The sequence below is a fragment of the Syngnathus acus genome, chromosome 17 (genome assembly GCF_901709675.1).
Source record: "Syngnathus acus chromosome 17, fSynAcu1.2, whole genome shotgun sequence".
In the NCBI taxonomy this organism is placed as follows: Eukaryota; Metazoa; Chordata; class Actinopteri; order Syngnathiformes; family Syngnathidae; genus Syngnathus; species Syngnathus acus.
This window is the reverse complement of record NC_051102.1, coordinates 7,471,291-7,699,303: the sequence shown is the minus strand read 5'-3', so window position 1 is coordinate 7,699,303 and position 228,013 is coordinate 7,471,291. Positions and strand designations below refer to the sequence as shown.

Here is a 228,013-nt window from a genome sequence, read left to right as displayed (position 1 = left end):
AAATGCTACATTTTAATTTACGTGAGCATTTTAATTATATACACTGTTTACTTGGTCTGACAATCTAAAACTCCTCACAGCGTGAGTTGTCTGTGGTCCCTCACTTTGAAATCTATCCATCCATTCAATTGTAATTGCAAATGGACACACACTGCTTATTTTAATTAGACATCGAAAACACGTGCAAGAAAGTCGAAGGGGGTTGTACTAATCTACCAGACGATGACAATCGGACGATTCCATGGAATAACAATTGGCTGCAAGTAAAATTGGCCTCAATCAGTGGTTCTTAAACTGGGGTTTTGAGTCATCAATTAGGGGTCCACATAAAAGAAAATCTTTTTGGTCATGTTTGACATATGCCCAAAATGATAATGCTCTGACTTAAAATCTAATAAAAAAAAATATTCAGAAAAATATAAAAAATACTTTTTTGCCAATCCAAACGAACCAAGTTGAAGTACGACGGCAGTTTCAAGGCCATTGACTGCAAATAAACAACAACAATTGAACGGAAATCGGCACTCAGTCAAATTACATCGGGGAAGGGGACTCAGCTGGGCCAAACATAAGTGCCGGGAGAAGGAGGTGACTGGCTGTCCCATGAGGGGATGACTGATGGGACCGGGAGAAAGTAATCAGGTAACATGGCGCACAAAACAGACACAGGTGGTAAATGGCAAGTCCTTATTGGTAACATCCTCAGCTCTCCATCTTTGACCCCCCTCCAGTGTTTTTGTAGTAACTCGTAACCGGTGTTTATGTTTTACTAAATTTAGCTCTGTTTTCACAAGTTGGTATTCAGACATTGGTTCGACCTCTGGATTGGTGTTCTCGAGGATCTAGTGATCCAAACACATCAATATTTACAGTTCCTCGGAACAGGGTGGTCATAATAACCTCAGATAATGAGCTACGTTCCACTTCCCCCGAGATATTATTTGCACACAACCTCTTGTGTTCAATTTCCATTCCATTCTTAAGGGCCATTGAAGCCTTTCGGCGAGGACATGAAAAGTAATGACTCAGTGGTGTATTAACTAGACCCCCATCTATTTCTGTCTTGGATATTTCTGATCAATTTAGCTCGCTGTTACTTCAGGCGGACAGGTCTTGACATACCGTCGTGCGCCGCAGTTTTCCCCGGCTTCTGCTATGTTGTATTTTTTCCGCCTAGGAAGTCATGAAAATAATTTCTTCTACTGGCTTCCTAATTCATTATATAGGTTGCAGTACAATGGAGGAGGTATCATTCTATAGGAAGCACACCAATGAGAATCAGCTTGAAGCGCGTCACTGACAAATATTTGGCTTGTATTGATTGATTGTTTGTTTGTTTGTTTGTTTGTTTGTTTGTTTGTTTGTTTGTTTGTTTGTTTGTTTGTTTGTTTGTTTGTGTGGTCAGGATGTTCCGGCGGCTGAAAACAACCGATTTGTGGAATTTTTCATTGCCACCAATTTTGAGATTTTAGGTTTAGGTATTTTAGGTAGGCAAAATATATTGTTCAAGTAAGAACGATGATGTAGTGTCTAACCCTGGAGAAGAAATTTGGTGGTTTCCTTTTGACTTTATTTCATTAGCAAAACAAGCATAGCATACGTTAACAACATTCCATTACAAATGAGTTCAACTGAAATTGTTTGGCCATGGCAAACAATACCATTTTTACAGTGCAAAAACTAGCTTAGTATTGCTAGCGTAGCTATTTTGTTGCATGCCGTAACAAAGCAAGTCTGCCGTGTGGCATTTTGTCATAGAATTAAGGGTGGAGATATTAAGGTTCAAGTATTGTTAGCCATTTTAACACTACAAACTTCCACCTTCAGAGTAATTACTTTTGCCACCTCTGCTTATCATACGCAGCATAGTGCAGGAATTGCACAGCGTGCGTGCGATTTAAATGCAAGCGTGTCGACCATGTGTGAAAAGACAACACCTGTGATAATGGACTTATGGGGAAAAATGGATTTTCATGGACTGGGGTTGTCATGTATCAGCCCAAGCAGCTTTGCATCACAGCGCGTCGGCTTAACAGGAGCTACTTAGCGCCTACAGTGAAAAGCTCGCCAGCGTCTAAACATGCTCAGGTCCAACTTTATTGAGGCGCTGCTCAGGCGGCACGTATGATAAGCACAAATAGCATGGTACCCAGTTTTGTTCGGCAGAGCAGGGCATCAAAGTTCAATTCACTTTGAGGATACTCCCATGGGAAATGCATAAGGGCCGATTCTTTACAATGTAAACTAGCAGAATCTAAACTAGTTCCATCCTATTTTTTGGTTATTTTTGCTCGTTTGTTTATCCCTGCCGTTTAAATATAATAAAAATGACTTGCGATCAATTTCGGAGCAGTGCTGACTGCCAACTGCTCTGCTTCCTCACAATGGAAATAAGGTCGGCAAAAGCATGAATAGAATTCTCTTTTCAATCCAAACTGAGCCTTTTTCTCTTTAAATAGACGTTTTCATCGCCGCTCTTGAATTGACTTCGATTAGATTGTCCACTTACTCCTTTTTAAGTCAAACAGTGACGAGGCAGCTTCAAAATCACTCCATATTTCATCCTGTTTTGAGATGTTTTATTTTCGCCTGGGAGGATGATACTTTCCAAAACAGAGGCTAAAGATATAATAATCTATGGTGACTGTGGGTTGGTCTAGACCTGACACCTCAGACTGAGCTATGATTTATTTGGGTGAAAATCCAAACAAACTATCTGGCATAACACACACACACACACACACACACACACACACACTCCAGAGCATTGTACAACACTGGCGCTACTTTAATGCATTTATTTTGGCTGTCACCAACCATTGTTATTTTTTACATTAAGATTGTAACTTATGATTCTGAGTCTGTAGTCTCATAACAGCAAACATAGCAAAAAGCTCAAAGGGATTCTCTGGGAAGACGTTGGATTTATAGGCCCCTTTCAAACAAACACCCATGTTGTGTACCATTTATCATGTAGAAAAACGTAAGCTAGCTTGATGCTAACGCACGATGCAAAACCACATCGTCGTGCTAGCATTTATACACGTTTTGTATTCGTGAGTCGTTTTTGTCATTGTGGCGACCATCCATTGTTGTGATTTTTCCACGTTTGCTAAGTCAATGAATAATTTCTTACTTGCAATCTCAGTTTGCCATTTACAAATGAAGTACCAACGTAACCTTGACGATCCAAGTTCATTGTCAGAGTAAAGCACGTTTTGCAATTCTGACTGACTATCTTTGAATCTTCTATTTCATTTTGTTCTACTACACTTTCTTAGTATTTTCCAGCAGTTTCTATGGTCTGTGGCATTTTGCTCTCTCTCAGATAAGGAGACTTACGATTGTCAGTCGAGATACTGTCTAGTCATTGTTCGCTTTATGCTGTTGCTAAGACTCCACCTCTGTATATCCTCAGACATTGGTTTAATTTTCTTGAATGTATTTTAACAGGCTCTTAGTTTTGTTCATACTTGCATAAAAAAAAATTGTATTGTGTAGCATGTGCTTATTATATACAACTTGTTTTATATTCATTAGTTGCATTTTGGTTTCTAAAGTGCTTATTGTAACTCCGTATTCCTATGTTTTTGTGACAATTTGGCTTTTTCCCCTATCTGTGTTCGAAACGTATCCCATCAATAATTTAGTTTGCTACTTTATCTGAGAGTATTTTCGGTGCCCTACTAAAAGCGAGGTTCTCACTTTGTGAATCGTGGATGACGGATAGGGTCATACGAAAGGGGTGCCTCAGACTGACCCCATGTCTTTATCCGGGAGAAAGGTCAACCAGAGCTAAGGTCGCGCATGCGTGTCTCTGTGTGTGCGCTCTGCAAGTGCTGCTCTTCCATCCTCCGTGCTGAGGCCACAAGACTTTAGATTAACTCAACTCCAACGAGCCCCACATAACGACGCATTACAATTACAATTTCCTTCATCGATAATCACGCATTCACTCACACTCAATTTAACCTTCTCCATTGTCCATGATTCACAGCAGTGGGCTTTGATTTCGTTAAAGTTACATGAGGAAATAGAATTCCAGGAATATGTAAAGCGTTTAGAATTTCTTAGCCTGTCAAATAACCTTGATGTACTCAAATGACCCGAGATCCATTTATTAACTTGTTTGGAATTTTTACGACGCAGCCCCAGAGCAAGACGTTTTCAAGAAAATGTCAGACTTATGTATGCATGGAGTCAAAGCCTTGAGGGACATGCTTGTTTCAATTTATTAGGTGTTCCTTATATACTGTCTACACGCCGACGCGGTCAATTGCCCGCAGCTCCCGCAATAAATCCATTCATTCGATACCTTGATCTGATGGCATCATTCGTGTTGGATCCCGTCATTTAAGCAAAGATTTCATAATGGCGATGCATCACAATTGCCCAGTATAAGCGGGAACTGAAATTTGAAATCCTGTTCAGGAAGTTAATAAGTCTGATTTTTGAGAATTACATGTGATGACTATTGTGTTACCAAGAGTCAACTATGCATCTAGACCAGGGATGTCAAACTCGTTTTTTTCGCGGGCCGCATTGTAGTCATAGCTTCTTTCGGAGGGCCATTATTAACAAATAAATGTATGAGCACCTCATATTATATACAGTAAAAGCTACAAAACAAACTGACAAATAACTTGTTTTCAAATCAGACGAGTAAAAACTGGTCAAATATTTAAAAAAAAAAAGATATTAAAAGTGAAGACAATTTGCAATTCTAGTAATGACACACGAATTTGATGCACAATTTGTCTTCGCAGGCCACATAAAATGATGTATCTGGCCCCCGGGCCTTGAGTTTGACACCTGTGATCTCGACTAAGAAAAAGAAAGAAGCAAAAGGGGCGGGTAACCTAGGCTAGCTGTTAGCTTATCTTGTAAGAACATTAAGATTCCAAACTTAACTATGGCCCATAAATGTTGGCCAGGTTTTGTTTTTTGCACTTGAGAATATTTTGTGTGTCTATCTTATTCAGTAACTTTTTACTCTGTCACCTCTTGTGTTATTCATGCAGCCACAGGAACTTCAATAAGTCGCAATACATCACCAGATGGAGTAGGAAGACGGCAATCGATGATTCCATCTGCTCTATCGCAAACAAAGCAGGTAGGCGTTTGATGGACAGCGGGTGGTTTTGTCACAGCTTTATATTGTCTGATCACTCTGATGTTGTTTTGTCCAAATCATTCCCAGACGATAAGGCACCGGGAAAAAAATATCAACAAATAATGGAATTTATGCTGTTGAATATGATAAAAGCTGTGCTATAAATATGGTAAGTGCCTTTTAGGTACAGAATTTAAATTGTCATGGCTCCCTTGAAACATTTACGCACAAAGGCAGTGCAAGGTTTTCCTTGGTTCTCATTCTAAATTATTCTTCTAAATGTGTTTTCCAGGAAATGTTTTTGAGGCTGGCAGACCATCTCAGCTCTCCTGAAATTTTCTATACCAGCCAATATCTACCAAATTTTCCACACTCACATGTTGTTTGGCCTCAATCTTTGAAAGTGTTTCAAATAGAATAATGCAAAAAAAAAAAATCCATTGGTTTGTCAAGTAATGAAAATAACATCTTCTCAAAATCACTTTCAGGAAATTCCCTGACACAAGTGTGAGTGTCTGAAAGACAAATGGGTCATCTACAATTGTGCATATATTCTGGATGCTCTCCAAGCAGCTCACATCAACAAGAAAATGTTGCTCATCTAAAGGCAGGTAAAAGCCTTGATCGATACATCCCGTTAATGCAATTATTCTCAGATCGGCTGTTGTGCTGCCTTTGCTTTTTACCCTTTTTATTTTCCGGCCGTTTGGTGATTGGCCCCAAGGAATGGTCACGCATATTAATCCTGACATATCTGCCAAGTAATGAGAGCGAGTCGCCCCCCTGAACATGTCCTAATGATCAGCTTTATCTTTTATCACAAAAGCGTGACATAGGACATGCCGTGTTGCCGGCAGAAGTGCTGCCTTGGAGAATTTTCCAACATTATCCTTGCATGGTAATAAAAGTGCGAACATTGATTTGCCCTGCATGGATCCGCTGACGACGTGTCTTATCAACTGTTTACTCACGCATATAAGAGGATTATATGCATTGGTCCGCTGCATGTTTTGCCCTTGAAATGCCAAGACAAGCGTTTGTGAGCGGATAAGCCCGCCGCATCGGCGTTTCAATTTGCTCCCGCTTACTTGTATACGTGCAAAATTCCTAATTGCGCCAAACGAATGACCACCGGGGATTTACTAATCAGCTTTTATGCCTCGCAGAGGCAAAACACGTCAAAACATGTTTTCTCTTCAATTCAATTAGTTTGAGGTTATCCTTGCATATTGTGCTGGAATTTTCCTGGAGGTTGCGTTTTACAAACGGTACCACAACACCAATGCACCACTGCTTTGCCAAGCTTAGTTAAAATTACAGAAAACTAATCGCAAATTAATTTTTTATATATAAATATTTCTTTATATATATATATTTTATATTTTTATGTCACGTGTGGGGAGGCACTCATAAATAGTCTGCTCCAGGGAGTAATTCAGTGTAGAACCGCCACTGGTTACACTCCAAGCAGCCAGTCTACTTACATTTTAACTACTTTTCTTTTTTTGCTGTCGTTGACTAACCGTGTGTCGCGATTGGTCGTTAACTGCTTCATTATTTCACTCAAGGATGTCCATTCATACCACACATGGTTTGGAGCCCACCTAAACTCCTCCCAGATGGGGGTGTTATTTCTCAACCATTTAATTGCCTTTAAAATCTGCTGGCAAAAGCACTCTGGGATTTATTGTGTCAAGTAATTACCAATTCATTACCGCTGTGATGGCCTGAGAGAAGGCATCTTTTAATTAGATGTTTGCCAAGATATGTTTTATTATCGCCTCCAAATGAGATCACCAGGGGGCGCTCACCCCTGATCGCACTTCATCAACATGTGTGCTTCCGATCTGCGCTAATCGTAACTCATGCCGTAACAGAGGTTGTGACAAATTGTCAGTCAGCCAAACGCCGTTTGTTTGGCAGTGATGACTGAAGCCGCCATTGCTCTGCAGCACATCACTTAAATTGTATTGTTGTCTTTGCTTTATCTTCTCATTTCTTCAAGCATTTGACTATTCCGTACTTAAGTTGCTCCTTTCTCTCTCTCTTGGCCAGACATGACTGAGATTGATTGCGGCGGAGCTCACCCGCTTGGGCGCAGCTGACAACACAGGAGCGAGCGCAGCCCACTTCAGGAGACACTTCACTGATTAGTTCCACTTTGTAACTGTGTGTGTTCCAGTTGAGATCCAACAAGGATTCCACATGGGACCAAGTAAGTGGATGGATTTCTCTGACATATTTGGACTTTTGACACACACAACTGCCTTGAGTAGTGGAAAACAATTAAAAACCTTGCTTTAAGATAAAAAAACAAAAAGTTGAGCCACCTCAACGACAAGCGCTAAACCTTTCCCCGAATCCTTTTGAAGGTCACCTGAGCTAAAGAAGTTATAAAACCAAAGAAAGAACAGACCAGAGCCACAACAAAAGAGGTTGAATGTACAATTCGGCTTTCTGCTCCAACGTGAGACTTATCATCATCTAGCACCATAATGGCACCATAAACATAGCGCCATCTTCTTAGCCAGATCAATACTCTCACATTGGAACAGAGTTTTTGGATAACCTTGGCCTCATTCATCCCAATTATTGGACTTAAATATTCACAATGACACTGGATGGTGGTCTCGACAGCATTTGAGAGCTTCGTCCAGTCCGTCTTGTGTGTGTGTGTGTGTGTGTGTGTGATTATTGTTGGTCTTTCGTGTCACATAATATGGGCTTCAGTCCCACTCAGCCCAATTAGGGCTAAAGATATATACAACACAATTTTCATGGCGCAACATCGACAGGTCTGTTATTCACCCTCATGCCATGAATTTTACATATGCACAAGCAATGCTATGTGATTGGAGAAGAACCGCATGCTTCTTTTTGCTGCATTCTTGTTTTTTGTGTGTGTGTGTGTGTGTGTGTGTGTGTGTGTGTGTGTGTGTGTGTGTGTGTGTGTGTGTGTGTGTGTGTGTGTGTGTGTGTGTGTGTGTGTGTGTGTGTGTGTGTGTGTGTGTGTGTGTGTGTGTGTGTGTGTGTGTGTGTGTGTGTGTGTGTGAAGTGTGTGAAGTGCCTCTTTAAAATCTGTGCACTCTGACAGAAGCTGGCTATTACCAAATCAAACAAGTGGCTTGTGTTTTTTTTTTCTTTCTCATAATTAATAATATTTCTTAACATCTTATAACATTCTATGTGGTTGTCAAAGGATGAGTATTCATCTTGATAAAATTAACCATGAAGTTAAAGGTCGAGTGCGATGTTTGCCAACTTTTATTAAGTCAAGGTGCATAAAAAGACTACACACTCAAATGCCAGGTTTTTGTAATAAAAAAAAATGTATTTTCATTATTAATGTGACCTATAACTCTCCAATTAAATTGGAGCGGGAGGAGCTTTTAAAGAACTGATGTAAAAATGAAGAACTAAGATACATCCTCTTGTTGGGGCGATGTCTATCGTCAACACGGTCCCTTTAATGGCGCTCCTTTTAACCAACATGCCACATAACTTTAAATCCTCTGGAGTTCCTCCTCTTAAATTTTAGTGACCACTGCCCAACTGGCTGCATCGGGAATATTTGGCAAGAAATATGCGAACCTCATTTTATAGCTAGAAGGACATTTAAGAACACCCTGGCTCATAACCTGCCCCATGAGTGATATCCATTCAGTAACTGCTGTCCAGGATCCTAATATATAGCTTGAAGCTATTTTGCTCCAATGTTGAATAATTGCCTGGAACAAGATTTGAACCTCTCGGCAGAATTGGCACTATTTTGTGCCTTCTTTCAATGTGTAAAGCTGAAGCACCTTGATATGTTACAGCTTCATCTTTTCATCTTTTTACACACTCTATACAAAATGTCTAGCACACATACAGGTGATAGAACACAAATACATTTGCTAAAAATTGTTTCTTCCTGTCCAATTAGCCCAAGACTGTCATGATTATTATTATTTTTTTTTTAAACAACATTGGGCAACTGAGTTTTCCTTTTGACTCCTCTGCAACTTGTGCATATGAATGTGTGTCTCTGTAATAATTTGATTCTGCTAAGCCTGAAGAAAATTAATCTCTTTTCCCTTTTTTGTCACATTTTGTCCTTGGGGGTGAAGCGCCGAATTGTATGAGCCAGAAATGCATTCTGCCGTCAGGCATATTGCTTTTGAAAACATGCACCATGGAAACCTTTCAAGTCATGTATATGCTAGAAGGTTAGATGAGCATCGAAATAATAATAATAACATAAGATTTGAGATGAGTATTTTAACTCCACAAGTGTAAAGCACTAGCTGACATTCCCTTTGCTGACTCATGACGGCTGCAAATGCGGGGGAGGAAAAATAAAATAAATATATATAACTATAACAAGCTGAACCGCTCATTAGACAGCCCGCAAGTCAATGTGTGTAAACAGCCGTGACGGTATATAAAGCTTCATCGCAGCCATTGTTGAGTTATGTTTTTGTTTTGTTGTTATGCCTGAGCTCTGCTTCTTGTTACGCACTGCGCTGACATGACTCATTATCTGAAACAATACAGCGTGTGTGCGTGTCTGTATTGGATGGATAGATTAGTAGATAGAGGCTGTCACAAAAAACGACTTGAATCGATTTTGAGGATCCAAATCGAAACGGTTCCGCTTTTGAATGTATCGAGATGTCTCGAAATGGGTTTTTGGGGAGAGGTATAGCTTTGAGGGAAATGTTTAAATTAGTGGCAAGTTCATTCATGAATGTACGGTAGGTAAAATGATAACAAGACACTCATGGCATCTTATCGAATTGCAATCCTACTGAATTGAATCGAAACATCCATCCATCCACCCATCCATTTTCTGTCCCGCTTGTCCCCACGGGGGTCGCTGTTTTCCACTTTGAAATCAAAGCGGATTCACAATGCAGTGCAGTCATAATATTTAATTATATTGGGCAGATGTTTACTATTCGGTAAATATGAATAATGGATGCTCGTCCTGTTTGATTCTTTTCTGAGTGCTTTCTTGGGATATCATGCAAATATTCACACGAGACGTATCATTTGCATAATTTTTTTTTTACGGGACAAGAAGTGCCGTTGTTGGGAAAAAAAAAACTTTCAAGCAGGTATTCCTCAGGCTTGATGTAATCTTATTGTTCCCCGGACCTTTCAAGTCTCAGTGGAATTTAATTGAACGTCAGGATGGAAGGGGGGGGGGGGGGGGGGGATTATCAAAAGCAAGGAGAAAATGACTCCTGCTTGTTAGAAGGCCCCCCAGCAATGCTGATGTGTAGAATGTGTGGATTATTTAAATGGTGAGCCATTACTGCCCTCTGCTGGACATCATTGTGCCATTCAACAAAACACCCAGTCACATTTCATTGACTGTTAAGTGTGACTGGTTGAATTCATCCTTTTAGATTTGAAGAAACGTTTATTTTTACTCATTTCTTAATTTTGTCTACATTAAGTGAATGTAAAACCAAATTAGTGTCTAGTGCCAACTTGCTGTTCTTTTTTAAAAGTGTGATTTTTCTTTTTTTTGCTCAAGCACGTATTTCATATTTTATGCTCCAAACATAGCCAAAGAGGGACCTGCAAATTTCCTGAGCAAAAGATGAATGTAAAACTCTCCAAAAACTGAAAGTTGGGGTCACTAATGCAAAAAGGTACCTGGTACTGGCAGGACGACTCCAGTAGTAGTTTATAAACCTTTCCATCAAGTTAAGATAAACACGGAGCTCCGTGATGGCAACTCCTCCATTTTGCACATGAATTGTGGAACTTGGATGAAATCATCTTTTGATTTCCCACGTGAGAGGAGATGGAAAGCCTTTAGGGAAATCTTCGTGCATGTTTTGAAGCCCGCTTCATTCAAGGAACATAATACAAAGGAAGCCTGAGCGCCATAGTAAGTCAACAATGCCGTTGCTATTTCTGGAAACTGCCTTGTGGATGTTGGTGGCCAAGACGACCGAGCGCTCACTTGTAGCGTAACGCTACCGTATCCCACCCAGGTCGTACAGCAGAAACCCCCGCCTTGCTGCTATAAGCGGACCCCAAATGGCTCTGCCATCTGGCGGAAGGCCGAGCGATCCCTCCCAGCGCAGATATTCCCAATTGAGCAATCAGATTAGCCATGTGAGAATTTGGGCAGTGAGCTGACTCCCCCGATTTTGCATCCAAATACAAGCTGATAAAGATGCCAGCTAAAAAGCGTAGGTAAAAAGGTCCTTGTGTCAACACCGTTTGACCCGGAGACGCAGGCCGGTTTTTGTCAGGATGGTCTGACCACAAGCAGATAAACAAATGTCATAGTTGACCCCAAGGAGAAGGCCTCCTGTTGTATTTGGAAGGCGCTACTCCCCGTCTGGCCACATCTGGGTGAGCATCCCCGCCAACGTGCGGAACAAAGGAGTTCTAGCTTGCATGGTTCTGACTTTGGGTTCCAAATGTCATTCTGATTGATGTTTCAATGAGAAAAAACTGGCACCAAAATCAGTAACATGAACACTTTTGTTCTCCTCACTCCAGGCGAGCTCAAGCGGCCGCAGCTCTTTTCGAAACTAAGGGCAACGAGCCAGTGACTCATCTGCAGTTTCAAAAAAAAGGCGCGCTCGAGCTGACCTTTCCAAATATCAGCCGATATTCTAATTAGACGTTGATATTCACATTTTGACTCGCTCTCATTAAACGAGGCGCCGGAGTCTGCCGTTGCTCTAACCCTATTAAATGGGTAGGCGGGAACAATGTGGGATGCAGTTTTTCAACTTTGTTTGGCTGGATTTTCATATAGGGAAAATAAATCATGCTACAAAATGGCACCCGAGAGAGCGCAGACCTCTAACAAAAGCCACAGCATATTTCGAGGGGGTGAGGTGCCCCCGTGTCCCTCCATCTAGCTCTGCCTGTGGCCACAGTGGAAAAGTCGCATTTTGTCTTTAAAATATACATTTTGTGGTCCCTCGTAATTCACATCCAGCGAGTGGTAATTTATGGGTTTGAGAGGGCATTCCTCGAGAGCGCCAAAAACAGTCGCGCCTCCCATTTGCCCACACAATGCAGGGAAGCAGTGATCCGATTCGTTCCTTCCCGTAATAAAGCCAACAGCTATGAGGGAACAGGAGACGGGAGAGCCCCGTCGCACCTCGGGGGACCGGCGCTCTGTGAGAAGATCCTGCCGACACCTGCCCCGTTAGGACCCTCGCCACTTCCCGCGTTGGGACCACCGGCTGATTATCAGCCGACGCTGCTTTGTGTTTCAAGATTTAATGCTAACTGTCTTGCCTGGAGGAAATAACCCTGATTGTCTGTCTGCATGTGTTTGGGAGGTGGCTGTCATTATTTGACGCCACTAGCGTGTTTACACGTTACGTAACGACAATAATGAACAAAGCACATGCATTGACATTACGATTTAATGGCTACCTGGCTCGCTTCTCGGTATCGCGGTTTCCTATTGGTGTCAATAAGGTCGCAATTGCCTTCCAGTTAAAATATCAGCCCGTTGATTCAAAATGAGATTGGAATCGGACAGAATGTGAAATGTCAACTCATAGTTATCAAGCACGCAATCGGTCCTACTCCAACTTGAAAGCAAGTCGCTCGTCTGTATCAAGAATCCGATGAATTTTTTAGATAGGAATGTAACGAAATGTCAACTCTCTATGAGTTCAGTTCATTGTTGGTATGAAGGAATCATCATCAAGAACTGCATTAGTTTTGAATGAGATCCAAATTGTAGCACTCATTTCAAGTTTTGGCATTTTAAAGCTTTTCAGCTGAAATGTAAAGGAGTGACTACGTGACCCCACGTCACGTAGTGGAACACCTCAGTTCCCGAGCGACACATTATGGCGGCGTTAAAAGGCTAAAGGTGACGGCGCAGCCGGTCAAGGGCCGTGCTTGGAAAGGGCCAATACAAACAAGAGCTTCATCCTCACCGTCATTCTTTGTGTCTATTTGTTTTGGAAACGTTTCCTGGCTCATAGATTGGTTAAAAGCCATTTTGGGTAATGTATTTTCCATTTTTTTTTTTTTTTTTTGAGGTAATGGATGAAAATCGATGGAATGAGACTCTGATGTCATCCGGTATCGTGCGAATGGTCTCATGTCACCTCATGAACATCTTCCCGCCACAAACTCATCACTGACTGAATCTCCCAAATCATCTAAATGAACACATAAGAATTCACTTCGGCAGAAATAATTTTGAATGAGTTTACTGTAGTAACAATAATAATACAATTTAGCGCTTTTCTAGACTGAACGTGAGAGACAACCAAACATTTTTGCATCGCTTGAGGTTCGTTTGGAAACAATTCAAAGCGCCGGTGTTTTGTTGTGGTTTGTCTCAGTGTAGGAAGTGTCCGGAATTCTCTGAAGAAGCGTTAACAAATTCCCATCGCCTTATCAGGGAAGAAGCTTGTTTAGTTTGGCAATATCCTCGTATTCTGCAATGTGACAAGGAAGGGCATATTTGTTGACCTCTTCGCACTATTCTCAAAGGCTAACCTTTTACAAGTAAACCGGTTAAATTGAACAAGCTAGGCTAAACAACAAATGAGGTAGATATGATCATGATTCTTGCGATTCGTCATGTAGAGTCCGAGATATCAGTCCGGATATCACGAACTCGCCCCACCCTCCCATTTTATGTGACACGCAAGCACACCACGAGAGTTTTTATGATGTTTTCACACATCATAAAATCTCAGTGCCCTTTGTAGTATCGCCACGTCCCCGCAGGGAGATAATAAAAGAAGCCAATTGTTTTAAGCTAACCAGACTCGATTAGGGTTTTATGGCCAGTCTGCCGTCCGTCCCACTAAGGAATTGGCATAATATTAACCTCTTTGGAATGGAAAGCATTTGATGAATGAATAAAAAGTATACTGGCTGATAAGAATGTCCCGTGTTCTCCCATTTGGGAAATGGGACATTTATCATGATTGCACTTGTTTACAAGCTTCTTATAAAACTTAATTCTCATGATATTATAAAACTTTATGCTCATATACTGTACGATAGCCTACATTTGAATTTTAGAAAAATTAGAATTTTGTAATTGAGATGCCTCAAGGGTCCGTGTCAAGTCACTGTGCGTTTCATTAATATGAGTAGCTTTACGCATCAGCAGTGTTCATTTTAACCACTATTTATCCCAATTTAAAGTGGATGCGCCATTTACAAAAGTGCTGAAAGGACACATTTATCAGGCAGTCATTTCAAAACATGATTTTTATCTTAACTGCATCTGAAATCTTTGATAACACAGCACCGTTGAAGTCCTTAAGATAAGAGGCAGAGGTTTTCCAAAGGTCGCCTTTTTGATGCCGTTAGGGTTGTAATTTTGAATTTTACTCCCGCTCACACACTAGTTGGATGGAAAACATGAATCTTCCGATGCTAACTCAAGTTTTGAATTTAACAATTTAATTTTTGACACATAAAAAAATGTTTGCTTATCAGGTAGGTCCATTACTCGGCTTTTCCCCCAATTCAATCACATTTCACTTGGCGTCGCTAATCTTTTCAAAACGTTTAGTGTGGGGGCACATCTTGCGGAGTGTAATTCATTGTCCTGAGGGGTTTGTGTTTATGAAAGAGAGCTGTTAGCGGGAGGCAGCGATGGGGGGCAAGAGGGTGGGGTCGTCACTGGGCGCACTGCTAACAAGTGGAGGATGTAATTCAGCATGTTTTGTCAGATGCTATTTGGATATTTATGTAGAGGCGCACTTAAGGTCAAAAAGAGAAATCAAATTTGACAGGAAAACACTTTCAGCGAAAAGAAAAAATGTAATAAGAAAAAAAAATGATGATGTTAGGAGGAAAACAAGGCAATAAAAACTGGTGTGTAACTGTACCATTCATTTCTCATTTTATGATTTAAAGCGGTGTTCTGCAAAATATTAAGGTCATATTAAGAAAAAAAAACGGATAATATCAGGCAAGATAATATTACCGTTGAAATTTTTTGGCTTTGTGGATAAAAGTAACGGCCACCCAGGGTGAAGCAGTGTATATCGGTAGTGGGGTGCGGTGGCGCAAGTGACGACGAGAAGCACCCCGATGCCCTTCGGCAGGATGCGTTGTGTTGATGAGGAAACAACAATAAAGGATACGACCGTCAGCGGGCGCCACGTGACGACAGAGCGAGGAAGCCGTAAACTGTCAGGGTTACAATGAAGCGTCACAACACTGCGTCCCTGGTGGAGAGAACCAGATGACACAATGCATCTCGTGAACCCATTTAAACTCTGTTGCTAGCCAAAACAGCAGCCTAAAGATACCGCTGAAGGGCAGCATATCACTACCTTTTTCTAAGTGAAGCCCCTCAATATAGTGTTTTTGGCACCAAAGCACTACTTTTGTCGAAACGTCAACATGGTTCCTTAGCACCCAGATGCCACAGGGTGGCGCCAAATCCAAACTAACCTGGCATTGAGTTGAAGGTTGACAGGTTATTTTCCCTCATCTTTTTTGTGCTACCCTCCATCTTGTTTTTGTTACTTTTTTTTTTTTTTTTTGCCAAAAGAGACGGAAGACACTGTCCGGTATTTGTTGCTGATGAGGACACATTGGAGCAATTAGTACAATGAGTCCCCGCCGCCTGTCACAGGCAGTTTTGCGGGTCGCTGCATTTCAGAGTGGTCGGCGCTCCTCCGCCTTTAACCCCTCGCTCTGTTCGCTCACCCGTCATCGTATGGCTGGAAGAATCTGCAAAACAACACACGGTGTCCCTCACTCTGTTGTTTTTTTTTTTCTTTTTCTGATCTGACCACTGCGGGTTAACTCGGACGTACGTTTAGTAGCTTGTAAAATTCTGGCTGGCGTAGTAATAGATTTTATTTGTAATGCAGTGTACATTTCAAAGAAATCTCAAAGTGCTCCAGAAACTTTAAAAACAAAGAAAAAAAGGGGTTTTGTCCTGACAAGCTTGGGGGTGGGGGTCACGATTTCAATCAACTCTGATGTTGCATGACTCATAAAGTCACATGCAACATGTCGTCCTTGAAGTGTGACCACACACCTTCGCACTCGCCAATCAGTTCCACCAAATGGGTGTCCAGCAACTGCCCAACATCCCGCGTCAGAATCGGGGAGCTCCAGCTGTAGGCGACTGCTCCTTTCTCAAGTGTTGACGTTTCACCTCGTTTCTCTCTGGCTGCACCGAGCAACACCACCTGTAATAAGTATTTAGCGCTCGTCCTTGCGGTTAATGAGTGACTACTTTTGTTCTGCCGCTTGTGCCGATTGATTATTTATTTTGGCACAACTGTCACTGAAATGTTTTTCAGCACGAGACTTATTTAACAAGTTCTGTTTTGGACTTTTTGAGACATTGACAGGGTTTCAAGCTCGCTATCACGAGGCAGGATTCTCTGCGAGTTTTGGAATTTACTGGGAGGTGCTGGGTGAGAAGGAGGAGGAGGAGGTCTTTTCAATTCCTCATTAATTCACTGTGGCCCTTTCAGTTTTTTAAAGCCCGCCCATTGACCATTATCAGTCCTCGGGCCTTAAATACGCCGCTTGCTTTTTGCCTGCGCATATGCAGGCACGCACGTACACTTTGCAGCCACACATCACCATGAGGGAGTTCAAGAGCAAAGCCTTCTGGAGGGCCGTCCTGGCCGAGCTGGTGGGCATGACCCTGTTCATTTTTCTCAGCATCGTGGCAGCCATAGGCAAGCCAGGCGACCCGGGTCAAGAGGTCAAGGTGTCGCTGGCCTTTGGGCTGGCCATTGCCACGCTGGCGCAGAGCCTGGGTCACATCAGCGGCGCCCACCTCAACCCGGCCGTCACGCTGGGCATGCTCGCCAGTTGCCAGATCAGCCTCTTCCGGGCTTTCATGTACATCGTGGCCCAGTTGTTGGGCTCCACCCTCGCCTGCGGCATTCTGTACGGAGTACGCCCCGCAGCCAACGACAAGCTGGGCCTCAATGAGGTAAGCGTTGAAAGCCTGTTTATAATTGACTGAAATATATGTAGTATATATACTATATATTTATTTAAAAAAAACTACTGGAATTAATAAATCGTTCATTTGTTTTGTAAATTTTCTCAAGTGGTTGCACAAAATAAAATCATCTGGATCCAGGTGCATTTTTTAAGATGACTCTTTAGCTCATGAACAAAAATTGTTCAAGTCTAAATCCATGTAAAATTTGCTAGTTATTTTATTATAAATAAAAATTATATTGCAAATGTTGAGTATTAAGTGTTAATATTACCAGAAGAAAGTACAAATAAATTGTAACCTTAAAAGGAAAAAAAAATTATGAGAAAAAGATGTATAATTTTAAATAGAAGAATCCCAAATTTAAAGCTTTTAATAGAAAAAAAGGAAAAGAAGTGGTAATGTTAGAGAATAGAATCTTGTAACCTCAAGAGGATACGTCAGCATTTTAAAATGTAAAAAAATTGAAATTTACAAGGGAAAAATACTTTTTAGTTTGAGGGGAAAAAAATGCAACTGTTATGCATTTTATGCTTTTTTTTTTACTTTAAAAGTTACAGCTTTACTTGAAGAAAATGGTTTTATTTGAAGTAAATAATATTTAAATGGTAAAGTTGCCATTTTCATAAGACTAATTAAAACAATTACATTTTACAAGGTTTTGTTTTTGGCTACGAGAAAGATGTGCAACCTGTAGCCCTTGGGCCGAATATGGCCCACAAGAGTATTTGATTGGGCCAAGCATGCAGTTGTCCAAACCAGTCAAATCAGTCCTAAATAACAAATTGAGTATGGCCTTGGTTCCTCAGTTTTGCTGTTATTCATTAAACCACCTCTGAGTTAAAGTCCCTGCAGCTTGTGCAGCCTCCAGTATCACCATCTGGCACGGCGAGATAACCGCCCATTGCATACGTTAGTAGCAGCTCGTGAAACCAACTAACTGGATCTTGTCTTTTTTTTTTTTTTTTTTTTCTCAGCTGGCTGGCGTCACCCCCACCCAGGGCGTGGGCATCGAGCTCCTGGCAACCTTCCAGCTGGTGCTGTGTGTCATTGCCGTGACTGATAAACGCAGGCGTGACGTCACCGGCTCGGCACCCTTGGCCATAGGCCTCTCCGTGTGCCTGGGACATTTGGCGGCGGTGAGTTTGCATCTTGCCGAGGGGAAATAAAAAAGTTGGACGCTGATTTTTTTCTTTTTGTGTGTTTGGGTGCTTCCAGATCAGCTACACGGGCTGCAGCATCAACCCCGCACGCACCTTTGGTCCAGCTGTGGTCCTGAATAACTTCACCAACCATTGGGTACGTGAGATATTCTTTAATTGGGACTATTTTGTGATGCTTTCGAGCCACTGATTTGAGTCGTGATGGAATAAGATCACATGCAAGTCAGGCTCTAATTATTTCTGCATCGCACGTTCCACACATGCACGTGATTTCACAAATGAAGCTTTATTATGATTTGGTTGCATGTGTGACTGCATGTCGTCCCTTGATGTGAGGTGGTATATTGTCTGACATCTTTAACCCAGTTGAAACTGAAATATGAAAGATGTATTTTGATTGCTCTCATTACTTTACGCGCGGAACGGAATTGACCCCAGCGAATCCCACCGCAGGTGTTCTGGGTCGGGCCTATGTGCGGCGGCGTGGCGGCAGCCCTCGTTTACGACTTCCTGCTCTCGCCCAAGATGGACGACTTCCCCGATCGGGTAAGGGTGCTGATGAGCGGCCCCGTGGACGACTACGACGTCAACGGCCCCAACGACGCCTCAGCAGTGGAAATGTCCTCCAAGTAGTGGGCGGAGCATGTGGCTTGCCCTTGTAAAATGGAAAAAAAGAAAGCTGTTTTAGCGTAATCTCATTTTGGGAGCTGCAAGTGTCTTTGTAGCGCGCTCACACACACACGCTTGTACTTTCAGCAATGGTATCAGCGTGTGTTGAAATGTTCTCCCATTATCAGTATTCTGTATGTCGTGCTGTTATTTTTGTATTCATGTATGTGCATTTCTCACTTTTCCCTCTATGATATTGAAGTCACTTTTTTAAAAAAAAAATAAAACACTTGTTTCACTTAAACTTTTTTTGTCGTTTCTTTTGTAGGTTACGGTTTGTTATTGTGGTTTGCGATGGAGGTGAAAGGGGGCCCCCGGCCGGGGGCTTTCTGGAATATTTCCAGTTGGCAAAACGAATTCATCAATGGCCAGATTAACCCTTTTAGCGGGGCCCGCTCGGGGGAAACATTTTCTCTCGGGGCCTCCCTAGCACTCGGTGCCAGCGCACTCTTCACTCGCTGTTTTAGGATCCTCGTCTATATTTGATGCCCAAATAATGAACCGATCATATTAGACCGATGCAGGTTGTCTCAATACTTGTCCTTGAGTGTCATATCTCTCATTGATAAAATGTCCCTGCTGCAGGACTTGAGTGATAGTCAACAGTCGGTTGAACGTGTTCATAAATGGCTTATCTTCCTCAAAAAGCTTCCTTGAACCAGCTCAGGAAGGCTCCCTTATGATGTCAGAGGATGTGTTCTGGAGCACGGAGGCGTTCCATTCAAACATTCGAAATGAACACAGGGCTCCAAAGTAGCTTTGAAAAAATAAGGAATTAAAAAATAAGCCAATGTGCAGATGGGCGCTTAACAACAAAGGCCATTGGGGCGCTCGCTCCGGAACAGCCATTGGAAGGAGTTGGAGCGAGCGACTGCTTCCCCGCCCGCAGTGTGCTGTATCTTATACCAAGGGGGTCTGGTTCCACTGGCCAGCCTTCAAAACTGCCTACCCCCGGGAAGGCTTGCTAATGGCTACTCAGTCTCTGAGGATGGTTTGATACCATGGGGATTTTTAGTTCATTTCAAAATAGTGACAAATTCACAAACAAAAACTTTGAGTTGGTTACCGCTTTTGTACTTTGCTCAAATGCAACGGGCAACCTTCCGACGCAGGCGGGGGGGGGGGGGGTCCTTTTGACAATTCTCAGAAGCCACTGGCATCCCTCCAGCCCTCCACGGCCAAAGTCCACTGGGTCTTTGGCTTTTATCAATTTTGACATTAATTTTTGTATCTGCTGCTGCTCGAGTTTGCCAATTAAAGCATGTTTCTGTCAATTTTTCAGATTTGTACTAAAAAAGTTCAACATAAGATAACAGTTTTTTTAAATTAATTTGGAATTTTCTTTACATTAGGTAAATAATGAAAACACAGCATAGCAATTGCTATTTTAAGACAAAAGGCATGGTGCGTTTTATTTTGCCCTTGGTGCCAAAAAATACTAAATGCCCTTTTGACCCCCCCCAACTACATTGCCCTCTGCCCAAACAAGACAAATGGAGGTTGGTTTCCTTGTCATGAATTCAAAAGGCTTCCTTTCCGTCACAGTAGCATGGAACCAATGTGACCACTTCAAGGCCAGACAGAAAATCTGTGAGAAAAACTCCTAACCAAGCCTTTGTGGCTTCCTGTTACCTCTGTGGGTGGCTGGAAGTGTTTGTTTGGGGTTTAGGGTAAGGGTTAGGTTTGGTTTAAGGTCAGAGGTCAGAAGTTAGGGTAGGGTTAGTGGTTAGGGTTTGGGGTTAGAGTTAGGGTAGTTTGTTGAAACTGTTATGATCCTGGCCAGCCAAGGCCTTGCTTTTGCTTTAGTCAGATGGAAAACCTCCAGTGTCTTATAGCTGCTACTCTGTGCACTCCAAAGGAGTTTTTGTCTCTCTTTAAAAAGCAACAATATGAACAAAGACATCCTGTAAATCTGCAGGTGCATTGTGGTCACTTCCAAACAGTATTTTACAATTGCAGCTGCCCAGTAAAAGTAGACGCAAGCAGCGGAAAAGCAAAAGACCGAGGAAGGCTTTCATCCATTCATGCTGTATACTTTAAGTTACTACTGTTGCCATGACGACATGACTTTACTCCTGATGGTTGCCCTGCTTAATGGGCAGAATATTAACACATCTCTGAAAGTGACAACAGCCAAGAACACTGAAGCAAATGTAACATTTTAACCTTCCAAAAGTCTTGTAGTCAGTAAGTAAGTCATGTTAAGTGTGCAATGAGAGCTAATCATTAAATAACTTTCCAATGACTTTGGGAGCATTTCTCAACTCTTGTCATTTCACCGCAATATGTGGAAGACTTAACTCATACACTTCAAACAAACTGTCGCCAGTTCTTCTGGATCAATATCGCTGTTTGTTTTGTTTCCAGATTTGTTTTGCACTTATGCCCCTTATGGCCGTGATATGACTCAAAACGTCTTCACATGATGTTATATGCCGTGTGACCGCCTAATTCCTTCAGTATGCTCAGTGAGGTTGGAGCAATGCGTTGGCAAACTTGTTTTGCAGTTTAGCCTCCACCGAAGGCACAATGCTCTTTTTGTTGGCCCGCACTTGTTTTGTCCCAGAGTGTCATTCCGCAAATGATTTGGGCCCTGGGACTGTGGAGCCTGATAATTGCCAGGCCTGGAGAAACATGGGACCGTGTTGGGAGATGCTCTCATTATATGAATCTAGAATAACAAAGCAGTGAGAAAACAAAGAGAGAGAAAGAGCGAAAGACAGACAGAGAAGAGAGAGAGCAAGAGAGATAATTATTTATAAATTAATTAATTAATTATTAATGAATTCATTATAATTAATTAGACAAAACATTATTATAAATATAGATGATTTTTCATGTTAGGGCCCCCTGGTGGAGATGTGGTGCATGTCCCATTTAAAAAAATTAAAAAAAAAAAAAAAAAAGCTGGTCAAATTTGAGAAAGGCGGCCTGATCTCACTCGCCAGAGAACATTTTCTGAAAAGGAGGAATATTTTCCCCTCTAATAGTCCAATCTTTCTCGTGTGTAATTCTGTCTGATGCTTTTTTTTTCCTTTTGCAATATTCCGATTTTATGCTCATTGGATTGTCATATTTTTCAAATGCTCTACTCAAAATGTTTATTCAGATTTTCTCTAGCAGGTTCACTACTTGTAAAATTTACATTTTCTTTCTTTTAATACCTTTTTTGCTGAATTCCAATTTCCTCAAAAAATCTAGTTTATTCACCTCCACAAAAACTTTATTGCATCAGGATTTTATTTTCACGAATTGTCTTGTCATTTCTTTCCAATTAATATTAAAAAAATTGTCATTTTTTTCCAAGTAATATTACAATATTTCATTTGAGACGTAGTCCCCCCCGCGCCCCCACATGTGTTCAAAGTCCCAATGAATTCCTAACTGTGACCACCAGTGCTGACAATAATATTTTCTTAAAATAAAATCAACAATAATTGCATAACTAATGTAAAGAGAAAAGCAAGCCGACTGATTGAACAATGAGGATTCGATCTGGATAAAATCAAATGTTTGTAAGCGAACGTGTTTTGTTTTGCTGCCACCGTGTGGTAAAAAAATGTCACCATGTTATTTTGCCAAATGTGTTTTACTGTGCATCTCCAACAAGGTTAAGAACAACAGCTTTAAGGTCAAAGAAAGAAAAACAGGCTGTAGAAATGAGTCTCCACTAGATGGCGATAAAGGACAAGGAACTGTGTGAGCAAGCACTCACTTTTTACTTATTTAATTTGGGGCAAAAAAAAACTCTAATCCATCTGAAAAGTGCAGCAGACGGAAATGGGAATCATAAGCAATGAAACAAATAAAAAGTGTGTGTGTGTGTGTGTCTTAATGACTAAGTGCAGCTTTTAAATCTGCTTTATGTAAATGTAAGGTGGCAGCAGCAGCCGCTTCGGCATAACAAAAGGGCACCTGAGTGCTTTTGCTAAAAGGCTGCAATGATGAATATTAATCTATAATATATGAATATCACGCGGCGCACCTGATGTTCATTTTGTTTTTTTCCCCCTCCAACAATTTCCACTGAAAGACATAAAATGTCATTTTCAAAAACACAAAGTAAATTGGGACAATAATAATGTTGGAGCCAATTTGGTTTCCTTGGCTTAAATTCTTATTTTTTGTTTAAGATTTGCTGGCCTTGGGCCATGGACTTTTATTTGACAAAGCCCTTGGTCACCTGGTCAGTCACCTGATCAGGTAAAGATGGCTGCTCCCGTTTGGTATTCAGTCTCAGCCAGTCTCAGTTAGACAAAGAAAGAAGATAGTAGTGATATAGATTTTTATCGCTTCAAACTGCTTCAAGCCTGCTCCAAGCTTGTATTTTTCTGGAACTTGAAAAGTTAGAACTTAGAAAACAAACTTTAGTTTACTTCTTGGAACCCTTTATGTTGAAACCTTAGTTGGATTACAAACAATTTGGATTTGCACCTCCCTTGCCTGCCTGCCATTGCCTCTCTCCCTCTGCCTGCATGCCTGCTTGCCTCCTTGCCTCCATTTTGAACATTCTACCTCCATCTTCAGAAAAAGGTATGAGCAACAGCTGTACACAGTGTTTTAAGATGAGCGTGTGACAAGAACTATACTCAATAATGTTTGTCAGTCATACAAAGAGAGGACAAAGAAGTTTTTATCAGCAGGTGAGCAAGACTTTACAACAAAACTCAACAAAGGCTCATGAAATTTGCAACATGTTTATGGCTTTAATTAAAGGACACACAATAGCCTCTCTTTGTCTCTCTCGCACACACACACACACACACACACACACACACACACACGCACACACAAATAAGTGAGTGCCAATGGGTGTGTTAAAAGTAAAAGCAAAATTCAAACAATAGCTGAAATAACACCAAACTGTTCAAATGTTATAAACAGAAAACACAAGCAATATAAAACCATTTTCTGTACCAAACAACTACCAAAAAACAAAACAATAAAAACAACCTTATCCTTCATAAAGAATTTGCCCAAATAAACGACCCAACTTTGTATTTCCAGTTTCCAGCTGTTGTCTAAATCCGGTTGCCTGGCAACCACATCAACTCCCTGATGTACCGCCACCGCCTCATCTTTGTGAAAGCTGGTTTTAGCTCCAAAATGTAGCTGACAACTTCCCTGGAAGCACTTTTCACTTGAAAGGACGTCATTAAGGGCTCATCTTAGGAGGAGACTTATGATAAAGGACCCCCCCACACACACCACCACCACCCATAGGCAGCGGTTCCCTAAATCCTCTTTTCAGCCGCTTGAGTTAAAGTGTCGCTGTCAGCAGCACTTGCATGCACACACACACACACACACACACACTCACACACACACACACCTGGCTTTAAATACATCCATTTGCAAATGTATTATTCATGTGGCCCCACAAGCACTTAATGTATCTGATATTTAATGCATTGCGCCCCAGCAGCATGCTGAGACATGTTGTGTAATAATAGCTCGCCTACGTGTCATCAAACGTCTCACACGCTGCAAATATTCCCAGAAAAACATGAGCATCCCAAAAAGATCAGGCAAGACTCATTTTCAAGTGTGGATTAATAAAATGGAAGCAAACACTTTCAAATAGAACAGCTTGCATACAGCGGGTTTTTCCGCCTCACAGTTAGGAGGGTGTGGATTCGATTCCACCTCTGGCCCTCCCCGTGTGGAGTTTGCATGTTTTCCCCGTGCCTGAGTGGGTTTTCTCCGGGCACTTTGGTTTCCTCCCACATCCCAGGAACATGATTGGCTGGCAACTGGTATTGCTCGGTGATAGCTGGGATTGGCTCCAGCACGCCCGTGACCCCCGTGGGTACAAGCGGCACAGAAAATGGATAGATCGACCTTATTCCTACGCCGTTTCAGTCGAGAGGCTTAAAATAAGTACGTTTGCAAAGGTCATCATCCCCAACCTGACTTTTATTTGCTATTGTGGTGAATTGTCTTTGGTGCTCAGCTGGTCCTCAGGAACACGCGGTGGCAGGTGGCTGGCTCGGGGAAGGAAAACTTCAGTGACACACGGCTGATTGGGAAAAATACTTTATTCAACCGAAAAATGTCAAGTGCGCGCCCCGAGTCTTCTGGTCGTCCCCCTTTTATACCGGTTGATACATAGCTCACTACTCTGTCCGGTAAACCTTATATGGTCTTCCTAGGATGTTTTTATGAGTACATGCACCTGCATCCTGTGTCTTCTGGTGCCAGTAAGTCTACATTCCTGGAGCCAAGGCCGACATCTTGTACCAGACTCTGCTATCTCGTAGCCTTGACCAGTGTCTGGCCTAATACAAAAACAAGGCCTCAACAATAAGAGTAAGAGAATAAGAGCAGAATGAGAGTACACTGATGAAAATATAATACAAGGCAAGTTGTTGCTGCACGTATTTGCCAGCACGCTAAGTGATGAGCGACGGTGTCAAGGCAGCATCGAGCGACTCGCGTTGTTGCACCCTGCGGGAGGTATCTCATCTCATCGCGGGACTCCTCTAATGACAAAGCCTACCGCCCACCGTTTGTGATCTGAGCGTCTGCGGAGACGATTGCCGTAATTACGGCAATCTGTCCCGCGCGCGACGGGCTGGCCCTGCAGGAGGTCATAGAAAAGCACGTCTGCGTCCTTCATGACCGAATTTGAGTGTTTAGATGGGCATTTTTTCCTGTTTTTTTTTTTTAGGGGGGGCGTCTATGGGTTTTTTTGTGTGTGATTTTTATGACTACGTGTTTTTAATATGGATTTTTTATGTGCTTTTCTGTGGATTTCATTTTTTTTTCTGTCTTATTTATGTGATTTTATTTTTTTTCATCTGGATTTTTGTGTGATTTGCTTTTATGTCTAACATTTGCAAATCCTTTCCGACTGTAGCGTTCTAAAAAAAATAAAATAAAAAAAAAGAGCTGGCGTTATCCTTCCAAGCAGTCACCACTCATCCTTCATTCCACGACAATCAATTAATATTTACCAAAATGTATCCTGCAAAAATAGCAGATGCTTTCTTTAACCTATCCCCTCTCGCTTTGCTTTCAAATATCACGGATCTGACGAGAAGGTATGCCCCCCCGCCACCCCCTCGAAGGAACAGGAGCGTGGGATTAAAAGCGACACGCAAGATGAGAGTGCCGCTCAGCAGGCCCGCAGGAGCATCTCGCTCTTTTCACGGCACTGCTGCTTCCTTTGCATCCAAACATGTTTACGTTGCAGAAAGAGAAAAAAAAAAAAACAGTAGCACCGCTACTAAAACCGTTAAAATTGATATTAGCACCAAGTGGCAATAAACAAAAACTTGGATTGTGGTTATTTATAAAACATTTCTTAATATCATTAAACAGTGTGTCAACAAAAACAAGATGAAGACATTTTTCAAATATTTTGGGACATGAATATAGTAGCTGACTCAAACTCAGTGACATCATCAAACAACATTATCAGCACAAGGTGATGAAACAAAAGCAACGTATTGGGTGTCCTAGCATCTCGGTTAGGGATGGGCGGCCTATAATTGATGGTTCGCCCGGCCGGGGCCAACGAGTAGGTCAAGGTGGTGTCCCAATACTTTAGTCCACCCCCCCATTTCCTTTGCTCGACCGACACTGTGCCAGGCAGGCGCTTTTGTCTTTTTTTCTACCTCTCCTGAGAAGCTGCGGGAAGGCAGACAAATCAAAACAGCAGAAAAGGGAAAAAGTTGTCAGTTGTTGGCGGAATGTGGAGATGCACTTTCAAGTCGTACAGAGTTTCCTCATTAAAAAGGCATCTGTCTGACAAACAGCTGCCGCGCCGTCCATCATCTCGCCTTGGCTCCGCTGGAACGCGTCTTCATTACGTCCGCCAGCGCCCGAAACGTCGCTCTCGTCGCCGTCAAAAGCCATTTTTTGCAAAACAAGCGGCAGACGCCGCCGCAACAGATGCTGCCGCGGCCTCCTTCGGAGACGCTTCAAAGCTTGGCGAGCACTCCAACGACTTTTAGATAGATAGATGGATTAGGTAGATGGACAGATGGATAGATAGATGGGGGGTCTTGTGGAGGGTGTTGATGGTTATGATCAGATCAGGATTTGATTTTTTTTTTTGTGGCTATTCATTTGATTTTCATTATAGCTCGATTCAAAAAAGTTTGAGAAAAGCAATAGCAAACGCCCCAAACTTGTTCTTTGACTGTCCGGAATCCACTGAGCAACATCGCTGCTGTTCACGGCAGTCATGGACAAAATACATTTTTGTTTATCTCCATGCGGTGCCTTTTCCACGTATGACGAGCCGATGTTTACTCTTAATCAAAACGCGTTTGCAAAAAAAAAAAATAGCGCACAAGCCCGGAACAGGAAACATGTTCTTTGAGTTGACATTTGTTGAGCGGTCACGCAAGAATCCATCAAATCCATTTCTTCCAGCTGTGGAGTCTTCTTCTTTGTGGCGAGTGCTTGCTTTTGCACGTTAGCCGCCGCCAGCCGGCATTAGCTGCCGTCAGCTGGCGTTAACCACCGCCACCCAATGTTAGCCGCGTCCTTCACGACCCGCTGGAATCATCCGCGTTATGTTGAAAGACCGTTTCCCAACGTTTGCACAAAGACACAAAGCCACCATTGACACTGTTGAATATTTACACACGTGTCCAACTATTTACACGTACCACCCGGCGTGTTTGATGAGGGCGTCGGCATGCGCCCCCTCGTCGCGTTTCTAAATGAAGTACTCCTTTGGGTTGTGGCCCGAGGCATTCCGGGAGTCCGTCTGGTGATCAAAGTCCGAGTCCTGGCTTTCCTCTCGCTGGCCGTTTTTCACTTCCCGGTTCCGATACGTCTCCTTCCGCCGGTACAGGAATTTGGCCGCCGCAGCCAGGCCAGCCACCGTCACAAAGACAATAGCGGCGATCACGCCTGCCAGGAAGAGTCACGCATTAAGAACAAGCGTCAACGCGAAGCCCGTCGGCGACGGATGCAAATATCCGGTACCTCCGATGAGCGCCGAGTCGCCCCGCGTGGAATTGACTAAAGGCTGGCCGGAACCAGAAGAGTCTACGACCGAGGAAGCGAAGAAGAAGAGGAAGAAAAAAGAGGAAAAGTTAAGGAAAAGCAAACTGCAATAGAACGCAGATGTATGACGGGGCACAAAGCCGCCAGGCGGAAAATAAACCGACCAATTGGACAGACGGCAAGCAAGACAGCACAAGACAGATGCCGGGTAATTTGATGATGTCATCATGATGCCTGCTCTTCGTTCTCACCCGACAGGTGTGGCGTGTTTTGCGCGGCGTAGGGATCAGACGCGGGCGGCGAGGCGCAGTTGGAGCGGCGCAAAGGCCCGTTGACGTCCACGCTGCCGCTGTGCGGCCTGAGCAACGCCTCCTTCAGGGGGCTGAGGGAATTAAAGCGAACCGCCGCCAGACAGCCGCTAAAGCCCAGCGAGGACAAGCGGACCAGCTCCGGATCCACTTCGTCCGTCTCTGCCAAAATAGAGAGCAAAATATTTGGATGACATTTTGCCCTCTTTTACTGAATTCTCTCAGCCTTTGCTTATTCTCACTTTCTCGTGACTATTTTGCAAGTGGCGTTTGGCAAACTGTGTGAGTGACACGTGTGGCCTAAAAGCTCCCGCGAGCCCAAACCCTCCATCATGGCCCGGCGAGTTGGCGCCTCCATTTGCGGTGCTGATGGATGACGGCGTTGGCGGCAAGCGACAGAAAGTCCACTTTGTCATCGCTTCTCCTCCATGACAATTTGACAGCAGCAGTTAAAACACAAGTGGAAAGCACGCTGAGGAGAAAATGTTAGCGAACTTTAGACCTTAACAGGCCACTTGTTTGACTGACAGGTCGAGATTTATCGGACTGCCACTCGGAGACGTGACAAGAAGTGCGCACCTGCACGCCTGTTGAGACTTCTCACGTTCAAATAATTAAATGCGTCAATTTGTAAATGTAGTCCCATCCGTCTTGTGTACGTATCTCCTCACCTTGTACTTTGCCGAGCAACAGTGACCTGATGCCATTGAATTCGCTGTCGGACGTCAAGTTGAATTCTTCTCTGGCGCTTTGGTCAATCTGAAAGAGAGAAACGCAATATGGCTTGACGTTCATAGCGACAAAAGTGATTTTATTGTTCACGACGTACTTGAAACGCGAGCGAGGTCGCTCATACCTCGCTCTCAGCGGTCGACCGTGGGAGCTGGAGAGTATGCCTCCGCAGAGTTCGAAATTTACATGAAAAAGCATACAATCAAGTTCTCCACTGGAGGTGATTTTAATGAGTGGCAAAGGGGAGCCAAAGGCCGTCTGAAACATTTAAGGCCGTGCAACAGGATTGAAACTTTTGACTGACGTTTGACTTGTGTCAAATATCACTTGACTGCTTTTATAAATTGGAGGTTTTAGCTAGTGCAAGTTCTGTTAGTGTGTGGTGGTGGGTTGTCTAAGTTTGCTTGAGTTGGACTCTAACTTATTTTCTACTTATGGGAGTTCCTGTTTTATGGCAGCCATTTTTCGCCAGCGTGCCAAAACAAAAACTCAAATTTTGTGCAGTTTAAGGATAGTCATCTGTCCCGTATACAAAGCTCAAATTTGATAACGCCCTTGAAGGACCCTGGAAAAATCAACCTCAAATAGCCACTCCGAACCTAAGTGGCAGAGGCTCTGTCAGTCAGACAGACGGACGGTGAACTTTTAACTCCGCGTGAGACCCTGGGCAGCCCACAGCAGACTCCCCCTGCTCAGAAGTCCGACACCGTTTGTTGAGCTAAAGCCTTAAATCCTGACAGAAATCTTTTAAGTTTCTTCTTCAAACGGGCGAGCCAGCCGGCCAGCCGCTGAGTCGGCTGGTCGACCCCTGGAGCTTTTTTCATGTCAAGCAAGCGATTGAAGTGTTTCCTAGAAAAAAAGACGTACATACTGTACGGGGGAAATAACGGACTCGCTCGCTTTCGCAATCTTTTACTTCCAAAACTTTACTCACAGATGCATGTCTTGAGACAAGCAGTATGTTCACTTTGAAGTTTGTCGAAGCATTTGGAGCAACTGTGTTAGCAACCAAGCTAATGCACTGTTAGATAAGAAAATACGTGTAATTAAATTATTTACCAATAATACAATTAAAATTGAGATTTAGTTATTGCATCATTAAAATAACTGCTTTATGAATTTCTAATTGACTTTTTTTTTCCCCCAATCTCATCTCCAAAACAATTGCCTATTTGTATTTTTTTTTTTTTATGTTAGCAATGACGCTACTGCTAACGCAACAGGAGAGGTGCCCAGGCTGGTCCATCAATAGCAAAGATCCAGGGTTGTCATAGCAACGACAACAACACTTTTATCCTTACTACAAGCTAGCGTAGCATCCGACCGATGAAAAGAGTGGCAGCTGTTTTGAAATTGATGCCCCGGGAGCCGTGATTGGCAAGACGTTCATGTGGCGGGAGAAGGTCACCTTGAGTTTCATCTTCTGACAATTAGAAGATTCCCCCCCTTACGATAGATAATTCCGCCAAGTTTTACGTCAATCTGAGAAACTGCTGTTAGAGGCTTATAAAGCAAGCAAAGGGCAACTGAGTGAGTTTGGGGGAGTCACATGATCTGTGTTTGTTCCATTTGTTTTTGTGTTACCTGCAGAGAAACGGCATCCAGCACTCGGCTGACCAAGACGGTATGCAGATCTCCATCGGCTAAACTCTTGGCTTGGCTCCTTAATACTTGGCCTTCCTTGCCGCCATGGAGCTTGTAGCGCACTTCCAGCTTATCTGCATGCAGACACACACAAAAATAATTGACACACAATCTGGAGCTTCTTTATCTTGCCCAGGCATCCCTAATTAATATTACAAAGTTGCATCTTTCATCCGAATGATGAATCTCAATGAGGAGCTTTGCGTATTAAGGAGGATTAGTGCTCATTGCCTATCAATAACAGTCATTAATTTTGCTAATACTACACCGGTGTTAAGAGGAGACGTTCGGAGGTCTTTGAGGCAGCGTGGGGATAAAAAAAAAAAATTGTCCTTCACACGGACTATTTAGAGCTGCTTTCAAACACGCTAATTAATCCCGTAAAGAACAGCGCCGGGCCAGGAGGTTATTTTTATAAGGGCAAATGGATGAAACAATACACCGCCTGGAGAACCCCGCCAAGATTTTAATAGCCTACTTAGCATGCCACGTTAGCATTTAGAGCTATTTTACTAGCGTTTGATTCGGCTCCGCTTTAAAAAAGACAAACGGGAATCGCACCCAGTTGAGTGAAGACCTCCGCCAATTTAGCATTGCTGGTTTGTTTTGCATGTCAACTTTGTGCTTATCTGTTTAAATGCAAGCCTTGTAAATGTGCCCAAAATAGCGACACCAATTTGGAGTTTATCTGCGAACATGGTGTTGGGGGCTCATGTTTATGAAGCATCCAAGATAGAAGCGAATGCAAAATGGTGCCTTCAAACCAAAATGTCCAATTTCGGGCATGGGTCCTTGAGACCTTTTCATGCACCTTGCTATGCTGGACATGTCCTCCCAATTTTGGGTTGATCGTCGGAACTGGTGTCGCGTTGATTTTTCCAATTTCCCAATGGATGCGACTGCATGCGAATTGGCTGCTTGAAGCACAACGGCAATCTGGCGCTTCAACATGCGTCCTTCAGACTTTTCGTGCATGTCGTTGCCAAAGACACATGCGCGTGTTTTATGTTCACTGTTGGAACTGGTGGAGTGCTAATTTGTTCCAACTTGGATGTGACTGAGCAAGTTCTGGGAGGTCACATTGGCGTCCTTGAAAATCCATTTTCACCACAGTAAAAAACCCAAATCACTCCTCACCATATTTGTTGATGAGCAGCGCCAGGTACTCTCGCTGGTGCGACGACACGTAGAGCAGCAGCGCGGGACTCTGGCTGGTTCGGAAGCTCAGCGACACGTTCTCTGCTCTCAGGCTCAGGTCGGACAAGATGGAGGACGGCGCAGACAGCTTTGCGCTGACGTTGCCGCCGTCCCGCTCGAGGGCCTCCATCTGGAAGGCGTAGCGGACGGATGTCGTCGGCTTGAAGACGGCCGAGACTCCTGGAGAGAAGACGCGGGTTTAGTGTCGCCCATCTGTCTGCTTCCAAAATGGTAGCTTTCTGTTTGCTTAACAGCATGGCTCCTTCAAAACTTTTTTGTTTGTCCAAATTATGATAGCGATTCCCCCCAAATTTCATTTCGCTCAAACTGGCAGTTGAGAAATTTGATAGCAATCAAAAAACATCTATGCCGAAAGTCTACCTTGGAGATGGTCTACATAAGCTTAAAATGGTCATTTCTGACCATAATGGCTGACTTCCTGTTCATGTTCTTGAGCCTTACTTTGTGGGTCTCCTCGTGATCGACAGTCCCACCGAATTTCAGCCTGCTAAGCAAAACTGGTTTTGGGTCTCCTCGAGTGGATGCTTACCGACGTGACAGAAGACTCCGTCGTAGGCCGACTGGCGGCAGTCGCAGCGGAAGCCATTGTTCTGCTCCATGCAGCGGCCGTGGTTGCGGCACAGCCCTCCGTAGCTGTCGCAGTGACCCGGGCAGCCGGGCCGGACGCCCGGCGTGATGCGTGCCCTCTCTTCCAGGTCCAGGGTGACACCGTTGAGCTGCAGTGAGCGGATGCAACCGCGGAAACCCTTCTGGCGAGACGCCGTCCCACCTGGACGGCCACATCAGCATTAGTGTGAGATTGCTTTATGATTTGATGATGTTGTTTTTGTTTCCTTTAGGGCAAATGACTTTGATTGCACACCGCTTCCTCCTCAACCGTGACACAAAATTATTTGGACCTCTGCAACTTTGAAGGTATTTATCTTGTTTTCAGCCGTGCAATCTCTGGAGGATTTATATCTAGGTTCTCTTTTGACATTTTTTGCACAACAGTTACAGCAGTCTTTTTTCAACTGGTTTTAGGATGTTTACAATCTTATTTCAACCACTTACTTTGAACTTTAGGAGGACTGATTTTAATTTCTTTCTAACTTGTGTAGCATGAGGGGAATTTACGGTAGGAAATTCATCACTCCTGTGGCACGGAACCTTTCCTACTCTGGCAGAATCTCTGGGATCAAGGTTGGCCGTGAATAATGATGTTCATATCCTCTCCGGAAACCAAATCCAGAGTGCTCAGGTAAAGGCGTTGAGCACATTAGTGGCTAAAAAAATCAATATTTACCGCCGCAATCTGCTCACTTGTTTGCTGGCTTGTTGACAGACATGAAGTGACGTGCGTGCTGAGATTTGCACAACAATAAGTCCTAAACGGGGGATTTCGCTTTGTCAAGATGAACAAACAGCGTCGGCAAAGCGTTGATAAACAGACCCCTGGCTGTATTGATGAAGCTTTGTCGGAGCTTGTTAATGGCTAATTACATGACGGACTGATTAATGACTCTGCCCGTGGCTCTGCTGGTTCAATTAAGGATTATTTTAAGAGCCTCGCAAGAATAAATCACATTGGGAAGTTTATTAGTGTGCCGTGCTGACCGGAGCATTTTACTTATTTGTTCTGTGGTTAGGGAGATAGTGACGCTAAGCTGAAAAACCTTCCACTTTTAGCACGGTACACACTTTGGCGGGCTCACCGATGAAGAGCTGGCTGTTGAGCTGCAAGTGAACGTGTCCGTCGGCGGGCGCCCGGCAGGTGGCAGCCGGCATGGCGTCCAATCGCAGCGAGGCCTCTTTCACGTTGCGTTCCACGCGAACCCGATGCCAGCGTTCGTCGTTGAGCGGCGTGCTCGAATCCACGGCGACTTCCAGAGGACCGTTGCCCACGTCGAAGGAGAACAGAACCTGGCTGGGAGCTGGTGAGGCACATGGTGAGACCCTTACATTTATTTCGGAACCAATGCCATGGAGTAGAATCTACTATGAGCATCTCTATCCATTGTTTGAGTTTTCTATTACTACGGAGTCCCTCAGGGTTGACTCCTAGGGCTACTTCAATTTTGTTCCTGACACGTGACTTCCTTTCTGCAAGCATTGAGGCGGGTATCAGTGCACCAGCCCGAGCCTCCGGCGCTTGAAAAAAAGAAGAAGAAGCTTCGTATTGTGTGACCACTTTCATTTGCGCTGTTGATATAATTGCCTCGGGCCCGTTATGGATCGCCGCGTGCCCGAGTGCCGCCGGAGCGTGTCGGCCTCCTGAAAGATTTAGCAGAGTGCTGGCCAAGCAGAACGCCAGCGGCGGGCGGGCAGGCGGGCGGGAGGAGAAGATGAAACAGTATTGCGACTCGCTCCGTTTCTCAGGAGCCCAGGAGCGGCAGTATGCCATGCTGGAACTTGGTGATTTCCCCCGGGCGCCTCTACATTAGCTGCTGTGTTTGTCCCCTCCGGTCCCTCATGGACCGCGGCGGCACCACAAATGAAAGTGCGCAGACTCGTCAAAGTTTTGCGTCGTAAACAACCGTCTCATTCTCATGCAAACGAAATGACACCCAGAAGGCCCTTTCGCGAGGCTCGTCAAAGCCCTCTCTTCTCGTCTTCTCGTCTCGTATGGCGGATGAGAGCATATTTGGTGATACACTGTAAACATGAATGAGGAATCCAGCACTTAATTGCCACAAAAGTATTTGTCAATATAGTGGTGCCTTGAGATCCGAGTTTGATTCGGTCCGTGACCGAACTCAAAACACTCAAACGATCCTATGGAATGAATCAATCATCATTGCATTGACCCCCCAGAAATGTTTTGATTCCGATTTTTGATTTTATAGGGCACCAACTCACAGTTCAGCTCAATGCGTATGAAGTCCTTGATACCCAGGTTCTCCAGGAAGACGCCAGAGGGAGCGCTCGTCTTGAACACGAAGGAGATGTCGGCACTCAGCTCGCCGTGGAAGGTCGGGAAGTGGAGGTAAGATGTCTCCGTAGCGAAGAAGGCGGCATTCCAGAAATTCTCTGAGGGGAGGAACAGTGTTGAATTGATGCATCCTCTCTCTGCATGACTTATTCATTTGCATAAGCGATTGGACTTACTGTCGCCATGGCAACGTAGCGGCCCCACCCGGTAGGCGGCCTCCGAGCCAGGCCGCCGCGCGTCACCCAGCACCAGGGACCGCACAGGGAGGCTCTTCTTGTCAGTCACCAAGCCCGAGTCCTCAGCCCTGCCGGAGGGAAAATCATTTTGACAGTTTTATGCCAACAATTTTCTTATTCATACGTATTCTGCGTTAATTCAAGCCAAGCTAGCTCCAAAACTAGCCCGTTGTATCAAATATTGAAAGATTTAGCCACTGGAAATAGACGTTTGAGCGGAGGCGTGGCGGTGAAAGGTCTTGAATAAAACAGCAGCTTGCAAAGAGCAAACGCACATGTAGCGACATGCTAGCTGTCGTCATCAAACATGTACGTATGTCGGCTTAGGTGGAGACTTGCGGTGAGTGTCGAAAAAGCCTTTTGTTACCATTCGGCGGCGTCAGAGTCGCAGTTGCAGGAACGTTTGGGGTCGGTGCAGTCCCCCCGCAGGCCGCACGCGCACTGCCGGCTGCCGGGCTCTGCTCCGGCCCAGTAATTCTGACGTCCGCCCGGAGCGGCACCGCCAAGCCACCAACTCAAGGCTGAGCCCTCTGGAAGTTGAACAGGGAAAGAATTTTTTGAACTCTTTGTTTTCTTTTCAAGATCCTCCCTTGTGGGCTCTTCTTGTTTTCAGCCAATTGATTCTTCTTTACAGACTCAGCTTTTTCCACTCTTGCAGTTGGCTGCTCTTTTAGACTCTTCTTTCCTGACTCATCTTGTCTGGGTCCTTTCTTTCCTTAGTCTTCTTGTTAGATGGCAACCACTAAATAAGACAGGATGACCTCACCGGGAGTATTGAGGAGGCGGGACCTCCTGCAGCGGTAGGTCATCTCCTGTTGGCAGTGATCCGACTGCCCGATGACGGCTATCAGCTGCTCCTCGCTGGCGGTGTAGTGCAGTCGCACGAGGTGCTGATGTTCGCCGCCAGACGGCCTCACGGGAGTCAGCTCGCTATTGTTGTGTCTGATCTCCAGCCAGGTGTTCTCCTCTGCTGGATAAAATAGAGGATCGGGAAAAAGGAGCACTGGCGTGTTGGCGACGCAAACAATGCCAACGCGCATCACCTGTCATGTTGCAGTAAACCAGGTGCGGGCCGATAGGGCCGCTGCCGTCCACGTCGATGTAGAAATAGCCCGACGTGTTGCCGTTGTGCTTGTACGCCTCGCACGATTGTTCGTACACCGCTAGGAGGGAAGCCAGTCGAGACATTTAAAGAAGCGTGGTAATTGCATTTTTGCCTGAAGCTTTTAGGTAATATTTGGGGTTACATGGCGGGGAGATTTGTCAAATGTAGTGGATCCTCTAAAATCACGCCCAAGGTTGAAAAGTGTCTAGAAAGATACACTATGAAACAGAAATATTTTTTTTTCCCAGCTACATGTTTTTGTTATTTTTGCAAACATAGAAGACGTACAATCTTTCATGTCGCTAAAAAAAAAAACGTATTTTCAGAAATGTTTTCTAGTTTTGGGTGAGTTTTTGGATCTTTTTTTTTTTCTTTTTTCAACCTTGAGGAGTTGGTGGTGGGCAATCTTTTTTTGGGTCGCTGAGCAAAGCAACTTAGAAGAAATACGCCATCTGATCCCGATGAAATGTTGCAGTGGGCTGACTCGGGCTGAGCTTGCAGGGCCACTTGTTTATTTATTTATTTTTTTATTTAAGAGACTGTCCCCGTAGTGACTCACAGCTGTGACAGGTGGCACCGCTGTAGCCACTGTCGCTGCAGTTGCAATGGAAATGCGTCCAGGATTGAGTGCAGCGCCCGCCGTGCTCGCAGCGACTTGGAGAACACCTCAAAATACACAGACAAAGACATACGATAGATAAGCTTCTTTTTTTGTGGAGGGTTGCAAAACGTTTTGCCAGCTTTGGCCTTCCTGTGTGAAGTTTCCTCCCACATTTCAAAAACATGCACGCTAAGCTGACTACTCCATTCTTTTCCAAAACTGTATTTGCGAAAAGCTTGCCTTGCTTCTCACCCTTAAAATGAAGTCTGACCACTCAATTTGAGTTTCAATTGAACTTTTTGTTCATTCGCCCTAGATGGAAACTCTGGGTGGGGGGTGATGGTTTGTAGCAGGGGCGCTGGAGTTGCAAGACCGGAGGTTTGGCGCAATAATAAGCTGCCGTGGAGCATGACTAGCGCGCTGACCCCTGGTTGCAAAATGACGTTTTCCACCTGACTTGCGTTCAATTCAATCAGCGCGATCAGCGAGCATACGGCTGCGAACAGCACGACGGACGCAAAAGGAAGGCGCCGTGACCTCGGCAAGGACGCCAGCTCGCTTCGTTAAGTGTTGGCTCCTTTATTCCCGACACGTTTCCAGACGCGTGTTTTTTTTTTCTTTTTTTACACCCGACTGCTTTGATAATTGCGAACGTGATGTTAATTGAGCAGCCAGAGCCAAGTAAACGATTAGTTCGGCATCACTCACTCCGCGTGACGTTAACGCCAGGTACGCTGAATTGGGCGTTACCTGTCGATGATGCCGCACATGTCAATCAAGAGGTCGCTATAGTTTCCCAGCATCCTTTGCTGCACCAGAATGAGATCCACTTGTTGCTGCTCCAAGGTCAGCTGGCGAAGGCAACCCTGGAAAGAGGCAAAGGGGTTCCGGCAGTCCTCCCGCCCGTCGTCGTCCGCCGGACAACCTTCAACGAGACCACATCGAGAGTACCACCCCGCATGAGGGGCGCCGACGTTCGCCTACCGCCGAAGAAGAGGTCCCTCTCGACGGCCACGGTGAAGGAAGGACTGGCCTGAGCCACGTCCACGTTGTCCACGCAGATACTCAGGTGCCCTCGTCTGGACTTCAGATCCACCGAATGCCACAGACCGTCATCCAGACCGGAGCCTGACCGGTCCCAGTTAAGTGCTCAATGCATCACTCTCCATTTTGTCCGCTTTACATCATGCTCTGTACTGACCTGCCTTGAGCTCCAGCAGTACCCTGTCAGCCTTCCGTACCAGCAGCCTGAGCCGGGCGTCGCTCAGGTACACCCAGACAACACCGCCCCGCTGAGGGAGCCGGAAGGTCAGCAGCAGCCCGTTTCGGTTCCACGTCCTGAAATGGAGTCCAACGGAAACTCTCTCTGCAGGCACTGGGGTTGCGACCCCAGGCAACTGGAGGAAGCCTCGGGGCCCGGGAAAGGTGGCGGCCACGGCTGGCGTCTGGTGGGAGCATGTGAAGGTGACATTGCCCTGGGAGACGTCAAATAAAATGGTAAAAGTATGAATATTAATCAACTTCGTGTCCGTGTAACTTGGGGTCACCGTCGTCCTCATCAGCGAGTCTCCTTAAACGCGACATTAGCATAACCGTGAGCAGCCAATAGCATTAGTAAAGCAAAACGGGGGAAACAAAGTCAAACGAAAGACAAATTGTTTCTGGTGGCAACGCTCAGCGGATTTCAATTAACTGGCATGTGACGCTTTATTATTTTTTTTGAGTCATCATCCACTATTTATATTATTGCTATTTATTTGGTCGCTGTTTTTTTATTGTCCCCGGCATTCTGCGGGCAGTCACAGACTCAATTCGAGTTCATGAGGCTCATGGAAAGTCACCTCATGGGGGGGCAAAAAAAACTTGCAAAGTCACCACACACACACACACACACACACGTAAAACAGATTGCCTTTGTGCTTTAGAAACTCAGAGTCTCCATTGCAGCATTAAGCAAGCATGCAAAGAGCTCCACTTTCTTCCTCCACTTTTCATCATTTTTTTTGTGTGAATTCGTCGAGTCGAAATGCTCCCCAGTGCGTCTGAATTTTAAAACGTCAGGGAGGTCCTCGTGGCCAATATGCTGAGCGACGACGTTGCCCTCACGCCTCATTTCTCATAAAAAGCCGACGGGGGACAAACAATCTATACATCGACGCAGTCAGACGGCAGGGCGCCATTTATTGAATGACACTGGGATGGCGACCAGAAAACGCAAACATTTAACATCGTGCTGAATGTTTGGACTTGTTTTAGAATTATGGATGGTGCTTTCAAGTAACCCACAGAGAGGAGCTACGTTTGCGCGTGCCTGCTTGACAGCATTTCAATTCGTCTCGATTAATTGACGATTTGTGGAAGTGGGGCAGTAATTTGCAACTTATTTTCTTTTTTTTGTAAACCTTGAAGAGGGAATCCAGTTCTTAAGATCAATGGCAAATTAGCATGTGCCCTACCAAAATCTCCATCTACACAAGGATTGATTACGAGACATGCGAATTTTTTAAGGACCTCCATCATTTATTAAAATGTTACTGGCTAAATGTGAAGCCAATTAGAACAAATGTGAAGCTCATCACTGTCCGTCCGTTTGACGTTTGACCTTATTAGGAACGCCGTCGTGAACTGACCGACACGGTAGCTCGGCGGTCGCCTTGTCTGGCCATCGCAATCAGGTTATGTCGGTTGTACGCCAAGTTCTCCAGGCACCCTTGGAATCTCTCGTCAGGAATGTCGAGAAATCCCCCCACGCTCAGCTGGAAGATGGAGTATGTGTAACACAACAGAGTGACAAAGAGACAGATGCTGGCAAGGAGTTTTTGGGGGACCTGTTGGACGCGCCAGTGGAGGAACTGTGGCGGTAAGTCCACAATCTCTGTGTGCTGGTCCACAGTGAGGTTGCAGCAGGGCGGCGTGACATTCCATGGCCACCAGATGCCACTGTTGGTCATCCAAGAGGCTGCCTAACAAGGCCAGCTGACCAAGACCGGGACTTGAGCTCCATGCTAGGAGAAAAACAAATCACGTCAAGGTGGTTTTACAGTAGGACCCCACCGGAATTTGTTTATGATTTGAATTAAGTGGGGCAGTTCCTTGCCAGATCTCACAGGGGGTTCTCTGGAAACTCCAATTTAACATTAGGGGCAGTGCCCCACCAGAGACAAAAGGAAAAAATTTGCACCACTTTTGTGGTGTGATCTGTCATGTCGATTATTTGTAATCTGTGTGGTTAGAGTGCTAAAAAAGACAAAATGGAAGCACAGCTTTCTGACAAGACATCAAAAAAGTTACAAGAAAAGTTTTGTGTATTCTGAACGCAATGTTGTCTCCCAGCAGGAGATTTAAACTCGGGTTGTCGTATCTCATTTTCATCATCATCACAAAAAGATTAAAAATTGAGATGCGAAGCCAAATATTCCGCCGTTCGTGCCAAACGTGAGACGCTATAAATCTTGGATGAGCGTCGGCGGCTCCAAATTAGCGGGCCAGGTTCCCCGCGGTCCAGCTCTGTGGGGAGACCCAAGTGAGGAAAAGCTCCAGAAAAAAAAACAACGCAGTCGTTAAAAATGTCTCCGCTGGTGTTGAGGGGGCCTGAGGGGGAGGAGGATGATGGACAAAAACATCTTCATCTCAAAATGAGGAGGCGGGAGTTTGTCTCTTTGTCAACAACTTATTTACACTCTGGGAAAGAAATAGCTTGTTTTGTCAATGAAGCCAGATAACGAGACTCGCTGTTGAATGACACCAACTGCATAAAGTGAGGAGAAAACACGTGGTCAGTAGCACCTTTGGGGGACCGCCACACAATATTGACAAAATTTGTCATTATTATTATTATTTGTATTGTTACCTTTCTGTTGCTGCCCCGTGACGACCACGCCGACTTTTCCGGCCCTGAGCTCCATGGCGAGTCCGAGTCCCGAGGCAGCTCGGGCGTGCAGCAGCGTCCCACCGTTCTTCAGACTCTTGAAGTTGAGCGACAGTCGCTGCTCCTCGCCCTCCTTCTCCGGGCTCCACCGGTACGCCACCGCCCCGCCCTCGCCATCCAGCGACATCACGTCAGAAGCTGAACGAGGTCATCATTAGCAGAAAGAATCGTTCACAGACCTGTCTTGAAAAACTAATTTGAAACCTGAATCATGCCACAAAACTTCAAAACCCCACTTTGAAATTCTCGCAGGAAATACTAAGCTTTTTTTGAAAGCTTAACTGCAGTTCAAAAAGCCCAGTTGGATACCCTCGCCTTTTTTTAATCCCTCTAGTTTGTAACCTTGTTTAAAAGTCTCAATGCGGCTTGCAACCTATTTTCAACCACGTTTGAATCATGACGCCTAGCTCCAAGCCCTAATTTGTTTGCTTTCCGGCTCGCTCGCCTTCAATAAAATATGACGACGTGCCGTTTTAAGAGATCGAGGCGAGAATCAAAGGTTGATTGCGCGTCTGTTGAAAACAAAACAAGATTGAAACAGGAAGAGGTTTTTAATCTTCCCACATGAGAGGCCGACGGGCGTACGGCGGACGACTCACTATACGGGCAGCCGTAGACCTCCAGCCGCAGTCCGATGCGTCCGCTGGGGTTCCAGCCCACGGGAAGCAGGCGCAGGAAGCGAGCGATGGCCGACTGCCGCAGCTTGTGCTGAACCACGCTGTCTGCGTTGATGTTTCCCGAAAAAGACTGCACAAGCCAAAACAAAAGGTACGCTAACAACGAGGATATCCAGCCATGAAGGCAAGAACGTACCCCGATGCTGCCCTCCAGCCGGTGCTGCTTCCAGTAGTGACCCGAGTCGCTGAACATGAGCAGATAGGACGTCAGCCAGTCCGAGCTGCCGTAGCGTCCCTGCGTGGACACTGCCGTGACGGTGGTCCGCTCGCCCAGGTCCACCTCCAACCACTGATACGAGTCGGAGGCCAGCGGGGACCAACCTCCCGCCCCTGACGACAAAATCACACATCAGTGCCCCCAGCCCAAAAAAGCGACTTTGCACTGGGTGCGAAAGGCGCTCCCCGTTCATTAAGGCCGAGAAAAGGTTTCAACTTTGAAAGGACTAAAAGGTCAAACGCTAATCGGCTGGCGGACGGCTGGCGGATGCTTTGACCTTTATCGGAAAACATTTGGCGTGGGACACTTGAATGCCACCTGCACATTCCACGTACGTAAAGGCAGTTCGTCAAATAGGAAGCCTCGTTTGAGCAAATTCAGTGACACCAGAAACATCGGCATAGTTTTTAATTGAATGTTTACAATTCATGTCGTTTTTAATTCACTGCAATTCTAATCAGATTGAATATAATTGTCATTATCTTGAGTCAGAAGGTATTTCTTATCTTAATTGAAGCAGTTTTGTGTTTCAATATAGAATAAAGGCGAGTACTTTTTTGGATGTTGGCCAACATGCTTGTTTGGAAGCTTTCCCTGCTTTCTGCCCAAATCCAAAGCGGACACGATGGCGTGCAACAGCTGCCGTCAGACTGTTTAGCCGGCTGCCCTTTGCCGAGCATGAATTGCGAGTCTATCACGTCGTCGCCGGCCGACACCCGACGCCTCTCAATTTGTCTGCTCGGCCTTGCGGAGCGAAGCGCCTATACCCTCCAACAAGGACGCCGGGCGGCACGGATGGACGACCGCCGAGACGACTTCGCTCTCGGCGTGCGGCTCGGATAGACGAGAGCCTAACGAGACACTTAATAATGCAAAGACATTCCAGATGCCGCCGCAAAAGATAACCGGGAGAGTGAAAAGAAAAGACGATTGGTCGCCGAGTCTCGAGGCTACGAAAAAGAAAAAAAAGGTTCTCCAGCAGGGGGTGCTGGTGATCCCGGGATGCTTCATGCGCCTACCTGTAGAATAAGATCTCCGGTTCAAATTTACAGTGAGTAACTAAGGAGCAGTCGTCCATTTTGTTCGTTTTACATTCGGGTTTCCCCCCTCCGCTTTTACATTTCGTTTTACAATGGAGGATTACATATCCAAACGATTTTCAACGATGGATTTTCGGTCGAAGCAGGAGGTCATCAGTAAAGGAAGAGCAACTCCGGAGTTAAAAGGTACGTTTTAGGTAAGTTATTGATTCCATGTGCTTTATTGAGTGTTTTTATGTGTGAAGACTGCTGATATGAGATGTTAATTAAAATAGTTCAAATGAAATAATGAATAAGCCACACTAAAGCAGCGTTCCCCAACCTTTTTTGTGACACGGTTAGGTGCCGGACAATTTTTACCGGGGGGTGACGTCACCGCACGTCACTGAACATTTGGCACTCGAGACAGATTGCTATGCTAGCGGTGCGCTAACGTTAAAGTGGGCAGCAATTACGGCAAGATCGTTCAAACGAAAACGGGGGAAAGAAACAAAATTGAGACATATCATTCAAGAATTCAATCATAGACAACATTCAAGTTTGTTCAGAGTTATTTCAGGTATTATAATGATGCCAAACATGGTTAATAGGGGAATGTAACTAGCGTCAATGTATTTTATTCTTCTTACATTTCACTGCTAGCACTCGTTTTTCCGCACGTTTAAGCGCGTTAAAGGGTGACACTGCAACGCGACGTGACAAACGACAGCGACTACCAACCCGCCTGCACTTTCCACTGTGCACTATTTGGCCCGTAACGCTCTAATGGAGCAAGCGGCATCTGGAGCACATTAACGGCCGGCTGAGGGGAAACTTTCACAGGTAAAGAGACAGAGATATTTTTACAAGAGAGCTTTTATCGGCTGCAGGAGGCCACAAACATCAGATCGATGCTTCTGCCAACGTGGCTCTGCCAGCACATTTGCTCCATCCTTGATTTTGTCCCCCCCCCCCCCCCCCTTTTTGTTCTTGTTTAGCTTGCCTCACTTTGACGAAAATCAATGCCCCCCTCCGGATCCAGCAGTTCCCCTTAATTTCCTTTATCACTGCTGCAACAACTCCTCCACTTTGTGTTCCAAGACAAACTGGCAAGTTTGCCTTGCGCAGCCTTACGTTGATGCCAATTGTCACAAAGTCTTTACTTTGAACTGAAATTCAGATGATAGTGCTTCAAGGACGCTTATTAAGCAAGTCACAATTTAAAACTGAGCCTAGTTTTCTTAGAAACATGTCTGTGGCGTTCTTCCCTGAAAAACACAGTATCGAGAATGAATGGTTTCATTTTGAAAATGTTATTTATGAGTGTGCCCCACTGTGATGTCACTGGGTGAAGGCAAAGTATGTGTCCTTTAAATTCCACAATAGTGTTCCATACTGGAGGTGGAATGATAAATGAAAGCCAATGCTTGAGGGCTGGAGTGGAGATCAATTGATAATTGTATTTCCATACGCGAGCAGAAAGACAATGTGGTCACGGTGACCTTGTCGAGGCCATAATTGCCACTCACCATCTCGTCTGTTGAGCTTGGCGAAGACGGGAGCGTGACTGGCTGACAGCTGGGAGGAGCTCCGGAAGGCCGACGGTGGCAGGGTGGACACCAGGGCGCTGTCGCACGCCTCTGCGGACGCAAAAAGCAAGCATTTATGTCCCGATGTTCTTGCTGAAATTCCCCTCTGAGGTTGAGGTGTGTGTCCAGATTGGAGGTCCATTAAAGAAAAATACTCGCTCAAGTGTTCAGACAGCTAACACAGACGTGGCCCCGACTACTTCCTGGAATGTCAAGCGACTGCACTTTGCTGCCTGTCACAGCACTTGCACTTTTTTTTTCTTTTTCAAGAGGCGATGGAGAAAGTCTTCTCTCTTCGTGTTTAACATTCCGGACATGTGCACGACAACACTGGCGGGAAATTGAGTTGTCACTTTTTCAAAGACTGTCCTGGGAAAGATTTAAGGTAATTATGGTTTTGACTCCAAGGGTTCAAAGTTCATATTGGGATTTCAAGGCTTGCGTCTGGATAGAGTTCGGGATTCGGAATAGGGTTTGAAGACAGGATTAGGGTTTTTCAAATTAGGTTTACAGAGTTAAATTTCAGTTTCTAGACTTGACTGACTTGACTTATTCAAACTTATTTCAAAGGTTTGCGATTGGCTAAAAAGAGCCCGCACGATGCGACTCCTTCATCTCACCATTAGACATTTCAAATCCATAAACACATTTCTTCCACTTTCTTTTCCACTAGTCATAATAATCCATACATTTTTGGTGAAGGTCAGCCTTTTACATAAATTGCGTGCAATCGAAATGTCGGATGTAAAAATTGATCTTGGCTCTGCACCGAGTGTTGCATTTGGACGCTTTATTTTTTTGTGTAAATGCCAAACAGGAGAAAGAACTCGTCGACTGTAACGTATTTGTCTCCCATAGCAACGAAAAGCATTCATCTAATCGGTCGTATCACTTGCTCAGTATCTAGCCAGCTCTTCACATTGATTTGTACGGACTGCGTGACGATCATAGTGTGACCTTTCTATCGATATCCATCCATATCGTAAGTCGTTGCAACAAAACAAAAGCGATGTATCACACTTGGTCTCCAATTTTTACTTTCTATATTTCCACCATCGGCTCAGCACTTCAAAGTTGGCAAATGTCACAAAGAGTTGCTCCAAAGTTGAGTGGCAAAATAATAATAATAATAAAAAAAATCTGCATTTAATAAGCATGTCTGTCCCGAGATTCAAAATTATTTTGGCCAGCGTTTGAGGCTTCTTAAAGCGCCCCCCACCACCCCCGCGAGTGAGAACTCGCAGCTCATTGTCCACTTTTTCTTTTTTGAATAACAAAGAGCCCAGAGGGTCCAGGATGCAGGCGGGCCCCCTGAATATAGATGAGCTCCATCCATCAGCTCCAACAAACACACACACAAGGTCTTGCACTTTGCCGCTCTTACGCTGAATAAAAAAAAAAAAAGAGAAAGAAATTCTCACAGTGCTTTGCTGCTTTTTTGGGCTTCATTCCAATCACGTTGGAATGTTGTTTTGGTGATGGCACTCGGGCAGAAAACATCAATGCACAACTTCTACCTCAGATACTGCTCGCAAACCACACTTTTATCTTTGCGTAAAGGAAAGGGGAAAAAAAACAGAACGCCACCTGAAGAATGTCATTAACTCAGTCAATATTTTCTTTTAGGGAAAATGGTGGAATTTATCTCTGAAAAGTAAATCTAGAATGAATAAGTTCTAACATATTCTAATGTCACGAGAAATTGTATAAATTATTTTCTTGAAAATAATGACCCCAAAAATTGAATCTGCAACCATCAATTCAATCACAAAGTCTCATGAGAATATCGTTGCAATCTCATGCACATTCGCTCAAATCTCTTCTATAAATGTTTGAATCTGATTAGAATTTTGTGCACCTTTGCCACTGGCTGTCAATTAATGTATTCCGGTGCCCACTGAGCGCTAGTTGGAAGGCTTCATGCCGCGTGAAACAACTCCGATTGCCTTTAGCGCCGAGAGCTAATGTAGCTCTTAGCGTCGGCTACTTCCTCACATCATCTACATTCCTCGAGTGTGGATGGAACAACCTGATTAAAACTGCTGCATTATTCAGCAGGAGCCACCGAGCGTGTGTGTGTGTGTGTGTGTGCGTGCGTGCGTGTATGTGTGTGTGGCCAAGGCGTTAATTAATTAATTGAAATGCAAACAAACAGCCCAAAGGTGAAGACACGGCGCTGGAGTGCTCGTCTCATCGTTTCATTAGCGCCAGAATTAGCTAGCAAAGCGGCAGGAAAAAAAGAAATGCAATTACTGCAACAAGCTACTCACTCCAGATGCTCGCGAGCTTGCTTATTTGAACGAGCTCCTTAGTTATTTCAACGGATCACTATCGCAAGTGAACGTACTTCAACAAGCTACTTAAATGACCGATCTACTGCACTTAACGGGCTTCCAACTTGTTACTTATCTTAACTTCACTTCAAGTAGCTCATTTAAAAAGTTCCCTCCTCAGAGGAGCATCTTCAGCTAGTTTGTCGTCGTTCGTGTCTTACACAGAGCAACGTCATCAAACAAATTGATTTGGCTTGAATAATGTTGAGAACTTATTAAAATGGTAACGATCCACTGTCAGATTTTGAGCTGTTTATGTTTTTGGCGTCCTACGTAATTTATGTGAGGAGGACATCTTGTACGAGGATCGATTGTCTCACACCAGCTCCAAAGGAACATCGTTAAAAAAGGACTGAATGATGTGTTATTTCTCAATTAGTCATGCATTTATTTATTATCCATGTGTGGAAAAAAAAAAATGCAAACGACGTTCATATTCTGCCGTGTTGGCTGTCATCATCGTCGTCACGCTAATGCGCTAACTGCAAATGCGCACAGAGAGGGATGGCATTCACAAAAACAAGAAAGAAAGTTATTGTGCAGAGAGCTGTGCTAGCATCAATTATGAAATAAGTTGAAAATAAGCAACTTTTCAAGAAAATGAGTCTACCTTGAGGTGGATGTTCTTTGGTTGGTTCTTACCAGGCAGATTTCACAATCTTTGACAGTCTATTAAATCGGAAATTAATATTGCCCCCCCCCCCCCCCCCCCCAATCAAAAATAGAACTTGCTCAAATCACGTGGATTGTTTGTTGTTGGGTGAAGTTCACGGCCCCTCACGTGGGTGCCGACGGCAAAAGAAAACAACTGGAGATGTCTTTTTCCCAACGAAAACATGATGAATAGCCGGCGGCAAAGTCTTGGAGGTCATTCCTCTTATCAGGATCATGTCCTGGTCCGCTGGAAACGTCTCCAACGCCGTCCCAACCTGACTGATAATAAAATCTCGGCCTTCCCCGACTTAATAAATCCGCCTTAGTCCCCTCGACCTTGACTTGCGCCGTTCTCGCACTTATTTCCATAAGTGACTCTGAAGAGGAAATATGAGCACAAAGCAAGCATGCTCCGGTGCCACTCTGTTGTTTTGTTCAGTTGGAGGACGCTTGATGATGAGCTGCGAGGGTTAATGGAGGGAAGCTAATGTTCCCCTCAAGCTTCCTCGCTTTAAACAAGCAACTCCTTGAAGAAGTGCTTGACTTTCCGCCTTGAGCGTGCCTGTAATTACTCTCGAGAACGGGTAGGAGGTGTTTCTGTGGCTTCCAGGACGTCGTCATTCTTCCGCTGTATCTAAAGAGGTGCTAACGTAGGCCAGGTTTCAAGAAATTTCAGCGCTAACTCAGATCATTAATATGAATTGAAAATGTAACCCCTGACTCCAGTTTCGCTACATAACATTGGATAGACGTGACTGTCTCGTGAAGAACCACAAAAAAGGCTCAACGCCTGAAAAGGCCCGCCATGTTTGTTTGACGCAACATCGGTTAAGGCTCGGCGAACATAGTGGCCCAACACTTGACGGCTTCCCGCCGTCACAATCATTTCTGGGGTGTCACTTTCCACTACATTGCTTTATTGTTATTAGCGTTCAGATTCCCACTCCCGAGAAACGGCGTCTTCTTGATTTGTTTTGGCAGTCAGCCACCATTTGAAAGCTTATCCTACGCTTGGTATCAGCACAGCGTTAGCGTTCCATCCTCAGTTTGACGACTTAGCGACGATGACCACTTTGACGTGGACGCCAACAACCAAACAGCTTTTAACCTCGACAGCCGGCGGCTGTCATCCACCCTCGTTCCTCACCTCAGGCGGCGAAGGACCGCCGCTGCCCGAGTTGTGTGCCATTACAATCCCAAATGGAAATGAGAGGGGAACTCCGTAGGAAGGCGCGAGCGAGTGAGCGAGTGACCGTCGGCATGCAAATGAGCGCAGCGTGCGGCGCCATTATCTGTCATTAGGCTGGAATCAAAGTCGTTTGCTCTTGTCGCGGAGATCTGTCAGCGGGATGGGGTGGAGATGAAATGGAGAGAGAGAAAAGGAGATCATACGTGAAGATGATGACACGCTGCAGACTGAGTGTGTGCATGCTTGTGTGCGTGTGCTTGTGTGTGTGTGTGTGTGCGTGTGCGTGCGCATGACCTCACTGATCAAAAGCTTTTGGTTCCAACCTCGTCACACGTAAAAAATGTAGCCTTAACGACCACTGAGCCGTGAGAATTGATCACGTCACGCTTTCTCGCTCACATCCTCGCCGTTTTTTGTCCTGAGCAAGATCATTTTTTTCAAATAAAAGTTTCCCAGGAGAAAAAGTTTCCAATATCGGACTACCCTATGCTGGAATCATTTCCCTGGGGGGAAAAAAATGAATCTCTTCACTTTTCACAACCTTGTTTGCAACCTGATATTTTCATCCAATGATCCGATTATTTTATATATGTATTAGCATTGCACAAAACAATACTCAAACGTCAATACTCTGATGGCAGCCTTCCCTTTGCCGTAATCCAATCCATCGGACAAAATATCAATATTTAAATAGCTGTACTGCAATAGCAGCTTTCCCCATAATGGAATCAATTCCCAGGAGAAAGCATTGCCGCTGCGATAGCGGCTGTTCCGATATCAGAGGAGGAACCAACCGCCCAGATATTGGACTAAAGAATTAGAAACTGACAGTTCTGCTACGTCAGTAGTCAAAATCACTTCGCATTGTCACGACTGTATGTGGGTTATGTTGATGGCAGCGTCTTAGCGTTCTCAGGCTCTTTTTGACTTATTTATCATCATGAGGCCTGAGGTCACAATTTTGTGCCTTAGCTGTGTGGGTTTTTATTTTAATTGCACCGTGATAGCATTACAGTACCAGCGAAAGGCAGAAACATTGAGCTCTGACATCTACTCTATATCTCTAATCCTTGTGTTCATGCAGTGATCACAAAACCCGCCTTTTATTGGAAAACAGCAACAAAACCAGCTTCGCTTAGAATGGAAATGATTTGCCGGGAGAAAAACAACAACACTTTACTCCGATTCCAGGCTTTCCAATGCCAAAATCCATCCTGAGGAGAAAATATTGATACTGGAATAATCATCCTCCAATAGTACTCTCACTCACCAGCAACCTGAGTGCGCGGAGAAAACCCACGCGGGCACGGGGAGAACATGCAAACTCCACATATCAATATAAATAAATATCAATCCTGAAATATTAAGATGCCGATACCAACGGTTTGCTGCAGAATTATAGCAAGATATTGAAGTAATCCAGGAGTAAGGGTTGCAAAAAAGGAAGTATTCATTATTCCTCGTGTATTGTTCCAAATGTGTCACTTTGCTTCATTTGTCAGCCTTGAGGCAAATCAGAACTTTTTGCTGCATTTTGTCAAGTCAAGCTGTGAAGAAAGTTTTTGCTGTCTTTGCCGCCCCCTTGCGGCCAAGAAAGAAACACATGCCCTCAAAAAACAGCTTTTGTGTTTTGTTCCTCTAGAGCGCGGGCAACGCGCGCACGCACACACACACAGAAACGATGAACAAGAAGATGAAACAAATGAAGAGGGCGAGAAGAAGAGGAGGAGGCTGACGACACATTTTCACACTGAGCCGGTGGAAGAGGAGACATCAAATGGATCCTCAGGGGAGAGAAGAAGAAGAAGAAGAAAGCGTAGACGAGAACAAATAACGTCCTAGATGCCTTGAACTTTTTTGCATCTTGAAGAGCTACCTTCTGAGGATCTCTTGAGGATGACTCACCGCACGCACGAGAGGTGAAGATGACGACCAACGTAGATAAAATGCACCCTCATCATTTGCGTACCTAACACAATTTCGAGATGCAAAGCTCAAACCTGCATCTATTTTTGAAGATACGAGGTTCTCTTCTGCATATCAAACATCAAAGATGATCAAGTCCAACATTTTGATGGCAACTTTCCCCGACTCGTATTTAATGCACTTTGCCGCTTCCAAATCGTGCAAGTGCACGCACGCGCAAGTTTGCACCGCGGAGCGGACCGAGCGAGCGTCGCCTCGCAGCTGCCGCACGCCGGCTAAGAGAGCTCGGCGGCCGGCCGCGCTTGCTGCGTCTCCCCCGTCCCCCAACGGAGGGCAAGAAAGAAAAAGTGCAGAGAGGACAGCAGCAAGCGAGCGAGCCTGCTCACCTTGCGCAGGAGTCCCGGCACACCAGCGCAAGCCGAGCGCGAAGAAACAAATCCAAACGGGGGCGTCCATCGTGATGACGGGATGAGGAGGATGGTGTCGAGCCGTCTCCTCCTTGCTTCTCTTCTGCTACTGCAAGTGCAAGTGTGCAACGGAGAAGGAGATGTGAGGGACGGCCAGCCAGAGAGAGGGGGGGGGGGGGAGAGCAGAGTGAGATAGAGGAGAGTAAGGAGAGAGACCATGCAAGAGCAAAGAGAGAAGCTAAATGAGTGAAAGAGGATTTGGGAAGCCCAAAGACGTTGAATGAATGAAGGAAGGGAAGAGAGGTAGAGAAAGAGAATTAGCGACAGTTGAATGTAGCAAGGAAGGATGGAAGGAAGCAGTTGGCCATTGGGAATTTTATGTGTTTCCCGAACGACCGGTCCATTTCTGAGGAGACTTGTCGATCGTGCGACAAAGCACAAAAGAATCACAAAGTCTGCCATTGGAGGTCAAATCATGCCCAGTTGCAAGATTCCTTCTAGAGAATAATTTCATCAATTGAAAAAAAAATAATAAGCAGAACGATATTTTGAGTCATGTCCCAAAATGTCAAGACATTCTGCTAGTTTGGTTGGAGTGGGCTGGTTTTGAGCATTTCTTGGCTTTTTTTTTTGAAAGATCTTCCTCCTGGAAAACATTTGGCGGCAAGCTCGCTTCTCTGGACGTTTTTATGCAATTTACTTGAGCATCTGCTTGCTCAAATAACGTCCCCCTTGTGTTTCTGCGTTATTTCTTGAGAAGAACAAACAGATGAAAGTCAATCCAAAGACTTTAGTTTGTTTGTGTGGTGAAGGGAAAAAAAAAAATCAAATGATTTTCTCCCCCAGCTAAAGAATGTTTGCGCATGCATTGGCTATCTGATTGCAAAAAAAAAACGGAATCAGTCAGGTTGCAAATGTGTCCGAGGGGCTCGATGAAGATGCTCGGCTTTATCTGAGCGGGCCAAGCGTCGGCGCCGCGATAAGCCTGCCGTGTTTTCTCCGCGCCGCGTTTTATCTGGGATCAGACGCGCCTAAGACCGTTTTTGTCAGTCCAGAAATCCCGCCGTCTGCAGATTCCTCCTTTTATGTGAAGTGCCGTCGATACTTTCTGCTTGCCACGGTGATTCTGAGGACAAGTTAATAAAGTCAATAAAACAAGGGACTTGCTTTGTTTTGCTGAGCTCCAAATCTTTCCCAAGTTAGCATCGCTTAATTGTAAGAGAAATCTCCATCTATAGCTCTGTTTTCATTTTGGACACCTGACTTATATGACACACGGCAGGTGTCGGTTTGTCCGCCACCTGTCACGTGTGCCTCAGCTCCCGTCACGTTCCTCCTGGCGGGGTTTCTTCCCGTCACAGCTGACAAGCGCCTCGTCCCCACCGCCATCAGCGAGGAAGAGGAGGAGGGGAAGGAGGACAGAAGGAGGTGTTGTCGTCTTTCAGACGGCAGCAACAAAGCCCGATGGACTGACCTCAATCTGGCGCCGTAGCTGCGACGTTCCGCCTGCATTACAAACATGACGGGGGAGGAGGAAAGCATCGCCGCCATTCTTCTTTGTCACTTCCGATTTTGTTTCTTGTTTGTTCACTTGCGGTATTACGCCAAAAGTGCATTTTGGTGGTACGTTTTGATTCCCGTGCCTCAAACAATGCCAGGTTGACTTGCCGCCTCATTTTGTGCGGACGCCATTAACACGACATGAAAAAACAAAAAGAAGGAAGAAAGCTGCCTTTTAGTCGGCCGTGTGAAAGAGGCACACGAGACGAGTGCAGGTGAAGGCTAAAGTGGCAAATGCGGCGCCCCCTGCGGGAGCTCTCCTTTTGCTTCCACCGTTATCGGCTCACATTTGCTCGGGCGACCCCCCCCGAGACGTCGCCCTTTTATTCCGCTGTGAAAGACACGAGAAAGTGTCGGGACAAAAGCTCCAACGTGATACTTTTGCAACTTGTGTTCTCTGAGTGGGTTCTGAAAAAGGCGCACAAAGAGAAAATGAGCAAATCTTTTGTGCAGATGATGAGGATGCTTGGTGTCACAGCGCCAACGGCCTCTTGACAATCTTGATACTTAATTGCTTCTCGTCCTGTGAAACACCCAAAAGAGAATTCAAGATAAACTTCGATTTTGGGGGGGGTCAATCATCTTGTCGAGTCTCAGAGCCACCGCCAGCCTCCTGTAAAGGCGCATTCTTCATGAGTGGAGCTTTCGAAAAAAACTCATCTTTTGCCAAGGACACCCTCGCAATTCTTGACTTTCACTTAGGTGGCCGATGACGGCCATGAAGGTTGAGTCGCCTCTTGTGGTGGGCCGTTCTTCCGTTGCCATGGCAACAAAGAGAGACCTCTGCTTTCTTCTTTTGATTTTCCCACACAAAAACATACGCAAACCCAAATGGAAATCCACACAAAAGCCCCCACACGCACCAGAAATTCCAACCTGTGTTTTGTGTGACCGATCGCCAAAACAACTTTTTACCGACCACCACATGCAAGCTGGCCGCTTTAGAGTGCCTCGTCGTTGCGGTGTGGGAAAAGCCGGAGAGACCTTTTCCAGCCAAGGGAGGCTTTGAGCGCTTCTGGAATGAGAGAAAGACTGGGAATGGCGAGTGCTGGCAAGTAAGTAATCATTCAACGTCTTCCTTCTGACATCTGGTACGTGCAGGAAGCTCCGCCCATCAACACTCACCCAAGAGACTCACGACACCACAAGGTCTTTTTTGTTTTTCTCTTTGAGGGGAGCGGCTTCTGTTCCATGTCATTAATTAAGCCGCCAATCAAAGGCAGTTAAATTTGCCGGCAGATTAATTGCTTTCGATAAATGATTGGCGGTTGCATGGCCTTAGATCATTGATTGACAACGACACGAATCACCCGCGCGGATGCCGACCGGGTTTTCACGCTGTGTGAACGTTTGACGTGGAGCGAGCGCCTTCCAAATATTCTAATTACGGTTCCAAAGCCCCATCTGTGCACCCGCACCATCGCTTCATTACACAACCGACAAACTGACTGTCATCCTCTCGCCGTCCACGTGTCAGGAGTAAAAAAAAAAAAAAACATCTCAGGGCCAAACCGTCACTCGAGTTTAGATGCCGGACACGCGTCAGTCCAACATCATTACCTGAGCGGACGGCGAGAGCGGGCCGTGCCCAAGCCATTTTGTTTGAATCTTTTAGCAGCAGGATGGCTTCTGCGTCTGCTTGCTCTGTGCTGCTCTCCAAAGTAAAAGGACATTCTTTCCTCGCCTCTTCACAAATTTGCATTTGTCGGCCACGCCAAGTGTCGACAACGGTTGGCCGTTCCGGCTGCAAAGTTTCCGCAAAGGAACACATTTTGTGTGAATCTCAAATTGGCTTTTGTTAAAGTCACAGACAGGACTGATTACTTGGGATTCGTACAGAAAATGGACGTACAGGATTTTCATAGGATGCTTCCCATTTTTTCCCTGTGGGAAATCTGATTGAGAATACCAAAAACAGGCCTTAGAAGTTTCACTTTAATATGGGATGAATGTTCTTTTGTAAATGATTTGTATATGTAGCTGTAAAATGTTAATTTCTTGCTCGTGTGATTTGATCTTTTGGCATCAGCATTGTGATTGCCTCGAACGCTTAAAATCCTCCTTGATGGATTCCTTAATGGCAGACGCGTTGGCGTTAAAAGCAAATAAATAACATTTGCGTCGTGCTGCACATTTCAATGCCGGCCGGTGTCAACATTTACAATCTCCCCGCCTGCGACGATAACGCATTTGCAGGTATCTGCCCGCCGCCCACTCACATAAGCACAATCAAAACCGGTTTCATTCCACCCGCCTATTTCCCCTGTGCGCGCTCGGCCGCCGAAATCCCTCAAATCAACATCCTGATGAGTTCTTCCGACACACGCGAGAGCGAAAAACCCTCCTTCGTCCGGATATCACAGTTCAAATAACCACGTGCGTGGTTTGGCCGCGAGCTCCAACTGGAACAAATTGTCCGTTCCATCGCTCTACTTGAATTAAAGCCCAAAACGTGGAGCTCTTTTTCTTTCACACCCCTGTCGTGAAAAAGGTCATAATTGCGATTGTACGGTTGCGGCTTATTACTGCACCTCCGTATTGATTTGTTGGCGCTCCGGAGAGCTGAGTGAGTGTTATTGCTCAGGCCGCAAATGACACCAAAAAGCTGTTGCGAGAGCCCAAGTCAGCTTGGAAGCGATCAATGACGTCGCCCCCGATTGGTTTCAAGTTAAAATCCATTTTACTGTGAAAAGATCAAGTAATAGGGCCCTGGGAGACATGGACACTTTTTCCACCCGCGGATCCCATCAAGTGGCTGCGCTCTGGAGACTTCACTTTTTGTTTTCGGGTCAATTCGACCGCGAGGATCAAGCTCGACAAATATTTAAGATTGAGTTTTGAGTGTTTAAATGGGTCACTTTGACCCAAACCATAACCGGATAGCTACTGTCGCTCATATGTTTACCTGCATATTTTTTTTAGCCCCTCAAGTTTGTAACTTCCAAATAGTGTTAATATTGCAATATCTTTCTTTCTTTTCTCAAAATTGGCCAATGGGGGCAGGTATCTCATCTGATGAGGGAAAAAAAGTGGGGGCTGACCATTTATTAGCAAAAAAAAATGCGATTGATGATGAATAAACATGCGCGGGCGGCTCGTTAAATTACAACACTAATGTGTCATTAATAACCGCCGATAATCGTCTTGGGTTTCGGGATTCTCTGGACTTTATTACAACAGCTTCTCATTTCCTGTCCCACACAGTCAAATCATCTTTCTTCTGTGCCATATTCCTCCTCGCTTCCAATAATACTCTTGAAAAAGTGCAGCGGCCATTCCGAGTGAATAAGTCATGAACGTTAACAAGCAGCCGTGGAAATTGCAATAAACCCCCTCCAAGTCCTCCCGCTTGCTCCTTTTTTTTTTCTCCAACGGATTCATTTCAAGGTCCACGCGCCTTGTTAATTTGCCGCCGTCGTGTTTTTTTGCTCGGCTGACTGCGATGACGCGGAAGTAATTGCTGGCGTATGCACTTTATAGCAACGCCGAATGAAATTAGCTCTTGCAAAACCTCCATTAAATGAAAAAAGGAGTAAATTGTCTCACAGTAATTCCGTGGTAAGCTGATGGTGAGATTCAAAAATTGTGACAAAATGACTTGTCTGGGGGGCATGAGGTGATGGAGAATTCCATCCTAGGAATATTACAAAGGGCTGCAAAGTTCCAGAGGAAATTACTGAAACTTTCAAAAGGTGTACTTTCTCACTTTAGCTGGTTTCAATCGTTCTGCTGATGAGAGAAAACTTTTATGACTTTTTTTTTTTTTTTTATGCAGCAGCTTAGAACGAGTAAATGGCCCAGAAAATGTTTAGTTTCTTGTTAAACGCTCGTGCGTGAGACACATGCAGAAAATGATGAACAAGCAGAGTTGATCTTGTAAATGATGCCAGCAGCTGCTCGGTGAGCTTTTAAAATCAGGGAAAATGGCAATTTATCATCTTTTTTTTACTAGCCCGGTGTATTAGCTTCATTTGCAGAGTGGACATTTTCAGCAAATTAAGTAATCCTGGAAACGGATCGTTTGAGGCCTTAGTTAATGTTAGATTGTAAACAAAACAACTGTATTGGCTTTTGTTTTTTTAATATGTTTTGGTTTTAAATGTTTGTTTTACTACTGTGGAGTTTTTTAGGAACTGGCCATTGATATAATACGGTCCGGTTAATAATCGAATAATTGAATATGACTCAAAATGTTTCGCAATCTACTGTTTTATTAGATATTACAAGATACCAGCTGTACTATTTATAGCGCTCTCTCATTTTTCCAGATTTTTTCTTATTCTTGTTTGCTTATATTATCATAATAGGCATGTTTGCTCCATATAAACTAGGATTATTATTTTTATAGTACATTATAGCATGCTGTGTTGATGAGGGGCGAGAGCAGCGGAAGTCAGAAAAGCGCATGCGTGATCACGTGATCTGCTCCTACAGGAAGTAAATAAAGCGCCTTCCCGCGCAGTCGCACGCTTTGAAAACGAGCCGTAAAATGGATCAACTTTATTTAGATAACATCGACGAGTATGTCAACGACCAGGACAAAATCGTAAGATTGATTTTGTGTAACTTTCACGTTCCCAGTTCGCATCGTCGCAACGTTTCAACCACGTTAGCGTCGGCGTAGCTGCCAGTGCTGAATGTCCATCGACAAAACCGCCATATAAAAGCTAATGTCGATAGAATGGCGTTAATGTGGCAACAAAATCCCCATGTTTAACTACATATAGGTTAACAGGCTATTTAGATTAATTCGGCTTCCGTTTCAGTCCAGAAAAGGCGCTGAAACTATGGAAAAAGACATTAAATGGGGATCAACTGCCAAATGCGTCCATTGAAAGTACAGCTCCGCAGAATATCGTTTGAATGTCACATATGTTTGAAATTCTGTTTTAGACTCCTTCGGGGTTGATTGTACGCGCTGGTTTGCAAGCTAGGACTTTGAATTGAACAAACTAGGCTCAAAATGTATAAAGTTTTAGTTTTGAATCTTCTCTTAACGTCAATAATACTCTAATATTTCCATGTTGGTTATTGTTTAATAACAGTTGTTTGTCTAACTTTGAACAGGTTACATATAAATGGCTGAGTCTCGCTCTTGGAGTGCACGTCAACACAGCTAAACAGTGAGCCCCCCCTCTTTAACTTAATAGAAACAAAAATGCAATATTTACTTTTATTTTATTTTCCTTTGCCCAGAATGCTCTACCACTACTTGGACCACAAAAGGAAGGAGAGCTCGGCTCAGCTCCACGCAACGTACTTGGTGTCGGGAAAGTTTGTAGACAATGGTCACACGGTGCGCAAAAACAACTCATCTCCTACTTGTACTATTTCTGATCATTTATTCAAGTATTTCCTCTTTACCAGAGTCACAAGGTGTCCGTGGTGCGCGAGGAACAGCTGGAAGGTGTCACCCACATTTCAAGAGTCTTGGAGATGAAAATGTGCATTTGTTGCTTTTTTTTGTTTTTGTTTTTGCAGACTTCAAGTCCAAGATGAGTTTGATCGTGAGCGAGCATGTTTACAGTGTCCAGAAAGCTCTGCTGAGGGACAGTGGGCCGCTCTACGCTGTCGATTACGACGCTGTCAAAGACAACCTGCTCAGCTGCGGCAAGTACGTTGGGCTCACTTGATGATTTTAACTTTAAAACTATGTACACATGTCCCTAGTTCCTGGTTTTCACCTGCATGTGTGATGTGTGAGAGTTTGCATTCTGCTTGTTCACAGGCATAGCGCCATCCGATGCTCCGACGCCGTTCCCGTGTCCTCAGTCGAAGGAAAAACGCGGCAAGCTCCGCCCACTCCTGTTCCAGAGCCCCAACAGGGTAAGAAGCCCACCGCTAACGGCGATGTTGCGTCTTCAAAAGCCAAGAAAGCCAAGGGCATCATGGGAATGTTTGCGAGCAAAGCTGCAGCGGCTGAGAGCCAAAACGGCGGCAAAGAGGTGAAGTCAGAGCCTCGGGAAGCTGCGGCTGAGGTTTGTCCCCTTTTTGCGCGATGTAGCATGTGGGATGGAATCTGCATGCAAATGTAAAGCAATTTGAAAGAAAATGGGAAATTTGTTAAATATGTTCTCTTTTTCTAGGTGAATGTCTTCAAAGGTAAAGCATTGACAAAGTCCAATCACACGCTGAACTTCTTTGGAAATCAAAGCACGAGTGAGTGAAAATGAATTGTATTTAAACAAAGAAGCTCAAATTTAGCAGAATCTGTCACCTAAACTGTTGTGAAATATTTGTAAAAGGCAAAGTAAATGCTCCTGATTTCAGAGAAGCAAGAGAAACCTGTGAAGAAGGAGGAAGAAGAGACAGTGGAGTCTTCGTCGGCAGAACTGCAACAGCTGAAAAAAGAGCCAGAACAAAAGGTCACAACAGAACCGCCAAAGCACAACAAGAAAGATTCAAGGTTTGTGACAGGACAATTCATTAGGTACACCATCTACATGAGATCCGGTGTAAAAATGTTGCTGGATCGCGTTCACTGCCAACGGCATTTATTCTTTTATTCTCTTATTCTCTCAGCATATTGACTTCCCCCCCCCCCCCCCCTTGTTTTCCTGAAGTAAAACCAAACGCCTGCAAAGTTCTGACAGTGAGGAGGAGAAGATGGAGAAGAAGAAGCGGCGCCGGATCAAGAAGCCTGTGCCCGACAGCAGTGAAGACGAAGACGGTAAAAAGCGTGTTACCGTGGAAATTGCTGCACTGCCCGCCCTGACAAAATCTAGCAATTCTGAAAAATTCAATAAATATTGCAGTAAAAATGAGAATTGTCTGCAGTTATTCCAGATTCACCGCCACAAACAGCTGTTAGAGAAGCGGCGCCGCTGGACGTGCCCGCTAAAGAACCTGCTTCACATGTAATTGCGATGACCACTTTCATGCCTCACTTGTAATCATTCTAATAAAGGAGAAACCTTTTTTTCATTACAGCCGGGACTCTGCGAGACGACGAAAATACGCAAGCGCAGACGTGTCCTTAAGTCTCGAACCTTTGTGGACGAAGATGGCTGCATCGGTAAGCAAATTACAAATGTCGACTTTCTCTCGTTTGCGGTTCTGATTCTTGTCCGGTTGCAGTGACGGAGAAAGGCTATGAGAGCGAGTCGTACTCTGAAGACGACAGCGCCGTCAAGCAAGCGGAGACTAAAATACAGGCCAAAGCCAAAACCTCGACGAGCAAAGAGAAGAAAAGTCAGAAGAAAAGCACGGAGAACAAAGCCACCAAACAAGCTTCTATCATGGGATTTTTCCAAAAGAAGTGATGGACACACACACACACACACACACACACACACACACACACACACACACACACACACACGTACATACTTACACAATGTTCAGAAAATTCTGGTGCTATCATACAGAAGTGATGAAACTCAATAAACACTCAATAAAAATGTTTGTGTTGATGGTCAGATTTCATTTTACCATGATGCAAAATCTGATTTACAGTGTGTGGAAACGTCTCACGTCACGAGTCTACCATGCTTGCATTGATGAGAATGGCTGTGCAGTATTTGCAGGTTGAGAGCTGACACACATGGAGCAGCTTTCGACACACCCTTGAGGCCAGATCACAAACGAGTCTGGTAGAACTGGTCTTTCCCAAAAGGAAAATGATCTCTTAGGGAGTGGTGCGAAAAAAAGAATCCATAGAGTCCTCCCTCGTTCGCTCTGTCGCCTGCTGAATTTTTTGGCTGTGGCTCCTCAGACGACTGAGTCACAGCACATGGAAAAGTTGCTCTTTTGCTCCTAACAATAGCACCAGTACCCCTGCTATTTCACTTTGCTACTTGAAACGTTTTCAAAATGAACCCATGTTCAGTTGCTCGCTCACTTTCATCTGAATCTTTCTTTCTGCTTTTACGAACGAGGCCTAATTTTATATATAATTATTTTAGTTTGGTCATATTTCTTGTATGTACTTTATTATACTTCAACCTAATACTGTATTTTTTAAATTAGTTTCATTATTGTTTGGATTTTCTGTACAATGTAATTTTTTTAAATTTAATACAAGATCTAAACTCATATTTTATACTTTACTGTATTTCTTTTAACGGAGTGACCATTTTTCAATGTAATTTATGTCATCATTCAGGAGAAATGACGTCATGGCAATCCACCGCGGGGGCGGGGACGAGGTGGTGGCCAGGCAGCAGCAGCCAGCAGCCAGGACTCATCCACCGGTGTCATGGCTTCCTAGCAGTCGGGGGGGGACTGAATGAGAGCGAAAATAAGCCCGCTTGTCTCCAAGGCCCCGACGCGTTATCACCCTTTTCCGACTGAACCGAGGAGCGGGGGCTCGCTCCGCCTCGCCTTCCCCCCAGGACAGAGTCTTTCCAAATAATTTCTGCTGAATTTGAGCCTTCGATCCCCGCCGACGTTTCAAGGCTAGCACCGCGGTGGTGGAAGATGGCCGACCCGGCGGAGTGCACCATCAAAGTGATGTGCCGTTTTAGGCCTCTCAACAGCTCCGAGGTGACCAGAGGAGACCGATACATTCCCAAGTTCCAAGGGGAAGACACCGTTATTATCTCGGTGAGTCCAACGACAACCGAGGCGATGTTTGTTGTCGCTATTAACCGGGGCCCCCGGGCTCAAGTCCGATACGCCATTTTAATTGTCTTGTAACGTTACGGGAAGTTAGCGCCCTTAGCTTGTTAGCTCGAAGGCTTGAGTCGCCCAGGAAGAGGCAACCGGCGCCCGGTGAGCTGTCACCGGGATTCGACATTTACAATCCGGTATCCAGTCCATATTTTGGGTATGGCGTCACCCTAAATGACAGTCCGTTTGTCTTGTTAGCCCCAGCCCCGGCGAGCCAGCTGTCAATCAACAAAGCCTCCCAACACTGTGCCAGTTAGCCACATTAGCTGCGTTAGCGCACAGTACAATAAGAACACTTACTTACGCACAGTAAACATTACAAAAGGGGGCTAATGCTAATTGCTAAGCCATTTGGAGTGGCCAGGGGCCGATCTCTGATTTGATAGTGGCCAACAGTTGTCTACTAGCCGGCCTTTGGGCTAAGCTTGACCGACCTTAACAGTTATTTAATGAAAAGCATAAGTAGCATTTAGCTGCTCCAGTTACTTCACTCAACAACCGAGACGCTTGGTGAAATGAATGTATTGTTTGTATTTATGTTTAAATGAAAGAAGAACATGCGGTAATAGTGATCTAAAATGCTCAATGACGTCTGTGGAATTGACTCCTTTTTAACGCAGGTCATCTGTCACGTGATCCTGAATCCTATCGATACCTGCAAATCGAACGCACCTTTGGCGGGTTCTGCCACTCTTTTCAGGAGACATTATTCACTCCTGAAAACAGTCCAAGTGAAATATGCTAATTCCATGATTATAGCTTACAATATTGTGGAATCAAAAAAGGCTGCTAATGATAAACATGAACCCTCCCCACTCACGTGACACTAATCATACCACCTAACACAAATGTCACAAAAAGTATCGAGTCAAGTACCGATGGGGTCATTGGTTTACTCACAAATTTCCTTGGTGGGAAAAGTTCTATTCAGGCTATTTTAGTTTTAATAGAGCAGTAAAGTAAAATTGGATCATTTCCCACGGCATACCTGATCATCTCTCATGACACCCCCAAACTCCATAACAGCTTCTCAAATTCATTTTACATTACCCTTACAAATAAATGGTGGACAGATGATTTGATATCAGAAATGAAAGGACGCTGGTGTATGAAAAAAATACCATTAGCCATTATCTCAATGTTTGGCATTTGCTCAGCCTATAAAATGGTGGCCAAGCATTCAGTGCCTTGGCTGCCGCTCTTGTGGACTTTGGTTCTTGTCAGTTGCCCGCCTTCCATTTGAATACTTTGAAATTACGCTAATGAAATGAAAGCCTCACTAGAATGAAAATGTCATTTGGAGAGAAACGCAAAGATGGACGACTTGAGCCATCTGACTAATAGCGGGCCAACAATCTGCGCCAGTAAGGAAAGAAAGTGGGAAATTATTTGGGTGGGTGCGGCGTGCAGGTGAGACTATTGTGAAGAGCTGAGCTATCGTGTTGTGTTCTGCCTAGCAACAAAGTCCAGTGAGATTTCTTCCCATTGTGCAACGTGAACACTATCACCAGCAAAGCCATCAGGAAATCCTTTCGCACGAGCCTCCACCTCCTCCTTGTCACTGTAATTATATTTTCATGTTGAGCGCATAATCCCAAATGTAGATGATGAAGCCAATGGTCTCGTCGACAATGAGGAGTTGACAAAACGGCTTTTGCGCTGTTGTTTACCCCCGACGTCTGCCCCGGCCGATAGCGGCCCGGCGCGCTGGCAGCCGTCGGGTTTACGTGCAAGCAAGTAAATGATCAGCCCGTTAAGATGACAAGCGGCGCTTGACATGCGAGCGCCTGTTTACCTGAGATTATTTGAGACAATGTTTTTCTCCTACTCGGTCACGTCTAAAGCAATTGTTGGAACAAGATTTGAAATCATTGTACTGATGTTTCACGGCCACGCAGGAATAACGCAAAGGCTAATGGCTTATGTAATGTGCATCAGTCCAATTTGGTTTCTGCACTCAGCGCTGACATTCCATGATCATAGGCCAGTGATTTACATCCGGATGGATGACACTACATATTACCATTTGTTTCATATTGAACATGCTCATCCGCTCTTCACGTCATGCTGTACACGCAGACCGGATTTTCTTTGAGCATGATGTCAGTTGGAACTCCACCCAGCTGAGTGGACTTAATGACTCAACGTGAAGTTAAAACCTCCAGAGACGTTCTGCTTCTGGCTTGTTTGACGTTTACCCCGTATGATTATCATGCACTTGATTGTGGTTGGAAGACCGCATGCTTTTTACCTAAGTTGCCGATTCCAACATCGACTGGCAGATGAGGAGCTCAAAAGACAGACTTTGCTTTCGCAAGCCAAGTCACTTTCAATTCTAAAAGCCCGAAAACTTCTCTTGCTCGGCAGTTGCGGTCTATTTTCTCGCTGCGTGCAGGTTTTCACAGATAATGATACATTTTGTTTTGTGATGCACTTTGCACTTGAAGGCAGTTCTCATTCCCTCCTATTTGTCTTCCAGAGCAAACCGTACATGTTTGACCGAGTCTTTCAGTCCAGCACGACACAGGAGCAAGTGTACAATGCCTGCGCTCAGAAGATTGTCAAAGGTAAGGCGCTAATAATCCAAAAAGTGGGTCAAAATAAGACGCTTCTCGTGTCGTCTCGTAGATGTTCTTGAGGGATACAACGGGACCATTTTTGCCTACGGCCAGACGTCCTCCGGGAAAACGCACACCATGGAGGTGCGTGCAAAGACAAATGTGTAAATAGACGGAGCTGTTTTTTTTTTTTCTGAAGTGACCTTGCGGTGTCTCTGATTCCTCAGGGGAACCTCCACGACACAGACGCCATGGGCATCATCCCCAGGATAGTGCAGGACATCTTCAACTACATCTACTCCATGGACGAGAACCTGGAGTTTCATATCAAAGTAAGTCGACAGACGAGCTGCTCGGATGCAGGCGCAAATCAGCTCAACGTTCATCATCTTTGTCTCTTTGCAGGTTTCCTATTTTGAAATTTACTTAGATAAGATCCGGGACCTGTTGGATGGTAAGTGGGCCAGATTTTCTTAATTATTTTTTTCATGCGGTTGCAAAGCGAAGCTCAGACATAAAACAAAGGGCACAGTTGGATGTTTGCAACTTAGAAAAATGAAATGACAAAGCTCATTTAGTCGTGCACTTGTTATATTTTTTGTATGTTTTTTTAGTCGCTCTTTTTTGTTCCCAGTGTCAAAGACCAATTTGTCAGTGCATGAAGACAAAAACCGAGTACCCTATGTGAAGGTAAAACGCAGCACACAAGTTTTTAAAGTCGGCCCGAGTCTGCGACCAAACAACCCATGCTCTTGTGTCCGCAGGGCTGCACCGAGCGCTTTGTCTGCAGTCCGGATGAGGTCATGGACACCATCGACGAAGGCAAATCCAACAGACACGTAGCAGTCACAAGTAAGACAAACCCATCCACGACCCGCCCGTTGAGGTGCTGAGGCGCTGAGCCAGACGTCTCTGCTCTTTAGACATGAACGAGCACAGCTCCAGGAGTCACAGCATCTTCCTGATCAACGTCAAGCAGGAGAACACCCAGACGGAGCAGAAGCTGAGCGGGAAACTCTACCTGGTGGATCTGGCCGGTAGCGAAAAGGTGCGCAGGTGCTTGCGGAACCGAGCCTGGACTGACTCCCCTTTAGGGCTGCACGACATGTGCGATATGGTTGCTGAAGACAGTGATATTGATATTATTCTGATATTTAACATGTAGCTTGATGACTTGAATGACTTTTTATATATTTAACCAGAGAAGTACTTTTTTTTTCTTTTTTCTCCATGTGGCAAAATAAGCAAGCTAATTAATTGTAATGACCCCAGATAATGTTCAACTATTTGAATGGAGATTCACAGTTTGGTCTATGTCTGACTGGACTGGTCCAATTCCGATTAAACAATTATTGCATGTCAATTATTGCATTGCCACGATGACAATATTTTTTCCATATGCTGGCTGGCCAGCACATGGAAATTTGGCTACTGCCGATATTAGCGAATTTTCCTCATGCTAATCTCACATCAGGTCAGCAAAACGGGAGCGGAGGGAGCCGTGCTGGATGAAGCCAAGAACATCAATAAGTCGCTGTCGTCCCTCGGGAACGTCATCTCCGCTCTGGCTGAAGGGACGGTAAGTACTGTGATTTCATTACCATTCGAAAGGATGCCACCACGTTTTTATTAGACAATACAACACAATGCAATGTCGCGCAGTTCACAACAGCGGGAGCTCGAACAAAGTCCTTGAGATATAACAACGAGACAACCACAAAAAGAGTGAAAGCAGTAAATTAGAACATGTCGACACGCATGAGCCAAGTGAAAGTGCCACCCTCGGCTTTGCTTTTGTCCACCTTGGCAGTGTGGAGTCGGGACTCTGCTGCCCTTCACCTCTCCCTGACCCGTCCGCAGCCGTCCTGCTGCATAAGCAAATATGAAATAATTGGCAGAGAGCAAAGATCCACTGCCCCCTGACAACACGTTAGCATTAAAAAAAAAAAACTGCATTTAAAATACCGCCTCTTTTGTTCTGACATGAAACGTGTACACACAATAGGAAGCATTGAAGTCACTACTCTGCAGTGGTTTTCACCAAACCTCCAAATTTTATATGACGATGGATAAAACCTGTTTGTCATCCGAATACAAGCAGAAGGTCACCAGATTACTTGTAATGCATAAATAAAAACCTAAACTAATGTGTCTTTTCACCAAGGCCTACATACCTTACCGAGACAGCAAGATGACGCGTATCCTTCAAGACTCGCTGGGCGGCAACTGTCGCACCACAATCGTCATCTGCTGCTCACCTTCCTCCTACAACGAGTGTGAAACCAAATCAACCCTCATGTTCGGACAAAGGTAAGCAAGAACAAAATAAAAGTAAAAATTTGCTTTCAAATGGCTGCTTTGTAACCTCAAGCGGCTTTTGTCCGTTTCTTCTTCACAGAGCAAAGACCATCAAGAACACGGTGACGGTGAACGTCGAGCTGACAGCGGAACAGTGGAAGCAGAAGTACGAGCGGGAGAAGGAGAAGAACAAGACCTTGAGGAACACCGTCACCTGGCTAGAGAACGAGCTCAATCGCTGGAGGAACGGTGAGTTGAACGGAGTTATTTTCTCGTCGGGTCGAGCGCAGGTCTGTGTATTCACGCCAACCTTTCCTTGTCCCAGGAGAGAGCGTGCCAGTGGAGGAGCAGTTCGACAAGGAGAAGGCCAACGCCGAGGTTTTGGCCCTCGACAATATCCTCAACGACAAGCCGGCGTCCACGCCCAACGTGCCCGGCGTGCGCCTCACCGACGTGGAGAAGGACAAGTGCGAGGCCGAGTTGTCCAAGCTCTATAAGCAGCTGGACGACAAGGTAAAAAAAAAAAAAAAAAATTCAAGTCTCTTAACTGTATTGCTGTTTGTTGTTATCATTTGACCTTGAAACTTTCACTTTGTACTAGGGGTGTAAATCGCGAGTTTTGTAACGATACGATATCATATCGATACAAAGAACCACGATACGATATTTGCCGATATCTTAAAGCCTGCTGTGATTCATTCACGATACATCACGATATAGTGCTCTACGATCGATATAGAACAATATCCTGATTTATAACAATTCATACGCAAAATCAACAAGGTACCGCAAACTCTTTATTTAGGAAATTACAAAGTGCTTCCAAACGAATGACTTGAAGCCCAAAGGGGAGCGAATTTCCTCGTCTTCTTGGACACTAGCCATAGCACCAGCCCAGGAGCCGCGTAGTTGTCGGCTCCCCTTTCACGTGCCTGCTCTGCTCACAACACAACACGCCGCGTACTGCTCCCGGAAAGAGGAAGCAAGCAACAATGAACTGGATTTCAAAATAAAGTCTCGTCTAATGTCCGAGGTCAAAAACGGGCGATATAGATCGATGTTTACGTTTAGCATCGATGCCAACAAATCGTAGAGCATTATATCGATTAATCAATGTGTATCGATGAATCGTTACACCCCTACTTTGTACCTATTTCTTCAAATCAAGCTTGAGAGTGTGCAATTATTTTACCAGATGACTATCGCACTTCATTACATGCTGTGTTTGTAGGTATCAAGCCGGCGGGTCACGGCTTGGGTCACCCCACCTTGTGTCTATTGTGTTGAAAAGGAGCGCGTCAGACTGTTAACGAGAGTTAAGGGCAAAAGATTTGTGTGATTCCAGACTGGAAATACAAAACAAAACCACACATCTTTAACCTTACATAATTGAATTTTCACTTAAAAAAAAAAAAAAAAAAGCGCTCTAAGTGTAATATTTTCATTTGCATGGCAAGGAATGTAGTGACCACCTTCAATGGTGGGGCGGCACCCTCTATTGTTGTAATCAATGAAAATACAAATTTCTCGACTGTCTCTCACCTTGGCCGCAGTGCAATGCCGCGCTGCGAATGCTAATGCGGCTGCACGCCTGCATCTCTGCAGGATGAAGAGATCAACCAGCAGAGTCAGCTGGCCGAGAAACTCAAGCAGCAGATGCTGGACCAGGAGGAGGTGAGCCCTGTAGTCCACAAACAAATGTCCAAGCTGTTTTTTTGTTTTTTTTTCTCTCTCTTGCTCGCTGTCGCTCAGCGTGTGTACTTTTTTAAAATTCAACTTTTTCTCCGGGGCAGCTGCTGGTATCATCACGTCGCGACCACGAGAACCTGCAAGCCGAGCTCAACCGCCTGCAGGCCGAAAATGAGGCCTCCAAGGAAGAGGTGAAGGAGGTGCTGCAGGCTTTGGAGGAGCTAGCTGTCAACTACGATCAGAAGAGCCAGGAGGTGGAGGACAAGACCAAAGAGTTTGAGGTTATCAGCGAGGAGCTCAACCAGAAATCGGTGAGGGATACCTGAAAACTTGATTGTAGGCACATTTTCATGAAGAAGCAAATCATGTGGTTGTGAAATTTCACATTTAATGGCTGCGATGAGCATTCCACAGATGCGCAAATATTTTTAAAAGTGCCATTTTAGCCATTTGTGTCTCCTTTAACGGAGGAGCCGTGGAGTTGTTACTGAAGTCTTCTTCTCTGCAGTCCATCCTGTCATCTTTGGACTCCGAGCTCCAGAAGGTGAAGGAGATGTCTAACCACCAGAAGAAGAGAGTGACGGAGATGATGTCATCACTTCTCAAAGATTTGGCTGAGATCGGCATCGCCGTGGGCAGCAATGACATTAAGGTGAAGAGAAGCAGAAGTGAAGCCTGTCCTGTCCATCTTTGCGGTTCTTCCCAGCCGCCCTTCTCATCGTATTCCCCATGTCTGTAGCAGCACGAAGGTGGCAGCGGCCTCATCGACGAGGAATTCACGGTGGCCCGTCTGTACATCAGCAAGATGAAGTCGGAAGTGAAGACCATGGTGAAGCGCTGCAAGCAGCTGGAGGGCACCCAGTCGGAGAGCAACAAGAAGATCGACGAGAACGAGAAAGAGCTGGCCGCTTGTCAGCTGCGCATCTCTCAGGTGAGCGCCGCCACCAACCCGGAGAGCCAACGGAGCGTTGTGAAATAACGAGCGGCCTTTCTCTCCTTTTGAAGCACGAGGCCAAGATCAAGTCCCTGACGGAGTACCTGCAGAACGTGGAGCACAAGAAGAGGCAGCTGGAGGAGAACGTAGACTCGCTCAACGAGGAACTGGTCAAACTCAGCGCACAGGGTGCAATTCCGATCCTCTTACCAGTAGACTCAAAAAAAAAAAAAGTGTCAAAAATTACTTTTACTTAAAATTACTTGCAATGAATGGAAGTTTTCTCTTTCTCAGTTTGTTTTAACAAATGTTGTTGCGTATGTTGTTGTTCTGTGACAAGATCTTGTCACACTTAGTTCTAACGTTTTCTTGAGAGCCATTCAGCATTTTTGCTGGATCTCAGTATAAGATAGTCAAGTCCCTACAGAAAGGCAAAAATAGACCAAACTTCAACTCGTCATACATCACCAATTATTTAAAAGTAATCGCAAATGTCAGTCGGATGTCGAGGAGATGCCAACCCTGCGGTTTTCTTGTCATGGTGACACGTCTGCCTTTGTGTTTTGCAGAGAAAGTCCACGCCATGGAAAAGGAGAACGAGATCCAGACCGCCAACGAAGTCAAGGTGCGTGACTCGGCTCTTGCCAATCACCTGCCTTCTCTCCAATTACCGTCCCAAAAAGTGGCATTTGTTGCATCACAGGAAGCAGTGGAGAAGCAGATCCACTCTCACCGCGACGCTCACCAGAAACAGATCAGCAGCCTGAGGGACGAGCTGGACAGCAAGGAAAAGCTCATCACCGAGCTGCAGGAGTAAGACAGCACCGCGCCATCTCCGACGCTCCTCTAGGAGAAGAGACGCGCCGCTTATTCGTACTGTCATATTTTTCAGCCTGAACCAGAAGATTATGCTGGAGCAGGAGAGGCTACGAGTGGAGCATGAAAAGCTCAAGTCCACCGATCAGGACAAGAGCCGCAAGCTGCACGACCTCACGTAGGTTCCCACACACAGTTGACTGTAAAACTGACAAAAAGACAACCAAAGAGAATGAACTTCGTTTTTCAGACTGGCTGTCTTTGAGCATTTTGACCGCACAATGCTGCTTTTTCGTAACAATATAAGCACCAAACGTAACAAAAGAAAGGGAGAAATGTGAGAAGCATGACCACTATGCATGTCCATCCAGGGTGATGCAGGACAGACGGGAGCAGGCCAGGCAGGACCTAAAGGGTCTGGAGGAGACAGTGGTGAGTTGGGAGTCAGAGCCCGTTTCAACTTTCTCAAAAGCGTCTGTCTATCTTGCCTTATGTTTTCTTTTCCTTCAAGGCAAAGGAGCTGCAGACTCTGCACAACCTGAGGAAGCTCTTTGTCCAGGACTTGGCCACACGCGTGAAAAAGGTGAGACAAATATGTGGATGCCAGCAGGATCTGGATGTAGGCTAAATAGTAGCCAGCTCATGCCATCTTTACATGCTGTTGCTAATTGTAACGCCAACGCTCTCTCCCGTTTGTGTGCAGAGTGCCGAGATGGACTCGGACGACACCGGGGGCAGCGCGGCCCAGAAGCAGAAAATATCCTTTCTTGAGAACAATCTTGAGCAGCTCACCAAGGTTCACAAACAGGTAGGACGCCTGAAATACGTCACGTCCGCCATTAGCTCTAGCGCCATCATCCAAATTTGTTTTTTGCCGCTAGCTGGTACGCGACAACGCAGATCTTCGCTGTGAGCTTCCGAAGCTGGAGAAGCGCCTTCGTGCTACAGCTGAGCGGGTCAAGGCGCTGGAGTCTGCACTGAAGGAGGCCAAGGAGAACGCCGCCCGCGACCGCAAGCGCTACCAGCAGGAGGTGGATCGCATCAAGGAGGCCGTCAGGGCCAAGAACATGGCCAGGCGGGGACACTCGGCACAGATCGGTCAGTGGGGGCAAAAGTTAATCTTTTCTATACTATAGCTAAGCAGAAAAATAATTTGTGTAACTCAAACATCGCCTTCAAAGTGTAGACTTACGTTAGAATAATTAGTCAAAGTACTCAAGAAAATGTCCAAAGATATATTAATAGAATCAAAAATAAGCTTTGTCAGCAGAAGTGGCCCAAACTCTTAAAAGTTTGCATCCTCTGAAAATATATTACAAACCAATTTACTCAAATTGCTAACAGAAAGCATAACAATAGCGTCGTTTTTGTTGTTGTGGTCTTCATCTTATTCTCCCACCACCGCAGCTAAACCTATCCGGCCCGGGCAGCAGCCGGTGGCGTCCCCCACCCACCCCAACATCAACCGCAGCGGGGGAGGTTTCTACCAGAACAGCCAGACTGTATCCATCAGGGGCGGCAGCTCGGCCCCCACCAAGACGGACAGAAAGTATGCCCACCCATGCCTCTTAAATTTGGTGACTGATGCTGCTATTGTCCGTCTGCGCGTATTCATTGCTATCGTCTCTCTTTAGCTGAAGCGAGCAAGAAAGACGAAGGTCAGCCGACCCTCCGCGCCCCCCTCGCACCTCCTGCTGGCACCGTCATTCCATTACAGCTTCCCAGCTGCCCAGGAGTGAGTGTGCGGATTATAAATATTTATAAAATATATACAAATATTCCTGGCTGTACAGCTCCGACCCGCTTGCTTACCCGTCACCACAAAAACAAACAGACGACAGATTGAATTTACAACGCAAGCTACTAAAAAAATGTTGAATAACAATATCCAATACAACCAGTCTCGAACAGCCGCAGCAGCCTTGGCCAGCAAAAACTGCACGTGACTTGAATGTGTAGCTTTCCTTTTTCTTTTTTTGTTTGGCACATGTTTGTCAACGTGGTTGTCGCGTGAGTAGTTGTGCCCTGCAGACTCCCCCCCACCCCCACAAGCTGAATGTAACACTAAAATAATAAAAGGCGAAAACATAAAGGAGGGATCCTGCGGCCAGCCAGACGTAGCTTTGTAGGTGAAAAGCAACAACGCTGTACATTTCGTACGTTAGCAGCACACCGGTTTCTCCGCGATAATTTCTAAGGATGACATCAATATATAGATACTGTACTTATATACATGGTGGGCCAAATGGGAGGTGGACATTTCAAAATGCTTTTATTAGATGACAGTACATTGGCAGCATCTTTTCCTTGGCAGCATCTTTTCCTTCCCGATAGCCCTTCCACTGCTTAAACCAACTTTATTGCCTTTCATCCTTCCTTTCACTCTTATCGATGTTCCCTCCTTCCTCCCTTCTTTCCTGTCAGACTATCCACCCTTCCTCTCCTCTTCTTTCCCTTGCTCCCTTATCCCTCTGTCCCATCTTTTTTCCTCCCTACCTACTCTCTCTCTCTAACCCTAACCCTTTTTTTCCCCTGCCTCACCTGGCTCCTTTCATAACATCAACATTTCTTTCATCTTTCACCTCCCTCCAGGAAGTGAATTGAAATTGAGCGTCCACCTCCTTTTGTCGCGCCGCGTATATGAAATCCGGCTAGCGGCTCGACGTCCTCCTTACTCTTTTTGTTGTGCGTCTTTTCCCTTGTACAAAGATTATTCAAATTTGTCAGCGCGCCACTCACTTGCTGTTCACATGGCCATGGAGGAAGGAAAAAAAAAAAACGAAGTCAAGATGTGCAAGCGTGTACTGTAGATGTATTTAACTGGACACCTGTGGAGGCCAATTGTTTTTTGTGGTTAACTTAAAGCCGTATACTCGTCGCGTCACAAAGGAAAGGAAAAGAAACGGACGCCGATGATCCAGTCCAGGCATTTTAAGGCCTGCTAGGCTAACTCTGTAAAGCTACGTGTGTGTTTTTACCCATCTTGATGACTATTTATAGCCACTGCGGCCATTTTGTGCGTCTTATGTGCTCCTTTGACTGCTTTGGATGCGTCCCATCGTCCACTTGCAGGGACGGCTGCTCACGCATCACTCGGCAAAATGCAGCATCCAAACCAAGTCATTGCGATGCTTTATTTAATTCAATAAAAAGGTGTAGGATTTTTTTTTTTTTAATCTTAACGTTGTTTTTGGGGGTTATGTTTCACCCCCCGCCCTTGACGCAGTGAATCCCCAGTGCGTTGTTACAGAGGACTATTAAGATCACGCTTAAAGGAAAATGAGAAATGAACACGTGCGCTTAAATTTGTGAGAATAAAGAGCTATTTAAAATCCATTTTAAGAAAAGGTATTTTTTCAAAAAAAAAATTTATTTCTCATTTAAAAGTGAGATACGTACTCCAAATTTGTCATTCTTTGGGGAGTAGTCTTTTTATCTGAGGGAAAAAAGTGTCATTCCTAGAAACAAAATTGGGTTTTCCCCAAAAATGTCAGGTTTTTTCAAGAATAAAAGTTGGATTGTTATGCCGATAAATCACCCTTTTGAGAAGGAAGTAATTATTTTGAGATTTTTTCCAATGTTTTTCTCTTAAAAACATCATTGAAATTAGGGGATAAATTTGATTTTTTTTTCAGAGATTTTCGTGATCAAGATTTTTTTCCTGTTTTTTGTTTCTTTAAAATTGAAAATTCGACTGAAAAAAAATCCTAAAGCATGAGTATCATAAAAATACAAATGGAAAAAAACTAAGAAATTAGGCCTTTCTTTGGGGGGGAAAACTGAGACTTTGGCAAAAAATAACTTCTTAAAATGGGACTAATGCGGAAAAATTACTTGGAAAAAATACCATTATCGAAGTGTCACTGTACCTTGCTCATATTCCTTGTCGCCTATACTTGTGGTTTTTTTTGGGTGTGGCCCTAATACTCCTTCAGTGCGTTGTAATCACAGCATGAGGACGCCAACACCGCGTGCAAGTGCAATATATACTGTAAGATACACTGTACAACACACACATCCTCATGTAACATTTACCATACAAAAAAAAAAAAAAAACCATGATCCATTTATTTAAAGATGAAAATATTTCAACATGGACTTTGGAAGCACTCCATCAGTTTAGGAGTCAAGTCGCACTTTAGAGAGTAATGTAATGAAGCAAGTAATTGAGCATGGACCTCCAAATGATTCTGCTGTCTTTCACCTCCCACCAAAAACTGGATATGAAATGGAAACCTAGATTGAAAAGTAAATGAATGACTAGAATTAAAGAAAATCTGTGGCTCCCAATCAACTTCAAGTGAAATTAAAGCTAAAACTGAAAAAAAAATCCACTTTTTTATTACTGTGTAATAGTTGGTTCATTTTTTAAGGGTCGTTGTTGTTATGGGGGGTAAATCCATACGTGGACAAAAGGTACTGGATCATTCCCGGCTAACTGGGGCACAAAGTTGAGGTTCTGACATGGACGCAGACGAGCTCACCGTTTTTTTGTGTGCGTTTCTTTTGTTTGTTTTTGGATTGACTGCATGATGTAAATGTATGTGTGATTAAATAATTATCAGTCAACACATTCAGCTCTTGTCTCTGTGCCTCTTTGGACAATTCTACCCATTTGATTATTTTTTCTTGGTAATGTAAAATTTAAAATGTAGGTTTTTATATTTTTCTGTTTATTTTAATGTATTTTTTGCTCTTTTTTGTAATAATTGGTTAATGTCAAATTTGCAGTTTAGATTTTCTAATTTGAAGCCTACAAATGTATTTGAGTTCATTTCCCTTTTTATTTATACTGTACTTATTTATATTTCTGTTTTCTGGTAGTGTGTTAGTTTAAAATCTATGTTTAGATACAGTTGTGTACTTCTTTTGACCAGAACCCCCTGTGAAGCGGACGGCAGTGCTTCACCTTCGTGGTTTTATTTTAATATTTATTCGTAAAAGTACCCATTATGAAGCCTGCAGATATTTTTCCTTAAGTACCTTTAATCTTTGGGTTTTGGCTTGCTGCTTTATACTAAATACCAGTTATATTTTCATAAACTTTAAGTAGATGTTGACGCTTGTTTTTGTAGTTACACGTTTCAATGCCTAGGGGGCGCAACCATTCTGTTAGCATGAAAAACAGTAGAACACTTCAGGCTCCCGGAGGGATGAACGCAACACGCTAGGAGGTCTTACTCCAAGAACTAATCGGTTAATTGTGTGAATTAACTTTTGGTCGATAGTTCTCTGAAAAGAAACGAATCAAAATGTCGAAGTTTGTCTTACAAAAAGTTTTGACTTGAGCTCGCCGGGTTTGGCGCGTGGAACCGTGACGTCGACGAACGTCAGCTTTCTCGTGGAAGGTAGCAAGTAGTTGAGCAACTCGAAGCAGACAGGAAGTGATTCCTTCTCGGCGTCAAGGCTTGACAAGTGCACGGATTCTTTTTTTCTTTTCTTTATATGCACAAACGCTGACCTGGGTGAAATTGACCGGGATTTAAACAGCACCAACCACCCAACCGGGTCCACCAGGATGTGTTACCCTTGAGGTAAGCGACTTTGACGGGACATTTCCCCCCTCCCCTCGACGCCCTGGGACGTCCAGTTAGCCGCCATGCTAATTAGCGAGCCTCGGATTTGTTTTACGGTGTTTTATCGACCCCTTTATGTGTTATGTTGGCGTGGCTATGTTTTGAAATTACTTTTCTGATGTTTCAAGAGTCGCACGTCTTATTAAAGTGATAGATAAAGGTATCCAGGTGGCGGAAAAAGTTGGGTGGAATATTCCAGGAAGTGTCACAATCCCAATACACGAGTAGAGTAGCTAGCAGGGCTGGTCTGATTAAAAAAAAAAAAAAAATAGGCAAGAACAAGATTTATCCATTAACTTTCAATAGCGTTTATCCTCATGATGGTCGCTGGTGAGCTCGAGGAATTTGATGACTTCATCAATGTTCCGCTCGCAGTTCTGTCACAATTTAGTCCAGATATTGTGGAACCACTAGCGAACATGTCTGTCTGCATGTTGGGCATTGATCACAGTGGATGGCTTGGTGTTTTGTTTTTTAATAATAATAATAAATACTTTTTATTATTTGTCTTCTCTGAAGAATAACTTTCTGTCAGTACGAAAGCAATGGACTCAGTCGCCGTTCAATGGCATGGCACCTTCTTTAACTTCTGTTTTATTAACAGACTGATTGCCAGTCAATCAGCAATCACATGTAGACAAACAATTAACTGGTCACCAGTCAATCTAAGAGCACACAGACAAACAATAGACTGGTCGCTGTCCAATGTCAAACAATTGATTGGTCGCTGGATTATGTCGGGGCACACAGACAAACAAGACTGCTTGCTGTTTAATGTGAGGATACATAGATGGTGGTTTTATTCATTGATGCTTATTTTGTTTTAATAGTCAAATACATAGATAAGATGCCCTTTAAATTCCTGTCTGCGTGCGCGCGTGTGTCTGTGTGTGTGGATATGTGTGTGTGTGTACACGCACATCATAAAACTATGCACGCGATCACAAAGATGAGCATCGACTTGTCTGTGTCATAAGTTTAGCTGGCGTGGCAGCGTGCGAGTCACGTTATTAGCGTTAGCGTCTAATCTTCCCATCCCCACGAGGTGTTCGCGTCTCAAGAGGATTTACGGGTCTTCTTATTCACTTCCGTTTATCAGGTTACGACCATATTAGGAAGGCTAAGACATCTGGCTCTTTGTGTCTGCTGTTTTGTTGTTGTTGTTGTTGTTGTTGTTGTTGCGTCATGCACACAATGGGCAAATAACAGACACTCTATTAGGTACACCAGTTAGTGGCATTAAACACTGGCTCAGTGTTTGCAATATTGACTTCTTCTTTTGTCTTTCCATCAGCCTGACTGCGGAGGCCATGTCGGACGACGTGTAATCAAGCCCGGCGGACAGCAGGAGGCGCCATGGCGGAGCTACCCATCGCTCCAGGCCAGGTCTACATCGAGGTGGAGTACGACTACGAGTACAAGTCCAAAGACCGACTGGTCAGCATCCACCAGGGAGAATGCTTCATGCTGGTCCAGAAGACCAATGAAGACTGGTGGAAGGTGCGCAAGGAGGAGGGCAGCAAGGCCTTTTACGTGCCAGCCCAGTACGTCAGAGAGGTCCGCAAAGCCCTCATGCCACCCCCTAAGCCTTTACCTCATCACCCCGTTTCCGCCGGGAACGCCCCTCCTCATCACCCCGTTTCAGCCGGGAACACCCCGCCTCAGAACACTGGTGCTGTCTGGGTAAAACCAGCTAATCTGGATCTGGCACTGCTGGACTCCTCTGCAGACAGACCCGAGTCCATCCCCGCACGTTCCCCCTCCGCTCATTCCACCTCATCCATGCATTTGACGCCGCCCATCCAGCGGCGGGACAGTAACCAGCACCAGCATGTCCCCGGCACCCCCACGAGGCTTGAGCGATCTTTAGGTGAAATCCTGGCCCAGAGCTCCGTACCGGTGCAACGAAGCAGCACGTTGCCGCGCACCCGGGCCCGATCCCCAGAGTTGAGCCGGGCCCCGCTGGACGTGGACAGCCCCCCGCACTCGGCGGGTGAGGAACAGCGGACCAACGACTCTGAGTCCGGGGACGAACTGAGCAGCAGTTCTACCGAACAACTCCAGGTGAAGTAACTTTGATTGGTTCTTGCATAATTGGGATGTGGCCATTTTCCTCAGTCCTGCATTATTTCTTTATGTACAGACCTCTGCTCTGACTTTTTTGGCTTGTGTTGATTGGTTGAGGTTGGGGATGGAACCCGGTTTGGGTTGGGGTTAGGTCTGAATTTGGGTTCGAGTTGACTGGCTCAGTGTCGGTTTATTGGTTTGAGTCCAAGTTAGGGCCTGGTTGGTATGAATTGTGCAACCTGAATGAAACCGCCTTTCCTTGCATTGTCGAACTTCTTTCCTAGCTCAGGAACTCTGGGACATAAATGACAGTTTAAAGGCCACGGCAAATGTCACTCCGAGTGCTTGTAAAGCCCGCAGCGCTTTAGTGGCTGTCTGGCCCAGTCCGCCCACCATTGTGGTCATTGCTCGCACGCTTCGCTGTGGATTTATTTGTGCTTGTTTTGAGAGAGGCAAAACAAAGACAAATAAGACAAATTTTTGTCTTTGTTTTGACTCGGGGCTAAAAGCAAGCCTGCTCAGGAAGAAATCCCGGCGCCTCCTGAGGCCTGCCTGGATCTCAACCTGGAACGCGCGCACGCATACTAAGACTCCTTTTGCTGTCTCGGTTTATTTCTCGTGATAAAAATTCACCACGTTCTCTCCGGGCTCCGGTCCAGTCCAGTTATAGATGTTTCTTACCACCCCGAAACATGCTTGACATGTATGAAAACGATGATTTTAAAGCTCATTGATGCCAAATCATCCTCTGGATTAAAACTGGAGAGATTAGTTGAGACTAGTTGAAAACAAGTTAGCTTTGTTTGGCTAATCACATGCGGATGCAAATGTTTGTCAAAGACAGTGCATGACATGCCGCTTGGAAGGAAACGTTCTGTGATGATCTCCATTGCAGGGATCCCTTTCAACGAAGTCTCTCAATAATAATCGGCATTCTGTGCACTGATTAGGAGGGGATCATCTGCTGACTCTTTGATTAGACAAAACAAGCGTGTGTGTGCACACATCTTCGCTAGATAGAGCTTTTCTTCTTAATCCCTACAATCTCTTCAATTGTCTGTGTGTGTGTGTGTTATGTCAGCAGAGCACTGCACTCTCTCTCTCTCGCTCTACCTCTGTGTGTGTGTGTGTGTGTGTGTACAATAATGGTGTGCATTTAGCATTTTCCCCCATGTCAGACAGCCGACAGCAGCGCGACAGTCGTGGACATCGTCATGTACCCAGATGACAACCGCACGGTAGGACGGACGGACAGACGGACCCTCGCTCGCTCACTCACTCGCTCGCTTCATCTTGAATGTCAGTCAGCACATTTTGCACACAGGGTGTCAACAGCGCTCGTGGTGACAAGCGTCCCGGGACGCACGACAGACTGACCAAAAGGGTTGAACTAGCGGCGCAAGCATTTATTGACGATTAGGAATTGGCATTGTTTAAAATGCCTTTGATTTCAGCCAATTGCATTTCAGTCGAGCAAAGACGACGGCCTTCAAATGGTTCCTACTCAAAATCCAATTCCTGATTTTACTCCCCTTCTCTTCTAGACAAAAGAAATGACAATTCAAAATGAGATTTGCTCTTTGTTCCCCATTCTGGGATGTACTTCATTTCTTTTTATTTCTTTTATTCTTGCAATTGAATGCAGGCAGCGCACACGCATAATCTGTTTTGTGATGCCGGCTAAAGTGCGAGCCGCGCTCGCAAGCGTGCTACATTACATAAGAGCGAGCTGTGCGGGTGGCTCCGTAATCACATTTGTTTGGACAGCTGGCGCCTCTCGGGCACTATCAGAATGTGTACGGAATACGTGGATGCCGCTGTGCCAGTGGAGAAGTGCGTGTGGGGATTTGTTTTGTGCTTTTTGACAATATAAAGGAGCTGCTCTCTGCTCTGGCATTAGCGTGAGCAAAATGGGACCGCTCATTGAGTTTTTGTGCCGTCTGAAAACTGTCTACATCCGGCGTCATTCGACTCCAGGATAATCCCTGACTCACTCACTCACTCACTCACTCACTCACTCACTCACTCACTCACTCACTCACTCACTCACTCACTCACTCACTCACTCACTCACTCACTCACTCACTCACTCACTCACTCACCTAACAAGGTGGACAGTGTCTTTTGTCACCTTCTTCAAGAAAGGCCGGTTTTCCTCTGAACTTTGTGCCCCTCTGAAAGCATTCCCGTCGCTTAATCATTAACTCCGTCTGACTCATTTCTATTCTCTTTCCTCATAAGTGAACCATATATTATCTCCCTACTGCACCGAAGAGTTCTTAATTGTGCTTGCTGCGGTAAAATTTCTGACTGACGCACACCACTCTAAATAGAACCTTGAGACAGCGTTTTGTATTGAACTGCTAATTGGGCTCATAATTACACCAATTTCTCAATGGTTGGATTCACTTCTCAAATAGTCGTGTCATTTTTAATAACACAGGAAAACTAGACCGGAAACTCTCATTTGGAATGTTCCTTGTCCCCCGATTGTTGTTGTGAAACGACTGACGTAGCCTAGCATACCATAGCACCAGTGATTAAGGCTTCTTTCTTTTTCCATGTGGTTCCAAGCCCATTTGGATCATTCCACTCCGGATTTGATGGGTAGATTATTCTTGCTGATGACTCACCGTAGGCGTTAAACCGCCTCGTTTGTGCCCATTATTTGGACCGCGCTTGGGAACACGGGAGCGCTCGGCCTTTGGGCACGTCGGACTGGTTTGATCCCGGCAGGTTTCGAGTGTGCTTCTCCTAGAAAACCAAAGCCTTCGAGACCAGAAAGACCGGTTCCTGTTCTATGAATGAAGTGATGCTCTTCCCAAAAGGAAAAAGATTTTGTTCCCACGCCGTCGGTTTGGATATTCAAGCAATCATTGGCAATTTCAAATAGTACGCAGACCGTGATTATTTATTAATTTCATTTTTTTCAATTATTATTTGTAAGTTGCGTTTTATGACCGATTTATGCTATGATATCGAAGAACTAACTTTACAAACACTGACGTGTCCTCATATGACAACAGAGTTGCGACAATGCAGCCGTATAAAACGAGTCAAACCGGTTGTGACGTGACATCTTGTGACACGTTGACGCAGTAAAACGCAAAGGTTGAGGCCAGAAGTCGCCGTTTTGAGGCTTCATTGGCTTCGAGCGCTCCGGATTCAGTCAAGTGTAGCAGCAAGTGACAGGTTGATGAAAGAAATGATTTCCACAACAACATCAGAGTAGAACTACGTACAATTTGACCAGCGCTATCCTGACTCCTCAATCTCAAATCGTTGAACCTACTCCCAAATCTTATTTAACAACAAAAAATGTCCTCCACCCAAAATTAATTCTGTCAAAGGCGCTTTCGCTGTCTGCATTGCAAATGAATTGAGGTCGACGTGCTCAATAGAGTTCATCTTCCTCACTTGTGGATGAAATATCATTTTGATTTGATTTTGAAGAGTTTTCTAATCGTCCAAAGCCGCTCCGCAGCGCGCTTGACCTTGGCTAGACTTATTTGTGCGCATTGTCAAGCGCGAGGCGTCCTAAGCGCCTCGTTATTGTCATCTGCATAATGACGACCAACGTCTGTCTCCCCGCGCTAATCTCGTGCTCCAAAGCTCCTTGTTAACTTTGAGCCTCAATTCAACTTTTTCTTCTGTTCAAATGCTTTTTGTATGCAAAGCACGTGGTGTTGCTGTGTATTTTGTCCCTAATTACCTTTGTGCTTTGCCAGCCAAAGCCGGGGAAGGTGCAGGCATGCATGAATATTCATTCTGGTGTTTGTTTTGCTAAGTGTGTCCATCGTGAACGAATAAAAATGCGTTCCCCAAAAAAAGACAACGGACCGTCCCATTTGAATGTCACCGTCGAGTTGCGAGTGCCTGACTTGCTGTGGCTCTGCGACTAAACGCTGCCACAGTTTGCTTCTCAAGCGCTGCCCGGCGTGTTTGAACAAGTGTGAGCATGCGGTGCGGCCAGTCAGTCAAAAGAATGCCATCCGCCTGCGCGCGCGTGTTGTTTGCTCGGCTGCCGTATGCGACCTGGCGGGTTTCGTGCAGAGGAAATGGGGCAAGAAATGCCAAATCCCAACCCAAGCTCCACAGCATGAAATTTGGTAGCAATGTCCATAGTGTACAATCGCTTCCAACTTTAAACAGATGGGCGGCGACTTTCCCTTAAGGCGCCGCTTTGTCAACACGATCCCTGAGATCAGGGCAACATGTTGCCTCGCCCGCGCTTCCCTATTGTTCAGCTGCTAGCGGCACCTGGCGGCTGATATTAAGCGCCATCATCGAGGTCGCCGTGTTGCCGCACACAACTCAATGACACGTGTTTTGTCCCCCCTTTTGCGCAGACACAGATCACAAACTAGCTAAAACTACCTTGCCGGGCCCTTACGGCAGGTCAGCGTGAAAGGGGCACGCAGAATGAGAATTCAACGGAAATCCTCTCGCGTGTGCGTGCTTTTGGTTTCCTAGCAACCTCAAGAGCAGGATGCAAAAACTGTCATCAACGCTCGATTGACAGGACGGACTTCCCCTTTGAGACGCACTGCCGCATAAATCACACGCTCGTCCCTCGCAGCGGAGCCAAACGAGGGTCGATGGCGCTCATACGAATGCGGAGTAGTCGGCGGGCCCTCTCCATGCACCAAGAGGTAAACCATTTGAAATCACCGCGTGTGTGAAAAAGACAGCAGGGCATTGCCCGCCGACCGCGCCGCGGGTGGGATGGATTGACATGCGCGGGCGGGTTCGCTCTCGTAGCTCATCAGCTGTCGCTAAAGCTTTGCAAATGCACTTGTTCGTCATGGGGGTGAACACATCTGCAACAGCAGCAGAGCCATTTTTTTATTTTCACTTGCGTGTGCAAACACAAAGTTATGCATTTTGTTACATCTTCTCTTCTTGCGGCACTGCTTGACTTGAAATGAGTTTTGCAACAAAACATTTGTTTCATGTTTTTCAATTAGTTTTTTTTTCGGTCAATGTTTTATTAAAAAATAAAGTTTTAATTGACCTACTTCTTTTGACCGACACCAGTAAAACCAAAGTCAAGTAAACTACTCACTCATCGTCGACGATTCCGGACGTTGCCATCGTGTCACCTTGTGGTAATTTTGAAATGGTGACTGAATCCTGGTGAAATGGAATCGCTGCCCAATTTGGACTTTGAGTGAGGTCAAGTCTCTCACGTGACATTGTGCGTAGAGTCAAAGTCAAAAGTCAAAGCGCAACTTTTGGAAATTGTGCCGCAGCGCCACATTGGTAGAATCTTTTCAGTTTGGTGGCCGATGCACGTCCCCGCCTCGAGATGCAGGCCAGGCTTGCACTTTCGCTTCCTCATTTCTACCTGACGCAGCTTCTTGCTGACTTCCTTCCTCTGTTCTGCACTTGTCGCCTCTATTCCGTGTCACCATGACCTCCGAGCTGTTGACAATGTCCACGTCTCCCTGGTGACGGGAGGGAGGGGGGGAGGCAGAAGTTCCCCACTCAAGTTAGCCCTCAGTGTAACTTTGCTCCCATTTATTTTGATATTTTGTTCCACTCTGCTCTCGTTTGTCAATTAGCTCTGTGTGTGTGTAGGCTCTGAGCCTCAGCTTTGTGTGTAATGGGAGAGAATTTGTTTCATGGTCTTGATGGTGGCTTGAGGAAAATTCAAAAGCGTTTTCTTGTGTCTTCAGAGCGTGTCGTCGGGCCGCGGCCGGTCGGACTCGCCCGTGTACAGCAACCTGCAGGAGCTGAAGATGAGCCAGTCGGCGGCCCCCCCGCTCCCAGCCGGCGCCCCCCAGCAGGTGCTGGGCGACTGGGAGTCCTACAAGGACCCGCACGGCCGCCTCTTCTACTACAACCGCTGCAGCCACGAGAGGACCTGGAAGCCGCCCCGAGCCCGGGATGCCAACACGAGCGCGGGGGAAAGCAATGAGGTGAGCAAAAACGCTCCTTTCACGCAAGAACGGACAAAAAAACGGCAATAAACAGAAAAGCAGCAGCTTGGAACGTTCTAAATTAAATCAGATGAAAAGCAATGTGAGTGTTTTTTCTGGTCCATTTTATCCACAAGCGCCCAACACGAGACCTGCACTGACTATGCCACAGTGCCCCCTGCAGACCAGAACTGGCACAGCACGCAATAGTTCCTTGTCTGAAACGTTGCTTTCTGCCTCTGCTTGCTGCGCATTTTTTGTGTGTGTGTGTGTGTGTGTGTAGGGAGCCCCAGACATGTCATGAAAATTGTGTAAAAGCCACAAAATAGTATTTTGTGTGCAATTATACTGATTTAGTGGCTGATGTGGCCTCAAATTGTCATTTTGTGTGCTTTTTTTTTTTGTTAGCAGAGCTTTGTGTGTACACTGTAACTGCTTTACCGCCTCAAATTAGCATTTTGTAGACATTTGGTAAGCACCCATTGGCATCTTTTGCACATCTACGCCTGAAAACCTGCGACATGTCATGTCAGTGGCTCTGCACATGCGGCCGTGTTGCTTATGGTGTCTCCCTCCTCTGTTGGTGAAAGGTGACTACTTCTTCCCCCTTCTTCTTTTCTTCTCTCTCTCTCTCTCTCTGTCTGTCTCTCTCTCTCCCTCCCTCCACGCTCAGAGCACTCCCCTGTCGCTCTCGCCAGCTTTCTTGCCCTTCATGTCGTTGTCGGCGGGCCGCCCGGGGCCCCTGTGCTCGGAGGACGCGCACTTCGGCGCCTACTCCAGCTTGTCGGACGGCTCGCCGCCTCACGGGTGGTCCGAAGGGATGAACGAGTACGGCCACAGGCTTTATGTCAGCGACTATACTAACGAGAAGGTACACTGACTCCTCTCGGGGGCTCGGCTCAGCTCAGCTTGGCCCGGCCTGCGGTGCGAATGTACCCTTCCCGATGTGACCACCCGCAGCAAATCTTTTTTTTTTTTTCTTCTAATTGTTTTCCAATGTACACCAACAGTGGTTAAAGCACGTGGACGAGCAGGGTCGGCCGTATTACTACAGCGCAGATGGCTCCAGGTCCGAATGGGAGCTCCCAAAGGTAAAGCAAAGAACAAACTACAGGAAGTGTGGAGAAGATTCAGTCTCCAAGCCAGTCAAAAGGAAAGAGCGCTGAGTGGAAATGTGTTTTCTTTCTCTTCTCTTGTTCTAGTACAACCATTCCCCGCCACAGCACTTGGCAGAGCCCGGCAAGACTCGCAGTCTAGACAGGAAACACGTGGACCCCATCGTCCTGACCAAGTGGAGACACAGCGCTTTCGTCCAAGAACCCAACGACAAGGTGCCTCACGTAGGAAAGACGACAAGATGCAAGTCAGCAATACGTCCCGTTTGTCGCCTTCTCCAAATTAGGTTGTTGAGCAGACGCATTGGTGTCATCATGTGCACGATTCCCACGAGTGTGCGTCCGCACGTTTCTTAGCGTATTCAAGAGCCTTTGGAGAGTCTTTAACATCACTTATTAAAAATGTCATGAAAAGCCTTGGCAGAAGCCCCAAAGACTTGTACGCAATCTTTCGGGAGAAAATCTTCCATTTGCCTCCTTTGAAGACTGAAGAAATGGAAAGCAGCAGCACGTGGGGCTGCCTTGGAAATGTTGCCGTGTGCGTTGCGCTCATCTTGCTCGGTTGAGCGACCCACATGACCGAGCTTCTTGCCTTGTGTTGGTTCTCCTCACCAGGACTCCCCAGTGAGCCCCAAGTCCCCTGTATCCGACTGCGGGTCCAGCCCCTCGTCTCCTAAGCGCCCCGCCTCTGTCAGTAAAAGCCCCGCCCCAATAAGAACCTTCGTCTCGTGCACCTCTTGCAAGGTTTCCACATTGGTTGGGAAGGCGGCACCGTTATAATGTGTCGTCTTTCTTTCGCCCTTGTGGAAATCTCGTTTATTTATTTATTTATTTATTTATTTGGGCTTCTTGATGGCACCTTTGCTTCTTTGCTCGCCATTGACCTGTTTTGTGGTGGAGTGCCGGCAAGTTTCTAGGAAACAAGGGATTTAAGGAAAGGAACAAGTTTCTCACCCGAACGAATCATCATACTCATATTCTATTTGGAGTGAATTGGGAATCGTATCCGATTGTCTTGTGACTGCGTCAAATTGTAATGTAAATGCAACCGGAGTGAATCGTATGGCAATTGCAGTCCATTGTATCTGAAATTGGACCGGATCTTCTGATGTCCTCAGAGTGAGGATGTCTTCTGGGTTGGTTGTCAGTGTTGCATTCTTTTGATCCAGCCTGCTTGCTTTTCCTTGAACGAGCCCGCTGGCATGTCGCTGGCGTGTCGCTAGCGTGTCACTGGCGTCCATGCGCATTTGCGTTTGGGCCGGTTTTGAATGCCGATCAAAGAGCCGAGCTTTCCTTTGTTTGGGTGCTGCCTGCCGTCGTGCTGCGATGATTGTTGCTTGTTGCCGCGGCGCACGTCCAAGCCGCTTGCTCGCTGTGTTTTCGATCTATTTTTTCTTTTCCCTCTCTTTATGTTCAGCCCTCAGAGAAGTGCGGCGTGCTCAATGTGACAAAGATCACGGAGAACGGCAAGAAAGTTCGGTAAGTACAACTTTTGATTGTCATTTTGTCTTTTCGACCGTGCCGAGTTGAGCAGCGCTTGTGAACCGACTCTCCGTCGTAGGAAGAACTGGACTTCCTCCTGGACAGTTCTGCAAGGCTCAGCGCTGCTCTTCGCCAAAGGCCAGGGAGGCGGGACGAGCTGGGTGCGTCAATCAAAGCCTCACTTCCAATTAGTGGTTACTTTTGTCCTGGGTTTGATTGTGCGCCATTTTCAGTTTGGCGGTGGTCAGTCCAAACCCGAGTTCACGGTGGATCTGAAGGGCGGCTCGGTGGATTGGGCCTCCAAGGACAAATCTAGTAAAAAACACGTCATTGAGGTGAGGTGGACTTGATTTGACTTCATAAACTAGCATCACATCATGAAAAATGTCATTGTCAAGACTTTTGATGACTTGCACAGCTGAAGACCCGGCAGGGCACGGAACTCCTGATCCAGTCGGAAAACGACATTCTCGTCAACGAGTGGTATCGAGCGCTAAGGGACGCTGCCAGCGCTCCGGTAAGCACATTTGCACACTCCGATCTTCTCAAACACACATGGTTGGTTGCCTGGAATTGATATTGTTGGAACCAAACACTTCAGTGGCTATTAACATTTTATTCTGCCAAACACGGTAACGAGCCAAAGAGTAAAACGTTACATCTGGAGCTTCTCGAAAACTCCTGACTCAGCAATTTTCTTGCGCGAACTCTACTTTGCAGGCCACTGGCTTGCAAAGGTGGGAAACGAGGACATTTCTTAAAGGTGACCGGCCGGCGTAGTAATTTGTGTGCTCTCCAGGCATGCGAGTCGGACGAAGCCGTAGAAGAGGACATCCCCGATTCACCTGGAGCAGACATGGAGAAAGAACGCAGAGACTCCAAGAAAGGCAGACGTACGTTCACTTAAATGGGCTCGCAATAGAAGATGACAGCAAAGCATAAAAGGCGTTTCCAATACGATGAACGGCGCTGTCTTGAAACAAAACATCATCCAACGCTTTCCACTCAGTCTTTGTTCCTGCCGCGTCGTCATGGTGACATAGATTATGGTTTCTGCTTCCCGTGCAGTCATGAAACCGTCAAGCAGCGTGGACGCGGCCGACAACAAGAAGACCAAACACAAGCTGAAGAAATTTCTGACGCGGCGGCCCACCATGCAGGCCGTCAGAGACAAAGGTTACATCAAAGGTACCCTAACCCAGGCCAAACCCATCCGGCCCGCTTTGGTTCAGTCTTTATTTTTGTAATTGAGCTCCTGAAGCCAGATGCGTCTGACATCGCTACATTTGCTCGGCACGTCTATCACAAGGAAGCCCACGAAACCGTCGCCAGAAAACCGGAAGGTCCAATGCACAAGGCGAAGAGTAGGACGAAAACATTTTTGAGTTTTCGTGTGTTTGTGTGTGTGCGCCCAGATCAGGTGTTTGGAAGCAGCCTGTCCAGCCTGTGCCTGAGGGAGAGCAGCACGGTGCCCTCTTTTGTCAAGATGTGCATCATGCACGTGGAGAGCGACGGTGCGTCCCGCGGCGCCGCCCGCCTGACGACATGCCGCGCAAGCCTTTTCATCCGTTTCTTTGTTGCCACCTTGCTGCCCCCCCCCCCCTCCACCTCCCCGGCAGGTCTGCACATCAGCGGCCTATACAGAGTCAGTGGTAACTTGGCCCTCATCCAGAAGCTGCGATATGCCGTCAATCATGGTGAGACCCCCGTGCTAATGTTTTCTACAGCTCTTTCTTTATTTCTGGCTGTTGTCTTGGCAACGTGTAGATGAACAGGTGAACCTGTCCGACAGCAAGTGGGAGGACATCCATGTGACCACCGGAGCCCTGAAGATGTTCTTCAGGGAGCTTCCTGAACCGCTCTTCACTTATGCGCTCTTCCAAAACTTTGTGGACGCCATCAGTGAGTGCTCGATTTTACGTCAAATTATCAACGTGTCAGCGCGTTTTCCACATTTAATTATTTACACTTCGTTTTTTAAACCCTTGTTTTTTGCAGTATTTCTTTTGTTTTAAATATAGGATTTGAATTTTAGATTTTTCATTGACTGTTTGCTACTTTTTAAATGTTAATTTGTTGTCATTATTATTGAGCTCAAACGTTAATCAACTTGTATTGTTTAGGGTTGGGGTTTATTTGGACTGTTGCTCTTCAGATTCATTGCGCCATTCACATGACTCAAAGAGGACTTTTTTGTTTTTTGTCTTCTTTCGAATCTGACTTGGATTTCATTGCGTTGCGTTGAAGTAAACCTGTTAAGAGCTGGAGACCAGCGAGCGTCAACGCAATCATTAGCACAATATTTGCAGTCATCACACACGCTGATGATGGCCTTTTCATTTTCTTTGGGGTGGCGGCCGTCTTGCAGAGATTCAAGACTACAAGGAGCGGGTCCACGCCATTAAAGAACTTGTTCGACTGCTGCCCGAGCCCAACCATGACACCATGCAGGCCCTCTTCAAACACCTCCGCAAGTAAGCACATTTCAACAAATATGCACAATTGGACAGTTTCTGCATCTGTTTCGCTTAATTGGGATCCGTCTTCAGGGTGATCGAGCACGGCGAAGAGAACCGCATGACAAACCAGAGCGTGGCCATCGTGTTCGGCCCCACGTTACTGAGGCCCGAGGTGGAGACGTGGAACATGGCCGTCCACATGGTCTACCAGAATCAGATCGTCGAGCTCATCCTGATAGAGAAAGACAACATATTTGGCAGATAGAGGCCGACGGCCATCTGACCGAACCGGAACCACTCTTTGCACTTTGGACTAGCTTTGGCTTACTTTTCGTCACACTGGATTCTAACTTAACCGACAAAAATAAACAAACCTGCTAAGATTTTTTTTTTGTGGAGGATCCAAGAACTTTTAATTGAACAAAAGGGGAACGCGACTTATTTACTGGACCTTTTCATCTAATGGCGTTGGTGCCAAATTAGCCAATTAAAGACCTAATTAAAATATTGATTTATTTATTAGAATGTGGCAATTCTTGCATTCAATCGTTAATCTAATATTGTTTTTTCATGACCACTATTTTATGGCATCCAACAGGATTTACTCACCGCATAAATGAATGCGTCAAAATTGATCTCATAGGTTGAACGGAATGCGTAGGTTAGGGTTAGGTTCTGCACAATGTTCTGCTTTGATTTGCGCAACTTGCTCCTCTGAGCAAAATCAAAATATTGTTTCTCAAATTATTTTGACACTAGGAAGACTGTGCAAATAAACTTGGGTGGCGATTGGTCGTTTCCGGACATTTAAACCGCCTCCTTTACTAATAATTTGTTTATGCTCTAACCTTGACGAGTGACCTCGACTTCCAAATCTCAGTAGTAGTAGTAGCTTCGCCTCCGCCAACACTGTGATGATGACTTTAAAAGTTTGACTTTTAAAATTAAAGCTTTTATTGTGTTGGCTGCATTTTTTTTATTTTATTTTTTTACGACGATGATATGAAGTCGTTTAATAACTCGTTTATTTTTACAGTCTGGCCCGATGAGCTAGGAAGGCATCTAGAGGAGTTTTCACTCTAATCACAATTAACACTTTGAACCGGCGAGTGGCAACACAACAGCGTCAGCGTTTGTTCATTAGCACTAAAAAAGCAAACAAATGATTCTCCAACGCTTTTATGATTTTTTTTGTCTTTGCCGAGGTCAGTTCAACTGAGATGAAATGCTAACCATATTCCAATTCTATGCTTCAATGCTATTCTCAAATAGCTTGTTAGCCCTTTGAACCAGCGGCCAGCCAAGCGAGTCGATCGGCGGTTCAGCCTCATTAGCGCCGCTAGCTAGCGATGCGGCTAATTTTCACGCTGGGGTGTTGGTCTTCGTGTTTATCCTGTGGAAAATCACCCAATGACTGTTGGATTTAAGCAAAAACTTCATTCATTAATTGTTTTACCAGGTAAGCCAAATGAGAACACTTTCTCATTTACAATGGCGACCTAGAGGCAAGGTGTGTTAAGTGTTTTGCCCAAGGACACAACGACATATGACTGTGACAGAGTTAGGATCGAACCACCAACCCTCCGGTTACTAAACGACCCGCTCTACTGCCTGAGCCACAGCTGCCACTCTTTTGATCAAAAGAATATTATAACGTTTTTTTATCATTATAACTGAGAAAATAGATATAAAAAGTTTTTGAAGTTTTTCAGTGAATGAGTGAACGAATTCTTTTTTCAGTTCATATGACTTCAACCAGTAGGTGTCAGTAATGCGCATTGAAGCTGGTGCCACCTCACCGTAAAACAAAACGAAGAAGAAAATGACGTAACTTCCCGTTCACGAACGAGTGGTGAATTGCATTTCCTGTTCACCAACTGAACGGACCTGTGAGTGAACGAGTCAGTGAGTGAGTGATTTGCATTTCCAGTTCATCGCGAGAACGGATCAGTGAGGGAAGAATATTATAACATTTTTTGTTATTACAATTGAGAAACTAAAGACAAATATTAAAAGTTTTTGAAGTTTTTCAGTGAACGAGTGAACGAATTCTTTTTTCAGTTCATATGACTTCAACCAGTAGGTGTCAGTAATGCGCATGGAAGCTGGTGCCACCTCGCCGTAAAACAAAACGAAGAAGAGAAAAATGACATGATTATTATTTTATTATTATTATTATTTTAATAAACATTAAAACCTGTTAAAACTTGTCTGGTGTTTTATTCCTTGTTTTTATTTTTTTGGGCATGAAAACAAAAATCTGACATATGGTTAACTGCTTTATATGACAATATAAATATGTGTTTTACGTTGTGTAATATGTGTTGGTGTCCCCCAAAATAAAGAGCAAGTAGTCAAATACACATTCTTGACACGTACAAAAAATGCATAAAGTTATTAGGTACACCTGAAAATGGTAGTGTACCTAATGTAGTGTCCATGTGACGTCACAGATCAACCAGCCAATCAGAAAGTGGGGGTGAGGGCGGGTGTGGCACTTTTCACTTAAACCAGGGATGTCGACCTCCAGTCCTCGCGGGGGCCGCGTTCCAATATGTTTTCCAAGTTACCCTCGTTAAACACACCTGCGTGAAAAGATTTAGCTCATTTCACGTTCTGCGGTAGCTAAAACTTTTCACGCAGGTGCACTTAACGAGGGAACCACACGGACACTCCATTAGGTACATTTTCAAGTGTACCTAATAACAGGCCACTTTATTAGGGAAATATCATGGTCAAAGGTCACAGGTGTCAAGCTCTAGTCCTCAGGGCCGCGTTCCAATATGTTTTCCAAGTTACCCTCGTTAAGTGCACCTGCGTGAAAAGTTTTAGCCACTTTCACGTTCTGCAGGAGCTAAAACTTTTCACGCAGGTGCACTTAACGAGGGAATCACACAGACACTCCATTAGGTACACCGCCATTTTCAAGTGTACCTAATAACAGGCCACTTTATTAGGGAAATATCATGGTCAAAGGTCACAGGTGTCAAGCTCTAGTCCTCAGGGCCGCGTTCCAATATGTTTTCCAAGTTACCCTCGTTAAGTGCACCTGCGTGAAAAGTTTTAGCCACTTTCACGTTCTGCAGGAGCTAAAACTTTTCACGCAGGTGCACTTAACGAGGGAATCACACGGACACTCCATTAGGTACACCGCCATTTTCAAGTGTACCGAATAACAGGCCACTTTATTAGGGAAATATCATGGTCAAAGGTCACAGGTGTCAAGCTCTAGTCCTCGGGCCGCGTTCCAATATGTTTTCCAAGTTACCCTCGTTAAGTGCACCTGCGTGAAAAGTTTTAGCCACTTTCACGTTCTGCAGGAGCTAAAACTTTTCACGCAGGTGCACTTAACGAGGGAATCACACAGACACTCCATTAGGTACACCGCCATTTTCAAGTGTACCGAATAACAGGCCACTTTATTAGGGAAATATCATGGTCAAAGGTCACAGGTGTCAAGCTGTAGTCCTCAGGGCCGCGTTCCAATATGTTTTCCAAGTTACCCTCGTTAAGTGCACCTGCGTGAAAAGTTTTAGCCACTTTCACGTTCTGCAGGAGCTAAAACTTTTCACGCAGGTGCACTTAACGAGGGAATCACACGGACACTCCATTAGGTACACCGCCATTTTCAAGTGTACCGAATAACAGGCCACTTTACGAGGGAAATATCATGGTCAAAGGTCACAGGTGTCAAGCTCTAGTCCTCGGGCCGCGTTCCAATATGTTTTCCAAGTTACCCTCGTTAAGTGCACCTGCGTGAAAAGTTTTAGCCACTTTCACGTTCTGCAGGAGCTAAAACTTTTCACGCAGGTGCACTTAACGAGGGAATCACACGGACACTCCATTAGGTACACCGCCATTTTCAAGTGTACCGAATAACAGGCCACTTTATTAGGGAAATATCATGGTCAAAGGTCACAGGTGTCAAGCTCTAGTCCTCGGGCCGCGTTCCAATATGTTTTCCAAGTTACCCTCGTTAAGTGCACCTGCGTGAAAAGTTTTAGCCACTTTCACGTTCTGCAGGAGCTAAAACTTTTCACGCAGGTGCACTTAACGAGGGAATCACACGGACACTCCATTAGGTACACCGCCATTTTCAAGTGTACCTAATAACAGGCCACTTTATTAGGGAAATATCATGGTCAAAGGTCACAGGTGTCAAGCTCTAGTCCTCAGGGCCGCGTTCCAATATGTTTTCCAAGTTACCCTCGTTAAGTGCACCTGCGTGAAAAGTTTTAGCCACTTTCACGTTCTGCAGGAGCTAAAACTTTTCACGCAGGTGCACTTAACGAGGGAATCACACGGACACTCCATTAGGTACACCGCCATTTTCAAGTGTACCGAATAACAGGCCACTTTATTAGGGAAATATCATGGTCAAAGGTCACAGGTGTCAAGCTCTAGTCCTCGGGCCGCGTTCCAATATGTTTTCCAAGTTACCCTCGTTAAGTGCACCTGCGTGAAAAGTTTTAGCCACTTTCACGTTCTGCAGGAGCTAAAACTTTTCACGCAGGTGCACTTAACGAGGGAATCACTCGGACACGCTATTAGGTACACCGCCATTTTCAAGTGTACCTAATAACAGGCCAGTTCATTAGGGAAAAATCATGGCCAAAGCTTAACTGAAAGTGAAAAGTGCCACACCCGCCCTCACCCCCACTTTCTGATTGGCTGTTTGATCCGTGACGTCACACGGACACTCCATTAGGTACGCCGCCATTTTAAGGTGTACCTAATAACAGGCCAGTTCATTAGGGAAAAATCATGGCCAAAGCTGAACTGTAAGTGAAAAGTGCCACACCCGCCCTCACCCCCACCTCCTGATTGGCTGTTTGATCTGTGACGTCACACGGACACGCCATTAGGTACACCACCATTTTCAGGTGTACCTAATAACTTTATGCATTTTTTGTACGTGTCAAGAATGTGTATTTGACTACTTGCTCTTTATTTTGGGGGACACAAACACACGACACAACGTAAAACACATATACATATTGTCAAGTAAAGCAGTTAACCAAATGTCAGATTTTTGTTTTCATGCCCAAAAAAATAAAAACAAGGAATAAAACACCAGACAAGTTTTAACAGGTTTTAATGTTTATTAAAATAATAATAATTATAATAATAAAAGTAAATTTTAAACCAGCAATCTAATGTGAAATTGCAGTATATTGGATAACAATATTTAGGCGTATATATGTATACACGTTATTTCAAGTGAACAAGTGGCAGCTGTGGCTCAGGCAGTAGAGTGGGTCGTCAAGTAACCAGTGGGTCGGCGGTTCGATCCCAGCTCTGTCACAGTCACACGTCGTGTCCTTGGGCAAGACACTTGACACACCTTGCCTCCAGGTCGCCATTGTAAATGAGAAGGTGTTCTCAATTAGCTTACCTGATAAAACATTTTATTAAAAAAAAATCTTCAGGAAGTGATCCGTTCACTCACGTTCAGTGAAAAGATTCGTTCTTTTGAACGAATCGTTCACCCACGAGCCAACACTAACTAGCATAGAAACGAGCAATTTGGGACCAAAAAGGGTCATTTTTTTACTTTAAAAAAGTAAACTATATATGGTCTAATTCCATACCTGCCTCAGGCATATTTCAGTCCATAGTTTCCTAGTTTGAACTATTTTAAACTCTAACCCTAGTTTGAAGCCCTAATGTGAAACCCTAACCCGAATTTGAAACCTCACGAATCATCCTCACAAATGATATTTTCTGCGTTTGCTTCCCTCCACCCGCCTGATAAAATTTCAACGGAGCGTGGCAGGTTGCTAGCCGAGACATTTCTACAAGAACGCTCTGGCGTGATTCATTGCAAAACGGCTGCAGCTCAGCAGATAAAACGATTTGGCAGCATTGGGGGGGGGGGAACCAGTACAGTGAAGCCTCGCTATCTATGAAGGTGAGGTACAGAGTCGTGATTCATTTAATTTGCCCCCTTCATTCTCAATATTGAATCTTAATATCTCTATGTTTTTGCAATCTTTCTCACGCATTTTAACGACTTTCCTTCCACATTTTTCCGGTAACCCTGAGGCATGTGCCTCAGCTAGCTTAGCTACAAAACATTGCTGCTCGCTGTCCGTTTGTTGTTTTTTTATTGTGCCGCCGCAATCGTTGCCAAATTGATTGGAGAGGACTGAGCAGCGAGAGGTTGATTAGCTGCCAACAGAGGCTGGACAGACTCATCCGTAAAATAAAGAAAATACAAACGGTTGCTGTACTGACTGAAGTCCCGGCACTCCTGCAAGTGAAACGGCTGCCAGGCGCTGATAATAAAAATAAAAAACATTCACAGGCTATAAATATTGTGGACACGTGCCGACCGTCCTGGGCAAAGCTATGCTAATCTGCTACGGTGGCTACTTCTATAGCAGCTCAGCGTTTATCTCGGGAAAACATCAGGTTGTGTCTCATTCAATGAGAAAAAAAAACAAAATGGAGAAGGCAGGGGGGTTGACTGAATTAAAAAAGCTCACGCAACCCAGGACGCGGCTCAGTGGTTCCAAAATCAACAGTGGTCTCGCTTTGGAGTGGATGATTTTTTGTTTAGGTAAAGCTTCAGTGTCCGTTTTTCTTTTGTGCGCTTGGGGTTTGCTCCTCCACGCTCTACTAGTGCCCCCTGGTGGATGTTACTGGCTCTGCTGACACGTAAATAACGACTCCAGTATGTACTTTATTACCATCAGATTTTTCAACAAAATGTTAATCAGTCGCAGATTGGGCAAACAACTCACAATGTTAATGTCACAAGTTTATGCAGCAGGAAACCTTGCTCTTAGGTTGACATTGTTGTCCTGTCTGACTAGTTTCTTTTTACTTTACCTAGCCCAGCTCAATTTTGAAATTCTGAACCGGTCGCCAGCCAGTGGCAGGGCAAATAGAGACGAACAACCCTTGGCGCTCACACCTACGGACAATTTGGAGCGGCAAATGTGTGGGAGCGAATCATCAAATCAAGAGTGTGTCTTTGGAGGCATGTTTTTTCTTCTAACCAAGAAAAGTCAATGACCTATTGTTGTTGCTCTTTGTGCCTCATTAAGCCTGAAAGCTACTTGGATCGATGCGTTGGCGCTTGTACTTCACATTTACTTTGTCTCTTGGAAATGTCAGCCTCCATTCTGAACACACTGAAAAAGTTGCGGGCAGGGGCGGGGAGCCTCGACTTGGGCTCGGACACGTTCAAGGTAGCACGCATGCACTCAAAGGAGACACTATGGATTCTGGAGTTCTTAGGGCTCTTCTGAACACGGCATTTTACTTGCTACAGTGACATTTGCATAACAACATGGAAGACCTACATGTCAAACAAAAAAGTTGGCAGTGGAGGTGGTAAAGGTGCAACTGATTGTGGAGTGGTTTTGTGTTTTTCAGGTCCAACGTGGTGGTCTTCAAACACACTGAAATAACAAAATCATACACAAAGTCAGGCTCCATGTTTCCTTATTGCCAGAGAAAATTAACTTTTTTGTCAAGAATTTAGTCCTTTCAATAAAGTTGTACTATATCTGTCCGCAAATAAAACATTTTTTTTAAAGTTGTATCTAGGCAGAAAGCGTATTTTTCAAAGAAAAAAAGAACAAATTCATATTTTTCCAAGGATAAAGCTGTTTTTTTAGAGTAAATTCAGATTTTCTTTCTGAAGTTCTTCAAAAACAAAAGTTTTTGCTAAAAGGAATAAAGTCAGTTTTTCCAAGAATGGTACTTTCACTTTCAACAATAGTCCTGCGCCCCACAAACTTGAATTTTCTGAAGGCCACATAATGACGTTAAGACCTCGTCATTACGACTAGACAGCTGTGATCTGGTTCTGAATCTTACCGCGAGTTCAGCGTCTTGGTCCTTCTGCGTTTCGCTCTTCACCTTCTTCTTCTTCTTCTCTGCAACAACAACAGGAAGTCATTCTCCCTTTAACATAAAGCGTTGCCAAACATCTTTTCCTTTTTTTTTTTTCCTTCAAACTCTCCAAAAGAATCCCAAGCAATGTCCAAAAGGACCGTGTCCGTAACATGGCCTCTGTGCAGCAGAAAACTCGGATGGCCCAAATTCCTTGCCACTATTGTTGTGGCATCTCGTCTGCTATTTTGAAAGACTCCAAATGTCCACATTTTAATTTTTTTTATAGATGAAAAGGAGTGAAAGTAGTTGCATTAGAAGTGTTTGTGTCAGGCCACTTGGTTAAAAATGTTTCAGTACAGAAGCCATAAAGGGCAGAATCATTTGGCTCTATTAAACTGCTGAGTCAGCTCATGCTATTCTTTTTTCCATCACTTTGTACGAGCTCTGCGCCAAAGGTTTCACAGCTTTTTGAAAGTAAGTCAATGAGCCCTTGAATTCAATTTGATTTGAAACTTGGAAGTGAACTCTTACTCTTTTTCTTGCGGAGTGAGTCGCCATGAAGAGGAGTTTTGTGACTTTGGGCAGCTTCCTCCTCCTCCTCCTCCATCATCTTTTTTTTCACCTCTGGTGAGTCGTTAGCGTTCTCGCCATTTCTGCTTTCTTCAATTGCTGCCTCATGGACTGACCTCTTCTTCTTCCTTTTCTTCTTGCTCTTGGCCTCCCTAGCACCTTCAACCTTCTCCTCACTGGCTTCTGTCTCATCCTTGGCGGCGCTGGTCAGAGAGTGGTTCTCTTGAGGTCTCGTGGTGGTCTTGTCAGCCAGGTCCAGTTTGGAGGATTGAGGAGTTCGGTCTTCCTCGCTTGCGTCCCGCTGCTGTTGCGTCTGCTTCCGGGCTCGCTTCCCCCGTCGTCGACGTCGCTTCTGGGTGGAGAGTTGAGGGTCGGCGCCACCTGCACGAAACAGGAAACATAAATAGCTGATGAGAAACGTTGGACGTTTAAAGAAGTGCTTTTTTTGATAAGAGAATCATTTATGTCTTTCAAGAAGATTCCAAGCAAAATGTCATATTTTTCCACCTGGGCTATAATCAGCTTTTGTTTTTATACCTTTCACCTGCAGCTCCTTTTGTGGGTCTGCATCGCCCCCTGCTGCTCCTTCATCACACTGCACATCCTTGTTGTCTTGACCTTCTCCCTCCTCCTCCTCCTCTTCCTCCTTCTTCCTCTTTTTTCTCTTCTTCTCCAGCGGTGGAAGCACGACATCCTCCACCTCTGGCTCCTTCTTTTCATCTTCCTCCTTCCTTCTCTTCTTGCCTTTCTTTGTTTTTTTTGCCTGATCTTCCTGCCTCGTCTCCGGAGCCTCCTCAGGTGCCGTTTTGGTCGCCTTCTTTCTCTTCCTCTTCTTCTTGGGAGTTGCTGCTTCTTCGGCGAGACAAACGTCACTTTTGCCAACGTCGATGTTAAGAGTGATGGCGACATCCACGTGCTCTGGCTTCTCCGCCGCCATCTTGTCTAAAACAAAGACACACACATTCCATTTGAAGTGGCAAATTGCACAAAACCATCAGTTCAAACAATCAACTAATCAAAAAAGTGTTTAACCGTGATCGGTAGACTCCGGCGCCCCTGTCTGGTTGTTGTCCTGCTCCGACTGGGCGGTGTCATCACTGAGCTCCATCTTTCAACACATGCGCACACGTCAACGTGTCGCCATCAACATCTGCATCCTGAGGAGTGTTTGTTACCTTGGCGACCTCCTCTTCGTCCTGCTCAGTCGTGACATTAGCATCTAAACACAAATGAATGGCTGAAAGACTCATGAAACTGTGAGAATAAAGTCACACGGAGTCATTTGAAAGCGCCCGTTTTACAATGCGACATCTTCACAGCCGCTTGCGAGTCTTGCCGTCAATGTGCCAAAGAGGACACTTTGTGTGTGTGTTGTGATAGGCCGCTCATACCTGCAGGCGGCGGGACGTTGATGGCGCAAAACATTTCTTGTCCATCTTTCAAGCCAGTTGTACTTTCCTGCGCCTCGTCGTCCGAGCAATCGTTGGCTTGCAAGGGCGTAGCCTCGGTTTGATTGGCACGTGACTCCAACTGGACATCGATGGCGACTTCTGGCTGCTGCTGGAGGAAAAAGAGCACAAAGGGCAGTGAACACAGCCTGCTCCTTGATAGATGTCTGCTTGAATGTCACGTTTGCATACTGCACAAAAGCTGAAAAAACAGCAGTAAGTTAGCCAAGATGACACGGCTTGGCGTCGGTGGGAATATGGATGGCAACAATCACAAAGGAGGAAACAAGCCAGACAGACGTGTGTGTGCGTGTGTGTTGTGAATGACTGAGATACACACGTCATTATTACGGCCAGTGGAGCGCAGCTATGCGTGTGCAATGAAACTTTAGGGCTGGTCCGCTTCCGCCTGATGAAGCCAAAGTTATTTGTGGACAGTCAGCACTCACTTTTGGGCTGGGGATGGCAGACAGACTCACTGTCGTGATATGAGAAATTTCTTATTGATAATGAATTAAATCCAGTTTGTCGTGTAGGGCGACAATGGACAGCGACATTGAAAAAGCTTTAACAATAAAATACTTGATCTACCTCTTGTTGTGCTCGTTCTTTGTCTTCAGGTTGAGGTGAGTGGCAGCCATTGTCGTCATGTCCGTTGGAGCGTTCCACGCCTTCTGTCTTGGAGGCTAAGTCAAAAGTAAATCTTTGCAAATAAAACACAACTGAGATCAATCCAATCAAAAAGTTTCAAAGAGACATACCGTGCAGCCCTTCAGCATCTGTGTTGTTGTTGTTGTATTTGGCGGGGCTCTCGTCAGCGCCACCTTCAGGTTCAAGTTTGATGGGCACAATGCAGCTGTCGGCCGGCCGCTCGGCATGCTGGTTATGCGAGCACCACCTGCACACAATATAGCCTAGTGGTCGGTCTTTTGCCCATGCTGCCACTTGAGCACTTTTTAGCAACGTAATAGGTGCAAAACTATCATTTTTGCTGCATTTTATGGCAGCTGACATTTTATTGGCAAGACTCAGTTTCAAATCCCACTCACTTCGTCCATCCTTTGTAGATGTCTTGTAGGTTCAAGCTCACGTTCGGCATCTCCGCCTGCACAAAACATGGATTTTGTGTTGGTCAATTTAGCGATGTTAGCTTAGCTGCAAAGGGTCGGTGGGGTGGGCGTGGGGGCTTAATTGACACAAACCTTCAACTGTACATTTTGTTCAGTTCCTTCCAAAAAGCAAACACTCTTTTAAATTCTATTATTTCTACTTGTGCTTTTTCTTCGTCCGTAAGCCATTCACAAAAACATCAGCTGGCACGCACGCAAAAGGGATATTTAAAAATGTCAAAAATGTGTCCATTTTTTTACTGTCGTTACCTGGCTAACATGTTCCTCCAGCACTCGAGCGGCGACCAGCAAGCCTTTCATCTTTAAATGTTCTACGATGAGAAAGAGCAGCGATGAGTCTTCCTCGCACGACATGACGGACACCACAACAATCTGAAAGGTTTGGAGAGGAGGCCCCGCTCACTTTACATTTCATCACACTTCATTTCACTTCACAGAGGGTACGTTCGGTAATTCACTCCGAGGGCGCACAAGTTCAAGTGCGAACCGTTCCGTAATTCAGTGCTTTGCTTGATTTCACTGTTCACAAGTTCAAAGTCCAGCAAAAATGGAGTGCCACTGCGTGCACTCGGCGCTCCGACTGGAGCCACCGTTCGCCACGACTGCGATCAGAAATTAATGGGAAATGAGCGCACTCTTCCTCCCCGAGCACTCCCACTCGCATAGGAGTGTATTTCCGAACGCGCCCAAAGATGCATCATGGGAGTTGAAGTCTTTCTAAAAGTATAGAGCGCAAGTATAATACATTATTCACGTCCGGTTTAAAAATAGATTATATAATATTTGAACCATAAGATCAACTATAAACCCGAAACGCTAAATGCAGTACATATTTTTACGGGACTCAATTTTCCCAGTCATGCTAATTATGTTTTTATGGTACAAATGTTTGTTTATATGATATGCACGCACTTTTTTATTTAAATTAACTCCAATATTGTAGTAAAGATCTCTACTACAATATTGGAGTTAATTTGATGTATTTGACAGCATTTGTTCTCAGCGTGTTCCTTTTTTTCTTTTTTTCAACATGCCAAGGAAGCATTTGCTTTGGATTAGGCTGAATGTGCTTCGTGTTCCTTTTTTTCAACATGCCAAGGAAACATTTGCTTTGGATTAGGCTGAATGTGCTTCATTTTTTACATTCATCATGCAATTTTCATTTCCTTGCCAGATGGTCTGCTTGTTCCATTTCGCGTGTTAAGCATTTGTTCAGGGTGGAACCAAGAAGAATATAAAGTTCAAACATGAATTATTATGATGTTAGTGTCCAGTAAAGGGTAAAGTGGGGTGGGGGTTAAATACCAGCGTGAAAACCTTTTTGAGCTCCATTTAAGCCCAAACTTCCCCCGGGACAGTGGAAAGGGGTGGGGGGCAGAGGGAGCTGCGCCGGATGTAGCCTGGTTGTACCTTTCAAAATAAAAGCTAACGATCGCTGCGATTTGTCAATATTACTGTAAATTAACACAATGCAAGGCGTTACGTTATGGTTTGGGTGCTCGTAAAATAAAAAACTAAATACTGTAAATTAAAACACTTTGTTAGCTAGCCACTAACCGCTGTTAGCTCTGAACGTTAGCGATTTGTAATCAATCAAAAAATGCCCTTAGTGATTTGTTCATGATTTTTGTCATTCTTAGCAATGATACACTTTAAATCTTATTTTTGTGTTGTTTTGCCGCTGCGGTGTCCTCCGGGAACTCTTATTTCGGCGGATCAAGGTGGAATTCTTGTTAAACGAGTATGTGTGACTTGACCAGTGCGGATTTTCTTTGCTTTTTTTTTTTCTTCAAGTGGGAGTGTGAAGAAGCTTTTTTGGAGGACGGAAAAGTTCGTTTGGAAGCATGAGCACATACGGCAGCGTCCTCGGCTAACTTTGAAAAGCAAGAACGAGAATGAAGTGACTTACTTACATTGGGGCCATATCGAGGTATTATTGATTGACAAATTGATTGCTTGCTAATTGACAGGCTCCTCAAATTAATTCCAATGCAGCAGAATAGAGTGGAATGCCTTCATTGTCATTGTACAATAGGTATACAACAAAACTGGGAGCGCCGCTCCGTTGGTGCGTAGAGGGGAAACATTGGGTGGAGAACATAAAGTGGGATAACGTGAATAAATCGGCATGTATAAGGAGGACGGCGTATCAGATGTTCTGTCGTCATCGTTTTAATTTAATAAATAACAATTGGTTACAAATGCCAGGCACGTGTGCCTCGCAGTTGTGAGGTTGTGGGTTTGAATCTCGGATGTGCGTGTGGCGTTCGCATGTTACAACTTGTATGGGGTTTTCCTCTCACATTCCCTAAAGATGCATGTTAGCTTCATGGAAGACTGGTAACCATCAGTTGTGCCCTGTGAATGGCTGCGGCAGGTCTTTTTCTTCTCTTATGAGCCTCTGCTGACGCCTTATCTTCTTTTGAAAGGCCCAAAACGTTAAAAAAGGAAAAATGCTGTCTGAACGTGTTTCCTGATCTGGTCTGCCCCCTTGTGGGGCGTTCACATAAAATTCACCGTTTGTGTTTGTAGTCCTCACAGGAAAGATGCGGGCGACCTCCATCACATCGCTGCTCCTGATACTTTGTGTTATACGCCTGCACCGCAGCCACTGCCATATTTGGGAAGAGCAGCGATATGAAGACACCGTCGACACCGACAAAGTCGAAAACGACACGCCGGCGGCCAAAGGAAGCAGGAAGCAGCCGCACATCATTTTCATTCTCATCGATGATCAGGTGAATGCACAAAACCGATATGAACTGAGGGTGGGTTGGTGGTCGTGAAGACTGCTGGCGCCATCTAGCGGCAGGGGGTCTGAAGTACGCACTGATCAAATCCACTTGTATCCGGAAAACTTGTCACTTGGGACCTCAAGGCGCTACGGCAAAAAGGGAGGGATGGCAACAGGTGTTGGATGCCGACGTGCTAACTTTCCCCCCGCCAGGGCTTCAACGACATCGGCTACCACAACCCCAGCATCAAGACGCCCACGTTGGACAAGTTGGCGGCGGAGGGCGTCAAGCTGGAGAACTACTACGTCCAGCCCATCTGCACGCCCTCGCGCAGCCAACTCCTCACTGGCAGGTAGTACACCGCTGGTACACTACTAGTCCACTAGTACCCCACGCGCCTTGTTTTGGTTGGGGCGGCCAGGTACCAGATCCACACGGGTCTCCAGCACTCCATCATCAGGCCGAGCCAGCCCAGCTGCCTCCCCCCCAACATGGACACGCTCCCCCAGAGGCTGCGCCAGGCCGGCTACGCTACGCACATGGTGGGCAAGTGGCATCTCGGATTCTACACGTGAGCACCCCACAATGAAGTCTTGGCCCGCGCAAGAGACCTATGGCGTTTTTGAACGGGACTTTTTTTTTTTTTGTCTCACGTGTAGGAAGGCGTGCCTGCCCACCAGGAAAGGCTTCGACTCCTTCTTTGGATCCTTGACAGGAAGTGTGGACTACTACAGGTAACAAGCGCTTGTTTTTGGGATTTTCACAGCTTCAAGTTTTTCGATGACGTGACTTGATGTGATGACTCATTCACTCTCACACGCGCAGTTATGGGTCGTGCGACGGCCCCGGCGTGTGCGGGTACGACCTCCACGACAACGAGAGCGTTGCCTGGGGTCACCAGGGCAAGTACTCCACCACGCTCTTCACGCAGCGAGCTCGTAAGATCCTCCAGAGTCACAATCCCGCCCGGCAACCGATATTCCTGCTCCTCTCCCTGCAGGTACTAGCTCACAACGAGAGACTTATTTCTTGGGGTTAAAAGTTTTTAGCAGCGTCATCTTTTGTAGCCGGGTTTGTTCCCTAAAGCATTTTTTGTTGTGTGCAGGCGGTGCACACGCCGCTGCAGCCGCCCAAGTCGTACATCTACCCGTACCGCGGCATGGCCGACGTGGCGCGGAGGAAGTTTGCCGCTATGGTGTCGACAGTCGACGAGGCGGTGCGCAACGTCACCTATGCGCTGCGCAAGTCAGGCCTGTACCGCAACAGCGTCATCGTCTACTCCACTGACAACGGGGCCCAGCCCTTCACTGGCGGGAGCAACTGGCCGCTCCGGGGACGAAAGGTTGCGCAAATTTTCCCAAAACATACAACAACCCAAAACAAGACATTTTTCTTAAAGATAACAGTTTCAACTGCAATGTGAAGCACTACTTTCTGAGTACACGTCATTCCATCCCGCCGCACGATAGGTGGAAGACGTACTTGTGGTCATGTGACGCACCATTTCGTTGGTTTCAGGGGACGTACTGGGAGGGAGGCATCCGCGGCGTGGGGTTTGTGCACAGCCCATTGCTGCGGCGACGGAGGCGAGTGTCCAACGCTCTCCTTCACATCACCGACTGGTTCCCCACCCTGCTGGCCCTTGCCGGAGGAAACGTCAGCGAGGTCAGTCACGACCGCTGTTAGGGAACTAAAAGTGTTACAATAACCTAGAGAGAGAAAAAAAAAAAAAAAAAAATCCCTAATCTCATTTTTGTTCTTGTCCTACTGTTTTCTTAGATAAAGGTACTTTTCCCTGAAAAAAAGAAAACTTTCAGAGAAAGTGACTTTCACCAAGAGAAACAATTTTCTGAGCTAAAAATACATCTGTACACGGTTCTTAATTATTTTTTTTTTAGGAAGTTACTATTTTTCCATTTAAAAAGCTAAAAGAATTCAAGCTTTTGTATGTGGGCTGAAGTGCTTTTGGTGAGTTGCAACAATGTTTGAATGTGAATGTAAGCGAGCTGTGCGGGAGCGCTGGCAAGTTTTCGACAGTGGTCATAAAAGTAAAAAGCATTTTTGACAGTAATGGAGACGAATGGGCTCTGATGTCAGCGGTGTACAGAACATGGAGCTCTTGACTGCTTTGGTGATGACTTACAACATAAGATTTTTATTTTTATTGATGCATCCCCCTCGGATCTAATGTTTCATCAGTATTTGTTGCTTTTAGCTGCCTGACAGAAGAACAAGAGAAAAAAAAGGCTTCTACAAGCCAAGTAGCCACAAGTCAAGTAGCCACAAGTCAAGTAGCCACAACTCTCGTGTGCACTTTCCTTTTGCCGCAGAGCCAAGGCCTGGACGGCTTTGACGCCTGGGCCGCCATCAGCGAAGGCAAAGAGTCTCCTCGCCAAGAGATCCTACACAACATCGACCCGCTGCACAAGGCCCCCGCGCCGCACGGAGACGCAGGTAAACTGCTGAACTATGTCGGCAAAACGCAACATTTAGATGTAGTCAACGTTTTTCGACGAACGCACATACTTTAAGGCCGACAGTCCGACTGAGCAGCATGGGGTCAAAACAATTGGGCGACCAAAGTGAAAATTCAAGTGTGATGACAATCTTTGTTTTGATTGAACAGAAGACACTCTCTTGAAAGGGTTCCATAAGCCCAACAAGAGGAAGAAGCAAAATAAAAAGAAGAAACCTCTCAAGCAGCGCTCCAAACAAAAGTCTGCATTCAGATCATCAAAGTCTAAAGGCACAAAGAAGTTATACTCTGAGGTCAAAGGTCGCCCAGACTACTCCATCATTCGTGCGACCCGCATGAAGGAAAACGCATCAAAGCCCAAGTCTAGAAGGATGGCCTGTCCGGAACACAACCTATCATGGACCGAAAGCAAGGTCCGGTCTCGCCTCAAGGCCAAACGCTCTTCTCAACCTACACCACACGCTTCACCCGAGTACGCGATCCCGCCCGACGGCACTAACGAGTCACCCGCGTGGGACACGTCGGTCCAGGCGGCCATCAGGGTCGGAGACTGGAAACTGCTCACCGGAGACCCCGGACACGGAGAGTGGGTCCCGCCGCAGGTACGCGCTACTTACACTTTTTTCCCCCTTTTTTTTTTTGAAGAAATTAGAGAGACAATAAGTACCGTATTTTCTGCACCATAAAGGTGCACTTAAAAGCCTTTAATTTTCTCAAAAAACTAGGTGTGCCTTTAGTGTGGACAGAATTCCAAAATCTGTAAAGTTTTGTGTGGCTTCCGCAATATACAGGTGTAATGTGTAGACCCGATGGACCAATCAGAGGACATTATGTTTTACGTAGATCGGGGCGGTAAACCAAAAATTACGTTCAAAACTGTACTTTTTTTGTTGGGGGCAGGTCCTGCCAACGCTGGCAGGTCGCTGGTGGAACCTGGAAAGAGCATCTCCGTCGCACCGGAGCCAAAACAGCAGCGAGGGAGTTAAAAGCGTTTGGCTGTTCAACATCAGCGCCGATCCGTACGAGCGCCGTGACCTTTCCCGCCAGCGCCCTGAGGTGGTGCGCTACCTGCTGACCCGCCTCGTCCACTACAACCGCACCGCCGTGCCCGTCCACTTTCCACCCGACGACCCGCGCGCCCACCCCGACCGGCACGACGATGCCTGGGTACCTTGGATGGACCGGGACCAGGACCAAGGTAAGATGTCCCACCAGAAGGTCCAGCAGAAGATCAGAAAGAAGAAACAGAACAAATGCCGACTGTGTAAGCTCAAGGCCTTCTTTCTGAAACTCAACACTGGAATCATGTCCAGTCGCATATGATTCGCATCACAACAGGAAAGCCCCATTAACTTAAATATCAAGAAAATACCAGGATACATTTGGTCTAATCATAATTCTAGTTCAAGTTATTTTTATGTCCAGTAACTAGGGGAAAATTTGACCTTACAATGGAGATGTAGATTCAACTGTAGATCATCGAGCCAATCCGCAATGAGGAAACCCCACAAGCATGAAACGCAAAAGTGACGCCGCCAAGGACGCGAGCTAACAATGTCATTGTGTTATCAATGACCGGTGTCTGTTGCTTCGATTAGTCACAAATCTCTTCAACTAAAGTACAGGGTTGCCTCACTTTTTGCAGGTAATACATCCCAACAACTTTTTTTTGAATATTTTGTTGAATGTGGAGTGATTGTAACTTAACAGTCAAGAGTCTGTACAACTTTTGATATGAATCTTAAATGTTCAAAAGCCCACTGGTACTTTTTATATTTGAAACCATGTGCGATGGAGGGTTTTCTCTGGTTTAATAGATTTTTTTCTAGTATTCTACGAGCTCCAAATGTTTGTTTTCATTGACATTCACAAGCATTGCATTGTTTAAATAGGCATCTTCACGCCCCATGTCACTATTTTGTTACATTTGATTCGAACCAAGTTACCTCAATTCAAAGATGTGCAATAAACCTGAACGCACTTAAATTGGCCAGTAGGTGATGCTAGACATCAAGAAATTTGAGCTTTGCTTTCTCTAGCCAGCATCCTCTTTTTGGGCAGCATGTTTGAGGTATTAACGTTTGCTGTGCTGGAGTTGAGCCATATTGCAGTTGAGTGCCTTGGGTCTTTAAAAAGAAAACTAACAACCTTTCAGGTTCAAGTTTTCTATTAAAAAAACTTCCAAGTAAAAAATCAAAAAACTTACTTCGAGTGCGTTTTTTTTTTACCTGTCACTGGAACTTATTTCTTGAAATTTGAGAAATCTTTTCCCCAGAAGAAAGATTGACTTAATTCTTTAGATATTACCTGAAAAACATCAGATATTTTTTCAGAAAAGCAAAATGAGATGTTCCCAGGAACTTTTTTTTTTTTTTAATAACTCACTAAGCCATGGTCTATTGTGAATTTCCAGGAGGAGGCATTCCAGAGAGACAAAGGAAGAAGACAAACAAAAACAAAGGCGATATAATGCCCTGGATTTTTATTTCATTGACACCTTTTCTTTTTAGGAGTACTTCCATTCATCTTTGCCGCATGACGCTGACGTGTCCACACCAGCACACACACTAGGGGGCGCTCACTGCCGTGTACGCACGCACACCAAAAAAATTATGAAGCCTCCAGTTTGGTACCAAACTCTTCACAGAAGAGAAAATCAGCACACTGACGACCACAATGCCTGTTAAGTTTCAAAATTTGTGTTTTTTTTATCTTAGTTTTTGAAGTGGAATGATTGATCCTTTTCTGCCACGTCCAAGCATAAAAACAAAACCAACGTATCTTTTTGCAGAGTCAAATCACAAATCAAGTTAAGAAAAAAATTAAGTACAAAAATATTTATTGTAGAAAAGACGTGTGAAATGGCGGGTGGGGGTTTGGTTGAAGAACAAGCGGTCGCAACGGAGGATTGGACGAAAACGCGGCACAATAAATAGACGAGGGGAGGGTGGGAAGCAGGTGAGAGTGTTGAGACTGGTCGCAGCAACGGCGGTTTGTCCTTTCTCTCTAATTTTTTTTCTAACAACTTGAGTGCAAAACATCACAAATGAACAACTGTGTATTCAATTCATGTTATATACAAGAGGGCTGGGGTGGGCGGGGCCTACAAATACTCAGTACTGTACATTTAATTGCCAAATTAATTTACAGACAATCTCTTAACAGTAACAAATACAGTGGAGTTTTATATACGTGTATGTATACATACACATATATGTAGATACATGTGTACGTACGTGTGTGTATATATATATATATATACACACACATGTACATATATATGTATATATATACACATACACATAAATACACACGCAAACACACCGGACAAGTGGCTCTGCAGAGCATTCACCGCACAGTCAAGTCCAGTCAGTCTGCTCTTGTTCAAGCCTAACGGACGATGCATAGCACCTTTTAAAAACGACCCCCCCCCCCCCAAAAAAACACGGGGTCCCTGTGTGCAGGCTACGTCACCTCCATGGCCATTGTGTTCTCAGACAGACTGCTGAGTGGCGCCGCCTTGTCCTGCTCGTGGTTCTCCCTGTGGATGCAACGTTAGCAACGTTAACGTTAGCTATGTTGGCGCGCACGGACGTTGATAGCCCAAAAAATAACATAAGCCTAAAGCTTAAGCATAGTATTTAGTTGGCCGGTTGGGGTGTGACAGGATGGTTGGTTTTTTTTAATACCTTTTGGGCAAGTTTTGCTTTTCTTTTATGGCCATGATGCCAAGCCCTAGGCCAGGGTTGTTCTTCAACCCTGGTCCTTGGGTGCCGGTTTCCTGAATGTTATGCGTCTCCCAACTGCAACACACCTGATTGAAATGAGTAGAGAATCGGCAAGGTCTGCAGAATGATCGATAGATGTGTTGCCAACCAGGGAGCCATAAGACATCCAAGAAACAAAAAGCTTGGCAAGTCTATATCAATCCTTCTTGTGTGATATTGCTTCAACAATAATTGGTTAAAAAACAGTCATTATGAAAAAAACGTTTTTGAACAGTCTCCTTGCATGCAAGTTTTTATTGTCTTCTTTAAAAGTGCTTGTGCTGTCTATAGTCTATTAAGGGTTAACATTTCTCCCGTGACAACTGTCTTATTCTTTTTTGTGTTTGTCTCACCTGGGCACGATGTCCAGCGGTGAGGCCGCGGTGGCCGAGGGGACCTTGGGCTTCTGACAGTTGGCGGCGGCGTGCGCCAGCTTTAAAGCAGACGCCGACATGGCGCTGCTTAGCGTTCGGGGGGCATGCACCCGCTTGCCAGCGGGCACGGCCAGTCGGAGGCTGTTGCCCAGTGGAACCTGAGTGGCATTAGTGGTTGCGGGACCGGCGTGGTGGGCGGTGCCGTTGTTGCTGTTGGTGCTGCAGGCTGGCGCGGCGCTGGTGGCGCTGCCCGGATGCAGGGAAGCGGCGCTGGACAGGGTGGCGGGCGGTGCCGGGGCAGCCAGTGAGGGAGACGCTGTGCTGGAGAGGTGCAAGCCCTTGTAGGCACCTAAACAACAACAGCGGAAGTTGCATATGCGGTACTGCTAACAACGACGAGCCGTGAAGAAACGTCTGACGCCAATCGTGTTGTATCACAAGGAGTTGGATGTCATTCCTAAAACTGAGAAGGGCTATGTGTAGACAACATTGTGCATTTTAAAATAATGTAACTTCAGTTTACTCGTTTTAACCAAGCACATACCAGGGAGCAGACATAACCTAATCGTAACCTTTGACAGGTGTTTGGAGCAAGGGGACATCCGGTACCTGTGGGGGATAGGATGCCGTTGACACTGCCACCCAGGCTGAGCTCCTCCTTGGTTTTCAGAGCCAGAATTTGCTCGGTGGAGACTAGGGCAGAAGCGGCAAACTGAGCACTGGCCTGGTCCAACGTGTTGGCAGACACCTGAGGGGATGAGAAGCCAAAGTTTTGAGCTGCGGCGAGCGATGGGTGGCCCGAGTTAGTCGCGGTCGTGCTCACCTGTGTTGTAGTCGTTGTGCTGTGGGCGGTGGCGGCTCTGTTGGTTTGAAGCTGCTGCTCCATCTGCTCCTTCTGCATCTGCGCCAACTGGTCCTGGTGTTGCTGGAACTGCTCGGCAGTCAGGGCTGACGCACGCAAACACAAACATGTTGGTAACACACATCAACTCTGAGCAAGAGCATCAAAGGCACTTTCAGACATGTTTTGGCAGCACGATGATGGTTTTACAGATGTTTCATCGAAGCACTGAGCATTACTTTCACAAACAAAAGTCTGCCACATACCAACAAAATCAATGGCTGACATTCAGCCGCCCACAAAAACTAGCATGTGGCCAAACGCGATAATCCAACCTTCAGAGGGACATTTAACAACTAAAAGCCTGTATTATAATAAAAGACATAATTTGATGTTTTGGTAAATGTTTTCAATGCACAAGTTCAAGTCCTGGTCAGTGTGCAAATACTGTACATCATTTTTTCACGTGCAATTAAACAGAAGAGTTTGTCCAGCCTTTCAGTCAACTGACATAAGCGCGCATGAGACTCACCAACATGAGGCTGCGACGGCGGTCCAGGCCGTAAGACACGCTGAGCTGACGGCCCGATATTGGTGAGCGGCCGCTTGACACAGCGACTGATTCTGCGGAACAACGGGTGGGCGTTGTCCAGCTGGTGCAGCGGTAGTGTCCGTGGTCGGAAGTGACGCCACCGGCAAGCCTTTATGCTCAAAAGAATCTGACTGAGGTCCGAGGGCGGCGAGGAGCTGCTTCTGTCTGAGGTATTGGTTGGTGAGGTACTGACAAACTTGCTGGCGGCTGGCGAGCGCGAGCCCGATGGGGGCGGTGCGCAATCTAATGTCTTCGGGTCCAGTTCATGGAAAACGTTGTCATAGTCCGAGTGGGCTCGGTCCAGTAAGACCCTGGAAGGCAAGGATGCAATTTTCATGACACAAGAAATAAAGTGACGCCAACTACCAGAAGCTTGTTCTGCAACCATCCTAGAAAGTTTTACTCTGCGGAAAGCCTCTAAACTGGAGTAGGAAAATGCGGATCCCCACGCGTCAAAAGTTGAGAACCAACGACCTTAAAGGTTGAAGGCCACCACAAAACCAAAAATCAAGTTTTATTAGTAGAATGAATAGAGAATCTGCCTAAGACAGAGTTGGGAGGGGGGGACATTACCTGCCCCCTCGTCCAAGACGTCGACGGGCCAAGCCCTGGCATCGTCGCGGCACGGTGAGCGTGGTGAGACTGTAGCGATATCGGGCGTGCGCCAGGCCGCCCTCCCCGGCCGGTGACCACGGCCAGGCGCCCATGCGATCCTGACGAGCCTAAAACCAAACACGTACGCAAACACTCAATCTCCATCTCACTAAGCTTGATGACGACGAGAAACGGCATGACCCTCACAGCGTAATACTGGCAGCCGGCTTTCCTTCGAAAAGCGTAGGCGCCATCCGGGTCATTCTCCTCCTCAGCTTCCGACGACCCCGAGTGCAGCTGCGGAGACGCCAAAAGAAAGTTCTGAGTCACTTATGCGCTTTTGTCCGGTGTTTTTTCAAGCGGCCTCTAGGTGGCAGCAGAGGGCTAGTACCTGAGGCTCGTCATCTGAGCTAGGGAAGTCGTACTGGTTCAGGTCCTTGGCGTTAAAGATTGCAGGACCGTGGTGATGCGCTGCGCCAGCTGACAGCGGAAGAGCCTTCTGTTTCTTCTCATATTTCCTCTTTTGCCGAGGGACTTCCATCTTCTCAGGCTTGAGAGGGGATGCCGGGATACAGGTTCAACTCCAGAACTACTAACAAGACTAGGACTTAGGTGACCAGGTGCTCACCTTGGATTTGTAGTCCTTGTGGTCCATGTGGTACTGGTTGGTAAGCGGCACCAGCGGGATGATCTGCGGCCTAACCAGTGCCCGCTCTGCCAGGACCTCAGCCAGGACCTCACCACCGTAGTCCGACATGACATTCCTGGAGGGAAAAATAAGCGGGGGTTCCATTTGACATATAAAGCACATAATGTCTGTACAAAAGTATTTTTCATAATCCTTTCATTCTTTGTACATGCATCCATTAGCATAACCTTTTTTTTTCAAGGAAGCCAGGTCCATCAGACCTTTTCATAATGTAGGGCTGAATGACATGGGCTCAATATAATAGCCAGCTGGTCTGGTCACAGCCGGACAATGGAATGTGCTCAATCGGGTCCCCAAACTAGAAAGGTCTCGATGACTAACCTCTTCTCAAAGATCTCCAGCGTGAGGTGCAGCAGCTCTCGCTTACTCTTCTCCCTCCTTTTGATCATCTCCAGAATGGTGACCGCCCGGCTCAGATCCCTGCGGAGTTTCAGCATCTTCTCATAGGACGCCTCGTCGTTCTTGCGGTTCTGTCGGCAGACGTTAAGTTTGTATCGATCTCAAAGAGCTTTGGAAGGACGCTGGAAGAGGTGACCCACCTTTCTGGTCTGCATCTTCTCGGTGCGCCTTCGGAAGGCCACGTACGGGTCGCTGGTGCTGGAGCCGTCGCGCTTCTCCTGCTTGATGATGTTGATGAGCGAGTGTGCCTTGCTGTTTTTCCTCTTGCGGCTCCAGTAGTCAAACACCTCCTTGATGAGCTCATCGTCCTCCTTGAGCAGCAGCTTGGCCTCAGGAAGACTCACCAGCTTCAGGGAAAAATGATTGTCAGCCACTTTTGCATCAAGTATAATGTGAAACGCTTTTATGTTGACAAACCTGCTGCCCGCTGCCTTTCTCCAGCCGGTCGATCATCTCCTCAAACTGCAATAAGCTGATCTCCATCTTCTTTTTCAACTTTGCCACGAAGGCGTCGTCGTCCGAGTCCAGGTCGTAGTCCGGCTGCTCCGTGTCCAGGCTGAAAGCTGAACGAGGAAAGCACAACCGTTAAGATTCAGACAGATGGACTGGAACAGTGAGACAGCAAGGTCTCGACTTACGCTGTAGGTGAATGAGCTGCTTTGGCATCTTGTAATCTCCGGGGTATAGTGATTCGTAGTAGGTGATGTTGCTCTCCGCCTCCGGCACCGGAATGACCATGTTGTCTCGCTTCTCGCCGTAGACCTGCTGTGCTGAGATGGCCCGCTGGAGGTGATGTTCCTACACACACACACACACACACACACACATACACACACACACACACACATAAGTTGACCCGTGTTGCAACTTTGCAGCACATATTATATACTGATATTACGCTCGACGAACGCTTATTGCTTTAGTGTTCAAGTTTAGAATATGCACTCCAGTTGACTGCTCCACGATAACAAAGGCCTGTTTGTCGCATGCTGAAAGAAATAATTTACCTTAAAATTGATATGGACTTCCATTTATTTAATTCGCAGCTTTTCTAAATGAGGTAGTGCCTACTCGAATCAACGTCAGATTGAAATATTGTAAAGTCATGCGGCACTTAGTATGAACCAACATAAAAGGTATGTATGAACCAACTGTGCACAACTGAGGTTAATAAATCTTAAACTACAGCAATTACAATATAAACCCAAACTTATTTTGGGGAAAATCTAATTTAAGAATCCAGGGGCAAAATGAATACACTGGTCAATAGCAAACTTGAATCAGAGGAGGCTTTCTGAATCAATGTGTTTTGATGCCAATTTCAAACATGTCTACTTTTTTCCCTAGCAAATCGGGTCTTATATTTCCATTTATTAAGTTGGACCAATAAAAGCTTGTGCAATACAGACATTACCTCACGTTGCAATTTATAGCTGAGACATTGAGAAAACTAACAAAACAAAGCCAGTGAGTAACTTTGGCAACTAGCGGCCTAATTGGGACAAGTTGAAATTCACAAGAAAATGACCAATATGGCAATAAATGAACAACTTGAGGGAGGCAGCCATTCCTTTCGCTATGGCGTCAAGGCTGTGTCCTTATCCCCCACAAATAGTTAAGTCCTTCAAAATAATGAATTGTGAGCAAAGCATTTTAGCAAATCTTGAGGATTGAAGGACGGTAACAAACGCAGTACCATGCAAGTATCAGTCAACCCACTCCCTCGCTCCAATTACATGATATTCCACTACAATTCAAGACTTAAAGCCTAAAAAAGAAACAGTTGCTGGATTAAGGAGCGTCCGAAAAAAATGTACACGAAAAGCTAATCACCGCTTTGCTACTGATTTGCTGGCAAGCTCGACGTGTGTATAAAGTTACACTCGACAGCGGCAAGTGACTCAGCAGTGCTTTGTTGACACAAAGGCACCCTGCTGCTGTTGTCACACTGCTTTTTTTGAATGGAGGGAAAACGTGTTTACATTCCGTCCTGTGGCGATTGTGCAAAACGTGGGCGGATCCAGGACAAGACTCAATGAGTGAGATCATATGAATGAAACAAAAGCTCAGCGCAGACTGAGCTGACATCCCAATCAGGTGTAGAAGTCCCAACAGCTTTTAAACGCGCCTTATTCATTTGAAGGGACCAACTGTAACCGGACCAACAATCATAAATCTGATAGTCACAAAACAATCGAGAATGTTTGTTATGTTGGCCGGGGTTAGCCATACGCGAGAGACCGACTGAGCTCGGGTGGAAGCAAACGGTTGGAATTTCCAATGAGCACTTTGGCGTCCCCAAATAGCCGCAGAAATGAGCGAATCCATCACCGTCACAATCCCAGACGCCGCTAGTGACACTTAGCGTGACGGACAGCATGGGGGGTGGGGGGAGTTGTTCTGTTGGAGCGCACACTGCTTCGGAGGCAAACCGGTCAATACGCCGCCTGAGTAAACATGGTGGGAATGTAAACATAAATGGTAAAATGTTGATTTGAAGGCTTGCAAATAAGAAAGCGGACAAGTCTACAGGGAGCACACGCTTTCTTCAAGCTTTTTGTTAATTTTAAATTTGGCATATTACAGATAATTGCAGTAGTGTCAAACCAAAGCATAGCTTAATCCTGACAATTTGAAACATCATAGATGAGAGCTTCAAAATGACCACAAAGTTGCAGCGCGCCACATCCAGCCAGATCAGACAACAATGCAGGCTTACGTTCTATTGCTGTGGAGGCCCCATGACCTTTGCCTTCTCTTGTTTCCAATTACGCTGCATGTCTTCTTGTCGAGAAAAGGACATCGGTTTTAATGAAGGATTGCTGCTGTGGCATCATCGTAGTCAAGCTTTGAGCAATGTAAACCCACTTTTGAATGTTTCACTTTCTCCCGCCATAATGAAATCTAGAAGTTTTAGGGAGTGAGTGAAAGTGATGTGGATTTGAGGTCAAAACAGTCTATTTTCAGGATTGTTATTCTAATGTGTACATTGCCTCATTTCTTGAGGTGACAGCTTGTCAGTCATCCATGTGCCGACCCAAGCAACCTGTCAAACACAGTGTCGGCTGTCAGAGCCACTTTCCACAATGCTGACATGCACCTAGATCCAGCTAAGTCTGTGTGTGTCTCAGATGCCTGTGGCTCTCCAGCAGGACCACAGACAGCGAGCTCGTTTTCGATCCAAGCGTAAAGACTATAAAAGACATGGCGATCCAAAAACAAACACACGATGAGCACGTGCTGAGCCACTGTCATTTTGACAGAACCGCCACTGAGGCCACATACACCTGCACTACATAACCGCTAGATAAACATGAAAATAGGGCTAAAATCACTTATTTCACAGCAAGCACAAGGATTAGCATTCCAATAAAAATGTTATTTCCCCCCAGTAAATCATGTTCTAATACATGTACGTCCTAGACATTTACTTTGTTGACGAAGTGTAGGTACCTAAAAGTTATGCGAGTGCAGACATGATTGAGTATGATTAAATTACTATTTGTAACTGCATTCATACTGGTGTTTGTCAGAAGAAAGTGGTGTCAAACAACCTCAGTAATCAATTATCTGAGAATGCATTGTGATTGCTTATTTTATCACATAAATAAAACAAAAATTCATAAGATGATAATGTCATTTCTTTTGGTACGCTAAACATCGCAAGATCAGTAGAGCTATATATATACTGATCTATCTATCTATCTATCTATTTATATATATATATATATATATATATATATATATATATATATATATATATATATATATATATATATATATATATATAATTATGTGTGTGTGTGTGTAGGAGAAGCGTTATAAAAAATAAAAAAATAAAAATTGTGACCACCCTACCCCAAGAAAAAGTAACATCCCAACTGCTCAGGAAGCCTCAGCTGAGTCCTCCCATTTTTGTTTTGGCCTCGCTTTTCCCGTTCTATTTTCGTGATGTCACAGTATTCCAGCTGAGCGAGTGCAGACATTTAAGTGACATCATCAACCCCCCTCACACATACACACACTATACCTCAAGCTCCCTACCCGCCTCTTGGGCACCATGTGCCGATGCTGGTCTGCAGACCTGTTGCGACATCTGACACACTGAACCCCCGACATCAAGCAAGCAAGCTAGCAAGTAAGCAAGCTAGCAAGTAAGCAAGCAGGCAGGCAGGCACCAGAAACGGAAACACACTGCGAGTCGTAGTAGTAGTAGTAATATAACCCGCACACTGGCGTGACACTCGCCAGTCAGCTGCTCATTCAGCAACCTTCAGAGTGTGCAAAAGAAGAGAGTGGACAGCCCGCGGTGTCACGCTCAAGTGTAAAACTGGATGAAACTACAAGACTCCTTACCGGGGCGCATGCACTGACGACAAATACGAGATCACACATGTTTTGGGTGTATCAAAACACTAAAAATACACTGAAACAGACTCAAAAGTAATCAAGTGTCTTTGACAGTGACCTGATAAAACAATCACGCGGCTATGTAAACCTAGACCTCACTATCATCACAATCAAGTCCCTCATATTGCTCAGAAGCGACCAAAAAGCACACCACTAGACAAATACACTCAAAATAATGTCACCAAATATACCCGTCTAAATTATGACATTGCTTTCTAACTCCTGTTGGCTCATGTACACTGAAATATCCCCATGTGGGACTAAATAAAGGAACGTCAGATCAAATCAAATTACACAATGGCGTTACTACACATGGACCAATAAATTATTTCCCTCATGCTGCCAAATGACAAGAGCAAAATACACACTACTAAAGGTCATGTCTTCCCCCCACATATTGCTAAATAATTCCACAAATATTTAGCACTGTAAACTATGACCAATTATTTGGCTATGCTGGTGTGCTCAAAATATACATTTGTAGATTAAACACTAAGCCAAATCAACCTAAATACAATATTGCAAACGACAATACCGTAAAGCCCAATCGCCTTCATTTAGCTAAAACCTGAACTCAAGTGCACATTATAGTACATTATGGCAGAAGTCATTGTTAAATAAATCCAAATTACACTACTATGAACTATAGCAGCCCTCATATTGTCAATAATGCAAGCAAGGTATTGGTAACTCCTCCCCATTATACAGGACTACACTACACAAACTAAATTACCAATAATTAATGTCTTGCAGTGTCAATGGAAATTCAAGGGTTAAGAGTTTTTCCACACGTCTTGCACTAAATCAAATATTTTGGTTAAACTTAATACCACCCCAAATACTGCTAAAGGGGGACCAAAATACATGTCACCGTAACCTCTGACCTAAATCGTATTGCTGAAGTACCGTGTCTAACAAACAAAAATGACCACCCTATATTCCTAATGTGACCCAAATCAAAATTAAATTATGACATCCCTCAAATGGCGAACGACACAAGTCCTCTAAAGACACAATATGACATACTCGATATTGCTAACCTGACAAACACACACGTGCAACAATAAAAGCCTCGTATCACTAAGCAATACAAGCAAACCATTAGACATTCCTGTCAGAGTAATGTCGTGCAGCTCGGGGACTAAAAGCCCACCAGAGAAAGATTACTTGTTTGACGGTGTCACTACAGTCCAACATCTGAACCAAAAGCATCGCATTTTGTAGCATTTGAGCTTCCACGCATTCAGGTTAAGATCGCGGACAAAGTAGCCATGGCCGGTGGGGACAAGTTGCATGCTAGTACTAAAGTGTAGCTCGCTGCCGCCATCCATTTGTCCCAAGCGAGGGGTGCGTGCAGTGTTGACATTGCCCTCGGGCGCCCCCTGTCGCTCTCCCCTCGCCGCTACGCCAACACAAGGCCCCGAGACAAAATGTCCGCCGCGCCGAAGTCACATGATCTCTTTGTACTCGGAAAACGGCTTCACGCTCAAATCTCCACCGAAAAGCCGACAAATGAATCCAAAATCGACGCTGCGCATCCCCGCGTTGCCCAAAATGTAACCCAAACGCAAGAAATATGCATTTTAGGGCCCGAATTCGTCGTGTTTCCGTCGGGGGAAAAAGGGCGGCCATTTTGTGAGGGCTTGCGCAGAACAAAAAGGAAAGCGACTGTGATGGTGGCAAAATAAGCAAAAATTACATTTTCAAGATGACACGATGAAATAAAAGAAAGCCTACCGATTCCTCCTCTTTCTCCATGCCCGTTGGCATCTGCGGCACGGCCCTGTTAATGGACGCATACTCGTGCAGGTCGGGTAAATCCTCGCAACGGAAGACGGGCAGCGGCTTGGTGGCGTCCAGCGCCCGCGCCCGAAACGACAATTTACTCATTTTTGCTCTTTTCCAGGTGCCCCCTCTCACAAATAGTGTCTATCCGAGCTCCTAATATTCACCGCGGTGACGAGTGAAGCTTTCATGGATGATTCTGGGGCGGCTAACTCTGACGTTTTTTTTCTTTTTTTTGTAAGCTTGTCAAGCGCTAAGGTAGGGCGTCGCCAGCCCGGAGCCGCCGTGTGGTGTGGTGGGGGTGGAGGCCCGGATGTCGGTCGCTGTGTCTCGGCCTGCGTTTTCCCGGCGCTCCGCTTCCCCTCCGCGTTGGCGGCTCAGTACGCCATGGGCAACATGGCGGACATTTAAAAGTGTTTTGGCGTGTTTTTTTGCTCGCCTCGGTCCAGCCCTCCTACCCTCCTTCCCCCTCACTACGCATACCCCCCACCCCCTCCTTTCCTAGCACTCCCCCCCCCCCTCACCCCCACCCCAACAAACCCGCCCAGCCAGCCGGGCGACCATTCCCACGCGACTCCGAGCGCGTGCGCGCTGCGCTCACGGGAAGGCGCGCGTGGAAGTGGATGAAATCAAAGTGCAATTTATGTTGGTGCCGATGTGACTTTCTAGTTGTGTATTAATACGGCATAGTTGAGGATAAAAAAATTACGTAAAAAAAAAAAAAAAAAAAACATTACGTTGACGTGACCAACATTTGCAGGAAAAAACTGAAAACAAATACTAATGTCAAATTCACAAAACAAGTAATTTCACAATGTCAATAATACAAATATTCGCATTAAATGACAATATAGACAAACGTATGCCACAAATAATATCCAATGACAAAATATGGGTATTAATACAGTTTTTAAAATATATACATATTTTGAATCATTTTTATATTGACGAAAATTACATGTGACTAAAGGGTGAACAATTTTTCAATTTTGTTTTTACTAGCTACTTATACTGCGTAATTAAATCATAATAAATGCAGTATTAACCTTCATTGATATTTAATAAACAAAAAATCATGTTTTCAACTGAAAGGTGATTCCGGTAATTACAAATTCCTTAATTTGTAGTTAAAAAAAATTCAACATCTCAACAACTTGATCCTGATAATTCATATTTCAATAATAGTTTAACAAATCATTGCATGAATGGTAAATAGGTTGGGAATTAGTCATGAGACTTAAATGTCCCAATTACCGACTAGAGACAGTTGTCTAAAACAGGTCATAAAATGTTTTACGTAACGTTACATTTATTTAATCCATTCGGCTAAATATTTGAAAAACCGATTAGAACCTTTGCTGTGTCGCCATCTAGTGGACACAAGCGTAGAAGCACCAGAATTCAACATGGAAAAACGCAATCCTCAACTTTGATTTCAACTGGACGAAAGTTCACAAATATACGTACGTACAAGTCTCAACTTACCAGCCATAGCGAAGACAAAGTTTATCCAAACTTTATCCAGGATCACGCCAAATGAATTCCACTTCTCTTTTAAAATCTATGAAGCACATGAAGTCCGATAAATCCAATACATCCATGGTGAGCACCTGCGAGAACATAAATTATTTTACCACACTGTCAAATCTTCATCACTAAAACGGCAGCGTCAGTTTAGTAGCTAACGTCACAACCAACGCACAACGCTCATAGAACAAAACGTGGGGGAAGCATAATTCTTAATTCAATTAGTATCAAGTGATCAATCTATTTTAAATTTTAACATCGGAACTTCATAAAACGAGCTAATTGCAGTACAGCAAGAAACATATCATTTTTCGTCTTAGATGTAATTTGACGAATGCATGCTATCGAGACATTCGGGAATTCTGTTTTAAAAGTGGAAAAAAAATGTCTCCCGTAAAGGGAGATTAGGGCTGTGGAGTTCCACAAGCTACCTCTAAAAGGAATTGTGGCGTTGTTGAGCTACACGCCCCTGAAAAAAAAACTGGCAGACGACAATGTTTTCAGCTATCAAATAGAGTAGAAGAAAAATTATGTTCTATGGCACCAATTGTGAGTAAAACGAGGCGAAAACAGAGCCTGGGAAATCAGGGAGGGTATTTTTCAAATAATCGAACGACGAGCAACTAAATCGCAAATGACGTTTACGACCTTCTGGTTTTGTCAGTCGTGTGAAGAAAAAAAGGCAACTTCATGTCACAGACATCTTGAAATCGACACATTTTGGCTTCTGATCCCGAAAATACTAACGAAACTTTTTTGGGGAGGGGGGGGGGGGCATACAGATCTCGTGCTGCTCAGAATTCGTTTGCGGTGTAATGAAATCATTAGCAAAAATATTCTTTCGATACGATAGTGCCTCTCTTTTCCAGAACACACATGACGAGGGATACTTACAGGACACGACGTTTCCCAAACGGCGACTTTAAATAATCCAAATGGTGGCGATTATTCACGAGTTGAGGGGAAAAAAAGGAGAGGAAAAACGACGTAGCTACAACTAGCCCCAATAAAATGAAGGCTTCAGGCAAGCTTCTCTTTCCTTCCCTTCACCATTGTTACGGTAGAGTGGTGGGAAAACATCTCGGTGGTGTCCATTTGCTTCGACAAAAAGGAGTTTTATCGTATGAACGTGTCAATTTCCTTGTCGATTTGGAAACAGGTTGAAAGTAGAGGTGGTCGCCAAAAGTGCTACTGTTGGGGGTTAACAACTTTGCTGAGAGAGACGCCTTCTGATTGGACTACGACGGCCACCAATCAGCAGAAGGCGAGATGGAGGGGTGGTGGCGTCACGCGTCACGGGGCAGAGATCGGCACGCAATTGGTCAAGAAGTCTTCGAGAAATGTGGATCCTTTTTAAGGGCTTAAGTTTGTCAATGGTCCCTTTTCGTTCATTTCATGTAATTACATTAGCCGTCAACATTTAAAAAAAAACTTACCGCTGTAATTTGGCGTTAATTTAAAAGATTAATTCGCCAATTTTCACTCAGCTCAGATAGCAATGTTGGGCAATAGCGTCCCCTATTGACGCCAGAAATGAACGACATAACGTCTCAGGTTGCTTTGCAAACTATATAACTTAAAACAACACCATTACATGAAATGACACAATGACAGAGTATTTTATTATAAAAACCTTGAAACAAAAACATTTTGTCAGGAAGCAAAAACAGTAGCAAAATTATACACTAAAATAAATCCGTTTTAATTGATCTATTTTTGTCCAGGTTGATCGTTTTTGCATGTTGTAAAATTACATAAACTACAAAAGCATTTAAGCACAATAGAGCAAAATGTAAAGACCAATTAATTGCATTTTTTTATTCAATAAATAATTTCTGAAACACACAAATGACATTTTTTTAAAGGCGCTCAAAACAAAAATTAGGACTAACAACGGTTCTATGAATCCCGAATGACTGCCAGGCGGCGGGTCTTAAAGCATCGAATGTTTCCTTTGCGCATGCACAGCAGTTTGAATATGCATTAGTCACCTATGACCCCTGGATGACCAGTGGACAGGTAATTAGTTTTCTACGGAATCTTCTCACATTAACGCAAGGATTCTGAATGACAAGATGCCGTGGCGGTCATTCGGGATTCATAGAACCGTAGTTACAGTTGTAACTTTTGTTCTATTTCATCCCTGCTGACTGCCTCTGAATGAGCAATACCAGCATAGTCATGAGGAATCACAGACCTCACTAAGAAGCCTTAGCAGAACGGAAGACCACACCCAATGGATGGGGCTGAGCAACATCCACGTGATGAAACCTGGCAAGAGTGTCGGTCGGGTGTGGTCCATGAGGCAGCAACACAATTATCCTCCGGCGGTACTCCTCTCAAGGCACCCCAAAATGTGCAAACAGTCCTGGGTCGAGTGACAACGCTGGGAGACGAAAAGGGCAAACAAACCTTTGGTGACACTGGGGTCATCCAGAGGTCGGTAGGTCACACTAATTTGGTATGCATGCATGAAGGAAACATTCAATGCTTTAAGCACCACCTCCTGGCGATCAGCAGGGATGAAATAGAACAAATGGAATCGAGTGAAACCTCTTTATCTGAACATAGTATGTCTTTAAAAACAAACATTACCCTAGCCCTGATCGTCACAATCCACTTCCCGCTTTCCTTCCTTTGATCAAATAAAGTAATTGAGTAAAAAAATAATAATAATAAAGAAAAATGGCGTGTTTAAGTGTATATTTGGCAACGCTGTGAAGAAGTTAAGCACCTGAGTTGGCTTTAGAAACAAAACAAGTCCTACAAAGTTCTGTACACTGACTAATGTTTTCACATGTTAAAAGTGATTGGTTCCATCCATCAATCAAAGCCAATCTAATCAAGCACCCAGCATGTTCTATGAATATGGCTTTTTACACAGAACCCAAACATACCGCAATGGGGAAAATATTGCTGTCACACAGAAAAAAAAACTTCAATATCACGTTCTAACACAATACATGTCACATTTGATTGATAAATTTTATGTTAAATTTTGCAAAATGAAGAATTGGACTTTTGCTTCAGGAAGACAAAAGGGTGCAATTTCTTTGTGTATCAAAAGGCTCCGGATCTTAAAAAAAAACAAAAGACACTCGTTTCCGCCAGTGCCCTCAGCCAGAAGTATTTGTTTTGCCGAATGCCAAATATCACATTTATCGAGTTGTACCGTAAAACGTTTCACACCAAAACATTAATCTTATCACCTTAGCACGTGATCATGAACTTTTCTTTTCTTTGGCAGCAATACGCTTCGATAGAATTCACATCCTCAGCAAGTACGCACACTACATACCACTTGGCACACTTATTCTGGATCAACATCCCATAAAAACACTGATGGCTTCAAAAAAGGCACACTTAGGAGGCTATCCGGTACCAAGATTAAGAAAAAAAAAACACAATTCTAAGGATGAGTATCAGTACCGCACCTTCTCATGAAAAAAATAAAAAGAGGCAAGTTTTTTAACAAACAAAACTGCAGTTAATGCATAGCAAAATGGGAGCAAACGTGGCACAAAATAAAAGAGTGACAACACAAAAATATCCCCGATTTTCTTTTCCATACAGTGTTTTCTTGGAGAACAAGATGCTCGCTCCATTATTTACCTTCGTACTTTGGATTGACCACCGTCGTAACGGCACTTTTGTAGATAGGATTCTCACCCTGCGGAGAAACAAAAAGCAATGTTTTCACATTTATCAACTAAAAGCTGAAAGTAAATAAATGCCTACATTTACAAATGTCAGAAAGTGATGATATGGTTTTGGATTTCAGTCAGCATTTGATCAGAATCAGAGTAGCGTTGTGTTTGGAGAGAAGACAAGCAACTGACCGTGTCCCATTTGGCATTCATTTTCTCCTTCTCAAACTTGGCGAATTCTCGGCGATCATGGATAATCATGAGCAGCTTGAGGATGAGCAGCAGGGCCAAGCCGATTAACACGATCCCGGCCACAACGCCGGCCACGATCGGGATGATGTCTGGACCGGCTGGGCATTCTGGTAACAAAGGAAAACATTAAAAAAAACATTACGTCAAAGTAAAGCGCCACCAACATTGAAAGAATAAACTCGACAAGGGCCTTTTATGGTTCTTCCTTTTGTGATGTCGCCACAGTGGGACACCAGTGATGGTTTGGTCAGTTGAAGCATAACATCATATAAGGGAAAAATAATTGATGTTTTTACAAGAATTAAATCGTAAAACGAGGAAAGATATTTCATTTTTAAAATGGTAAAAATACATGACGGAAGCTTGCTTACCCAGCATCTCGACGACGTAGACCTCCTTGGTGTCGTTTCTGATGGCAAAGGTGTAGTAGAACCAGCAGTCGTTGGCGTCTCTCTCCTTGCAGTGCGTGAGGGGAAAGCTCTGGTCGGTGGGCTGAGGAAGCTTCTCGCGATCCTTCACCTTGATCAGGACAAAGTCGCTGCAGTCGCGCTCGCACGTTTCCTTCTTCTCGCCCGCCTGGAAGGCTCGGCACTGTACGCATTCCCTAACCACACAAGAAATACTAATATTGAAAATTTTGAAAGAAAAAATACATTGGAAAAAGCTGACATTGTACAAAATTAGAGGTGTGTTAATTTTATGAAACTAAAGTCAAAACAAAATTGCAGAATATTATGGAAAGAAATTATGCTAATGTAATACACGGGGAAAAAATGAGAAGTTCAGGAAAATATTTGAAATTTAACTGAACCAAAGTTCCATTAAATTTAGGATTTCTTTTTCCTGATTAAGATAGTGGATGATTTCTGGGATAACAAAGACCCTATTTTGGAGTTGGGTGTTTCAGTAGGCCGACGGTGGGTGCTATGCCTCGCTCAATGGCAACCCGGCACAGCCGTGATTAAGACGTCGCGCCAATTCTCCTGAAATTTCTGAAATCCCGGCATGTGGTTTTTGGTGGCGCCCCGGGCCAAGCGCTGTTCTTTTGTACTGACTTGTGCTCGGCGCAGACCCCGGGGCAGGTGGGACAGATTTCACAGGTGGGCCCTTGGAACTTGGGGTTGGTGCATTTGCAGACGCCGCACTCGCAGCCTCCGCGGCCATTGCAGATCTGCCCGTTCTTGGCCAGGCAGGTGGACGTGTCCAGGGAGCAGTCGCACGCACTGCCCGTATAGTTGTCATCGCACACACACACGCGACACTCGCAGCGTCCGTGGCCTGACCACACACATGCGAAATGAACAAAATGAAAACCTCAACAAGTTTTTGCTTGGGTGCATGGCGAGCGCTGGCGCCTACCTCCGCAGAGCTTGTTGTTGGAGCGGTCGCAGTTGAAGTTGTCGCACTCGCAGTACTTGCCGCTGTAGATCTCCGCGGGGTTGTCGCGCTTCTTGCACTCGCACGTTCCGCACACGCAGTCACCGTTGTTGCTGCAGATGTCCGTGCCATTGTCTTTGCGGCAGTTGGCGTCCAGATCTTCCGTCCGAACTTCATCCGTGCTGCACTCGCACAGACGTCCGATGCGACCTTCGTTGCACCTGCCCAAAAACAAAACGTATTACGATGCCGCGTCGCTTCGAACCCAACTCAGAGCTGCCCAGCACGTCGCGGCACTGCCTGACTTTAAATTCAGACTTGCCTGTATGATTATCAAACACAATTGCTCCAAAATGTCAAGAACCCCCAAAAGAGGTCGGCACTCACTTGCAGGCGCCGCACTCGAAGGTGCCGTGGCCGGCGTCGCACTTGTTGCTGTTGGGTTCTCCGCGGGCGGAGCACGGACACTCGCAGATGAAGTTGAGGACCACCTCCACCTCCTCGGTGAAGCCCAGCGGTTTGATCTTGATGCTCTCCTGCTTGCCGTGCGACGGGCACTTCTCGGACTCGATGGAGATCTTGAACATCACCTGAAGAAGACGGGGACAACGTCACACGGGCGCCGCTTTGCCTGTAATAATAGTCGCCTGAAATCGTTTGAATGCAGAGTAGACAACATCCATTTGGAATGTCAACAGATACAATTTCTCAAATTTGGGAATTTGACTATGAAAAGTGACAACGTAGGGGAGAACTGTGGAAAGGAGTTGCTGGATGAGCTTAACAGTTTGAATTTGGAATGGGAAACTTCAATTAAATGGTGTTTCTTGCTGTGAAAACAAAATTGGCAAAATTCTTGAGAATTCTTGGCATAGAGACAGTAACCCCAGATGTCCCGCTTTTGATGAATGTTGTTCACTTTTCCACGCACCTCATCTCCAATGGAGATATTGGAGCACTTCCTGCCGTTCTCACCGGTTCCCTCCACGCCATTCTTACAGATGGACTTGTAGGTGATGGAGACCCCTTCTGGAAGTCTGCCGTTTTCCAGAATGACTTCCGATGACAAAGACTGCGCCAAAGAGAATAAATAATGAATGGACGGAATCGATCATGTTGCGCTTGTAAACTTAATCCGCGCGCTGACGTTGTAGGCGTCGATGATGAGTTTGATGACGTTGCTGGAGTTGGACGACAACGTGCCCACGGCCGATTTGGGGATGAGATTTTTCAGCTCCTGTGCACAAAGAAGACTGACAGGGTGAGATTTACGCACGAATGAGGAAGACAAACCAACTGAGGCTGCTGTAGGACGGCACCTTGTACACAGGTTGGAATTCTTCAGTGACTGCAAAGATGGTCTGGATGTTGTGGTCGCTCAGTTTCTGGACTAAATGGGCAATGGACGGGTAGTCCTGAAGGAAACGATACACAACATCAGCATGTGAGCAAGGCCAGGAAATAGATTTGCCTTCTTCGGAGGAGAGCAAAAAAAGTATCTAGCGCCATTACATGTCGAGTAACAATTAGGCCATTTCAATCAGAGGCTTGAAGAAATCAACTAGTGGAAACGGCATCATAATTTTCAGCGGCGGTGCAGCTGCTACAAGATCCTGGTGTGGCTGCGTATTGCACTTCAAGTACAGTACTGAGAATTTTGAATTATTGAAACCAAAGCCACATTTCCCACCACAAATTGCAGAAACTTCAGTTGTTGGTATTTGTCAACTTATTCAGGCAAAAATGAGGTGTAATGAGTGATGTCTTACATAGTAGTGGCTCATGGTGTACATGTTGTTCTCCAGGTGACATTTGCCATCGTTGGGGAGCACGATGCCGCCCAGTTTTCCATCCCCGGCAAAATGGAAGCCAGCGTCCGTGGAAAAGACGAGGAGGCGAGTGACGTTCCGCCAGCCGATCTGCTCCTCGCACACGGCCACCTGCATGATGGCGTCAAAGCCTCCCTCGGGAGAGTCCAGGTTTCCCGAGATCTGCTGCTGGCTGACCAGTTGGTTGAACTGGTCACCCTTGTTGGTCAGCTTCAGGACGTTCTTGTAGCTGAAGGGGCTGGTGCAGTTGTAATTGCTCGTGCACGGGTTCTTGTAGCGCGCCGGAGTGGTGCTGATGTACGGCATCACCGTCTTCTCCACAAACGAGCCGAAACCTAAAGGCGGAGGAGACGGCACTTACAATCTTGGTACTTGCTGGAACCGAACCCAACTTCTACCTAAATGTACACAACATTTTGCTGTTGCTGCAGACCACAATACAAAAGGTTCCTATAGTACCCCCCCAGAACAAGGAGGTCCTCCAAAAGTTGCGACTTGCCCAGAAATGTGCTGCGAGTCAAAGACATTTTCCTCACCAATCCTGAAGTCTGAGGTGATGGTCTGCATTTCCCTCATGAGGTCTGTGCCCAGGTTTTTGACGTTGTCCAGATCATCCTTCATGGAGAAGGACAGGTCCATCAAGTAGTACAGGTCTATGGGATAGTCCTCGGCTCGCTTGAACTTCAGATCAAAGGTCTGCGGCTCGCCTGCGGCATCAATTGGCACGCAAAGTCAGCACACGGGAAGCGCCTTTTGGAAAGAAGGCACATACCCGATCTGAGGGTGAGGGTGAGCTTCTGAGGCTGGATCTGCGTGATCTGCTCGGGTTTAGGCTTCTCCGTGTTGTCCTTCTTGCGGTTGGTGACCGGTTTGTTCTTGTTGATGACGATGCCACCGCGAGGATTCTGAATTTTGGTCTCGTTGCAATTTCTGGTCTTCAGAGATTCCAGGTCGTCACAGCGAGCCGACTTGGACTCGCCTTCCGAGAGGAAGCCCTGAGCGACCCACAGAAGATGACATCGTCTGAAACATTTGTTTTTCCCGGATCGGAATAAACGTGGACAGAGTTGGAATTGAATTGTGGATTGTTAGCCGTAAGGGTCACTTCAACTTGAGTTGGAATGAGCTCCTTCCTTATCTGGCAGTGAGGCCATGTGACTTTTGCCGGCCAATCAGCAACCGGCAGTACAAGACAATGAATAAAGTCTGAAAAGGATTCATGACAAAATTCAGGCCCATACAGGAGTTGCGACTAGTAAGCCGGAAACAATTTGCTGAGAAAGATAGCTGGACCTCGGCGGAGGTCTCTGTTGTACTTTCTCTCCGTGGCTAATGTGGAAGTATAGAGGTGCTGGAATTTGTCGAGCTCAGAGCGGCAAGATGCAGCTTGTGCAACTGGCATGACAACAACAACTGAGAGAACATTAGAGTTATGCTTTATCTTTGTTTTGTTTTTTCAATAAAACCAAATCCAAATGTTTTATTAGGAGCCTGGGAGAGTTTCTAGCAGAGATGATGACAAATGAACCTACTGCCCTCATTCTTTCAAACAAGCAACTGACCTCATCTGTGCACCAGCCGCATGACTCGGCCACTTGGATGCACTGACCGCACGACTGAGCGTTGGCCTTGATGCACACACTTCCCTCTGAAAGAATACGAAAGAAAAAAAAAATGTAAAAAGCAGCTGCGAGGAAGTATGGCCAACCATTGGCGCTCATAAATTCTCCGCTGTTGTGTCAAACTTTACGTCTGCTCTAAAAACATGTTTCAAACAGTTTTTTTTCTTTAAACGCAGTTTGGCCAAAAAGGAGTCATGTTTTTGTTAAGTTGTCATGGTGACACGCGTTGCTTCTGCAGGACCCTTTGACCGAGTCTTACCTTGCTGTGCTCGGATAAAGCTCAGAAATGCTAACATCGATGCTAGCGCAACTAGCCGTGGATCCATCTGGAGACAAAAGCATAACACAAAAAAGACAAATCAATAATTCGTCATTTGTATGTTCATCCCGGCATGACTCAACCCAAACATCGGGGAAACAACGATCATCACAATGACCACAGCATGTATGTGTGTGTGTGTGTGTGTGTGTTGGGGGGGTCAACTCATACCATGCCCATATTTGGTCAGACAGAATCTCAGCCATCCCAGTGTGAAACAGACACACACACAGACACACAAGCGTGCGCACACAGAAAATGGCTTTCCCAGCTGTGATGGAAAGGTTGGGTGTTAAATGTTAAATTCACACCTCCGACATACAGACACAAAAAAGCAGACTTGTGGCAGGCAGGCACTCTTGCCAAGTTGCTCTAAGCAATGACATCCTGTCGCGTCGGGTCACGTGACCTGCTTGCCAACAACTTTCACAGCAACAACATGACTGAACGACAATATTATTAGAAACAAATGTACATCATGCCTTTAAAATGGAAGTGGAACTTCTCTTGAGCGGTTAGGTTCAACTAAACTCACATTTGCACAAAGCACAACAGTCCAGCTGGGCTCGGCCGCATCACGTGAGGACATGCAAGCGGCATGCAGCAGACGTGGCGGTGAATCATTGAGCCTCGCTGTTTTGGCGCCCGGAGGTGCTTTTTGATCATGACTTAGGAAGGACACTCACCTTCATGACTCACATGTGTACTTTTATCACGCTTAAATTGAACAGGGATAAACGAACAAGATATGTGGCCATTATGCTTCAAAAAAAGGGCTCGTTGTACTTTTGCTTAAGAGCACATCTGCTAACATTTAGACCGACTTCAACGACGCAACCTGGGAAGACTTAAGTTTAGCATGTTTTGAGAAATAACAAGTAACATCACAAACTACAGCGACAAACGTGACTATTATTTTTGGACCCTACTTCCTGTTATGCTTTGCTTCCGCTGCTGCTTTTTTCCTGTTGTTGTTTTTAATACAGTTAAAGAGCATTTTGATGGCTTGCTTGTTTGTTTATTTTCAACGGTCACGCATGGGGTCCCATTTGTCCAGCCATCCCCCTCCTCGCTTTGCCACTCGGTCAGACAGACGGCGTACCCCAGCTGCTGCTTCAGCTGGTCCACTTTCGGCCTCGCCAACACCAAACAAACACTCCCAGCCTGACTTCGCAATTCTTGCCCTCATCAAAACCACGCCTTGGGTAAGCCACAATTCCTCATTCCCGACTACAAGCAGGAGCATCTTGAGTTGCGTCAGGACAGATCGCAGTTAACTGATGACTATTCACAATGTTGACAGTGTAAAAAGAAATCAAATCATTTGAAATCATACCTTATTTAAATAAGCCACAGTGGGGTTAATATGGGGTTAAGCTAATCGGACACGGAAATAACAAATTGTGATAAGAGCTGTCTTGAAAAGTTTGCATTCGGAAGGAAACAGCCAAGCAACATTCCAATTTAGTAAGCCAACAGAACGGTGAAGCACAAGGATGGGATCCCAAACCTCTTAGGGATGAGCTCATACATTCCAACTTAAGCACATCCGTATTTCAGATGCTGTTTAAAAATCTACTAGAGGTTCTCATCTGCGGGCTTCGCTCGGTCACGTTGGCGTCGACGCCAAGTTCCATGATGATCGACAGAGTGACGAAACACCACAGACCCGTTTGATTCACTCCCGGCAATGACATCATTTTTTTCATCTGCCTGATGGAAAAAGTTAAGTCGATTGAATCGCTATTGGAGAGTTTTGGGTCAGCTCCCACAGAGTGAAGAAGACAACTTCCTCATGCTCCACTTTGGAGGCTTCACTGCAATGTGACAGGAGTCGTAGGAGGAAAAGAAGTCGTCATCCATGACTCAAAGATGACAACTAGGGGAGGATGGGGAATGACGTGGTCTTGGACTGCGTAAAACAGAATGACCCCGCCAACTTTATACGCACGCCGCCTGTGGAAAAAACTTTGCTAAGGAAATGACTCACTGTCCCTCATGTCTCCAATCAACAGGACAAATCCTTCGCATTTTCTGTGATTTGACTTTTAAAGATTTTATTTTCTATTGGTTGCTAAACGATATGAACAAGTCAATGCAAAAAAAAAAAAAACAAAGCTTCAGGCTACAATTCCTTAGCGGGAAGCCAGCCAGGGAGGCAGGCAGGCGGTGGCCAACCAGTCTCAACTTGTCCAAGATAAAGACGACTTCTGCAGTTCCGCCTGACCAGAAGAGTTTGGTTAACCAAAGAGTGCCTGGCAAGACCTCCCTGAAGACTACTGAACTTGATACACACACTAAAACAGAACCGCACTGCGGTCTACCGGGAGACTTTCAACTCGCGCTGTGTCGCAAGGATGTCCGATAAATGGAAGAAAAAAAAAAAAAAAAAAAGACATGCGTAAAGTTGGATTGACCCAGCCTGCCTTTCTAGAATTTGGAAACCTAGCGAGGGCAAGTTGCGCTGGACCTCTTGTCACACAGCCGAAAAACACGACCCAAAATGTGGCCTTTGACACAACCTTTGACTTTCTGGGTATGTTTGCGTCTGAAAAGTGCAGTTACTTCTTCTTGTGTTGGGTTCCGATTGGGACTCACCGTCGCCCCCCAGAGATTCAAAATGATATTACAAGACCAAAACAGGCAAGCTGGCTTGATAAAACTCAACACATTACAAAGATTCCTTAACAATGTACGTATATTAGAAGGCAATGCTGTTTTTAAAGGTACGTGGTATAAACACTTTAATGTAAGCTTGTCATAAACCATTTATGCGAATGTACAACAATATAAAATGACCAAAATGCAACAAAGTGAGCCAATTAGAGTAAAATGGATTTTTAACCAGCAGGTTGTGAAGAATAGTAAAGATTTGAGAGGTAGCAAATCCGTTTTTTCGCAGTTTGTTCGGTGAACAAATAAGTGGTTTGCTCGGCACGGTGGCCTACTTTAGCTTCAAACTAAACCAACGCAACAAACGTTTTTCGCTGTTAAAAAAAGGCGTCCGTGTGATCATACAAGCATGTTTTCTTTCAAATGTTAAACCACTGCCTGAAGTAGTCGCCCGAAGACACACATTCCATCTTTTGTCGCCTCACAATTCGTGGCAACACAAACTCGTAAAGGTGAACAAAATGTACAAAAGTCAATTATTAGGAATACAACTTACTTTGTCCTGACACTTATTTCCAGTAGAGTCACAATGACATTTATCACTCCAGCAAAATGTCTTGTTTTGTCGACGAAAAAAAGTCGCTAAATGAAAGAATGGTAGCGGGTCGACGGTTAGCTGCGAGGGGGTGGGGGCGGGTGCCAGGCTTCGTTTTGTTCCCTTTCTCACTCGGACAACTTTTCCACCGCTTTAGGGGACTTCTTGCCTCGTTTTCCCCACAAATACGTTACAAAATAGACACGCAGAGAAGAGCCTTCTTCGACTGGTCCGAAACTACTGCTCCTTTCCCTGGGAACAACTTGACGTTTTTTTTTTTTCGTGAGGTGCCCCACTGATGAACTGCACAATCCTCTTCCTTCTTCTTGCGGACACACCCCGCCCACACCGCTACAACGGCGGCACATAGCGGCCAATGCATCAAGCACACCAGAATGAGTCAGTACAGTTGCTTGGATACGTCAGAGCGGTCGCCATCTTGCTGCAGGCAAGGTCACCCGACGGTCAAGCGCTACAAGTCGATGCAACATACATGACATACAACAATAAGCAGTACTTCCTTGAGTAATTTTTCAGAATGACTAATTGAGTTACAGTTTAGATAATTGTTACTTTCTTGAAAAGTATAAGTCTGATTTTAGGCTGGACAGAGAATGACCTTCTCAAGATTCCTAATGATATTCCGTATACCGCAACACAATGAGCCCCAATTAAACCAACGGACTATATTTTGCATTTCCCGTGATTCCAACAGCTTGAACTCCATAGTACATTGTATTTGAGTTTAATTCCATTTGAAACATACACAAAGTGGATTAATAATTCAGACATGGAGATGTTTTACTTGCAACATGCATACATCAATGGCATAACGTCATCTTGAATTGCTGTCTCCATAAAATGATGACACAAGAGTAAATATGTAATTTCTCAAAAATATTGCTCATTTGTTGTTCTCGACTGTTTGACGGGATCTCTGACGAGAGGCGCTAACGTGCAAACAGATGAGCGAGGACTGAGGAGGTTGCAAAACACCACAGGAGATTGAGCCATTTGGTAATTCCAAACACCAAGATGGAAGAGAGAGGAGGGGAGGAGGAGGAGGAGGAGATGACATCGGGCTTCACCAAGCTGTCCTTGAAGCTCATCGCCAGGTCGCCAAACATGACGACATCTTCTGCACGCACATTGGAAGGCTCTGAGATCAGTGCCCCATGACTATATTTGAGGCATTTGAATTTGTTTGCATTATTTTGGAAGTGTGGTCTTATTACAAGGGTAGTTTGGAACGCAACCCCTGCGATGGAGGCGGACGTTCTTTACTGCTTCTTGGTCTCTGTCTGTCATCATACAGTACTGATGTGTCGAGTGTGTTTTTTACCCAGTGTCTCGACGACGTGGACCTCCTTGACGCCGTTCCTGATAGCAAAGGTGTAGTATAACCAGCGGTCGTTGGCGTCTCTCTCCCTGCAGTGCGCGAGGGAAAAGCTCTGGTCGGTGGGCTGAGGAAGCTTCTCGCGATCCTTCACCTTGATCAGGACAAAGTAGCTGCAGTCGCGCTCGCACGTTTCCTTCTTCTCGCCCGCCTGGAAGGCTCGGCACAGTACGCATTCCCTAACCACACAAGAAATACTAATATTGAAAATTTTGAAAGAAAAAATACATTGGAAAAAGCTCACATTGTACAAAATGAGAGGAGTGTTAATTTTATGAAACTAAAGTCAAAACAAAATTGCAGAATATTATGGGAAAAAATTATACTAATGTAATACACGGGGGAAAAAAGAGAAGTTCAGGAAAATATTTGAAATTTAACTGAACCAAAGTTCCATTAAATTTAGGATATTTTTTTCCTGATTAAGATAGTGGATGATTTCTGGGATATTAAAGACCCTATTTTGGAGTTGGGTGTTTCAGTAGGCCGACGGTGGGTGCTATGCCTCGCTCAATGGCAACCCGGTACAGCCGTGATTAAGATGTCGCGCCAATTCTCCTGAAATCCCGGCATGTGGTTTTTGGTCGCGCCCCGGGCCGAGCGCTGTTCTTTTGTACTGACTTGTGCTCGGCGCAGACCCCGGGGCAGGTGGGACAGATTTCGCAGGTGGGCCCTTGGAACTTGGGGTCGGTGCATTTGCAGACGCCGCACTCGCAGATTCCGCGGCCGTTGCAGATCTCCCCGTTCTTGGCCAGGCAGGTGGACATGTCCAGGGTGCAGTCGCACGCACTGCCCGTGTAGTTGTCATCGCACACACACACGCGACACTCGCAGCGTCCGTGGCCTGACCACACATGCGAAATGAACAAAATGAAAACCTCAACAAGTTTTTGCTTGGGTGCATGGCGAGCGCTGGCGCCTACCTCCGCAGAGCTTGTTGTTGGCGCGGTCGCAGTTGAAGTTGTCGCACTCGCAGTACTTGCCGCTGTAGATCTCCGCGGGGTTGTCGCGCTTCTTGCACTCGCACGTTCCGCACACGCAGTCACCGTTGTTGCTGCAGATGTCCGTGCCATTGTCTTTGCGGCAGTTGGCGTCCAGATCTTCCGTCCGAACTTCATCCGTGCTGCACTCGCACAGACGTCCGATGCGACCTTCGTCGCACCTACCCTGTCTTGTCTTACCTTGCTGCGCTAGGCTAAGGCTCAGGAGCGCAAATGAGGACGCTAGCACGATTAGTCGGCGATGCATCTGCAAAAAAAAAAAAGAAAATGAAAAAAAATGGTCAATGAAAATGTAGACCTGAGGACTGAGGCACAAAAAAAAAGAAAATATCACAATAGTCAGCAGCATAATGAAATTGTATATTCTGCGGAAAAACTACCATCACTGCAGCTGACTGAGTTTTTCATTTATGCCTCCAAGAATAAAACGATTGCAATCATGCTGTACAAAAGTTTCAGTTTGATTTAACTTTGTTATTACTCTATGATTTTAAATGTAAATATGCTAAAAGGTATTTTCATTATTGAAAGAAAAAAAATTATTTTGGGGTGTTGGTCGGCTGGAATGCATTTCCAAACTTCTAGTGTGGGATCATGTTTTTGATTAAACTCGTCGTATCTGAAGCCAGAACTGCCTTTGGCTAGTTAAAGTTTTGCGATCCAATCACTATTTGAGGCGAGGTCTTGAATTTTCTAAAAACAATGGAAAAACCTGGAGAAATGGAACGTTCAAAAGTCATCGCACGAAGGATGTCCCGATCACAAGAAGGACGGTCCGACTTTCAAGGCGAACCAAGTGTGGAAAAAGTCTGTTAATTTGCGTTACACTCACCTTGTTCTGACACTGAAGTCCCATTTTTATCCACACAAAAAGCCCAGCCTGCTAAAATGTCGGTGGGAAGGCTTGTCCGGTGCTTTACTCCAACAGCTTCACGACAGCTGTGGGCCATCCGTTCGTTTTGTTTTCGCAATAACATGACAGACGATTTACATTACAAACTCCACCCTGCCAAAATCGAAGCATGCGGAAATGGAAGCAAAAGAGACATTTGGGACCTTTTCCCTCCAATATCGAGCTAAATTCAAACTGAACATTACATGCACTGAAACTTCACGAGCAGTGCGTGCCCCAATATATTTGTCCAAAGTTCCCCAAGGCATCCCACAATACTTTTGGAATATGCACTGCTTGTGTCAATCAATGAAAAAAAGTTACCATTGTGACAATTAATGCAAACATTTATTAATCTAATTGTTTGGAATTTAAAGTTCAAATGATCTGCAACAACACAGACGAAATGTATCTGCCCGGACGTCCACCAGAAAGTACAAACTACTGCAGTTTCTTTTTTTTTTCTCTCTTTGAACCCTTTTTGAAGGCAGAGCTGCTGCTTTTCCATCTTTCATGTTTTCGTCTTTTTTTCTGGGGTGGAAAACAGCAACATCACAGAAGCAGGTTTGTAAAACCAAAAATAAGGAAAGTTACAAAAAGTTCATTGATTTGACAGTAAGTCATCATTTTACCCTCCTTACATAAAATTTTACATCTTCATGTGATAGTTTTTTTCTCTTTTCTAATTAAAAAACAACAACATATAACATCATTTTGTTTTTATACATCATAAAATCATAACCTTTTTCAAATTCTACATTTCAGTGCAGGATGTTTTTATTTAATCTCATCCAGTGCTGCAGCACCCTTTCATATTCACCAGATCACTTATGTTTACTCATGAAAAAAAAAGGGATAAAATAAACAAAACTATTGCGGAGAAATTGTTTTGAGAGATTGAGAGAAATGGTTGTCATGGCAACAGGCCTCCTTTTAAAGATAGGAAGGAAACGCTTGAGGTCTTGGCTCCTCCATGTCGGGGGTCCAGTGTTACCCTGTACAAAAGCCAGTGACAAACACGCAAACATTCACGCGCACGCACGCACACACACACATATCACATTAAAAGACACACAAACGCAGTGTGTGCGTGTTGTGCAGGACGGCATATCGAGAACGGACAGATGAGATCAAGAAAGGATACTGCTGCACTGTTCCGTGTAGAAAAACAATTCTCATAGAAATATATTAAACTATGTACAATGTGATAGAACAGCGCATGCACGCGCGTGTGTGTGCTCACAAAGGCTCAGACGCGCACAAATGCACACATTCACACTCACTCACACGCACTCACCACCACCAACAACTACACAAATGGGAATTTCACCGGTAACATTACGAGCCAGAAGATATTGACATTCTTTGCCAGGCTTTGCCAAATGTGCCTTTTTTGTCTTGGCGATTCGAGAGATGATGCCGAGACGTCTGGCTCACCTCTTGCCTCAAAGCTAAGACGCCGTCTTCACGTTTTGGCCGACCGCCGAGACGTTGTCTTTGGCTTCGACCGAATGCTGAAATGTTCTCTTTTTGTTTCAACTTTCAAAGACTTTAAAACAAAATCTTTCCAAACGTGGGGTGAAAAAAGGCACTGTTTGAACACACACACACACACACACACACACGCACACACTTACTTGTGACTTGGTCTCATCACCAGCGTGAGAAAAATCCACACCTAAACTTCCCCAAAACAAATAGATCTTCTTTTTGCTGTACAGTTCGTTTGTACACAGTGCCCCCTGCAGGTCAGTCTGTTGCGCTGCCGCTCCTGAGAAAGAAAAGCTCACCCTGAAGTCCAACGGCAGCCCCTCCCTCGCCGCCAGTCCCCGTCCCGCCTCTCACGCCTCCGAGTAGTTAGTGTGCGCGTTGATCTTGTCCTTCTTCAGCTTGACCCCGTCCACCAGCTCAAAGTTGTAGTTCTCCAGGGCCGACAGGTTTCTGTCGGCCATGGTGGCGTGCGAACAGGCGCAGTACAGCACCACGCCGCACACGGCGCCCACAAACACGCCCAGGGCTGACATTGCAATGATGGTGATGAGGATGGGATCCAGTGTCTTCAGCATGTTGTCCGCTGCGCCCACGCCGCCCACTTCGTCTGAGTCCATTGCTAGAAAAAAAAGAGAGGCGGCGACAGCATCACAATGATGCCTTCTGCGTCTGCACTTGAGTAAATGCAGTAACCACTACTGGTGTAAATATGTAATTAGACGTACGTAGGATGATGATCTGCGTGGGTGGAGATGGAGGAACGTCTGGATCTAAAGAAGATAAATGGGTGGTTAGGAAGCAGACAAAACAATCGTACGTCTGTGTGCCGTCCAAACCTTTGCAGCTGTCTGCGCCGAGTGCGTCTAAAACGCGGATGTCGTCCACAGCGATGTGTCCTGTGTTCAGTCTGTCCGCCACGCCCTCCACCACCACCTGCAAACGGAAAATTTTATCCCAAAATGAGAAAAAAAGTGTGATTTCGGACAGTTCCTGAAGGCAACACCTGATTTGGCGACGCAGACCGATTGTTGAACGGGACATTAAGCTTTTAGAGAAACAAGCAAGCTCGTGGTTGGTGCGCAAAATGTTCACCGAATGAGACAGCAGGCGATAGATGAACGTTTAGCGACAGTGAGGAAAGCTTTGACTGCAAAACATTGAGGACAACCTTGCAGTTGTTCGGTGAGGAAAAGAAGCTCATTGTTGGCCGCCGCTGAGAATGGCTCGGGTCTTGAGCGGCTACGTGAGGAGAGCTACGACTACAGACAGTGCCCGAAGGCAATTGAATTCGAGACATCGGGAACAAGCACCCACTGTGATATATATTTTTTAAAAGCTGCCCCTGAAGGGAAGACCGAGACGAGAAAGCCACAGAGATGATTCAAGCGTAAGCTTAAGGACGATTGGTTGTTGTGCGAGAAAAGCAACTATTTCAAGAATGCCCCTGAAAGCAATGGCTAAGTTTGAACAATTCACTGGGAAGTTGTTTTTGGGAGTAAAGCCGCCATTTTAGATTGTGGATGAAAGCAGCACTTGTCCAAATAGACAGGGCGGCAATTAGCAGCTGTTGCAAAATAAACTGACTGTCGCCGTGTGAGGCAATTTCAGACAACATGGCCCTGAAGGCGACACCGGGCCGAGACGGCCAACAGACACATAAAGAGTTCATCAATCGATCTTGAGACTCACTTGATAAGGTTGACTGGATCTGGGAAGTAAAAATCGTCCTTCCCTCCATCGTGCTCCCTGGTGCCCGCTGACTGTCCACAGGATGCTCCCCCTCCCTTCCTCCAGCTCCTGTCTGATGCGGAGCACCCCGGGGTGCTGGCCCAGCAGGTGGTACCAGAAGGACACGCACAGGTCGACGTGAGGCGCCGTCACCGGCAGACTGGAGAGGCGGGCCACCCTCTCCGTCTGCGTGTCCTCTTCGTCATCTTCAGCCTTTCTTAACGGCAAGGCGGTCAGATGCATCAGGATGAAGTTACCCGCGCGGCCTGCAGGGGGCAGCATAGGACAACAAACTCAGTGGGCAGCGAGAGATTGAGGACTCAAGTCTTGGCAAAGCAAAGGCAGTAACAGAAAGTGGACAAAAAGTGACACCGAATGAGGAAAATTTAGACAGAGTCACGACCAAGACAACAACTGAGGAATTTGCCAGACCAATGTTTTGGGACATTTTTTTTTCCCCACAAAGCTTGCAGCCGCTCTCGCCTAAAGAGCCAAAAGCAACAAGGAGGACAATGCCGAGCGCACGCGTTACCCATGCGGTCCAGCATCGGCGCTCTGCGTGCGGTCGCAGATCCCGCGCCGCTCTGGATCAGCCACTGGGCGCCCGAGCCGACTTCCGCAGTCCAACCGCAGAAGGAGGGAAAGTCAAAGCTGCAGGCGAACCACAAGTAGTCTGCCAGCCACAAGAACAACAAGCGCCGGTTACACTTAAAAACACAAAACTTTGGCCATTTTGGCTCTTACTGACATGCAAGAGTTGAGTCCAAAAATCAAGATGGAGGCGGCGTGAAGCTGACCTGGTATGAAGTCCACTGAGGGGTCGGCGGGCGTGACGCCTCCTGCACATGCAACACATCAAAAAAGCTTAGCCGACATAAAATGACTTTCCAGTGAAAACGCTTACCTGTCACCAGGTCGTAGTCTTGGGGAAAGTAGGCGTCGGTGGACGGCGTGGTGACCGGCGCCGTTTGAGGCCACGAGGTGGTGCCTCCAAATGTGGCGGAGGGAAGCGTGGCAGAGACCGGCGTGGTGGGCAAGGCTGTGGTCGTGATTTCTGAGGAGGGGAAAAAACTCATCATTTCGGTGCTTCAAAGAGAAAAAAAATCTCGAGGCTTCCCGTTATGACGCCGACATTTCAATTTAAGGCATGCATGTTTTATTTTAATCCTCCACAACACCACCACCAACACGCTTCCTTTAATTAGACGCAAATCAACCGAAATAGAGGCCCGGCTGAGTCATTTTCACATTCCGTCCTCAAGCCACAGTTGAGCGGCATTAGCAGTTAGCCGAGTGTAGCACGACCGCGTTGTGCTGAGTTTCTGCGTCTTGTCAAGCATTGCCTGTCCACAAAAGACAGAAATCATTTTATTAGATTAAAACGTAGCTACAAAAGGCGACCTCAAGATTGTTAAAAGCTAAAACAATCAAGAGAGGGGAAAAGAAAATGAAGTTGGTCGATACGCTCTGGTAGAGACGCTAGCAAATGGCTAACACACAGCTAATAAAAGCTAAAGCGGGCTCAGACACGAGAGAGGCTTTTAGCGCGTGAGATTCTTGTTTGCTCACCGTCCAGGTCGCATCCGAGCAGTTCCAGTCGGAGGCCCACCCCTTCCAAAGTGGCTCTCTCCGGGTAGATCCGGATGAAACGGGTCAGCAAAGGACCCACCAACCTCAGCTCGGGCGTATCGTGGTTCTGATTGCCGGAGAAAATCTGACAAGCGCAGGGGAGAGCACCACAGATTAAGCAATCATTGATGTAGCATTCGGGTAAGAGGGGGTGCGCAATCTCTGTCGGGATGTTGAAGGGGATGCTGAGGGAAGTGTCAATCTTAAAAAGTATCGTTACGGGACAGGCTCATAAACGAATACTCGTTACGTGTGAGGACCATCGACCACATTGTAGGCCGTCAAGCAGCGGGAACACCTAAGACCCCCTGAGCGCGACCCCCCCCACGGCGCCGCCATCTGGAAGGCATGGAGCAGGATGCGCTTCCAGAGGGGCGGGCCCAGGAGAGGAAGCGGGGGGTGCAAAGCAATGATCTCAATTTCCTCTCCCGGGTGAGAAGGAAGGCAGCTCCAGAGACCCCGGGGGCCCTTTTCAGGGGAGTCTCATTCAATCCAACGTGCTCATTCTACATTCCAAACACTAAGAGTGTCTGTCAATCAAGTTATGCGCACACACACACACACACACACATACACACAGTCCGCACATTCTACAACAGAAAGCGCAACAATGTACAGTTGCAAGGACATCCATGTTTTGACTACAAGCAGAAGGCTAACGGGGACAAAAACACAGATAAAAATATGAAATCAAACAAACTAAAATGAGGCAAAAGTGCTGAAAGACAGCTAAAAATAACGCAGGCGTGCTAACGGAGGCTAGCATCAGCTGAGACAGACAAACTGCAGATGAAACTGATGACATTGTAAAGACAGGCTAGCATAGCATGTTGCAGCACAGCTCAGGGAAGCAAACAAAAATCGTGCAGAAAAAAAATTGCTTCTAACCCGTGGGCTGAAAAGAGTTTAACGGGACACATGGAGCATTCTTGGACCCACCTTTGGCTTGGTGGTGTTTTCCTCGTTGACCAGGGTCCAGACGTCTCCGTCCAGACTGTGTCCCACCCTGAACTTCTTCACAAAAACATTCTTGTCGTAGTGTTTCCCGCCCTGAATCACCACGCCGCTCACCATCTTGTCCTGGCCCAGGTCCACCTGACAAACATGAAGCAAAAGTCTTACATCATCACTCCAAAGCAAATCAATCCTAACGCAAAAAAACTAAAAAACTCATCGTTTGTACCTGGAGCCATTCATTTCTGAAAGGCTGCTTGGTCTGTTGGCCGGTCCATCCCGACCGTCCCGTCAGCAAGCGGGCGTTCTCGGCCACCCAGCCTCGGTTGGCGTACGACGAGGCGCTGATCTGTCCGTCCGAGATCTGACCGGACACCATGCCCAACATTCCCGAACAAGGGTAGTCTGCATGGAAAGCAAAATGGAGGCACTCTTTCAGTGGACTGTCTGGAGCGTGGAAATGGTATCCAACATGGAGTGCGAGAGAAGCCAAGTGGCAAACGGAGCGAGGACCTGAGGTTCGACAGCCGTAGAGCTCAAAGCGCATGCAGATGCCTTGCTCCCACGACATGGGCCTGATGCGAACGTAGCGGGCCAGAGTCTGCTTGGGCAGGAAAGAGCGAGCCTCGTCCGTCGGGTTGTGGTTCCCTTGGAAGATCTGAAGGTCAGATGGAAGTCTAGTCAAGTTTTGGGGGGGCATGGAAAAAGCCCCAAAAGAGTGCTGAAGCCATCACTACACTGGCACGCTTTTCTTTTACAGGTCCAACTTTTGACGGGACTGACAATGTCCCAACTTGATACCATTTGATGAGCGACAGGCATTTTTGTTGCTATTTCGGGGTGTTTAGAAGGGATGAATTCGATTTACGCTGACTTTGGATTTGGTACAATTGGGTTTTGGTCACGTGGTCTGGGGATTCCTCGTGAAAACGGAGCTCGCACTCGAGTGACCTTCTGTTTGGAGCCGTCCTTCACCGTCACCCAGTCCTCGCCGTTGGAGCTTAGATCGACCTTGTAGGAGCGCACAAAGTAGTGCTTCTTGGTCTCCTTGGAGATGGCGCCTTGGGTGCCGATGGCTGTGATGAACCTCAGGAAGCCTAAATCCACCTAAGAAGAACAAATGGTGGCGATGAGGCTTATTCAACAGAAAACTATGGAAACTTCTGCCAGTTTGATGTGAAATTTGGCAGACCTCGAGGAGACCTACAAAAAAAGTCTCATGACCCCTTGCTGGAAAATGCCCATTTTGGTTTCATTTGTTTTGCCATTTTTGGCTATCCAGTTCTTCAAAGTTATGTTCATGAGACCGCTTCCGATATACGAACGAGACAGATGGCCGGCGCTCAAGTCGCTTGGTCATTGCAAGCGGGCCCGACATGGCAGCCAAGTTTGACAACTCGCCGCAAAACATGAAAATCTATGAAGACAACGCCGACCCAGAGGAACTCCCCCCATTGGCACAAACGTAAATGCCAACTTGTGATGCAGCGTGTGTGTGTGTGTTTGTGTATCGCACATGAGGAATGTGTGTGTGTCGCCGCTTGCTGTACGACGTTCCCGGCATGTGTGGGAACCGACTCTGCCGCAATTATTCGGCTGTCTGCACGCATCACTAATGACGAGTGGCTGACCTCGACCATGTGTTGTTGTTTTCTATGCATTTGTATGCCTCAGTGTTGTGTGTGTGTGTTGCATCAACTTTACTTGGCAGTGAGCAAAATAAAACCATTTATTTGATAAGGGCAGCTCTCAGACAGTGCTCGCAATTGCGTGAAAGACATAAAAGCGAGTATTTCCCGTTCAAAGAAGAGGGAAATGACACAAGAGTCACTCCAGGCTCCATTTTTCTTGCACATGTAATGAAAATGTGATGTTAGAAGGTTGCCAGATATGCTGGAGATGTTTTATCTGGTGAAATATGAAGCAAGAGTGATGTTTATCATCAAAGACAAGGCATGGAACATTCGGCACCAGCGGGCGGGCGCTGGAGCTGATCTGCAGCGAGGAACTTTTCACACGGCGGCCAACGTGGGCTTCTTATCGCTCAGATGATGTTCACGCTTGAGCTGAAGCCAATCCATTTAGGACTTGACACGAGTCTCCAAAATCTATTTTGTCACCACTCCATCTTCGAGACGTCGCGTTCTGGATGCAAGCTGTTTGACGCAACGTTTTGCCAAAAGTGGCGTTGCTCATCTGTCGAGCACGTGAACTTCAAGTTTTCCAGCCAGCACTTTGAAAACTGGGCCGTGGCCTCTCGTCATTCCAACATTCTTCCTCAGACACGATGATTGAGCCAAAATTCCTCTCAAAATGAAAATGACAGCCTTGCTGGGTTTTCCGGTGTGGCTTCTTCCAACTTTTGTCTGTGGTTTGACTCGGGAAAGACGTGTCCACTAAATGTCACATTACTCCGGATTTTTTAAAAATGCTCTGAAATCTGCTGAGTGAAAGGTCATGAAGTCGATCCTAAGTGGCTTTCCAAAGTAGCTTCCTTCCACGGAGAGGATAAGAACATCTTCCGCTGGCCGCCAGCTGCTGCGCTCGTTAGCATTTGAACGCGGTGGAAGGTCGGAGCTTCATTCCGGCCCGTTCCCGCGCCCATCGGGCAAACGAGGCTAATTGATCTTCCATCTTTGAAAGACTTGGCAACGTGGCAGCTCACGTACACACTTTGAAGAAGCGCAGGAAAGGGCCGGCCGGCTGGCTGGCTGAAAAAAACAAAACAATGCTTCTTCCTGCCAAAACAGGATGCTGCCTCTTGGGTCGTAGCGAGAGAAGAAGCTTTGGCTTGAAGGTTCCTCCAAACAGCAGTTCTCCACCGGTGGCTCAGAACCCAAAATCGGGTTCATTAGAGCTCGGAAGGAAGCGAGTCTCCCGAGCGGGTCGGAGCCACGCTGTTGGGTCGCTCAATGGTCTTCTTTCATCTTCCTTGAAGGGCGAAGGTCACGGCAACGGCATCCCACTCGCATGCAAAGGCGTCAATAATTCATGTGGCGCCGTTCATGTTTGATGGAAACTACTTGGAGCGTCACAGTCACAAGCTTGCTGTGACGTCACGCTGACGATGGCAAAGTTCAAGCAGCGATCGAGTCAGTCGCTCGTGCGCTTGAGTCCCGTCGGGGCCGCTCGGTTCGGTAGCCCGTGAGAAGTCCCCAGACAGACAATAGAGCATCGGCATCGGCGCTAATCCGCTTCCTGTCCACTTCCCGTTTCCGCCGCCATTGTGCGGCTTCCTCGATGAGTTCCTGTCCTGCACAATGGGAGCGGGCCCCCAGTTCCAAGCCGTCTCAGGGGCTGGGCTGGCTTGGAACCAGTGTTGCAGTAGCAAGGTGGCGTTTTCATTTGGTGGACCCTTTGGACCTGCCACCATTCTTTTGGGTTAAACGTTGGCAAATGTTACGACCGACATAAAACAAACATGGCAAAAGCGAGTGACTGTTTTGAATGAGAGCGAAAGACAAGCACGCCGACGTGATGAGCGCACACGATGCGGAAACGGCGGCGGGTGGCTTCGCCATGAAAATTTCATGCTGATTTTCCGCTTGAGCGTGCGAGGGAAATGCCGCAAATGATGTTCACGTTTCACATAAACAAAAGTCCCCTTGGGTTCAAGCTGAGGGCCGGCCCGAAGATGACATCATGACCGAAATCTTTGAAAGTCGCTCCAAATCTTCATCTTGCCTTGGAAAACTCACTTGAAATATTAAACCCCTAAGCTTGCTTTGAAACCTTAGTCTGAGCCTTCTTCAAAACCGTAAAACTCGACAGCCTCGCGGACAACCCTCATTTGTCAGACGGCGGAGTCACCGACCTGAATCCACTCGCGTACGGTGTCGTCGGACGGCGTCCATCCGTTCTCGCCGTAGTTGAGTCGAGAACGTTCCGGCGACCAGTTGCTGTTGTACTTCGACGAGGCGCTGATCTGTTCCGGCGAAATCTCGCGCGACTCCATGCCCAGAGGCTCCAGGCACATGAAGCCTGATGTGAGCACACGCCGTCCGACCTTAGTTGACCTTTGAGGCGGGATTGCGACGGTCCCCGAAAGGGAGCTGACCTTGCTGCGCGGGGAGTCCGGCGTCTCGGATGGTGTAGTTAGCGGAGAAGCCTTCCCTGGTGATGGCCGTGTCGGTGGTGATGGTCATGGACAGGATGCCCGTGTAGGAGATGACGCGGCCCGGTGACGTCTGGCCACAGTATCGCCCGATGTGGGGACCCACTGAAGAAAAAGTTCATTTTACACTCATCCATATTAGCTCAGCATTTTTCATGCTTATTAAAAAAAAAAAAACAAAAAAAAAAAAAAAACATCATTTATGATTTGAGAAATTATTTTAAAAAAATTGGAGCCGTGATATCATTAGCAAGATTTGCATGCCAGCTGGCGGCGTCCCTTTCACATTGTCACACTGGCGGTTTGGCTAATCTGCCAGGATTAACGTCGTCGTCGCTGCCAGATGCGAGCGAGGCCGTTCGCAATCTGTAACGGATTACGCTTGGAATTATGACAGTTTTATCCGAGCGTGGCGTCAACGCCGTCAGCCCGCGTGGTGTTGCTGATCTAACAATTAGCCACCATAGATAAAAGACACCATGTGGTAATTTGCTTTGGATTACTTGATATCGAATTGTTCCCCTGAAGGGAAAGAAGCGGCGTCTATTTAAGAGAGGCGTTGATTTTTCTGTCGTTTCTTCCTTAGCGTAAAAAAGGATGAGGCATCTCTATCTAACTGCATTTTTACACACACCGCAAATTTTTTTCCCTCGAGGTGTCTATTTTATTTCTCTATTGGGCGATGGTGTATATTCATCTTAATGACACATTTTCAATAATACGAGCGTGACGTTGATCAGAAAAAGATGGTGACCTGCTGGGTATCCGTCCCAGATCTCCAGCCAGTCGTAGCGGCACAGCGCCCCCGGTGGCGGCGTGGTGTCGGGCTCCATGTCGAAGCTGTCGAACTCCACCAAGATCTCGGACATCTTGGGGGCGAAGATCATAAAGGTGCACTCCAGGTTGTTGGGGTATTTGTCGGGGTAGCCCGGTGTCCTGATGAGCCCTGTGGGAGCCGTGAAGTTCCTGGAACATTCCTGACCTGTTGGGAGGCGACGGCAAGGAATGTTATTCATTTGGGGGGGGGAGTGAGGCATCAACATGCGCTTGACCCTGGGCTGATGTTGTGAACCCCCCAAGGGCCACTCATGCAACTCACTCACCCGTCTTGAAGACCTCGTAGCGTACGGAGAACCCGGCGCCGTGCGTCTCGTAATCTGAGACAAATTTGATGAGGAGCTGGTCGCCGCTGGAGATGATGGGCGAGGGTGCGATCTTGCCGCAGAACTTGCCCAACATGGGCGCCAGCTCATCGTCGCCGTTGTACACCTCCACGTAGTCGTACCTGCAGCGGTGACATGATGGAGGTTTTCAATTACACAAGGTAATGTGAGGTGATCGATGGATCAATTCAACACAACAAACAAGTGTTTGTTCCAAGTGCCGTTCCAAAAGCAAAAGAAACATCTTTTGAGAGCTGCTTGGAGCTTTGGGCAAACTTTGCCGTCTTATGATGCCCCACATTTTCCAAGAAGACAGTAAGTGTCTTTCTTCAAGTCATCGATGACAGTAAGGGAAGGCACGCGGACGGCTGCTTGGTTGGTGAGGGGAACGGGGCAAGGAAGTCATATGACAGCCTCGAGGCCACGGGAAACAATGGCCGACCCAATGAGACGACAGGGGGGGGGGGGGGGCTCGTGGATTAGCGAGCAGACGTGCCGAGCCGACGAAGAAATGACAGATCAGACCTTTAAGACGGACGCTGCGTGTATACTTGTCAGCAGGCGCACATCTGGAAAGCACTCATCCACGTTTTCGTACGATTTATTACAATCGCAAATGCGCTGACACTTCCAAAGTGACACACTTTGCTCCAATGATAATGTGTTACGATATGATCACGCCATTTACGATGAGCGACCATTCACTCTGATTTTACACACACACACACACACACACACACACACACACACACACACACACACACACACACACACACACACACACACACACACACACACACACACACACACACACACACACACACACACACACACACACACACACACCACACACACACACACACACACACACACACACACACACACACACACACACACACCACACACACACACACACACACACACACACACACACACACACACACACACACACACACACACACACACACACACACACACACACACACACACACACACACACACACACACACACACACACACACACACACACACACACACACACACACACACACACACACACACACACACACACACACACACACACACACACACACACACACACACACACACACACACACACACACACACACACCACACACACACACACACACACACACACACACACACACACACACACACACACACACACACACACACACACACACACACACACACACACACACACACACACACACACACACACACACACACACACACACACACACACACACACACACACACACACACACACACACACACACACACACACACACACACACACACACACACACACACACACACACACACACACACACACACACACACACACACACACACACACACACACACACACACACACACACACACACACACACACACACACACACACACACACACACACACACACACACACACACACACACACACACACACACACACACACACACACACACACACACACAATATCGTCATGGCTTGTGTGTATCATTGTCCATCCAAGACTTGCTGAGGCGATGCAGGTGGCGAGTGTGCGCGTGCATTTGCGTGCACTCCATTGCCACCTGGTATCACACACACACACACACACACACATGCACAGACACGTCCATCTTTCTTCCATTTCTCACCTCCCCCGTGATCACTGAAAAAAAATCCACCTCATTTGCACGCTCTATCAAGCACACATACGACCGCCCCCCTCCTCACCCGACTCAGTGACACAGCCATAGAGGGAAGGCGCACTCAGACCACTCCGGTCCAAATATGCCCAACGTTTAAGAATCTGACAAGGAGGGAACAACCCAATTATGCGCAGACAATCAATGATGGTGACACAAACTATCTGGAATAGGATGAAAGCTTCCAGTGTGCCCCCAAAGATATATCCTCCCCACTCCCCCTGCAAGATAAAGTGTGACAAGCGTCCTTCATTCACCTCAGCCTTGCACATGAAGCCTGCTGGGAAATCAAAATGGGAGCAGAGGAGGAGGAAAAGGAGGAAGACCAAGAATTTGTTCTCATTGAGGCCAGCGCTACCATGCAAGGCACCAGCAAACGTAACCGGACAAGGCCGACACCAGCCTCGAGAGGGAACTGGCAAGAATCGCAAGTGCTCCGGTCGGTCCAGCCTTTCCAATTAAGAGCACTATTCTTTCAGCAGAAATGTCACTGGTCTTGGTCATTCATGTTCTGGACTTGTAGTTTAGAAGAAAAAAAAAAGGTCCATCAGACTAATAATTTGTCATCACATTCCAATCCAATGTGGTGACTTTGCACGAAGGAAAGTCGAGAAGTACAATATGTGTGTGTTCGCACATTTTGCGAGGAAAAATGCTCTTTGCGGAGTAACACTCTGTCATGGGCTGGAGGGCAAAGCAATAAACAGTGTATCACTCCCACTTCACGGTGACAAGCCTGGACCACCTCTATCCGACCCCCCCCCCCCCCGAAGACACACAACATGTGACATGAATTAGCCTGCTAACCTCACCCAGGCAAGCAAGTCGATCTGCTCTGAATCCACGCAGGCCTACAGCGATGCCTCGGGACCAGTTTTTTCACTTTGGTTTGCAAGCGAGTTGAGAGACGGCGCCAGTGAACTCAATGTGTTTCATTTTGGTAGAAAGTGAGCAATTGATGCTCAAAATCTAATTCCTAGTGGAAGTAAACAAAACAATGAGAAGCTGAACTTGCAAAAAAAAAACATCCCTTTAGCCACAGGCCGGATGACAACAGCTATTTCAATACAAATGGTTGCACAACACATGTAGACAGACGAGAATCTAAATTAGTTATGAAATCATTTAAATGACACGTTTTAAAGATGCATTTCTTTGACGGACAATCGGAAGGAATGCGCCGACGTGTGCATCGCAAGTGCACGTGCGTCTTCCGACTGGAGGGAGGGAGGGAGGGAGGGAGGGAGCTCGCTCGCCCTGGACGCCAAGCAAAAACAAAAGCTGATTGTACATGCCTGCCCCTCGTTGAGCACCGTTTTAGATTCTTCCTCTCGGCCATGCTTGTTTAGCAGAAGCCAAGAGTTACGCTCTTGATTCCCCAGGAAGAGTCTTGTGACTGGAGCGCATCTACTGCCAGAGCAGTCCCAACAATGTCGTCATGATTTAGAGGAGAGGGCGACTCACAAGACAAAAATAGGACGATGACTCTTGAATGAATTTTGGTTTATGAGTTTTTGATGTAAGCAAATTAGCGAAATGATGAGTGAAAAGTACATTCTTCCATACTGATATGTGAGCCTAAAGTCTGTGTGTGACGATCATTGGGACTTTAACTTTAACTGTCAATTTTGATATTTTGAACAAATTTTAAACGATCGCAACATGTTTCACTTAAGCCGGCCCGATGGCGGCGCATTCAAAAAGATTGCTCCCCATAACTTGCCTTTAAAGGGATTGAGTGTGTTTTTTTTTGGGTAACATTTGTCAATTTTGAAGCTTGTATGTTGCTGCAAGAGGAAGAGGAAGTTCGCTTTAGGGAAGAGAAAGTCAAAAATGAGAGGAGCAAAAATAGCCACGAAGGAGGGCGAGGTCACCGTGGCTAATTGACACTTGTGGTGAGTCGCTACGACCGAATCTGTGCATCGTCGATCCGCCTCCGTCGGTCGGGTGGCTCAGCCAACTATGGGAAAAAAGACGGCCTGAATTATCCCGCCACCGACGCATGTTCCCCAAGGCGCGCCCGCGCTTCTTTTTTTCCTGCCACTCGGCCACTTTGGCGGCAGCGCGCTATTTCAGACGTGCGATGACACCAAAGTGTTACCGCCGCCGTCTGTTCACTTTTTAACGTGGAGCGAATGAGAAGGGAGTCACTGGAACGAACCCATTTTTCAATTTTGCCTTTTGCTTTTTTATTTATTGTTAAGTCAAAGGTGTCGACCGCGTCCGGAAGGCCAAAAGGTCGCAAAAGACAAACAAAAAATAAATCTGAAAAATCCGATTTATAGATAAACACGGGAGCTTTGATTTCCAGATTGATCCTGAAGGCAATGCCAAACCAGGACAGACAATTGAACTCAACATTTCAGGACATTTGAAGCAACTGCTCGTATGGTGAGGGAAAAACTACGATTTCCAGACGGTCCCTGAAGGCAATGCTATCTTAGTTGCTATTTGAATTTGGATGGATATCAAGAGAGCTCGATGTGAATTTTAAACATTTAATGCCCTTTGGAACAATCACACAGTTGTTGTGTGAGGAAAAATGTCATTTCAAAGTGTCCCCGAAGGCAACATCAGGACAGATCGAGCGATTAAAACTGAAAAGAGAGACAATTAGCAGCCATTAAATGTGGATATAAAGCTGGATAGCTAGAAACATGAAACATTTAACGACATTCACAACAATCACTCAGTCGATGCGCAAGGAAAATTGTGACGATCCCTGAAGGCACCATCAGACGAGATGAAGCTATAAAAACCCAACATAATCGACCCCCCCCCCCCCCCCACACACACACACACAACATATTCGGAACACTTGACACACTCCCTGAAGCAATGGCAGAGAGCTTTAAGCTTCATGTGGCCTTCAGCATCCAACACAAGCACAAAACCATGTCATTGCAAAGGAGCCCCCCCCTCGAAACCACACAACATTACTTCCATTTCCTTCACTTTTTCACTTCCCCGTAGATGTCCCGATACTTTTGCACACATTTGTTGTCCTAATACTACTCCATATTTTCTTTAGTTTGTTCATCTTCCCAATATTTTTTCCTTTCTGCTATCTCAATACATCCTGCAAACATACCTTGGCCCGCTCCCCTGTGTGTCTTCCCGTTGACCCCACACACACACACACACACACACACATACACACAGAGAAGCCGACATCAAAACCAAGAATCCTTCTTTATGGAGTGTGAACGTGCGTGTGTGTGCGCGTGTACATAAAGACGGGCTCTTGTTTTTTGACGGCGCCTCCTCTGTCTTCTTGAAAGGCTCCATAAATGCCTGGTGAGTAAATCACAGCCGCACAGATGGCCTCCCCTCCACTACAATCGGATCGTGTTGCAGACCCACGGGACTCATAAGCATTAGCGCTGTGGCCCCTTTGTACTTTTTTTTTTTTCCCGCTCCCCATATTTTGTAATAATGGAGTGTTTTTGTGTGTGAGTGTGTGTTTTTGTGTGTGTGTGTGCGTTCGTGGGCAACGGTGCAACTATGCCCTAACACCTACAATGTGATGAATCAGACTGCTTTGATTTCCATCCTTAATGGATGTTAATGTTCCTCACACAAGAGTCAACTGCTGATTCCATTTGATTTCTCCTGCTAACAAAAACAGGAGCACCTTAAGGGAATCAGACGAACTCAGGTGTTTCTAAGTCATAAAGACTAAAGTCACTTGAGATCATGAGTCCCCAACCTTTTGAAGAAAAAAAAAAAAAGCTTCTGCTTTGTGAAGGCTTACCAGTATCATACACACACATACGTAGCGAAAGCGGTCACAATTCCACAAACAGCTCTCAGTGTGATGCAGAACAAGGCACATCTTAAAAAAAGGGAGCATGATCATCTCCTAAAAGGCTCATTTTTCACTTTGAAGAGAAATGCTCTCCTAAAGCCGCACCAAATAGCCAAACAAAGAGATCGTCGTCCGTTATCAAGCGGGAAGCACAGAAGCCGCGGAACCTTCTGCGGGTGTGCACCCCCCCCCCTAACCTGCACCTTCTTGTGACAGCTGCAGTGAGGCCCAGCGACCAACGGGTGGCAGAGTGACCCGCAGTACCGAGATTTGTGTGCGAGTGCGTCTGTCTTTCTTACTTGCAGTCTCGGTCCTCCAGGTCGAAATGCGGGTTGAAGTTGATGAGAATCTTCTGGCTTTGCTCGGGTGCCGTGATCACCCAGGCGCACTGCTGCGAGGGCGGGTAGGCGCCAGGGTAGCCCGGGGAGGTCAGGTAGCCCGGGGAGTGGATGTCGATGTCTCCGCCGCACTTGTCTGGGGGGGGGGAATGTCACAGTAAATGTCACTATTTGACGTGTTACATGAATCATGTAACATGTACAACATGCAACAGCCCCGGGCTGAGAGAACCGACGGGGCGCGTCGTCGCTCCGCCACTTGAACGTGTTTCAAGTGGCAATTTCTAACAGAACTCTACGACACGTGTGCCACGGTGACACGCACTGACTGGAACCCGCTGGGAACGCACCAGTCAGGGTGAGCGCAGCCGCCAGGACGACCTGCGTGAGCAGGAGACGGAGGACCCAAAGCGCTCCGACGCGCGCCCCGCTGCTCCGCTGCAACATGCCGACTCAGAAATTCCTCCCCAAAATCCTCGCCACTTGCCGTCCACAAAGTAAGAATAATGATACAAAACCGATCTCAAAGTAAGAGGTCCATCTTCAACTTGACAGGTCCGGGAGGTGAATATTCCAAATGGGGGAGAGAAAAAAAACCAATGTAAACGAGGAATCCTGTTAGGTCCAAGCGGCAGGTGCGCGGGCTGCCACCCGGAAAGGAGCCTCAATCGCCGGGGCGACCTCCTCCAGAAGCGAGCGTATGAAACCCGGAGCGGTGGAGCGGGAAGAAACGACCCTCTCGATAGCGCGCCGAGGCAACCAGCATCGCCCGCTCGATCGCTTGCCTCTTCACTCCGGAGCTTTTTCTCCGCCCCCTCCCCATCCGTCACGGCGCCGATGTCGGGGGCAAACAGTGGAATTTCCACTCCCACAATTCCAGCTGCGAGGCGGCCACCGAATAACTCCAGTTACGTGCAATTGAGCAGCAGCGAGAAAACCGTTTCGCACCATGCACGCTGTTTTACAATCGAGACGATTTCCCCCCGGTTTGCTCGTTTTGCGCCTTTTGGGAGAGGTTAGCCTAAAAAAAATGGTTGAAACGGACTCACCTCGTACAAACGTAAAGTCCTACTTTCAACTCGAACAACTCTCAGAAGTCAAAGATGAGTCAAAGTAATCGTGATTCAATGTTTACAGACCGCTGAGGATTGAGCTACTTCCGGGTTTGTTGCGCTTGCCGTACAGGTGGCAGGTACCATTTTAATTTCATTTGGGTGGTGGACCTTGTTGTGATATATGGCAAACTGTAATACTTGATGTCACCAGCAGAGGTTTCCATGGTTGTCAGTAATGTTTAAGTCAGCGATATGGAACGAAGAAGAAAAATAAAGTTTGAGCGCAAGCTCCTTGTTCAAGACAAAGTTTGGTCATTCTGAAAGATGAACAACAAAGACCTTTCTCATGGACATTCGAAATGGGACTCTGGAATCTATTTCATGCTGCACTTTTTAATCTTTCCTCACTGGCTTGGAGGTATCCATTTCCAAATACTTCCATTGAGCTACATTTCACATCCTGACACAAACAACCACAAAAACCGACGAGGCCAGATGTTTCCCCAAGATGAATATGAGATGTCCTGAGAAGTGACTAATTGCATCGAGAGAGGCAGACGAGCCCGAATGGATCTTGTCCTTAGACCATTTTGAACTTGAATCAAGGATCAATAACACTTTCTGCCATACTGATGGATGCTGATTGGGAGAAAATCGGGTTAAGTTGACAAAAGGCAAAACATCAAGATGAAGGACGACGGCGGAGCTGCTCTCGCCATCTGTTTGCTACGACAATGCTTTGGGCCTGTGCTTCACAGAGCCTCCCCTACTTTGCGGTTCTTGCAAGCTCCTTTATGGCTGTCAAATGAAATCAGGATGCAGTTTAAATCACATAAAGACAATCTGATCGGATGGCCTTTCTGACATGTGATTTCAGCGTTCTTTGGAACAAACGACGAGTGCAGGAAATCAAAGAGCGTATTTGTTCCTGAACTCGTGGCATGTCTTTGCGGATTCCTTTCAAGTCGCAAACACAACCATCAGTGTTGTTCGTCCTGAAACGTGTCCTCAACTCACGTTGGCTTTTTTTGTCCCCACTCAGCTTCAGGTGAACTTTGAACTTGGAGACTATCTTTTCATTTCTCAACCAACCTCTTTGAATGATGAAGCAACATTTAAAACACGTCACTCGAGAGACATACATTCATAAATATAAGAGAGACATACATTCATAAATATCTTTTTCTTTTTTTTTTAGTTTTGTTGAAGTCAACTAATTAAAAGATATGCTATGCAAGAGACAGTTTTTATTTCGGTATAGTGACACGCAATGACATTGTGACCTCGGTTGGCGGCGTTAACCACGAGAGGAAGAGCATCACATGCGCGAGTCATCCTAAAAGCTGCAAACAATGTTGTTCTTTTTTGCATTACAAATCGGTCCAAAAGTGTACACGACTACCACTCTTTTTCTTCACACGGAATCTTGAATTTTGCCTCACGGGCAATTCATTGGGCAATTGAATCAATCACACAAAAAGTAGACAGCGTGTGCCATTGTCAGATAATCTGATCAAAAATATACATATACATAATTTAGCCACTTTTTAATACCAGCTCAGTTTTATGTATGTAAATGTGAATAAAAAGAATGCTTTCTAATCCAGATTAAAACCATGCAATGTGCTTGGACTTGGTTCACATGTAAACCGTTGATAATCCAGATTTAAAATCCCACCCTGAAAATCAAATCCAGGCAATTTTCAAACAGGAATTTTTGGGAGAGCCCAACAAAACATGCCGCTGCTGAGTTGTACAATTTTCGTTTGTTAACTTGATCTAATCCAGATTCACAACATCTGCCGTGTAACCTGTCTGGAAACCTTTCTGAATTTTTTTAGACTGCGAGGCCTCTCTACATTCTTAATATTGTTTATCTGACATGCGCTACCCAAAATAAACTGGCCTCTGCTTGACTTCCCCAAGAAAACAAAAGCCCGCCAAATGTTTGGCAAACGCGCCTCGGTCAAAAATGCAGGAAATAGGATCAAGTAGAAGATGCGATCTTCTTGTCTGTTTATCGCGGATAAGGAGGCCATGCGGACGACGGACGGGGGGGTGCCGCTTGTGTCATGATACAGTTGCGCGGCGCCAATCACAGGAGGCACTGACTGTGACCGTTAGCTTAGCCATTAGCTTCAGGAGACTGGCGGTGGGCGCTGTGTAGGTACACTTTGTTGAAATAAATATATTGCAAAATAAGACAACAGAAGCGCAAGGGGGCAATCAGTCGCCCCGCATGGGAAGGAAAAAAAAACTGTCAGTGACACAAGCTCAAAAACACATTTCAGAGCAGACGTCACGGGTTTTAAAAAAACAACACGAGCTGTGCAAGAGAAAGTTTGGGATTCCGGGCACAGCGCGTTTCAAGATCAAACGTTCGCAGACAAATTGTTGGGAAAGGAACGCAGTGGCTTGCATTCCTCGCACGCCGTATTTTTAGGGACAGCTGTTTGAAATTTCCTCTCGGGGGCTTTTCGCTGTTGGAACAAGGCCGGGCCGGGCCTCGGCTCGACTCCGAGCCGTCGCCGCTCGGCATCCAGCGCCTTCGGTGCCAACATTTGAGACATGACCCCGAAATCTAGAAACGATGAAACATCACTGTGAATGTTGTCTGGGCGGAACATCTTGGCTCTATGCAGCCGCCAGTCCACTCACCCAAACAACACACAAACCTCTTTGTGGCAAACTTGTATGTATGTAATAATTGTGGTGCTGATGATCCGTCACACTGTGCGGTTAGACTTGTTCTTTTTTTGAAATGGTTCCTCCTCTTATAACCTCCACATGGCTTGCATTAGCGTCGGCATGCGTCGCTATCTGGATGCATGTAAATCCTCCTTCACTTAGACTGGCACCGTCTCGTCTCCCGACTCATCCAACACCGGTTCCCTCCCGCCGTCATATTTCAAAACCCCTCATACCTCTCTATATAAAGATGCTGGGGAAAAATTTGCGTAACGTTCCCACCGGTCAACATTCCCAGCGGCGAACATTTGCATCCGCATCACCGAGCTGGCTATGGCACCAATCGGGACACGTCCTAAAAAGGCACCTGTCGCCAAAACTAACAAAACTTCTGCTAACTTCCTAACATACAAAAAATAAAGGCATGGAAATTTAAAAAAAAATCCTTAATCCACTTCATTAAATGATTTATTGCAGCCTGAGAATTTGTGGAATAACACACACACACACTCAGTGTCACATTTTGAACTGCAGTCCGCACGCACACGCGCACGCACGTGCCTCTCTATGTCTGCTATTTCATGGCGATACCGCCGACATCTCCCTCAACGCCATTGATTTCTTGTCGGCCGAGCGACATGGCAAAGAGGGTGAGGGAGCGAGCGAGCGAGCGCGAGCGATTGAGGGATGGCAAAGTGAATAGGCCAGTGAAGGAAATTATTGATGTGGCGCAGACGTCTTATCGCACCGGCGCACCGTAACAGACAGACTGCCGGACGGACTGCCGGAGGCAGCTCAATGTCATTGGACAGGAAACATCACCCTCGGGATTCTTTCATGTTTATAATCTGAGAACCAAACATGACCAGCATAGTTTAATCACTTTTGATGATTCGATTCAATAAATGACTCAATTCCAAAACCTTTCAAAAAAATTACATTGGTAACTACTTTTGCGTATTCACCCAGCCTCCCCACACCTCGCTTTTACGCTTTGTATGCTAATACCATTAGCAACAGGTGCTGTCGTCACTCGTTTGTATTCGTCAGCACCTCGAGAGCTGGTCACTAATCGAACGAGCGTACGAGTGGAGGAGTTTTTGATTAGAGCTCAGTCAATAAATTCTTCCTACAGAAATAAACAGGCGTTAGAAGCTGACCTCACGTCTGTTAGCCATGTGCTACATGCTACCTGCTCATTTTCAAAGAGAACCTCATCTGTCCGCCAGCAAATGAGGTTCTGCTCTCTGCTCCTTGTTGCCACGGCAACCACTCGCCCCGTCGCCGCTGTTATTAATCTGTAATCCCCCGTTGTGGTCGTCACGTACCTGCCTACTGCGTCGCCACGGCGACAAGGACACCTCTGGGGAAAAAAATAAAACGTTGTTTTTTTTTCTTCAAAAAATCCAACCCCAGGAGACCTCCCCGTGCCCCCCCACCCCACTCAATGCCTACTCTGCGGCATGGCAGCTGTTTCCATGGTGATGCTGATGGGTATCACACACACGCACACACACAGGCACAGGTGAGTCCTATCACTAAACCTTAGTTGCAAAATATCAAACTTAAGTACTTGCTGTCTGGTGTCATTTTCTACTTCTAAGAGGTCCTTTATAGTCTTCTATTTCTACGAATCACAATCTTCTGTTTTCCAGAATTGCAGTCGTTCACATTTTAGAGTATCTCAACTCAACCCAACCACGTTGATGACACAAATACTCATGGGAGTCCTTTTTCAACGGCGTCATTAAGACGCCGCCCACGTCATTAAAATGCCGACCGGCCGCCGGAAATCTCCACGGAAGTTTTCATTAGATTTGATTATCCGGCCAAATTAAAATCCAATCTCATAAATTAAACAAAAAAGCCTTGTGAGATGTGTCTGATTTCCCCGGCGAGCCTGAAGATCTTTTCAGCACATAATTATGTCTTTCAACAAGGATTAGCCACATTAAATAGGGACAAAAACAATGGTGCAAATGAAAAGCGGTGAAATGAAAAGCATAAAAGGATACTGATTTACTTCAGCCATGACTTTTTGATCAGACAGTGAATGCTAACCTACACTAGCTGGACAAAAAGGTATTGGGGCTGTTTTTTTTGCAGTGACCCTAGGAGGTGTCCCAATACTTATGTTAAAAAATATGCACTTTACATTTCACTTCTTGGGCGTGTCTGAATACATCTTTGTCCACATGTTCTTCACTTTTTGCTTTCAGTACATGTCCCAATACTTTTACATTCTCCCTTGTTGGTGTCCCAAAACTTTGGTTACAAACGTCACAGTTTTCCACTAGGTACTTCTCGTAGTTTTTGTCACAAAAATAAAAGTGTGTGCCGTGCTGCTAATCCGGGCAACCTCATCCTCCTTCTCTTCCTCCTCCTCACCACCACAGCATCTTCCTCCTCGTCATCATTTCCACTGACAGCAGCTTGACTTGTAATCCATTTACATGGCGCGTAATCTCATTTCTCAACATGTCACTCAGCAACGGCGTGACTCTAAAGCGCAGCTTCAAAGTAAACAGTCTAACTGTGACCGTTACTCGCGACTGCTCATTTTTCATGGACACATGATGCCACTTGATAAGAATACAAAAAGTTGAATGCAGAAATTCAAAGAGATTTTTCTTACAATAAGAAGCCCTGAAAAAAAACCCTAAATATTCACACCCTTACATGTGTGTGCATATTCCTTTCTAGCAGTCTTCTCAACAGCCGCCCTCAGCATTTGCACATCCAAGAACATGACGTGCGAATTCATCACAGAGTCATTAGCGGCGCATCGCTAACTAACAAGATGGCCGAAGCCCCCCTTGGACGGCGAACGATTTGAACAGTTGGCGTTTGTGTGCTCGCCGCTCGTCCTCCTCTCTCGTCTCCCGGAATGCATCTGGAGTGACGCCAGTGAGCTCATTCAGAAAAATCCAGTACATCCAGCTGTGACTGCGACCAACCGCGTGGACTTGAGCTTCATTATTATGACCCCCCCAAAAAGTGCCTAGACAAACACAATCACACTTAAAAAATAGTGTGCGGCGAGGGAAAAAAATCATCAGCTATCATCACTCTCCGCCAATCAGGGAAGATTATTGGCGCATTATTTCATCAGCGTTAGTCTTAATTGAGGGGGAAAAGATGACTTTCCCAAGGCGATGCATAAGTACTAATCCTTATGAATATTATTAAATTGATAAAAATAAGTTGACTGCATCTTGAATGGAGACGAGATATGAGAAGATTGTGGTGAAATGTCATCTTTCTCGGCAAATGTCAGCGGCGCAACCTTTGCGTCATCTGACAGTTATTAGTCGTGCGCTGCGCCGACACACTTCTCGACGAAACGAATACCCCCGAGACTAGCACCGTTTGTAGTACTATATTTGGAATGCGTTTTGGGAAGGTGAGGATGCCCTGAAAAATGAGTTGCCCGTTTCTGTGATCCTCGATAAAATCACTAAAATCACATTAAATCATTTGACAGATGAATCGAATAATCGTACAATGTTTCTCAAAATCATTACTGCTTAAAGCCTGAAAGCTCAACAATGACGCAGTTGGCTGCTGCCACATGGAGCTGATTTACGTTGCTTTTGTTGTTGGCGTCAAAACAAGGAGCGGGTCACTTCCTGTTTGGACAGGAAACAGCCTGCACAGTCACAAGAAGGCGCGCGGCACTCCAAAAGCTCCATTTGGTGGACCTGCGCTGTGAAGTCCAACGTTTATTTAAGAGTAGCAGGAAACAGCAGGAAACAGGACGGATTTTCTTTTTTTTTACAACTTACTATTTCCTCTTCTTGACTCACACATAAAATGGACATCATTTAACAATGTCCACTGAAGTTGTTTAGCATGCGCTAACACTTCAATTCACCTGAGCCACTCTTTACATGCTGTAGTTTTGCTTTTGGCTAGCAACACGTCCCGTCGAAGCGACAGGGCGTTTGTTGGAGGCCACTATTTGAGGTAATAGTGTTTCTTCACTGACAATACAACAGCAATGAAAAGGGGTACACGTGGAAGGGACATTGACTCATACTGGCGCGTCACCGTATCAAATGCTAACAGGGTCCCTACGGCAAGATGTGTTAAAAAGAAGAAAAGTGAATATATTTTCGCTCCATCTGCACTATCGCAGCAGCCTCGTTTTGGCGGGTACACACATACGCGGCTCATGAAGGGGCCTGCGCTCACACCCCGTTAGCAGCTTCACGCTAGCCCATATGCTAAGGCCACGTTAGGCTAATTCAATTCCACGATGTTGTCGGGGTAATGGAATGATTGTCCTTAGGGGGGGGGGCACTCAACATGGGCAAATTGTTTCACCAACAAGTAAAACCTATGTGTAAAAAAAGCGAAATCCTGTTTGAAACTCTAATTTCATCCTGAGAGCCAAACCAATTCCTATCTTCAAACTCTAAACTTCAAACTCTACTTTTGAACACCAATTTCTCATGAAGTCCATCATCTTCTCATTCATGCCAAATATTGACAGTAATAATGCACATAATTGGCGCTCATGAAAACATTGTCTCGGCAACAGCTGTTTGCTTAACTCGCCACTTTGGAGCTTATTTGCATAACACTTTAGCGCGTTTGCGTGCGCACTCAAAAATGAAGTCAAGGCGGTTCAAAAAATAACACGCCACTAGATGATAAGCATTTAACAACAGAAAACACGTTCACTCGAAATCAAATAAAAGCAGACAAACTTTGGCTTTAACTGACAATCTAGCTGCTAATGGAATCAAGGCTTTCGAGTGTTGATCTCATGTGAAGTTGCCAGATTGATTTTTCCAATGCTAATGTTTATGCTAAGGTTATGCGACAAAAATGCTAACATGCAACAGTTCAAAGTGAAGTTATATTCTGGAAAAGTAAAAGAAACTCAGCATTTGATGTTAATCGTTTTCCTTTTGCACAGTGACAATATGGTTTTTAAAAATGTGTAAAACCAATGCAATTTTTTGACAAAAACTTTGCTCCATACAGGAAAAGGTCTGACAGCATTGCACATTGCTATGACAAGAGAAGCGCTAACACACACACAAAAGCAGCTAGACAACATCACACGAGAAGACATACGAGAACACACACGCTGCTTGGAACGGGCCTTCAAAGAATTTGTTCTAAACCACGACAATGGCGAAGACAGCGCGTCTGGCGACTTAGCGCCTCGTATGCTCGGAACGGGATCGTTTGATGATGGGTGATCAAACGTTCACGTTTCTTCTGCCGTGCGATTGCCTGCCGTCTCCAGAGACTCGCTAATCTGTCATTGGACATGTTCATTAGCACCTGCATGCGTGTGTGTGTGTGTGTGAGTGGGGGATAACAACAGGTATTTGCTCACCCCGGGAAGCCACATGAAGCGGCGCATCACGTCGCCATATGCCGAGATCAGGAAGACGAGACTCAATTAACACACGTTTTGATCCCGGGGAAGATCGGCGCTTTGCAAAGCGGGATCAAACCATTTCTGCAGCAGCATGAGAAGCGTCAGATGCTGCAAAACAAACACCAAAAACAAGGTTAACAGGTGGCTGTTTTATCAAGCAAACCTACTGACAAAAAGAAGCAGCAACGAGTGGCAAAAAATAAACTAAAATAGCAGCCTTGTGCTAGTGCAAAAAAGCTAACCGCATGTGCCACACGTGAGTGAGCAGACCCCACCACAATTTTGATTCTGAAGATGTGAAGGAATGATAGATTTAAAAAAAATCCTAACTTAATGGTAAACGCAGACCTTGTGCAAGTTTACAACAAAGCAAGGTCGTTAGCATTATTTAGATCAAGTTCACATGCAAATATTTTATTGTTCCTGACACATTTGTAGAGATTATTAAGGTGTATTCAATTAAATCATCCATAATTCATGCACGCGGTGTCACTCTGGGGTAAAAAGGTCGTTAAATTATACACAATGAATTCAAAGTGTGGACCGAAGACAATGTTCATTATTCAAATGAGTTGCCACTGGAGGCCAAAACCAATTATTCCAAATGCGATTTATTTAAATATTGCGACTGGGGTGCCGAGGCTTTGAATCAATGCCGAAGCTTACCAAATGTTGACTTTGGCAGTGAATACTTTGGATTTGCCTTCTGAGGAAAACCCCCCTTAGCCAAGGGTCCAATCAGGGGCCTCCTGTGCACTATCAGCAGAGCGATCGGAAGAATATCTTTAGCGCGGGGAGCGGAGGTGGCGCCCGCAGACACCATTTGAGGTTTCCGCCAGTGAGTTTCATCGTCACCGCATATCGGTGAGCGAGCGCAAGGATGCCGTCGCTGCTTGTAATAAATCAGTTTGAATTTCCAGGTTGGCTTGATGGATTGCGGCCCGCGCTGCACGCCGGCTTTATCTGATCGGGCGCGCAAGCCGGAATGCGTCACGGGAAATTGATTTCTTTTACTTGGACAAAAGGATTCACGGTATCCAGGGACTGCATCTTGAATTGGCCTTTCATGTACAAAACACAGACAGGCCAATCAAAGCAAGGAACAGTCAGCCACATCATTGAATCGAAATTTGACAGCGACTAATGTCAAGCGTAGTGATGATGCTAGCAATCAGTTTCAGCGTCATCTGAATAAAACGCTCTGCGGAAACGTGCTCATTGACGCTCGAACAAAAACAGTGATGCTAATAAAAACTTATGCTAACAATTACACTCGCTCGCTAACATGCTCAGATGGGAGTTAGCTGCTTATTGTTAATACCGCACAGCATTAGCCTAACGTGTTTGCTTTGTGATGGTGTCTTAAACGAGAGCTCACATTTGGAATCCATTTTCTGTTGTTCATGGCGTCCTTGATGAAAAGCTACTTTCAAAGGTGGAATTGCATCTTTTATCACCCCCGTTCAGTACATTGGGCACATTACATGTGTAGCCATGCGTCAGAGCGGCTGCCTTTGTGTCTTTTGGGCACACTGACGTATTGACGAGAAAATACAATAGAATGCAATGTAATGCCTCAACGCTCGACATAAGCGGGATGAAGTCGGCGCCCCGGTGGCTCTAATTGACTCGTTCTTTCTTCAATGTGAAGCCAAAAGAGCCGCAAGACAAATGAAAATGTCTGAGAAGAGATTGTCTCCATAAACAAGCAGTTCCGTTCACTCACTCACTCGTTAATCAGTAAAACACAGCGATTTTATGCACCTTTAGCGCAGCGTCAGGTTTGCACTTTATTAGGTATACAGGCTCGCTAATTGCATCCATTGTGAAAGACCTCGAGGACGAAAACAAAGTCAATTAAAAAAGCTTGTTCAAACATGATCAAAAACATGAAGTTCTGAAATAGATCGGTTAGACATTTTTTAATTTATTATTATTTTTTCCCAAAACTATTACATTTCTGTTTGTCATGACTGAATTACTTCACATTATTTTGGTTTGGTTTTATTCATCGGTACAGAATATTCATTTATTCTTGTCCCATTTTGATTTTGGAAATATTTGCATCAGATCTCAACAGCTTGCCTCTCTAATGAAGAGTCCTGTGAGTGTGCATGAAGGTCAAGTTGAAGGTGAGTAACCCTGCGTGTGTGCAATCCCCTTTTAAAAGTCAGCTGTTTTGGCAGTTTTGCTTCTTCAAATTATATATATATATATATATATATATATAAATATTAAGTATAAATGATCTAAACTATTATAAAATAATAATACCCTTAAATAATATAAATATTTTCAAGTGTTGGAAATGATATTGAAATGTGAGGTAACAGGTAGCCTAGATCAACGCTAGTTAGCATGCCAGGCAACTAAATTATTGCTTTGGGTCCAAGTTGAAAGGTCATTCAATAGCTGCAGCTTTAATCTCCTAAGTGATGGGGTCGTGACCCGAGGGAGGCGGACATCAAAGTGGCATGGGAGAGCGTGCACCGGGGCTGATGCGCACCTCCCGTATAAAGGCGCTGTAATATCAAAGTGGCGCTGACCCCCTTTCACCCCGACGTCCCTGTGCGAGCGCCTTTCATTTGTCGGCTCTCAAAGCGGACACCAATGATGGAGTGCCTCATAATTCTCGGTGAGGCTTTTTCATGGAGAGAGGACACGGCTTAGGGATGCTTCCACACAAGGATTGGGAGGGGGCCGGAGGTGTGGGGTTATCTGGAAAACGGTGCCCTGGTGATCCTCGAGTGTTTTCCAAACATCAAGTAGCCAAAATGAAAAAGTCACATACGAAATAACGAAATGAAATCCAGCCTACCTTTCTTCGTTATATAGCTCGTTATGCAAAAACTACGCTGGTAACGTGACAATCAGTTTCTCAAACGCTGCAGGCATTCGCTACGACACCAAGAAAACTCCGTGAACTGGTAATGAGATCGAAAGGGGGAGATTCATAAAATATACAAAACGTCACCCCAACACGATGCATACGCTTGCACATACAGGCACTCGTCTTTTGCTATTCTAAAAATGACTCGTGCATGTGCAAGCTGCAGATAGTCTCTTTTTTGCCCGGACCTGGCTGCGGACTGCATGTCAAACAGCTCAGGCCGATAAGAGAAAAATGGACTGTGCCGTGGGCGGATGGAATCGAAATAAACACGTTATGTGCTCATTTCATTACACTTTTTCCCCCAAACGAGACCACCAGCAAGTCCTCTACGGCAAATTGATCAGATTGATTGATAGGCACATGTAACAGAGAGTAGTGCAAATACAATCGTGGAGTAAAAATTTACGCTGCTTACCTCTGGACTTGGTCATGTTGGTAGCACAACTCAGTTTTCTGTCCAGGTGGTGGTGGCTGATGAAATTTGCTAAGGTTTCAGAACATGTGGCGAAGCGCAGCAGATGCAAGCCAAGCCCAAAGGTCAAAACGCTGCGCTCATCGGCGGAAGACGGTTCATGCTCAGCAGGTGGCAACGCCGCCATCAATCATCGCTCAACTTCCTTAGAGGTCAGAAACCCTCGACGGTGACCCTCTGACCTCACGCTCGTCTTCACTCTCCACCTAGAAAACTTCCTCCACACATGAACAACAATAAATGTTACGAGCATGGAGAACGAGTCGACTTGGAAGATCAGTACGTACATGCTAAGCACGTTGCTAAGGGGCGGATAGCTTCCACCTGCGCCCATGCTGTTTTACTCCAGGTATTTTTTGAAAATGGTTTGCCACCAAAAGTCAGTCAGAGCACAAACGACCTATGTCAAATGACATTTCTTTTACATTGACAACAAAACAGAACCTCCTCCCTTAATAGACATTATAAATGAGAAAATTGCATGCAAACGACTTAACGATAATTAGTCACGTGATGATCTTTCCACTACAGTACATTGATGAGGCAGATGGCGATGTCGTCTTCCCAGGTGACATCACTTCCTCCTCACATCTGCTTCCAAGCTGTTGACACAGGACCTTCACCTAGAGGTCGTCCACATTTCTTTGAACAATTCAAACTGCCGTTACACGTCGTTTTGGATGAAATATCAGCATACACAAACAAAAATGATATTAGCTAGCCATGTTGCTAAAATAATGCTGGCGTAGGGCTAGAAATATTGCTATCAAGGTACTAGCATCATTGCTAACAAGAGTACATGCTGCTAACAGCGTGGATAGCAATGTTGCAGACAACGGTCCAAAAAAATGCTAGCAGTGATTCTAGTAATGTTGCTTCGAAGGCGCTAAAAATTACAACAATGCTAACAAGAAAGTCATTTTTATTCTACATTTAGATATGTACACAACAACCTATGATAACATGACAAAAAAACAAACAATTGCACATCAGCTTCCACAATTCATTCTATGTTAGAAAAATAAAAATCAGGATACAAACATCGCTCCAAAATGGCTGACCGCTTGCCACAGCGGGGCTAAAAGTCCAGACAAAATGGAGGAAGGAGTACCGGGATTTCATCAAATACTGTAGTATGACAAAGACTGTATAAGCAAAAGTCGTATCCTTCTGTGTGTAAAATATGACATCAATATCATCAGGCACTTAGCAAGGTTGCAATTTGATAGAGACGACTGCAAAGTCAACCAGTTTTCTATCACATCTGTTACTGTGGTGACCACAAACTTCATTTTGTCTTTTCAACTTGTTTCCACGCACAAAACAGAAAAAAAAGTCATAAGTTTAACACATTAAATAGTGACATGATTGTGCCAACTAGCCACTTACCTCATTAGCATCTAGTCTGGAACGCTTTTATGGCTTCTTTGGAAAGTTTGAGAAATGAACGCATTAAACGATCCGTTTTCCCTTCATGTTAGTAGCTTAGCCTGGGTGAGCTTTTAGCAGCAGCGAAGGTTAATCTTTTGTCAAAAACAACATGGAATGAAATTACAGGAACTTCAATCGGGAGTAACTAACAACGTGGCCAGCAATGATGCTAACAAGGTACGAGCATAGTTGCTAAAACTACCAGCGTTGGCAACAAAGATGCAAACAGAGATTTTGCCCACAATGATGCTAGGGGGTCCTGACAACGGGGGCCTCATTCACCAACAGTGGACACAGCCAAATTGATGTCTAAATTGTGGCCCTGACAGTGTCGCTAATGAAGCATTAATGGCTAACAAGGCCACGATAATATCACTAAAACGGTGTGAGCAATGTTGTGTTAGCTCACGACACATGCTGGTCAGCTAGCATGCTGATACTCAAAGGCCTAATTGTGTCAAAACGAGCTCATTTGTGGTTTGTCTGGTTTTCTTTTTGTAGTGCGGGCAGCAGGTGGCTGGCGATGAAAAATTCAGTGTTAGAGAGCGGCTCGTGAGAGGAAGCAGGAGGGGAAATGGAGGAGGGTGACAATGAAGTGGTGGTGGGGGGAGTGAAGGCATCGAGGTAAAATAATGAACAACAACAATACCAGCTCGGAGCGGCAGGCAGGCCAGTGAGTTGAGCCCAGAGTGGTGGCGGAGGGGAATAGGGAGGGGGGTGTTAGGCAGCAGATCAGAGCTGTCAGCCCTTGCTGGCAGAGCCTCCTCCATGGAGATGGCACTTCATTCATTATTTATGAAGGGGGAGGGGCTTTATAGTTTTATTAGCGACACGCCGGGTCTCCTATTTTGCATCTCTTTGGGGAGACGAGTCTTATTTTGGAAGAGGGGCCAAGATGTTGACCGAATCAGGACATGTGGGTCTGGGCGATTAATGGGCTTGGGACACAGAAGCCAACATTTCAGTTTTCTTTTGCTGTGGTGAGAATGAAGAGAGGAAGTGAATGTAGCACAGCATTGAAGTGGAGACAAAAATACAAATCTTCACAAATCCACCACTGTCCTCGATGGTGAACTCGCGTTGCTATGTCGGTTAGCATGGCAGCTTAGCTTTGAGGTGCAAAATTAAATTAAAAGCCTCCACGGTGCACATTGTTTTCCTATTAACGCTTATTTTGGTAGGATGAAAGAAGTCGATGGACTGTCACTATCCTGACTGGCTAGCATGTTAGCCTAGCATTGAGGTGGAAAACCAACAATTGTTGCCAGGAAAAGATAAATGAAGACAAGGAAGGTTGAGCCACGTCCAGAGGTGGGTTCCAACAATTTTGGTTCACAGAACGGATGCTGTCGCCAAACGTGTCACAAAAAGAATGTCCCGCAAGGCCAAGTCGCTCCCTCCCCCTCAGGAATAAAAGAGTCGTCCTTTCTCTGAGCCTATGCGGTTGAGTCTGGCCAGCTGCGAGGGCGAAGGCGGCACGTCGTGGCGGTACGGGCCCTTGGGGGATGCCGCCGGGGAAGCCCTGGGGGAGGCCCTTGGGTCCCTGGGGGACGCCCGGTCCTTGGCCTCCAGGTCTCGCCGCCTCTGCTCTTGCCGGAGGAGCTCCTGCGCCTCCAGGAGGACCCTGGCATTGACGTTGGCCACGCTGGGGAAGCCGTTGCGGGCCCCCTGGTAGCTGGAGTAGCGAGGATTGTCCTTGACCGCTTGGAAGACCTCGCCGGTCGGGTACGACTTTTCCCAAGGGTCCTGGGAGATGGAGCTGGCAGTCTTCCGGGGTTGGCTATGCAATAAAATAAAACATCTCATTAACCCAAACATGAACTGTCAACAAATATATACCATGTCTTCATTAAAAAAAAAAAAAAACAGGCCGGTTTGCCTTGGGCTAGCTTGTTGCTCACGCACGTTGTAAAAGGAACAAAACACACAATTGTCATCGTCCTCGCTTCAATGTGAGCATGAAGCGCACACGTCTGATTTTCTCCTTTCTGTCGCCGCTCGCATTGTCGCGTCGGAAAATAAAGCTCGGCTTTGGTTTCCTTCTGCCGCACGCTTGGGCGGTTCGCAATCTTCTTTGTCGTCACGCTTTCTCATTTCATGGGAACAAAGACGGCCTCGCGTGTGCCAACAAAAAGGAACATATGAAAACATGGTGTGCACACATGCAAGACACGTGTGCCAACATACAAAAGATAAACAGGCGGGCAGCCGTGAAAGTTTGAAGCGGCGCAACGGCGGCGCGTTGGGATTCTTACCGTGGCAGCGAGCTGTACTGCCGCTGAGCCTGAGCAAAAGCATCTTCCTGCCTCTGACGCTGCATCTGAACCTCCACCGACACAGAGTGACGACCCGGCAGCTGGCCTGCGCTGGGACCGTCCGACTGCAAACGACAACACACGCCTTCGTCGTCACGCCGCATTGGAAATGAGCTACGAGTTGGAAACTTTTAACCTAAGGTATGTTTGTTCGAACCATTCAAGTTATTTTTATTTTTTTAAATAAAAAACAGTATTTTATTTTGATAGCCTAATCGGATGATGACGAAGAGCCATCCGATTAGGTACGCACGCAGTCACTTACCCGTCGTGATGATGTCATAATGATGCGGTCAGGTGACAACAAACAAAACGGGAGGGGACGGAGTGAAGGGAGAAGCATGCTGGATACTCGGACACAAGTTACTGAGGATGAAGATGTTAGTCAAGGTTAATTCATGGACTCTGAGCACAACGTCTCGGACAAAGGCGAGACCCTGGCCCCTTTCCCGTGCAACACTCACACCCGTCAAAACGAGGAATACGGGATGCCTCAAAGCCTTCATTGCGGGCGTTGTCTTTTTCCCACCACGCTTTGCTCTCTCCTCGACAAGGATGAGCAGAATGCGCTCGCAAGCTTTTTTTTTGTTATACTCATCATCAGAGTCAGAAAAAAAATTGATCACACAGATAAAGAAGGAGATTGAGTCTTTAGGCTCTCTGTCACTTTATGAAAATTTAAAAGACCAACCACAGCAGCACATCAACATAAACACAAGATATCCAAAATAAGATGAGGGCTATAAATAACATTGGAAATTCTCCATTTGAACATTGGGACGCCACAAAAGTACAATTGTGCCTAAAATTCAGGATTTCAAAAAGGAAAAAATGGATAAGATCATCATTTTAATGTTGCCACGGCACTCAAACATCAGTTCGCATTCAGATTGGCTCAAATAAGCTACCTTTGATCATTTTGCTCGTTAAAAGTGTGAGAAAGGCAATAAAAACATCTGACGACAGTTGATAAGATCACAAGAACACACAACAAAACACACACACATTCGCAGTCACTCCTCGACTTTGCCAAGAGCCGCCGACTTGGCGGGCGTGTCCATGCCGATGATTGACAGAAACAAAAGGACCAACGAGACGAGGGGTGATGACAGCATGCATGTGGTTCGAAGGAGCACACGGGAGTTTTGTTAACGTTGGGTGGGCATCCAGTCAAGTGGTTAGTGGTTGCTTAGTGTCCCGTCCGGGCCGGTTGTCAGACACTCACCCAGGGCTGCTCGAAGCTCAACGCACGTCGGCGGTCGTCGTCGGCGTTATTGTCGTCCGGAAGGTTTTGAGCCTGCTGGAACTCCTGCCTCAGCCGCTGTATCCGGTCATGGTTGCTCGGGGCCACGCGGTTGCTAAAGCACGCACAGAGTGCGTGAGAGAGAGACGACATACAAGTGGGTGCGTCATTACAATTGTCAGAGCGGCTGACAGATGTCAATCAAAAGCGACGATCAAGCCCCTATCCAAGTGTCTTTATCATGGATGTAAACGAGCCATGGAGGCGATGCCTCCGAGGCTCCGATTTGGAAAAATCGAGCAAGACAAACACTCCCTCGTGCGGCCTTTGCAACTCAGCCACACTCCGCTCCCAAGTCATCGTCGGGTCAGCAAAGCCGCTTAATGGGCGTGCAAAGCTGAGAAGAATCCGGATGACCCGCGAATCAACATCTCGTTGATGCGAGCGCCGGTAATCTTTCGGCGGCGTCAACACAAACACGTTGAGCATGCTAATCCTTGGCTAGCGCTGAGCATCCATTCCCGCGCGTTCCCATTCGGAGGCAAAATGTTGTCCTGGAAACAACAATACTGCTTTCAAGTCTCAGGAAAGACAAACGCAAAGCATTTTTTTAATTTGAAATCGAGCTAATCCGATATTAGCCGACAATGTCAGTGCTCCAAACAATGCATTTTAACGCTATTTTTCAAGACTTCCTGCCCCCTCCCCTCTCCCAACCATCAGGGCAATGGGGAAGACAGACACAGCCATCAAAGAGCGCCGTGGATGGAAAAGAAAAGTCAAAGGGTGTCAGCGACACGCTTGATGCAATCCCTCCAGAGGATGTCTGCGGCTGTCTGGAGAAGATATCCCAGGATGGGAAGCGGGTTTGAAAGCTTGAGGGGGGGGCACAAGATAAAGAAAGCCAGGGAGGAAGGAAGCTAGTGGGCAACTGTAAGCAGAAGGAAGTTGCAAAGCAAAAAACCAGTGCTGGCTGGATTGAACGCTGGCAGTCTTGAACACTCAGACAAGACACGGAAAGGTTGATGCAGAGAAAAGAATCCAAGGCCTAAAAGGTTTGCGCTTCTTGCCTTTTCTGCAACGAAATGACGGCCAGCGAGCCAGTGGGATGGCCGAGGGGATGCGAGGATGGGTGAAATGCCGCAGGCCAATATTTTAGAGATTAGACGGACGCCACCGAGGAGGAGGCTGGCGAGGGCCTCAAAGAGTTGGGGGGGCTGTGGGGGATCAGGGGTCCAGACTATGTTCTAGCATCATATGAAACCAACCCCCTGGAGAACACGCAAGCTGTTGATGGAAAGCCAGAGGGGTAATAAATAAGACATTAAGGAGACATTCAGATGAAGTTAGCATACGCGCACACATACAGAAAGTTTTGGGGGAACCGTTCCAGAAATCAAATGACTTGACTTTTCAGTTTCGCAAAAGAGAAATATGAGAGATGAGTTGCGGCGCGTTGCGGCTTATTGATCCACGACTGTTTTTATCGCCCGACGGCCAGCGCGACTACGATCTGTCCCCGGGCTCATTAGTGCAAATAACGACCAATCAATACAAGTCACACTTCCTGCGGAAGTCCTCTTTGGACTTGATTGACGGCGTGCCGCATTAACGTCCGATCAATTACGGCCATCACTTTGGATGATGAAGACCTGCGGATAACACTTGAATGAGTGCACCAACGACAAGATGAAGGACGGCCAAAGAGACAAAGCAGGAGAGGATGAGAAAGGAGGAGAAAAAGGAAACGAAGAGGGCGGAGAAGGAGATTTACAGCGAGAAGAAAATGAGTTCAGAGGTAGAATTAAGGAGGAGAAAATGGAAAAGGAGAAAAAAAAAAAAGCTATTTCTGCTCAACAAGTTCTGCAAAATTTCCGTTGAATCTTGCGAGACCGACAAAATGACCTCCCATCAAATCTGACAAGTAAATTTTGTGTTTGGAGATCACGCAAAGCCGCCGGACTTCTTGTTTGAATGCTTTTGGCCCACAAACAATCAAACCCCAATCAAAGACCCCATGGTGGACTCCATCACAGCCGTCTAATCGCGTGACGTGGCCGGCTCGCCACCTTCGCCCCCAGGCGGCCATTACGCCACAAAACAATGAGAGGGCTCCAGTTCACGTGCGCTCTGTTGCGCCATCACAAAGCGCAAACGGCTGCTAACCTACAAAAAGTTGAAAGATAAAGCAAAGCTTGTTATGGGCACAGCTTGGCCGGGAGCACAAAAGAGACGATTCCAGAAAGAGTACAAGGCCCACAATAACGGGCGACGCGCCAGGCGGCGAGCTCGCCTCAGACATAGTGGCATCAAGCGCGCGCTTCCCACCCGTTTTGATCGGAACCCAAGGTGCCCGTTGTTCACATCCATTTCAGATGCTCTTCATAGAACAAGCACGCTGACATGAAATGTGGGTCAGCAGCCTTTTAGAAGCACACTGATGTCACACCACAAAGACCCCCCCCCCCACCACCACCACCACTCACACACATCTCATCTCCGTCAATCCCATCCTCTCAAACTGTGCCGGAACAAAATCCCCCGCTGCCGCTGTGACATATCGTCCGTCAGGGTTGGTCCAGTTGCAGATAAAAAAAAAAAATCCTTTCCTTCCTGCCGCGCTGAATATTAAACACCTTAAGTGGATTCCACACTGACAGTAATGGCCGCCTAAAAGGATGCGAGGCTCGCTCCATACAAGAAGTCCAAGGAGGGGCTGCAGAGTAAACATTTGCTCCATTTTAATTGCTTATATTGAAATTAAAAATGAAACAGCTCACATTTAGGAGACATCCCCTAGAAATGGTTGGATTTTGAAACTTGAGGAAGCCCGCCTCCGCTTCTTTTTAATGGACGCCGCCCGTTCACCAAACATTATTTTTTCTATTTCGGTGAGGGAGGATAACCGAGAGCACAAGCGTCTTGGCTGCTCGGCTACTTCATTTGCGGCAACGCCAAGCGAGCCGCCGTAGTTCATTTCGTGGGTAGCGCGCAGCCCGGAGCGGAAAGCTGAAGATCAAGCGCAACAGAGCAACCAAAGCAAAAAAAAAAAAAAAGCAGAGCTGCGCAATTGCTTCCTTTGCTGAGGCAGCCACTTTCCTGCCAAAGTTAAGAGTCGCGAAAGAAGGCGCCTGGCGCGCCTGAGGCGGCCCGTCGAGGTTCACATTTGCGTCCTCAGCTTTTCCCGCGCCGGCGACCCCGCCGGCGAAGCCGCCAGACTCTGTTCCTACTACACCTGCTCAGTTCGCCAGCGCCAAAGACGATCTGCGCTCCTCTCGGGCGTCGTTGCAAGTGCGCCAAACTTTTCCTTCGCTTGACGAGGGCTCAGGAAATCAAAGTCAACTCAAAGCCTCGACTAGGATGTTCCTCACACAAGCGTCACGCCGAGCGTCTTATCGTGCTGCCAAAAAAGGCAGACGAGCATGTTTGCGGGCGCCCTCTTTCTTTCCAGTTGATTCCCTCGGCCGTTCAATAAAGAGCCGGCGAAAATCCCCGGGAGCTTTTCTCTCAGCATTGCGAGCAGAGGATAGGGCATTTGAAAAATGGCGGTTCATGATCGTTCAAGGACGGGCGAGGAGTGTTGGCTTTGGTGTTGCCAAGAAATCATTCAAACAAGAACATCAGTTCAGCGTTTGAGCAAGGAAAAAAAAAAAAGGATTGCATTGTGCTTTGCCTCTGCGGGATTACGATGCCAAATGTCAATCATCAGCTCTGCGTTCTTGCTGGCAAAACGTTTGCGCTGAGCTTGGCAGGATCAAGACGAAAAGTCCAGCAAGGGCGGGACCAAACACGGTCGCCCCAAAACTGCCCGCCGGCACATTTTCGGGGAGTGACCAAAATGTGCGTCTCTGGCTAGATAAACGCCGCCGCTCATTGATTTGGTCGCAATCTGGGCTGGCGGCGCCCAGGACCAGAACAAACTTTTAAGCAATTTTTGCACCATTTGCTTGGACTCAGGCTCTCGGCCGGTTCCTGATTGGAGCCGCAAGCTGACAAACATCAGCCTCCCTCACTTCCCGTCTTCTAAGAGGATATCCACTTTCTGTATATCGGGTGTGTTTATCTTACGATTGCAGCGGTGGGAATGGACACAGTATCCCGGCAAAGTTGGGAATGATGCTGTTATTGTGTCATCGCTATGGCAACAAGAGGAGCTGAACGTCCGAGAGCCTCAAGCCGCATGTCAAAACCGGATTTGAAGAATGTAAACTTGTGCCAAAGGTTCACGCGTCACATTATTGGACGACTGGTTGAAGCCATCTTGTCCAGTTAATGCCACATGAGTTAAAATTTTTGGTTTGGTTGCGTTTGTTGTTGTTGGCAGGGCTCCGTGTGAAAGAAGCAGGGAAAATAAAGTTCCAGCTCAAGTAGAGAACGGCCGAGTGAAAATGTGACAGCCGGTCAGCAAGCAAGAGCGCAAGCAGAGTAAAACAAAGGTCAGACATTGAAAAGCCTTCATTTCAGAAGGCCGCATTGTGTGCTGACATTTAGCCGCCATCTTGTGATTACTTTCTCCTACAGGTGTGCTTGTTTGCGCCTCGGGCTCACCGGAACCAGCCCGCTAAGACCTTTCGCACAAATACCAAAATGAACCGGTGGAAAGGTCACACTGTCCCATCACACACTATAAGAAGTCACGGGTGCAGTCATGCCAACAGCGGTACGGAAGAAACCCAAATTGGCAAATGGTGGCAAGTACCTGTCTGTAGACGCATTGCTGACGTGTGTGTAGAGGGAATCCAGGTGCTGATGGTGGGGGTGGGGCAAGCGTGAGTAGCGGTCGCCGCCGTGCGCCCGCTCGTCCTCCGAGGACCTCTCCGGCTCGCGGCTGGCGTCCGGGATCTCGGCGTAGTCTCGCTCCCGTGCCTGCCGCTCACGCAGCTCGCGCGTCTTGGCTTGGATCCTGCCACCGTACAAATATTTCTTTTCTATTCTATCAAACGTCAACATTTGGCATCGTTGAATGTTAGTCATCGAATTTAATCCCAGTCACCTTTCTTGCTCCATCCTCATCTTAAGCGTCTCGTCGTCCGAAACTTGCGTCTCCTCGTGCCGCCATTTGCTGGAACCTTTGCGTTCCATTCTGTCGTCTTTGCGGTGCTTCCCGATCCTGAAAACGGCAAAAAGCTCTTCAAGCAGAGAAGCTGCGCCGAGAATGTCGACGTCAAACCTCCAAACAAACCTCAGTCTAAACGTTCATAATCCGCAAATGTTGCTTAAGTGGTCGATCCATTTTACCTGAACATCTCTCCGAGTCCCTTGAGCATCCCCTTCTTGGCTTTTGCCTTGTCTTTGTCCTTGTGCGCATCCCCCTTCTTCTTGTCCTTGCCGCTTTTGTCCTTCTTGTCGTCTTTGGCTCTCACGTTGCCGTTGAGCATCGTCGCGGACGTCGGCCTTTCTCCGCCGGGCGACGGCGGCGTCAACTCTGCCACCGTAGACACGGAATCTCGACCTGAGCGAGAACTCTCCTCCGTGTCTTCTTCCACTACAAGACACACAAGCTCATGTTTTGACTCAGGAACAGGGACCTGTCGTGTGGGAACTTTGATGATGTAGGCGAAATGAAATAAACTTGAGGAAAAAGTGAACAAAGTATTCTGAAGCTGTGGCTAACTTTTACCAAGAGGTAATGGAATGTTGGGAATCAAACAAAGTAGCAGCAAGTAACTCGATGTAGGGAAGCAACCTTAAAGTAACTCGTAGCAGCAACGAACTTGTGGAAAGAAATAACCTCCAAAGTCACCTGAAAGTAAGTTGAGGTTAGAGAGAAACTAATCAGTCCTTAAGGCCTACTGCCTGATGTGGTTGCCACGGCGATGCGAATGATGCAGAGTCAACAGGGATCTTTGCCACCCGAAAACGCAACATTAACGGTTAGCGCCCAGTTGTTAGCCAAGATGCTATCACGCCCATGCGTCACAATGCAAAGTTTCAGGCACCAGGCGGCGAGTTACGTGGTAACCGAGGTCCTCGCCGGGGAAGGGAAATTGCGATCGGCGAGCCACGCGGTTTGAAGGCGAAGAAGGTCTTACGGGTCTCCATGCCCTCGTCTTCGTCCTCGGCGGCCGGCCGGTCGTACGACTTGTCAATGGCGGCGCGGAAGCTTTCGTTGCAGCCGCGGCCCCGGATGATGCGAGGACGGGGCCGGTGGAAAGGAAGGTCGCCGTTGAGCGTGGCCTCGGCCACAGCCGTCTGGAGACTCTCCAGGGAACTGGACTTCTTCAGGCCCAACGACGGACCCACGTCCCTTGTGGACGAACCTGATAAACACAGAGAGGCGCCATCAATGGAACGCTTCTTTGCAACCGATCAGAATTGTCAACAAATAAATGTAATTGTTTTTTTGGGCTGCAGATTGCGCACTTATTTGAAACCAAGCCAGATTTTGTGGTCTGCCCATCGGTTCCGGAGAAATTCTTCACTCCCAAGAACAATTGGACTGGTGAGGCAAGCAGCCTTCATTTCTGCTGTGTGTCTGTCTGGGCCACCTTTGAGGCACCTTCGACTTTGAAAAGCCAGCCGAAGGTCGTCCACGTCTTGTTTGGTCTCCGTCAAACAGAGCGTGCATTATTTATGAGCGTGTGATTATTTTTAACATCATCCCAGAGGAGACTGAACATCTCAGAGCAAATTTGGAAAAAACTCTCAGCTGCTTTGAATAAATACGCACCAGAACTTTTTACTGGCTACGCTGCGGCCGTAAAAGGGGACATGTGATGGAAAATTGTCGTTTTAATGTCACAACATGCAGATCGCTGTGTCTGGACCGCCCGCCCACCCATCGTGTAAAATGAAAGAAATAATTCAGAAAACGTGTCTGAGCGAGCGAGCCCTTCTGAAGTTGACGCCGCTGTGATGTCACAATTTGGCTAATTTACAGAATGGGCCGGCACGCCAAGTTTTTCCACCAGTGACTTGGCAGCTAGTCTGGCTGAAGTTCCACAGCTAAAAAAGCAGCGGCAGCGGCCTGAAGGTAAGCGGGACCGTATTAGCGCGACACTTAGCAACACGTGGACGCTCCGCCCCTTAAAGCAAGCCAAATTCACCACAATCAGAATATGCTGTAATTCAGAAATGTTTCTAGGACGTTAGAGGCAAAAGGTCTCCTTCGAGATGCAAACGCTGTTGCGCATTCTCAATCTGACATGCGTCGCGCTAATGCGAGCAATGATAATTAGCGAGCTACTTCGCCGCCGTTAGGTCGCCAAAAAGAGTGCGGACACGACAGTGACGGATGACTCGCTGTCAACGGGCCGCCTCAATCGAGAACGGTGCACACGGGCGGCGTAATTAGCCACGCTAAAGTCATCGGCGGCTTGAAAGAAAAAAAAAATAATGAAACGTGCCATCTTTAACAGTGACCTCAAAAGTGAACACTGCTGCTCAATATGCAGGAAGGGAGGGGGGAGTAAATGAGGTTCTGTCTCCAATACAACGCTACGTGATGAATGTTCAGATTAAATTGGCGGACAGTGTATGGTACGCTGCTTTTTGCTATCCCTAATCTTGGGAAGATGGAAACAAGCAATGATGAAAGGAGAGAGAGAGAGAAATTAAAGTGTTTTGTCACGTTATTGATATTTGTTACCGAATTCGGGAAGACAAAATGACAAAGTGTTGGACTGGCTGTTGCATTCACAGTCACAAGATTGTTTAGCCAAGAAAGTGTAAGATTTGCTAAAACTCACTTGTTAAGGAAAACATGGAACAAGGAAAACATCCCTGACGTTTCCCTCAAAGTCATTTGTCAGCTGCTCAATTCAAGGGGAAAGCAATCAATCACAGACGATTAACGCAACAGGTCCGCTTTCAGAACGAGAGCTGAAATTGGATCTCGTCTTGTCACTGGGCCGTCGTGAAGGTTATTGAAGCTATGTTAGCGTGTCGCGCGCCTGCTAACTATTAGTCTTACCTGTGTCGGCATCAGGACGAGGGCTGAGGTTAATCTCGTCAGCTACTGTTAAAGGAAGTGGAAGACGGGGGAGGGAGGGAGGGGGCGGGCGGGGCAAAAGATTCGGGGCTTCAATTAGTGCTCATGACATTCCTCATGCAACATCACAAACGTTACGGGTGGCATGCCGTGCCAGCGTAGCAGGCGGGCGGGCGGGTGAGTGAGTGAGAGGAAGAATGGACGCAGGGAGCCCGAGAGGGCTGCACTTGATGTTATGAATGAGGAGGATGAAAAGCCGTTTAGGAGTAGGCCATTCGAGGAGAACATTTTGGACCCCAAAGAGGAAAACTTTGAAGAAGATGAGCAGCGGAAATTGTTGCAAGAGTTTGGAAAAAGCTTTGATGGGTCGCCGTTTGGATTTAGGGCCGATGCTCGACAGCAATTGACACAGAATGCGAAAAAACCCTTCTCGGTAGGGCTGGGCAATACGGCCGTCAAATGAAGAATCGTTAATTGTTAATGAGAAGGTGGCTGAAAGTTGTCCGCAGAGACTGTGATTTTTGCGACCTCTCTCCTCTTTGTCGGATTCATCGCCCAGCCCTACTTTGTGAACTTGGAAGCGTGGCTAAGGCTAATCCATGGCGTGTTCAAGGGGGAAGGAGTAGCTACCGAGATCCATGCTCTTAGATTTGCGCGTCTTGATGATCTCCAGCTGCGAGGCGTCGCCAAACTGCTTGGTGCGCTTCTCCGACATGCTCTGGCGGCCGAAACCTTCGCGCCGGAAGGCGGCGTCTGCGTCTGCGGGGCTCTCGTCCTCAACCTGCGAGCTATGCGGCAACAAGACACAAATATTGGTCTATAATAAAAAATAATAATGATTCATGATTAGTTTATGTAAAATAAGGTCATAAAATTGTGCATGCTCGCGTTTCATTTGATATAGTATAATGTCATTTTTTATGCATTGAGGTAAAAACAAGAATGCAAGAAATAAGATGTCTCTAGATATAAACGTATTTGTTTGCCACCTGTGGTTGGGACCGGGCATCTCTTGCACCCAAGACGGCGTCACGTTGCCGCCGCTTGCGCCAACGTCGTCGTGGGAGCTGCCTGACGACTGGTCCGACAGGTGAGGGGGGAGGAGCGGCGGCCCGTCGTCCTCGATGATGACCGTGTCGTCCTGCGGCATGTTGACAGTGGGAGAAAGCTGGTAGTGGCCTGCAAAAAAATGTAATGATTAATTGACCACTTATTGACAATTATCAAATCAATCGGTCATTACTTTTGATCATCGAGTCAACTGAATTATATGAAATTTACATTTGTGCATTTTCCACATTGTCAGTTTGAAACGTCTCGGTTGTGAATAAAGGGAGGGAATTATTTCACTCATGCAAATTCCAACACGGTTGAGTCCTATTCCAATAAAATACAATTCTTTCCAATTTCCATCGATGAGATTCACCCCCTAAAGAAATTGGCAACGACAGACTCCAATTTCGTTGGAAGTCACTTAATTCATGTTGTGATTCACACTAGAGGACCGGTCGCTGATGCAGACAAGGCAAGAGTGCACATGAATAACGCAAAGAAAAGGATCAGGAATAAAAGAAGAGAACCTTGACTTAAAGCGAAGAACATATTGGGGACGGCGGGCAAAGGCAAGGCGATGTGATGCGGCCTAATCAGCTTAAAGAGTTTGTCATCGGGCACAGCGGTGTTCCGTTGTCGCAACAGTGTGATTCATTCAAGCTGCGCCACCGGCGCAAATGAAGATAAAAAGTGAGGCAGGGAAGGACAATAAGTCGGCGCTCTCTCCCGCCGGAAAGCCGGCCTTAAACCCTTCGCTCGTACACAGTGCAAGGCTTAATCCCCACTTCCAAATGAACGTACGTGTGTGTGTGTGTGATGGGGGTGGGACCATGATGCATGTACCTCTTTTGTTTGTTTTAGCGGGGCCCGACAAATATTGATGTAGAACTGTAAAATGGTACATTAAGAAAAGCATTTAAATGGCATTAAAGCGCAGTGATTCCTAGTTTATCATCATTGGAGGTAATCGTACGATTGGTGGTATGGCATTGGAAGCCAAGAGAATCCCGGTGGATCAGAAAGAAAGTGGAGCCAATCGTTTTGCATTATGAAAGAAGAAATTCATATTTTCGTCCAATTAGAGTGAATCCTGGCAACATAGGATGGAAATGCACTTTTGCAGCTAAACACTATTTTGAAAATGCAATGAATTTGAATAAACACCTACTTTACAATTACATCATCAAAATTAATGATAGCATATTGTAAGATGGACCCATTTAACGCTCAGGTCTTCATCTCAAACTAGAATCAAACCTGACTTTGTAATTCCTTTTTTTTTTGCACCTTTGTCTTTGGTACAAATGCTCCTTCTGTCTTGAGGGGAAAAGGAATATGGCATCTATTTCTGAGCCTCTCCTCTTGGGAAAATAAAAAATGTCTTGGTGGCCTTTATCTGCCGTCCGGGCCTTTCATGCCTGCTGCGGATCCTTTTTTTGGGGAGGGACTACTTGCGGTCTGAAGTGGAAAAAAAAAAAGGTCTTTGGAGTCGAAGCAGTGTGGAGAGCGAGCAGCGGTGCCTGCAGCTTGAGACATCTGGACTTTTACTTTGAAGGTGCCGATAGGTGATTTTATTCTTGTGAGGACAGAACTGCCGCGCCACCTTGATACGCTTGTTGCCGTGGCAACGGCGAGCCAAGCAGTCCCTGTCTCGCCCTCCGGCTCGTTTCTCAAGCGTGAACGAACCGCACCTCCAATTATCACGTCGTGTCACTCACTCGCAGCTCAAGATGTTACTGTTATTTACGTTTGCAGAGTGTCGGCAAGTGACGGCCAATTTGCATGAAAACCGAGTTGACTGTTGCGTTGCACGGGTGAGCGGTCGACAAGAAGCCGAGCTACAAAACAAAGATTGGCCTTTGACGCTTTGCTCTGCTGATGCTTTTCGTATTTCAAAAATATTTCAAACACTTTTTGAAACGGCCACATACGATGACGCAGAAGATGGCGGGAAGCACGAGAAGAGGTCTTACCGAGCGTACGTGGCATCAAGCCTTGTCGTGGCATCAGGTTGTCATCCAGATCTTCCAGCGCGCCGTACAGGGAGTGGGAGATACGACGCTCATGCTCGTCCAGAGACAAAGTGTTGGCGCTCTGCTCAGGTCCCGGTAGATCTCCCACTGCCTCCTGGCAAACGCAAATACTTGAGTTATGGATTCTTACTGGATCAATTTCAATCGGAAATGGAGTTCATCCTATCAAGCGAATCTCATTCTATTGGTAATCGTTTTTGTAAATAGAATTGCATTTTAAATTGTTTGACTCATATTAGAAATGCAAACTGAGTCTATCGTAATGCTTCATAACTGGGACGGACGCATTGTATGGAATCGTAATAGGAGTGAATGGTACTGTGCCATAATCGGAAACGTAAGCAAAGTGAATCATTTCCATCAACCGATCGCCAGTGTGAGCGTTCGTTCCATCCCGACAGACAGCGGGATGCACACCAACGCTGGCGGCATAATAACCGGGATGGATGAGGACAGATTTCCAATGGGCCGGCCGGCTTCTTATTAGCCCGCTAGCATGCTGACGACGATCCTCGCGGGACTTACGATGAGGCTCCACTTAAGCCCAACAAATTGACCATTTTGTGCTCCTTTTAACCATAAACACGCATTCCCGGACTCCGCAGGAGCGTGCGCGTGTGGCCAATGAATCACTGGCCGTATTGATCGGCTGCGGTTTGCCGCATTTACCGTCTAGACGGTGATGGCCGAAGCTATGAGGCTTAGCATCGTCTGCGCCGCGTCACAAGTGACTCGCTAGCAGACACACACACAAAAAAACCACCCACAAAGAATGGGAGGAAGGGGCAGTGGGGGGTTCCAGTGACAATATCACAAAGATATAATAAACATTACAAGATGGCTTGCATTTTAAAGCTGTTCCTAATATTTTGATGCAAAAGACAGGCTTGAGGGTTTTGCAAGGCGCCGCTGTGGCTTGCTCTAGACTTGAAATGAGCTAGTTAATGAATTTGGCCGGCCGAGGTAATAGCAGGGGAGGGGTGGGTTGACTGTTGGGAGGGGGGCATTTGATACGGCGAGGGAGCGCAGACGAGCCGCAGTGCAGCGTGTTGCATATTCAGACAGATAATTAAGCGGCAGGAAGGTCTGGATCCCGTCAGGCGGTCGATCCACTCCGACCGAGCTGGGATTGAAGACGGAATAAGGATGGCGAATGTGAAGGAGGGGAGGGGGGGCTGTGCGGTCACGCGTGTGATTTATGCAAACATTTGCGATTGTAAATTGGCTCCTCGGGAAGGAAGCCGCGGGCAGGAAGGTAAATAACATGATTTGATTCTACATTTCAAGTGCGTGTCACATGTGCAAAAAGCCTTCGCACATGGCATTGCGCGGCCACGCACCCCCGCAGGCAAATTTGAAAAATGTCCAAACCAAGCTTCTGGCTACTGTTTTTTTTTTTTAATCATAATAAAATCACCCTGGGCAAATCAAACAATATACACTGGTGCCTCCCAAAACATAGCTGTTGTAGACATCGACAGCCAGTCGTTCTTTGCAGAGGATAAAGAAAATATGCCTGGATGTATTGAGAGAAGCGATTTGGCTGGAGTGATTTGTGGCATGAGGTCTCAAGGAGCATTCTCATGGAGAAGGGGCTTTCAAGTTTTTGTTGATTAATGTAGGCGGGGCTTAGATGGTGGGGTGGGCACACACCGCCATCGCCTGCGGCGTCACCGAAAGCTGAAGCGCACGCAAGCCGGCGTGGCGCCTTCAACCTGAATACACACGCACGCACACTACATGTTGAATAAAAACAAAACAGAGCGCCGACCTCAAATTGGGCTTCCAATTAGCAGACGGGCCGTGGGGAAATCTAAAATTTAGTTGAGGGAAGATAAGCGAGAGCATGGCAGCAGAGGGGAGTGCCGTGTGCTCGCAGGCGGGGTGGGGGGCTCAGGTGCTGACACCATGCGCGACACACGGAGACGACGCACGTTTTTTTGTGGGCACCTCAAACAAGCTGACAGCTTATTATCATGGACCCACCTGGCCCATCTTGCCGACGCGTCTGGCCACGATGAGCTGGATCATCCCGAGCTTGTTTCCCTCGGTGGACATGGACTTGCGCAGCGTCTCCATGGCGTCCTGGTTGGTTTTGCCCAGCAGCGACTCGCTGTTGACCGCAATCAGCTGGTCGTTGACGCGCAGACGCCCGTCCTGGAGCGGGAAGTCACAAAATACACAAGTTCAGCGTGCGAGCCGACGGTTGGCATGGCGCCTTTGAGAGGCTGAATTTCAGAAGAGTGAGTCACACATGCGTTAGCAAGCTAAGATAGCACATGAGTTAGTTTTAATCTCCTGGAAACATTACATGTAGCCGACTTGAAAAAATGCTACGTGGCTAATTGTGAGTGCTTATGATTTGAAAACGCGATGGCGTATGTTGTGCCTTCGGGGAAAGACAATATTTCTCACAGCGACCTTGCACGCAGCCCCTCCGTTGATGATGGACTTGACGAAGATGCCGAGGTCGGCGTGGTTCTCTTTGGACCGGTTCCCCTTGACGCTGACGCCGAGGCCCGCCGAGCCCGAGTCACTGAGCGGGATCTCGAAGGTCAGAAACTCACGAGTGCCGTCCGGCGTCAGCACCAGCTCGTCGTCCTCTGTCTTCTGCCGCCACACAAAACAGCGCAACACATTTTGGGAAAAAATCTTTGAGCAAAAATTCAGGCCAATACTGAACAAACTGGATAAAACAGCAATTTTGGAAATTCAAACGGGAACACTGAATGACACGGCCAACGTGGTGAAAATGATCTCTCTGGTTCTCGCCGACACCGCCACAACAGGTGCTCGCCCCCGCCCCCGACTATAAGCGCCATTCTCTATGGCTCGTTATTTGACAGCTGTCCTATGAATAGACGGCCCGCGTGCACGCCGTCGCCTGCCAATTATTGCACACGCTTAATGAATTCAATCACCGGGCTCACTGTCAGTGCGCCATTAGCCGCCTTTGTTTTCCGGGGGCGGAGGTGGATGGAATGTGCGGAGGAAGGAAGAAAGGAAGGAAGGGGATGTGGAAAGACAAATAAATGCATCCTGGGAGTTGGATGAGGAGAGAAGGGGGAAAAAATAACTATGTTGCCTGTGATCATCAGCGAGTGCGGTGGAATAAATAATAAAGACAAGAGCAACGTTCATGACTCGCGAGTACGGAATTCAATTATGCAGATAAATGAAGCCTATTACGCTGGAAAGCATCACAAGTAGGAGGCGGAGACGACGTGTCGAGAGGGGAAACAACACTAAATAGGTTGCGTGGCACAAACAAGCTGCATTAGCATCGGACGGAGCTCGTCAAAGTGAAATTCTCACCAAATGTTTCTGCTTCCTGTTTGGGGGCAAAATGGAGGCTTGAACAAAATGGCAGACCGGCCGCACGATTTAGCCGCGGGCACCAAATCCCGTGTCAACGCGTGAAGCTGCTATCAGGACTGATTTCATATTTCCCATTTTACGATTTGGCTGTGAAATGGCCGCTTCCAACTCGCGGCGACACTGAGATTTTTTCTTTGGCAGATGACGAGATGCTTTACTGCCTTTAGACGTGAAGAAAAGACCAATTAGCTCTTCTTCCACAGACACGCACAAACATGCACACACACACGCAGCAAAATGTCGGGAATGATTAGCGGGTCGGCAGCCACGTTCAACGTGGACCCAACAGAGATGTCATCTTGACAGCATAGAAGAGTTGCCGCGGGCCAAAGTTCTCTCTCTTGGGGAAAAGCAATATGAAAAAAAAAAATACAGAGAGAAAAGAGCAAAGAGAGACAGCGAAAAGAAGGAGGAATGACAAACAGAAAAAAGAAAGGAGGCGATAAAGGAGGAAAGGTGGATGAAAGTAGCTAGAGGATGGATTGGATGAGAGATGGAAAAAGAGCAGGGAGGAAAATGGATGGAGCATTCTTTGTTCTTTTCGTTTGACGGTTCTGACGCGAGCCCTGCGGCTGTGTCGTTTCCGTGGCGACCCAACCAGTCAACTGCTTGACAGCGGAGGAGTCGAGGTGCACCGAGCACCAGGTGGGAGGCTGTTGGAGGCTGCCTCCATGTCACCGCGTACATCAACACACAAAAGTCTCACACACGTGCATCCCTGACTCAAATGTATCATACGCTTACGCACGGCCGCGTCTTTTTTAAGCTGCCCGACAGGGGAACGCGCCACAGAGCCCCGATGTTTGGGATGCACTCCCGAGTTTTTACGGGCGGGATCGTTACCAAAGCGCGCCTCCGAAGCAGATGTGCGAGCAAACTTTTTCCCCTCCGCCTCCGACCAAGGGGAGAGGGGAAAAAAAAAAAAAACATTGTTAGGATTCACCTCATGCGCCGCCATCCAGACGGGGCCGACTCTTCCGCGGCTTACAAATGAAGAGTCTTTTTTTTTTTTTTTCCTGCGTACTGCGGCGTCCATACGAGATGAAGAATTCAAATTAGCTTCACTTTCCCTTTGCGTGACTGCAAACTCAAGTATTGGTACTTTCCTTTTTTATCTGTTTGCTGCAGATTACAAATAGGGGATTAAACAAAGGAGGATGGGATTTTGGGTCTTACCAAATCTCTGGGGCTTTGCATCTGCATCTGGGCCTCGCCACCCTGCTGGAGGTCACACAAACAAGTGCAAGTCACAACATGACCAATAACACAAGACAACATGTCAAAGGTGTCAGATGATAGCAAATTTGTATTTTTGAAATGTAGGGGTTAAAAGTTAAACATTTTGTTTGATTCTAGTGCGGCATATTCTAATCTATTGTATCTCTTTACTAGAGAATAATTTTTTTTCAAGGGAAAAAGAAAAATGGCATCCTTCTGAAGAGTTTTTATTTATTTTTTTTTTTTTAAGTACAATAACAAAATCGTTTTGGTTGACCATTTTCAAATGTATTCTTTTAACAATCACCTTCAATGTTGGATGGTGAAGATAACCTCGCAAGTACCTTTTGCCTCCTTGCCAGCGAATCGCTTGAAGGTGCTCGTGTGAATGTTCAATGCCCGTCATTGTAAATGTCAAGTTGACATTCACATATGAGGGATATGGCCCACCCCTTCCCCCGCCTGAAAAACCGACACCTCAACCTATGCATTTTGTGCTTTCCCGCCTGCGTCTCTCATCTAAAGCCAAGTTGCACTCGCTTGCCAGGATTGTCACCAATAAGACGCTTGATTGGTCCTTTGGCCTCCACTGGGAGACCAAGAAAAAAAGAAGCTACTCTGAGACTTGACGAGCTTTGGGGTCGACAGAGACTCAAGTTTTCACACGGACGGACGTGAGGAGGTCCCTCTTCAATCTTGTGCGTAATTACGAGCGCACTTATTAAGACGGCTTTTGATGGCGGCAGATGCGCGGGACATCACGTCTCATTTGCTGAGCGGGGTAATTAGCGCCAACATCTGGACGCTTTCAAACTTATTAGCCGTCCACTTGATACGTTTCTCAGCAGCTGCCCCGACGAACAAACAAAAAGGTAATTGTTGTTCCCCTCGCAAAATTCGGATTTGAAATAACAGTTTGCTCTTGATTTTTACTTCTTCTGATACCGAGCTAGTTTGCTCCGAACAAAAAAAGAGCACAAGGTTGTTTTTCCTGAAAGTTGGACTCAAAGCGAGTCGACGACTCTTGTGCCAAGCCAGAGCTCAAATGGAAGAGACGAACCGCTTCTTGAGGGAGGAAGGTGTCTTCCTGGCGGAGGACCAGCAGCCCCACGGTGCCCCCCATTGGCGTGGCCCTGAGGATGGCCACCACCTCCTCCTGGCTGCGGCCATTCAGGTCGTTGCTGTTCACCTGAGCACAGGCCATATCTGTTAATACTGGACCTCGCTTGTGCAGAACAATTCCAATTCCATCTTAAAAAGTATTTTATTTGGAGAAGACAATCATGAATCAAGTTTGATTTTTCTGGAGTGCCTGGTATACTCACAACAGTAGCCTACTTTTCATCAGCAATGGGTTTACGTGGCCCCAAATATATTCTGACACCATTTTCAAATTGTCTTCAATTTTATCTCTAGCACATCAGATATTTTTTTTTTGTCCTAAGGTTTGACCAATATAAGCTTGCACAATACCTATTTTATTTTCCAGATTGTGCTGAGCAGTGTTCTTTAGTGTTCTCCTTTTGTGCCACATCCTCCTCACCTCGAGCAATCGGTCACCGGCCTTAAGGCGTCCATCTTGTATGGCGGCTCCTCGTGGTAGAATGTTCTTGACGTAGATAGGCGCCGAGCCCCCGATGGGCACGTCGCGCGACGTGATGCTGAAGCCCAAACCTTCCGGCCCTGCACAGTAAGAGCAGGAAGTCCACTGAAAGACCACCACCAACTCCAGACTAAACAAAACACAGTGGCCTCACCCAGAGGGAATATTTATGTCACAGAGACAATCATAGCACGCTTGTTTGATGAGAATTTCCCATGCAGCTCTGTGGACGCGACAGAGCCTCGTCGTGCGGGCCAATTACCATGACCAAAATATTAGGGCACATCTTTTAAGAAACCCCGGGATGTCCTTCAAGTGTACAGAACAACAATAAATAAATAGATAAAATGAAAGACATTTTGTTTTGTTTCACAGAACAAAACTTCTTTCCACTCATGACAAACATCTCCCACATTTCATTTCTATCTATTAAAGAGCAGCTTTGGGGGTTGAATTCTCAAAGTTCTCCTTGGGGGCATGCTTTTAAGCAAAGACTGTTAGGAAGAGAGGAAATGATGACTAAGCCTCCATCCTGTCCAGACTGCGCTTGTATTTGCGCATGGGAAGGAATTGGGGGGGGGAACAAGTTGGGACTAAGTGGATGTTAATTACGACGCAAAGGTCAGCCAGAAGCTGGCAGTCTTGCCAAGTTAGCAACTTGTCCAGAGACAATTTTTCCAAAAAGTGATAAGTCATTGTAATTCCATGAGGAGAATCATTGCTACATTGTTTTGCTAAGACAAGACAAGAGTCTGGTGCAAGACAATAAGACACAAACTTAAAAACGTGCGGTAAGGAGGAGGAAAGATTTTCCGAGCCATAATGGAGGAAAGTTGTATATCAGTCTCATTGATTCTATAGGGGGGAAAAAAACAGGGGTGTGTAGACTTTTGAGATCCACTGCAGCGTCTTCACTTTATACCTCTTGCAGGACTCAAAGGTACAAAGAATGCGCGCTGGGAGCAGTAGGATTAAGTGGAAACAAAACGAAATGAGGAGAACGTCCCTCTTGAGAGACGTGCCGCTAATCTCCCGGCAAACGTCTGCCGCCCAAAGAAAGAGCGAGAGGACACCGTGAGGAGATTTCGCCAAACAACAAGAAGCAGCTGTTTGTGTTTTTGTCACGGATGAGAGAAGGGGGCCGGGGGTGGGGGGGTTTGGGAGTCAGCGGGCGGCTGCTAAGCAACAAGCTTAACGCCCGCACCCCCGACTGACGTTTTGGCAGAGATGCGCACGCGCCACCTGTGCCAAGACGTCCATCAAAGGCCACGCCAAATTTCCATGCAGCAAAACAATGTTGGAAAGCCCACCTGTTGCTTTCTGGGACTTGGACTCAGGTTTTGGGACACACACACACCACCCACAAGATTTGAAAAGTTCCCAAAATATTACCATTCAAAAATGAATCAAGTACATGCAAAGTGAGCTAATTAATTTTTTAGAAATAATTCAAACAAAGTTGTTTTTTTTCCCATTTTTATCTCAGTGGGCTGCCATCTTACTATTTGTGAGCATTCTCCCCACCTCGGCACAAAATGTCCACAAATCAACACAATGGACCCATGTGGGAGGTGAGCACGCTAGCAGTTAGCATTATACCTAGACGGTATGTGCTTGCTATTCGCCCGTACCTTTCTGGAGCGGAATGTTGAGCCTCCTCCCGACCTTCTTGTTGTATGCCGGCGTGGGGGTGGACGTCGCCCCCCTCTGCGGCGAGTGAATCTGTCCGGTGGGAGGTTTGGCGGCGGAGACTGCTGGCGGGTGAGCGGCAGGCGGGTAGCCGTCCGCCTGATCCGGATGCTTGTGGGAGCCGCGTCGGGACATCCTGCGGGGCGCCGTTTCCGCCGCGCCGGCCGACGCCAAGTCGGCGCCGAAGCGTCCCGACGAGTACGCCGGGTTCCTCTCGGCCTGGGACAGATGCTCGTAGTGGGCTTTTACCGAAGACGGCACCACGTGGAACGTGATGACGGGAGAACGCATGGCCTGGCGGAACATATTCTGGGCTCTGGGTGGAGACAAAACGGGAGTCAAATCTCTCAATCGCTTGCACAATGGAAAGGAAAAATAACAATTAAGTTGTTTGAAATAGCCCAGTTGATTGGTGTGAGTAGTTTGATAAGTAGATTCAAAGTAGGCATTAGGATTGGTGATAAGTAGGTAGGTCCTTATGGATGCTTCTAAATCCATCTCCTTAACGGAGCGTCCGTTAGTCTCCTTTTCGGGAAGGCAGTGGGAAAGGTTGACTAAGCGCAAGGCTGCTGCACCAGGCAAAAAAGCGGGAGCGAGGAAAGCCATGGGCTTTACTTACTGTTCAAAGCGGACATTGCGCAGGTCCCCGTTGTTGATTCTGACGATGCAGTCGTTCTCCTGGAAGAGGGCCTGCTGCTGGGCCTTGCCGCCTCGCTCCAGACGCTTGACCAACAAGCCGAGAGTCCTGAAAAGGGGCAACACTGCTGTCGTCAGGTCGCAAAGGGGAAGGGCACAAGACATTAGCAAATGAATGGCCGCAAACATTTGAAAAAATGGAGCGAGGCCTCAAAGCCAGTTGTGGTTCTGCTTGGTGAACTCCAGGCGAGCAAAACTGTCGAGTCTTCTGACAATAAGGGATATTTGAGATTTTGCCGGTTTCTACTTTTGGCATCTGAGCTGAGGTTTGCCATTCCCGGCGTGACAACTTGAAGCACCTGAGCCGCCACACTTGTAATCCGCTGGGGCAAGCTGCTCGGCGGCTTGCTTCACCCGACAAAGGCACTCGGCTCGGCGGATTACGCGGCCAGAAAGGGAACTCGGGCGAAGATGTGGCACACCTAAGCCAGCCCATCTTGTCCACCTAGCAACAGAGTCCCTTCCCTTTTTTTTTTCCTCGCTCCCTCTCTGGGCGTGCGCCACCTCTGAAAATTGAGTAGATTGTAGAGTTTAAAACAGGGCGCCGGCTTCTAATGCAATCGAAATGAGAACGTGATTACGGGAAGGGCAGCAGAGTTCAGAAACATTGCGGCTGATTGGATTGGAGCGGCAAGGCAATGCGATTTGCCGAGAGGAGGGCCTGCCTCCACTTGGCTTGATGAAAGCCTCATCTTGGAATCACACATTTTCCCAATAAAGTGTGCTCTTAGCGTGATTGAGTCAGCCCGTGAAAAGGGCGATAGCATTCCCAGCCTGACCCGGTTCGCAGGTGCGATTCTCGTTTTGGCTCCGCCTCCTCTTCGGGAATATTCAAAGCAGAAGTGAAATTGCGGCGAAGGCCTCCCTGGCCGGCCGGCGTGGTTTCAGGCGCGCTCGGTGCCTCCTTTGAATCCCACTGAGCAGACGTGACGGGAGGCCCGCGCAAATATGACAAGGCGCTATGATGGATGGCGGCCGACCGGCAAATGGCTTCACGATGCGGGCGGCGTGCGGACAATACAACGGCACGTCCAAAGGGCTCAAGTTTCTTTCTTTATGCAAGCGCATGATTTTACTCAGAGTGTGAATTGGCTAGTGGTCAGCAGAACGGGGGTAACGGCAGCCGCCACAAGTGTACACGGGTTCACTGTATTGGTAAAAAAAAAAATCTTTGAGTTGTTTGGGAGAGTCAGAACTGAGCATGAGATTGTATTCACTCAAAATATGTGCAGGATTAAAGCATAACGACTGCAGTGATTCTTGATTTCTTGTCGTGTCAAGGAAGCGACTTCCCGCCCGGAAGGGATCATTTATTTTTACCTTCTGTCCCTGCCGCTGAAAGGCACCACATGGATTCCCAGAGGCCCGCCATCGTTCGTCACCTCCACCACTTTGATTAGGTCTCTGCCATCAGGCGAGGGGGACGGTGCAGCGGGTGGGGGAAAACAGGGGGTGGGAGGGGGTGAGAGCATGTGGGCAAACAGAAAAAGGAGCAAATGTGATGAAGGTAGACATAAATCAAAACAAAAAGGGAAAAAAAATGCATTAAAAGCTACAACGTAAAATGGTGTTGAAAATATGACAAACGCAAGCCAAGGCTGAAAGTGAAGTCAAACAAAAACGATGCGCAGTGGAGCCCTTTGGAAGCCTTCCAAGGTTTTCTTCTGCAAATGGATTCTGGAGCGGCAAAAACGTGTTTGTTGGGCTTCTGCCAGTGCAAGTGTTAATTACAAAAGACGACTTTTGAAAGAGGCGATTTGGGCAGGACTTCAACAGTCAATTGGATAATGAAATGCTCGTTGTTTTGCTTCCTGTAGGTGTCCCGTTACTTGTGTCCGCATTCCCTTCACTTTTCTCTCCCTGCAATGTTCCGATAGTGTCTATAAGGTGTTGAGATCAAAGCGCCAAAAAGATGAAAACGAGCGCTCGCGTCTGCAGCCGAGCGCTACGCACCATCAGCCGACCGCCTCGCTGCTTTGAAACAATAACTGTGATGAGTTTTGTGGGGGAGGGGGGGGGGGGGAGCTTGTTGACAGGCGGGGAGGGCGTCGGAAGTGCAATAATAACAGCAATTGCATAGCTGCATATCAAAGTGGAGAAAGAGGACCAGAGGCAGACACACTGACTCATAACATCAGTAGCGGCGGCGCGTGCAACGCTTCCGTGCCGCTTTTGCACCCACGCCAGAGCGACGGGCTGGAAATTGACTTTTTTGGTATTGCGTCAGTTGTTGCGCTATTGTGCTCCACGCACTCACAAAAAACTTGGGGCCAAAGATGAGCTCGACGAGCTCACTTTCGGGTGAACTCAATTTGGGTATATTTATATATGATATCAAATATCTACATTTGTTTATTTTAGCATCAAGCAGAGCGAGTGTCCTTGGAAGAAGGGACAGGAAGTCAGAGACTCACCCAAAAGACCCGGCGGCGACGACGTGATCGGAGCACGAGTCGGCTCGGCCCACCGGTTCGATGCGGCCATTTTCTTGCTCGCGTGCCTCGTCCTCCTGCAGCCCAACGGATAAAATGGCGGCCGGACAGAAACAAATGCTTTTAGTGCTTCACATTTTGCAACAGAACAATCACAAAGGGTGAAAACTGTTTGAAATTTTTTTTCATGTTAATTTCTTAAGGCTTTGTCACTTAAATGCTGTATGGTGGATGTTGTTTTTTTTTTTTTTAAATATGATCTGCGCGATAGGATCGTGCAAAAAAATATGTGGTGAAGAAAATTGCCAAAAAAACAGCAAAAACCAGCCTGGGTTTTCATCGAGCGATTTCGAGTCAAAGCCTTGAAGTGCTGAAAACCGACTGAAGTCTGTTTCATCAAAGGATAGTTTACTTATGAATGCGGAAAGCTCCCTGGGAGATATTACTATTCATGAACATTTTAAAACAAAGAGCGCTCGATGGGAACAAAAAAAATTTAAATTACATGACTTTGTTTATCAAGCCGGGGGAGCAAGCGTGGCGTGGCTGCGCTATCTCCTGGAAAGAGCAAACAAGACGGGCTTTCATCACAGCACGGCACGCTCCCGACATTTCACCGTCGACGGGCATCTGGTGCGGCGCTGACGGTTGGGCACTTGCGAACAGCTTGACACGCAAAAACGTGCGGGGTTGGTCTTGCTTTATTTAGGTTTAGATTGCTTTGGGGCCACCCATGGCAGAACCATCCACGAACCTTCTTTTGCTTAACCACAAATTTGAGAAAATCGACAAAGATAGCCGTAATTTCCAAAAAGTCGTCTTGAATGAGATTTTCTGGTGCTGAGGTACTCCCCACTGTGTTTGAAAGGGGGCCTGTCCACAAACCTACTGAACTGGGGGGGGAAAAACGTTATACGACATGGCATTTTCTGGTTCCCGTTGCCAGGAGGTGGGCTCCAGTTGAGCACATGTGAATAATTCATGACGGCGTTTGGAGACGGCGGGCGGCTATGAGGAGTAGTTTCTATTTTTTCACCCACATAAGTCATTGTTTGTTTCCTGAGCGGGGAGGGAGGGGCGGTCAGGCGGCACCGTAGCCCCGAGCCTCATTAAAGATTAATAGCCGAATCCACTGAGGTCCGTCCTCGCCGTCTCTGGCACTAAATAAAGTGGCCCCGCCGTGTGTGTGTGTGTGCATCTGAGAGCGACGCTGCGATTTAATGAAGTGCGGCACAGGCACGGTTCCTGGCACTTTGACCGCACGGGCACATCGAGATGGATGTGGATGCGTGCGGCAACATGCACCGCTAGAAACTTGATGCCCGAAGTAGACGCTTCCTTGGTGGACTTGTCTTCACCGGACGTTTAGGTGATTGGATGGCGCCAGTTCATTGGTTTCAATTGTATGTGCGGTGTCTTAACTAGCTGTGTTTCACGACCAAAGTTAGGTAGCTAGAAGACTTCAGGGGGTGTTTGAACTTCAGACGTTCCGCTGCATTTTATAATTCATGTCCTTTCGGAGTTAGCTATCTTTACTTATATGTTGGACGTCAGGGGTATTTTATCTGTCCGTCAGTCGGCTATGTCAAAGTTTTGGAAGGCGAAATGTTGAAATTGCAAGCATGCACATGTGAGTCTTTGCTGTTTGCATGCACACAGCCACACAGACAGACGCATCAATTCCGACTGCCTTGAAGACACTTAAGTAATGAGAGGCAGACGCGCTGACGTTCACGGCCAATAAGTCACACTGACGTGCTGCAATAGTGCTGACGGTTCAAAACATTATTTGGCTTCTAATTTGTGACCACATCAATCATCCATCCGTCTGTGCACTTACGGTTGTCTGTCCCTAGCGTAAAAGTCGACAACTTGCTAGCGAGGTGACATCATCTTCATCGATACTGTAATCCCATTATGTGTCCCTCGCACAAGAATCATGAGCGATATCCTCAAAATCGACACGTTTGAGAGCTTTTGCCAACGCTTGACTACTTGGCTCTTTGCTTGACGCAAACAGAGAAGCAGAGGGGCTTCCAACCAACGTTCAAACATCATTCCAAGAAAAGAACTCATGTCATAAATCTGCCCGATTTCCCTGACTTATGGAGTTGACTCGTCACTGCGGTAACTTAGGACCCAGAGGGGCCGCCATATGCGTGAGCACGGCCTGCTTGTGTGGCCCCTGACAGGCTGTCGCTCGCAACCAGCCGGAGTTTGCGGCCAAAATGTAGCTCGAATCCCCGGACTCTGTCAGACGCCAAAGGGAAACTTATATTTTTTTAATATGGAAAAGACTATGCAGCACTCCCATTCAGTGCAATTGCATGTCTGGCAATAAAAGCCACAATGAGAAAGATAAGCTCTTTTTAAACATAACACTCATACTAACGCGCTCTTGAAAATCCGAACAGGTGGATTATGACTTTTTTTCTTAACAAGCACCATCTGCTCCGCAGTGATCAGGTGTGTCGGGTCTAACTAGATTTGCTGAGTGTAGCTCGCAGCCTAAGGGGTCGCCGCTTGCGCCCCTGGGGGTAGCGTGCGCTCCCTCGAGACCAGCCAGACTTCTTCAGATCTCCTCTTCGCGTCTCCGAGGTGGGTCGAGACTCTCGCAGCTGGAAAGAGGAGAAGTCTCCCGGCGCTAGATCAAAGATGACGGAGCGAGCGCGGGAGAGCGCCTCTTCATGTCTTTGCGAGGTGAAGAACGAAAGTGAACCATTAGAGGCTGTATACAATCGACGCTTCCAACGTCAAGATGTTAAAGCTTAAGATTCGACGCCGGATATAGTATCTGAAGCAATCTGGGATAGAATAAAAGAAGACAAACTTTCAGTGTGTCTACTTCTATAAACTTACACGGAGTATCAAAGTAAGGCAAGTGGGACAACTTGATTGGAGACCAAAGTACGAAATAATTTGAGGTCTTTGGGAAATCCCTTTTCAGAGGTCAAGTTCACAATCAGCTAGACTATTTGAGAAAGCAGGAGGAGGCCACTCAAAAAAAGATGGCACAACAACAGCAGTCCCACTTAAAAGTTGAACCTCTGCGTCCGATGAATTTCATTACAGCTGCAGGCAAAATGCGCGGAAAAGGATACAAAGATTTTGCTCCACTTAAAGCGCCGTTTATTTGCTTAGAAGATGCAATCGGCATTCTGCTCATGGCTTCCCGGCAACGTGAAGAATTGCAAAAGCGTGAGCCAACACAGACCGAGCGGTGAGACGCAAACAAGCTGGGGGGGGGGGGGGAATAATGCACATGCGGCGTTCAAAGCAACATGGCCGCCACGCACTTGCATCACCTTGGTACAGCTGCACACTAAAGAACACAACTAATCTGAAGTGACGTTCATTCAAATGGGTTCACCTAACACACACAGACACACACACACTTGAATCACAATCAAAGCTCCACAGCAGCACCTACTGGACATAAACTTATACAGATGTTTGGGGGAAAAAAAAAAAGAAAAAAAAATCAATTCCTACAAACACACACCCCTGCAAAATATCACAACGCTGCTCACGCATGTTCTTAGTAACAGTACAACATCAATTCATGCCCCCACACACACACAATTTAAACATGCCCTGGTTGTGATTTATGAGCACTCCGCTTGCTAAAGGTGCACCTGAGGGACACACACATGCACACGACTCTCCTAACTAGCCTCTGAATGTGTGTGTTTGTGTGTGTTAGAATGACACACTGAAGGCCGAGTGCGCGCGCACATCTCTGGAGCATTTTGGCCATGTGTGAACATGCATATTTGTCATCCATGTGCCCAGCCTTGTAGTTCCGAGTGCGTGTGTGTGTGCAGTCGGCCTTCAGCGTGTCATTCTAACAAGATCCCTGGTGAGTTGAGCGCCACCTCCCCTCGCCGGACCACCATGACAGATGACCACGTTGCTTCCTAATAGTCCAGGACGCACATATGCGTACGCAGTTAGTGCAACAAGGTGACCACACTTAACATATGCGTGCGTGTGTGTGTGTGTGTGTGTGCTGGCTTGAATAAAGCCAACTATGAAAATCACGGCGAGGTTTGAAAGGACTGAGCCACACTCACATGCTTTTATATATTTATGTGTGTGGATATAAATTATATACAGCATTCTTCCGCAGTGGCGGTGAAGGCTCGCTGTTGCCATGGCGACCCCCCCTACCTGTTCAACATCTTTCTATACTAACTGTACAAGAGCACAAGACCCCGGCCGACCTCGACGAGTTCGTTCAAAGCGAAGAGCGGTTGGAGTCCGGCGTGATGTCATTTTCCGATCTCCTTTGTGATTCTGGGTGCAGTGCGACTTTTTACACACACGAAAAGTGAGGGCAGCAATTGGTCATGAATGCAGAAAGACGTGATGTGCTTTTTTTCCCCCCCCCTCATTCTCTGGAAATTCTCCTTTTCTCTCACGGCAATGAGTCAAAGGGCGAGCGATGGGGCGCACACATACCTGTTCCTGCCTCTCCAGCCAGCAGTCCACCATGGGGTGCTTGGCACTGAGGGACGAGCGTGCCGTCTCCCTCTGAAAGTCTCGCTGATTGGCCCACGTGCCGGCATCCCTTGGCAGGCTACGGTACGTGTCCGAAACTTTGCCCTGCCACATATGAATAAATAAATAAATAAATAAATGACAGTTTGCGCTAACCTGAGGACGTGTTGCGCTCGCTTGCCTTCCTCTCCAGGCTATTGTTGCCTGAGGCGTGGCGGGTTTTGAGGAAGCCAGCGGTGGTGGACCATCGGGTAGGGGTCTTCCGCGACGGAGCTTCTTCCGCTTGGACTCGCGAATTGACGGCGCCGCCGCCAAACGGCCCGTTGAGGCACAGCAGGGCGGGGTCGCTGCTGCGCCGGACGTGCAGGGGCATGTCTCACGAGAAAGACAAAAACGGCTTGATAGCGCTTCCCTTTTCCACACACGCTTCGATGTGACGCTCATTAGCGAGATGGATGATGTCATAATGCGAACGGGTGCTTGCTGCGATGCACAACCAAGACCCTAAATTTATTTTTTAAGACATGTCGACGACGTTGAAAAAAATGCAAGGCCTGTTTCTGGCCGACTGCGCACGGAAAGTAAACAAGATTTATGTCGAAGTGTCACAAACGGTCTTCGTTTTGAGCACCCGGCTGGAATGATTCCAAAGGCGAGCTCAAGAGTGTCAAATGCAAGAGCGCTCGGGAGCGTGGGACTAGCAAGCTGCCGCGCTGGGATGCAGAGCTTTGCTGCGGTCAGCCAGCTCGACACTACAATTCCCGGAATGTTTTCTCGCCAAACGGGCCTTACTGGTGCGCAGGGCCGATGGCGTGACTTCGATCTCGCTGGCCACCTGGTAGGGTTGGAAGGCCGAGGCGGCGCCCGGCGCGAGGTCGGCAGTGGCAAAGAGGTCCGGGCTCTGGGTGCCCGTGGAACTGGCGCTGGTGCCGTCGCCGCCATGGTGGGGCTCCTGCTCGTCGTAGATGGCAATTAACTGCGGGGAAGACGCAAAGACGGTCAAGGGGACATTCTACCTGGAATATCTTGCAAGACTGACAATGGAACAGAATCAACAATCACAATAACTCAATCAAATCATGATCATCATTTCTTTGAAAAATTCATGTTCGGCATTGACATTTCGTTAGTTTTAAATAACGTAAGCACCCCAGTCTGCACGCTGCAAGGGTTAGCTTTAGCCAACATGATCAGCGTTAGCTTCTGACTGCCAGCACTTCGATGTTCAGCAATTAGCGGGAAGGTGATCAAGCAGCACGATTCAAGCGCCACTTTGGCGCCGGAAAATACGATCTAGCTTGTTGCCAGCTTGGCTTTGTTGAGGTACAACCCTCTAAACTCTGGCAACCTAAGGCAGAAGAGGGCTACGTGGGAATTGGTTTTGTCAAAAAACATTCCTATTCTGACTTGGCCATGTGATTGCTCCCTAAACATCACATACAGAATACACGCGCACACACACACGCACACAAATGACCATAATATTTGTCGACGTTTTCAGCACATTAGACGTTCACTTCACATTAGCGCTTTAATAGCCTGCTGGACAAGCTCCTGTTACAATATGTGCACACATAAATAGGTGAACACACACACACACACACACACACAATCACGACCCATTCATCCCATTAGGGTCAAAAATAGGCGCACACTTCACATTAGAGCCGAAGTCAGCTGAAGTCGAATGTAATGAGGCCAATAAAAGGTGCAAGATGGGTGCATGTGTGTACACGCTGCACAAATGGTGGGGCGTGACCGATGAGGCCTCATTAAGCAGTTGAGTAAAGGCCAAAATAGTCGCAGACATACAACACGCATGTTGCGTGCGTGCGCTATTAGTGGCTAATCAGTCAAATTGGTGTGACATGGGGGACTTGTCAGAGGGCGCAATCAGCCTGCAGAGTGTTTCGTGACCTCCCACAAAGAAAACCAAACAAAAACGGCCTTTCTCGCTTTGCTCATGACATTCTATCAAACGTTACGGAAGTGGGATAGTGGGAACGTAATTTCGATTTCTTTGTGTGTCTTGGCGTGTGAAGAAATTGACAATAAAGCAGACTTTGACCTTTCCCATAGGAAGAGCAACAAAAGGTGGAGAAAATGCGTTTTCTGTGACAATCACCCCCCCACCCCCCACCGCCGCCTTCCTCCAGATACGGTTTTGTGTGAAAGGTAAAAATCGTCAATTGGTGGCAAGCAAGTCAAAGTATCGCCTGACTGAAGAAAAGTTTTGGCTGGGCTCTAAACACCTCCGCGGGAGCGCACTTGCAAACGTTCCTCTCCTTACAAAATACTTTTCCCGACAGGACCGCTCGCAAACGCCAGAAACCGCGACACGCTTGGGTTCGTTGTTTATACGAGCTGTTGCCAAAAGGTCAGTGTCAACTCGTTGTGTAACTCCACTTGAAGACGAGCTGCATTCTATCCTCTTCAAGAAAAGCTCATGGGAAAAAAATGCTAACCATGACGGAAAAAAAAAACGGGACATCAACTGTTGTACTTTGCCTCCTCCGTGTTTTTGTTCTCGGGGCCTGCCAGCGATGCTAAGCCATTACCAGCTTTTTACATTTACAGAGCAATTAAAAAGGCTGTGACACATTATTTACACCATTATGGGAAGGATCGTATATTTTGTTGAAAGTCACTTCGTAGCGGTCCAAAGTTGAGTACTTGAAGAGGAAACATGTGGACATTCCGTGGGCGCCCAAGCTAGCGGAGGCGTCACTAACGAGTGCCGCGCATCATGCGCCATCATCACTAATCGTGCTGCCCGCCTGGCTATATTTAGCTTGCATGCTTCAATTACCTGTTTTTTTTCCTTTTTTTTTTTTTGCACAGAGCTAATCAACACGTCGCAGGCGGCGCGGCGCCGCTGCTCTAAAAAAAAAAAAAAACACGCAGATGGTGGCGAGAGCGTTGATGTATTCGTTTAATTAAGTCGGCCCGTACTCCAACGCTTAATAGCATTTGGAGGCAAACTCGCTCGGAGACAAGATTAATGCGATGACTTGGACTTGCCTCACTACTGCAACCTTTTCCACAGTTCATAAACAAGAAAACAAAACAACACAATTAAAGTCAACTATTTGTGGGATTTATCATATGCACTTAAAAAAAAAAAAACTGTGCTTGAACGGAAATGGGCAAACTGAGCCTGAACTAGTGACATGAAAATCAAAATGGAAGCCCTCCTGCGTGTTTGCAGGCAGAGGATCTTTTTGTATCTACTCACCATAGACAGTTCTACCAGATGGTTCGAAGGAAAACTACTTGAGTCCCAAAAAAGACCCATGCCACAGCTTTGACGCGGTTCCTTGCGGCGGGCCGTCGGAACTGTTGGCACGGTGACTCAAACCGTGAGCCACATCATTTGTCTTTTTGTCTCCATCTAAGACGCCGCTGATTTCACCGAGGAGTCGTTTCCTTCAAATGGCGTGATAACTCACGGTGCACCGCGGCGTTAAAGATAACGGATGCTATTCCAAGCAGGGACGATTCCTTACGCATGAGGGTATCTGCAATAAGCTGAGGATCCGCAGAGTTAAGGCCAAGGGACTGTGGATAAGCGATTTGTTACGGGACTTAGGGGGTATCGTTGGCTCGTCCCTCCATTGCCCAAACATGAACTCTAACCTTGGAAGAAGCTTAAGAGCCCAGCATCAGCTTACAAAGTGTCGCTCAAAGCTCATTAAAACAACTCCGACTGTCACATCAAAGTCGGCCTTGGGACAGAAGAGCACAAATCAACAAAATGTGTCTCCAAACATGCAAGCAAACGCTGGAGAAAAATCCTTTTGCCTTCTTCTGGCTGTGCTTCGCATTTGGAGGATGTAAAGCGAGCTCTGGGGCAAGAGGTTCTGGAAAGAAGAGCGGTTGTGACTTGTAAACATGTTCTCACAGTCCAGCCTTTGCGGATCTACTCGGCTTTCCAGGAGGCTTGAGTCCAACTCGGCAGACTGCAGAGTCCTCATCCGATCTTGGCAGGGGAACGTGAATACTTGATGGTCTGATTTGAAAAATCGCGTCACCTCTTGAAACAATGTTGGGGAACATGCGGCATTTGGACTTGGCACGTGGGCAACGTTTTCCCTCGGTCAGATGACGGCACGCTGCGGTTCGGTTGCGCTCTGAAAATGTGTTTGGATGGATGGTTAGGGCCAGACAGAAACACAGAAGGGAGGAAGTCTCCATAAATGTTAACATCTGGAAGCAGCTACTGTATGAATCCAAATGATAAGCTCTTGAAACATGCAAGTCAACGGTTACAAAAATACAGCAACAAAACGCTGTTTGTAGTGTGAAAGTTTTTGGCAGCACACAACCCTCACTATCAGATTGACTCTGTCTAAACTCTTTAAGAGTCCACATTAACGTTCCCATGAGAGTGAAACTCATTAAGCCCTTCTGGTTACCAAGATTACAAAAACATTGCATCAGTTCCTTCACCCCAAAAATCTTTTTGACACACACGCCAGACGCATTTGCTTTCTATCGGTTTCGATAGGCGGCACCAGAGCAAAAGTTCAACGCGTTCCCAGATGTGCAGAGTCCGAGGAAACCAAAAACCAAACAACACCGCAGAGAAGACGAGAGAAGGTCCCCACAGAGAAAAGGGAGGGGGGGGGGGGGCACCAGAGGACAACGAGTGTCCTGTCACTTTTACGGGCAATTTATCTTGTGAGCAAAGAGGGACTTGCAAGGACTGAATATGTCTACGAGGATTTCCTCTTTTTATGGAGCAATTAGTGACAAGAACGGGAGTGGAGGAGGGCGACGAACGTAAGACCTCGTTGAGGAGCTGCAATCTCAACTGCATGGGCGCTTGATTTCAAGAATACCACGGATTGAATTCAAAATTGCAATATGTGGCAACACGTCCACTTGTGACAGCTTTGTGGTGTGTGTGTGTGTAAGTATTTAAGCCTGCTTGCACAACATCAGGCAAAACGTTTTCCTTGGCAACAGCTGCCCGCTCAGAGTAATGCTGTAAAATAAACGCGGGGAGGAAAATGGAGCCGAGTCGTCTTCGGAGCACCGCAAGACGTGCTTATCAAAACACGTCTTTATGGGAACGCCCGGATGGATTGTTTGGGTTTGAGTGTCTGGAACACAATCGGAGGACGGAAAAAGGACAAAGAGGCGGTTGAGTTTATTAGTCAAGATTTTGACTGTCAGCAGTCAAATAAGTTTATTGTGAGAGCAGCTTCTTCCTGTTGGAATGCTCGAGTGGAGGTCCAGGGAGGTCTGAGGTCCATTCACGAGCACTTTGTTAGCTTTTCCAACCACAGTCTCCTAAAGTCTTAAGAGCCGTGGTGAGTGGCTGGCAAAAGTAATAATGGTCTGTGATCCTGCCCCGCCCCCTTGTGGCGAACGAGGGATCGACAGAAAAGTCAAAGAGGTCTGAGCCCCTCATCTCCAGGCAGACTAAACACATGAACTTCACAAACACCCAGTGACTGGTTACCCTGCAAGAGTTTTAGTTGTGGGCTTTTGGGTCTTGGGCAATGACATCATGGTGACAAATGTTGGGCTGGATAATGTTCACAAGAGCAGAAACGACTCGGCACTGAAGCGACACGGATGTAGATGAACAGAGTGGACGGGATTCGGAAAGTTCACATGAGCAGAAACGGCGCTGCTGAAGCAGCACGGACGTAAATGAACAAAGAGCAGAGAAAATGGCCAATGTCAGGAAAAACAAGACTATATGGGGAGATAGATACATCGCCTCCAATTATGCCGTGTCAGCCCCGACACGGCCACAAGAGGGCAAAGTTGGACAAGAAATAGCTCAGCAGAATTGGAGCGCAGCAAGCTTTCCTTCTAAGGAACCAGCTTGGCCAAGAGGATTCCAGCCACGTTTCCGCAGGAGACTCGACCTTTGATTGGACCTTTTCCAAATTATTGCTACGATGGGGCGACGACTGCACGTGGCCGTTTTGGGAGATTTTTTTTTTTTTTAGAAAGGAAACCACGATGCCGAGGTTGTAGCATTCTACCATGAGTCACGATGTTGCCATCATTTCAGTATTTGGCCCTTATAGAGGAGTTGAAATGTGACATCCCGTCTCACTCATGTCCATGTACGGTGGTGTCGGGCTTTGTGCCATGTGGTGGATTGCTGTGGCCTGGACCTCAACAAAAAAAATGCGAGTGACCACAGAAGGAAGTGGGCCGACCCAAAACGATGTTTAACAGCAAGGGAGGAACGTACACAAAATAGCCGAGAAGTCCGCAGTATCTGAGGGGCACAAAATCTACTGGCTTAAAATGATTGTGGTCTGCGGCCCTCCTCTTTGGCAACAGTGCCAGTTGATGCTATTTTGCGGCCTTGGTACAGAGTAAATCAAAGACTGTAGAACGACACATGAAGTCTATTGCAAGCCAGACTTTTTTGTGTCCAATCATGATTGACAACATGCCTACCAAACATCATCTTGGAAAGGCTTTGGGGCTGAGTTTTCACAACAAACAAGCAAAAAAAAAAAAAAAAACAACAACAGAAAGCCAATGGGACAAGTTTGTCTTTGAAGGAGCCTGTAAATTGCCAAATTAGCCTAAAATGGCTGCTTCAAAGCAAAAGAGCAGACTTCCTGTCGGTCTTGAAGAATGACTTTGCTGGGTCTATTCCTAATATGCCTATCAAATTTCACTCTGCTTCATGAAACTGTTTGAGGTCAATTTTGGAAAAAACAACGTGTTTTATCAATTTCAGGCCAATCCAAATGTTTCATCCTAAAACTCACGGTGGCGCCACTGCTCCAGAGTGAATTCATTCCAAGTGATGACATCAAATTTTTTGTGCTGCAATAAAAACCAGAGGAAATGATGCACTAGTGGCCAAACCGGGCCTTCCACAAAAAGAGCGAATGTGGGAAGTGAGAGCAAAAAATGATCAATAGCACATGTGGCGTAAGTTTAGCATGATACTGTGCGCACAATCAATCGCAACGAGCGGTCGGTCCTGGCAAGGCGTAATCATCTTGTTCTCGTTAGGGGGCTGCTGAGGAGGAAGAAGTGGGGGGGGGACAGGGGAAGAAGGCAAGCGTGGAAGGAATGAGGTCATCCCCCACGCTCACCCGCCGGGATCTGAGGGCCAAGTGCGGCGGCGGCAGCAGCAGCAGGAGGCGAACTCACGGCTAATCCACAACATGTCAAAACAACTCACTTTCTCACTTGATGGAAGCGCCTCGTCTGGTTACGCTTTATTAATTGTCATCCTGCCTGGGCACATCCCCGGCAGAGGTACACAAATGCAAGAACAGGCGCGGTTCTAGAACACGTGGCGACCACAGAAAATGTGCTGTTTTGGTCAGCAATCGTTTTTTTAGTCCTTACCATGGAACTATAACTGTCAAAATGAATACGCTTTATTTTGGAATTACTATGAAGACAATAAGCAAGAGACGTGGAAAACATGAACATGCTGTCAGGGGTCACACAAGACCCCAGCGATGGCGGACGCAGCTGTGCGACACACCCCTGTGCGTACACACATACTGGTTGCACAGACGTCAGGTTTTGGCCTGGTTGGAGGAGCGTCACCTGACACCTGGCATGCGGTCGGTCATCTGTCTGGCTCCGCAAGACAAGAATGACTTTTGAGAGAGAGAACGCCTCCACCAAAATGCTTCCCTGACTGGGCCGAAGGAAGGCAGGACGACGAAGATGTGTGGGGGGGGGAAAGAACTCCATTGACTTTTCCTGGCACGCTACACACACACATAGTTTGAAAAGCTACAGTATGCACGGCTTCCCCAAACAAGCCCGTGTAAGTGAGCTAATAAAAGAGGCGACGGCATTCCTTCCACACTTTCTAAAGCTCGGCCTGCCAGTCGGAACGGACTCTGAAGATGAGTCATAGGAGCCGCCAAGAGCTTCGCAGTCGTCCCGGCCGAGGGACGTCCTGTAATCAAAGAATCTTTTGGGCAACATCCCAACAGAAAATGTTTGAGGTAGCTTTTTCAAACTGACCTACAAAATGGCAGCGACCACCAAATTGGGAGGTGCGGTCGTTGAGGTCCACGTTGCAAACTAGTGCAAGACTTGTTCCCGGTTGACACGCATCAAACAAGTTTCAGGCAATTTATTGTTGCGCCCTCAGATGCGGGCCAAAGCAAACCTGACTGATTTCCAACTCAAGATATGCTCAAGCCCAAAAGTCCTCTCAGTGCGAGCACACAGTCAGTCTTTGCGTCACAGTTGCGGTGAGCGAGCGTGAATCTGGTTTGCGGCACGCGACCGCAAGCACACGGGTTCCGTCTCCAACATGCAGGCTGCGTGCCAACACAATCAACCATTGCGCCGGAGTTCAACTCTGAAAGCGGCAGCACGAGGAACGCAACAGAGGCCAAGGGCTAAACGCTACAAGTCTGCTCTACGTCTTTCCGCTCATTACGCAACAAGCACACAGGGGCTAACGGGTCTTACCCGGTCTTTGTCGTCCGCTACGTCGCACAGCACATCATCCAGGTCCAAGATGCCGCCATCGCCGTGTTCCAGGCGGTGCACTTGCAGCCAGTAGCTGGCGTCCTGAGAAGAAAGCCGAGTTGTTCCATTAGTATGCGCAAGATAGGAAACAAACTAGACAATCTCAAACAATTGCTATTGTTGTGTTGTTCCACTCTACTCCACGGGTTATTTCTTCATATATATAAAAGCAAGCTTAATTCCAATAATGCTGGCATGTTTAAAATGACAAATGGTGTAAACTAGAAATAACTGCGGCCCAAACAGAGTGCCTCTCAATTATTGTCTGTTTGATGCCCCCTCCCTAACCCACCTCTCCTCAGTGACTAAAATGTATATAAAATTGTAGTCAATACACTTCTGCATAACATTGTGCTGCACCAACAAGAAGTACTGGGCAGGCTAACGAGTTAGCGGAAAGATGCTAATTCGCGATCGTGCTAAAACGCGAAAACGGACTTCTAAAGGAATGTAAACGAACATTTGTAGCAATACTACATTGTCCTAAACGTTAGACAGATGTTTTCTCAATTTAGAAGTTTTATTTTGACTTTTAAATGTTTTTTTAATTTGGGGGGGGAAAATCCACGATGTGGTGAAGCCGCGATAAACGAAACGCGAAGTAGCGAGGGAATCACTATTTGAAAGCTACACGCCAACGTCATGTCTCTGACATAATGGTCACCTGCAGCGATACTGTTTGACATAGAGAGTTTGATTACACAGGGTGCCCTGTTGACGCCGTTTTATCACATCACAACACAACAGCGCAGTTTATGAAATACCGCTCAATGTAACACATCGCGTGAACGAGCAACGTGAAGTCATCGAACCACGCTCAAGTCAATTGACTTGAGGTGGTTGTTAGCTTAAGCGAACAACTCGGTCACTCGTACTTGCCCGACAAAATGATCCAGCGGTCGTCTTCCTTCGCCTACATGATTCTTATATGCCACAAAAGACGCCGGAGACGCGAGAAGTTTATCCAAACTCCGCATTTAGGGGGCGGTGTCATCGATGACGTAACGCGTTGACGCCAGATTACGCAGCGGCTCCTCCGTTGATAAATCTCCCCAAAAAGGTCTCCATGAATCCGCTTCAAAGAACAAAGCCGTGACGACGTATCCACGAATGTCTACTGCGGTGTTTTTAAAGAACCCCAGGAGAGACGCGACGGCAGGCCGACCGAGAAAAGTACCAGGTGGTACCGCCATTAACCAGCGGCGAACCGCCCAAAAAAAAAGAAGTCACTTCATGGACGTGACGTCATACAAACACGGCGAGGACGAGGAGGCCGCATGTTTGGAGCTCGTGCACCTATTCAACAATCTCAAGTGTTTTGACACCATCTATCTCAACAACGTTCTCATCGACATGGAGGTAGTGTTGGCCATTCCATAATCATAACATCAATTAAAAATGCTTCAACTGACAATGCTTAACATTACATTGCACGCATAGTTGTAAAACGGGGCGCAAAAAAACAAAAAATAGACTCCTCCACTTGTTGGAGTTCCTTTGGCAGGCTAGCTTAAGTTTCATTTAAAGTAAAGTCACTTCAAAAATTGGCACACCAGAGAAGAACGTTGAAGACACTGCCAAATTTAAATGGTTAAAAAAAAATGACCAGTCCATGAAATGTACAAAAAAAATCAATCCACTCAGCTATGAAATGCAATGGGCGTGTGCGCCGATGTGCTGAAACCACGCCCAGCACAACTGTCAATCATACTACCTGCACCTCATGCTCCGGCTTGGAAAATGGATGCAACTGCATCTAGCATCTCTTTAGCCTGCACACAAGATGTCATTTTGGGGGCACATTGGTGAGCCGACCGCGTGGAGCTTTGTGTTGGATAGTGGTTATTTTGAACAGAGGAGCTACAGTTCTTGAATAGCAGCGTGCCGTCGTGTCGCTAACTGGAGCATTTTATGTCTTTTGGCAGTTCAAAGCATCGCAGACCATCACGGAGAGTGACATCTCAATGCTGGAGTTTCTGATGGACTTCATGGAGGTCAACAACACAAACCACCTCAACAACTCTGACTTGGACAGCGCCGATTCCGGCAGCGACAACTCTGTCCTGAGCAACGGCGTCGACGAAGCGGACAGTTTTGGCGATTAGTCGATGAGAAACTCAAGTTTATTTACAAAAAAAAAAAAAAATCAAAAGACTTTCCGATAAGGATTTGGTCGCAGCGCACTTTTTCATGAGCTCAGGATCTTGACAACGCACTAACTTCTAAGTAAAATGAAAACATTCTGTTTACACGTGGCATACATTTTTATTTTTTGCACACTTTTTAATTAAAGCAACTGTACCTCAACTTCGTCTCTATGAGTGAACGTGGTGGCAGGGGGGGAGGACATTTTCCACCTTGGTTGGAGACTGCATGTGACACTACCCTTCTTTTCTTGGAGAGAATATGAGATTAAGATTTAGGATTAGGAGGCCAGATGGAGGATTCCAAACATCCTCAAATGTCCATGAAAAACGTCGGTCGTTCCATTTGGGGCAAAGCGCCATTGAGCCTCACAGCGGGTGAGCTCAATTAGCAACAGCTTAAATCATAACAAGAAGCTTTACTTAACACGTTGTCCTTTTATTGCTTTATGCTCCTTGAGTCTTTCCCAGGATTTAGACCAAAAGGGTTTCGGGCTCTAAACTCAATTTGTGGCCCGGTGCACGCAACACTTTTCTCGTTGGCGCACCCAAATGTTTGCATTGCGTTCAAGACCGTCGTTTACATTTGGTCGGCTGAAGGTCGTCTCCGACACGTACGGCAAAGTGAGAGTTAAAATAAACACGAGGAGGGACAAGGTAAGCCCACAGGAGGCGTCACAGTGTTCACATTCTCAACTTCTGACAGTGGACCCTTAGTTCATGAGTGACCCGACCGATTGCGACGGTCCAATTACTGGCCCCCCCACGCTAATGCTAGCAATCATAAGCAGACTGAACTGAGCAAGGCCAAAGAGCTCATTGATGGCTTTTCGCGTGTTTATGAGGAGAGCACTAAACAGTCAGCTGGCTACACAAAGCAACCACAGGTTCTTGTAAAAACCGCAGACATAAAAGGGACAAAAAAGTCATAGCCAGATCCTGACTGGCTAGAGCAGCAGCTCACGACAGTCGTGTCACGCGAAAATCCGGGCCAAGCCGCACACATTCAATGCTGACAATGTGTCCAGAGTAGACAAAAGTCGTAAAACTCAAATTTTCATGGCAATTTGTTGCTTTCATTGCTTTTCAGGTTGGCTTGGTTGCCAAGTAATCTTTATTTTTTTAACTCCTTTCCTGATTCCATTTTGAAAATCTCAAAACAGAATCAATCCTCTTGTTCCAACATTCAAACTCAATATTTCAACAGCTAAAACCAAAAACAAAACCCAGAGCAGAGCAGAGGAGAGTGAAACACGAGAGAGGCTCACCGGTGTGAAACAATGGCACCATTGAGAGAAGCGCTTGTATCACACCAGAACAGGCGGACGCTTGACAGTCCGACATCTAAAAATAGTCCGCATGACACAGGCACAAGGGATTAATCCGTATTTTTACTTTTATTTATTCTACAACAAAACGCTTGTGTGTGTGTGAGGAATGTTCCCGACGCAACTGATAAGTGAAGGCGAAGATGGAAGGAGGTTTTTTCAGGAGCCACAAACAAAACAGAACATCCATAATTCAGCAGGAAACGACATTCCGTGCTGCCGTGATGCCACGTGACATCTCAGGCGGGGATTCCGCCTTCAAAAAGTCTCTTATCGGAACATCAAAACGTGTTTTTTAAATAAAGTGCATTACTGGTCATTTGCAAAGTATTTCCTGTGCATTTCCCTCAGGCAAACGTTTATTTGGAGAACGTACGTCACAGGACTCAGAACTCATTTTGGATCCAAATTAAAGTATACATGAAAATGTTCATTTCAATCAAATATATGTCAATTTTGTATTTTGAGTTTCCGCAAACATCATCAATCACCAGGCTGAATTCACTCGTACGCAGTCTACGAGTTCGACCCCGGCTTCACCGGCCGCATGGAAAACATCTGAACTTTCCCCCCCCCCAATTTGTCGACATAATCTGTCAGTCAGCGGTCGCATGACGTTAAACGCCAGAGCTCTGAGTCTTTTCCACGAAATAATCCCACGCTGCGACCTGCGGCCATTCACCAAATGTTGCCAGCCACTAGCAAATAATCCGCTTGTTCCCAAAATAGAGTTGGGGGGGCACACACACCATGATGACTCGCGTCATTTTCGTCTCTCTACGTCGCGATATTTCTTCTCATAGAGCTTTGTTTTTGCCAAAGGTGCTCAAAACTAGTTTCAAGCTATCTGCCAATCAGTTCCATCAATCTTGGGACAAGAGCACAATCATTCTCATCTTTTGGGGCTCCAAACAGCACCTCCAATTAAAATCATTTGTTCGCAAAACATTTTGCACACTTCAAGTTATTTGCTACCAAGCTAAGACGTACGTAGCAGTCTCCAGCTCAATGCGGAGCTCCTTTTTGTCCTTACAAAAATTTGGTGAGCGAGCTGTGCGTCCGTTTTAGGGCCCGGTTGCTAATTGCCGGCATCCACATGACGCATGTGTCGGGTCGCTGGGACAAAAGAAAAAAAATCAAAGCGCAGCAGTCACGTGTACCCGTTTTTGAAAAAGACACACGGGAGGTGGTAGGGGGTCTGATTTGTGGCCGTCGATTAATGATGAGTATCTACTTAGGATGATGAGGCTTTGTGGGCTAAAAATAGAGCTCGGCGCTTCCTTGGACAGCCTGCCCATTACGGGCGGGCCCCTCTGGCACAGCAGCCTTCAACTTCATTACTCATCTGCTTCGCACCGTCTTCACCCTCCTCCTCCTCTGGCCGACTCGATATTCGTATGAGAACGTGACGAGTAGCTCACCGGTCCAAGTAGTTTCAGATGATGATTCAGTTGAGAAGTCTCAAGAACCCAACAGGAAGTCACTCAATCTGTCTAAAGCTACGCTCAGAGGGAGCACCAATATCTGCCCGGACTCGGAGCGTTGTTCAAACGGGTTCATTTGAGTCCTGCTAAGAGCGTCTGGCCTTTCCAAACATTTTGGTCAGGTCGTCGACTTCTGTGCTCTGATTGCGTGTTACACAACACGTTGTGTTGTTATGTGCGGCCTTGTTTCCAAAACACTCGTGCAGATTTTGACAACACGGTGCACGCGTCTGACTCCAAGTCAATATGCGCTTCTGCACGTTTGTCTGCACCGAGTGTCCGCAATTGAGCCCTTTCACAACACTGCTCATCTCAGGTCAAGCCGCCCCTCACGAGCCTCAGGCTCTGACGCACAAAAGGCGACTTGGTGTGAGGGCACGGTGCAGGCGTGTCATGGAGAAGAAGTGGGGCTGACGCCGACCCACTTTTGGAATGCGAAGGCGAGATGCTGTACGTGGAGTCAGCGTTACTCTGCTTGGCCGCAATATTTCACCATTTTGGTCCTTTGCTTTCAGAGGTTCTCACAGGTTGAAGCATAAAAGCCAAGTTCAAAGGTCACAACAAGGTGACATGCCAAATCCCACAAACATTTACCCAAGATATGCTCAACAAAAAAGTGAAAAACAGATTGCCAATAAACCACATCAGGTCACGTGTCCAATTAACGCTCGGCTTTCGAGATCCGACATGGTTTTCCGCTACCCGAGCGGCATCAACATTGACGGGAAGCTCTTAATCCCGTGCCGCTTCTGGCCACAGCAACCTCTGGCCGGTGACAAGCAAATGGACCGGAATGTCATTGGAACGCGACAAGTCCATGCGAGGAGCCGGTTTTCATCTCCAGCGGTGGATCAGACAACAATTTGCGCGAGCCGCCGCGCAAGTGTCTCGAGATGAAAAACTTTAAATGTCATCTTGCCTTCCAAAATGTCACAACAGACGCCGACATCTTTGAACTGTGGCTTTATCAAACACACATTTCACTTAAATGAAGCAAGCAGCCTGCTCTAGCAATGAATTTCAGTTATGTGGTGTCTCTCTGAACACTAGAGGGCGCTATGTAAACCAAGTCTTTTTTTTTTCATCATCTGGCATCGACCGAAGAGCAGACGTCTGTGCGGCGAGAGCTGAATTAACTATTGCGACACCTGATACGCCGTTGCGGCTTCGCTGGCTTCGGTAGTCTGAACGACCGTCGAAAAGCGACGACTGCGCGCTCAGCTTTGGCAGCATTTTTCCATCGGAGAGTCCAATTTGACAGCAACTGGAAGCGCCAAGCTTTTTCCCCTCGTCCATCTCATTGCTCAGGTATGAGAGGACTTCTGTGGATGTCAAAGCGAGCGGCGTGTTTTTCCTTTTTTTTCCCATGAAGCATTCGTCTGTAATGGTAGGGGAAGTCACTGTGCCAGCCACTACGCACCAAAAAAATTTTGAGACAAAGACTTCTGAAGGAAATACAACAATCTTGCAAAAACAAACAAACATGAAAGGTTAGGTCAGGCTGGGTGAGGTCATATGGCCTAAAAATGAAAGCATTTTTGTTTGTTCCATTTTTGTCAATTTATCCATCCATCCATTTTCTGTACCGCTTAATCCCCACGGGGGTCGCGGGTGTGCTGGAGCAGTAGGCGGGGGACACCCTGAACCGGTCGCCAGCCAATCGCAGGGCACACAGAGACAAACAACCATTTGCACTCGCACTCATACCTAGGGACAATTTGGAGTCTTCAATCGGCCTACCAAGCATGTTTTTGGGATGTGGGAGGAAACCGGAGTGCCCGGAGAAAACCCACGCGGGCCCGGGGAGAACATGCAAACTCCACACAGGGAGGGCCGGAGGTGGAATCGAACCCGCACCCTCCTAACTGTGAGGCGGACGTGCTACCCAGTGCTCCACCGAGCCGCCACAAATATTTATTTATATATATAAATTATCCAAAACAAGGTTTGCTCTTGGGCTTGTCTGGGATTGTGTTATTTATGCCCGTGACGCAGAGAGATCATATGTCATGATGATCATACGGTACAAGATAAACAATTGTGCCCTCCAGGCAAAATCCGATAGTAAAAGTTTCCTCTGGATCAAAGAGAAGAAAAAGTAACAATGGCTGCATAAACACGGGTTGATCTGATAAGATGTGACGATAGGACAAAAGCGTCTGAACAGGTTGTGTGGAATTTGATGACACTTTGAAATAAAACCCGATTTAAGGACAAGTTAATTTGATTCATCCTCCCGTTTTCGACAGCATTTTCAATCCATGGAGGTCGCAATCAGGTAGATGCACTTTTCTCATTCTTTGAAGCTAACCAATGCACTTTATGTTAGCTTAGCGGTTAGCACAGATTTGCTTTATTAACTGGCCAACCATTATTTTCTTTTGTTGGCAAAAGAAAGTTGACAAGTGTGGCTTAAAATGTCATGAAAGGGGATTGTTGTGGTAAATTAGCAAATAAGTAGTTGGCTGGCTGTTCGGCGAGCAAACAGAAGTAGCGAGTGGATATTTGGAGATTTACAAGTCACTGTTTTGGGTAAACATCATTGTGAGCTCGTCGGTTATGATTTGATCACTTTTTCCGCCACTTCCTGATGATTATATAGAGACATTTTACTGAATTGAGTCATACTTTTACGACTTGATTCACCGCAAGGAAAGCTATTAAAAATGATTCATTGGTCCGACCCAACGTTGTCATTTGGAGCTAGTGAGTCAGCATCTCAAATCACATTGCAATCTTTTGAAGAATAATTTGAATGACAATGATCAGCAGCAGGATGTTCCAAAAGTTTGTTTTTGTTGACACTGCGAACATCTCAATCAACGAGCATCTTCAAGAACCTACTCACAAATTGCTCTCATTCACTGGAGATTCCCGACTGGGTACAAAACATTTTAAAAAACTTAAGCAGGGATTACCTAAGCATTGATTCATTCATTCCCCCAGTGATCAATCAGCTGCTTTTCCTCACAAGGATTTGCGAGTGTGTGCCGGAGCCTATCCCAGCAGTCTTTGGGCGGTAGGCGGGGTACACCCTGAACTGGTCGCCAGCCAAACGCAGGGCACACATAGACAAACAAGCATTCGCATCTCGGGTCAATTGGAGGGTTCATTCGACCTCCACGGATGGAATAATCAATAGCATAATCACTTTAATAAAACACATAAATCACAATGAGCGTGCGCTGTGCAAACTTACTCAGCAGAGACAATCGGATTGCGCCATGTTGTGTGCGCACACGTAGCTCCCCCCCACTCCCCAAACTCCGCGTCCCGAAAGCTAGCAGCAACAAGTAGGCTCACTAGCCGGGTATGCTAACATGCTAAAAACAAGAGCAAGACGACAACGCCACCACCACCACCACCGACGGCTTGGCTTACCTTGGCTATGGCCTTTTTGTACCTCATGACGGCCTGTTGGACGAGCGCGTACACGTGAATGTTGCCGTCCCCGCACGGCACGACCACGCGTGTCCGTCCGAAGCACACAGTCACTTTCATGGTCTCCTTCGGCGCTCGCTCGATGCTCCCAAGCCAGGCGAGAAGAATCGCAACAAGTCCACAAGCGGCATGGGGAGGTGGACGGCTGCGGGGCGGGGGGGTCTCTCTTGGTTCGCTTCGTTCGGTGGTACTTCTGCTAAAGTGACTTTTCGCTTCTCCCCCAGTCGGACGACATGTTTGCCTGCTTGCCGTCTGTCTTTCGCTCTTTTTGGGACCACCTGTTTAGAGGAGCTCGCGATATCTCTTCTCCCTCTCTTCTCCTTCTTTCCTTCCCGCGCTCGCTCGCGACGCCTCCCAGCGCGTGCCCGCCCGGCTGCCGGTGGTGCATTCAATAAACTCAGGGAATCTCCCGTTTCTCATTCCCGAATTCAAATGTGCTCAGTTACAATTAATTCATGTGTTTTAGGAGGACAATTTATTAAACGAACAAAGAGAACAGGTGCTCAATTGAATTGCTTATGAATAATCCGTGTGATTTAAGTTATGATACAAAAATAAGATTTGTGATGCTTTAAAAATAAAATGTTGCTTCATTTATTTGAATTTCATGTCGTAGTTCACCACTTTGATCAATGTTGCATGCTCTGTATCAATCGTGTTTAAAAAGCAACACAAAACAATAGTGCTACTCCTCTACAACAAAATACACGTTTCCGACATGACACAATAATTGCGGTAATTACGCTAATTAACATTCTAAGTCACGACACAATGCAAGGTGACCAATAATGCCGTACTACTAATATGCAACAATTATACAAATGATGCAAGAGTCGTCAAGCCATTTAAAGTGTAGATCACGCGGTACTTGGAGTCTGGAATTTTGAGAACGCCTGCAGTCTTTGATTTAAAACAAAGACCATGAGCCTGAACGCTGTGTGCTTTTAAACCTATTGTCCCAACACAAAGACACATCGATTTGTTAAAATTAGGATGAATTTTTATTTCATTGCATCAAAGACAAAAAGCTAACAAATGTGAACTCCAATCAAATGGTGCAAAGAGAATGCGGAATAAATGTTTTCTTCCCATTTTTGCAGGAACATTTTTACATTTCACATTCGGCCTCTCTATTCGAATAAATCCTGCAAAGTCTTCTAAATGATTGTTGTGAAATCCTGGAAAACGTTAAGGTAGTTTGAGGATTTACGTGCGTATGCATGCAAGTACAGTCATTGGTGACTTAACTGTACTCAAATACACTAGTCAGTTGCGCCCCCTAGAGGTGGATGACAGCAACGGTCTCTGGCGTGTTACTTTGGTAACGTGTCTTACGGCTCAACGCCTAAAATGGGACTCCCGCTTGATTCGTTGTAAAATTACAAAGTGTTTTTTTTCTGCGAAATGTGTATTACCGCAATTAATTTCGGTTTCTTTGTGTGTCTTGACATATGAAGGGATTGACAATAAAGCTGACTTTGACTTTGACTTAACGATGAATTCTCTTGATATCCCCAGATAACCAGGATTAGGTAGTCAAAGTAAGATATCAAACAAAGTTTGGGGTTTCAATGTAAGATTTCAAGCCAAGGTTAGAGGGGTTCTTGCCACGAACCAGGGTTTAGGTTTGTAATTTGGGTTTTAAAACAGAGTAAAAGCCAACTTTAAGGTGTCAAAGTAAGTTTTCAAGGCAAGGTTGGGATTTTACATTTAGGTTTCAAGCCAGAGTTAGTGTTACAGGTTACGTAGGGTTTCAAGACAATGTTAGGCTTGGAGCCAGCATTCACGTATCTAATTAGGGTTTTGAGACGCAGTTCAGAAGTAGGGTTTCAAGCCAAGGTTGGTGGTTTGGTGGTTGGTAGTTTGATTGTAAAAATAAAGTCGGATTTTATTTGAAGTCAAGCTTCGGCTTTCAAGCCAGGGTTTCAAAGTTGAATTTCAAGCCAGAGGTTAGGTTTCCAATTAGGGTTGTAAGACAGCGTTTAAAAGTAGTTTTCAAGACAGTGTATTTCAAGTCAGAGTTTGGGAGCTGTAGTGTGTGGCATTCCTGAGTACAATGTGTGACAGTAAACACATGATCACTGTTATTAGCTTCTTCGGGCAGTTGTAAATCTATTGACCACACACTACACGAACCAAAGTAGGGTATCAAACCAGGTATATGGCTCAAAGTAAGGTTTCGAGCCAAATTTCAATGAGATTTTCATTCAAAGAGGCTTAACGTGTATTGCTGACTAATCGCCAGAAACTTGTTGACTTTAAAGCCTGATTTTGGCTTTGAATGGTGAACCCGGAAGTAGCGGCGGTGTTAGCTCTCGCTCGTTTCTCATCAAGAAGCACTCTTTGTCCCAAAGCGCCTCTTCTGGTCGTCGTCATACGACTTGTCGTCGCTGACGTGGATCGACGCGAGCGAGGTCACACTTCGTCACCAGTGACGACGAGCACGGCGTCAAAGTTTGGGTAAGTCGTAAATCAATCCGTTGACTGATCAAAAAATCATAAGATCTCACGTGAAAAGTCCACTCGAGTTACATTTGAACAGTTTGGTGATGAGTCGGCAGAGAGCGCAAATTCATGTCAAGTTAAACGCCGTGACGTCAAAGCAGCCATGCCAGAAAAGGGATCTTCAAAATAAAAGGCCCCAAAACTTTGCACTAGAACGTAAACATTGGTTTGGTTACGGTTTCGAATTTGAGTTTTGATTTCAAAGCAGGGTAGGGTTTCAAGACAGGGCTTGGTGCTGAAATGGATTGCTTGACTCTTAGTACTCTGATTTTTTGTATTTCAATTGACCAAAAGTGTTTGTTACTCACCAGTTGCATCCTCATCAGTGTTAAACGGTTGTCACTTCCTGTGTCAAAGTTAACAGTCATCATCCTTCAACCCATGCATATCTGCAGTACAGCGCCACAAATTTGCTTGTTTGCTGAAAATCTTCCCCAATTTGGATCTTTCCATTTTTTTGAGTTTGTAAAAAATATATATAAACGGTATTTTTTTAAATAATGTTTTTGTTTGAAAATGAATCAATCTGCAATCACTACCAAACAATGTGAAATTGTTTTCATTTTTGTCTCCAGTGTGAAATTGCAAGACGAGTTTGGATCTGTTTCCCTCTATTGAAACCTTGTTCAAAATGAGCGTTGTTTTGTTTTCCCTCTGATCAGAGGCAAGGGATGATGGACGACAGTGCCAACGACTCAACGACAGACGAAGAAGAGCACCTGGACGGAACGTCTCCTTCAAAAGTAAATGCCGTACCACTTTTTTGGCTTTGGACTTAATACGGCGTGAATTTTGATCTTGATTTTGAGGTGTGCTCATGGGAGCTGGATGCTCTCTGTGGGCAAGATGGGGGGCCGCCTCGCATAACAAATGCCACAAACCACACTGACAACACTGCGCAGGGCTCCAGAGATAGCAAACAAGTGTTTCAAGCTAAGGGTAGGGTTTCAAACCATTGTTAGGGTTTTATACAAAGCTTTCAAAGATGGTTTTCAAGCCTGGGGTATGGTTGCAAACAAAGATTTGATTTTCAAACTTGGGGTTTCAAGCAGGTTACAAACCTAGGGTGGGGTTGCAAACAAAAGTTGGGGTTTCAAATGGGGGTAGGGTTTCAAACCAGACTTGTCGCGTCATGGTCACGTTCAGGCGTCGGGCAAGCGGGAAGGCAACGAGTCCGATGGCAACTCGCCCAGGAGACGGAATACGACTTCCGTGCAGCCTGCTGACCGGTAAGTCAACATTCTAATGCGCTAACTGCACACGCTAAGGGGCGTTTGCGTGGAACCTCACGATGGGTTTGCGCTTTGTACCCCCTTGCAGGGAAATCCACAATGAGCTATCCTGGCACTCGCAAGAGGCTTCCGAAATAGACGAGGATGTGAGAGAGGACGAGTGTGACTCGACTTCTTCGACGCCCACAAGCTGCCAGGCGAGATTGGGTCAATATGGTGAGCGAAGACGCTTAGTGCAACCACACAACTGTAACAGTCAATACAATGGATGTTGAAAGTCAACCAGATCACGTTATGTGGCCCCTGAAAGCAAAACTGTCAACTTAAATGATCCTTGCTAAAATCTGTTCCAAAATTTGTCTTGTGTAATAAAGAACATTTTTTTAACATTTTTTTTAAGAGTAACTTGAAAAATAATTGAAAAAACTGCATTCTGATTTGGAAGCTAGTAATCTATCTTATGTTTGTGTAAAATGTGACAATATGATGCGACGATTAAACATTCATAACGGCCGTCTAAGGGAAACCGTATCTACAGAGTAGCCGGTGACAAAAATAAGTTTGACTCCTCTGCTCTACAGAGACGCTCTCGCATGTGACTGAACAATTTGCCGCCCGCAAACCCCACGCAACTATTTTACAAACGTTTTTTTTTTTTTTACAGCATAAACACACACACACTATCAAAATGCTTACAAGCACAAACTAGTCAAGCTAGTCACAATTGAGGTCATGACATCCTGGTAGCTAATAATTTTGAGGTTCCATTTCCACAGCCGCCATCTCGCAGAGCGCTGCCGCCGCCTCACCAGGCGGCGCCCACCAGTTCTACATCCGAACAGGACAGATGATCATACAAGGTATGGTTTCAAAGTAAGGTTTGCAGTCAGGATTTGAAAGTAGGCTTCTAAGGTTAGGGATTCCACGCCAGGGTTTGGGGTTTCAACAGTGGTTCGGGTTTAAAATTTTGCTCTTAAATCTGGGTTGATTTTGTTAGTATTTCAAATTAGGGCTAAGGATTAGAATAGGGGTGCAAATCAGGGTTAGCGCTTCAAAGTAGGGTTCAAAGTATGATTTCAAGCAAATGTGTGGGTTTCAAATCACAAGGGGTAGGCAAAGATCAAGGTTTCAAATGAGGGTTTCAAGCCAAAATCATGAGTTTATAGGTACTTTTATTTGACATTTTTTTGCAAACGTTAATGTTTCAAACTAAAGTGGTTGGATTATGGTTTCAAGACAGGGTGAGGGTTTTAAATTAGGGTTTCAACCCATGGGTTTAAACTGCACTACGATGGCTGAAAAAAACAAAATAGAAATATTTTTTTGTGAATAAAAGTTGGGTAAAATTCGCCCGTCTTCCTGGACTTGGCACAAGCCTTATGACTCTTTGGCCGATGGCCCCGCCTACCTCTCCAGAAGCAGCCAATAAGAAAGGCCTCTTGTTTTTCGCTCCCTTGTAGTTGCGTCACTGCTTCTAAAAATAACATCTTCTCCCTTGACATCGTTACTCTGGAGTGGGAGGCGTTACTCTGGAGTGGGAGGGACTACTAGTCAGTGCGTCTTCACTGACTTCAGCGGGCGCGGTGACGTCACCGTGACGCAAATGTCGGTAATTGTAATCCGGCAGAAAGTTGACGAGCGGCCAGAGACGACGCAAGACTGTCAAGGAAGCGAGAGCGCCGGAGCGCCTTTACGAATTCAGCCGGCCAGGGAGGAAACGAAGGCGCTTTGCTTTAGCAGCTGTATTTTTCCTCTTTTTCGGTTCTGGCTCACTGGGGTACAACAATGGCTGTTACCGGAGATGAGACCGAGTCAGGTGCGGAGAACTTTTGTGTTTTTTTCACTAGTTCGTCTGTCCATTCTTTTGGTCTCTCGTGCGTTTACTTATTTCGCTTTCTTTTCTTTCTTTTTTTTTGAAGGGGTTTCTTGGGTTTCTTTGCCTTCGTTGTCGTCGTCTTCCGGTTCTAGCTCGCGCATGCGCATACGAGCCGCCTGTACAAGTGCGTTCCACCACCGGGATACCGTCGCGAAAGTTTGTTTCGCTTAATTGTGGATTTAAACCAAATTATGAGCGTGTGCACATAAATGGACACGCAGACATTTCCACGCACACACTCACTTAGTCGTGTTTTGTGACGAAAAAGTTGTGTCCATCTGAGAGTGAGCAACACGTTGTGGAGGGAGGGGAGGGGATGGAGAAGAAAGTGCTACTTTGACGTCATCGTAACTTCCTGGAACAAAAGGGAAGAGGGGGGGGGGGGGCTAGAGAAAGACGCATGAAGTGACGTCACCACGCCCCCCTTTTATCACTGTGTGCCCGATGCTGACTCATCCTTCCGAAGTTGAGATTTTAGAATTTCGATTTATGATAGGAATGTCTTTTTACTGACATATTGTATCAAAGTTGATCCAAGGAGAGCAACAATATTACAACACAAGTTTAATATTAGCGTTTGCTAGCACTTAGCAAAAGCAGTTGAAGTCATTCAATTCCTCTTTTGCTGTCCAGAATGAGATCATAAAGCAAATATAACAACTAAGTGCACAGAAAAACCAAAGCGGACTTTCATTTTGAAATGCTGATGAAAAAACATCAAGCCTATAATTCCTACAACGCCACAAGATGGCGCCAAATATCTTTTGCCCAACTACAAAACCAGAATAAACGAGATATATAACGGGGACTAGGCTTCTCAGTGATTAGTAAATGGGGAAGTTCCATAGTCCTCTTTGGAGTTAGCATTAGCTTACAAGCAACGATTTGTGAGAAGACAACACCCAGAAGGTGATAATCTGACATGCATCTTCTACCACAGCCGCCACGGGAGACATCCCCGCCTGCCAGTTGCGCTCGCCCACCTCAGGCCTAGCCCACAGCATCGTACTGGCGGCGGCACCGGGCGCCACGCACGGCCCACTGTTGCACCACACCGAGGAAGTCACCCGCAAGAGAGAGGTCCGGCTCATGAAGAACAGGTAGGCGGCGCCTTGACTGGCCACCGGCCTGAGCTGTTCGGGATCGTGCATCCTTCAATTTTTTGTCTTTTGGGCAGGGAGGCTGCGCGAGAATGCCGGCGGAAAAAGAAGGAGTACGTCAAGTGTCTGGAAAACCGCGTGGCCGTGTTGGAGAACCAAAATAAGACACTGATTGAGGAACTGAAGGCGCTCAAGGACATTTACTGCCACAAGGGAGAGTAAGAGTATGCCAAAGCTGCTCCCATTTGTTTCTCGCCTCCGCCGCAACCCGACAAACTGTCGTGACTGCGTCCGCTTGCTCAAGCCTTTGCGATGTCCCCCCCCCGCCCCCCTACCGGGATCGCCATTCAGCTGCGGACTATTGAAAAGCCAGGATTGGCAAGAAAAGCGCTTCCCGGGAATGGCACCCTCAATGCACCGTTTTTGCGGTAGCTTGTATGACTACATTTGAAGACGTGTAAAACAGCATTTAGGAAAGAATTGGCGATAATTTTTGTGGCCCGGGGCTTCCCCTGCTGTTTCAATTCAACCAATTTAATCCAAAAGCCAAGAATGTTGCTACTTGACAAGGACGTGAGAGGAAATGCTAAGCCGGTTGCTAAATTCTAATTACTCATTGTCACAAACAAAGATTAAACACCAGAAGTTTGCCATGTGAACAGTAATGCAATTCTCGCTGAAGATGCCAGTAGTGATAAATTGTAATTAAATGTCGACACAAAAGTGTGTCTCGTCCAAAGGTCATCGCGAAGAACATGAGGGGACAGACATTATCGGTAGCTAAAGATGCTCCGGGTGGCCGTGGGAATGACAATTCTATTTCTCAAAAGCGAAAGATAAGCTAAAATTGCTAACAAAGTGCTAACAAAGCGTGTTTATTTTCTAACAAAAATGTATTTGTGTACTTGTGTCCACAACCATCACTCTTGTCCTCAAACATCACCTTAAGGCAGTCAATGAGTTGTCATGACAACAGTAATGCTATAGCCCAGGCCAGTGTAGTATCCCGTTGATTTTTAAGCTCTTCCTTTTGGGGTTCACTCTTTCCATATGTGACTTCAATGAATACAAACAAGGATTATTTCTTGGCAAAATGAGCTCAACTAGTCGCCAATAAAGCACAATCGTTGACAGACATGATGATAAATTCACAATGTTAAATGCCAACGAAGCGCATCTCTTTTGTAACATCGGTGGGATTATTGTGGTCTTTGTTGACAGGCAATATGCAATTCTTTACAATAGAACTGATGCTAAAGCTAACAAATCAGTTTGTCCTGGCTGCTCCACCATCATTAATAGAAATTGTCAATATGGTTGAATGGTCAAGCTATTCTACATGTTACACGAGCAGGCGTAGTGTCTCGACCATTTTTATGTTAATTTGTTACATATCGTTGCTTGAAATCATACCAAGAATAAATTATTTGTCTATCAAAGCACAACCAAAACCAGTCGATTATTAGTTATCACACATAACAAATGATCATTATTTTGAAAGATGATTTAACACCTTTTTAGAAACACAAGTGCCCCAATTGTCCTTTTTGTACATTTTGTGTTTTTGTTGTGGCGTGAATAAAGTTGTTTTGTGGCTAAGAGAGCGGCACTGCCTCAGTGTGTGTTTGTGCAGGCGACTATTATTACGCCGCAATTAAGGGATTGTCTCGAGTGGTTTCCGTGACGACCAGAAAATACTTTTGCACGATGTACCGTCTTGTGAAGTCTTAATTTAACCAAATTTACCTTGAACATACCAAAATCCAAACACAATACTAACCTGAATCATACAGCAACTACGCCTTCTGCTGGGGACATGTGGTACTGCACTCTTTTCTACGTTGGCCACAACTTTTGAACCAATTGGCCGAGATACTCTGACCCTAAAGGGTGTTTTCCAAAGAACAATGGTCAAAATACCTTCAATCATTGGAAGCGTTTAGAAGTTATTTCTGCAAAAGGAGAATCTACTACATATTGATGCAAGTTTTCTGTTGGGGTTCCCAAATTTATGCCTACTTTTAAGTGATGACTGCACACTTTCTGACATTTCAGAAACACTTCCCCTTTTCCACCGAGCTAGTTTGCAATTTTTTATTCCAACATGATAACATTAATTGTCTGGTTACATCAATATTACCTCAAACGTGTTTCCTCTGCAACTTTGTTCAGCCTCGCTGTCTAGCGACAAACATCCCATTTCAGAAATACGTCACTTCAGCCACCGGGATGGTTTGCAATTTTCTATTCCAACATGATAACATTATCCTTTGTCTCGTTACTTCAATATGTACAGGATGGTTTGGCATACTTTGTGACTTTGTGGTTTATTTGACCACCCAGGACGGATCTTTCTTGATGGCGTCGTTCTCTGGGCCCAAGATGGAAACGCCGTACGTCTTGCTCCCGACGCTTAGGTACCTGCAGCAAACATGTCGTAATCCATCAAATTCTGTGACATTTTTTTTTTACTTGAATTTTTATTTATTTATTTTTATTTCAATTGAATTTTTCTTTGAATTATTTTTCTTTGAATTGAATTTCTATTAAATTATTTGCATTTCATATTACGATTCCATCAGTTTTTTCGTTACGTACTGCTACTCTTAAAAAATAAAGGAGCTGAATGTTTTGTTTATTTTGGGAGGCCAAAACGAATGAATGGCAAGTTTGAGAAGTAAGGCTTGAGCTCAAACCTCTCAGCTACGTCCAGCAGGTTTCCCCGGGTGACGTCAAATAGTCGTTCGCGGTGCCGCTGCTTCATTTCGTCTGTGATTCCGCTCAGGAATACGGACATCCCTGCATCCAAAACAAAAACATCAAGTCAAGTGCTCGACTCGCTCGGCAGCCTTTAGCTCGCCTCCCGTGGCTTCAAAATGGGGCTGTTGCCATCGGTTACCTTTGCTGGAGGGTGCCACAGGCGAGTCGACGGCGGAGAAGATGGACAGTTTGGCTTCGTCGATGTCCTGCTGGCTGAACTTGCCTGACTTGGCCCAGTCGACACCCTTGCCGAAGGCGGACAACGTCTGGACCGAGTTTGGATCCCTTTGAAACGCCACAAAGAAGGAAAATTAAAATTGGTTTACTTGTCTAAGATTTGACTGGCAGCATTCAAGCGAACGAATCAACTCGGCACCTGTAAGAGTAAAACGAGAAGAGGCCGCCTCCAGCCATTTTGGCTCCACCCCCGTAGGCTCCACCCTTCTCTCGGATCTCACCGTGGAGAAACTTGGCCGTCATCATCCTTGCCAACACGCAGAGGCTGGCGACAGAAAGAAAGTTGCTCCAGTCATTCCCCACATAATGCCAACATTGTCAGAATAGTCAAAGAAATTCTCCACAAAACCTGGCATAGTCTTTGTGGCTGTAGGGGACAGTGCGGATGGACTCGCTGACAAAGTTGACAGGAAATGGCAGCTGGAAGAAAGTCTTCATGTGACAAGGCTGGAAATTCGAATCCTTGAAAAGAAAGTGAGGCCAATTAAGGATTCGCTGGAAACACGCCTACGGAATTCTGGGGCTGAATTTTCCCAAAAGACAGAAAAGGATGAGCAAATGAAAACAAAGACCTACAGCCACAAGCGTCTTGCAGGCTCCAGAGATGTTGTTGACATCTAGCGGCCTCTAGTGGAGAAAAAAAAGAACATTAGCCTGACCTCAGGCTCTTTCCACCCACGAAGCGGTCCACTCACTCTCTTACCTGGATGACGTTTGGTCGCACGGCTTTGAAGCGCTTCCTCTTGCCGGCCACGTCCGTCATGAAGTTCTCCAGGTGGAGCACTGACTCGGACGCCCCCTGGGGTGTGGCGTTGACGGCACACCTGTAGCGACGTCCGCATTAGGTTTGCCACCCACCTCAGACTATGAATGCCGGACAATGAGCGGCACCTCATATTTTCAGGGTTGAGAAGGTGCTTCTTGATCCTGGGCAGCATGCGGAGGACCGGGGTCAGGTCCGACATCTCGGCTATCCTCTTCATGAACCTCACCTGAGGATCACAACAGTGAACGGAGAACATTTTTTGCTGGCACTGCTTCAAATGAAACAACCACAGTTAAGGACATTCTCCAATTGGGCTACCTGGTCCATCCCGTCAAAGGTTTCGAGGAGTTCTCCGGCTGGCGTCAGAAGGTGTCCGGCCCGCGTCATGGCGTAGACGTGGCCGGCGTAGGAGATCCCGTTGGCCAGCTCTTGCGCGGACATCATCACCAGCACCCGCAAGCGCTCCGGGTCGTCAAAGCGAGGGCTGTTGAAGATCTCCGCCCACAGCTGCAACATGTCGGCGAGGTTCCTCTCCAAACAGGAGGAGGACAAGAGGACTCCCTGACAGACAGTGGGGATGAGACGGCAATGGCCTAATTTGGGGTCGAGCGAGTCCGAGCCAACCTGCTCAAACACGTCCATGTGGGCGCAGTCGGGGATGACCTGAGGGGACACGGACATGTCGCCTGTCTTCAGCTCCATCTGCTGAGCTTGCTGCCGGTAGTCCAGAGAGCCACAGCCCATCCTGAACACACCCAAAAATGAAGGGCAAATAAATGGTGGCTAAATTGAGTGAGCGGCTGGTGTGACGCCAACTGACTTGGTGATGACGCTGCAGAAGAGCGGCACATAAAGCTTCAGGTCCTCTGGCAGCGTGTTGAGGCTGCACATGGCCCGGAAGTACACCAAGCCGTTGGTGGGCTGCTCACACAGCTGAAGCGGAACACCGCCTGGGCATCAGCACAGAAAAAAATTAATTTGATGGTCACGAAAGAGAGCCTTCCACGCGGCGCCGTACCCGCTTTGGTCATGTGCAGAGGCGTGGCGGCAAGGGTGGGTGCGATGTCCGACACTTTGAGCGTGGGCAGGCATGAAGCGTCCTGCGTCTCGCTTTGAGCTGCCAGTAGCCGAAGACCTGACAAACAAAGAGGACTTGTCTCGAACACCGCGATGAAGAAGAATCCTTTTTGTGAGCGATTGTCAGCACCTTTCTCATAAATGTCCTTCTTGTCGCTATCAGACAGCGCGGCGATCTTCTCCCGGAGTTTGCGCTCCTCGGCCGAGACCTGCTTGTCCAGGTAGGAGTCGTCGGGACTCATGGAGAGCGTGAGTCTGTGGCTGTTCTCCTGGATGACGCAAAGAAACGCAAGGAGCTAAAAGAATGCATTGACTTTGAATTTTCATTGAAGGCATTGAAGACAACCCTGCCTGAAATTCTCACTTGCCCTCACACCAACCTTCAAGTAGTGCTGGACTTTGTCCTGGAGGAAACGCGGGTTCTCCTGCAGGGCTCGTCGAAATTCGCGGATGCTATTGTTGATCTGTAGGAGCTCCACTGGGTCGCCGTCGTGGTTCCAGGAAGACGCGATATACTGCACCAGCAATCAGCTCCAGATTAACAAAAACAAACCCGGCCGCCTCGGAGGCATTGGGGTTGGTCGGCGCACGCTCACCGAGGCCAAAGAGAGGCCAAAGTTGCTGGACTGGTGCTTTATTTGGATCTCCGTCTTGTGCAGGAGCGCCTCGATCCTCTCGTCCTCAAAGCCGCTCCTGATGAGGGGCGGAAATGGCAGAAGGGCGACAAAAGACGAGTAAGTTCCCACGGGCGCGCCCCCCCTCGTTTCCACTTACTCGATAATGCTGTCGACGGTTTGGCGGATGATGTTCTTGACTTTGTCGGCGTCGCACTCGGCGATGCCCTGCAGGCCGATGCTGAAGGACGCCTCCTTGGTGCTGCCGTCGTATCTGCCCGGGCCAAAACAACAGCGCCGTGTCACCGCACGGAAACTGGAACTTCCCTTGCAGACTTTGCTCTCCTCCTGCTCGTCTCACCCGACCACCGAGGAGAAGTCCGTTCCGATTTTGGGTTCGATGAGAGCTTTGTAGAACGGAGCGTTGGGACCAGACGTCATCAGAGCAGACAGCAGGCTGAGGGTGAAGGCTTCGAAGGTGTCGGTGATGCTGTGGAGCAAAACGGCCGCATCTCAATGTCACGGCAACGGGCGCGACGCTCACTTCAAAAAGCAAGATTTGCGGTCGTACTCTCCCAGCTTGTAGCTGACACACAGCGTGCTCTGTCGCGCGGCGTCGGGAGCCATCGCGTCGGGACTGCACGTCACGCGCTCTTCTCTCTGGACGGCGCGAGAAACAGACCTTCCATCTCATCCTTCACATTCGGCATCCTCGAGACTATTTGGTGAGCTCACCGGACTGGCCCAGGGCGGCTGAGACGGGACGCGGGTGTTGGTCTGGATACGTTCAAATTTGGAGAGCGCCTCCTGCTCAATCTGCTTCAGGTGTTGCTCCAGAGGAAGGTCGCCGTACGTGAAGAACCTGAACCAGTGGACGCGGAAGCGGGAGAGATCCAGGACAGAAGTTTGGAGACTCAAATTAGGAGGCCATGTGGGACAAAAAAAAAAAAACTGAGCGGAAAAAGTGTGTCACATGGCATTGCTGGGGTGGTAGTGCGTGGCGTGGAAATCCTTGAGCTGCTCCCAGGTGAGGTCAGGGATGGCCAGCGGCTCTCCGCCGGATACCACAGAGTACGTGTGGTCCGGATAAAGTTTGTTCTGGAGGTGCTGAGCGTACAGGCGCTCGTTGTCTGACTGCCAACAAGCAGAAAAAAAGGGCCAACTTCACTCAGGTGGTTTCCATTTCAGGTTAGGAAAGGGGATATGGACTCACAAAGGCTCCTTTCATCTCATTGAAGACCACACCTTTGAAGACAAGAGGCGAGCTGGCGTCGGCAGGGTCTTCGTTCTCCAGCCTCCAGCCCTCCTGCCTGGAAAGTTGTCGCTTGTGACGCCACAGCAGAGAGTACAGAAAAAAAAAAAACAATCACTACGAGACGTAAACGCTCACCAGAAGTCCTGCTCCCGTAAGCACGGGAAGAACACGGCGTCCAGGTAGACTGACAGAAGATTCTGGAAGTCTTTTGCGTTCTGCGTGGAGAATGGATACATGGTGTAGTCGCTGGCTGTGGGCAAGGAGACAGCAGTCACTTTAATGGTTGGGTTCAAAAACTTAAAAAGAAAATAATAAAAAAGAAGGCGCTCTCTGCATGCAACTGACATGATTGTAATGATCAGCGAAAAATCTGATATCAATAAAATTAATGATCAGGGCGGCATATACCTGTGAAGGCGTTCATGAAGGTGCACAGTGACCTGTTGAGCATTTTGAAAAAAGGGTCTCTGCACGGATACTTTTGGGACCCGCACAGCACCGTGTGCTCCAGGATGTGAGGGACCCCCGTGCTGTCCATGGGGGTGGTCCGAAACTGCACGCTGAAAATGCAGAAAGACCAACATGGCATAGCAACACGTGATATTTTTGGTAGTGTCTTTTTTATCAACCTGAATAGATTGTTGGGGTCATCCCTGGCAGCATGCAGGTACTGAGCTCCTGTTCTGTCGTGAGTCAACTTGATGGCCGTGAGGAACAACTCGGGGACTGCCACAACCTGCAGCAAAAATACACTAACATTTTATCCTGGTTGTGTATGCCTGTCCTCGCAGGCAAATGTCATGTTTGAATTTTTTTTCCCTCAGCGATTGATATATTTTACCAAATAAAGGAAGCATCGTACCTCTTTAACTGTAAATCCATGAATTTGTTGGCCTGCTGTGTATTGATGAGCCTTCTCTCCTGCTGCTGCTGCTGCTGCTGCTGCAGTACTCCTCCGTCTCCATGACAGATGCAAGCCCTTTAAACTAGTTTAAGGGGAAAAAGTTAAGATAAACTTGAGTAGATTCTCAAACAAACCATATGCAGAATATTTCACACTGGCCTCAAATATGCTCCACATTACACCGAAGCTAACTGTAGTGACCTAGAATGGTTCTAGTTTTCACGCTCACAAAAAGTGTCCTTAAATTCAATCTTGTGCTGACTTTAAAACATAAAATAAAATATCAGTTTTCTCTTCAAGCATAAATTATTCTTCCCGATGTCCCTAATCGTTTACTTAAACCTATTCATCGATTATAATAATCTAATGTTTCCTTCGGGGACTGTCTGTAATTACATTATCCCTCCACGATAATTGACAGGCCTTACCAAATGTCCACAAATATCCACTTTTCAATTGTGTGTTCAAACTAACAATCATTATTTTAAAACCTCGATCACGATTCCACCAAGCTAAATAGTCCCCACTGTCACTGTTCATCACAACATACGACGATGTAGCCTAGGTAGCCAATGCTCATGCTAGCTGACTTACCGAACATTTTGAAGTTTCGCGAGCACCGTCTTTGTCTGGCGAAACATGGCGAACTAAAGTATGTTGTGTTCATAAACTGCTACGTCCTCCGCGTTTGGCAGCAACATACACTAATATTAATTCACAAAACAATTCTGTCGGTCAAGTTGCATCACTGCATCCCGTGTCCTCTCATGCCGTGCGACTTAGTAAACGGAGCGGCCATGCTGGAGTGAGGGAGCAACATTTCGACGCTGATTTCACAACACATGGAACTTCGATATTTAGCAAATCGCACCCGTCCAGTACTTGTAGAAATCTACGGTGCCGCTATTTGACGTTTGTGAATGACACAAAAGCATCCCTACTTGTGATTGGTCAATTTCAAGTGTGGCAACACATGATTGGCCAAAGCCTCTTTAGCTAGACGGATCGGTTAAAAACAATATATTTTCCTGATAGACTTTTTGGGAAAGGGGAATTAAAAATTCAATGAGTATTACAATATGTTAATGTGAATATTTTACAATTTATAGAGTGATAAAACAAATAGTTTGGATAGAGTTTATTTAAATGTAGTTTTACCATATTTCCAGCAGATGTCACTGTATAACAATTTTATTCCCTTCTTTAGTTCTTCCTTCTGAATAATTTCTTTAGTTTCTCGTTGCCACGTAACGCATGTAGTTGTAAGGTTCAAATCATCAAAATGAAACAGGCTTATCTATATTTTACATCGTAAAACTCCAATGCTGCTTGTACTGGGTTGAGAAATGAAGAGGAGTGTATTACAAAACAGTATTGCATTCAAGTAGCATTGTATGCAGTATCTGCAGGTATAGCTAATGAGCCCACCTTTGACTCGTATAGGAGTCGATACAGCTCA

At 46.1% G+C, this 228,013-nt stretch overlaps 13 protein-coding genes and 1 long non-coding RNA gene across 44 annotated transcripts; 7 read left to right on the top strand and 7 right to left on the bottom strand.

Annotated features, from left to right (window-relative positions):
• Window positions 1–16,613: 16,613 nt before the first annotated feature.
• LOC119137363 (aquaporin-1-like) lies at window positions 16,614–19,121 on the top strand. Its single transcript, XM_037276622.1, has 4 exons — window positions 16,614–17,033; window positions 18,023–18,184; window positions 18,264–18,344; window positions 18,662–19,121. The coding sequence occupies exons 1-4, from the start codon at window positions 16,638–16,640 to the stop codon at window positions 18,839–18,841; spliced, it is 819 nt and encodes a 272-aa protein (XP_037132517.1). The 5' UTR covers window positions 16,614–16,637; the 3' UTR covers window positions 18,842–19,121.
• Window positions 19,122–26,154: 7,033 nt separating this feature from the next.
• Window positions 26,155–50,714, bottom strand: cntnap3 (contactin associated protein family member 3). The gene is given in 25 exon segments (XM_037276517.1): window positions 26,155–27,745; window positions 27,821–27,883; window positions 28,093–28,311; window positions 28,821–28,908; window positions 30,466–30,599; window positions 31,663–31,902; window positions 32,273–32,512; window positions 33,438–33,656; window positions 34,582–34,752; window positions 34,831–34,958; window positions 35,258–35,420; window positions 35,657–35,857; window positions 35,934–36,053; window positions 36,555–36,661; window positions 37,347–37,521; window positions 37,581–37,724; window positions 37,798–38,071; window positions 39,227–39,352; window positions 39,425–39,496; window positions 39,498–39,601; window positions 40,447–40,662; window positions 41,124–41,271; window positions 41,338–41,531; window positions 43,967–44,077; window positions 50,515–50,714. Coding segments are annotated over 25 exon segments (3,924 nt in total). The 5' UTR covers window positions 50,585–50,714; the 3' UTR covers window positions 26,155–27,548.
• Window positions 35,621–39,342, top strand: LOC119137298. Its single transcript, XR_005100891.1, has 3 exons — window positions 35,621–35,690; window positions 37,443–38,093; window positions 39,207–39,342. It is a non-coding gene; the product is annotated as an uncharacterized LOC119137298 (long non-coding RNA).
• A 5,775-nt stretch (window positions 50,715–56,489) lies between the features above and the next one.
• Window positions 56,490–59,499, top strand: pold3 (polymerase (DNA-directed), delta 3, accessory subunit). Of its 2 annotated transcripts, none has more exons than XM_037276778.1 (13): window positions 56,490–56,641; window positions 57,163–57,218; window positions 57,292–57,391; window positions 57,463–57,502; window positions 57,577–57,709; window positions 57,824–58,073; window positions 58,182–58,254; window positions 58,366–58,501; window positions 58,656–58,765; window positions 58,873–58,952; window positions 59,026–59,110; window positions 59,173–59,378; window positions 59,417–59,495. In XM_037276778.1, exons 1-12 carry the CDS (start codon window positions 56,585–56,587, stop codon window positions 59,355–59,357), a joined length of 1,305 nt encoding a protein of 434 aa, XP_037132673.1. In that variant the 5' UTR covers window positions 56,490–56,584; the 3' UTR covers window positions 59,358–59,378; window positions 59,417–59,495. The 2 variants fall into 2 exon arrangements, with proteins under 2 accessions (XP_037132673.1, XP_037132674.1); XM_037276779.1 differs by having other exon boundaries at window positions 56,491–56,641; window positions 58,375–58,501; window positions 59,173–59,376; window positions 59,423–59,499.
• A 755-nt stretch (window positions 59,500–60,254) lies between these two features.
• On the top strand, window positions 60,255–73,577 carry LOC119137457 (kinesin-1 heavy chain). 2 transcript variants are annotated; one of them, XM_037276771.1, is made up of 26 exons: window positions 60,255–60,639; window positions 63,185–63,272; window positions 63,334–63,407; window positions 63,491–63,595; window positions 63,669–63,717; window positions 63,898–63,953; window positions 64,028–64,115; window positions 64,187–64,311; window positions 64,738–64,842; window positions 65,428–65,573; window positions 65,662–65,810; window positions 65,887–66,074; window positions 67,167–67,235; window positions 67,355–67,561; window positions 67,759–67,902; window positions 67,993–68,181; window positions 68,256–68,373; window positions 68,754–68,809; window positions 68,888–68,997; window positions 69,077–69,178; window positions 69,372–69,432; window positions 69,512–69,583; window positions 69,704–69,808; window positions 69,882–70,098; window positions 70,408–70,549; window positions 70,635–73,577. In XM_037276771.1, the coding sequence occupies exons 1-26, from the start codon at window positions 60,514–60,516 to the stop codon at window positions 70,636–70,638; spliced, it is 2,895 nt and encodes a 964-aa protein (XP_037132666.1). In that variant the 5' UTR covers window positions 60,255–60,513; the 3' UTR covers window positions 70,639–73,577. The 2 variants fall into 2 exon arrangements, with proteins under 2 accessions (XP_037132666.1, XP_037132665.1); XM_037276770.1 differs by having other exon boundaries at window positions 67,990–68,181.
• Window positions 73,578–74,148: 571 nt separating this feature from the next.
• Window positions 74,149–88,590, top strand: LOC119137458 (rho GTPase-activating protein 12-like). Of its 6 annotated transcripts, XM_037276774.1 has the most exons (18): window positions 74,151–74,534; window positions 75,871–76,640; window positions 82,322–82,564; window positions 83,238–83,435; window positions 83,575–83,655; window positions 83,767–83,895; window positions 84,295–84,369; window positions 85,097–85,158; window positions 85,241–85,322; window positions 85,395–85,496; window positions 85,580–85,678; window positions 85,961–86,054; window positions 86,230–86,349; window positions 86,577–86,675; window positions 86,781–86,858; window positions 86,929–87,063; window positions 87,530–87,635; window positions 87,711–88,590. In XM_037276774.1, exons 2-18 carry the CDS (start codon window positions 75,933–75,935, stop codon window positions 87,883–87,885), a joined length of 2,586 nt encoding a protein of 861 aa, XP_037132669.1. In that variant the 5' UTR covers window positions 74,151–74,534; window positions 75,871–75,932; the 3' UTR covers window positions 87,886–88,590. The 6 variants fall into 6 exon arrangements, with proteins under 6 accessions (XP_037132668.1, XP_037132667.1, XP_037132669.1 ...); XM_037276773.1 differs by having other exon boundaries at window positions 74,149–74,534; window positions 75,884–76,640; window positions 85,241–85,496; XM_037276772.1 differs by having other exon boundaries at window positions 74,150–74,534; window positions 85,241–85,496.
• Window positions 88,591–94,285: 5,695 nt separating this feature from the next.
• LOC119137112 (cilia- and flagella-associated protein 251-like) lies at window positions 94,286–102,940 on the bottom strand. 3 transcript variants are annotated; one of them, XM_037276168.1, is made up of 12 exons: window positions 102,853–102,940; window positions 98,866–98,927; window positions 98,536–98,591; window positions 98,248–98,384; window positions 98,078–98,172; window positions 97,430–97,598; window positions 97,214–97,257; window positions 97,071–97,146; window positions 96,576–96,980; window positions 96,000–96,419; window positions 95,451–95,509; window positions 94,286–95,029 (listed from the first exon to the last, which is right to left on the bottom strand). In XM_037276168.1, the coding sequence occupies exons 2-12, from the start codon at window positions 98,914–98,916 to the stop codon at window positions 95,021–95,023; spliced, it is 1,521 nt and encodes a 506-aa protein (XP_037132063.1). In that variant the 5' UTR covers window positions 98,917–98,927; window positions 102,853–102,940; the 3' UTR covers window positions 94,286–95,020. The 3 variants fall into 3 exon arrangements, with proteins under 3 accessions (XP_037132063.1, XP_037132064.1, XP_037132062.1); XM_037276169.1 differs by lacking the exon at window positions 102,853–102,940 and adding an exon at window positions 99,020–99,148; XM_037276167.1 differs by lacking the exon at window positions 102,853–102,940 and having other exon boundaries at window positions 98,866–99,150.
• On the top strand, window positions 100,376–105,670 carry LOC119137111 (arylsulfatase I-like). Its single transcript, XM_037276166.1, has 12 exons — window positions 100,376–100,546; window positions 101,149–101,354; window positions 101,564–101,703; window positions 101,773–101,922; window positions 102,011–102,085; window positions 102,177–102,351; window positions 102,457–102,693; window positions 102,870–103,016; window positions 103,682–103,805; window positions 103,978–104,429; window positions 104,728–105,155; window positions 105,287–105,670. Exons 2-11 carry the CDS (start codon window positions 101,163–101,165, stop codon window positions 105,148–105,150), a joined length of 2,115 nt encoding a protein of 704 aa, XP_037132061.1. The 5' UTR covers window positions 100,376–100,546; window positions 101,149–101,162; the 3' UTR covers window positions 105,151–105,155; window positions 105,287–105,670.
• A 622-nt stretch (window positions 105,671–106,292) lies between these two features.
• Window positions 106,293–120,025, bottom strand: LOC119137109 (enhancer of polycomb homolog 1-like). Of its 4 annotated transcripts, XM_037276161.1 has the most exons (16): window positions 119,720–120,025; window positions 118,784–118,908; window positions 111,742–111,901; window positions 111,521–111,666; window positions 111,244–111,450; window positions 111,026–111,174; window positions 110,624–110,759; window positions 110,387–110,545; window positions 110,203–110,292; window positions 109,975–110,123; window positions 109,342–109,712; window positions 108,792–108,916; window positions 108,578–108,716; window positions 107,948–108,317; window positions 107,517–107,630; window positions 106,293–107,368 (listed from the first exon to the last, which is right to left on the bottom strand). In XM_037276161.1, exons 3-16 carry the CDS (start codon window positions 111,839–111,841, stop codon window positions 107,293–107,295), a joined length of 2,331 nt encoding a protein of 776 aa, XP_037132056.1. In that variant the 5' UTR covers window positions 111,842–111,901; window positions 118,784–118,908; window positions 119,720–120,025; the 3' UTR covers window positions 106,293–107,292. The 4 variants fall into 4 exon arrangements, 3 of the variants coding, with proteins under 3 accessions (XP_037132056.1, XP_037132054.1, XP_037132055.1); XR_005100864.1 differs by lacking the exons at window positions 118,784–118,908; window positions 119,720–120,025 and adding an exon at window positions 117,251–117,772 and having other exon boundaries at window positions 107,517–107,641; XM_037276159.1 differs by lacking the exons at window positions 118,784–118,908; window positions 119,720–120,025 and adding an exon at window positions 117,251–117,773.
• A 400-nt stretch (window positions 120,026–120,425) lies between these two features.
• On the bottom strand, window positions 120,426–134,457 carry LOC119137110 (integrin beta-1-like). 3 transcript variants are annotated; one of them, XM_037276164.1, is made up of 15 exons: window positions 134,309–134,457; window positions 133,657–133,723; window positions 127,493–127,578; window positions 126,703–126,925; window positions 126,467–126,637; window positions 125,871–126,265; window positions 125,421–125,516; window positions 125,249–125,338; window positions 125,033–125,173; window positions 124,489–124,691; window positions 124,084–124,322; window positions 123,780–124,002; window positions 123,096–123,328; window positions 122,665–122,831; window positions 120,426–122,495 (listed from the first exon to the last, which is right to left on the bottom strand). In XM_037276164.1, the coding sequence occupies exons 1-15, from the start codon at window positions 134,330–134,332 to the stop codon at window positions 122,430–122,432; spliced, it is 2,424 nt and encodes an 807-aa protein (XP_037132059.1). In that variant the 5' UTR covers window positions 134,333–134,457; the 3' UTR covers window positions 120,426–122,429. The 3 variants fall into 3 exon arrangements, with proteins under 3 accessions (XP_037132059.1, XP_037132058.1, XP_037132060.1); XM_037276163.1 differs by lacking the exon at window positions 133,657–133,723 and adding an exon at window positions 127,812–127,878 and having other exon boundaries at window positions 134,309–134,442; XM_037276165.1 differs by lacking the exons at window positions 133,657–133,723; window positions 134,309–134,457 and adding exons at window positions 127,812–127,878; window positions 131,041–131,407.
• A 240-nt stretch (window positions 134,458–134,697) lies between these two features.
• LOC119137108 (neuropilin-1a-like) lies at window positions 134,698–152,117 on the bottom strand. 3 transcript variants are annotated; one of them, XM_037276158.1, is made up of 18 exons: window positions 151,662–152,117; window positions 151,273–151,447; window positions 145,388–145,569; window positions 145,039–145,266; window positions 144,228–144,389; window positions 143,985–144,151; window positions 141,122–141,277; window positions 140,684–140,828; window positions 140,400–140,575; window positions 140,156–140,311; window positions 139,157–139,301; window positions 138,492–138,638; window positions 138,385–138,426; window positions 138,120–138,260; window positions 137,549–137,853; window positions 136,696–136,792; window positions 136,585–136,629; window positions 134,698–136,478 (listed from the first exon to the last, which is right to left on the bottom strand). In XM_037276158.1, exons 1-18 carry the CDS (start codon window positions 151,756–151,758, stop codon window positions 136,210–136,212), a joined length of 2,835 nt encoding a protein of 944 aa, XP_037132053.1. In that variant the 5' UTR covers window positions 151,759–152,117; the 3' UTR covers window positions 134,698–136,209. The 3 variants fall into 3 exon arrangements, 2 of the variants coding, with proteins under 2 accessions (XP_037132053.1, XP_037132052.1); XM_037276157.1 differs by having other exon boundaries at window positions 138,492–138,641; window positions 151,662–152,116; XR_005100863.1 differs by lacking the exons at window positions 134,698–136,478; window positions 136,585–136,629; window positions 136,696–136,792 and having other exon boundaries at window positions 137,810–137,853; window positions 138,336–138,426; window positions 138,492–138,641.
• Window positions 152,118–164,722: 12,605 nt separating this feature from the next.
• On the bottom strand, window positions 164,723–212,602 carry LOC119136874 (partitioning defective 3 homolog). Of its 13 annotated transcripts, none has more exons than XM_037275672.1 (25): window positions 212,169–212,602; window positions 203,772–203,873; window positions 196,131–196,314; window positions 195,520–195,713; window positions 195,300–195,443; window positions 190,821–190,915; window positions 189,727–189,810; window positions 188,330–188,455; window positions 187,653–188,026; window positions 185,962–186,101; window positions 185,479–185,607; window positions 184,377–184,421; window positions 182,238–182,432; window positions 181,809–181,979; window positions 179,763–179,916; window positions 177,726–177,915; window positions 177,367–177,524; window positions 176,719–176,763; window positions 174,761–175,066; window positions 174,045–174,291; window positions 173,800–173,916; window positions 173,506–173,709; window positions 168,789–168,921; window positions 167,504–167,628; window positions 164,723–167,028 (listed from the first exon to the last, which is right to left on the bottom strand). In XM_037275672.1, the coding sequence occupies exons 1-25, from the start codon at window positions 212,286–212,288 to the stop codon at window positions 166,653–166,655; spliced, it is 4,158 nt and encodes a 1,385-aa protein (XP_037131567.1). In that variant the 5' UTR covers window positions 212,289–212,602; the 3' UTR covers window positions 164,723–166,652. The 13 variants fall into 13 exon arrangements, 12 of the variants coding, with proteins under 12 accessions (XP_037131567.1, XP_037131569.1, XP_037131568.1 ...); XM_037275674.1 differs by having other exon boundaries at window positions 182,238–182,429; XM_037275673.1 differs by having other exon boundaries at window positions 184,377–184,418.
• A 1,968-nt stretch (window positions 212,603–214,570) lies between these two features.
• Window positions 214,571–220,544, top strand: crema (cAMP responsive element modulator a). 2 transcript variants are annotated; one of them, XM_037275687.1, is made up of 8 exons: window positions 214,571–214,688; window positions 215,396–215,476; window positions 215,880–215,962; window positions 216,054–216,181; window positions 216,742–216,825; window positions 218,782–218,941; window positions 219,019–219,255; window positions 219,665–220,544. In XM_037275687.1, exons 2-7 carry the CDS (start codon window positions 215,405–215,407, stop codon window positions 219,161–219,163), a joined length of 672 nt encoding a protein of 223 aa, XP_037131582.1. In that variant the 5' UTR covers window positions 214,571–214,688; window positions 215,396–215,404; the 3' UTR covers window positions 219,164–219,255; window positions 219,665–220,544. The 2 variants fall into 2 exon arrangements, with proteins under 2 accessions (XP_037131582.1, XP_037131583.1); XM_037275688.1 differs by lacking the exons at window positions 214,571–214,688; window positions 215,396–215,476; window positions 215,880–215,962; window positions 216,054–216,181; window positions 216,742–216,825 and adding an exon at window positions 217,523–217,781.
• Window positions 220,545–221,008: 464 nt separating this feature from the next.
• Window positions 221,009–227,377, bottom strand: pitrm1 (pitrilysin metallopeptidase 1). 2 transcript variants are annotated; one of them, XM_037275686.1, is made up of 26 exons: window positions 227,149–227,377; window positions 226,513–226,636; window positions 226,280–226,386; window positions 226,059–226,210; window positions 225,786–225,900; window positions 225,609–225,705; window positions 225,369–225,529; window positions 225,131–225,257; window positions 224,967–225,055; window positions 224,757–224,885; window positions 224,556–224,669; window positions 224,378–224,474; window positions 224,162–224,296; window positions 223,912–224,050; window positions 223,723–223,839; window positions 223,525–223,654; window positions 223,329–223,449; window positions 223,023–223,265; window positions 222,830–222,930; window positions 222,642–222,762; window positions 222,515–222,565; window positions 222,288–222,400; window positions 222,078–222,203; window positions 221,841–221,986; window positions 221,638–221,740; window positions 221,009–221,362 (listed from the first exon to the last, which is right to left on the bottom strand). In XM_037275686.1, exons 1-26 carry the CDS (start codon window positions 227,193–227,195, stop codon window positions 221,269–221,271), a joined length of 3,099 nt encoding a protein of 1,032 aa, XP_037131581.1. In that variant the 5' UTR covers window positions 227,196–227,377; the 3' UTR covers window positions 221,009–221,268. The 2 variants fall into 2 exon arrangements, with proteins under 2 accessions (XP_037131581.1, XP_037131580.1); XM_037275685.1 differs by having other exon boundaries at window positions 223,023–223,449.
• Between the last annotated feature and the right edge of the window lie 636 nt (window positions 227,378–228,013).

What these genes read in the sequence shown, in the direction of transcription:
- LOC119137110 (XM_037276164.1), bottom strand. Translation starts at nt 134,332, where the DNA reads ATGGGACTTCAGTGTCAGAACAAG. An exon ending in AATTCCAACCTGTGTACAAG is followed by an intron (nt 125,339 to 125,420) that starts GTGCCGTCCTAC and finishes CTTTGTGCACAG; the next exon opens with GAGCTGAAAAATCTCATCCC. An exon ending in GGGGTCTGCGCCGAGCACAA is followed by an intron (nt 123,329 to 123,779) that starts GTCAGTACAAAA and finishes TTGTGTGGTTAG; the next exon opens with GGAATGCGTACAGTGCCGAG.
- LOC119136874 (XM_037275672.1), bottom strand. Translation starts at nt 212,288, where the DNA reads ATGAAAGTGACTGTGTGCTTCGGACGGACACGCGTGGTCGTGCCGTGC. An exon ending in GCGAGGACCTCGGTTACCAC is followed by an intron (nt 174,292 to 174,760) that starts GTAACTCGCCGC and finishes TGTGTCTTGTAG; the next exon opens with TGGAAGAAGACACGGAGGAG. An exon ending in CAGTACAGCTCGCTGCCACG is followed by an intron (nt 167,029 to 167,503) that starts GTAAGAATCCCA and finishes TTTATTGCATAG; the next exon opens with CCAACCCCGGAAGACTGCCA.
- LOC119137111 (XM_037276166.1), top strand. Translation starts at nt 101,163, where the DNA reads ATGCGGGCGACCTCCATCACATCGCTGCTCCTGATACTTTGTGTTATA. An exon ending in AGCCAACTCCTCACTGGCAG is followed by an intron (nt 101,704 to 101,772) that starts GTAGTACACCGC and finishes TGGGGCGGCCAG; the next exon opens with GTACCAGATCCACACGGGTC. An exon ending in CCGGAGGAAACGTCAGCGAG is followed by an intron (nt 103,017 to 103,681) that starts GTCAGTCACGAC and finishes CTTTTGCCGCAG; the next exon opens with AGCCAAGGCCTGGACGGCTT.
- LOC119137457 (XM_037276770.1), top strand. Translation starts at nt 60,514, where the DNA reads ATGGCCGACCCGGCGGAGTGCACCATCAAAGTGATGTGCCGTTTTAGG. An exon ending in GATCCGGGACCTGTTGGATG is followed by an intron (nt 63,718 to 63,897) that starts GTAAGTGGGCCA and finishes TTTTGTTCCCAG; the next exon opens with TGTCAAAGACCAATTTGTCA. An exon ending in ATCTGGCCGGTAGCGAAAAG is followed by an intron (nt 64,312 to 64,737) that starts GTGCGCAGGTGC and finishes ATCTCACATCAG; the next exon opens with GTCAGCAAAACGGGAGCGGA.
- LOC119137112 (XM_037276167.1), bottom strand. Translation starts at nt 98,970, where the DNA reads ATGTCGTGCGAGGAAGACTCATCGCTGCTCTTTCTCATCGTAGAACAT. An exon ending in GCCGGAGTCTACCGATCACG is followed by an intron (nt 96,981 to 97,070) that starts GTTAAACACTTT and finishes TCTTTGTTTTAG; the next exon opens with ACAAGATGGCGGCGGAGAAG. An exon ending in AAAGGAGCTGCAGGTGAAAG is followed by an intron (nt 96,420 to 96,575) that starts GTATAAAAACAA and finishes TGTTTCGTGCAG; the next exon opens with GTGGCGCCGACCCTCAACTC.
- LOC119137109 (XM_037276159.1), bottom strand. Translation starts at nt 117,403, where the DNA reads ATGAGTAAATTGTCGTTTCGGGCGCGGGCGCTGGACGCCACCAAGCCG. An exon ending in AGAAAGGCAGCGGGCAGCAG is followed by an intron (nt 111,451 to 111,520) that starts GTTTGTCAACAT and finishes TTTTCCCTGAAG; the next exon opens with CTGGTGAGTCTTCCTGAGGC. An exon ending in GCCGTCGCAGCCTCATGTTG is followed by an intron (nt 108,917 to 109,341) that starts GTGAGTCTCATG and finishes TGCGTGCGTCAG; the next exon opens with CCCTGACTGCCGAGCAGTTC.
- pitrm1 (XM_037275685.1), bottom strand. Translation starts at nt 227,195, where the DNA reads ATGTTTCGCCAGACAAAGACGGTGCTCGCGAAACTTCAAAATGTTCG. An exon ending in AGCCGCCCTGGGCCAGTCCG is followed by an intron (nt 225,056 to 225,130) that starts GTGAGCTCACCA and finishes CGCGCCGTCCAG; the next exon opens with AGAGAAGAGCGCGTGACGTG. An exon ending in TTCTCGTTTTACTCTTACAG is followed by an intron (nt 221,987 to 222,077) that starts GTGCCGAGTTGA and finishes GGCGTTTCAAAG; the next exon opens with GGATCCAAACTCGGTCCAGA.
- pold3 (XM_037276778.1), top strand. Translation starts at nt 56,585, where the DNA reads ATGGATCAACTTTATTTAGATAACATCGACGAGTATGTCAACGACCAG. An exon ending in GCGCGAGGAACAGCTGGAAG is followed by an intron (nt 57,503 to 57,576) that starts GTGTCACCCACA and finishes TTGTTTTTGCAG; the next exon opens with ACTTCAAGTCCAAGATGAGT. An exon ending in CTAAAGAACCTGCTTCACAT is followed by an intron (nt 58,953 to 59,025) that starts GTAATTGCGATG and finishes TTTTCATTACAG; the next exon opens with CCGGGACTCTGCGAGACGAC.
- LOC119137458 (XM_037276773.1), top strand. Translation starts at nt 75,933, where the DNA reads ATGGCGGAGCTACCCATCGCTCCAGGCCAGGTCTACATCGAGGTGGAG. An exon ending in AGACAAAGGTTACATCAAAG is followed by an intron (nt 86,350 to 86,576) that starts GTACCCTAACCC and finishes GTGTGCGCCCAG; the next exon opens with ATCAGGTGTTTGGAAGCAGC. An exon ending in CTCTTCAAACACCTCCGCAA is followed by an intron (nt 87,636 to 87,710) that starts GTAAGCACATTT and finishes ATCCGTCTTCAG; the next exon opens with GGTGATCGAGCACGGCGAAG.
- crema (XM_037275687.1), top strand. Translation starts at nt 215,405, where the DNA reads ATGATGGACGACAGTGCCAACGACTCAACGACAGACGAAGAAGAGCAC. An exon ending in TCCGTGCAGCCTGCTGACCG is followed by an intron (nt 215,963 to 216,053) that starts GTAAGTCAACAT and finishes ACCCCCTTGCAG; the next exon opens with GGAAATCCACAATGAGCTAT. An exon ending in GTCCGGCTCATGAAGAACAG is followed by an intron (nt 218,942 to 219,018) that starts GTAGGCGGCGCC and finishes TCTTTTGGGCAG; the next exon opens with GGAGGCTGCGCGAGAATGCC.
- LOC119137363 (XM_037276622.1), top strand. Translation starts at nt 16,638, where the DNA reads ATGCAGGCACGCACGTACACTTTGCAGCCACACATCACCATGAGGGAG. An exon ending in ACAAGCTGGGCCTCAATGAG is followed by an intron (nt 17,034 to 18,022) that starts GTAAGCGTTGAA and finishes TTTTTTTCTCAG; the next exon opens with CTGGCTGGCGTCACCCCCAC. An exon ending in GCCTGGGACATTTGGCGGCG is followed by an intron (nt 18,185 to 18,263) that starts GTGAGTTTGCAT and finishes GGGTGCTTCCAG; the next exon opens with ATCAGCTACACGGGCTGCAG.
- LOC119137108 (XM_037276157.1), bottom strand. Translation starts at nt 151,758, where the DNA reads ATGTTGCAGCGGAGCAGCGGGGCGCGCGTCGGAGCGCTTTGGGTCCTC. An exon ending in GGCTGCGCTCACCCTGACTG is followed by an intron (nt 151,448 to 151,661) that starts GTGCGTTCCCAG and finishes CCCCCCCCCCAG; the next exon opens with ACAAGTGCGGCGGAGACATC. An exon ending in CTCAGTGGACTTCATACCAG is followed by an intron (nt 138,261 to 138,384) that starts GTCAGCTTCACG and finishes TGTGGCTGGCAG; the next exon opens with ACTACTTGTGGTTCGCCTGC.